The 220086-nt window shown below is 47.0% G+C and overlaps 5 protein-coding genes and 1 pseudogene across 8 annotated transcripts; 5 read left to right on the top strand and 1 right to left on the bottom strand.

Moving 5' to 3' along the window:
- Positions 1 to 4904: 4904 nt before the first annotated feature.
- LOC309329564 (myeloid-associated differentiation marker homolog pseudogene) lies at positions 4905 to 8377 on the top strand (annotated as a pseudogene). The gene has a single exon. The product of its transcript is annotated as a myeloid-associated differentiation marker homolog pseudogene (transcript).
- Positions 8378 to 34276: 25899 nt separating this feature from the next.
- LOC309329355 (cytoplasmic phosphatidylinositol transfer protein 1-like) lies at positions 34277 to 85106 on the top strand. The gene is made up of 10 exons (XM_081840174.1): positions 34277 to 34573; positions 42159 to 42329; positions 62103 to 62251; positions 67675 to 67763; positions 68480 to 68487; positions 72192 to 72263; positions 73158 to 73253; positions 73870 to 74025; positions 74730 to 74793; positions 81269 to 85106. Exons 2-10 carry the CDS (start codon positions 42282 to 42284, stop codon positions 81520 to 81522), a joined length of 936 nt encoding a protein of 311 aa, XP_081696300.1. The 5' UTR covers positions 34277 to 34573; positions 42159 to 42281; the 3' UTR covers positions 81523 to 85106.
- MSS51 (MSS51 mitochondrial translational activator) lies at positions 73623 to 108352 on the bottom strand. 3 transcript variants are annotated; one of them, XR_014151057.1, is made up of 8 exons: positions 108098 to 108350; positions 99185 to 99407; positions 97560 to 97715; positions 96905 to 97029; positions 95539 to 96102; positions 88832 to 88925; positions 86505 to 87223; positions 73623 to 73653 (listed from the first exon to the last, which is right to left on the bottom strand). XR_014151057.1 is itself a non-coding variant. In XM_081839897.1 (8 exons), the coding sequence occupies exons 2-7, from the start codon at positions 99367 to 99369 to the stop codon at positions 86995 to 86997; spliced, it is 1353 nt and encodes a 450-aa protein (XP_081696023.1). In that variant the 5' UTR covers positions 99370 to 99407; positions 108098 to 108352; the 3' UTR covers positions 84138 to 86897; positions 86949 to 86994. The 3 variants fall into 3 exon arrangements, 2 of the variants coding, with proteins under 2 accessions (XP_081696023.1, XP_081696022.1); XM_081839897.1 differs by lacking the exon at positions 73623 to 73653 and having other exon boundaries at positions 84138 to 86897; positions 86949 to 87223; positions 108098 to 108352; XM_081839896.1 differs by lacking the exon at positions 73623 to 73653 and having other exon boundaries at positions 84138 to 87223.
- Positions 108353 to 110818: 2466 nt separating this feature from the next.
- CFAP70 (cilia and flagella associated protein 70) lies at positions 110819 to 144534 on the top strand. Its single transcript, XM_081840166.1, is given in 30 exon segments — positions 110819 to 110907; positions 112034 to 112103; positions 112107 to 112164; positions 112975 to 113157; positions 114629 to 114727; positions 115390 to 115469; positions 116963 to 117139; positions 118671 to 118853; positions 119319 to 119413; positions 120655 to 120754; positions 121668 to 121814; positions 122471 to 122614; positions 123287 to 123367; positions 126839 to 126930; positions 127480 to 127540; positions 128844 to 129035; positions 129281 to 129412; positions 129960 to 130085; positions 131467 to 131600; positions 133193 to 133308; positions 134127 to 134315; positions 135569 to 135694; positions 135875 to 135979; positions 136992 to 137095; positions 138122 to 138274; positions 140230 to 140391; positions 140892 to 140981; positions 141099 to 141200; positions 141656 to 141703; positions 142454 to 144534. Coding segments are annotated over 30 exon segments (3504 nt in total). The 5' UTR covers positions 110819 to 110833; the 3' UTR covers positions 142535 to 144534.
- A 1474-nt stretch (positions 144535 to 146008) lies between these two features.
- On the top strand, positions 146009 to 182403 carry RHOT2 (ras homolog family member T2). Its single transcript, XM_081839757.1, has 19 exons — positions 146009 to 146142; positions 156860 to 156918; positions 159992 to 160073; positions 161428 to 161471; positions 162182 to 162235; positions 162948 to 163000; positions 163683 to 163791; positions 164959 to 165060; positions 165506 to 165604; positions 169311 to 169419; positions 170451 to 170571; positions 171255 to 171339; positions 172237 to 172382; positions 172499 to 172599; positions 173690 to 173820; positions 173933 to 174013; positions 175302 to 175424; positions 177653 to 177855; positions 180136 to 182403. Exons 1-19 carry the CDS (start codon positions 146106 to 146108, stop codon positions 180251 to 180253), a joined length of 1857 nt encoding a protein of 618 aa, XP_081695883.1. The 5' UTR covers positions 146009 to 146105; the 3' UTR covers positions 180254 to 182403.
- Positions 182404 to 197911: 15508 nt separating this feature from the next.
- Positions 197912 to 217101, top strand: RHBDL1 (rhomboid like 1). The gene is given in 10 exon segments (XM_081839792.1): positions 197912 to 198240; positions 198243 to 198423; positions 198425 to 198791; positions 207777 to 207935; positions 209819 to 210043; positions 211189 to 211337; positions 212244 to 212356; positions 214430 to 214530; positions 215673 to 215733; positions 216064 to 217101. Coding segments are annotated over 10 exon segments (1734 nt in total). The 5' UTR covers positions 197912 to 198134; the 3' UTR covers positions 216336 to 217101.
- Positions 217102 to 220086: the final 2985 nt, after the last annotated feature.

Below are 220086 nucleotides of genomic sequence, written 5' to 3' on the forward strand. Positions count from 1 at the left end.
GGTGATATCGAGTAGCTCAGTTGGTAGAGCATGAGATGGTTAATCTCAGGGTCATGGGTTTGAACCCCATATTGGGCAAAATATTCCTGCATTGCAGGGGTGTTTGCACTAGAGGACCCTCATGGTCCCTTCCAACTCTACAATTCTATGATTCTCTGGGTACCTGCTGAATGGGTTTAAGCTTCAAACAGTTTTTGCTGCCACAGCAAAATTGTAGCAGTGGCACAGATGCTTCTACAGGTTCTCGGGTTCGGTCTTGTGCCCTCATGTACTGGAAGGAAGTTGTGCTGAGGGGGATTGTGGGGGGTAGAGAGGAGGGGCAGGTGAGGGAAGAAATTGGATTCAGTTTGCATTTAAAGGCAAACCCATTTAATTCACACTTTCAGAACACAGCCATCCCTCAGAACTGATGCTTCTCCAAATTTTGCAATGCAGTTCACCAGCCAAGTACTGTGCACAAAAATGCATATTATATTCTAAAGTGCATACGAATGCATATATTCCTGGGAGGCGATTAAAAATGCATTATATTGGGGCACGTTACTTTGCCAAAATGTGCATAATAGTCAAAATTTTGCAAAGAGATATGCTAGGAGAAATTTGCACAAAATGCTGATGAATATTCATGAGGATGTTAAATAAAGTTGGGAAATGATGTGCAAATGGGGAGAACTGGACTTAAGACTGGAAGAAGACAAAACTGAGAGAAACGCTCAGTGGACATATTTGCCTATCCTTAGCTGCTGATCCACCATAGGGAGTTGAATGGGGGAGGCTGAGTAGGCACCAACTGGACAGCATTTGCTCAGGCAGCCAAATGTCTCCCTCTCCTGTTGTTCTCTGGTGATAGTGGTGAAAAAAGTAAATTTTTCACTATGGTTCCTGAGGAGTAGGTTCCCATCTCTGTTGGATGCCATTGTGAATCAATATGGCATGCTGAACCTTCTAATTCTGTTGGTTTCTTAGACATCCCAATCACTGCCAGGTACAAGGTTGTTAGGCAATGAAAAAGAGGTCTACTGCAGGGGTCAGCAAGGTTTACCTCGCCTGGGCTGGTTCACTCCAGCGGAGATCTCTCCGTGAGCCAGATCACACGGGCGCTCTTTCCGGCGTCTGCACAGACAGGATTTCCAGCGTCTGCACAGACGCTATTTCCGGTGATGCAGAAGCGAGTCCCTGCGCCGCAGTGCGCCGGTTTAGCTCAGTGCGCGGGGACTCACCGAGTAGGCGGCACGGTTCGGGGGCAGCTCATGGGCTGGTTAAACGACCCCCATGGGCCTTAGGTTGCCGACCCCTGGTCTACTGCTATCAACACAATAATGGGTGAATGGTGGAGGCAAAACTGAAGGACCACGGACAGCTCCGAGTGAGCCACTTGCTCTGACAATGGTTGAGAGTCAACCAAGACCCTTTAAGCCTCTGCCCCCAGTCTCTGTCCTGCAGGCTCCATCCCCTGGTCCATGACTTCAGAGCCTCTGACCTGAAGATGGGCATTCCTCTGTTCCACAGCCTTCCTTCTGCTGCACTGCCTGCACTGGTTGTGAGCATTGGGAAGGATCTGGTTGCTCAGAGAAGGGTGCCTGTGAGGGTCCGGGCTCTGGTCTGACAGGTCCTGGTGGGGTGATATGCTCCTCTGGGATTTTCTGTTCAACAGCCTCAGATTCCAGAGTTTCTATTCATCAGCCAGCGCAACTCAACTCCAAATAAAATAAAATCCTCCACTCTGTGGAACTTCTTTCTTGGTGAGTCAGGCAGTCCCATGTTGAAACCCCCACAAATTTCCACCCACATATCTCCTTTGGCCTCGGGTTTTTGGCCTGCACTGACTTCCTTCATTCCATGGACAGATCCCTTGGACTTCCACAGCATCTGGGAGACATCCAAAGACCTACCAGTGACTTCAAGGAGCTTGCTCAATACATAACCTAAAAGATTACATCATGCTTTGTGCAAATGTTTTCATTTTGTTTTTCTGCAATGGGTGGAGAGGGGGATGTCAGCACAGAGAAAGGGGTGGGGTTGGGGGACAGCCTGAGTTGTTATGGCTAGAAATTGTATCCACAGATGCATCCATCAAGGCAAAGCAGCTGGGATTTCTCTCTGAGCACGATTTTGCTGGATTTCTCTCTGAGCACGATTTTGCTGGATCTGAGCCAAAAAGAGAGAGAGCAGCAAGAAGAAAATGGACCCATTTCCAAGACCTCCTGGAAGGGAGGCTTGTCTATAAAATGAGATCCCTTTTTATTCAAAGGTACAGACATTTTAAAAACCCATTATTTGCATAGTAAGAAATTTGCTCAGGGTACCGTGTATGGTCGTCTCTTCACAACAACCTTGCAAGGTAGTTAATGATTGTCCACTGATTGCTTCACAGCCGACTGAGGATTTGAACCTTGGTCTCTCCATGTCAGGCTTTGCACCCTAACTGCTACACCGCACCCTCTCTCTCCAGATGAAAAGCATTGACAGCCACTTTCCCACAAGTGCCCGTTCTCAGTGGCATTGCCCATCCCACTTCTCATGGCATGGGGAGGGGTGGTTTGGAAGGGGGGGTCACAATTGCTCAGAAGTGTACTTTGCTGTTGAGTCCAATGAAACAATAGTTGAGCTATGAGATTTGGTCTTTCTTAAACTTTCATAAACAAATCCACAGAGTGGGTCCCACAGCCAACTTGGAAGTTAAAAGAAGAGGGCAAATGAGGGCAGCCATAAAGGAAGATGGTGTCAACAATAATCTGTAATCAGAGGAATAACGGCACGATGGGAAACAGAAAAAATAATCCCAGAGCCCGCCGTTTCTACGACTACGTCAAACATGTTGCTTTTGAAGCAAATACAGTGGTACCTCGGGTTACATACACTTCAGGTTACAGACGCTTCAGGTTACAGACTCCGCTAACCCAGAAATAGTACCTCAGGTTAAGAACTTTGCTTCAGGATGAGAACAGAAATTGCGCAGCAGTGGCACAGCGGCAGCAGGAGGCCCGATTAGTGGTGCTTCGGGTTAAGAACAGTTTCAGGTTAAGAACGGATCTCCGGAACAAACCCAAGATACCACTGTACTGAAACTGGGGAATATTTGGCAGCAGGGCCATCTTTACCTGGGGGTGCAAGGGGTGCATGGCACCCAAACATTGAATTCTGGGGGCCCATTAAAACGTGTGCCTTTTATATTCATGGTGCAATATTTAAGTGAATAGCCTGCTGCTGCTGCTGCTACTATTCTTTTTGTTGTTGTTAAAAAAGTTATAGAGATGATCCAATAACAGTGTCCCTTAATTATTACTCATTTGGAACTACCTTAATATTTTCAATTTGTTTTGTTTGCAATTTCAGGGTGTATTTTGAATCATGTAGAATAAACTGGTGCCTTTGTTTTGCTATACCTGGTCTTGGCAATTACAAGTCACCCCATTTGCTCTGAGAACAAAGGAGTCTTTGGGGCAGAGTCTGGACCATCCCAGGTGCTGGATTCCCTCCCAGCTTTGATTTGTCCAAAGGCTCTTAGTTTTCCTTCCAAAGGCCTTGCAAAAAAACAACACACCTTTGGGCTGAGCTGTCCTGGTAAGGGAGACCTTTGTGTGATGTGTGCTCTTCCTACCTTGGCTCGCAGACCCAGCCAAAGTGCAAATGGTCTCAGCCACAAAGTTGCAGGGGGATATATGGAGCAAGGGAAGTTGGTGGCACCAAAGACTACAAAGATTTTAGGAACTGCCATTAAAATAAGCGTCCTGGTGGTGCTCCCTACATTTTAAATAGTCTCATTCTCTTTTTTTACTGTACTGCTTAGCTGCATTTGTAGCATGTTTGTACTTTGTACACACTTTGCCAAGACTCGTGGCTTGTGCAAATTAAAACCTATCTTATCAGTGGAGCAATATATGGTGAACAAGAAGTTGATCTTGTCCCGTGAGACTGCAATGGGCACAGCAGAAGTGTGAATCTTTAGCAGAGATTGTCTCTGTTTTATGTTAACTATATCTCATGGAAATCAATGGCCCTATTTTGCATGTTTTGGGTGTGGTGTTCCTAAATAACTGAACATTCAGATAATGCATTTGAGTTTCATCTGTTTTGCAATAAGCAAGCCAAGATCCAGTATATGAGATTAGATATTCCACTAAACCAGGTCTGGCGGGGCCTGTAGCCCTCCAGATATTGTTGGACTCCAACCTGTATGCAGGAAAGAAAGAAAAAAGCCACTGTGCATGAAATGTTTCTCACAGAAGCACAGCTATTGTTCCATTTTATTTTATTTTTTGCAATTTTGCAATAATGCATCTGTATGATGAAAGTGAACATAAGCATGCACGCACTGGTGCATTATGTTAGCTCTAGCAAACCTGATTGATGAGAATCTTGCAAACCTGCAAAGCCATTTTCAAAGTTCCTGAATTTATTACATTTTTTCCCTAGAATGTGTTTCTAATCAAATTTCAAAAGTGCCCAAAGGTGCGTCTATCACTCCAGTGCTTTTGCCTTATTGACTGGAAGGCAGAAGCAGGTATACGTATTGCGGAGCAGGAACACCTGGATGCTTTTTCATTATATCTTCATTGATTAGAAACCTACTCTGAGCCTCCACTGTAACAACAACAAAAAATCCCATAGTTTTAGATGTGGATTGTTCCCAGTTTCACCCTTGTTACCTGTAGTCTTGTGGTGGGGGCAGGTAAACCCAGTGCTATTTTTCTAGACCATAACTCACCATGAATTCCTCTCTTGTTTTCTTATAATGGCAGTGGCGCCCACCTGGGAGGTGCCGGAACTGAGTTTTGTCTTTAAAAAAAGCCCTGGGTAAAGCACACAGCCAGCTATAAAATGAGGGCTTGGACATGGTTACTTTTTAATCCTCTGTCATTAATCATCCACCTGCCTCTGAGCCAGAGAAGTATAAAGCTTAGGGCTCAGATATCCAGTCGCTCTCCCTCCTCCTTCTGGCCTGCCCTGGGGCTTTCTCGTAGCCTGACACACCCTATGATGCCATCATTTTCCAGGAACTGCTTTCTGCCTTGAGAGACAGCTTTTGTTTTTGTGTCATTGTTTTCATTTTTAAAAAAGTTAAGTAGACGCGACATTGCAGGAATAATGCTGCGGCTGTTCTTCTAGGGCTTCTCGGCTTCTCCCTCTGATTTCAGCAGAGACCTTCCACACCACTTTCACTCAGGAGCTGCAAGACTCAGGTTGCTTTGTCCGTTGCACCACCAGGTTCCCTCCCCCTGGAAGGAGGGATAGCCAAGCCCATCCACTCCAGCTGGGCGTTCCTGCTCCTCGAGGCGGCACCCAGACTTGGTGCCACACGCACACACCCGCTGCACTCCGTCACCAGCTTTGCAGCCTTGCCCCCACGCCGAGCAAAGCTCTTTCTTTCTGCCGTCTCCTTGGCTGTGTGTCAACACACTTGGTGGGCCAGTTCCTCTGTGTCGGGGGCACCATGCCGACACTCAATGCCAGGTCGCTGATCTCTCCACTGGGGATTGTCCGGATATTTGAGATCTTCTTCTCTTGCACGGCCTTCAGCTTGGTGTCTGTCCACAGGAACTATGCTGGCTCTGAAGGCGCCTGGTCCATGTTTACCTGGTGCTTCTGTTTCAGCCTCTCTGTCTTCGTTGTGGTCGTGGAGTTCATTGGCATGGCCCAGTCGCTGCCTCTGTCCTGGCAGGACTTCACCTCTGCCTTCTCCATGTTGGCTGCTCTCATGATCTTCACCACCTCCATCCTGTACCCGTCGGTCTTCATCCCGGATCGCTGCACGGGTGACTGCAGCTACGAAGGCATCGCCACTGCCGCGTCTTGCCTCTGCTTCATCACCTACGCCATCGAAGTGAGACTGACCCAGGCCAAAGTCGGAGAAGTCAGCACCTTCCTGGCCACCATCCCCGGCCTCCTGAAAGTCTTTGAGACCTACCTGGCTTGCCTCATCTTCTCCTTGGTGGCCAGCTACCAAATCTATGCAGAGAAGCCCGGCCTGCAGTGGTGCCTGGCTGTCTACTGCATCTGCTTCATCGTCACGTTGCTCATTGTCATCCTCACCATCGGCCGTTGCCTTGCCACCCTGCCCATCCCCTTGGAGAAATCTCTGGTGGGCTTCAACAGCTTGGCTGTGCTCCTGTACCTCACAGCAGCCGTTGTATGGCCCATATATGCCTTCGAGGGTTCCTCTAGGCCTTCAACATGTTTCAGGACTAACCCGCAGTGTATCAAATGGAACAATAAGCTCGGGGTGACCTTTCTGACCATCTTCAACCTCATTGCCTACATTGTAGACCTCGTCTTCTCCACCAAAATGGTTTTCTTTACCACACCAGCTTAAGCGGGCTCACCTGGGTAGGACCGAAACCACTTAGGAATGTCGATGACGTTCATAATATGTAAGACAGAGAGGCCACCCCAAGACTTTGCCCGGATTCTTTTATTGTGTGGTTTTTGTTTGTTCATCTCTTTTTAATACTAGTTTTCATTTTAGAACTATTCCATGCATGGATTGAACCTGTCCTGCCGAACCCTGCTTCCTGAGGGAGCAGGCGCCACCAGCACATCATTTCATATGTTTTATATGCAGCTATTAGAAATACCCTGCCAAGTCTTGCTGAGAGTTTCTCCGTGGAAAGAGAAAGGGTTTGCAAAAGCCCGGTGAGTGATTCTGTATCAGCTGCTGCTCCCCCCCCCCCCAAATAAGGCAGCTATCTGGTAAGAGGAAGGGAAGTGTTTGCAGGAACGGGAAGAAGAACTTGGGCGTGAAAAAACTGAAAAGGGCACCGGGTGCAGAATCCTATCACAGCTAAATCTGGCACCTTGGCAAGAGGAACTGATATTTCACCTTTGTACAAAGGTGGTGATGCATATGATACTATTTGCACAAACACAGCTTACTTTACCTCTTCCTGCAACACACACATCTGGTGTCTAAGAACAAAGGCTGTATGTGTTTTTCTTCCAAAACTAATGTTTTTTCCTCCCAATTGATTATTCAAAATTAATTTGATTAATCTACCAAGCCTTCCTTAATTGCTGGGGGTGAGGCAACAGAGCTCTTATTCAACCATTCCTTGTCTCCCAGGATTTTAGCTAAAAAAAATCTATGGCCTTTTGTACTGGGCAGGGGTATTGTTTTGTTTGTTATTATGTGGTGTATTTTTATGTTTTTATACTGCAAGCAGCCCTGTTAATAACAGGCACAGTCAGCAAAAAGGATTCTGTATAGTATGAGGGCTGCCAGTGATCCATGATTCTAAATTTTCAAGTAAACCATGATCCATGCCAGGTGTGGCAATTAATTTGCATCCCATAGGGGAGTAGAGGTATACCCTGGGTCTTGCTTTAATTGTGCTAAGATGGCCCTTCAGGCCAATGTTGCTCTGAAAAGTGGGTTCAGGACCTCTTTACGTTTAGCTAAGAATGATTTCTTCAGGCAAACGTAAAGAGGTCCTGAATCCATTTTTGAGAACGACGTTGAAAACTTGGCAGAAGTTGGCACACTATCTGCACTGCACTGCTGCACTTCTAGTTTCACCAGTGTTTCGAGAACTTAGACAAAAGCACAGCAAGACAGAGGGAGTGGGGAAGACAAAGGGGCTGCATAGCATAAATGACTTGTTCGCAGCTGGTCAGTTCCTAGGTAGCATTCAGTTGAGAGCTAAGCTGGAGGGAATGTGTCATAATCGACTGCAATTAATCAAGAGATAGACTTTTGCAAAGTTCACTCTAGAGAGCTGCATCCAGGGAGCTTAGCTTTTTCTGAACCCTGCTGCAGGTCCAAATCTGAAAGGTGCCCTAACAGTGCTGCATCAAGCCCTTTTATCTATGACATATTAATATAGATTAAGGGAAGGGGACCTAGGATGAGAAATTCCTGAGAATGCATGGAACGTAATGCAGTTGAAACGCCCAAGGAAATTGGATCTTGGTGAGATTGCGAGGGACAATGCTTTAAATGGTATACCATCTCTTAAGTTCTGTCACATGAATCCAGCTTGGAGAGAGTGCAACCAGGTTGGCATGATGTTCCAGGTGGTCCTGGCCTGTGGTACAGGTGTGGTGGGTTCAAGTGTTTCAGGAGATCGCAACCATTGTTAACCGGATTTATCTGCCCTGTCCTTGGTTTAGCTCTTCTCACAATACTTCTGGAAAGTGTGAATGCCTTATTGCACAAAGTTCTAATCTTGTACTTCATCGCAACTGCATGGCAAGAGATAGCCCATCTTTGATAATTCTCCACATAGTTCTCCTTGCAGGAATGATGGTCCAAAGTCTGGCCTCTCGCCCTAGTTGAAAAAATTATGCCAAGGGATAAGGTAACGAGGGGTGAAAGCAGGAGGGACCAGGTTGCAGGTACATGAGACTTCTTCTTGCCTTTTGTGGCCAATCAGAGAAGTATAGTGCAACCACCACCTCTCAGTAAAAACTTTCAAGTTTCATTTATTACTGAGACACCTCCCCTGCTAAGTGGATGGATTTAGTGTGCTTTTGAATTTCCCCTTCCAACATGTAGTAAAATGCTATGCACTGCATTGTTATGGCTATGTATTGCATGATGATGTGATGTGTGGATTTGTCAATATATATATTTTTAAACTGAATGGTGCAAATAATTTTACTGAAACTTTCTCTTTCTAAAGGGATGGTTTGAATCTGGCACCAGTGCCTGGAAATTATTTAGCCATATGTCCAGTGAGACATTAAAAAGGTTCTCCTTTTGTATACTGCCCTTCATCTGTGGATCTCAGGGTGGTTGTTATCAGGTGATCAGAAAGACTGCCTCCGTCCAATGGCCTGACTCCATATAGGAGCACTTCTCTTGTCCAATGTCAGGCTTCGGGAAAACGGCTTCCTCCCTCTCTTTGGCCGTGGATAAGCGGAACAAAGCAAAAATAGTCCCTTACCAGTTAAAGAGATTTTAAATGTTCACAGCAAAAGAACAAAGACTCCATTCTCGGAGGAAAGGTGCTCCCAATTAAGGTTTCCACCCACTTCTCCCCGAGCCACCCCCATCACTTCATTGTCTGGCAACCTGATCTCGCAACAATTGGGCCTTCTGTGTAGCTACCTTATCTGTTCTCCTTCACCTTGGACTGATCTGTGGAACACTTTCCAGCAAAAGGGAGTCTCTCTCTGCCTGTTCTTCTCCTAGCTCAGGCTTCCTCAAACTCGGACTTCCAGATGTTTTGAGACTACTATTCCCATCATCCCTGACCACTGGTTCTGCTAGCTAGGGATCATGGGAGTTGTAGGCCAAAAACATCTGGAGGGCTAAGTTTGAGTAAGCCTATCCTAGCTGTTCCCCACTCAGTTCTGCCCAGCTGTTGTCTTCATAACTATGCCCCTCTGCAAACCACTACTCCCAATCTATACTGCTCCTGGGCAGCTTCAGGATTCTGGTCAGGAGCCGGGGGAGGGGGAAGCCCCCACCATTTCTCATCAGGGTAGCTCTCCTCAGCCTGGTCTCTGACACCCAAATATTCTATGCATGCCTTCTTCCAAATATGAAAAAAGACTTCTGCCAGTGTCCCTGAGTGCCCCTGCCAATCAGAGTAGACAATGCTGGACTTGATAGACCATGGTTGGTTGGTTTCATTTACAGTGGTACCTCGGGTTACATACACTTCAGGTTACATACACTTCAGGTTACAGACTCCGCTAACCCAGAAATAGTACCTTGGGTTAAGAACTTTGCTTCAGGATGAGAACAGAAATCTTGCAGCGGGAGGCCCCATTAGCTAAAGTGGTGCTTCAGGTTCGTTCTGGAGGTCCGTACTTTAACCTGAAACTGTTCTTAACCTGAAGCACCACTTTAGCTAATGGGGCCTCCCGCTGCCGCCGTGCTGCCACCGCGCGATTTCTGTTCTCATTCTGAAGCAAAGTTCTTAACCCGAGGTAATATTTCTGGGTTAGCGGAGTCTGTAACCTGAAGCGTCTGTAAACTGAAACGTATGTAACCCGAGGTACCACTGTACAACATAGTTGTCATGTTTAGTGGCCACTGATAACCTTGTCTTCCGAGAATTTGCCTAATCCTCCTTTAAAGCCATGCAGGTTGGTAGTTATCGCTGCCTCTTGCGTGAATGAATGCCATACTTTAATGATGCATCACGGGAAGAAATCTTCCCATTTGCCTGTCTCCAGTTCTCCAGCATCCTCCTTCCTTGTGTGTAAGTTGCCTTGTGTTATGAGAAAGGGTTAAAAAAAAACCGTTCTCTACTCAATTTCTCTTCCCTTCTTCTGTTGTGATCTGAATACAAATGAGCTAACATAATTAAATAACCGAAACTGAACAGAAGAGGAAGCTTTCCACATTCCCTTCCTCAGAGTACAGGGAGAGAAGGAGTAGATCCTCCTGGGCCCAGTGGCTGATGGCACATTTGTGCAGCATGCTGTAGGCTGGCTGATGTGCTAAGTGCCTTTTAAATGGCACCTTTTAAGCCGCTCTGGCTGACCATCTGCTGCTGAGCCAGATTCAAAGTTCTATTGAGATACAAAGCCCAGGACAACATGGGTGCAGGATACCTCGGGAACCGCCCAAACCCTTATATTCCAGCTCGATCACTGAGATCATCTGCAGGAGTGACTTTGATCGTTCCCCAAGTTGGTGAGGCTCGTTTGATGACAACAAGAAACCAAGCCTTCAGTGTCATTGTCCCAGTCCTGTGGAACACCCTGCTACTAGAGATTCAGTGGGTACCTTCTGTGTCAGCTTTCAAATGCCGGCTGAAAACTTTTCTATTCTGCCAGGCCTGTGCAGACAATTAACCCACAATGGTCTATAGATGTTTCATTTTTAATTTATTTTTGCTTTAACTTATTTTATTGTTTGGTTTTATGTTTTTAAATTTTTGGAAACCACTACAATGTATTTTTTATGATACAACAGTATCTAAGTATTTTTGTAAACAAACAAACGAACACGGACAGAGCCTTGGAGCATCTTCATGGCTTATTGCTTTTTTTCCCAAAGTTGCTTCGCACTTAAATTCAGTCCAAGATCACAGGCTCTAAAACTTGATGTTTGCAACCGAGGAGGGTTAATAAAACAACCTGAGCTCTGTTTGATTACGTACAAACTTTTCAATTTGCATTCACCCCTGGAGCTTGAGTCTCAATGTTCTTGTACCAGCATAGAGAAACATCTCCACCGGTTGCCCCCCCCCCCCAGCAGACTCTCCTTTTGTCTAACCCGGGGATCTGTAGTGGCAGAGGGGAGAGAGAGAGCTGGCTGGCTGGCTTGTACGCAGCTATTTCATTCCCCTGTATTTGGATGGAATTCTGGATGCCACCCTTTGCACCTAATGATTTCTTCCTGTGGATCTGCCTCAGAGGCGCATGCTTTTGCAAAGCAGTGTACAGAAAGAGTCTGGTGACAACCAGGGCGTGCCTTTGCTCTCTCTTATCTACAGAAGTTGGCTGTGTACAGGAGGGCAAGGTAGCAAGGTTTCCCCAAAACATGAACTAATTGTGGAAGTCCTCTCCCTTCCCTGATGAGATTCTGCACTCCACAGGAGCAGATCTCCTTCCCTCTCTCTGAGTGGGGCAGGGTGGTGGGGGACCTCCTCCCTCCCTCCTTGGGTGCCAGCCTTCCAGCACCTCCCACACCTGTTCCTTCCGCCTCCTCCTCCTCCAATCATGCCACATCCTGATGGAACTGAGGAGCCCATGAATGTTGTAGCCAAAACAAAAGAAGAATCCTGTGGCACCTTCAAGAACCAAACACATTTATTACGATTTAAATATTTGTGGCCTATTGCTATGAATCAACATATAACCTTTAAAATTCCTTTCTCTGATTTACAGTGCAGTAATTTAATGCAGGAGAGGGTAAGATGGAATAATTGTGCTTGTGACAGCCCTTGAGATTGCCAACTTTCCAACCTGTCCCTGCTTTTAACATCGCACCAATGGTGCAGAGAACCACGGTCTGCTCTGAAAAGCTTCACAAACAGGTGGGGGGTTTTGTACACTCTGCTTTTGTCAAAGGTACTCGGTTAGGGCAGAGCAGGCCTGAATGTCCTAAATGCCTTCCCCTGGTAACAGCCCTGTGCCCTGGAAAAGCTGCCCCTTGTTTCTGTGTCTATAGGGGAGCCATGCTGAACTGAAGCAGCTTCTCTCCAAATTGATACGCAGCTATAAAAAGCAGCCTCTCCCCTTCAGATGTCTCTATTTTAGGCTCTGTTTAGCAAGTCAAATGTTCTCCGGCTGCTACTGCATCCTCTCTTCTCTCGACTGTCGCTGCTGCGAAATGGATTGCGTGGCTATTCCCTCCCCCCCCACAGGTGGAATAAATAAAGACAACGGACACAGCGATTTAGGTTTAATGGGCGAAATTGGCCACAACTTTATTGATTACAGGAAAGAAGGGTATTGGCTTTAGGCATTGGCCCCTAACCAACTATCCGGTCTAACCGGGAAGGGTTAAACACCAACAGGGGGAGCCACCCGAGATGCGTATCCCTGGGCGCTCCCCGAGGGGTTACCGCTCGGGTGCGCGCTTTAGGCCCTAGCCTCCGTAGGTTTCGGACGAGGCGACGCCCCTCGGAGTCCTTTAACGAACTACCCTTCAAGCATTGGGGGAGGTGATGGCGTTCCTCCCCCCCAACCTCATCTGCATGACAATACCCCGGCCAATGCCTACCGCCGAAACCAAGGGAGTTGTGACGATTTGCTACGAGGTAGGCGAAAAAACCAAGTGGCTCACAAAACCAGCCAATTAGCCAAATGGAAAAACTCCTACCAGGCCCCTTGCGGCGACCAGCCGAAGCCCATAGCAAGATCGGTAGCAAAAACCTAAAGGGCGGGTGGGTGGGAAACCGCGTCGTCTCCCGGGCGAAAAGGGGCGAGCCGAGGGCTGCCCCGACCTTAAGTGGCCTTTCTAAGGCCCGCCCCTGCCGCCAGCCGATTGGCTGGCGCCAAGGGGATGTTAATTGAGGGAATCCCGGCGGCCTCCCGCGAGGCTGGCACCAGCCTCGCGAGGGCGAGTGTGGGTGGTGTCGTGATCCCGCAACCCCCCCTCCTCCTGACGATCGGAAGGGGCATTGCGTGGCTATTCCCTCCCCCCCCACAGGTGGAATAAATAAAGACAACGGACACAGCGATTTAGGTTTAATGGGCGAAATTGGCCACAACTTTATTGATTACAGGAAAGAAGGGTATTGGCTTTAGGCATTGGCCCCTAACCAACTATCCGGTCTAACCGGGAAGGGTTAAACACCAACAGGGGGAGCCACCCGAGATGCGTATCCCTGGGCGCTCCCCGAGGGGTTACCGCTCGGGTGCGCGCTTTAGGCCCTAGCCTCCGTAGGTTTCGGACGAGGCGACGCCCCTCGGAGTCCTTTAACGAACTACCCTTCAAGCATTGGGGGAGGTGATGGCGTTCCTCCCCCCCAACCTCATCTGCATGACAATACCCCGGCCAATGCCTACCGCCACCGAGCCGCAAGCCGGCTCGCCGCCAATACCCTTAGACCTGTAACCAATCCCTCACACCTTGAAAAATTTCCGCCAACCAAATATCATTTCCCGCATCAGATAGATGCACGCCATCCCAGCGATAAAGCATTTCCTTGTCAAACCGTATACCTGGGTGCTGAACGACCCGACCTCCCAGTGCAACCACTCTGCGCGCCACCGTGCGCTCCACAATCTTTCTAGCCTTATTCACCGCCACGGGCTTCTCTGCGTCCCGCCAGCATCGCCTTTCCAGCATAGATGACCAAATGATTGTAATGCTTTCATGGGATGCCCTCAACAGGTCCAAGTCATTGATAATGTTCCACATCAAGTTTACCCCTTTCCTATATGCCAAGTCGTTCTCGCCCAGCTGGATGACCAAGGCATCGGGAGGGCCCTCGGCGGCGATTCTTTTGGATACAACTGGGAAAAACTCTTCCCAACGCATACCCCGCCTAGTGATCCAAGATAATTTGACCCTGCTGGGTAGCTGTAGCTCTCTAACCCAGCCCCTTCGTTCGGCGCGCCGCTTTGCCCAATAAACGATGCTGTGGCCGAGGATCCACAGTCGAACCACACCAGTACCTGAGAAGAGAGAATTGGAGAACCGGATCAGGAGGAGTGCCCTAGGGGAAAGCTGGAGGAAATTTTAAGGGCTAACGGATATAACCCTGGAATGCATTGGATTTCCAGCGCCCCATGTCCATGATTCTCTCAGCCGGTAAGCCCATATGGGCGGCGGTAGTCGCCGCCCCGATGCGAAAGGAGTGCGCGGCGTACTCCTCCTGGGGAAGCCCGATGGCGGCAATTGCTTTGCGCATAACCCTCGTGAACTGCTGCTTTGAGAGGGAGGAACCGTCAGAATGCAAGAAAAAGGGGCCACTGGATTTTGGTCTCACGCACAGGTATTTTCTAGCATCCTTTACCGGGCAAGGGCCCACCCTTTGAGTCGCCTGGAGGCGTACTAAGGCTCCCCTGCCAAGCTGATCAGTCTTTGAACTACGGATTTTTAACATTACATGCGAACTGCCCACCGTCACGTCCTCAAGCAGTAGCCCCTTAGAGGCTGCGCGGTTCTCACATACCACTTCACCTATGCGTAGCGCGCCGAAGAATGCGAAGGAAAATGCTGCTGAGAATAGTCTTGCCTCATATCTTGACCAACACAGGGCCCTCAACTTCCTGCGAATTTGGGTGAGTATATCTAAAGTTATTGGTCTTCTCCTGTCCCTGCCATGAGGCCTGGACCTGCGCCAGCCCTCAAGCATCTTACGCACCACGAAATGCGAACAGGGATCCACGGAAAATAGCGTTTTAGAAAAGAAGGATATAGCCGCTGAGTGGATATTGAGGGTTTTGGGGGCCCGGCCAAGATCTCTAAGGTGGACCAAATACTCTATGACTTCGGAATTGGATGGTGGCCTGCCTGGCTTGGACCGTCCCTTTTTGATGCGGAAGGATGTGAAGTCTAGCCATGCCTTATTATACGATCTCAGGGTAGAAGGCGCTAGCGCAGACAATACTCCCTTTATTGCTTCTCGCTGCCAATATTCCAGAGGTGCTCCGGGAATGGTTGCGGCTGCTGCTGCGCATCCGGCGCCAATGAGCGAAAGCGTTCCATCTGGAAACGAGATAGAGCATCCGCGATGTTATTATCGATACCAGGGACAAACTTGGCTGAAGCGTGAAGGTTCAACCGCAGGCAGGAAAGGACAAAGTACCTTAAAAGGGACGCTACTCTGGATGAACGTGACGATTGTTTATTCAAAACTGACACCACCGCTAGATTGTCCGTCCAGAAACAGACCCTATGGTTTTTGAACTGGTCTTCCCATAAGTGAATTGCAACTGCGATGGGAAAGAATTCTAAGAATGTCAAGTCGCGAAGTATAGGTTTACCTTGCCAGGAGGGGGGCCAGTGCTGGGCACACCACTGGCCCCTGAAGTAAACCCCGAAACCAAGGGACCCGGCCGCATCCGAATGTACTTGGAAATCGGACTGCAGCGCCAAGCTATCCTGCCACAGCGATATGCCGTTGAACCCATCCAGGAATTGTAACCAAATGAGGAGGTCTGCTTTTACCGCCTTAGAAAGGCGTACCCTATGATGGGGTGACCGTAAGCCCATGGACAGCTTTGCTAGGCGGCCGCAGAAGGACGACCGGGGGAGATCACACGGCAGGCAAAGTTGAGGTGCCCCAGGAGGGATTGAATTTGTCTCAAGGTGACCTTCTTTAGGGGCAGCATTTGGCCGATCAGCTCTCTTAAGGCAACCAATTTTTCAGCCGGCAAGCGCGAGGTTTGGGCTATGGTGTCGAGTTCAATGCCCAGGTAGGTCATAGTAGTGACCGGACCCTCGGTCTTCTCGCCTGCCAGAGGGACCCCCAGTTCCCCAGCTAAGGATTCGAAGGCCAGGAGGAGGGACCTACACTCCCCTGCGTCGCTTGCCACCAAAATAAAATCATCGAGATAATGACCCACACCTAGAGAGCCAGTTCTAAACTTTAGGGCCCATTCCAAAAAGGTGCTGAAGGTCTCGAACGCAGCACAGGCAATAGAACAGCCCATGGGCATAGCTTTGTCAATGAAGTATGCTCCCTGGAATTTGAAACCCAACCAGCGGTGGTCTTCCGGATGAACCGGGAGTAAGCGAAATGCTGACTCGATGTCACATTTTGCCAAAAAGGCACCCCTGCCAAAGCTCCGCACCAACCGCACAGCTTGATCGAATGAAGAGTACTTCACCGTGCACATCTCTTGGGGAATGGCGTCATTAACCGAAGTTCCTTTGGGATAGGACAGGTTGTGTATCATTCTAAATTCACCTGGGGCCTTCTTTGGGACAATACCCAGCGGGGAGATGTGAAGCCCCTCAATGGGCGGAGTTGCGAATGGACCAGCTACCCTGCCGGCTGTAATTTCTTTCTGTATCTTTTTAAGCGCGATGTCGGGTCTTTCTAACACTGACTTCTGGTTGGGTGGGCAACTGGAATTGGGTGTAAAAGCAATCGGAATTCTAAAACCATCAGAAAACCCTTCCTCAAGTAGGTGAGCTGCGCGTCTATTTGGATAGAACTTCAAGAGTGCTCTCAAGGGTTCCAATTTTATCGGAGAGCATGCGAGGCCTAGGGAGATGTTAGTACCGAGCCCCGGCTGGTCCTTGGGCGGGGGCTGCGGGTCCGGCGGAGCCACCCCTGTTTCCCCGGGAGAGGTGACCCCTGCCCCCCCGAAAGGGCTGCTGCCTCCCTTTGAAGCAGTTGACCGCAGGGTGGCTGCCTAAGCACCTCTCGCATTCGTGCAGGTACTTACAGGTAACGCGCTGACAGGTACCCTTGTTGAAGTCCCAGCACTGTCTACGGCGTTGGGCCTCCACCTTACCAGCTTTTGGCTGTAGAGCGGTCTTCTTCTCGATATTGGGCCCCACATGTTCAAACCAGCAGTTGTTGTCCTTTTGGTCCCAGCGAGTTGAAGACAGCAGCGAGGCATTCCTCCGAAAGTCTTCATCATACGCCAAAGCGGCCTCATCGCCTGCCTGCTCCCGTGCCCTCCTGACGTGTGCCAGGTAGGACACGAGATGGGCGCCCCTCTTAGGATAACAACTTGACACCACAGCCATAAACACTTGATAGCCATTAAGCCAATTCTCAAAAGATCGCTCTACCCGGGGTACCCTGTACCTCCTTTTCCCATAGTACTTAATTTTCTCCCCTTTTCCCTTTACCTGGGCTGGGGGCAGCAAGGAAAACATATCCACGTAATTGCCATTCAATATCTTATTCCTCTTCCTCTTAGAGAGGTGGTTCCCCAGAATAAAGTCAGTGGCGGCGTTGGTTGAGACTTTAACATCTGGGACCAAAGCCCCATCCTTCCAATCAAGCGTGCCATTAAATGCCTTCCTGTGAGAGTTGGCCCTACGTTCATGAACCCATTGGGGAGCTCCAACTTCCTCCCCCTCCCCCCAATATGTCTCCATAGGAGCGTCACTATCCCCATCTGAAGAAGAGGTACCTGTTTCCTCCTCGGAGTCCGAAGTGTCCCTCTTTTTGCTTTTCTTCGACCGATGCTTCTTCTTCGACTTCCGCTTTCCGCCCCGTGGAGCGTCGTCACGGGGGGCCTGGTCGCTGGCAGCGGCCACCTGCTGAGGTGGCAGCTCCTCCTCGGAAGATGACTCCTCCGAGGTGCTTGGTTGACTAGGGTTATCCTGGAAAACACTGGGAACGTCAATCACCTCCTGGCGCGGGGCTGAAGTAGAGGCCACCGCTGGCCTGGCCTTTTGTGCGCTCGACCTAGGTTTTTTAGCTGGTGCCTTGCCTTTCGGTGGACCTGACTTAGATTTTTGAGTTTTGGCAGCTTGTAAGCGCGTCCGTGGCCTGCTGGGGGCCTGCTCAACCACGCTAGCTGCACTAGTGGAGGGACCATCCTGCCCCTGCTGGCTGGGGGGAGTGTCTGGTATGCAATCTTGTGGCAGCTCGACAATGTTCGGTGAGGGAGTGATAGGTGCTCTGCACTGCGCGTAGAATGCTTGCAGCGCGGAAAAGAGCTGAGCCACGACCTGCGGGTTACCTGGGCCAGTTGGCATTAAGGCGTTGCCAAGCTGAGGCTGTTGGGGGTTGCCGTTGTTCTCCATGTCCCAGCCGAAAGCTGCGCCTCAGGGAGGGGCGAAGCAAATCGTCGTCTCCCGGGCGAAAAGGGGCGAGCCGAGGGCTGCCCCGACCTTAAGTGGCCTTTCTAAGGCCCGCCCCTGCCGCCAGCCGATTGGCTGGCGCCAAGGGGATGTTAATTGAGGGAATCCCGGCGGCCTCCCGCGAGGCTGGCACCAGCCTCGCGAGGGCGAGTGTGGGTGGTGTCGTGATCCCGCAACCCCCCCTCCTCCTGACGATCGGAAGGGGCATTGCGCTTCTTAACAGCAATCGTAACATCTCTGGAAAGGTGTAGTAAGTGTGAGCGCTAAGAATTGACTGTGTACAGTACTATGCTTCTGATTTCATCTCCATCCCTAAAATCAAGGGTAACTCCCCTCAATATCCAGTTGCCAAGTGTAAAGGTGATGCACTGGGGGGGGGGAGGGGACAAAAACCAAATCCTTAATTTCACTGCCAGTTCAGACCCCATCAGGAACGAGACCTGAGGGTCATAGTGGATAGCTCAATGAAGATGTTGACCCGGTGTGCAGCCACTGTGGAAGAGGCAAATTCCATGCTATGCAAGCTCTTCTTGTCTCTTTTTCTGAAATAATAAATATTTTTTGAAAAAATTCCTTCCAGTAGCACCTTAAAGACCAACTGAGTTAGTTCTAGGTATGAGCTTTCGTGTGCATGCACACTTCTTCAGATACACACAGTGTATCTGAAGAAGTGTGCATGCACACGAAAGCTCATACCTAGAACTAACTCAGTTGGTCTTTAAGGTGCTACTGGAAGGAATTTTTTTATTTTGTTTTGACCATGGCAGACCAACACGGCTACCTATCTGTAACTGGAAATATTTTTTGGGTTGGGAGGGGGTAGCAATATTTTCCAACAGATTTGTTTTGTTTTATAAGTATCAGGATATTGGCCTTGATGCCTTTTTACGATAGTCTCACTTAAAGCTGAAAAGTTAGTAAGAATTCCAAATAGCAGCATGTTTCGCACATATCCTAATTAGTATGCATTAAAAAGTATGTTCATAACGTGCATTGGAAGTATATGTGCAATGCATACATAAAGCACACATCCACACTATGTAAATACACCTCCACACACACACACACACACACACACACACACACAATTAGAAATAATTAATTTAAACAGAAACATAATACATCTTGCCCTATGGGACGGGCAGTGACCCTGTGCACCTGCTTATTCTCCTGCCCAGGTGTAAAGCTGTTGATGGGTGATTCACAGGCCTCCCTCTGTTCTTATTACCCTTTTATCTTTTAACTGACTTGGACCAGACTCCTCTTCCGAGAGAGGATGCCTTCCAAGAAGGGACTGTCTGCTCACTGCCTTCAGTTCTCTAGAAAGTAGGATACTTTGCCATGCTACTGCACATTCTGTTCCAAGTTGCCACCTGCTTCCTTTGGGACAAATCCTCTCCTTTCCGCAATTAGACAAACCTCATTGCAGCTGGAGACTCTTGCAAAGGCTGAGGCTTTCCCCCGCCCCTGTACACAATGCATATCTGAAACAGGGTGTGCCTTAAGTAAACTCGCTGTAACAGTTTCCCATTGAGAGGGGGAAAGACCCAGTAACCAACAGATTACACTGGTATTTATTATTGCACAAGATAACAGCTACTACAACTCAGACACAATGAACAATGCTGTGGATAGGCAATTGCAAGGAGGGAATGCGCTGGCAGAGTTGGTGAGGAGGTACCTGCTTTGCAGGCAGAAAATCCCAGGTTCCGTTCCTGGCATTTCCCAAGTTAAAAATAACAACCAGGTAGCAATTAATGGGAAGGACTATTGCCCTGCGGAGCTGCTGCTGGTCAGACCTGCCGAACCTGGTGCCCTCCAGGTGTCATTGGACTACAATTCCCATCATCTCTGATCATTGGCTGTGCTGATTGGGGCTGATGGGAATTGGAGTCCAACAACATCTGGAGGGCACTGGGTTGGGAAAGGAATTGTCAGGCAAGGAACCTAAGAATCAGGCCATTGGCCCATCTAGTCCAACACTGTCCACACTGATTGGCAGCTGATCTCCAGGGTTTCAGACAGGGATCTTTCCTAGCCCTACCAGGAGGGGCCGGGGGTTGAACCTAATGTCTTTTACATACCACTAAGTCACAGCTTTTCCTCCCAAAGCTTCATCCTTTTTGGCTTTTGCTTCTGCATTTGTTTTTTGTATAAATGATAGCTGCTTGGGCTTCCTTTCGGAAGGAACAGTGCAGTACAAACAGAATGAGGATGGTGAATGTTGAAATACAGTGGTACCTTGGGTTAAGAACTTACCGTAATTCGTTCTGGAGGTCCATTCTTAACCTGAAACTGCTCTTAACCTGAGATACCACTTTAGCTAATGGGGCCTCCCGCTGCCGCCACGCCACCAGAGCACGATTTCTGTTCTCATCCTGAAGCAAAGTTCTTAACCCGAGGTACTATTTCTGGGTTAGCGGAGTCTGTAACCTGAAGCGCCTGTAACCTGAAGCGTCTGTAATCCGAGGTACCACTGTAAATGAGAACACAAGAACGTAAGGACGACATCCTGGACCAGGCCAATGGCCCATCTAGTTCAGCATCCTGTTCTCAGCGTGGCCACCCAGATTCCTGTGGAAAACTCTCAAGCAGGACCTGAGCACATGAGCCCTCTTTCCTTCTGCAGTTTCCAGCAACTTTCCCTCCGACGGCGGAGGCAGAACCTTTAGTAGCCATGAGGCTGAATAATGAAGAGAAGCTGATTTGGAACAGGCAGAGAGCTGAGAGCTGAAGCATATGGTATTGTAAGGACAGGGCAGGAATTCCTTCGTTTTGCATTTTCACTGTGAGTTGGAAGGGACCCCAAGGGTCATCTAGTCCAACCCCCTGCAATGCAGGAATCTCAGCTAAAGCATCCGTGATAGATGGCCATCCAACCTCTGCTTAAAAACCTCCAGGGAAAAGTCCACCACCTCTCGTGAGAGTCTGTTCCACTGCCAAACAGCTCTTACTGTCATAAGGTTTTTCCGAATGTTTAGTGGGAATCTCCTTTCTTGTAACTTGAAGTCGTTGCCTCGAGTCCTACCCTCCAGAGCAGGAGAAAACAAGCATGCTCCCTCCTCCATGTGACAGCCCTTAAGATATTTGAAGATGGCTATCATATCTCCTCTCAGACTCCTTTTTTCCAGGCTAAACATACCCAGCTCCTTCAAGCACTCCTCGTAAGGCTTAGTTTCCAGACCCTTGATCATGGGTAGGCAAACTAAGGACCGGGGGCCGGATCTGGCCCAATCGCCTTCTCAATCCGGCCCACTGACAGTCTGGGAATCAGCGTGTTTTGACATGAGTAGAATGTGTCCTTTTATTTAAAATGCTTCTCTGGGTTACTTGTGGGGCATAGGAATTCATTCATCCCCCCCCAAAAAAATATAGTCTGGCCCCTCATAAAGTCTGAGGGACAGTGGACCGGCCCCCTGCTGAAAAGGTTTTCTGACCCCTGCTTGATCATCTTGGTTGCCCTCCTCTGCACACCTTCCAGCTTGTCAACATCTCTCTTAAATTGTGGTGCCCAGAATTGGACACCACATTCCAGGTATGGTCTGACCAAGGCAGAATAGAGTGGTACTATTATTTCCCTTGATCTGGGCACAGATCAAAAAATGTACCCCCCAAAAGAGAACATATTATATTAGGATGCCCCAAATAATGTGGATATGAGTGAAATCAAGATACAAAAAACACCTAAACTGGGGAGGGTCATAGCTCAATGGCAGAGCACCTGAGATGCAAGCTAAAGGTCCCCAATTCAATCCCCAGCATCTCCAGGCTGGAGCTGGGATAAAACCCTGCCAGAAACCCTGGAGAGCTGCTGCCAGTCAGTGTAGGCAATACTGAGCTAGATGGACTCATCATAAAACATCCTCCTGTGTTCCTTTGTTGCTGCTCTATACTCCCTCCTTTCTACGGCTGCTTGCCTAAATTGGCAGCTCCTCTCCTCAGCACCCCTGCACTTTCTATTTATACCGGCACACGTTTGCCACGAGGAAAGCTGACACCCATCATGTTTCATTCATTGGCACATCTTCCCTGGAAAGATGCAGGCTAAATTTATCATCTTCATCCTCCTCTGCAAAGCACAACAATTGGGGAACATTCCCCATGCAAACCAGGATGCTGGTGAGAGAAGGAAGCATCTTGCCTTTGTCCACAACTCCAAAATATTGCAAGATGGGCCACAACCTCAGATGTCTTAAGGCTCAGCAGGGGAAGCTCATGACATGGATGGGCATCGACCACAAACCTTAAGGCCAAGATACAGTCTTTCCCCCAGACATAGAAAGCAGCGCGATACTGAATCAGACCCTTGGTCCATCTAGCTCATTATTGTCTACCCTGAATGGCAGTGCATTTATTTCAGACAAGAGGCATTGCCAACCCTACCTGGAGTGTTGACGATAGACCCTGGGACCTTCAGCATGCAAAGCAGATGCTCTACCTCTCAGCTACAGGCTTCCACCCAAGAAAATATGTTTATTGTCATGGACTGGTTGGACGTAGAGGAATGGTGGGAGGAACCAGCTGGGGAACCCCCAAGGGAAGGAGGCTCAGAGCCAGGAGATTGGTGGTGGGATGACGATGAGTGGTCAGAGGGAGAAGACTGGGAAGAGAAGGTGCCGGAAGCTGAAGAAGCAACAGGGCTCAGCGATCTGGGAGAGTCCGTGGCAGAGAGAAGTCCGTAATCAAAGGCAGAAGCTGAAGCAAGAAGCCAAGCGGCTTGTGTAGAGTCACGGGTGTTTTCTCCTCCTGCTGCGACAAGCTCCTCTCCCCCCTCATCTCCCAGGACCAAGAGAGGCATGAAGTGGGAGGAGCAAAAACAGGCATGTAGGTGCACTCTCCGATTGCTTGGGGGGGGGGTCGGACCCTGGAGAGGAGGGGACATAGTGTTGTAAACAAAAATTGCCCTTTTCCCTTAGGGGGTATCCAAGAGCCCATATAGAGTCCTTACATAGGTTCCCTATTGGTAGGAGAAGATAACAGAGGCCAACCAGAGAATATTGAGAAGCAAAGCAGCTTGTAAGCCTGATCTTTACTGAACTGTTACAACAGGTGCTCCCCTAACCCGCAAGAGCGGAAGAGGAACCCAGAACAATCGCGTGCAAGGCCTTATAAAGACTTTTGAAATTGCCACCCTGTAGATCAAGACCACCCCCAGAAACATCATACATACATCACAGAAGGGGTGTAATCTAAGACTACCCCTCAGATACATCACACCTACATCACAGAAAAGGCAGTCTAAAACAGAAATTTTAATGTTGTTTTTCTCCTGTCTGGCAGGATACTTGATTGGATTGCCTGGGGTGCGTGGCCAGTCTTTTGTAATGATAAATACTTAGTTGCTGGGCCAGGTCACAGGCTCACACCCTATTCATATCTTAAATGTGCCCTTAAGACAGGATTTGTGAGGAAAGAGACAATGGGGAGGTTTCCCACTTTGACCTTGCAGAGAAAACATTTACTCAGTTTAGGAATCAAAATGGTTCCAGGTTGGCCTTCCTGTGCTGATCTATGTACGTGCTTGGTTGGTACACTTATGAACATTACCATCTATCTAAGACCATAAAATTCCAGTGTATCTGAAGAAGTGTGCATGCACACGAAAGCTCATACCAAGAACTGACTTAGTTGGTCTTTAAGGTGCTACTGGAAGGAATTTGTTTTGTTTTGACTATGGCAGACCAACACGGCTACCTATCTGTAACATAAAATTCCTATCACAGTATCCAGCTGTGCAGGGGTGGGGGAACCTTTAATCTTGACAACTGTTTCATGGGGGCAAGACCTGAGTTGCTGCGTTCATTAGGCCTGACACTCCTGTGCAGATCCTATTTTGCTAATAAGGAGTTAACTCCAGCTTGCTCTGTGTGATTTACTGCTGGCTCGCTCCTATCATTTATAGTATCATGTTGGACTTCTTATTCAAATAACTAAATATGAAATAAAAGCGGCACAAAGCATGAACAGGACTAGCAGGACGCAGGTTCAAACCCCTACATGGCCACAAAACTAACTAGCTGAACCCTTGGCCAGTAATCATACTTCATAGGGTTGTTGTAAGAGGAAAATGGGGAGAACTATATTATGTCACCTTGATCTCATCCAGTGAAAGGCAGGTTAGAAATGGAATAGATAGGGAACACATAGAGAGCCTATGCCAAGCTGGTGCCATCCAGACGTTTTTGACTACAATTCCCACCAGCCCCATCCATGATGGAGGGCGCCAGCTTGGCCATAGAGTGGCCTTCCATGAAAACCTTCCATAGGTTTTTATGGAAGGCTTGGAGGGTACACTACACAGAGAAGCTAACACAATAACTTCATTGAAGTGTGCATGCACACGAAAGCTCATACCAAGAACTGACTTAGTTGGTCTTTAAGGTGCTACTGGAAGGAATTTGTTTTGTTTTCATTGCCTGACTCCACCTAGATGCAAGTTGCGCCACCTAGTGACAAACTATCCAAGATGGTTAATTTTCCAGGCAAAGGGACCAAAAAAATGGAGGATGACCAGGAAACAGGGGACAGGTTCGGTTGTGTGTGGTTTTTTTACTCCACATTTAAGTAGTCGGATAGAAGAGGGTTCTTTAAATAGTAAAACCCATTATATTTGAGAGGCCTCTTGTGCTTTTCCCCAAGGTGTTTGCCCTAAAGTCCTTCCCTGATGGTGCTACTGGTGGTGACCCTGGTTGAAGCAAACAGTATAAATTCTGTTAGATCTTCCTTGACACAAGGAGATATCCGTGGATGGCCAGGAGAGAAGAGCTTTGTGTCTTGATTTACACAAGCTTAATCTTGTCTATTCATCAGTAAGTCCTGTGGATTCCAATGGGGTTTACTCTGAGGTTAAGTGAGTTTAGGGATGCAGGCACTGCAGAGCAATGAATCAGTAGCTGAACCCAGGTGAGCTCTTTGCTCTGGCTTGACTAACACCCTGAGCCTGGCTTGAAGGCATTCACCTCGGGCAGAAGTGCTATTAAGTAGATTATCCAAAGGAGGCACAAAGTGAGGGGACAGAGTAGCCTGATGTGGCTTGTAAATCTCCCCAGCAAAACTATCTAGGCCTGCGGCTTTTTACCTCACAGAGTACCGGTATTTGTTTGATGTGCTCCTGCTTTCTTCTCTTCTGGTTTTGGTCCTGCTGCCATTTCTCCTCCTTCCTACAGGGGATGGTGCTTCCATGTTTATGTCGCTGTTACGCCATCCTTTCCTCATGGGGTCTGCTTTCACTTCCACTTTGTACCTTCTCATTTTTTTAGGCAATTGGCTGGTGGTTTCCAAATTCAGAGTACACTTGGCCTAAATAAATACTAGGCATCTTGCCAGTTCCTGATTCATCGAAGTACCTCTATTTTAATGTTATTGTGCACCTCCCTTGGGAGTGGGGAACCTTTTACAGCCTGACGGATGCATTCCTTTCTGGACAACCTTTTAGGGACCACATGCTAGTGGTGGGTGGGGCCAGAAGTGGATAGAGTTATGACCATGGGTAGGCAAAGTAAGGCCCAGGGTCTGGATCCGGCCCAATCACCTTCTAAATCTACATGAGTAGAATGTGTCCTTTTATTTAAAATGCATCTCTGGGTTATTTGTGGGGTCAGCCTGGTGTTTTCACATGAGTAGAATGTGTGCTTTTATTTAAAATGCATCTCTGGGTTATTTGTGGGGCATAGGAATTCATTCCTCTACCCCCCAAAAATTATAGTCCAGCCCCCCACAAGGTCTGAGCGACGGTGGACTGGCCCCCTGCTGAAAAAGTTTGCTGACCCCTATGACCATAAACTTCATTTTTGTATAGTAAGCTAGTTTCTACATGCACACACACACACACAATTCTCTGTCCTCCAATCAGACAAGCAAGAGTCACCATCAGAGCACAAAAACACATTCCAGTCAGGAAAATGTATGTCAGCCATGATTCCTGAACAGTTCTTATAAGAAAACAAGGAAATCTACTATCTGGCCACTTTGAGAACAGGATGCTGGAATAGATGGGCCACTGGTCTGCTCCACCAAGTTTTTCTTGTCTTATCAAGGCAGGACTGGTGATAAGAAGGATATTGACAAGCTGGAATATGTGCAGAGGAGGGCAATCAAGATGACCAAGGGTCTGGAAACCAAGCCTTGAAGGAGCTGGGTATGTTTTATCCGATAAAGAGGAGACTGAGAGGAGATATGATAGTCATCTGAAGATCCTTTGTTAAAGCTCAGTGTATTTTACAAGTTGATAAATGTGGCTACTGGAATGTTTCTCAGAATGGAATCTGGAGCTTGAGCTGAAAAAAAGTTCCCCACCTTTGTGCTGCATGATCCTGAGTTTAAGTTTCAACAAGCGACAGATGTTGTTGTTGTTTAGTCGTTTAGTCGTGTCCGACTCTTCGTGACCCCATGGACCAGAGCACGCCAGGCACTTCTGTCTTCCACTGCCTCCCGCAGTTTGGTCAGACTCATACTAGTAGCTTCAAGAACACTGTCCAACCATCTCGTCCTCTGTCGTCCCCTTCTCCTTGTGCCCTCCATCTTTCCCAACATCAGGATCTTTTCCAGGGAGTCCTCTCTTCTCATGAGGTGGCCAAAGTTTTGGAGCCTCAGCTTCAGGATCTGTCCTTCCAGTGAGCACTCAGGGCTGATTTCCTTCAGAATGGATAGGTTTGATCTTCTTGCAGTCCATGGGACTCTCAAGAGTCTCCTCCAGCACCATAATTCAAAAGCATCCATTCTTCTGCGATCAGCCTTCTTTATGGTCCAGCTCTCACTTCCAAGCGGCAGATACCTTCCCACAAATGGAGCATCTTTTTCTTAATGGTTCTATCACCTGCAAGAGTTCTGTTCACCGCCAGGTGGAGCAGGTCTGCTTCTCACTCTTCTCTAGCAGCAAAATAATAGATGCAATATTTTCTGGCTGCGGTAATGGAGGGCTGGGAGATGATGGAAATTCCTGCTGGATCCTGAGGTCAGTTGACCGCTCCCTGCACTCAAACTGAAGTAACCTCCATCCCAGTTTCTCCATCTTCAAATGTTTGGAGAAAAGACTTGTTTATCAAAACATTATCCATTGCAAAACTAGATCTTGTGGTAAGCCACAGCAAACACAGGTGGCAGCTAAAAACCTCTGCTTCAAAGGCTCTCACTATAATAACAATTACAGAGAAAGAGGTCACATTACTAACTTGAAAAATACCTTGAGCCAAAAGAACCTTGGGCAGCTGAAACGCAAGCCTTAGCTTTTAATTTAGAAGTACAAACCATACAGTGGTACCTCGGGTTAAGTACTTAATTCGTTCCGGAGGTCCGTTCTTAACCTGAAACTATTCTTAACCTGAAGCACCACTTTAGCTAATGGGGCCTCCTGCTGCTGCCGCACCGCCAGAGCACAATTTCTGTTCTCATCCTGGAGCAAAGTTCTTAACCTGAAGCACTATTTCTGGGTTAGCAGAGTCTGTAACCTGAAGCATATGTAACCTGAGGTACCACTGTATTGCAAAGAAGGCTCGCCATTTAAACTGTTAGCATGAAGTAGAAACCCCATCAAAGGAAAGGACAGAAGTACCTAGCCTCTGCTTGATCATTTACCTCATTCGTGTCATTATGATCTTAATATATATTTTATGAAATGAAAGCATTTTGATTTATAGCTTTGATTTTCACCCCCTTTACTTTGAGGAACAATGTAACAACCCTGTGAGGTAGGTTAGGCAGAGAAATGGTAGCAAGCCATTGGGGCTCGTGAGGGATAGGAACGCTGGTCTTTCCCACAATAATCCTGCTGCCATCCCACGCTTGACATGGCAAAGCTGCATCTGGCCAGCACCATCACAAACAAAAAGCAGGGCTTCCATCAAATGTCCAATAAGACTAAAGATTCCACTACACAGAAAACTAGGAATTAGGGTAGCCACATGTCCCAATATACAGAGGATGGACCTCTATTTATAGGGGTACCTTTAATGCTGAGGTTAGTAACATGGAACCTGTGAGCACCGAAGTGTCCTATGACAGTGTGGTGCAGTGGTTAAGACTCGTAATCTGGTGAACTGGGTTCACGTCTCCGCTCCTCCACATGCAGCTGATGGGTGACGTTGGGCCAGTCACACTTCTCTGAAGTCTCTCAGCCCCACTCACCTCACAGTGTGTTTGTTGTGGGGGAGGAAGGGAAAGGAGAATGTTAGCCGCTTTGAGACTCCTTCAGATAGTGATAAAGCAGGAAATCAAATCCAAACTCTTCTTCTTCTTCTATGACATGTCCATGTTGCACCCTGAGTGTGAATTTCTCCTAATAGACACGTTTTTGTATGTAATTTTGCCTCATGCAGACAATTTTGCAATGCAGTTTTCCTAAAAAGAATGCATTTATGTGAGTTATTTTCACCAACATATGCCCTTTTATGTACGCTTTACCCTAGTAAGTGCATTTTTGTACTCATTACCTGTATCATAGAATTTTGAATTGTAGAGCTGGAAGGGGTCACGAGGGACATCTAGTCCAACTTGCTGCAATTCAGGAATATTTTGCTGAACGTGGGGTTCGAACCCACAACACTGAAATTAAGAGTCTTATGCTCTACTAAGCTATCCAAGCACTTCTTTGCAAAAACAGGAAAAGTGTGAATTTCAAAGGACGGCTGAATTTTTGTTCCCATCTTGTTTCACAAAGTACTAATTCAGTAAGTTCATCGTTAAATGCAAAATGAATTTCTCCTCCACCCCTGACTGAATCTGCACGTACACACAGCAATCTCAGTGAAACCTAAATGCACTTCCTTCGTAATTCTAAATGTCAAAACATCTCCTCTCTTTTCTCCCACTATGCATGCTGTCTCAAGTGGGGTCAGGAAAAGAACGGTCAATAACCTGGGCCTTGCGATGATGCAGCCAGATGCTTCTGAACTGATTTATTGGGATCTGATAAGCAATGCTTTTTAAAATTGTTTTTTTTAAATAATATTTATTAAACTTTCCAATAAAAACATACAAATACAAAACAACTACAATAAAGACAAACGCAAACAAAAAACAACAAGTATAATTTCAAAACTTATTTTCTCAACCTAATTTCCCCGACTTCCTCATACCTCACCGTTTTGTATTCTAGTTTCATTATCCCATCAGCAACTCCATTCCCTTATTTCCCAAAAGTTTTTTACTAATTCCATTCCTTTTCTTACTCTAATGTCTCTGAAAACCACAATATTTTTAAGTCCATGTCAATCTAACATTCCTTAATCTTATAATATTTGTTAAGATAGTCCTTAAATTTCTTCCAATCTTCTTCCACTGTCTCTTTCTCCTGGTCTCGGATTCTGCCCGTCATCTCTGCGAGTCCCATGTAATCTGTCATCTTCATCTGCCATTCTTCCAGGGTGGGTAGGTCTGGTGTCTTCCAATACTTTGCAATAAGGATCCTTGCTGCTGTTGTGGCATATAAAAACAAAGTTCTGTCCTTCTTTAACACCACATGGCTGACCATACCCAGGAGAAAGGCCTCTGGTTTCTTCAAGAAAGTGTATTTAAACATCTTTTTCATTTCATTATATATCATTTCCCAGAAAGCCTTAATCCTTGGGCACGTCCACCAGAGGTGAAAGAATGAGCCTTCATTTTCTTTACACTTCCAACATTTATTATCTGGCAAGTGGTAAATTTTTGCAAGCTTGACTGGGGTCATGTACCACCTATAGATCATTTTCATAATATTTTCTCTCAAGGCGTTACACGCTGTAAATTTCATGCCGGTGGTCCACAACCTTTCCCAGTCAGCAAACAAAATGTTATGACCAATATCTTGCGCCCACTTAATCATAGCTGATTTAACTGTTTCATCCTGCGTATTCCATTTCAACAGCAAGTTATACATTTTTGATAAATTCTTAGTATTGGGTTCTAACAATTCTGTTTCCAATTTAGATTTCTCCACCTGGAAGCCAATTTTCTTATCCATCTTGTAAACCTCCATTATTTGGTAATAGTGGAGCCAATCTCTCACTTTATCCTTTAATTTCTCAAAACTCTGCAGTTTGAAGTTACTACCCTCCTGTTCTAAAATTTCCCAATATTTTGGCCATATACACTCCATATTAAGTTTTTTCACAGCTTTTGCCTCCATTGGTGAAAGCCACCTTGGAGTTTTGTTCTCCAGTAGGTCTTTATATCTGATCCAAACATTGTACAGTGCTTTCCTGACAATATGATTTTTAAAGCCTTTATGAACCTTAACTTTGTCATACCACAAATATGCATGCCACCCAAAGAAGTTATTAAAACCTTCCAAATCTAAAATATCTGTGTTCTTAAGGAGCAGCCAATCCTTCAACCAGCAGAAAGCTGCTGATTCGTAGTAAAGTTTCAAGTCTGGCAGGGCAAATCCCCCCCTTTCCTTTGCATCAGTTAAAATCTTAAATTTTATTCTGGGTTTTTTGCCCTGCCAGATAAATTTAGAAATATCTCGCTGCCATCCCTTAAAACACTCCATCTTATCAACAATTTGCAGTGTTTGGAACAAAAATAACATTCTAGGCAATACATTCATCTTAATGGCTGCTATTCGACCAGACAAAGAAAGCTTCAAGTTTGACCAAATTTCTAAATCTTTTTTCACTTGATTCCAACATTTCTCATAATTGTCTTTAAATAAATTCATATTTTTAGCTGTCATATTAATCCCCAAGTATTTTACACTCTTAACCACAGTTAAACCTGTTTCATTCTGAAACCTCTCCTTCTCTCTTACTGTTAGATTTTTCTCTAATACCTTAGTCTTTAATTTATTTAATTTAAATCCTGCCACTTGACCAAACTCTTGAATTAATTCCAAAACCCTTTTTGTACTGGATTCCGGCTCTTGCAATGTAAGTACCAAGTCATCTGCAAATGCTCTCAATTTATATTGTCTCGCTCCGACCTGAACCCCTTTAACCAGCTGGTCTTTTCTTATCATATTCAGCAAAACCTCCAGGACCGAAATAAAAAGTAGTGGGGAAATTGGGCACCCCTGACGTGTCCCTTTTTCTATCTTAAGTTCTTCTGTAATAACATTATTTACAATTAGCTTTGCTTTTTGTTCAGAATAAATTGCGCCTATACCGTTTTCAAAACCTTGGCCTACCCCCATCCCATGGAGATTCTTCTTCATAAAGGTCCAAGAAATATTGTCAAAGGCTTTCTCCGCGTCCACAAATATCAAAACAGCTTTTGTGTTTATATTAACTTCTAACATTTCCAAAATGTCTATTATGTTCCTTACATTATCTGATAAATGTCTTCTCGGGAGGAAGCCCGATTGATCCCTATGAATCTCCCCCATCAAAACCTTTTTCAGTCTCTTAGCTAAAATGTCAGCAAAAATTTTGTAATCCACATTTAATAGAGAAATTGGGCGGTAGTTCTTCAGTTGAGTCTTTTCAGTCTCTGTCTTCGGTATAAGCGTAATATAAGCCTCTTTCCACGTGTCAGGTGCTTCTTTCCCCTCAAGGATTTCATTACAGACTTCCTTCAAAGGTTGTATTAGCCATTCTTTTAAAGCCTTGTAGTATTTGGAAGTCAGTCCATCAGCTTTTTAAAATTGTTTTATTCCAGAAGAAGAAGAAGAAGAAGAAGAATGATTACCATACTTTTCCGTCTATAAGATGCCCCCGTGTATAAGTTGCCCCCTATTTTGAGGGACTCAATTTTCAGAAAATGGGGGGAGATGGCAAAAAGTTGTTGTGCTTTTTTTTTGCAGAGAATTCCAGAGTTAATGAGTTTTTTGGGGGGGGTCACCAAGGGTTGTTAAGCTTTTTTTAGGGGGGAATGCAACAAACGCATCACAAAATCCATCTCCGGTCTTTCCCCTCACCAACAGAACTTGCCAATCCCCCACCCATTTGCCGCAGCATCAGCCAATCAACCACACCCATTGACGCAGCAACCAATAACACGCACAGCAGCCGCTGACATCCGCGGCGGGAACCATTCAAATGCCCACCCTATGCACTACCCACTTTTTTGCATGATTTTTAAGGGGGAAAACCTTGTCTTAAACACGGAAAAGTACGGTATATACTGCCCTTCATCTGAAGATCTCAGGGCGCTTCACAAGATAAGAAGAGCTTGCTGGATCAGGCCAGTGACCCACCTAGTCCAGCATCCTATTCTCACAGTGGCCAGCCAGATGCCTGTGGGAAACCAGCAGGCAGGAATTGAGCGCAAGAGCAACACTCAACCTTCCTGTGGTTTTCTGCAACTGATATTCCGAAAGATTGCTGCCTCCAGCTGTGGAGGCAAGAGCATAGCCCTCATAGCTAATAGCCCCTTTTCCAGTACATTTCCCAGGGCCTCTTCTCTTTTTTCTTCCTCCTGATAAGTTCCAGATGCAGCCACTCACGCCTCCAAATTAAATCCTTCACACTTGCCAGGCACGCCAGCCTTCTCTCCTGTCTTTGCCTCTCTGCCAATCCTGGTGGCTGCCCCCTCCCTGTGCCCAAGGTGTCAGAATTTCACTAAGCAGCGCTGCTGTCCTTGTAAACAGATTTGTACTGACAGTGTTCTTCCACAAAAGCTCTCTCAGGGTGCTGTGTTTTGCAAGCTGTCAAGGGGAAAAAGGCAGGCGAGGAACCGTGTGTGCCAGGTCCTTACAATCACAGAAAGAAGGTGGGTCCCCAAAATATACACCTCAAGTGTCAAAACCAGGGTAGAGAGCCTTCTTTCCACAATTTGGTGCCCTATTTTGGACTGCAAGTCCCACCAGCCCTGGAAAGCATGAGGTTGGGGAAGGCTGCCATGCAATGCCCCACTGTTGCCATCTGACCAGAAAATGAAATGGCCTGCTCTTCTGCTTTTAGCAGCAGCAGCAGCAGCAACAGTCTGGTCTGTAGAAATCTGCCAAAGAAATTTCTCACCACGGGATTGCATGTAAATGTATGCACAGGAGCAGAAGAGGTTTAAAGCCAGCAAAGTGGGGGATAAGCAAGGATGCCAACTTGCAAGGGTTCCTGTGCCTTTGAGTTAAATTTGGCCTATGAGGTTTTCACACAAGACTCCATGGGATAGCTCAGTTGGTAGAGCATGAGACTCTTAATCTCAGGGTTACGGATTCAAGCTCCATGCTGGGCAGAAGAATCCTGGGGGGTGGGACTAGATGACCCTTGGGGACCTTTCCAACGCTACAATTCTATGAATCCATTAAAAAGGGGCTTTTGGCTCTTGAATTTCTGTGTAGCATTTAACTGTCAAGAAGCACGGTTCCTGCAAAAAACAAAAACTGGCAGCCCACAAGTCTAAAACGCTGAGTATTTTCACTGCTCTTAAATTGAGGGCTTTACTTCTACTTCTTAAAACAAAACGGAAAAAATGAATACTTCCAATTTTAAACAACTTATACCTATTAAATATATATTGGGGGTGCATACAAGGGATGCACCCCAAGATGTCTAGCTCCAAATTTTGATGGAGTTCCACCTTTACTGACAGAGGCTGGCTGCTTCTGAAGGACAGTTGCTTGTACTCAGAAATGGGGAGAGGGGTGTTGCCCTCAGGTCCTGCTTAGGGGCTCCCCATTGCGGCATCTGGCTGGCACTGTGGCAACAAGATGCTGGATGAGGTGGGCCACCGCTGGCCTGATTTAGCAACCGGGCTCTTACTCTGTTCTTTTGCTAACCTCAGCCAAAGAGCCTAGGTCTACTGTGGATTTCACTACCTTCCCATAGAGGAAGCGATGGCCACCAACTTGGATGCCTTGTTGACGGATTTATAGAAAAGCAGTGGCTACTAGCCATGAAGGCTAAATGTCCTGAATACCAGCTGCTGACTGAACTCAGTTCCTCTTTGTGGGCTTCCCACGGACATCGGGTTGGCCCTGATCCTGCGGGGCTCTTCTTTGGCTCTTATAACGCAGCTTCCCTTCCCAAGGTGGTATTGCGCAAAGCTGCACCGACGGAGCACCAAAACGCCACCGGTTGAATTTCTTCCTGCGATGCAACTATAGTGACCGCGAGGCTGGCAAACCCCATCCCAGGAGGAAGTGGAAAGTCAGTGAGTCCCTCCTGGCTGCCGTGAGACCCCCCCTCGCTTTACTTTTTCTCACCCCCTCGGCCACAAAGCCGAAGTATTTCCTCCTCCTCCTCCGATGCTCCAGGCTCTTCCCAGCCGCCCACCCGCTCCAGGAAGGGGGCGGCTCAGGAGAGTGAGGTGCGACGCCGGATTCTCTCCCCTAGGGGTCGTCGGAGGAGGCGGCGGCGGCTACCCAAGAGGACTGGGCTGGACGGCGGCCGGCTTCGGAAAAGGGCTGTGCAAAAGCGGCGCTCTCGAAGGTGCAGGAGCGCATCGCTCTCCCCTCTCCCCGTTCCTCCTACGGCAGCGGGCAACTCTCTGGGCCCGCAGCCACAGGCACGTGCGACTGCTGCGAGGGAGGATCGCCCGGGAGGAAGGGGAACTGGTTGGTCGTGAAGAAGCCGGCTCAGCTGGGCGACCCGCGTCCGGGTGAGCGGGGAATGGGTGGGTGTGGAAGATTGGGCACTGGGACGATTCAGGAAACCCCAGGAAGGGATTTTCTCCCGGGACATGGTTCCTTTTCATTGGTGGTGGCGGGGCTGCGTTCCAGGGAGGCAACGCAAAGCGGGTCCCCTAGACGGAGCGGGGACGGATTGCGCAAGCGAAGAGGCGAGAATTTGGAGAGGGCACGGATGCACACGGGGTGGGGGGGACCTGGAGGAAGGTGGGGAAAGGTTGGCTGGATGTGGGGCTGGGGGGTCCCGGGCTGGTGAAAAAGCGCGATGAGCAACCAAGAAAAAGAGCCGCGATTGCCGAGGGGACGGGAGGAGGGAGGGCGAGGCGAGGAAGAGCGATTCTTGGAAAGGCTGCCTTCCCAGAAGCGCTCTTGGGAGGAAGCCTAGAGGGCGCGCACCGGCAAGGCGAGCGCGGGAGGAAAGCGAGGAGGGGCTGTGGCTGGGGGAGATCGGCCAGGATCCGGGCGGAGGAGGAAAATCGCCCGCGGAAGAGAAACGAGGAGGGCTGCCTGGCCCTTCCCCGTCAAACTCCTCCCCGTCTGGGCAACCCCGGGGTAGGTGGCGAAGCACGTGGCCGCGCGGGGTCTTTGCCGGGCACCCCTCCGCCTCCTCTCGGTGAGAGTCTTTCCATCCTCCGGGTGTTCCCCGCGTGGCCAACCGACCCCCTGCGAGAGGCGAGGCGCGCCCAGGCTGCCTGCCTGCGGGGCCCGTGGAAACACCGAGGCGAGCCGGGCGTGGCGGCGGCGGCGGCGCCACCTCCGGCTCCCTCTCCCTCTCTCTTTCCTGCCTTCCACGCCCCAGTTAGCCATTGTTTGCTGGCAGCCGTCGGGCAGGTGAGAACTGGTCCGGAGCAGGGAAGGAGGGAGGGAAGGAGGGGAGAAGCCGCAGCAACGAGGCTGAGTCCTTCCTGCGCGAAAGGAGATGGGCTGCAATTTCTCTTCGCCCGCAATCTGGAAGGTTCCCACGACCACCCCCAACCCCCCTCTATTTGAAGGGGCCAGCTGCTGGGCTCGGGGTACGAAACGCTCTTTGCGCATGCACCAAGGCATCTCTGCCCCACAACTTGTATTTGCTTTAAGGTTGCGGCAGCATCGTGAACCCCACTTTGAACTCCACGGGGCATAAATGTCGAGTGAAGATGCACAGGATCAGTTGCTGCTAACATGTTAAGGGCTGAGCCTGCAACTGAGCACGTTTTTCCTGGGTTGACGCCCTTTTCCTACAGAATGAGACTCTTGCGTGTGGAATTGGGAGAGTTTGAAGGTTTGAAAGAGGTTCATTTGCCATCTGGCTTCACTTGACAACCTGTTGCATGGTCAGATTTTGCTGTGGGGCATATGAAGCCTTTGTACAGCATTCCAACTAAGGACCTAGCCAGACCATTTCTGCAGTGGGGTGTGTGTGTGTGGTTAAGAAAAGTTGTTCCTGGTGGTGATAGGAGGCTTCACTGTCTCTCCCTCATTGTGATCTCTCCATCCTATACCCCTCTCTCCATCTCCTCTAGCAGCCCTTTCCAAATCAAGGGCTTAATTTTGAGCCTCAGCAAAGGGGAAGTCGCTGTGCATCTGGATTGCAAAAATGGGCAGCAGGGAAAGGGTTAACTGCTCTCCTCCCTCTTGAAGAGCTTTTCTTGTTTAAAAAACAAAAAACCACCACACGATCTTTCTCTCTCTGCTCCTGCTATATTTGCCTGCAACTTGTAGCTACAGCCCCACAGTAAACATAAACAGTCCAATCAGATCTGGAATTCGGGGACAAGGATTTTTGAGGTCACAGATTTGTAGCTTGGCAACTCCTGTTTTAGAAATTCAAGAACTAGAAATGAGATTATTCTGTGTGTGTGTGTGTGTGTGTGTGTGTGTGTTGTAAGGGACCGTTCTTTTATTAAAAACAAGAGCAGCATAAAGAGAGCCATCTGGCTACTTAACGGAACGGCTCTGAATTTGCAGATTCCTCCACTCTGTGTTTGAATTTGGGACTTCTGGGAGGTTTCATTCAAAGGTTCACTGCAGTGAGATGATTTTTGCTGTGATCCTGGAAAACCACCACCGCCCTGCCTGGGATTTTTTAATTTTTGCTGCTAGCCACACAATTCATGTAACACATAGTTTGACCCCAAGGCTCTTAGGCAGGTGTGCCAATTTGAATAAAATATTGTAGAGAGGAGCAGGTAAGCAGGTAATCGATCACATGATGCAGTGCATGCGTACCATTTGAATAGCAATGCCCATCAAGTTGGGGGACAGCTCCCTCAAATAGAAGTTGGCTCCTGTGCCCTTAGGTTTAGCTATCAGAATCTCTTTGGAGGCTCCCTAGGGAGATATTGTAATAATAAAAATTAAAAAATAATAACAATAACAATAATAATAATAATAATAATAATAATAATTTATTACTTATACCCTGCCCATCTGGCCGGGCCTCCCCAGCCACTCTGGGCAGCTTCCAACAGGCTATTAAAAACACAACAAAAGATCAAACATTAAAAACTTCCCTAGACAGGGCTGCCTTCAGACGTCTTCTAAAAGTCAGATAGTTGTTTATTTCCTTGACATCTGGTGGGAGGGCATTCCACAGGGCAGGCGCCACCCCCGAGAAGACCCTCTGCCTGTGGGAAGCAGGATGCTAGTTTTGACAGATCTTCAGGCTGGCATTGAGCCCAACCCTGAACCGGGGCTCTCTGCTATTTGTATGTTCAGACATGGAACTCACTGCCACAAGATGCAGTGGTGGCTGGCAGCTGAGATGGCTTTCAAAGTTAGGCATATTAATGGAGCAGGAGGAGGCTCCAGGTCTATGACTACGAGGCAGGATGCTGGACTAGAGAGCAACTCCAGCATGAGTGAATCTGTCCCAATCTGACATCTGCTGGGCCATGGTGCATTTTTTTTCCTCTTGGCTGCAGCTTCTGCTCCCTCTTCCCCTGCCAACCACAAGATACTCTACAAAAGGCCAAAAAAAGGATTGGGGCCCCCACCCACACATGCTCACAACATGTTGCTTTCTAAGTGCTTCCTTGCTTTCTTGCTGCATAACCTACAACAGCACCGTAGAGTAGGTCGGTGTTGTTATGTCCACACTGCAGATGGAAAAGCTGAGGCTGAGAAAGTCAGGGTTGCCTCAAGATGAGATTCAGACTGGAGGGTTTTCATTGGGCTGTCTCTCAGCCAATGAACGAGAGCTCTGATTTATACACACCATCACATTTTAGAACTGGCCCATTATCTAAATGCATTTTATACCTGGGGACTGATTTTCTCAAATGCAAAGTATGTTGCACAAAAGCAGCGCTTGGTATCCTATGCCTAGCATCATATTCCCTGGAGCGGTCCTCCAGATAACATGGACCAACAGTTCCCTCCTGCTGTCTGCCCCACATCCATCATCAGCATTCACAGCTTCTGAACATGGACACTCTATCCATCCAGGCAGGGAAGAAGCATAATCTGTGTGAGGACAAATTCTAGCCAGGCAAAAACACTCAAGATGGGTGCAAAGCAGAGCCAGTGAGGCTTGGGGATGGTTCTGGGGGCCAAGTGAAGAGGCCCAGAGGGCCACATTTCCCCCTCAGGCCTGAGTTTTCCCACCTCTGGATTAATAGATCCATCCTCTGAGAACCTTTTAAATCCTTTCCAGACTATCTATAGCTAGTGGCTGGGGCAACCCAGTCAGATGGGCGGGATACAATGATGATATTGATGATGATGATGATGAAGAAGAATTGCATATCCATGCTCCATATTTTCAAACCTCCCCCCACCATAAAAATTAGGTGATGTATTCCAGAACTGGGTGAGCTCCTCTTTCCCTCCGTCACTAAGCAAAATTCCTGTTTGTCTTCGTCTTAACTTGGGCAGCTGGTTGTTAACCATTAAGAATAGATGTATTATCATCAGAAGCATATTGACAGCGGATTAGCAGCCACGTTATAAATAAGTTGCCCTTTGGGCGAAGACCAAGTGTGGTGTCTGTTCATTAGCGCTTGGATTCTCTGAAGAGGCGGGAGAGAGAGAGACATCTCCACGAGCTTTTCATTATTTGCATACAAGGCAAATACACACAGTGGCTCTCAAATGAGGCCCCATAGCCAGCAATGCAACAAGCTTGCAGCAGATCGCATCTGCAAGGGATGCTGCTGAATAACAGAAGGGTGCAAGGATCTCAAAACAGCCACATCTTCCCACTGGGAAATAGACTTCCATTGTGGGTAGGCTTGCTCAAGGGAGCCTTTCTATTCAGGGCATGCGTTGTGCAATTCACCCGGCAGAACATTAGCATTTCAGAAGCATTCAGGATTGAGCTGTGACGCATAGCCTTAGGCAAGTACTTGCTTCCACAACTGGTCCTACCTTTCAGGGTTGTTGGGGGAGGGATTTGAGAGGACAGCTGGAGAAGCTGGTTTCTGAAATAAAGCCAAGCGCTTTGCATGCCCTTAATGCGAAGCACTGTGCTGTGCTTGGAAGGCTCGCCGCCAGGATCGGTGACAAATGTAAGCCAAGCCCAAGAAAAGACCTGCTGGGTCAAGCCAAAGGCCCATCTAGTCCAGTTCTCACAAGCAGCAACCAGATGCCCCAATGGTGAAGTCTGCAAACAGGACCAAAGGGCAACAGTACACACCCAGGATTCCCAGCAAGTGCTATTCAGAGGCATGCTGCCCCCTACAGTGGAAGGAGAACATTCAGCCGTCAGGGTTACTAGCCATTGATAGCTTCCTCCACAAATTTGTCTAGGTCTCTTTTAAAGTCTTCCAAGTTGGCGACCATCACTGCCTCATGTGGGAGTGAATTTGACAGCTTAACTCTGCTGTCTGAAGAAGCCCTTCCTTTCCCCTGCCCTTGTGATTTGCTTGCAAGTTTTATGGATATCCTATGTTGACTTCCTGAAGAAGGAATCCTACCTAACAGGGCTGGTTTGACATGCTGGCACCTAGAATCATAGAATTGTAGAGTCAGAAAGGAGGTCATCTAGTTCAACGCCCTGCAATGCAGGAATCTCAGCTAAAACACCCCTGACAGATGGCCATCCAACTTCTGCCTAAAAACCTCCAAGGAAGGAGAGTCCACCACCTCCCCAAGGAGACCTTTCCACTGTCAAACAACTCTGTCAGAAAGCTTTTTCTACAGTAGATTGCTTGATGGGTGGCACCTGAAATGTGATAGGATGAGAGTATTGTATTTGTAGTCGTCCATGTGGCTGAAGGACAGTATAGGTTAGCACAGGCCTTGTCAATCGCGGGCCTTCCAGCTGTTTTGAACTAGAGCTCCTGTTATCCCCAGCTCAGCAGCAGCTGATGAGAATTGTCCAAAACATCTGAAGAACACCAGGTTCCTGAAGGCTGGGAGAGTGTGCCGGATGACACCTGGCAGGACCATGGTTCAAATTTTCCCAGCCTGGAGGTGGCTCAGGGGGTAGGTGGTGCCGACGACATCTTCAGACCCAGAATCAGATCCCCTTGTTGTTGTTTTTTGAATCAGGAATGGAAAGCCTGTGGCTCTCCAGAAGTTGGAGGCCTCCATCTCCCGTCAGGCATCATGACCAACAGTCAGCGAGGATGGGAGCTGTAGTCCAGCAGCATCTGGAGATCCAAGGCTTGCCCCCATCCCTGCTCTAAAGCAACTTGTGTTCATGATCGGTCAGGGTAGCTCAGTTGGTCAGAGCGTGGTGCTGATAATGCCAAGGTTGCAGGTTCGATTCCTGTATGGGAGAACTGCATATTTCTGAATTGCAGGGGGTTGGACTCTACAATTCTATGATTCTATTTTTTATATATATAAAATATTTATTAAAGTTTTCAGAAAGTTATCTAAAATAAAAAGAACAAAGGAAAAAGAAAAAGAAAAAATACATACCAAACATACAAACCACATACAATAACAAGTATAATTTCAGTCCCTTATGTTCATAGGCCTTACTTTCCCGACCTCCTCATATCTCCCCTTCCTGTATTCCAATCTCTACTTCTAATTCAGCAAATCCTTCCCCTTATCTCTGTTAACTTTTTTATACAATTCTATGATTCTATATGCTTTAAACTTGACCAGAGCAGCAATTTTTGCCTAATCATCATCATCTCTTTCCATGCCTCTTCTGGCTGCCCCAGGTGCTGTTAGAGCCCTGTTTGGGAAAAACCATTGAACACTAGAACTTCTTCCGGTGGTGTGGCAAGGACATATCAGGACCCTGGATAGTTCCCAGTGGGCCCTGCTAGCTGAGCTTGAGAAGATGTTGTCTCAGCAATGACTTGAGAGTCACTTGAAGCCTTGGAAAGGCTGACAGGACTTGATCTCCCAGCAACTCCTTCCTTTGAAAGGGCTGCTCTGCAATATGTAAAGGGGCCAGTAGCCTTTTCTGTCGTCACGTGGCTTCTGTGTGGTTGTGGGCACATGGACCTGCAGAGGAATTGCTTTCAAATGGTGATGGAAGAGCCAGCTCCTCAGGCCAGGGCAGCATAGAGGAGGGTACAAGGACTCCTCCTTGAGCGTATCATCTGAATCAGAGCTCCTCAGGCCCACATTGGGACCCCAAGGCAGGGGACATGGCAGATAGCCTCGCTGGCTTGCAGAGAGGAGAATGTAGGCAACTCCATCCTGCTTGGATTTCTAAAGGGAAAATTAAAATCCTTGGAAATCTTAATGGTGGATCACCTGTGTCACATATATTGTGGTACTTATGTGGGAGTAGAGGCTTTCATAAGTCCAACATCCTCTTATCACAGTGCCCCACTGAGCATCTTTGGAATAATACTAGTCAGGGACTCTAGCACATTGCATTGGGGCAGAGCTCGTGGTGAAAAGTGGCTGGGACTATGGTGCCAGATGGCAGCCAGCTTTGCCCCCCACGAGGAGACTTCTTCCCCAAAGAGGTGGCTAATTTGTTGTCTAAACAGGTGGCCAAGACTTGTGTGCTGCTTGGAAGCTGCAAGATCTGCACTGTAATCATTTTTTGAGGGGATAAAGGCACTCTGCACATGATCAGAGGGCTATCCTTCTTACTTCCCGCCTCACAGGAGCAGCCTGAACCCTGGCATTAAAAAGAGAATGTGGGGCATGAATTATAACCCTGGGCATGGCAGAGTGGGCCGTGGTTACGGCTAGTACCAGTATACATTGGAGTCTTTCTATCTCCCCCCCCCCACATACCCGTTACGCCTGACCTTTTGAGTAAGCTTGCTGACTGGGTGAGGTTTTTTAAACACGACATATCCTAAAATAACGTGAGAAGATTTGGGGTGGTTGGGTAGTGGGATGGTTCCAGCAGCGAAGGAGCCCTGATGTGACCTAACCCCTCCACCTCCTGCCTCCTCCTTACTTCCCATGGTCTGGCTTCTACAGCTCTTTTGGCTGAGGAGTCTGGTGACCTCACAACAGCTACCATGACAACCGATTATGAAGTCACAGGCAGAGCTGTGCCTGTAGCAAGGGGGGGGGGAGAGATATAAAGAAGTAGAGCTTTGGATCTGAGTGAAGGAGGGAGCCAATTGCTTCTCAAGACTGCCCAGCCAAGCAAATTCCCAGAGTCGGTGCTTTACTCCACTCTAACACGTCTCTTCTCGGCTGCAGGATGCATCCTTCCCCAAGGGATCCTCAGGGGCCACTTGGCTGGTGAAGAGCCCCCGTTTCCACTGGAGTGTGCCGTGCCACGAGGGTCCACCCAGCCCGGTGCCCAGAGAGACGGCAGGCAGCATGCTGGTGAAAGAGTATCGGATCTGCATGCCCCTCACCACCGAAGAGGTAAGCGTCAGGCAGATGCCGTGATCAGCCTGCAATAGCACAGGGAAGGACAGGCTGGTTGCAGTTGGGTGTTTGCTGCCATTTAGCAAAGTGGCCTCTGAGCCTTGTCCGGAGCCAGGGATCCCTCTTTTTTGGGCACGGGGGGTGGGGGTGGGGAGAATGGGTTATTCACCCCCTGCTGTGTAGAGCAGGCTCAGGTGCAGCCCATTTCCCTTTTACTTCCAGAGAACTCCTGGCAGAGTGGTGGAGAGAGGATGCATTTTACTGAGGAAAGATCAGAGATGAGCAGTGTGTGTGTGTGTGTGTGTGTGTGTGTGTGTGTGTACACACAGGTAACAATATAATTGGAGAAGAAAAAGGCTGGAGAGATCTCTTCCTACCAGATTCCCCGAGAGAAGTATAGCAGAGAACAAGGCGGGGGCTGGAGCAGAGGTTTGACTTTGGGCAGGGGGTCGGGACCCTGGGGCACATTTGCAAAAACAGACACATTGGTTGTGGGCTACACACACACACACACACACACACACACACACCACAACCACACACTCTCGCCAGAATTGCATATACTCGCTCTCTCCCCTCAACAGTTAACTTTTTAACAATTTCTTCAACTTCTCCTCCCCCTAAGCATCATTGGAGGAGGGGGTGGTCTTTCTGAAGAGCGTAGCTGCAAAAGTTAATATTCCGTTCTCTCTCTCTCTCTCTCTCTCACACACACACACACACTTAGGCTTGTAGAATGAGATGTACCCTTTGGGCACCAGAAAGGCCTCTGTGGGCACACGTGCACCCACTGGCCCTGTGTTGACAGCCATGGGGCTTCTATGCATATCCTATACATATCCTCAGGTGGTTTGAAACTAAGCCCTGGGACCAGCCTGTTGAATATCCACTTGCTTTGCAATGACTGGAGTTCAGAACTCTTTGTTGCGCGTGTGTTGATGCGTGTGTGTGAAGCTGCGCCTACCACCCTGCTCCTGACACAGCACGCTCCTGGGTGCCGCACCCTAGTGTCTGCATGAACACCAGGGAGCAGGGCAAGATGGAGAGCACAGGACGTTTCCCTGCTTAGGAGCTCCATCCACGCATGAGGGGCGAGATCTCCTTGCAGTGAGGGGCGCCTCAGAGCATTTAAAAGTGGAGAACCAGGGATGGGGAAGCTGTGGCCTTCCATATGTTCTTGGACTTCAGCTCCCTTAAACGCCAGACGGTAGTCAGGGAGGACTGGAGTTGAACAACATCTGGAGGGCCACAGTGCCCTGTCTCTGGTCAATACACTCTCTGGGTGAGGAGCTGGACATCCTGGAAGTACATAGAATCGTAGAATTGTAAAGTTGGAAGGGACTCTGAGGATCATCTAAACCAGCCCCTTGAAATGCAAGGATATGCAGCTGTCCTATACAGGGATCAAACCTGCAACCTCGGCGTTATCAGCACTATGATCTAACCAACTGAGCCATAGCAAATCGCCATGCATCTTGCTGTTATTACGTTTATATTCCATCTTTCCTCTAAAAAGCTCGAGGCGGCACACACTCCCCAATCCTATCCTCACAACGACCTTGTGAAGTAGGTTAGGCTGAGAGGTAGTGACTAGCCCAGTGAGCTTCATGGCAGAGTGGGGATTTGAGGCCTGGTTTCCCAGTTTCAAGCCCAATGCTCTAACCACTGCACCTTACAGGGTGGGGGAACCTGTGGTCCTCCAGATGTACAGTGGTACCTCAGGTTAAGTACTTAATTCGTTCCGGAGGTCCATACTTAACCTGAAACTGTTCTTAACCTGAAATGCCACTTTAGCTAATGGGGCCTCCTGCTGCTGCCGTGCCTCTGGAGCCCGATTTCTGTTCTCATTCTGAAGCAAAGTTCTTAACCTGAAGCACTATTTCTGGGTTAGCGGAGTCTGTAACCTGAAGTGTATGTAACCTGAAGCGTATGTAACCTGAGGTACCACTGTACCATATTGTTTAATCCTTTTCCTGTTTATATCCCACCTTTCCTCCCTAAGGAGCCAGAGCAGCAAACATATCAATAATAATGTGGTTGCTTTTAAAGAGCATTCGAAAAGCAGTTTAAAACATTCTAAACATAATTAAAAAACTATCCTTCAGCTGTCAAATGCTTGCAGAAACAGGAGGGCTTTTAACTTCCTCCTGGAAGCCGATGGCAATGGAAACAGGTGCACTGCACCAGGGAGGGTATTTGGCATGTGGGGAACCACCACTGAAAAGGCCCTGTCATGGGTCAGCGCCGACTGGGCAGCCACCGCCTCCCCCCCAGTGACTGCACCACCACCAAGGCCTCACCTGTCATTCGTAGAGTCTGAGATGGTTGGTATCAAAGAAGGCACACTTTTTGGGACATGGGTCCTAAGTGATTTAGGACTTCCTACGCTGGTACTAACACCTTGAATTTAGCTTGGCAGCCAGGGCAGCAATTTCAGGACCGGTGGCCTGCAATCCCATTGGGTTGCCCTGCTTACCAATCTAGCAGCCACCTTTTGCACTAGCCCCATGTAGGCGGCTCTTTCTTCCAAAGCATCCCCACGCCAGTGTCCCCTTGCTTGTAAAAAGCAAAGTGGTTGTGTGAGAGTGTTTCCACACACACACACCCCATCCCAGCCTAGCTTGAACTTTCTGCACGCAGCACCCTTTTTATTGGAGAGGACAAAAAACAGGACAAAAACAGCTCCTTGAGTTTTTGAATTGGCTCTTGGATCCAGCTAGACTTGGAAGGAGCATCTCAGTCCCCACCACCTTTCCTGGACAATACAAGCTCTTTGTACTACCAGTTCTCGGCTTTCTGTGTAAACAGAGGAAGAAGTCGTATGGGTGTGATGCTGACACTTTGGGGAAGGTGTGAGAAATTCCCTGGGGTGGCGTTAATTGTCCTGTTCTGGGGATGCTGGACCTGCTGCCTTCAGAGGTTTTCCTGCTGCTGAGAACTCCCACTGTTCACTGGCTGCTCTCACCTCAAGCAGAGCTGGCATGCCCAGAATCGCACAGCCTGCAGGCTTGAAGGGGTAACAGCCTTCCCCCAAACTGGGGCCCTCCAGCTGTTTTGGACTACAATTCCCAGCAGCTCCTTATAACCTCAGGCTTTCCTCCTGAGGTGGACTAGCACAGGCATGCAGATTCACTGCTCGAGGGCTGCAAGAGCAAAGGATGGCTTGCGCATGCCAAGTTCATTTATTCATTACATTTATATTGTGCACCCTTCCTTCAGTAAGCTCAGGGCAATGCACAAAGTCCTCCTTACCTTTTCTTCCTCACAACAACCCTCAGAGGTAGGCGAAACTGGAAATGGCTGGCCCCCTGAGCTTCATGGCCGAGTGGGAATTTTATACTGTGTCGTTGTTATGTTTTATTTTTGCAAGACGTTCAGAGAATTAATTTTATGTCTTACAAATACTACTATGCAAACGTAAGAACTGGACCAAGCCAGTAGCCCATCTAGTTCAGCATCCTTGTCTTACAGTGACCAGCCTGATGCCCCAGTGGGGAACCCACAAGCAGGACCTGAGCACAACATCTGCTCTCCCCTCCTTCCATTTCCAGCAATTGGTAGTCTGAAGCGTTACTGCTTTTCACAGTGGAGGTAGAACATAGCCATTGTGGTTAGTAGGAGTTTAGCCTCACCCTCCTCCATGAATTTGTCTAATCCTCTTTTAAAGCCATCCAAGTTGGTGGCCATCACTGCCTCTTTTTAGAGCAAATTCTATAACTTAATGATGTGTTGCTGCTGCTACTACCACTACCAATATTAATTTGAACCAGCGTCTCCCCAATTCTAGTTTAGCACGCCAGCCTGGCACTCTTGACTCTGCTTTTCCCAGATTGGTAAACATCTCCAGATGTTTTTGGACTACAAATCCCATCATCTCCTGCTGGCTGGGTCTGATGGGAGTTGTAGTCCAAAACATCTGGAGAGCGCCATGTTGGGGAAGACTGTTATAACACACAAACACCCAGCACAGTATACTGGATTATTTAATTTCAGAGCACAGTTTCATGTGACAGGTGCTATTTCTACAATGTTTTAACTCTCTAAAAATGGGCCTTCCATTCAGGATGAGTCAGGAGGAGAACTTGCTCCTTCTCAAGATGGCCAGGGGCTGTGTGGTGGTGAAGGCCCCAGCACCATGGTTACGCTGACAATCTTTTTGCGCTAACTAGATTTAAGTTGCCGCTCTGAGGAGGTGGAGGGGTCGGATCTCAATCTGGATGAGCTTCTTGGAGAAGCCGATTTGGTCAATGCAGAGTGACACATTCGCTCCCTTTGACAGATGCAGCTTAAATAAGCAATCTTCTTCAGTCACTCCGTGGGCACTTCTGACACAACTTAGAAGCAGCTCCGGGAAACAAAGAAACTACCTTGTTCTGAGTCAGACCATCTAGCATAGTATTACCAGCACTGATTGGCAGCCACTCTCAAGGGCTTCAGGCAGGGGCCTTTCGCAGCCTTTCTTTTTCTTTTCTTTTTCCAAAAAACAAGAAAACTCATGAAACTGAACTCAGTGCTCACTAGCACTTTTGACATCACCGCATAAATGTACACAGCTTTGGTTATAAACCAGTCACTTTCCAAGAGAGAGGGCAGGTTTGGTCTCTGCGACTGGTTTTTGAGAATCACAAATCAGAAGCCTCTTCTGGCATACAGAACTAGGCATGCAATTCCTTCGATCTTGACCTGCGAAAATCCTAAGTTGTTAGTACTGATAAACCAGGCTTAGATAGGGATGGGTAAATTCAAATGTTTCTGAACCCCTCAACCTTCATTATTTGTTTACTGTGCTGACTGGGGCTGAAGGGAGTTAATCCAGAGGACCACAGGTTCCTTGTCCCTGACTTGGATAGACTACTCCCAGTGTGCCTCCAAGCCCGATTCAAGGTGCTTCCCTTGACAGACAAAGCCCTATGGCTTAGGCCCCAGATATCTGAAAGAGTGCCACCTCCCATATGAACCAGCCCAGGACTTGAGATCTGCAGGGGAGGCCCTGTGAAGTTTGTGGGGTAGCAGTGCATGACAGGGCCTTTTCTGTGGTGGCCTCCAAATTGTGGAATGCTCTCCTGAGGTGCTTCTGGCCTTGTCACTGTAAATCAGGGGTGGGGAAGCTTTGGCCTTCTTGATGTCATTGGACTACAACTCCCAGCATCCTTGCCATTGACTATGCTGTCTGGAGTTGATGGGAGCTGGAGTTTAACAACATCTGGAGGACCACAGGTGCCCTGCTGCTGTAGTCAACATTTTGATGTTGACTCAGGGCACACCTTTTCGCACAGGGCTTTGTGGATGGAAGACATTAAGATGGTTTAATTGTGTTGTACTGTGTGTAATCTGCCCTGGGACTACATGACAAATGGTGGTGTATTAATGCCTAGGAATAAATAACTTGATATAAAGCAGCTCCTGTGAGCTTAGCAACTGGAACTGCTATGATGTCTCCAAAACAGAACTGAATGTTGTAGTGATGGAAAGGGGGAGCTGTTTGGGGACATCCCAGCAGTGCCTGATCTCAGGAGACTGTAGTGTGGATCCAGTGAATAGCAATATATTTCTTTACTTATCACCCCACCCTTCCTCTAAAGAACTTGGTCCAGTATGCATGGTTTTTTCACACTTCCCCATTTTATCCTTCTAACATCCCTGTGTGAGGTAGGCTGAGATTTGGCAAGAGGCTCCTGGTAGGGATTTGAACCTGATTCTCCTGCTGTATTCTGAAATATTCTAACTACAACACCACACTGGCTTGCACAGGATTTCAGAGAATCTGGTTCATGTCCCATTATTTACCCTGGACTCCTTGTTCCACCTTGGGCAAAACTCTTAAAATGTCAAATTGCTGTCTGTAAAAACAACAAGCAGCCTACCTCACTGGGTTGAAGTGAGGGCAAAGGCAATAAGGCTCGTGAAACTTAGAAGAGGTATAATATAATAAAAGGCAGTTACAGATAGGTAGCCGTGTTGGTCTGCCATAGTCAAAACAAAACAAATTCCTTCCAGTAGCACCTTAAAGACCAACTAAGTCAGTTCTTGGTATGAGCTTTCGTGTGCATGCACTTCTTGGTATCTGAAGAAGTGTGCATGCACACGAAAGCTCATACCAAGAACTGACTTAGTTGGTCTTTAAGGTGCTACTGGAAGGAATTTGTTTTGTTTTGATAATAAAAGGCAGTTTCAGATTTGTCTCTTTGTCATGCTCAAGTGCTACCAAGGGACAAGGGAAGATAATGAATGCATGATCACAGCCTGGAAACAGGGGGAAACAAAGGCAGCTACCTCAAACCAAGGCAGATCAAAGAATCCTTCTAGCACAATACTGTCTACATCAAAGTAGACAACATGGTACACCTCATATGTATCTGAGACTCATGGGAGTTGGAGTTCTTTTGCAGGCAAAGCACATTCTTTCTCGCATGTGACTCTTCACTGAGGTAATAGCAGAGGCTTGGGTAATGGCCCTTGGTGATGGGCAGTTCACTAGTAAATGATCTAATTGTCATGGCCAGGAAACCTTTGGTCCTCCAGATGTAGCTGAACTACAACTCCCATCAGGCTTAGCAAGCATGGCCAATGTGGTAGGAGTTTTACCTCAGCAGCAACTGTAGGGCCAAAGGTTCTCAACACCTGCAATAGCAGCCCAAGCTGGCCTGTTAGATGCCTAATGAAAGCTAGAAGCCAATGTTTTGGCTTTGAACCAGAGAGGCCTGTGTTTAGATCCTCACTTGGTCACAAAGCTTACTGCAGGGTGACTCTCTGGACATGGTTGGACCACAACTCCCATCATCCCTGACTGTTGGCCTTGCTGCCTGGGGCTGATGGGAGCTGGAGTCCGAGAGGGCCACAGGTTCCCTAACCACTGACTTTCTGGGCAGCCTTTCTTCTTGCCAGCCCTAACCAGTTTGTTGTGGGAAGAGTGAAACTTCTGGGGGAAGGGAAATGCCAAAGCCCATGCAGTTTTAAGGAGGGGAAATCTTTTGGGAAACACCAGGCTGTGTATTTTGTGGCCCGCAGTTTGAATAGATGGGCCTTTGAGGAGGCCACAGGCCCCTACGACACCCTTCCTGTGGCCTGGAAGCGCAGGCTGCCCGCTTCACAGAGGCCTCCCCTGCTCAGCACGAGGAGTGTCAATCATGCGGCTTCCTGCCTCCTCACGTGAAAGGCCTTAGTTGCCGTGGTAGCGTGCGTCATGGAAACTTCCTCATGCACAGGTCTGTGGAGGAGCGGAAACTAAAGGTATGCTGCAGATATTGTGGAGAGACAGAAGGCTTTCCTCCCCTGCCCCACATGGTGGGTTTGGGGGCCTGCCACCCACCTTTGCTCTGGCTGGATAATTAACATTTGCAATTTCTCTGTATGGGTGTGTATGTAGAACACACACACACACACAGAGAGAGAGAGAGAGAGTTTGTGTGTGCATTTGTGCATAGTGTGTGTATTTATAAAAGATTTTGTGTATTTATAAAAGATTTTGTGTGTGTGTATGTGTATACACTTGCACAAACACATAACAAACATAATCTACATTATTATTATTACAGTTAATAAAACAACGACAAAACAACAACAGTATAAATTAAAAACCATTAAAAACACAAATACAAAAAAACAAATTAAGAGCAAACCCTAACAAGTGGGCACTTGTGGTAAAGACCCATTTATTCAGATGGGAAATGTGTAGTCCCAGTTGCTTTGTTTATATACTACATTTTACATCTGTGCTCAGATACATCAATGGTTCCTTGTTATCCCAGGAAAAAGTGGCAAATGTCGTGCTGCAGGATTCTGTCCTGGGTCCGGGGTTGTCTTTAAAAATGACTTTGGTGAAGGAATAGAAGGGATGTGCATCAAAATCAAGATGACACCAAACTGGGAGAGATATCAGGGTTCATGGGTTCAAAGTGACCTTAATAGATTGGACAGCTAACAAAATGAATATCAGTAGGGACAAATGTATGGTTTCTAGTCTTTCCTGGAGCACAAATGTAGGATGAGGAACATCTGGCTTGACAGCAGTACATGTGCAAAGGATCTAGGAGTCCCAGTAGACCACAAACTTAACATGAGTCAGCTGTGTGATGCAGCAGCAAAAAAGGCTAATGCAATTCTAGGCTGCATCAACAGTGTCCAGATCAAGGAAAGTAATAGTACCGCTCTATTCTGCCTTTGTCAGATGCCACCTGCACTCCTGTGTCCAGTTCTGGGCACCACAGTTTAAGAAGGATATTGGCAAGCTGCAACGTGTGCAGAGAAGGGAGTTGGGTATGTTTAGCTTGGTAAAGATGGATCTCTTCCAACTCTCCAGTTCTATTGTTCGATGATCTGTGCTGTTCAAATAAAAACAGCTTAAGTGCAGCCATAAAACAGCAGTGCATAATAAACAGTATAATATCTCTACGACAGAGCACTAAAAAAAAAAAAGAAAAAGTCAACTATTTAACACACACCAAAATTTGAGTGAGCATAAAGCTCACCCAACAGGTCAAGTAAAAATAGCCCGTAACTCTGCAAACCTGCTTTCACCCCTCCCCCCCCATTATGCTTCAACCAAAAATACAGAGCTACAAAAACCAGAGTTCCCTTTGAAGACTGATTGACTGTTAAACTAAACAAATTCCTTCCAGTAGCACCTTAAAGACCAACTAAGTCAGTTCTTGGTATGAGCTTTCGTGTGCATGCACACTTTTTCAGATACCAACTGTTAAACTGTTTGGGAAGTTGTAGCTCTATGAGGAGAGCAGGAGTCTCCTGACAGCTCTCAATACCTTTAACAAACAACATCTCCCAGGATTCTTTGAAGGAAACCATGGTACTAATATGCTACTGCTAATTTAGGACTATTAATTGCAACAGGTTTACTTTGAGTAGGATTTATTTAGATACAACTGAAAGATCTGTGGTCTGTCTTTATCCAAAAAAGGAGAAAGCACAGCAGACATCTTCTTCACCCCTGTCAATTTGCACCCTGGCCAGGCATATTAAAGAAGGCTAGTCTGCATGTATCCCGGCTGCCCTGGAGGGACGAGGCCTTGGTAACTGCCTACGTAGATCATTACACAGACGCCACTGCCTTTCCTAGCAGCTGCAAAATGCAAAGGACTCAAGAAGGCAGAGCCATGCAAGTTTAGTGCTTAACAAACCCTAAAATCCTTGCAAAAAATAAAAGAGCTTTGCAGCAGGAATAAATTTTGCAAATCAGACATACTCTCACAATGACCAGTGAAGCTGATTGTTGGAAGATTTGCAAGGCAGAGAAAATAACTTATTCACGTAAAGGTAAAGGTACCCCTGCCCGTACGGGCCAGTCGTGACCGACTCTAGGGTTGCGCGCTCATCTCACTCAAGAGGCCGGGAGCCGGCACCATCCAAAGACAATTCCGGGTCACGTGGCCAGCGTGACGAAGCTGCAACTGGCGAGCCAGCACCAGTGCCGCACACGGAAGCGCCGTTTACCTTCCCGCTAGAAAGCGGTACCTATTTATCTACTTGCACTTTGACGTGCTTTCGAACTGCTAGGTGGGTAGGAGCTGGGACCGAACGACGGGAGCTCACCCCGCTGTGGGGATTCGAACCGCCGACCTTACGATCAGCAAGTCCTAGGCACTGAGGTTTTACCCACAGCGCCACCCGCATAGTGCATAGTTAATCTATGGAGTTTGCTCCCACAAGAAGCGGTGATGGCCATCAACTTGGATGTATTTAAAAGGGGTTCAGACACATTCAGGGTGGATAAGACTATCTAGCTCCACCTTCAGAGCCATTATGCCTCTTGACTACCAGCTGCTATGAATTGCAAGTGGAGAGGATATGGTTGCTCTCAGGTCCTCCTATAGACATCTGCTTGGCCACTGTGAGAACAGGACGCTGGACTAGATGGGCCATTGGCCTGATCCGACAAGGCTGCTCTTATGTTTTTATGTTTTCATAGAACTTCCTTTATTCAGCTCTTGTTAGCCATTGGGAAGGCAGGCTTAAAGCAAAGCATCTTTGCCTTCTGAAAATTTCATCTTAATATCTATATATTCACAAGTTGTGGATTTGTTTGACTCACTCATAAGGATTAGAAACTCATTATATTCCAGACAAGGAATGTAGTTTACTAAGGATTTTACCCAATGTGTGCCATTCCGGAGTACATGGCAGAAGTAGTTATGGGAAAGGCCACAGCTCAGTAGTAAAGCAGAAGTTCTGCATACAAAATCCTAGATCTGTTCATGAAGGGTTGGAAAATACTTATGTCTGGATCCTTGGTAAGCCTCTACTCAGACCCAATGTTCTGACTTGGTATAGAGCAGCTTCCTAGGGTACTTGGGAAAGGACGGTGGCTCAGTGGTAGAGCATCTGCTTTTCATGCAGAAGGTCCCAGGTTCAGTCCTCAGCACCTCCATGAAGGACTGGAACATTCTCCAGTCTGAAATCCAGGAGAGCTGCTGCAAGTCAGTGTAGGCAATACTGAGTTAAATGGACCAGTGGTCTGGCTTAGTGTATGTAATGCAGCTTACTATGATTCTGTGATGGGTGGAAGAATTCTGGGCCTGGTACTAAAGACCACCAGAGAAGTCTCTAAGACTTCCCTTTTTAAATAATATTTTTATTAATTTTCTATTTTATAATATTTAAACACATCTTCGTTATCCATTTCTTTTGCTCATATGAGCTTGTCAACTTCCCTCCTTCCCACCTCATGGTTTTCAAAATTCATTTGTATATCATAGCATTTATACATTTTCTATTTTACGTTTCACTCATTCAGAATATCACAATTTTTAAATAAATATAAAAGGGTAGTAACAATTATCATTACAAGTCTTCTTATAACCCTGCTAGTGTTAGTTGCTTACAATGGTCCTTCAAGAATTGTATAAATTTACTCCAGTCTTTTTGGAAAGCTTGATCACGTTGGTTTCAGATTTTTCCAGTCAGCTTTGCCAATTCCGCAAAGTCCATCATCTTCATCTGCCACTCTTCTTTCGTTGGTATTTCTTGTTGTTTCCATTTTGGGACTAAAAGGATTCTTGCTGCAGTTGTTGCATACATAAACAGTTTTTGATCGGCCTTTGGTATCTCTTCACCAACTATAACCAATAAAAATGCTTCTGGCTTTTTAACAAAGTACTTATACAAGGCTTCCTCAACCTCGGCCCTCCAGATGTTTTTGGCCTACAACTCGCATGATCACTAGCTAGCAGGACCAGTGGTCAGGGAAGATGGGAATTGTAGTCTCAAAACATCTGGAAGGCCGAGGTTGAGGAAGCCTGACTTATACATTTTCTTTAACTCATTATATATCGTTTCCCAATATACTTTTACCTTGTTACAAGTCATAAGTTCCTTTTCTTTACATTTCCAGCACTCCTTATTTCTTGTCCTATACAAGAAAATTGTCCTATACAAGCAAGTTTAGTTGGTGTTAGATCTAAGACTTCCCTCTTGGTCAGCAGTGGCTGCAGTTACAAGCATCCACCTCCCCTTATTTCTCTTTCTTCTGCATTGCTTCAACCTGATGTTCCCCAAGCTGCTGAAAGTTTGGAGTTAGTGGTGGCTGGTACATGTTGGGACTGGTAGGGCAGAAGGCAGGAAGACTACCAGTAGGTGGCGCCAGAGGCAACGACAGAGAGAGCCAACCATTCTGGGTTTGTCCCCATTCTCCTTCCTGCCCCTACAAATAGGACACTGCCCCACCAACCTCAGTCTGCCCTCTGCCAGCCCCTATCCTGGAGGATAAGGACAGAGGGGAAAGCTGACACCCAGTGCCACCCGCTGGCCCTGTTGTAAGTTACGAAGGTAGAGCAGGTATGGGCTGGCAGAGGGCAGACTGAGGTTGGTGGGGCAGTGTCCTATTTGCCCAAATGGACCAGCTTACACTAGTTGGAGCCTCTGCTCAGGAGAAGCTGTTTGATAAATGGCTCAGATCGACTTGATCGTTTTGAACAACAAAAGCATGTTCAGTGTTATTCCAGAGGAGAAGGAAGATGGCCTTGGCACCAAAGCAGATGCAAATGACAAGTGGCCAAATTGGCCCATTAGGAAAAGGGTCCTAACGAAGGTGCAGTGCTGCTGTAGCGATGCCATCCAAGAAGGATGAATCCCCTGCAGAAGAGGCGGACAGTTTGTTCTGGGCTGATTGTCTCTTTGGAAAGAGTTCATTTACACATTTTGCATTTATATAATTAACACTGTTTTCATACCATTTGCATGGATGTGGCAGACCTCGTTGCTCACGTGGCCAGCCTGCTTGCTTAGGGCAGCATGACCAGTATCAGGGATACTGGGGAAGGGAAAACATTGCAACACACCCCCCAAGCAGAAAGTGTGACTCAGCACCAGAGCACATGCTTCGCACCCAGAAAGTCCCCAGCATCTCCAAATAAACAGGGCCAGGCAGCCGTCTGGAGGGAAGCTCTCTCCCTGCCTAAGACCCTGATCTGCTGCTGGAAATTAGAAAATTCTGTGCTGTGGACAAATATTCTGACTTGGGTATAAGGCAGTTTCCAATGCTGCAGATTGGATGAAATGTGGTCACTGACCAAAGTTACTAATGCACAAAAGGATTTTACTAGTCCAACTGAATGCATGAGGCCTGAGGACTAGAAAGTTGCTTCATCCCTAGCTTTCTTATAGCTTCTCCCCATGGTCTACTGTAGACAATCTTGACCCGCCATAGCTGACTGGCTTTTCCTAAACCTGGTTCCTTCCAAAGGATGGACACAAACATCATTGGACCATTACGTGATAGGCTATTTCTATTGCACCAGTGGCTTGCTTGGTCCGTGTTCAGTGTCCACAGCAGTTCCCTGAGAAACCGCTGCTCATGTTGGCCTGGAGATGCCAACATGAAGCTGGGGCCTTCTGTATGCAAAGCAGATACTCTACCACTGAGCCGCGACCCCACTTTTTCCATGTTTCGGTGACCTATGGGGAGTGGAGTTCTTGGAAGCATCCGCTGCTATGGGCACAGCAATGTTTATATTATGAAGCGCCCTGAGAACTTGTGTTGAAGGGTAGTATATAAATCTCATAAATGTAAAATAAAATAAATGTTGACAACAGGCACTGCATTGGTCCAAGGGTTCCCTGCAGCTCTGCCCTGCTCTGGGAAAGTGGTGATTAGTAATGCGCTGTGCGAGTGGTGATTTCAGGTTAACATGCAGATAACACTGACAACTTGATGGAGTACAGATAATAGCTCTCCAGCAGTTAGAGTGATGACAAGAAGCTTCAGCAGAACAATAAAATAATGAGTATGCAAAGACATTGTCAAGTGAACCTCTCCCCCCCCTCCCACATTATTTGTCGAGCAAGAAAAGTAGTAGTCATGTTTAAGTTTCTAGCAAGCAAGGGAGGGGTGCAATAGGAGAATTCCTATTTTTCTATGGAGGACTTGGGACTGATGTATGTCCCATCTCTTCCACAGGTCATAACTTCTATATCCAGCTTCTGTTATTGATTGGTTGATTGACATTTACATCCCACCTTTTTCTCCAAGGAGCTCAAGGTGGAGTACATGGTTTTCCCACCTTCCTCATTGAACCCCCTCAACAACCCTGTGAGGTAGGTTAGGCTGAGAGGCAGTGACTGACCCAAGGTCACCCAGTGAGCTTCATAGCAGAGGAGGGATTTGAACCCAGGTCTCCCAGATCCTTGTACCGCAGTGTGCAAGGTGGTGGTGTACATGCCCTGGATATGTTCCAGCTAACACAAAATTCAGACTTGTGATGAATATGCTCCAGTTTTAGCCATGGTAGTGGGCATATAAAGATTTTCTCTCCCAAGTACTTGCTTTTCTGAATATTCGTCACACACACAACCCGCAACCCTATCCTCTTGAGTGCCATTGTTTTTCCTGGATGCTAAATTAAAGATTTGTCAGATGTATGATCCTATACTCAAAGTTCTGCAGCCTGGTGCCCTCCAAATGTTTTAGGGTACGGCTGTCACCAGCCCCTATGGTCAGGGATAATGGCAGCTTCAGGCCAAGTCAGCTGCAGGGCTGTCCTAGCTAGTCAGGGATCATGTGAGCAGAATGCTTCCTAGCCAATCAGCACACTTCAAAGTTGATCAGATTATGGAGGACAATTGGTGTCAATGGAGAGGGAGTAGATGGGTGGTATGGATGAGTAGGTGCGTAACTACTCAAGAAGAGCCCACAGATTATTTTTGAGTGAATGGTGTTGTTTGGCAGTGTGAAAAATGGAGTAGTTGTACATCAGCTGTATGCAGGATTCATTTTAGCATATTGGTTTGTTCCAGGCTGCATTCACATAGTAGTTTATTCCATTTTCCCAACTTGCCCATTTCTGTTAACTTCAGCATTATAGCTGTAAAAGCCACTTTTGGAACTATAGTGGAATATCATGCAAGCTTAGAGCTCATTTCCATGTTAATTGCTTACAGAAAAAAGAAGGAAAAAAGAACATTTGCAAACAATGTGGAAAAGAGTGCTGAACTTGAAGTGTATTCCACTTTAGTTCTAGAAGTGGCTTTTACATTGTGTGAAAGCTCAGATATAATGTGGAAATTAATAGTAAGGGAAATGTCATGAAATGGAATAAACTTCCGTGTTTATACAGCCTCGGGGTAAGATCTCTGTGTTGCTACTATATGCTCTGTTTGTTTTCCTCTAGCTGTACTTACATATCTACAAAACCAAGGCAAAGGCAACGTGCAAGTTGACTCTCAGAAATGAGAGAATTCTGGTTGTGTTTAAGGTGGAAGAAGAGTCAATATTTCCATAGCTATCTCACTTTAATTCACTTTTGGGAATCCTGTGCCTCATGGAGGCTCCACAGTCCTTGCACGGGACCATTTTACATGGGGGGAAGTGTTTGTGTGAAAGAGCTTCCCTGGGTGAATTGCCTCCACAGACATTTACCTAACCAGAGAGAGAAGATGGGCTGCCATTAATTCACTAGCTGGCTGTAGGTGGTCTACTCTGTCCTTGTTAGCCTCCAGTATGGGGCGTAATGATAATGGTCTATCTTAAAGGGCCATTGTAAAGATTACACTAATAATGCACGCAACGTGAAGTATTTTTGACCTTTGAAAGCACTATATGAATCCTAAATGTTAATCATATGGGGTGTATGTGACCCAATAATCAGCTGAACTCTGCCTCACAGGGTTGTTGTGGAGATAAAATGCAGGGAAAGACTCCAATTTGCTGCCTTTAGCTCCTTGAAAGGGTGTTGGGGCTGCTGCAAAGGGTATAAATGTAATAAAATATACTGTATTTTTTCATACATTTCCTCCACAGGCATACTTTATGCAAATCAGTAATTGAGTTTGGACAGAACTGGGAGCAGGGGGAAGACTGTTGGGGAACATTGGTGTTATGTCTGAGCAGATACATAATACTTGCCCTAATAATTTGCAGTCCTTCGTATGGTGCTAGTCCCTGTGATCTTTCCTGTGGTTCCTGGTTGCAGCCCTAGGACCTTTACCAGCAAAGTTGGTTTCTTAAATGTGCAGAGCTGGACCTGGAAGCTGCCAGGATATTGCACCTCCTTCTGCTCTGAAAATCCTTCTTATTTTGGAAGTTTGGGGAGATGATGTCACTCTGTTCATACTCTGTTCATACTTGGAGAGGCCTTTCCATTTACATCTTTTGAGGGCTGAGCCAGCTTGGACAAGGCTCCCCCTGACGGCTGAGGCCTCACATGGGCTTTGAAATCAGCACAGCATGTTTTGTGATTCAGCTCCCCCTTTCTCATCCGTATGGCAGGCTAAAAGTAGCTCATTTCAACACAGCTGCCACTCTCTTTTTTTTGTCAGGGCTGAGCAAACAGCCCCAGCTAGCATATTCAGAATTTGCTGGAACCCGATTGCTTCCCTGGCATCAGTGTTTACCTTGCAGAAACAATCCCCCTCCTGTAAGTGTTTTCTGGCAGTCAATAAACCAGCCTCTACTTTGCTTTTTCCATGTCTGCAAAAAAATTCTTGTATTTAGTTAGTGGACTGCAAACACCTCTGTATGGTAGGGATGGGGAACCTAGGAATCACAAGAAGCTGCTTTATACGGATCTGTCTAGCTCAGTATTGTCTACACTGACTGGCAGCAGCTCTCCAGGGTCTCAGGACAAGAGGCTCTCTTGCAGCCCTACCTGGAGATGCGACAGATTGAACCTGGAACCAACTGCATGCAAAGGACATGCTGTACAACTGAGTGAAAATCCCTCGCAGGCTACAGAGGGGGAAATAAATCCTCTCTGCTTGGCCCCTCAGGACTCTCTCCAGGCCAGACACCCTCCCCAGCCTTGCTTTTGAAGCCATCTCTTTTAAATAAGTCAATCACACCATGGAAAGCCATAAGGAAACAGCACATCGGCTACTTTAAAAGCTTATCTTTTTAACGGGAGGCTGCATAAGAGGGGAGTCGCTCTCGGAGAGGAACGAGAGGAGAGAATATTCGCCTGGGGAGCTTCAGGTTGAGCCGATCCCTTGGAGAGCTGAATTTGACGGGTGAGTTTTTTCCATAGTTACCCAGGCCCACACATGCAAATATCAAGCCGCTGTGGTTGGATGACTTTTCCGTTTTCCAGGACGGCACAAGAACTGAATGTGCTGCACCCCCCCCCCAAGGAATAGCTGTGGTTTGTGCAATTGTTGGAGCCGAGCCGTAAGCAGCCGTCAAACGGAAGCCCAGAGCCCAGAAGGCTGAGTCAGGTCAAAACCAGGAATCCATGACTCCAGGTGCTGCTGTTCCATGTGCATAGGACCAGTGGAGAGATGCAGCCCCAATCTAAATAGGTTGGAGAGAGCCATTAACCAGCCCAAGCTGGTGGAGACATTGCAGGGATGTGATAGGACATCTGCTTTGCATGCAGAAGATCCCTGGTTCCATCCCTGACATCTCCAGGCAAGGCCAGGAGAGAACGCTGTCTGAAATCCTGGAGAGCTGCTGCCAGTCAGTTTAGATAGTACTAGACTAGGTTGACCAAGCATCTGACTCAGTTCTTAGCTTCCCATGCTCCTTCCAGCATCCTAACTACATTCTCATCCAATGCTCCTAAGGATGGCAGCAACATTTCATGCATTATGTTGCCTCCTTAGCCTTGTGACTACAGTGTGGCTGCCGGTTTGTGGAGTGTGTGTTTGTGTGTTGTGGTGGTGGTGGGGAAGCAAGAGTGAGGGGCCAAGTACTACCCCCTGGGCCTTTCACTCTGGCCCCCAGATGTCTCCCGAGCCACACACCTCTCATAGGCCCTTCTTTGCACCTTGAAATTCGCTGAAATGTGTCCTTGAGCCCCAATCATGCCCCTTGCTTCCCTGAATGGAGGGTAGAGAGGATTGTGTGTGCAGAACCCAGCCAGCTTCTGCCAGTTTTTTTTCCCTTTGGCCCTGTTCAGAATTGCTATGTGGCCCTTGAACGGTTCCCCAGAGCTGAATGCGGCCCTCAGGCTGAAAAAAGCAGCACCACCCCTGCCTCAAAACCTACCACTCTGATTCTGCATCTTTCTGACTGTGTACATACAATGCATTTAAAGCACATTATCCCCCCCCCCAAAAAAGGAGTCCTGGGAGCTATAGTTTACCGCTCACAGAGCTACAGTTCCCAGCATCCTTAACCAACTGCATTTCCCTGCAGGTTTCCTTTGGGGAGGGGGGAAATGTTCTTTGAATGTATGCTGTGTACACAGCTTCCAGCACACACACACTTTCTCTCTCTCTCTCTCTCTCTCTGACACACAACACACACTGCTTTCTCGTTGTTGTCACGTGCCTGGATTCCTTCCTACCTTGGGAATTGCGGCCTCCCTGTTCAGGACAGGCCAAGGTCATTCTTCGCCGTAAACACAGCCTGTCTGGGCTTCCCCAAAGTGCCCCAGCCGTGACCTCCAGGCAGGATGGATCCTCCCATGCGTGCAAAACAGCCCTTACTGAGACCAGGACATTCCCAGGCTGTGCCTGGGCACTTTGGGAGTCTGGTGTGCAGCATGCGCAGGGGTGGGGAGCTCCCTCCTTATCTGCCCTGGCTCTGTTGCCTGCCGTCGGGTGATCTGTCTTCTGTGCTGCGCGCTACACATCACGCCTCCTGTTTTCCAGAAAGTGGTCCATGAAATGGTGACTGGGTGCAGGGAATCCAAGAGAAGTTTCCTCCATTGTGGCTTGTTTGTTTTGTTTGATTCATTTGATTTTTGTTTGATGTAGTGCTCTCAGTGTGCATGGCACTTTCCAGAATACAAGAGGGCAGGGTCTCTGCCTCCCAAGAGCTTACAGTTCACAATGCAGAGGAAAGGCCAGACCAGGAGGAGTTTCGTCCACTGTAAGATTGTCAGAAGAGCCAGGCTGCTGGATCAAGGCCAAGGCCCACCTAGTCCAGGACTATGTTCTCAGCCAAAATAGCCAATGGTCAGGGGTAATGGGAGATGGAGGAACCACGTGCTTGCAGTGTATGGTGTGCACATAGCCTTCCTTTTTTTAGTGCACCATTTTGTGTGCCTTGTGTGGGGAAGTGCTTTAAAAATGAAATAAATGCAGGTAAATTCAGTGGGAAAGCTTAGCCTGAGCTGAACAGTTTCAAGTTGCCACATTTGAATGATCCTGATTAACTTTAAGTGTGTGTGTGTGTGTGTGTGTGTGTGTGTGTGTGTGTGTGAGTATCTATGCATGACTTGAAAGCTCAAGGTTTGGAACAAAAGGTTTCATCTACCCTTGACCCTGATGAGCTATTCTTCTTACTGCAAGGAGCAGGAAAATAATAGATGTGTACATCTACATCTACATTTACATCTACATTGCATGCTTTTAGATAAAGTTGGGGATGTGAGCTTGCAAGGATTTTGCCAGATTATCGAGTGGGTGGGTGTTAGGTACTTAGCATCTCATTTCCTACATGTTTGTTCTTGTGGTAAAGCTCCAGATAAGATTTCTTGGTTCAGTTGAAGAGGCTTGTGGGGGCACAGAGGCAGAATTTGTAAAAATAGAACATTTGCTAGGTTTGGGATCATACCCAGATGAAAGCAGTTTTAAAAGACAAATTAACAGGGGAGCATCTTGCAAAAAAAACCCATAAAAACCGTTTAGAGCTATTTAAAAAAAGGTTCCAAAAAAAGGGAAAGCTTAAAAAAATAGTGTGGTATTTTATAGCATCATCCTTTACATATTTACTTAGAAGTAAGTCTTATTAACATAACCACCCCACCCCACTCACCTTTCCCCCTCTCTCCCTCTTTTCCTCATAACTTAACATTGTATGTAACACTAATGTCTCACAACAAATGAAACTGAATTGTAGAAAACACAACTTGAAAAAAAGAGACAACACATGTTTTTGTACAATAAGAAGTCTTTAATAAAAATATATATTTAAAAAGTCATTGATTTACTCCTAGGTGAGTGTAAAGGATTTCAGCCTTAGAGTGGTCAAACACTCTTGGTATATTGTCCCGGTAACTCTTAGGACAACTCTCTAGTGTAGGCCATTATCCACATATTACAGATTTTGGACAGAAGGGAAGGTTTGGAAGCTTAGAGAATGGTAGACTGTATATTGAACTTAGAGGTTCCCCCAAGTTTGGCGTCCCCTTCCCTTTTGTGGGCAGAGGGGGCTGTTTTGGCCATTTAAGGAACAGCACTTACACCAACACATTGGAAATAACAGGAATGCTGCTGTGTTGAGTCTCATATCTCAACAGCCCAGTCCGGCTTCAGGCAGGCAGAGTTTGTATGGCTGAAGGAATGGCAAGCAGAGGGGCTCTCAGTCCTCCCCACTCAGGGCCCCCTCAACTCAGCTTCTTGAGCTGTGCAAGATGACAGTCTTTTGTATTTCCTTAACAGTACCGTGTTGGGCAGCTGTACACCATCAGCAAGCACAGCCACCAAGAGAGCGACAAAGGGGAAGGTGTGGAAGTGGTGAAGAATGAGCCCCACGAAGACCCTGTCCACGGCTGTGGCCAGTTCACCGAAAAACGTGTGCACCTCTCCAGGTGAGAAGCCAGCCAGTGGCTTTTGTTGTTATCTTTGTGTGTGTGGTTTTGGGTGGTTTGTTTTTTTTTTTTTTTTAAGAAATCATTATCTGAAATTTTATTTTATTTTTCAATTATTTTTATTGATTTTCCAAATTTATAACAAACATAACAACAAACAAGAAAAACATTACTATATCGAAAAGCAAACAAACATTTATCCTAACTGTTATAGTCCCATTTTTGTTATCATTGTTGGGTGACTTCCTCAAATCCCCCAAGCTGAGTTTCCATATAGCTCCTTGTAGCAGTTTTCCAACACTATTTTCATATAAGATCTACTTGTTCAACTAACATCTTTCTTTCTTTTCATTTTTACTTCTATCCATGGTATTATATAATTTCACATATTTAAATCCTAGGCCAATCTGTTACTCACAAGTAATTCTATTTAAATTATCTTAACATATTTAACTAAATAATCTTTAAACTTCTTCCGTTCCTCTTGATACTCCTCCTCCTTCTGGTCACGGACTCTTCCAATCAGGTAGGCTAGCTCCAAAAAGTCCATCATCTTCATCTGCCATGATCTGAGATTATTATCTCCCATTGTTCCTCCCGAGGAGCCTCCAGGCTAGAAACACAACCAGAACCAAACAATATTTTTTTAAGGGTTCTAAAAAGCACTATACATTTAAACCACTCTGATGCCACTTTGTAGTGTCATGGCTTCCCTCAAAGCACCGTGGGAAGTATTGTTTGTTAAGAGTTGCTGAGAGTTGTTAGGAGACCCCCTCAGACGGCAGCTAGAATTCTCAAGACTTTCCCAGGAAGAGGAATTACCTGCTAAACCACTCTAGGCAGGGAATAGGGGTCTCATAACAACTCTAAAGCTCCTGGATTCTTTGGGGGGAAAGCCATGACTGTTTAAAAGTAGTATAATATTGCTTTACACATATCGTGCAGTTGGGGCCGTGTAGCATTGTGCATGGTACGGATGTGGCCGAGCCTTTTCGTTTTGCACAATGAAAGCTGAAGATCTGGGGGTTATGGTTCTTCTGGGGGGGGGGGGGGCTCTCCCATCCCGTGTGGATGCCCATGCTCAGATTAAAGGTCAGTGTGCTTTTAGCCAGTGGGGTATGAATTTGTACATGCAAAACACGTGCGCTGCCACTGAGCTTTATCATCGTCCCCCCCCCCTTCCACCCACCAGCTGTACCTTGCTGATTCAGTGTTTTGCTGTTCTCCCCATTTGTTCTTCGCTTTCCAATTAACTTGTCATGGATTCTGACAATTACTCAAGACTGGCTTTTGTTTGAAAACCGCTGGAGACAAAAGGCATAGCCCTCCCCCTCCCCTTGCTCACATCTGCCACCTACAGAGCTGTCTCTGCTTGACTTGACCCCGTTCCTCACAAAGGTGCTCTCTGAAAAGAAGGCATACCTGTCAGTCGAGTGGGGCATGTTAGTGTATGCGCACAGCTGAGTGTGAAGGACTTCCTAGACCCTAAGATCTGGCAGAAAGGCCCTTCTCTGTGTCATGCCTTCTGGAAGAAGGTAAAGGTACCCCTGCCCGTACGGGCCAGTCGTGTCCGACTCTAGGGTTGTGCGCCCATCTCACTTAAGAGGCCGGGGACCAGCACTGTCCGGAGACACTTCCGGGTCACATGGCCAGCGTGACGAAGCTGCTCTGGCGAGCTGGCACCAGCGCAGCACACGGAAATGCCGTTTACCTTCCCGCTAGAAAGCGGTACCTATTTATCTACTTGCACTTTAGGGGTGCTTTCGAACTGCTAGGTGGGCAGGAGCTGGGACTGAAGACGGGAGCTCACCCCGCCGCGGGGATTCGAACCGCCGACCATGCGATCGGCAAGCCCTAGGCGCTGAGGTTTTACCCACAGCGCCACCCGCGTCCCTCTGGAAGAAGGTACAGGGTTATAAAGACTAGGACTAGCCGCCTGAAAAACAGTTTCTACCCAAATGCAATTCTGGTTTTAAACGCAGTATAAGAAGTCTCTATAGGAGAATATTGTTTTTTAAAATGGGGTTTCTGAGTTTTTAGGGGTTTTTGAATGTCTTATGTAGATTTTTCAATTTCATTGTTCTGGATGGGACAATGACAATAAAGATAGCGTATCGTATCGAGGTGGCTCGGCTGACAGGGACAAGAGGAAGGGCCTTCTCAGTGACCGCCCCCAAATGTTGTGATTCTTTGCCTGGGTTCACCTCTCTTCCTAGGCTTTGTTAGATGGCAAAAAATTATGTGTACCTAGATGGAATCTTGGCTCTTGGGGTTGAATGTGGCCCTTCAGACCTCTCTGTCTGGCCCTTGGGACACTTCCCAAGCCACACCCTTCACTGGCTGACCTTCTTGAGTGTTTTTTTTCTACCTGAAATGTGTCCTTAAACTGTGATAACACCTCTAGCTTCCTGGAGGTATAGAAAACTTGGGCTTCGTGCAGCTAGAATGTAGCCAGCTGTACAAAGAATCACATAAATTGCTCCACCTAGTTTTGCCTCTGGCCCCACCCACCACTGGCACATGCCCCCCAGAAGAATCCCAATTAGGGGGTGTGGCCCTCGGTCTGAGAAAGCTTCCCCATCCCTGTTATACACACTGGAAGGGTGAGAAGCGTATCCTTCTATTTAAAAGGTCAACACTGTCCTGAAACATTTGCATTTTGGAAAAACTGGGTGCTGGTCAGGGTTTCCTGCAATGTATACACAAGGCAGAATAGAGGTGTGTATGTGTGTGTGTGATCCTGCACCTATGCATTGCTTGCTTCCCCACACCCTCAAGAGATTGGAGCATTGTCTAGTTGTCTTTCTTTGGCAGCTTGAAGGCACCATGTTGGGAAAAGGCTGCTCTGCCTCTGAGCAGAGGAAAGTTTCACCAAGAGACAATAACAAGTAAATCTTGGCATTTGGTGAGACAAAGAAAAGCCATTAGAACACAGAGAACCAGTTGAGCAGGAAATCTGATGAACTCCTGCCACTAAGAAATAAAAATCCTTGTAAACTTTAACCACAAGGCCATGCTCCCACGTTTTGTTCTCAAACTGCTCCTCCATATGAGGTTTTTGAAATATCCCCAGATGTTCTTGATTACAACTCCCATCCTTCCCAGCCAACTTGGCTAATAGGGACCATGCGAGTTGTAGTCCACTAACAAATGGGGACCTATGGTTGAAGACCACTGGCCTAGAGGAACCCAAGCTCACACTTTTCCCAGTCTAGTGTCCTCCAGAATTTTTCAAATCCAACTCCCATCAGCCCCAACATGCGCATCTCTAGTATTCCACAACATCTGTGTTCTGCCTCCACTGCCTCTAAATGCCAGTTAATGGGACCTTCTGTATGCAAAACATGCCCTGTCACTAAGCTACAGGCTTTCCTTGAAATAATCCTATTTCTCTGTAAATCTTGGTGGGAGAGTCCAGGTGACTTGGTGGTGGTAGTTGCTGCCCATTGCTGTGTCCCTGGTTCATATGTGAGCTCTACATAAAGCTTGCACATGGAGAGAAGCCTCTCTGTGACAGTAGCAGCCATCAGTTGTGGCAGCTGCTGTAGCCACCTGCGGAGAGCTGCCTTCCAGCCCTATCTCTCAGCCCATTGATGAGCCAGTTAGTGGAGTGCTGGCTCCTTTGGCTGACTTCCAGTGATGTCTGGCTTAGAAGCACCAGAGCAGAGTGGAACGAGGAAGTTACTGTGCTTTGCTAAAATTTCCTTCTTTCTTTCTGCTGCTGCTGCTAAACAAATCTAGGCCTTGTGGAGGTGGTGGTTATGCTGAACATGACTGGGAGTGTGTGTGTCTGTGCATCTGCGTGTGTGCAGTTTGCACAGGTGGTGTTAGCATGGGGTAAGAACACAAGAAGCTGCCTTATACCAAGCCATTGGTCCATCTAGCTCAGCATTGCCTACACTGACTGGCAGCAGCTCTGCAGGGTTTCTAGGCAGGAGTCTTTCCTAGCTCTGCTTGGAGATGTCAGGGATTGAACCTTGCATTCAACACAGATACTCTGCCGCTGATGTTGCTAGACTACAGTAGCCATCACCTCAAACACTGGGGCTGGTGGAGTTGTAGTGCAGCGCCATGTTGCCTAACCCTTACCATTCGTCAAAACCAACAGCTGCTACAGGCATTTTTCCAAGCAGAGGCTCTGTTCTGGCTCTCTGACATGCTCAGGATGGCAAAACATCTTGGCTTGCCCGTGTACTTGGCCTTACAGATAGTTTCACTTGTCATTCCACCCACCCAGCTGAAAATAGGCAATGCTTATAAGCTTCAGCAAGGCTAAATCCCCTTGCTTCCAAATGCTCCCGGCATAATGGATCAGGCAGGCAGCCCCTCTCTGCTTCCCGGCTCCTCCCTTTCTTTTCTTCCCCTTGCTTCCACATACTCACATGCACCTCCCTCGCTGCAAGCCTCCCTCCTAGGCTGCCGAGACCTGTCCCCTTTTGCCCAACTGTCCATTGGCTCAGAATGTGTGTTTCGGAGACAGCTTTGGCTGCGTGGACTTGTCTCACTGCACTGCTAGCTGCTGCGGGAGCCATCCGTGCAAGAGGGGGCGGTATTTTTAGACCGCATTCTCACGATTCTCCTCTCGGGGGATGCTATTTATAGAGCACAGAATCTAATCAAAGCGGTTGGGACGGAGGGGCCCTTGCCTTTTTCCACCCCACAGTTTAGGTGCCACATCGCTTGATCCATTTGCAGGAAAGCCGGTGAGGTTTCAGCTGGTGGTCTAAAGCGACGTGAGAGCCAGCGTCTCCCCTGCTGAGCCCTTCTTGACACAGTGGCAAAGAAACACTCCTGTCTTCGTTCTCCCTTCCCTGCCCCAGGTGCTACAAACTTGTGTCTGTGCTCAGCCATTCCTTCCAGCCACATGGAAGCATTTGGCTGTTGGGTGGGGCGTTTTTCAGCCCAAGGGCCGTATTTCCTTCTAGGGAACCTTCCAAGAGCCACATGCCAGTGGTGTGTGGGGCCTGAGGCAGAAATGTGCAGAGCAATGGATGTAAACATTACCTTTGTACAGTAGTTTCTACATGCATGCACACACGTCTCTCTGCCCCTTTCCAGCTAAGCAAGAGGCAGTATCAGAGTTCAAGGACTCATTCCAGCCAGGCAAAAACACTGGAATAAGTGGCCTGGGCCTTAACTGTCAGAGTCTGCAATGCAAAGTCTCTGGTGCCTTACAGTTTCTCTGCCTCAGATTATCTTCTGTGCTTTCTGGGGTTTTGAATAGAGGTCTTTCTCCAGCCCTAACTGGAGACTCTGGGGATTGAACCTGGGACTTTATAAATGCAAGGCAGATCTTCTGCCCCCTGAGCTACAGCACTTACACATCCCTTTTGGATTTTAAAGGTTTGCCTACTTGGGCTTAGACATGCCCATTTTAAGATTTTCTCTGTTTTCCCCTTTATGCTGTGCTGTCCCACCATTAGCAAGCTGCCTAGCTGGGCTCGCGCTGTGACGCCACGAATATTCTACATCACAGAGAAGGCCTGGAACTATTACCCGTACACAATCACAGGTAAGGAGAGCTCTTCTGAATCAGACAAATCTCTGTCTCACCCAACAACCTCTTTCTTCAGGGCTCAACTAGAGACCTCTTGAGAACCCCAGAATGGAATAGTGTCAGGTAAGGTAGCTGCAATCTTCATTTTTCTTTCCTCCGTCCCCGGCACATAGAATGGATCTACACAGATATATATAAAAATAGGGAATTCAAAAGTGTAGGAGCTGCCACACTAAAAGATTGATGTCAGGCAGACGTCTTCACCGTACTGCCTTTGGCACCTGCTGAAAATGTTTAGACAAGCTTACCCAGATATTTAGAATGCTGATGTGTTTATGGTTTGTTGGGTTTTTTCTATGTTTTGTTCTTAAGAATGATCTCAGTGTTTTATTCTCTTTGTAAACTGCTTTGAGGTTTCTTACAGTCAAGCGGTATATGAATCTTTTGAACTTTAGTTGGATACAACTCCTGAGGCACCCATCAGGTTGGGCAAAAGGCTTCCCTGAATTTCCGTTTGCAGCTTTCCTGATAGGAACGGGTGCAGGGAACCTCAGCCAGTGCTTCTCCTTTCTGCCTGGGCTGTTGTGCTGGAGCTGGGTGGCTTACGTTGTCAAGGGAAATTCAGTTATGGCTCCCGCGGCGACTGTCCCTCCCCATCTCATCGCTGGTTTTCTCTGTCTCTTTCCTCTGCTGTCCTGCGGATTCCTGGAATCGCCTCGCCATCGGCTCAGAGTACACGGTAAGTGCCAAGATGTGCTTGCATGTTAGGCACTTTGCTGCTTCTCTAAAGGAACGGCTTGTAGCCTGGACTTCCGGAGTGGCCCTGAGGCAGCACCAACTCCTCCAGGCAGGAGGCTGCGCATGGGAACAAGTGAATATACGACAGGGAAGAAGGGAAGGACCGGATTTGGGGATGTCGCAGTCAGCCTGTGAAATCCCCCCGGTTTATCCTCCCCTTTCTTTCAAGAAGCTGATAGCGGCTGACATGGTCTCCCCAACACCACTGTTTCCTCACAAGAACCCTGCGAGGTAGATTAGGCCAGCTTTCTCCAACCTCGGGCCTTCCTGACGTTGCTGGACTACAGCTCCATTCAGCTCTACCTCTCTTTTAAATCAGAACCAATGAAGGCGGTGAAGGTCCTGTGTGAGTGTCTGGAGGTGGTTGGAGGATGGATGGCGGCTAACGGATTGAGGTTGAATCCTGACAAGACAGAAGTACTGTTCTTGGGAGACAGGGGGTGGGCAGGTGTGAAGGACTCCCTAGTCCTGAATTGGGTAACTATGCCCCTGAAGGACCAGGTGTGCAGCCTGGGAGTCATTTTGGACTCACAGCTATCCATGGAGGCGCAGGTTAATTCTGTGTCCAGGGCGGCTGTCTACCAGCTCCACCTGGTACGCAGGCTGAGACCCTACCTGCCCGCGGACTGTCTTGCCAGAGTGGTGCATGCTCTAGTTATCTCCTGCTTGGACTACTGCAATGTGCTGTACGTTGGGCTACCTTTGAAAGTGACCCGGAAACTACAATTAATCCAGAATGCGGCAGCTAGACTGGTGACTGGGAGTGGCTGCCGAGACCATATAACACCGGTCTTGAAAGATGTTCATTGGCTCCCAGTACGTTTCCGAGCACAATTCAAAAGTGTTGGTGCTGACCTTTAAAGCCCTAAACAGCCTCGGTCCTATATACCTGAAGGAGCGTCTCCACCCCCATCATTCAGCCCAGACACTGAAGTCCAGCGCCGAGGGCCTTCTGGCGGTTCCCTCACTGTGAGAAGTTAGGTTACAGGGAACCAGGCAGAGGGCCTTCTTGGTAGTGGCGCTTGCCCTGTGGAACGCCCTCCCAGCAGATGTCAAGGCAATAAGCAACTACAGTGGTGCCTCGCAAGACGAAATTAATTCGTTCCGCAAGTTTTTTCTTCTTGCGAGTTTTTTGTCTTGCGAAGCACGGTTTCCCATAGGAATGCATTGAAAATCAATTAATGCGTTCCTATGGAGACCGCTTGCCAGGCTGGCGGTGCGGAGAAGGGCTTTTCTCCCCACCGCAAGCCTTCAGGACAGGTACGGGAACAGAGGGGAAGGCGCGCAGCGCTTCTCCTCTGTTCCCGGGGCTTGCGGTGGGAGGAGGGTTTTTCCTCCCCACCGCCAACATTCAGAAGAGCATTCTGAAAGTTGGCGGTGGGAAGGAAAACCCTCCTCCCACCGCAAGTCTTCAGGACAGCCATCCGAAGGCTGGCGTGGGGAGAAGGTCTCTCCGCCCCACCGCCAGCCTTCGGAGCAGCCATCCCAAGGCTGGCGCGGGGAGAAGGTCTCTCTGCCCCACCGCCAGCCTTCGGAGCAGCCATCCCAAGGCTGGCGCGGGGAGAAGGTCTCTCCGCCTCACCACCAGCCTTCGGAGCAGCCTTCCAAAGGCTGGCGGTGGGAAGAGGTCTCTCCGCCCCACCGTCTCTCCGCCCCACCGCCAGCCTTCGGAGCAGCCTTCCAAAGGCTGGCGGTGGGAAGAGGTCTCTCTGCCCCACCGTCTCTCCGCCCCACCGCCAGCCTTCGGAGCAGCCATCCCAAGGCTGGCGGCGGGAGGAGGTCTCTCTGCCCCACCGCCAGCCTTCGGAGCAGCCTTCCGAAGGCTGGCGGCAGGAGGAGGTCTCTCCGCCCCACCGTCTCTCCGCCCCACCGCCAGCCTTCGGAGGAGCCTTCCGAAGGCTGGCGGCGGGAGGAGGTCTCTCCGCCCCAACGCCAGCCTTCGGAGCAGCCATCCCAAGGCTGGCGCGGGGAGAAGGTCTCTCTGCCCCACCGCCAGCCTTCGGAGCAGCCATCCCAAGGCTGGCGCGGGGAGAAGGTCTCTCCACCCCACTGCCAGCCTTCGGAGCAGCCTTCCGAAGGCTGGCGGCAGGAGGAGGTCTCTCCGCCCCACCGCCAGCCTTCGGAGCAGCCTTCCGAAGGCTGGCAGCAGGAGGAGGTCTCTCCGCCCCACCGTCTCTCCGCCCCACCGCCAGCCTTCGGAGCAGCCTTCCAAAGGCTGGCGGTGGGAAGAGGTCTCTCCGCCCCACCGTCTCTCCGCCCCACCGCCAGCCTTTGGAGGAGGTCCGAGGACAGTGGGGAAGACGCGCTGCGCTTCCCCGCTGTCCCGGAGATTTCCCTATGGGCTTTCGTCTTGCGAAGGAAGCCCATAGGGAAATTCGTTTTGCGAAGCGCCTCCAAAACGGAAAACCCTTTCGTCTAGCGGGTTTTCCGTCTTGCGAGGCGTTCGTCTTGCGGGGCACCACTGTATATTATTTTTAAAAGACAACTGAAGGTGCCCTGTTTAGGGAAGTTTTTAATGTTTGATGCTGTGTTGTTTTTAATATTTTGTTGGAAGCTGCCCAGAGTGGCTGGGGAAACCCAGCCAGATGGGCAGGGTATAAACAATAAAGTATTATTATTATTATTATTATTATTATTATTATTATTATCCCTTAGCCGTTGGCCTTGCTATCAGTGGTTGATGGCAGCTGGATTTCCCTCTCCCCAAAATTATAATGCATGGTAGCACCACTGTGGTATAGTGACTGGAGTGTTGGACTAGGGCCAAATTCTCACTCAGCCATGAGGCCCACTGGGTGCACTTGGGCCAGTCACCATCTCTTGTGACTTGACCTACATCGCAAGGTTGTTGTGAGGATGAAATGGAGAGTGGGAGAGGCATGCATGCCGCCTTGAGCTGCTTGGAGGAAAGGTGGGGTATAAATGTGATAATCAATAGATAAAACAAAGAGATAATCTAGGCTTTGCTACCAGACTTGTACATTTTAAAGAAGCATAACTTGATCAGTCTGGGCAGAACCCTCTGACTCCTCCATTTTCCAACACACTTCCTTTATTCCTCCCACCCTTGCCCTTTAAATTATTGGCCATTTTTGCAGCATTGCACCCATTCAGTCCTTTCTGCTCAGTGGTAAGCCCTGTTGAGTCCCATAGGACTGGCTCCCAGGTGACTCTGTATAGGATTACACTGTTAGACACACATTCCTGATTTTATGAGCTGGTGTCTTTCAGCAAGTGCTGTAGTCTTCACTTCTCTCTCCATCCCTGGCATGCAGGCTGGATCTACACAGATATAGAAAACACCATGAAAATGCTATGGGGTGGGGTGGGGAACACGCTATAAAATATATGTGCAATTTGCCATTGAGCTCTCCAGTGCCATTGGAGTCACATTTTTAACATGCACTTATAACGTTATAATTGCAGCTGTGCAGCTGAGTCTATAGTATGCCCTTGGGTGTCGAGTTGTCCATGAGCAGGCAGGCGAGAAGGAGCAGCAACTAGCAGTGGGTAGTTACCTGCCTTCCTCTTTGCCAGCTGCATCTGTCCTCCCCCTCCCCAGCCAGCATGGCTAACATCTGGAGGACCTCAGGTTCCCCATCCCTGGTTCACCTTCTCAGATTCTCCTCCTCGCTTCTTTTACAGTGCTCTTTCCTGCCAAAGTTCTCTATCTACATAGAGACCAAGTACGAGGACAACTGCGGAGACAGCACAAATGTAAGTGCTAATTGGGAAGAGTTCTCAGTCTGGCACAGAACTGTCTGCCATCCCTAACCGACAACCTCCAAGAGGCAACAGGATGCAATGGGAGGTGGGGAGGGTGTCCTTTGGTGCCTTGGGTTCCTTGTTTTGCAGTGTGGCCAATCAGGAGCTTCAGTTAAGGGGTAAACATGCCTCTCCTTTGTATGGAATGGGTGGTCCATTCCCCCATCTAGCCAGCAGGTTCTACTCTGATTGGCTGCAGCTCTTTGAGACTCCAGGCTGATGTCCTCTAGTTGGAGACAGGTTGTCAAGGGGCTTTCTGCTGTATGGCACTTTGCAGAGGACAGGTCCCTGCCCTGAGGAGCTTACAATCTACAATCTAGCTTCCCCCCCCAAAAAAATCGTTGACACAGTAGTTTGTTAAGAGTGCTGAGAGGAGACCCACATTCAGAGCCACAATTAACAGAGGGGTTTAACAGTCAGTCCCTCTTCCCAGGGAACTCTGAGAATTGTAGTTTGGAGGGAATAGGGGTTTCCCAACAGCTCTCTGCACCCTAAACAAACTACAGCTCCCAGTTCTTTAGGAGCCAGTAATGACGAGAGCTGCAGTCCATCATCATCTGGAGGGACACAAATTAAGAAGGCAGGAAAGCTGCCTTTGTACCAGGTCAGACCCTTGGTCCACCTAGCTCAGTATTGTCTACACCGGCTGGCAGAGGCTCTCCAGGATTTCAGGTGCCAGGCATGCCCTAGAGATGCTGGGGATTGAACCCAGGACCTTCAGCATGCAAAGCAGATGCTCTACCACTGAGCTACAGCCTTCCCCAGTTGTTGTGCGCCATGCCCTGCCCTACATCCAAGCTGCTGGCCTGACAGCCCCATCTCTTTCTCTACCTCTTACCCTCCCAGATCTTCCACAAGGAAAACATATTGGGAGACCATGATGTGACATTCCTGGACATCGCCTTTGATGAAATCCCAGAGCGCTACTACCGGAGCCTAGAGGTAACGTGAGGCAGGGAGGCACCTGTCTACCCAGGTTTGTGTGTGGCCTTTCCCTTGCCTGAGTCCTGCTGTGACTGTGAGGAAAGCCCTGCTGCATCAGACCAAAGGCCCATCTTGTCCATCGTCCTCAGTGCCTATCAGATATTCTGGGAAGCCCACAGGCAGGGCAGGAAGCCTTCTACCTGCGTTTGTCCCTCACCTACTGGCATTCCAAGGTACACTGCCTCTGAGTGTGGAGGCTCCATTTAACAAGAGCCCTGCTGAATCAGACCAAAGGCCTGTGTAGTCCAGGAATCCTGGGCTGTACCCAGTGTTGGTCTGATGGACCCATCAAAATGAATGGATCAGGCCAGCAGCCCATCTAGCCCACATCCTGTTTTCTCAGTGGCCAGCCAGATGCCTGGAGGGAAGCCCTCAAGCAGGACCCAAGCGCAAGAGCGCTCTCTCCTACTGTGGTTTCCAGAAACTGCTGCCTCCAACCATGGAGGCAGATTGCAACCATCATGGCTACTAGCCATTGGTAGCCTTCTCCTCCATGAATTTGTCCAGTCTTCCTTTAAAACTATTCAAATGGTGGTCCACCGGCTCCTTATACTTGTCTTCTCCATGTTGGTAGGATCTCCGGTACTTCAGCTCGACCAAGACTGGCCGTGGCCCGCTGCGGGAGGGCTGGCGAGAGCATACCAAACCCATCATGTGCTCCTACAAGCTGGTGACGGTCAAGTTTGAGGTGTGGGGGCTGCAGACACGGGTGGAGCAGTTTGCTCACAAGGTGAGAGCTCAGCCTGGAGACGTTTGGGGACCTGGAGGGATGGAATGGGCCCTGCTTTTGCGGGGAGTGTGGGAGGTACCCTTCCTGAGTTTTGAGAAGTCCTTGAATCTCATCAGACGGATTATCCCCCTGCCTCAAAGCAATATTCTGTGCCAGGGGTGTGGAACCTGTGCCTGCCTAGATGCTGCTAGACCACAAAGCCCATCATCCCTGAAACAAAATGGATTGCTGTTGTGATCCTCAGGAATGTCCGCCTCCAAGGAGGGCTGGTGGCTCAAGCCAGGGGAGTTCAAAAGCTCCTGGCTTCCTGGGGAAGGCAAAAGTCAGCACCTTGGAGGAAGATCAGGGTGTGTTCAGGACCACAGAGAGTGCTTCTGCAGCTGAGCCCAACCATCCATGTTGTCTCAGCAAGGTTGTGGAGCAACTGGCTTTATAGCAGGGTTAGGCAGTCACTGACTGGACTGTGCTTGCTGGGGCTGATGGGAGGTGCAATCCAAAATAAGGAAGGCTTCTCTGGAGTATAGGAGATCAGTCTGTGCATTGCTGCCTCCTGCTGGCAGGGCTCTCAACCACTCTGCTAGCATAGCAGCCTTCAGTGATTACAGTGGGAGGGGGGTGACCCTCCCCTTGGGTGTTGCTGTAATTATTGCCCCCCAAAAGATAGAAGATACCTGAGGAGTTGTTAACCTAGTTCTGGGTTGCAGGCCATCCGGGACATCTTGCTGATCGGCCACAGGCAAGCTTTTGCCTGGGTGGACGAGTGGTGTGGTAAGTGAGCCTTTTTGCTTTGTTGCTGGTTGCAGAGTGGGTGGGAAGAGAGTGTGTGAAAACTCTTTGGGCTGTGGGAGAATCAAACTTCAGGTTCCCCTTTCCCTAGGCTGCCCTGCTCTTTACATCATTGCGTTTTGCATTCATCAGTATAGACCTCCTGTTTCCTCCTAATCAGCAGCACAGAGTAGGGCCCTCGTTTTTTTAAACTTTAAGCATGCACTGAATTAATGGGGAGAGCCTCCTGCCCTTCACTGTGCTTTTAAATCCCCTGATTGTAAGTACAACAAGATGGTTAAACGGTAACTAATCTGTGACCTGCATTCTTGAGTGTGGGCCCCTCCGATGCGATCCTACAACTGCACACAAATGGAAATGTTGTTTTTGGAAAACGTTTGCTTTGTTCCCCCTGGAGCTAAAAGCTGTCATTGGTGTCTCACATAAATCTCAAGCCCCACTTATTTTATTTATCTGTATTTACTAAACCTGTTTCTAGCCCTCTTCTTGGTTTTGAAGATTTCCACAAAGTGCACAAAAGAGCAATACACCGTTAATTAAATTTGTATTGAAACAAAGAGGTCTACAGCTGAGAGGAGGGACAGCGGTGATCAGTGTTCGCAAACTTTTGGGATCCACTTTGGGGAGCGTTAAGTAGCAAATCAATTCCGACCTAACGTGTCCAGTTCTGTGCAGTTCTAGGTATCTTGGCAAAGGAGTGGGGTTGTGATCACCCAAAGCTGTGGAGGCTGGTCCATCAGAGTGACCACTGCCCCACACATCTCACTCTGCCCTCAGCCAGCCCCCACCTGCCTGCCTTCCTACTTACAGCCCATTGAAGGTGTGGCCCTGGCTGTCATCTTGCTCCTTCTTAGTCTCTGTGTCACCCTTGTAGAACTCACACAAAAACCCCTTGTATTAAAGAGCCCCATAGTGCCTCTAAGCCAGTGTTTCTCAACCTGTGGGTCCCCAGATGTTGTTGGACTACAACTCCCATCATTCCTAGCCAGCATGACCAGTGGTCAGGGATGATGGGAGTTGTAGTCCAACAACATCTGGGAACACACAGGTTGAGAACCGCTGCTAAGCCACCTCTGGCTAGGAGCTGCCACAAAATTTCTCGCCCCTCTAAACTATCTGAGACACAGCGTCCTTCTTACCTCACAAATCCCCTTCTGAGGAACTGTAAGCGAAAAAGGTGTTTAGACTCCCGCAGGTAAGTGGAAGGCAGAACATTACTACCTGACCCCACTTTTTTCTTACCTTCCTTTTCTAACCCAGCTAACTTTTCCCCTCAACCCCTGTCCTCTTCATTTCCCCTCTCCAATGTTTTCCTGAGCCTCCTCTTCCTTCGAGTTTTGCTCCAGTGTTGACCGAGGTTGTGCTGTCTTGTACCAATGCTGCCTGGGTCTAAGGTCTCTTGAGTGTGCATGCACAGGATCAACTCCAGCCTGGTGGGGGGTGAGGGGCTCTCCTCCTTGCCTCCTACAGTGGGCTTACGTAACAGCAGCAGCAGCTCTCAGACCAGTGCTGGCAGCCACTTCAGATTTCCCTTAATGCCCAGAGGAGCCTGATTTAGTGTTGCTCTGGGGCATCCTGGGAAATTTAAAATGGCAGCTTGTTGATTCCTAAGACGACCCCCCCCCCAGGGAGGAGGTCTTAAGCATGCAGCAGTGCCAAGGGGGCTCTCAGCTGCCTGGTGTTATTGGGAGCTGATGCCAACGCTGAAAACAGACACACAGAGTGAGCCAGTGGATTCAGAACCACATCTCTGCTGCAACACCACAAGGGAACACAGGAATATTTCATTTCCAGAGAGTAGGGCTGATCTCCTAGGCCTTTCCTGCCCAATTATAATATCACAGTCAACACAAGGGACCTCCAGAAGCCATCCAGCCCACCCTTCCTCACTGCAGGATCTGTGACATTGCTTGCTACCTCGCCACTCTTTCCATGCATCCTGCCGGCTCCCAAGGCAAGCTGGTGTTCCACTATCGAACATACCTGACTAGGTGGAAGCTTATTCTACTTTGCAGCCAGAATGTGCCATGATCCGCTGCTCGTTTCCACCTATTGGTTCTAATTCTAGGTTAGGGAAAGGGGCTGTAGTTTGCTGGTGGAGCATCTGCTTTGCATGCAGAAAAGATCCCTGGCATCTCCAGGCAGAGCTGGGAGAAACACCTGTCTGAGCCTCTGCCAGTCAGTATAGGGGATATTGGGCTAGATGGAGCGATGGTCTGACCCTGTGTTCCTACATCATCCTGCCTTCTGGAGTAACTGAGAATAAGGTCCCCAGAAAACGAATTAAGTGCAGTTCATGTCAGGCTGGCATCTGGGACTCTGGGAGGGCAGTGACGCAAAGGCAATCAACCCTCTTACAACTCCAACCAAGGAGTGTATTTTTATAAGGGTCAGACAACATCCTGGGATGCACTGCAGCCTGGAAAGGGCGGGCTTGTTTGCGTGGCTGGGTTCCCTGCTAGGAGAGGGCACACAGAACCTGGCTCCCCATTTCAGATCCACAACTGAGGACCTATGGGCCATGCAGTCTCTCCCCACACCTCCCCCCCCCAAACACACACTGGGGCCACTCCACTGGTCCATCTGTGTGCTTGCCTGTGCCGCCCCCTGATGGTGGCAGAGAAGAAAAGGAGTGTGGCTGCAGAAGGAGCAGGGAGGGTGTGAGGTCTCAGGAGAAGTCCATGGCAGCTACAGGGGTCAACAAGGCATTGTATGAGGCTTGTCCCTTTTGCTGTGAGTTGTTGGCTCTTTGCAGGTGCTGGCTAGGTTACTTTGCCTATTAATGATGGCCACCTTTGTAGTGAGATGGGATGACTTTAAAAGAGGATCAGACAAGTGCGTGGAGGATATCCACAGATGCTAGCCACAATGGCTGCGTTCTTCCTCTACGGTCGGAGGCAGTAATGCTCCTGAATGCCAGTTGCTGGAAACCGCAGGAGGGGAAAGTGTTCTTGAGCTCAGGTCCTGCTTGCAGGTTTTCTGCAGGCATTTGGGTGGCCCCTGTGAGAACAGAATGCTGGACCATTGGTCCATCAGGCTGCTCTTGTGTTCTTATATTCTCATTTATTTCATCATCTGCCATCCTCATTTTATTTGTACTCCACTGGTCCTTCTGAAAGGAAGCACAAAGCAACTAGCATTTTGCAGAAACAAATGCAACAGCTAAAAGCAAACAGGAGGAGACTTTGGGACGTGGAGGGCTGTGGCTTCGTGCTACGCAAAAGGTACCAGTATCGGTCCCTGGCTTCTCCAGGCAGGTCTGGGAGAGACCCCTGCCTGAAACCCTGGAGAGCTGGAACAGTGCTCTGGCATACTGAGGCAGAGGCAGAGGACAGGAGGGAGGACCAAATGGGCCTTTGGCCTGATTGATCAGGTTTCTTCTTATGTTCTTATAAGCAGCTGAGGTGAGAGAGCAGTGCACCAAACAGAATAGCTGAGAAGAAACCACCAGTGTCTGTGCAGAAGGTTTCAGGAAGAGTGCCTGTTCGCTTGTAGCACCACCTGCTGGCAGAATGCGGCACTAGAACTTGGAAACTTATGCAGAGGATAGATAACAAAGCCAAAGCGCCAAATACACTCGGTGTTGTTTTCATTGTTTAAAATACATTTTAACATTCATGGTTGCTTAATTTATTTGGATTTAAGCACATAGGGCATAATTCACAAAGTTTTATTAAATTACATAGGGATTGCAGCAACGAACTACCGGAGGAATACCTCCCTGGCCAATAAAACTTTTGTTTTGCTGTCATTATTTTCTGAGATTCCACCAAATGGGGCACATTTTTGGGCCTCACTTTGCAGGAGGGTTAGAAACTTGGTGCGTTTCTGTAGTCATTTAATGCGAGCTGAGTTTTTTGTCAGGGCTTTGGATTGTGCTCCCCATCGATAATTCTGAACAATTTAAGATTGTAGCTGCTTTTCAAGAGGAAGGCAGTTGTGTTCCATGAGCTGCCTCCTAAGCTCTGTGTAGTGTGACCCAAATTAGCTGTGGCCAGCGAAGGAGGCAGAGCTGTCAACTTTTCCCTTTTGCGAGAAATCCTATTCGGAATAAGGGAATTGCCCTTAAAAAGGGGGGGGGGGGAATTGACAGCTATGGAAGGAGGCTGCCAACATGATGGAGAGACGAGTGCTGATCAAGCTGCAGCTTGACAGGACTGGACTAAATGGGTCATTGGCCTCTGCGTAAAACAACTTCCTGTGCCTTTCCTGTTAGGGATCCTGGTAGCTTTTTCCTCCCCTTCTCTGTCTCCTGCATAATGGTACTAACAACTCTGCCCTCCACTGCTGCTCAGGGCTTTCTCATCCCTTTTCGCCTTCAACCTCCCCCTTTTCTGATGATCTGTGCCGAGATAGTGCTGCTCCCGAGAGAGAAGGGTTCCTTCTCCCACTTCATCTCAGTGTACAGATCGTCACTTGGCAGACATCTGGGAAAGGCCCCCTGAACTGAGTCGCCACATTTTGCACCTCTCTTACCCTGAGCAAATGGCCAGGCACTGTTCAGAGGGCAGGATTCAATCTCGTCCTGCACAGCTCATTTTCCATTGGGTGGGGTTAGGGCCAAGGGTTCAAATGTGCTTCCCGCAGCAAGAAGGAGAAATCCTGTCCACAGACACCATCGCACTTGGTGGTGCATTTGGGACCGGCCCCTTGTCTCTCTGAAAGGGCGGAGATGCGGCCCTTACAGCTCCAGCGTCTTGTGACGGCCCCTCATTGGCTCTTTGTGGGGCCTCGACGCCTCCGGGTTTCCTGCGCCTCCTTCTGCCGAGCCCAGCTTGCTTTTCTGAGCTTTGAGAGCATCTCTGCGTGTTACAGACATGTCCCTGGAAGAGGTTCGTGCCTTCGAGACTCAGATGCACGTGGCCACAAATAAAAACTTCAGCACCCAGGACCCTTAACGCCCCACCTGGCCAGCCCTGCCCAGGACTCCCGTTTTGTATGTATATGTTTTGTTTTCGCCTTTTGGTCTTTCCTTTCTTCTCCTGGATCTCGGCATAGCAGGTCCCAGCCCTGTTCCTGCTAAGGCTCCCCTGTCCTTTGGAGACCCAGCTATGCCTTTTCTGTGCACAGCAGCAGCAGTGCAAAGGGTGTCTGGAGCATGTTGGGAAAGGGCTGTAGCTCAGCGGCAGAGCATCTGCTTTACATGCAGAACTCTCAGGTTCAATCCTCGGCGTCTCCAGGTAGGGCTGGGAGACACCTCCGTCTGAAATCCTGGAGAGCCGCTGCCACTCAGTGTAGGCCATATTAAGCCAGATGGACCAATGGTATGATTCTGTCCAAGGCAGCTACCAATTGTTCCTGTGATGAGCATTAAACTGACTTCATAGCTTTCCCCCATAGATGTGCAGGAATGCTGGGTCACCAGCCAACCTGAATGGAAGGGGGAATTCCATTCAGAGTGCCAGTCCTTACCTAGCAAACACAGCAGCATGCAGTGCAATAGGGACAGGGATCCTTGTACTTGGAGAATGGCAAAGTTTTCAGAAGTATACACACAAATGGAGGAAAGAAAGAGAGGAGAAAACATATTCGGAGCATCAACAATACCAGCCCAGGAAAGCTCGAGCACCTGTATTGGGTGGGATGGCGAGTGGAATGGAGTATCTGACCAGAGGTTTCCCATTGCTCTCAGAAAGAGAAGGAAAGGGGGTAACCCGCTGGCCTGGATTTGAATCTGAGTCCTCTGCTTCCAGAAGGGATGGACTGATGGATTGGTCTGTGAACTGCCCTGAGACCTCTGGGTATACGGCAGAATATAAATTAAGTAAATAAATAAAATTGATCCACTGCTCAGAATTGAGTGTGACATGTTCATTGTTATGACGGTGGTGATTTTATTATTACAATCATTGCTTTTATTTTAAATTACACTTGATTTAGATTTGGGCTTTCAAAAACAAATATTCAACTTTATGTTTAAGGGTTATCGGTGATACAATAGTGAGCTGTACTCAGTGGTGATACATTAATTGTACATTATTACAAATAAGAATAATACTATGCCAATAAAGGCTGAATGAATAATAATGATTGTTATAAGTCCTCCTCAGACCTCAGGGTGAAAGGCAGATTAGTATTACAATTTCTATCCCACTAGTATTCCAACTAACTTGAGGTGGTCTTTTATTCTTGTCCCGCTCTCCATTTTCCCCCTCACAACAACCCTGTGTGGTAGGCTGAGAGACAGGTGACCTAGGTCCCCCAGTGATCTTCATTGGAACCTTGCTCTCCCAAGTTCTTGTCTGACACTCTATCCATTATACCACACTGCCATACCTGGGGATGGAGGGGAAGCTAAACTTGACCCTTGTCTCGCTCTCTGCCTCGTTAAGGCTCCAGAGAGAGGCAAGTGGTGCCCTGGGGGAGGAGAGGCAGCCACTCAGGCCTAACCCAAAGAGAGGCCCCACCAACCTCAACCTCTTCTCACAAAGCCTCCTTCCACCTTTGCTTCCCACAGGGATGACGATGGACGAGGTGCGCCTGTACGAGAAGGAAACCCAGGAGGCGACCAACGAGATTGTCGGCATGGCGGAGCCCACCTTCACCCTCAGCGGAGTGCGCCTGCCCCCCAACACCCAGAGCGCCCCTTCCACTCCCCTCAGCGGCGACGCGCCAGACTTCCTCAGTGTGCCCAAGGACAGACCGCGGAAGAAATCTGCCCCAGAGATGCTCTCTCTGCCGGTCCTGAGGGAGCGTGCCAACGCAGAGTGACGCCTGGCCCCACGAGGCTCACCCCGGCTCCTGATTCCCCACGCCTTCCTTCGTCAAAGAGACTTGCCCCCCCCCCCCCCACACTTCATTTCCACAGGAAGGCATGTACCTTGCTTTCGTCTGGTTTTTTAAAAGAAATTATTTATGTGTGGGTTTTTTTGGTTTTTAAAATGACCTTTCTGAGTTTCTCCTTGTCCTGAATTGGGCAACACCCACCTGCTGGACTGAGGAAAGGCCTACGACTTGTGGCCCGCCACTCCCTTCCCCGGATTTCGGGAGCTCTCTTGAACAGTAAACCTTTCTGACTTTTTCTGGCTGGCGTCCATCTAAACGTGGCAGGGATTCTCTGACTTTTCCCTTGTTTGACCTGGGGCACTTGTGATATTCCTGTATTGCAGAATAACACACGCACCCCAGTCCAGACACACGCACCCTGAGCTTCTCCTCCCTTGCAGAAATGTTGAGTGAAATTTACTGCGCCTTCTTGAGTTCCTTTGGGACTCAGCGGAGTGGGCAGGCCTGGATTGCTTGTCTCCCACCAGCTCAGCAGTCACGCAAGGAGACTTCTATGGTAGCAGGGGTCATAGCTCAGGGGCAGAGTATCTACTTTGCAAGCAGAAGGTCCCAGGTTCAATCCCTGCCATTGAGGTCTGTGTGCTGGGACAACTAGAGTCTTAAGAATCACCAGGGAAATAAGGACCCCTCCAGACTGAGGGTTTGTTTGTTTTATGCCGAAGTTTTCTGCAGTGTGCCATTGACACAGTTATAGTGCATTCATGGTGGATTTATCCTGGGGTGTCCACACTTCATTCTACTTTTTTAGCTGTTCTGTGATGCTTTCCAAAGGTTATCACTTTTATGACACCTGGACGGACAGCTCTTGTTCTCTAGTGCAACAAAGCAAGAACCACCACCACCTCTGAAAAATACTGGAACATTAGTGCTATATAAAAAGTTGCAGGATTTCTGCCTTGAATCTTTAGTAGGTGCAAACAGGATTGCACATAACTGCCCAGATACCATTGTGAGCACAAATATTGGTGAATGCACAATATAAAGGATCTCTGGAGGGGCCTTAACACTGATTAACAGTGTTCTTTGTAACACAGACAGGCCTTTTCTGAATAGGATTTCCTGTTATTTGTCCCCCAGTTTATTCAGAATGTGCCAATATCCAGCTAGGCTGGAGAGCAAACCTGCCAATACTTTCCACACCACCCTCATACAGAATTTGATAGCAAGGCTCAGCATTGTGCATGCTAAGGATCTCCATTCTGGGGGCTGCTGTAAAACAAGCTTCTAGTCCCTGTGGCTACAGAGAGCAACTTGAAATTACTGTATAGGCAATACCTGGTAATGTTTTTTGAAGCTGGGACTGAGCAGGACTGCTAGGTAGCCAGGATTGCTGCTTTTGGAGCTCTCACCCAGTGCCTTGCGGCTAGCAAAAGAAGAAAAAATTAATCAAATCTGTTTACACTGGCATAAAGGATTAAGAGCAGAAGGGCACAGGCTCAATCACCAGCATCTCCAGGTAGGGCTAGGAAAGACCCCCATCTTAAGACCCAAGAGAACTGCTGCCAGTCAGTGTAGACCTGCTTTCCCTATCCTAAGGTCCTCCAGTTGTTTTGGACTACAGTTCCCATAAGAACATAAGGAGAGCCTGCTGGACCAGGCGAGTGGCCCATCTAGTCCAGCTTCCTGTTCTCACAGCGGCCAGAAAGATGCCTGTGAGAAATCTGCAAGCAGAATTAAGCAGCTGGGTTTCCAGCAACTGGTATGGCAATGCTGGCTGATGAAAGTTGCAGTCCAAAATATCTGGAGGGTACCAGGTTGTCAGAGATTAGCATAGAGAATACTGAGCTGCATGGATCAATGGGAGACAAACGCCCAGAGGGAGAGCACAGTCTTCCTGAAACCCTGGAGAGCTGCTGCCACTTAGTGTAGACAATACTGGGCGAGATGGACCAATGGTCTGACTTCCCCTAAGGCAGTTTCCAGTTTCCCTACGTGTCTTAAATTAGTAAGATTCTTCTGGGTCTTTGTGATGCTGAGCCAGCATCCTAGTCCTTTCCAACCCTTCTGCCTCCCTCACACAGTGGCCCCCAGACCTCTTCCTCTGTGCCTTTGGAACAGGGACCATTCCCACTACTGCAGCAAATGTCTGCAGAATCCCCTCCTCATGGGAGGTGGGAAGCATCAGTGCCCTCAGCGTCCATCAGCCACAGCCAGGGCATGCACATAAATGGAGCCCTGTAGGATCAGGCCAAAGGCCCATCTGGTCCAGCATTCTGTGTTTGTTGTGGCTGTGAGAAGCCTCTGACAGCACAGGTAGGACATCTCCATATTGGCTAGTAGCCACTGATGGTCTTATTCTCCATGAATAGCCTTATCCTCCAGGAAAGGTTGCCCATGTGGCTCTTGGAAGGCTGTCCAAAAAGGAATGAGCCTTGCCTTCTTTCGCCTCTGGTCCTGCCCATAAATTTAATGTGAGTGTAGGAAGCACCCATGGCCCATCTGTTCCTGCCTCTGGTTCTCACAGAGGCCAATCAAACACATTTCGGAAGCCTGCAAACAGGACCTGAGCACAACAGCCGTCTCCCCTCTTTTTGACTCCCCAGCAACTGACACTCAGAGGCCATCGCCTGGCAACTCTCCTGCCATCACCAGCGTCCAACTTTTTTGCCTTGCAGAAAACCAGAAGTGCAGCCCCCGTCTGGAAGGGGGCTTCAAGGCGGTGCCACAGATTCCTCAGATGTCAGCCTCTCAAGTCTTAATGTGCTCTCCGAACCTCAATGTACAAGCATCCTTACTGGAATTTGCACTGCATTCTGTCGCAGAATGGAACTGCTGCCCTTTTTGAGTGTAGGCATCGGCTCCTAGCTTCTTTTGTGGTTGGTCCCTTTGATTCCCAGACTGCCATCCCAGCTGCTACATTTTGCCTCTGAATGCACAGAAATTGCTGGATCCCCACCCTTTTCGATGGAAGTGCTTTGGAGGGACCAAACTGAGACCTCGAGAAAAACATCCTCAGAAAGCTTGCCGTGTGGTTCAGGGTTGCCAGTTGAGGAACGTGGACTGGTGTTTGATGCACATTTATCTATCAAGGTCAAACATGTTTCGGAAGTGTTGCTTGGGTAGGATTCTGACCCCTAAGATCCATCCAAGCTCCCAGGAAGAATAGATGGTGGTAGATGGCACGGAGAGATGATCCAGCAATATGTATTTTAATTAGCCATCTATGAACTATGCTTACATTTTTTATGTGTGCTGAAATATGGGGACCTAGGACTGCAGCCCCATCCTCCCATCTCTCACCCAGATTTGGGGGGGAAGTGTCTGAGACTGTATGGAACACCCTTGTGTTTCTGGACCTTTTGAGAACCCGGGTGGCAAACATGGATTGGGGCCTGTTCTCATCCAGTGTATAGGCTCCCTGCATCCCATGGGCCCTGGAAATGGGGGGGAATTGGTGTGTATGGGAAAATCCTATGTAGATAATTTGTGATCTGTGTAGGAGCCATTCTGTTACGCTTTATTTTTAAAAAAACAAATGAGTGATAAAACAGTTTCTCATGGGAAAACCATCCTTGTGCTTGTGCAACTGGCTCAGCAGGGGCCAACATGATGTTGGCAATCATACCTGATTTGTATTTTATTTATTACAGTCCTGGGTCCTTACTGCTCTTGTTCTGGCTCTCTTGAGCTTTCATACAGCTTTGGGTGTCTGCCCACACTGTTTGGGAAACATTTCCAGGCATCATTTGTAAAACTCTGGACTTGCACTAAAGGAGTGTCGTATAAAATCAGTGGTGGCAGGAGGCCAACAGTAGGTGGCACCAGAGCCATTGACAGGCAGAGCCAACTAATTCTAGTTTCATCCCCATTCTGCCTCCTCTCTGCCGAGTTTTACCAGGGTTAACACTGAGCCTAAAGAGGATGAAGAAGCTGACAGCCAGGGCTTCCACCACCTGGGCTGGCTGTAAGTAAGAAGGCAGGAATACTTGATGGGAAATTTGAATAGTGTTCAGGTTTATTTTTAGTAAAAGGCAGCACGACATCAGGGTTTTTTTTGTGGGGAGTGCATCCTGGGGTCCTCTCCCCACCCTCCATGTCCACAAACAGTACTCTCCCGTCTGTTTATTTCTGCTAGACAAAAATGTGGCTATATATGCCATGGCTCAGTTGGTGCACCTGCTTGGCATGCAGAAGTTGGGCACTTCCAGAAAGGGTTGGTAAAAGCTCCTACCTGAAACCCTGGAGAGCTGCTGTGCTGGAGATACCAGTGACATGATCCCATGTGTGTGTCAACTTCTTATGGGATGGGACTAGCTGTCAGTTCAACTGATACATGGCTGGCCATTGGTTCATCTTGCTCAGTATGGTCTAAACCAGTGGCTTCCAATTGTTGGTTTGCATAACCTACCCAGGGGGTCCATAGCACATACATGTCAATTTTTCAGGACATCCTGTTTTGGGAGTGTCGTGCTCTCGCAAACAAGCGCAGTGCCCCAAACGCTTGAGACTGCTGCACCCAAAAATGTATGCCATATCCTTGCACAGGTCATGTGACTCACTTGGGGAGCACGGTCTGGTTTTGTGCTGGGACATGTTGGATGGTGTCGTAGCACCATTCACATAACAAAAAGTACCACAAAGATGCCAACATTTTCAAATGAAGGGAGTCCGTGGCTTGGCTTTTGAAAAACAGCAGGTCCACAGGACATTGGCCATGCTTAAGAACTTAAGAAGAGCCTGCTGGATCAGACCAATGTCCCATCTAGTCCAGCACCCTGGTCTCACAGTGCCCCACCCCCAGATGCCTGTGGGGCGGAAGCCAGGAGGCAGGATCTGAGCGCAACAGCACACTTTCTTCCTTCAGTTTCCAGCAACTGGTATCCCAAAGCTCTTCAGCCTCCAACCATGGAGTCCATGGGTAGAGCCTGGTAGATCAGGCCAAAGGCTCATCTGGTCCAGCTAGATGCCTGGAGGGAAACCCACAAGTAAAACCCAAGCACAAGAGCACTCTCTCCTGTGGTTTCCAGCAACTGGTACTCAAGATGCATTACTGCATCCAAGCTTGGAGGCAGAGCACAGACATCATGGCTAGTAGCTTCATGGTTTCTGGTTTGATGGGTGTTTCCAGTTCGGGAGAGCCAACATCCATGGCCTCAGAGCAGCTCTCTGGGGTTTCAGGCAGGGATATCCCCCAATCCTACACTGGGGACTGAATCCCCCTGCATGCAAAGCAGGTGCTTTCCCACTGAGCTACGGCCCTTCCCTATTTGCTACCCTTGGAATCTGCCCTTCAGCTGCAAGGACGGGGCCAGCTTTGAGAATGAGCACGCATACAAAACAGCCACTTGCGTTCCTGACATCTCTGTCTGCTCCAAGCAAGTAGCTGAACAGATGTGGGGAAATGAAGAAGCCTCTGCTGCCTGGAGTTAGGAGGTCGCTTGCTCTAAGCTTCCCCATCTAATCTCGCTCCTCTTCGCCCCCATCCAGCTCTCCTATGTCCAGCTCATCTGCAGGAGCAGACAGCCCCCGGAACATCATGTAGTGGGAGTTGCAGTAGACAGGAGGCTTATTGGGGTTTGAGTAGGCCTGTTCTGGTTTGAGGGAGGCAAAGGGGTTGGCCCCACAGCCTGTGATCTGGGTCTCTAGCTCCATCAAGATCTTGAGCGAATTCTTCATTTCCTGTTCACTGGGGGAAAGAAGGAAGGGGCCTTGGTTAGTGCTGCTAGCTCATTTTCAGTTAGCACTGGCTAGGTCATTTTAGACCCTGAATGGTTTTTCAAGTGCATCCAGATAGTCACTATTTTGGGGTGGAACTCAATCACGTATCTGCCCATGATAGTTGTGCTCTTTTAATGGATGGGGAGGTTTCGCACAACAAACACACTTCCTCAAAAGATCAGACTTTTTGCAATGAAAGCAACAGAAAAATGTACTGCAAAGTGTGAAATAACACATGCTTTAACACAACCTTGCCTGGACTTCAATAGTGTCCACTGAATATAGCTGGCATAGAGTAGTGATTAGAGTGTTAGACGAGGACCTGGGGTTCAGGGTTCAAATTCCTACTTGGTTGGTCACTGGTTTTCAACCTAGCCTACCTCAACAGGGTGGTTTTGAGGGTAGAAATAGGAGAATTATGTGTGCAACCTTGAGTTCCTTGGAGGAAAGATGGGGTATAAATGTCATAATAAAATTAATGGAGGTAATTTTAGGCTTCTAATACATAAAACCCAATTTACAGAAATATTAAAATATAAACATCCATGATTAAAATACACACTCCCATCAAAACAATGGATTGTCCACGTCCGTGAATTTTTCTCATTCCTTCCTTTTAGGTATGTATTTATGAATCTTCCTTCCCCCCACCTTGTTTTAATGTAAGTATGTATCTCATTATATTGAAAATTGAATAAAGATAAATTATGCATACACACTTACATAATTAAAACAGGCAATAATACAGCAATTGAAACAGGAGGCTTGGGAAGAGATCAAAGGAATATGTGTGCAAACAGGTACACCTTCAAAAGTCGACAGAATGCCAATATTGATTTGGCTTCCTGGGCATTCTGCCCTAATGGGACCACACTGGGGTTGGTGACAGTCCTAGGAAACTGAAAAGAGAAGGCTCCAGTTCCCAGTTTCTGTGTAGCTTCTTATAACTCAATGAGTTCAGGGCCATCGCCACTATTGGACAAAATGGGGCAAATGCCTCAGGCAGTAGATGTTGGGAGGCAGCTGCAACAGCCCCCTACCTATTCTTCCTATGCCTCTCTCTTTCTTCCTAGTCTGTTTGAATGCTATGCAGCCTCCTCACCTCCTCACCTCCTCACATTTCTAATGCAGGTTGGACATCCAAATGAGTGGCAAGTGTCAAAATGTCCTGGAAGGAGGATAGAAAAGTGGAAGGCCTGTGATTTTGAAGTTAGCGCATCAGCCTTGCCCAGTTTCAATCCCAGGCATCTCCAGGTTCGGCTGGGAATGATTCCTACCTGAACCTCTGAAGAGTCACTGCCACTCAGTGTAGGCAATATGGAGCTAGAGAGGCCAATAGTCTGAGCCAACATGCCCACTTTTGCCCCCAGTATCAGATAGAATCATAGAATCTTAAGAGTTGGAAGGGACCCCAAGGGTCATCTAGTCCAAGTCCCTGCAATGCAGGAATCTCAGCTAAAGCATCCATGACAGATGGCCACCCAACCTCTGCTTACTTATCGCCTCGTTTGGCCCTTGGCACCAGCAATGGAGAACAGGTGTGGGAGAGGAAGTAGAGGAGAACCTGCCTGTTTACCTGTACACTGTGAAGAGCGAGGGGATCTCGTAGTCTCGAAGGAGCAGCAAGGTGGGAAGCCAACTCTCCATTAGGTCATGGCAGGCATGGAAACCTAGGAATGGAGAAGACTGGAAATGGCTAATTTGTATGGAGTGCCCAGGTTGCATTTTTTGAAAGGTTTTATCTAGCAGAACTGCCCTTTGCAATGTGGTGAAACACACAAGAGAACATGTCAGAAGGGTTTCAGCCTAGCCGTCTCCCTGACCCTGGTGCCATTTCTATGTGCCATCATGCATAAGAACATAGTAAGAGCCTGCTGGATCAGGCCAGGGGCCTATCTCCTCCAGCATCCTGTTCCCACAGTGGCCAACCGGTGGGAAGTCTAAAAGCAGGGCCTGAGCACAAGCACACTCTCCCCTCCTGTGGCTTCCAGCAACTGGTGTTCAGAAGCATCATTGCCTCTGACTGCATAGCTATTATGCCTAGTAGGCATTGATAGCCATTGTCCAATCCTCTCTTAAAGCCATCCAGCTTGGTGACCATGACTACCCCTTGTGGGAACAAGTTAACTGCACTGCCTGAAGAAGGGCTTTCTATTATCTGTCCTGAAACTTCCAACATTCAGCTTCATTGGATGTCCGTGAGTTCTAGTGTTTCACTTTCTCCATGACATGCATGATTTTAATACACTTTTATCAAATCCCCTCTTTCTTGCTTTATCTCCAAACCTAGAAGTCCAAAATGCTACCATACCACCTTTCCTCATAGGAGTTCCCCTCCATCCCCTTGATCATTTTGGTTGCACGTCTGAACACTCCCCTGCAAGATACAACACACACACACATCCCCACGTGACCGCTTGCAGCATGAAGCAATTCAGTGCAGGGATGTCTTTAATAACCTCATGTGCTATTTGCAGAGACTGGAAGCCAGACAAAGCTGCAGGGCAAGAACTGAGGCCGACTTTCCCTGGATGCCGTACAGATGCCCTTAGCATGATGTCATGACGGCAAAAGATTGCTCAGAGGACATTCTCTGCACCTTTTGCTGGTGAAGAGTGCCAACTTAGCGTGCTTATACCTTGCAAGGCCGATATGTGAAGCAAGTGCTGATTCCACTTGTAGATCACACCTTTGGCAGAAAGAGGATGGAGGCTGGAAACATCCCCAGCAGGTCGAGAGAGAGAATAGTGAGGGTCTGGCTGTTTGTGCAGCTGTCAGAACAAGGATGCCAAACTCTCTCGCACGTCATAGCTGGGAACCATGGCGGGGGGCGGGGGCTGACACTGCCAAGATCAGATCAGATTGGGGATGGCAGAGTGGGGGATGGAGGGAAGATTAATTCCCAGTTTGCAAAGCCCTCTGACATTTCTGCAAGCTTGGAATGATGTGCCAAGGGAGCCTTGCGTATTCACAAGGGCATTTGACTATCCTGGTACTAATAACTTAATACCTACGGAATGTGGTGGAGCACGCCAGTGGAACATGGCCTTGCTCCTGAGTAAGAAGCACCCTTGCAGTGCCGAGCAGTGCCATCGCTGAGACAAGACACACTGCAAAATCCTTTGCAAAAAGTTTCAGATTGCCTTCCAGGACTGGGCAGGTAATGTTATGGAAATGCCCAACATTGTGATGGATACGTCATATGTGGCTTGAAATCTCAAAGGACAGTTTTCCGCCTCCCTTCCAGTTTTTTTCCTTTTGTGCTATATCTTTTAGCTTGCAAGCCTGAGGGTGGGGATCACCTATGTCACATTTCTAAGCCACTTTGGGAGGCCTTTTTGTTTTGGGCTAAATATCATCATCATCATCTTTCCATATATAAAAAAGATTAAGTATAGAACTGACCCCAAATTTCTCAGAAGTCATTCCCCGCTCCCCGATGAAATTTCATAAAATGTCTCTTTCTCTTTTATCCCATCCTGGTAGAAAAAGAAGCCTGCTTTGCAGCATTGTCCCCAGATATCCTCTACTATTCTGTGATGTGTCATCTATCAATCCAAGCCAGCCCAGCCGTGAGGCAAGATGAAGCAGCTGCCTTAGGTGACAGATACTGAGGGGTGGTGGTGAGTGGATGGAGCTTGTCTTCTGCTCCTGGGTTCAGTGGAGGATGTTGATGTAAGAGTCAACAGTAGTCTGGTCAGCTGTTGTACATGGAGGGGCACCAGTGAAGGTGGGTCCATTAGGTGAATGGGGCACTGCCCCACCAACCTCAGTCTGCCCTCAGCCAGCCCTCCCCTGCCTGCCTTCTTGCTTACCACCAGTCCAGGGAGAGGCAATGCCTGCCTGCTGCTTCTTCCTCCTCCATCTCAGATCTGCCCTCGCAGAGGAAACTACAACTAATCCAGAATGCGGCAGCTAGACTGGTGACTGGGGGCGGCCGCCAAGACCACATAACACCAGTCTTGAAAGACCTACATTGGCTCCCAGTACGTTTCCAAGCACAATTCAAAGTGTTGGTGTTGACCTTTAAAGCCCTAAATGGCCTCAGCCCAGTATACCTGAAGGAGCATCTCCACCCCCATCGTTCTGCCTGGATACTGAAGTCCAGTGCCGAGGGCCTTCTGGCGGTTCCCTCATTACAAGAAGCCAAGCTACAGGGAACCAGGCAGAGGGCCTTCTCGGTAGTGGCGCCCGCCCTGTGGAACGCCCTCCCATCAGATGTCAAAGAGATAAACAACTACCTGACATTTAGAAGACATCTGAAGGCAGCCCTGTTCAGGGAAGTTTTTTATGTGTGACATTTTAATGTATTTTTAATCTTTGTTGGAAGCTGCCCAGAGTGGCTGGGGGAACCCAGCCAGATGGGTGGGGTACAAATAATAAATTATTATTATTATTATTATTATTATTATTATTATTATGGGCTGAGGCATGCTCATAGAACCTAGTTTCTCCTTCCCTGGAGAAACTGAGCAGGATGCAGTTTGGGAAATCCTTGTGGCCATTTTGTCACGTACCGATTGCCCCAACATTACAACGCACCATGACGGCTTCCGGTACGTTATGTAATGTGTGCAAGGAACACCCAAGCTGTGTGTGCGGCTGAGCACTTAATGCCCCCCACCACAGCTGCTCTGCACTTAACCAGCTCAATAGTGATAGGTATGCTAACAAGCTGATCAGCCCCCGTCAGGGTCCCTCAGCTCAGCTCTTTAGTGCTCAGTCTAATCCCAGCAGTGAAACACACTGTCAGCAGCAAGCAGCTGACTGGAAGTGAGATAGCTTACGAGACAGCTGGGCAGAATCTGGTGCTTGCTAGGCAAGTTGTGATCCGCAAGGTGTGCTTCTGAGACATCTGGCATCCATAGGATCCCTCGGGTGAGTGGGATCACCTGCAGGAGGGATTCAAGTGTATAATCTAGGTTTGCGCAATTATTTATTGGTAGTATCATTATTATTTATTGGATTTATATCCCACCATTTTTCTCCAAGGAGCTCAAGGTGGCATACCCGGATTTCCCCTTCTTCATGTCATCCGCACAACAACCCTGTGAGGTAGGTTAGGGTGAGAGGCAGTGAGATTCGTGGCCTGTGTGCTGGCACAAGAGGCCCTTAGCATGATGGCCTGGTGGGAAAAGATTGCTTAGAGGACATTCTCTGCAGATTTTATTCAGCTTTCCCTGGGAAAACCCAGTGCTTATTGCTGAATCGGAACAAACACCAATCCGCAGAAATCCCGACTGATGATTCAGTAGTGAGCAGTGGGTTTCCCCCAGGGAAAGTGGCGGTACAAAAAAACCAATCTCTTGGGCCTGTGGGTAGAGAACCCAGGACAAACAGAAGAAATCACAAACAGACAAATGAAAATGTGGAGGATCCTGACGCTTTGTCAGAAAGTCGGAGGCTGTCAGAGGCAGTGTGCCAATGAACACCAGTTGCTGGAAATGACAAGTGCGGAGGGGCCCTGTTGGCATGGGGGCATCGGGTTGGCTACAGTGAGAACAGGATGCTCAGCTATTTTTATTATAAATATTCATAATACAGAGGTACCTCGGGTTAAGTACTTAATTCGTTCTGGAGGTCCGTTCTTAACCTGAAACTGTTCTTAACCTGAAGCACCACTTTAGCTAATGGGGCGTCATGCTGCCGCTGCGCCGCCACTGCACAATTTCTGTTCTCATCCTGAAGCAAAGTTCTTAACCCAAGGTACTATTTCTGGGTTAGTGGAGTCTGTAACCTGAAGAGGCTGTAACCCGAGGTACCACTGTAATGATTTGATTTATTACTTGCCTTCCGCCCACAGGTCCCAGGGCAGGTCACACAACAATTTATACAGCATGAAAACAGTTTAAAGCAAAGTACAGCCTTAGGAATATTTGAAGATAGCCATTTTCAGATATCTCAAGGGCTGTCACATGGAAGACAGAATAAGCTTCTTTTCTCCTGCTCTGGATGGTAGGACTCAAACCAATGGCTTCAAGGCACAAGAAAGGAGATTCTGACTAAACATCAGGAAAAAAACTTTCTGAAAGTAAGAGCTGTTTGACAGTGGGATGGTCTCCCTTGGGAGGTGGTGGACTCTCCTTCCTTGGAGGGTTTTAAGCAGAGGCCAGATGCCTTTGCTGAGATTCCCCCAGAGGTCATAGATGCCTTTGCTGAGATTCCTGCATTGCAGGGAGTTGGACTAGATCAGGCATAGGCAAACTTGGCCCTCCAGATGTTTTGGGACTACAACTCCCATGATCCCTGACCACTGATCCTGTTAGCTAGGGATCATGGGAGTTGTAGTCCCAAAACATCTGGAGGGCCGAGTTTGCCTATGCTTGGACTAGATGATCCTCGTGGTCCCTTCCAATTCTATGATTATGTGAATTCCAGACACGGATGTTGTTGAGCTTTGGGGGGCAAAAAAATTGCTGTTCTTGAGCATTTTCTATGGAAAACGGCACTGCCGACATGGGCTGCCATGCATCTGGATTTTCTTGGACATTTTACCAATTTTCGCCCAGACACTGCTAGAGACAGCAGTATTCCGGATACAGTGGTACCTTGGGTTAAGCACTTAATTCGTTCTGGAGGTCCGTTCTTAACCTGAAACTGTTCTTAACTTGAAGCACCACTTTAGCTAATGGGGCCTCCTGCTGCCGCTGGAGCACGATTTCTGTTGTCATCCTGAAGCAAAGTTCTTAACCCGAGGTACTATTTCTGGGTTAGCAGAGTCTGTAACCTGAAGTGTATGTAACCTGAGGTACCACTGTATGTCTGGAATATTCTGTACGTATGGCAACTCTAGTTGATGGCCACCAGCCTCTATTTGTGGGACTAGGTAATCTTCCACCCCACACCCTGAGCTCTATGGTGCAGAGGAAGCAGTATGTTTGGTTTCTTAAGGGCACTTCCATAATGGCCCCACTGCTCGAAAATGATTACACATGTCTTCACCCTTGGGAACCCCAACCCCCCTTCCAACTTGGGAAGGGAGAGTAGCTTGGTGACAGAGCACCTGCTTTGCAAGCAGATGGTCTCAGGTTCAATCACTAGTACAGACAGTTAAAAAGATCCGATGGCAGCTGGTTGGGGGGGGGACTCTTCTCTGCTGGAGACCTCAGAGAGTCACTGACGCTGAGAACTCCCAGAGGGAGAGCTGTGTTAAAGAGCTGTAGAAGCTGAATTTGAGATTCGAAAAATGAGAAACCCAGAGAACCAAAGGGGGCAGATCCTTCCACCCCTAAGGATAACATCTATAAAATTAGAGCAATTTTACGAAAGCAGCAAAATGTGACACCAGGTATAGGGCTGGTGGAAACAGTTTGGCGGAAACAGCCCATGGGATCTGTGTTGGGCTTAATTTGCCCTGCTGGCCAGAAGTTTCCTACCCTTGCTGCTGACAGTACTGGGCTTCAAAGGCAATTAGCTGATCCTAATGTAAAGTTCCCTGCGTTCCAAACCAAGCTAGCAAACAGATCAAAAAATGCAAGTGGGGGTAGGTTCTTATTCCCATTAGGGTGGAGATGGACAACTGCTCTTAAGGCTGTCGGTTTGCTGGCATTGTTCACCTACAGATAAAATACTTGGATCTCTCTGTCGCCATTTACTGCATTCCATTTCCAGTAGCTCACAGACGGATTTAGGGATGATCCTAAGAGTGCATTAGCATAAACAAGGATTTCTGAAACTCCTTCTCTCTCCCTTTCTCTCTGCTGGGTCCACAAACGCAAAAGACCAGCTAAAGAGGGTAGCTAAAGGCTTCATGCACCATTTGTAATGGGAAGGGCTCCAACACACCATACATTTAAAGCAGGCTCCCTCCCACTGCAAAGAATTCTGGGAGCTGGAGTTTACCCCTCGCAAAGTTAAATTCCCAGCATCCTTAGCAAGTTACTTGTTATGTACTGAGTTGAATAGGATCCAAAATGCAGCAGTCTGATTGGTCCTAGAACAATGCAGCAGTCTGATTGGTCTGCAGGAGCCACCCAATCCAGCTCCAGATGGAAGTGAATCCACAACCTGATTGGCCTACAGGAAAATTCCGGAATTAGCCAATCACGTGCAGCCCATTATTTAAATAATGTATATAAAGCAGATACTTTGGGGAAACACTCATTCCTCCTCACCACTATGAGCTGAATAAAGAGCATGAAATCCACTCTTGACTCTGAGTATATTTCATTACTGTTCCCAGGATTCCTATCCAGAGATGACTGGGATTGAACCTGGAACCTTCTACACACAAACAGAAGCTCTACCACTGAGCTACAGGGAAGGGACAATGGAATGACATACCTGGGTGGAAGCCAACCACGATGTCAGGCCGAGCAGCCTGCTGGGTCTCCACCTGCGATTCCCAGAAGTCGTGATAAAGGCCCTTGTAGCTGCTGAGGTAGACTCGTTCCCGGGGCCCGAAAGCCACCAACGGCGGCCTCATGATGGGCCCATCTACCACGTCAACACCCACCATCACCACCTCGATGCCCTGGTGCTTTGGAAACATGCGGGAGAGCTCATCGTAGTCTGTCACCCGGGCATTCAGAGTCTCTACGTGGGAAGCTCCAACCACATGCACCGTGATAGGCTTGGCGTAGGGGTCGAGGTGGAACAAGCACAGCCCCAAGCCAATGGTGGCTGGCCTGGACACAAAGTCCGTCATCACCCGCTTGACAGACTCCAGGAGCTCCGCCTCCTCCGGCTTTGGCTTCCCAGCATTGGCCCAGAGGATGTTCATGTAACGCCCCGTCATGATATTGCTGAGCTTCTCCTCTAGACTGTCCTGCATTGAGAAGTAGTCCTCCCAGCCTCTCACCTCCAGGATTCGCTTCGTCCAGGGGCTTGTGGGGAAAGGGATGTCACCTGTCGGAAGAATCACAGTGGAAGAAAAGCTTCAGATTAACTGGTAGACCTTTGGGTTACTAGTGGGCCTTGGGATTCATTGGTTTGTGCTTTTTTAAGGTGCCCTTGCCCAACCTTTAAGTCTGCCTGCTGTAATACACGTTGTATTTTTTCATAGTTTATTGTCGGGTGGAGTTGTTTTTCTTTAATTGGAAACTGTGATTAATGAATGAATAAAGAGCATAACATGGGACATGGGACGCGGGTGGCGCTGTGGGTAAAACCTCAGCACCTAGGGCTTGCCGATCGCATGGTCGGTGGTTCGAATCCCCGCGGCGGGGTGAGCTCCCGTCTTTCAGTCCCAGCTCCTGCCCACCTAGCAGTTCGAAAGCACCCTTAAGTGCAAGTAGATAAATAGGTACTGCTTTATAGCGGGAAGGTAAACGGTGTTTCCGTGTGCTGCGCTGGTGCTGGCTCGCTAGAGCAGCTTCGTCACGTGACCCGGAAGTGTCTCCGGACAGCGCTGGCCCCCGGCCTCTTAAGTGAGATGGGTGCACAACCCTAGAGTCGGACACGACTGGCCCATACGGGCAGGGGTACCTTTACCTTTACCTTTAAAGAGCATAACCTGATTCTGAAGATTGGCCAGCAAAGGATTCGGTGGAAGCCCGGCAATGCAGGTGGCACATCAGAATGGCCGCGGCCATGACTGAACACTCTGTAGAGCCATTCTGCCAGTGAAGATACACTAACAGAGCAACTGAGAGGGGGCAGAGGGGAAAAAATACACCAGCACTGAATCTCATGCCCATAGCAGGCTTACCTGTGAAAACAAGCCATTCCACTAGTCGGTCGAGAGCCACCAGTTTCAGCTTCTTGCAGACCTTTTTGTGTGTGGGCCAGTTGGCTCGCTGGCATTCTGAGCCACAGTAATAGACATTCTGGCACCTGGAAGGAAGGTTGCCAAAAGGTTCAGCCTACCAGACCCCACTGGCTTCAATATCCATAGCAAGAAGTGATCTTTATTCACTGCCTATATCTGGATGATCATATCTCGACTTGGGATATGAGCGAGCCTTTGCTCGTAGCCGCTTTGCTCCTCCCCTTTGCAGGAACCACAGTGAAGCCAGGAAGCATCTCCTTAGCGATAGTTTCCTGATTTATCTGGCTGGGAAACAATGGTTGCCTGCTTTGGATCCTAAAACAATTTGTAGCTTGATATACTGGTTTGTTCCAAAGCAGGCAGCCATAGTTTCCTGGTTTGGTCACATGCACATTTATTTGCTTGATGTATTATGCTTAAAAATGTCATCTGGCCCTCCATATGTTGTTGAACTACAACTCCCACCAGCCCCAGCAAGAATGGTCAACAGCAAGCGATAGTGGGAGTTGCAGTTCAGAAATATCCAGAGTGCCAAAGGCTCTCCTGATCTAGGATTTCTTTCATTGATTAACAGTTCTATTATTATTTTTTTAACCTTTTGCAGCGCCGCAGGCTTTTAGGATCAGGCATTGACTCCGGAAGCTTCTTGCACTCAACACAAAACTTGAAAGTGTCCTCCATTTTCTGGAACATCTCAAAATAGGACCGGATGCCAAAATCTGTGCACAGTTTTCTGCCTTCCACTGCAGACCTGTGAAGAAACAGCACAAACAGGGATCCTCTTGTTTTAATCAGTTGTAGGTGAGCTTATTCTGGGCACCTAGCAGTGAACAAATGCTCTAAATATACAAATAAATATCAGCAAGGCTTCTTTCTTTCTTTAACTAAGTTTGTTCTCAAAAACAAAACTTGTAGCAACACCATACCAAAACTGTTCATTCAGCTGCCAGAATGTTAGGTGAATGGGGATGTACTGTATTTTTTTATTCTTTCTGTCTTTTTTTAGGATTAGGGGTTCGGTTGTGCATTGTGGAACATGCTGCTTGTGACTGTGGACTGTGGTTTTGTTTTTTGTTTTTGTTTTTTTTTTTAGGAAAGAACGGAAGTTTTATTTTTTAAAAAAAATATATTTTATTAAGGGTTTTCTTGTTTTACAGTGTAAGTGTAATGCCTCGTGTATTTTTTTTCCCCGTGTAACATTTTTACAAATCCATTTCATTTGTTGAGGCATTAGGGGGAGAAGAAAAAAGAAAAGAAAAAAAAAAAGAAGAAGAAAGGAGGGTGGAAGGAGGGGAGATGGATGGGGGTGGGGTGGGGTAGCGGTGTTTCTATTATGCTTAATGTATGTAGTTTGGTGTCAGCGTGCTTGTGTTGTTCACTTGTGTTCCTTTGGTGGTGAGAGAGGTTGGGGTTGGCCTAGGATGTGATTGTTTGTTTGTGATTGGCTGTGGTGATCTTTGTTTTCGTGTGTGAGTGAGGTGGGTGGGTGTTTTGGATCAAGTTAGCCATATTGATTTGTATGCTGTTGGTGGATTATTGTCGTTGTCCTGTTGGGCTGTGTATGTGATAAAGGGGAGCCATACCGGGGTGAAGGTGTCTTCATCTGTTTGTCCCCGTGTCAGTTTCAGTTTGTTAGTTAATTTTTCTAGTAGGGCTGTTTCCCATACTATTTGGTACCATTGGTCCATGCTTACTCCTGACAGGTCTCTCCAGTGTCTGGTTATGGTGTTTCTGGCTGCTGAAAGTAGGTGGGTTATGAGTGGACTGTGGTTTTGTGGTCCAAAACATGTGGCTGGCACCAGCCTGGGGAAGACTGGGCTAGAGACTCTGCAGAGGAAGCAGAAACCTGAAAAACAAGAAAGCTTGTATCTCACTCTTAACAAAAGCAAAATGTTTAACAAGGCATTCTCAAAAGGCCAAAATAAATGTGGATAGTGATTTATTAGGCATCAGGAAATCAGCATGGCCCATGATGAGCAGGATCAGTTGACGTGTATGAGGCTAAAAAGATATCCCCCCCCCCCATCTTACTAAGGCTCATATTTCAGCTCCCAGTCTTGGAATGAAGATCTCCTGGTTCCCAGAGTGCAGATTCTCACTTGCAGGCCTGGATCCTAACAACTTCTGTGAAGCTATCAACACACACACACACACCCAAAACCAGGATTTTCAGCATCCTCTGAAATATCACCCCCACCTACGTTTACCAACAAACCTCACCTGTAGTCATCGTAGCTCTTCATGTTGAGTTTTTGAAGGATGACCTGCGACAAACCTGGGACGTTGCTGTCCATAGCCAGGAAACCCAGAGAGTCCATATTGGGTCCTGTAACAACTGGCGTCTCCTTGGGAGTCTTTTTGGCGCGGCTGGCTTTGGAAGCCCCAGCTTTGTTCCTGTGAGCCATTTTTGGGGGTTGTTGGAGGATCCAGAGTCTGAATCAATCTGTAAAGGAAGGTTTTTATTTATACCTATTTCTGTATTTATGGGTCATCTTCCAGGAAGAAGCTACAGCAGGGCAGTGGTGCCTGGAGCCCGTTGGGAATGGTAGGATGTAAGGCAGGGAGCCCAACAGTAGGTGGCGCCAGAGCCAACAAGCAGCCAGGTCCAAAAGGCTGAGATGCCTCAGTCAAGGGGCAAAGTGTGCTATGGTGGTGAGAGACGCAGGAAAACAGGAGGACTGTACCACATGTTTCATCAAAATGGGTCAACAGGCTTTGTGTCTCAGCTGCTTGAGCTCCCTTTCCTATTACCCAATCCTTTCTTTACATCCCACCTGTCTGTTCTGGGGTGGTAAAGGTAAAGGGACCCCTGACCATTAGGTCCAGTCGTGGCCGACTCTGGGGTTGCGGCGCTCATCTCACTTTATTGGCCGAAGAAGCCGGCCTACAGCTTGGCATGTGGCCAGTATGACTAAGCCGCTTCTGGCGAAGCAGAGCAGCGCATGGAAATGCCGTTTACCTTCCCACCAGAGCGGTACCTATTTATCTACTGGCACTTTGACGTGCTTTCGAACTGCTAGGTTGGCAGGAGCTGGGACTGAACAACGGGAGCTCACCCCGTCGCAGGGATTCAAACCGCCAACCTTCTGATCGGCAAGTCCTAGGCTCTGTGGTTTAACCCACAGCATCACCCGCGTCCCACGTTCTGGGGTTTGGGACGGAATTTATTTTATTTTTATTTATTTTGCAAAATTTATATAATGCTTGATTGCAACGATAACTAGAAAGCGCTTTGAGAAAAGAATGAAACAATAAAAGTATCAGTTAAGAAACAGTTTAAAAGGACTATGTAAAACATTCAAAAGTAATTGAAATCAACAATAAGCTGAAATAAAAACAACCCAGGTTAAAACATTCTGCATGTCTGGATAGCCCTACCTAAACAAAAATATTTTTAGCAGGTGCTGAAAAGACTGAAGTGAAGGTGCCTGCTTGATATCAGTAGGCAGGGAGTTCCAAAGTTTGTGTACTGCTGCACTGAAAGATCAGTTTCTTACAAATGTGGGCTGAGTATTATGTGGCACCTGTAATAGTGCCAGTTCAGCAAACTGGGCATACATGGGGTAAGGCAATCTCACAGGTAAGTTGGTCCCAAGTTAAGGGCTTTATATACTAATAGTAACATCTTGTACCTAGCCCAGTAGGAAATCAGCAACCAGTACAGGTCACCGAGCAGAGGTGTTATACGCTGACAGTCTCACTCCTACCAGCAATCTGACTGCAGCATTCTGCACTAACTGCAGCTTCCGGATCAAGCGCAAGAGAAACCCCACATAGCAAAATGAGATAGCAAAGCTATCTCTGTCCATTGGCTCATTTGGGACTCTCTAGCTCCTTTGCCTCCTGGGAAAGGAGTGTAGCTCTGCAACTCAGATCAGATCAGGGGTGTGGAAAGGGTTTGGCTCCATGGGCCGGACCATCCTTATCAGGACGAGCCACATGGCCCAAACGTGACAGGTGGCTGGGGTTGCCCACTCTGTCAATCAGATGACATCATTATGACATGAAAGAAACACTGATCCTAGGACTGGGAAAGCACTCCTTTCTCCCCTCCCAAGAAAGAAGCCTGCATTTTTATAGGCATCACTACATGTGCAAGAGAAGAAGTACAGTGGTACCTCGGGTTAAGTATTTAATTCATTCCAGAGGTCCACTACTGAGAAGGCCCTCTGCCTGGTTCCCTGTAACACAGCCAATGCCTGGAAAAAAAAAAGCAGTTTCTTTGAGGCTGGGGGACCTGCTCTCCCCCCACCCGGAGGCACCTCTTTTCCCAGCAGGATCTAACCTGTACTGGCCAGCAATCGAGCTGGGGTTAAAGCCTGCTTGTGTTGGCTGTGCATGCCTCTTCATTAAATGACTGAAAGCCTCAGAGGAAACATATACAGTGGTACCTCGGGTTAAGTACTTAATTCGTTCCGGAGGTCCTGAAACTGTTCTTAACCTGAAGCACCACTTTAGCTAATGGGGCCTCCTGCTGCTGCTGCGCCGCCGGAGCACGATTTCTGTTCTCATCCTGAAGCAAAGTTCTTAAACCAAGCTACTATTTCTGTGTTAGCAGAGTCTGTAACTTGAAGCGTATGTAACCTGAAGCGTATGTAATCCGAGGTACCACTGCAATCTGTTCCTCCTCCCCTAGCAGTCCCTTGGCCTTCGCACATTGCCTGCCGATTCCAGCAGGCTGCCTCAGTGGGAGAGATGAGTGGCTTTGCTAAAAGACCAGCTCCACCAGGCGCCTCCTTCCCCCGAGCTGTTTCAATGCCAGGAGACCATTGTAAGAACGACTATTTAAGAATTGGCACCTGAGTTTGCTTTTTCTCCTCTTCCCTTTCTCCTTGTGTGTCATGTTGTTTAGATTGCAAGCCTGTGGGCAGGGACTGCCCTGTTTTCAGTGACTGCATGTAAGCCAGACCTTCTGACTGAGGAATGGGCTACAAATGTTCTATATGAATAGATATCTGGTGGGGCCAGGGACCTGCGATTTTGATGCGGCTATCATTTTCTCCAGCATTGCAGAGGGTTGACCTAGATGACCTTTGGGGTTCCCTGCCAACTCTGCAGTTCTATGATTCCCCTTTCTTTTTTTCTTCCTGTTCATGAAGCAAGCGGATGAGTCTCCCTGAGGTTAGCTGCGAATACATTCTCCGCCGGCTAACAGGCCTGCCTCTTCTTTTCAGCCTCACACCTGCTCCAGTAAATCATCCCATCATTATATGATACCCACTGGAGGGTGGGCAGGATCAGATTGAGAGCAAGGCATTCGCCTGGCCCCCAGCCAGAAAAACCAGCATCCAGTGACACCACAACTGATATTCACTTGATACTGTGCCTTTCATCCGATGGTTTGTCAGCCTGCTTACAAGGAGCTCAGAGGCAGCGGTGGCTGGCGGAGTTGAGGTCGAGCCCTGTAACATGTTTTTTTGTGTGTGTGATTGTTGTTGCCAGAGTTCAGGCGGGGTGTGGGTAACCCCCAAGGGAGACAGCTAAGAATGTGCAAAATTCGGAGGAGCTGCAAAGCTGAAATTTTGGAGAAGCTGCAATGCTGAAATTTCAGGGAGAACAACCCCCACCCCGTTCATTTTGGCTCGGATATTCTATTTACCGCAGATTTATTTTTTAAAATAGTAATAGTGTGTGCAGCCAGATATTCTGAGTCAGTTATTGCCCAAGGTGTTACTATTAGCATATAAAGCCCTAAACAACTTGGTGCCAGTTGGCTACCCCATATGTGTGGGTGGTGCTGTGGTCTAAAACACTGAGCCTCTTAGGCTTGCCGATTAGAAGGTCGGTGGTTCAAATCCCAGTGACAGAGTGGGCTCCCGTTGCTCTGCCCCAGCTCCTGCCAACCTAGCAGTTCGAAAGCATGCCAGTGCAAGTAGATAAATAGGTACTGCTCCGACGGAAAGGTAAACAGCATTTCCTTGTGCTCTAATTTCCATCACGGTGTTCCGTTGCGCCAGAAGTGATTTAGTCATGCTGGCCACATGAACTGGAAAGCTGTCTGTGGACAAACGCCAGCTCCCTTGGCCTGAAAGCAAATGAGCGCCGCAACCCCATAGTCGCCTTTGACTGGACTTAACAGTCCAGGGGTCCTTAACCTTTACCTTTTACCTATGTGCCCAGTTGACCACTTCAATTGACAGAACTGGCCCTGTTACAGGTGTAAGATAATACCTGTTCTGCATTTGTAATAAATTTATCTTTTCCTGTGGCAGCTCCCACACCTTGGAACTCCCAGTCTATTGACATCAGGCAGGCACCTTCACTGAACTCTTTGCAGCACATGCGAAAAACATTTTTGTTCAGGCAAGCCTACCCAGGCAGGTAGAATGTTGACAGGTGTTTTAAGCTTGTTTTTAGCTTATTTTAGTTATTCTTTGAATGTTGCAAATAGTTGCTTGGAACTGCTTTTACTGATAATTTCATTGTTTTATTCTCTTTCTTACCCGTTTAGATTTTTTATTTTAACATTCATGCGATATATAAATTTTAATAAAATAGACAGATATTGGACAGATTCACACCATATACTTAAAGCACTTCATTCCACCCCTTCAGGAACCCTGGGTACTGTAGTTTGCAAAGGGTGCTGGGAACTGTAGCTCTGTGCAGGTGAAACTATTTCCCGGGATTCCTTGTGAGAAAGCTGCATGCTTTAAATGTGTGCGGAACATGCTTTAAATGTGTGGTGCGGACCTGCCCACGATCTCTCTTGCAGGCAGCTACGGCCTGAAATGTGGGCTTATAAAAATGCTCTGCGTAGCTGAGCCCCTGGATTGAGTTTGACTGCCTGTCCCTCTGCCAGGTCTAAGTGGTTTTTAATTGGGGGAACTTCACTTGCGCTCATGATAAACAGGATCATTTAATTCCAGGCAGCTGGTTTGGCGCTGCTACCCTGACAGTCCCCTGCATTCTCGTTAGACAGCCATCATCCCCCTCTCTCTCAGTTGACAGAAAACAACAATCTCTCAAAGAGAGAGGCACATAGAGGCACAACTTGGAGCCAATGTGCTACAGGCCAGGTTTCAGCTCATAACACACCTCTTGAAATTCCTCTGGCTCTTTAATTGAGCAAGGGATTTTCTCTGATACCCTTGGATAGAGCTCCTGTCATCGCCGTCCGTTTATTATCTTCTACACCGCCGTGTTTTGGCTTTACAAAGGAAGGAAGACGATTTCCTTTCCCGGCTCTACATTCTGTTTCAGCTGGATAGCTTAAGGCTGCACACACCCCATACATTCAGAGCATGTTTAAACTCATGGCTTCGCTCAGAGAAACCTTCAGCTTACCCGTCACAGAGCTACAATCCTCAGGGTTCTTTAAGAACATAGGAATAGCCTGTTGGATCAGGCCAGTGGCCCATCTAGCCCAGCATCGTGCTCATCGAGCCAGTGTGGTGTAGTGGTTAAGAGCAGTAGACTCGTAATCTGGTGAACCGGGTTCGCTTCCCCGCTCCTCCACATGCAGCTGCTGGGTGACCTTGGGCTAGTCACACTTCTCTGAAGTCTCTCAGCCTCACTCACCTCACAGAGTGTTTGTTGTGGCGGAGGAAGGGAAAGGAGAATGTTAGCCAGTTTGAGACTCCTCAGGGTAATGATAAAGCGGGATATCATCCAAACTCTTCTTCTTCTTCTAATACTGGCCACCAAGATGCCTAGCACAAGAGCCCTCTCCCCTTCTGGGGTTTCCAGCAACTGGTATTCAGAAGCATTACAGCCTCCAACCATGGATACAGAGCACTGCCATCATGACTAGTAGCCACTGATAGCCTTATCCTCCTTGGATATGCCCAATCCTTTTCTAAAGCCAACCAGGTTGGTGGCCATTACTGCCTCCTGTGGCAGGGAGTTCCACAGTTTAGCCATGCACTGTCTGAAGGAGTACTTTCTTTTTTCTCTCCTGAATCTTCCAACATTCAGCTTCATTGGATGTCCACGAGTTCTAGTGTTATGAGAGAGGGAGGAAAGACCTTTTTCTGTCCACTTCATCCACACCATGTATAGCTTTATAAAATTTGATCACGTCCCCTCTTGCCTTTTCTTCTAAACCAGGATTTCCCAAACTTCGGTTGCTTTTGGGACTACAGCTCCCATCATCCCTAGCTAGCAGGACCAGCGGTCATGGATGATGGGAGTTGTAGTCCAACAACAGCTGGGGAACCAAGTTTGAGGAAACCCCGCTCTAAATTTGCACATACCCAAGAGGTGCCCTTGTGAAATACTTTATTTGGCGGGGGAATGAAGGAGATAAGTTAAGGGTAGCTGGAGCCAGAGACAGGGGATGGGGGAAGACACACTCAAATGTCAGAGACCAAGATGACAAAAAAGCAGGCTCTGCCAACAAGGATGAGATAGCAATGCTATTCCAGTCCTGTGCCTTCCCTGGAGCTGGCCAATTGGCTGGCGAACAGAGCTGGGAGGGGCAGGACAGGGGGTGAACAAATGCAAAGGCCACCCCATTAATTGAGAGCTGCACAGGGAGCTAGGAGGTCTCCCCAGCTCACCTTATACAGTAAGCCCAGTGTTTTGCAGGAGGGGGAATCCAACAGTCATTTGCCAAACATTTAGGCATCATGCAAAAAGGGAGAGGAGGGTAAAATAAGCATGGATCTGCAGAATAGTTGTACACTCTGACTGAGAGGTATAGATGCAAATTCAGAAAGAATTTTTATAATTGAAAGAGAAATGCAATTCATCTCAGCCTAGTGGAAGAAACTGTGACCAGGTGAGTTGTTTGCCTGCTGTCCAGGTGAGATCTGTTGATGGGCAACTTTAAGCCCGCCCTCCTCTTATGAGAAGATTCACACTATACATTTAAAGCATATTCAACACACATTTAAAGCACTTGACCCCCGCCACCCCCAAATACTGGGAACTTTAGTATGCTATAGGTGCTGGAAATTGTAGTTCTGTGTGTATAGGAATCACAGTTCCCAGTATTCTTTGGGGGAATGTCATGCGCTTCAGATATGTGTTGAATATGCTGTATGGTGTGGATCAGCCTCTTTAAACTGGACCTGGCCTGGACAGCTCCAGACTCTCCTCTGACGACCCTTCAAAGAGAAAGGCTGTCCTTTTCAAATTTAGACACATGGCTACTGAAGTCAAATCAAGATATACAGCTAAAAGCTGTGAGCAGAGAAGGGCTCCTCCAGATGACCTATTTATTAAGCATTCATCCTGATTTGTTTGCATAAAGTTTATGCAAACAAAAGCTTGGATTATATCTAGTCTTTAATGAACATTTGTTCTGATTTGTTTGTGTAGTGGTCATGCGACAGTGAGCATTCATCGTGTTCCTGCATTCATCCTGATTTTCTTGTGGGGTAGTTTACGAGTCTTCCCAGTAATCACACGTTCGTCCCACCCTTTTCAGTGCATTTCCCCATTCCTTTTCTAACTGCAAAATGTCCTCTTTCTCCTTTTTAAACAAGAAGTGGATCTGTTGCAACAGAGCACCTGTCTGTTGGGGTTATTTATGTCTTCCTGCCAGTCATTTACTCTTCCCACACATCTCAATGCATTTCCCCATCACTTTTCAAATGGGAGGAAGTCCATTTCTTTTTTAAAGAGGATTTGTTGTGCTCAGGTGACAGAGTCCTTTACTTCACTCTATTTGCACAAAGCTAGATTTCCCAGTGTGTCCTTGAGCCCCTCCCACAAAACACAGACAGTCTGGAGGTGCCCAAATACAGAATGATGGAGACAGGAACAATTAATATATGGGCTTTCCTATACAATAAGATTAGAAATGCAGCTGCCTTATGCTGAGAAAAAAATACCCATCCATCCAGCACACTGTGATTTGTGATGCGTCAAATGAATACTTCTGTGAATGAACGTAATAAATTTAAAAGGGCAGGTGGAGAAAAGGGGTAAGACTGACAACTGCACAAGTATCTAGTTAGCTGGCAGGCATGCCTGCCATTTATTTTGCACTAGCAAGAGGAAGCTTGGCTCCGTACGCAATAAAAAAACTTGCTGCAACTCCTTTTCTGGATGTTACATTTATATGCCCTTGGATAGAGAAGCAGGAATAAAGTTCTGTTGGACAAAACAGAAATAACGGTAGCTAACAAAAATTACTTATAGTTACTAGGGCTGCAAAAATATATTTAATGTAGGTTAATTGCAATACTAGAAGAACAATTACTCGAACAATTGTGGTTTTTGGTGTGTGTGTTCAGATCCATCTGCATTACAGTCAGAGGCGGATTTAGGGGGGCGCAACTGGTTCAGTTGCACGGAGCCTTGGGCGTGCAACAGGGGGCGCCGTAGAGTGGAAGGCGAGAGGCACTGAAGGGGGCACTGAATGTTGGCGTCGCACAGGGTGGCGCTGAAAATTGAGACCCCAAGGTCTGCCACTGCTACAGTTAAGAGACACACCATCCCTCAGTGAGTGTCAGTGACAGTCAGACTGTCTCTCCAAGATTTACCATTTGAATACAGTAATCTGGAAAAAAAAATTGATTTACAAGTACGTTCATCGATAGCAAGAAGTCAAGAGATATGAAATAAGGAGCTAAGCCGAAGCTGTTTAAAAAAAGCTTGATCTCCCTATGTAGAAGTTGATATGAAAGTATATTTATTTATTTATTTATTGAAATTTGTTATCTATTTTTTATTCTTTGTTCTGTTTCTTTTTTCTTTTTATATTCTCTATTTTTCTTTTTAGTTTTATTTATGTATATTTGCTGTATTTACGTGTTCGTAATTAATAAAAATAATTTTTTTAAAGAGAGAGAGAGAGAGAGAGAGAGAGAGAGAGAGAGTGACACCATCCCTAGGCTGAACCCACATGCAGAGACATGTGTGTGAGTGTATACAAATAAAAACCTTAAAAGGCATTTTTGAAACATATTCAAAAGGCAAAATAGGAGTAGCAATTCCCCACCCCAGAGAGAGATAACAGGGATTATTCCTGTTAAATTGAAATTGTTGGAGGAGCACAGGTCATAGAGATTGTGAAAAGCTGATTGGGGTCTGCCGTTGGGTTGAAGGCAGAAGGACTCAGGGCAGCAACAATGTGCAAGGAGGTAAAAAGGTTGTGAGAGCAAGTTCTGAGATAACAGAGGAAGTCAAGGTGTTCCCTAATAGGCTATATTTAAAGATCAATGCGCAGGAAGGGAAATTTACCTGCTAGACGTCTCTGCAGCTGGATTCTTCCTCTGCTGCAAATATCCCTTGAATTCTCCAGTATTGCTCTCAGCCTCCAAGTGCAGAAATGCCAGGAAGAAAATCTCAGTCTAAGAATATCCTGCCAGCAGTTCCAGATCTTGACTAGGAAGGAGGACTCCTTCCAAATGGACAGGAGGGATGGGGGGGGGGGTTTGAACTGAGCTTTCTCAATTGCTCAAAAGTTTCTACAGCATCAGGATCGTAATGAGCCAGCTGCCCCCAACAGGAAAATAGAGGACACTACAAGAGGCCCACACTCCAACTACTACCACCAAACTACTTTTCACAGTTGTGGCTTCTCCCATGTGTAAAAAGGGAGAAATCATATACACTCGCCTTGTTGGGGTTATTGTGAGAAAGGCGAAGGCTGTAATGCTCTATGGACACAGAATCATAGAACTGAAGAGTTGAAAGGGACCCCAAGGGTCATCTAGTCCAACCCCCTGCAATGAAGGAATCACAGCTGAATAATCCCTGACAGGTGGTCAGTGAAGATCAGTGGTAGGAACTGATGCAAGAGCCCTCTATTACTCTTTCTCTCTGCAAACAGCCTTGTTCAGCAGCAGCATGCCTGCTTGCTCAGTCAGACTTGGTCCTTTCCACACCATATGTCAAATCCATACCAAACATTTAAAGCACCCAGCTTCCCCCAAAGAATCCCAGGGACTGTAGTTTGTTACTGGGGATTACAGCTCTGTGAGGGTAAACTATAGTTCCCAGGATTCTTGAGGTGGTGGCGCTTTAAAGATATGCTCTGTACACACCCAGATAAAGTTAAGAGCAGGGGAGGTAACAACAACTTTTTAACCTAAAGAGTGTGTCTGGTCCTGTCTTTTCGAAAGCATCCATATGGTGCTGGAGGAGACTCTTGAGAGTCCCATGGACTGCAAGAAGATCCAAACTATCCATTCTGAAGGAAATCAGCCCTGAGTGCTCACTGGAAGGACAGATCGTGAAGCTGAGGCTCCAATACTTTGTCCACCTCATGAGAAGAGAAGACTCCCTGGAAAAGACCCTGATGTTGAGAAAGATGGAGAAGGGGATGACAGAGGACGAGATGGCTGGATAGTGTTCTCGAAGCTACCAGCATGAGTTTGACCAAACTGCGGGAGGCAGTGGAAGACAGGAGTGCCTGGCGTGCTCTGGTCCATGGGGTCACGAAGAGTCGGACACGACTAAACGACTAAACAACAACAACAACAACTTCAGCAGATAGCATTTAAGAACACAATAATAGTTTTGCTGGATCAGGCCAAAGGCCCATATAGACCAGCACCCTGTTCTCACAGTGGCCATCTGGATCCCTCTGAGAAGCCATAGCTTCTTTCTTTGTAAGCAATTTGCACCACCATGTGAGGGACATGCTTCTGCTGTTTCTTCCACTGCTGTCTCTTGGCTGGGTTGAAAATTTAACATTGGTAGTGCCATCAGTGGCACCTTGTAGTAAAACAGCGGCAAATGGCCAATGTGAACTTCTGACTTTCACCCACCAAATATTAATATAGAAGGGTTATTTTAAAACAGCTGTCAACAAGAGGTTTGGTATGAGGGGTTTTTTTGGGGGGGGGGTAGATCACCCAGCGATTTAGCTGGGTTAGGTGGGGAAACACAAGTGTGTCCAACATTATTGGTTGCAAGAAAGTACTGTACTCATTTGGGCCTCAGAGACTTTCCGATAACAGAAAGTTATATGCCCTCAGAACATATGAAATGATAAGGAACATGGTTTCCCCCCCCTTTTCTTAATAATTTTTTTATTAACAATTTCAACATAACAAAATATCATCTTCATTATTTCCCCCACCTCCCCAATAAACCCTCGCCTCTCCACCCCAAGACTTCCCTTGGCTCATCTCTCTGATTTCTCAACACATATTGTTCTGTGCATACTGTAAAATTGAATAAATCCTTATATTATCTATCTACTATATTAACCATCAATAGATTTGTATATGTCCTGCCAAGAAGTCCAGTTCATTTTGTTGTCTTTTTAGGTAATTTGTAAAGAGTTCCCATTCTTCTTTGAAGTCACAGTTGTCCTTATCTCGCAGTTTGTATATCAGTTTAGCCAGTTCTGCATAGTGGAACATGCACTTCGTTTTATTACGCCTCATCTGATGGTTATAATTCCCTCCACTTATTATTATTTGCAAATTTATTAAAGAAAGCAGGTGTTGAGAAAAGAAAAAAGCGAAGGAACGGGGGGGGGGTGTGTGTGTAAAAACCCAGAAAAACTGTCAGCTCACATTGACAATACAATAACCACCGATGCCCTCCAAATAGGTATCCAAACTGCGTTGGCCCTTTGGGGGGGGGCGCTGAAAAAGGGTGTTCCAATGTAGCAAGGGCATTAAGGTCTTCAGACCATTGTGGGTATTTCTTTTTCCAGGCTCCAAGTATAAGTCTCTAAGCAACATTACAGCTTGCAAAAAAAAAACACTTGCTAACTCCGTTCAAATCTAGGGGTCTGTGGGCTTCTGCTGCGCCCAGTAAATGCAACTCTTGTGGTGAAGACACCGCTGGTACAACAAACGCGTGCCCGGCCAGGCTTATTACTAGGCAGGAGGCGGCTGCGAAACTGCGAAACCCAGTGAGAACCTTCGCTTGCCCACAACAAACATGGCAGCCGGAAGGTCTCGCGAGGCTTCCCCGGGCGAAGGAACGGAGAAGCGCTCGAGGCGCCCCCGCGTCGCTATGGCAACGGAAGATGCTCCTGCAACCGTCGCTGGGTCTCTGCGCTCTTCTGTTACCTGCGGGCGGGAAGACAGGTGGGCGCCTCTCATTCCCCGCTGCCCCCGGTTCAGCGCTCGCACCCATTTCCATCCAGTGCAGGGCGTGAAGGTGTGTTCCTTTGCTTTGATTCCCAAGAGTCGAAAATTTTCCAGTGAAAAGTGAACTTCAGCTTCCCAGGGTTGTATCCATCCAGCGTGAGTCCTGCTTAGAGTAGACCTGAATCAACTTAATGGCTGGCTCAGGCCCATAGATTTCAGAGGGTCTGCTCTGAGTAGACGTTAGTTGGATACAGGGTCAATATAAGCTGTTTCATCCTAGAATACTGCAATGGTTTGCATCACAACCCCCTCGACCGCCTTCTCTTAAAAGGGGGTGTTTGTATGGTTTTTTTTTAAAAAAGAAATCGGTTTAATGTTTATTTGTGTTATTTAACATCCCTTTTTGCACACACAAGCCCTGCAGCAGTAATTGACATATTGCTGCCTGAGGCAGAGCAGCAAATGATGTATTTATCACTCAAGTTCGAGTGCTTAGTACTCAAGGCCAGGCAAGTTATTTTGGCACCTAAGACAGAAAATCTCATAAGTACGGGTGGGGTGGGGGTGGGATACAACACTATAATAAGTACAAATTAGGGCTGCAATACTGTTACTTGGAAGTAACTTACTGAGATGGCCATTGGATCACATTGTTGACTTTCAAAAAGGAAGTGATCTGAGAATGTTGGAGACTTATCACAGCAATCAGCTGCAGGGTTATATTGTGCTATATTACTGCATTTTTTTTTGCTGTATATTTTATTTTATTAGTTTTCTATCCCTGGCTTTTTTCCAATGGTACATCCCTCCTCTTTAGCTTCAGAACAACACTGCAAGATAGGTGACATTCAAAAAACGTCGAGTGGCCCAAAGTCACTCTGTGAGTTTCAAAGCTGAGTGGGGATTTGAACTGGGATCTTCCTGGTCCTGTTCTGACACTCTGGCCATCACATAACACTTTGTTCTATACTACTCTGCATATCCTAGCCTACCTTGCAAGGTTGTTGTTGTTGGAATGGTAAAATTGGGTAGAAACCTAAGTATATCAGCTTGAGCCCCTTGGAGGAAAGGCAAGATATAAATAAATGATAATTCATGTTCCTTTTTCTTTTCTTTTATTTAGCTGCATAGACACCTCTATTCACCAGCAGATTCTTCCTTCTAATGGCTGTCTCACCTTCCTTTTTGCATCCTGAGGTGCCAGAAAGATTTGCCAAACTAGTGAACATAACCGTGCTGGATGGACACGACTTGGTAAATTTTCCTTTTGAGACAATTTTTATTTATCTTGAGTTCGGTATTTTATTTTGTATAGTACCACCACATTTATTTCACAATATTTATATACCATTTGATTGTAAAACAAAAGAAAACATCAAGACAGTTTAAATAAAGAATGAAATAATAAAATTATCAGTAAAAAAAAATTAAAAACAACAATTTAAAATATTTTTTCAAAAAAATTAAAATCACTGATAAGGTCCAAATCAGATTAAAGCACATATCAGCATTCTACATGTCTAGATTGGCTTGCCTAAACAAAAATGTTTTTAGCAAGTGCCAAAAAGAGTGAATATGTCAATTGGCAGGGAGTTCCAAAGTGTAGGTGCTCTCTTCCACTCTCTGTCATTATTAGGTGCTGCACATAAATGAAAAATAAAACAAGTCATGCTCAAAAGTTTAAAGCTAAAGACAAGACCCCTCAGATTAGGGTGGCAAAGAAAGAAACATGCTTATATTTCTCTCTGATGTTTTTGAATCTCAAATTTGGTCCATCTTTCAAGTTAGGTTTGATCTAGAACAGGGGTGGTGGTCCCCCAGACCCTTTGGGGGGGTGTCCATACCCTCCTTCCCTGGACTTCTCCAACCCTCCTTGAGTGTTTTTGCCTGGCTGGGATGTGTCCTTAAAGTGAGATAATTCCTCTTACTTGCTTAAATGGATGGAGACAGGCATACAGGCATGTGGAGAAGAAGGAGTGTGTGATCTTGTTCAGGTGGTATGATACTTGAATCTGTCCCATACAAAAAAGACTGAGTGACACCATCTCCCTGTTTGATAGAAAGGTGTCAAAGGAGATGGGCCAGTTACCTTTGTGCGTACCGAATACAATGGCATCGTCCTTGGTGACTCTGCAAAAGTGGAAAGTTCAGCAGAAGGAAGTGCGAAATATAATTTCACTACCACCTTTGACTGCCAGCCTGAAGGGCCACACAGCCTGGATGACATTGCACACAAACCTTTGCTATGTGAGTACGAGTGTTCCTCCCTTCCTTGTTTCCCCATTTTAAACAGATGCTTCTGAATTGACAGTCACTTAGTCATTTAGAAATCGGGAAAGAAGAGATTGGTTTTGTTCTTTGATTATATCAAGGGAAACATTGTATCCTGTGCATATTTCACCCACTAGAACATAGGCCTGCAATAACTACCCTCAAAGCACTTTTGTTCCTTAATCTTAATAATCTGGTTTGCCACTGTGAGAACAGAGTGCTGGACTAGATGGGCCACTGGCCTGATCAGCAAGCTCTTTTTATGTTCTTAGAATTTTTATAGCAACCAGAGCTCTTTTGCAGCCAGAACTTGCTGGAACTCAGTTCTGCCACCTCTCAGGTGGGTGCCATTGCCATTATAAGAGAACAAAGGAGGCACTCATGGTGAGTTCTGATACCTCTTTTTCTAGAAAAGTAGCACTGATAGCAATGAGAGAAGTAGGGCTTGCCAAATACTATCTAGTGAGTTTGCGAGTGAAATGAATTTTGAACTTTGTTTTGTAGCTCCCATGTCACACTATTTCTGTATTTTTTAAGTTTCATTAAACCAACCTTGGTTACAGCTCATGGTTTATAGAGAGAGAGCTAAACCGTGAGCCCAGGTGCAGACAATTTGGTAAGTCAAAATGTGACTTACTGCAGTGAAGCACCAATATACATTTAGGGAAGAGCAGAGTGGCTGGGATCTGCTGTCCAGGATCCCACATGTTTGCACCAAGTCATGGCTTGGCTTAGCAATGCTTGAAAACATGGGCCACGAATTATGAAGCTGGCTTGTTTCAGTTAACTATAGTTGAGATTAAATACATATTGTAAAAACAGACAGCACCTCCTTCAGTGATCTATCCCTTCAACATGGTCAGGGCATCGTAATGTAACACATGCCTGCTCATTTTCTTGATATTGGTCTGAATGATTTCTCCAAAATGTGATCCTTTTGAAATTATGGACAGGATGCCTGTTTGGACAGCTAAGTGGGAGATGCAGGGCTGAGCTACTTAGATATGTGATTTTTCATTGGCCAAATTACAGGAGGGCTTTTTATTTTTGTGCCTGGCTTAGGGAACCCCTGGACCCTGGAAAGGCATGCCAGAGAGAGTTAAACTAGGGTTCTTCAAATGATCAGGGGCAGTAGCTTCCTGAGTGTCCCTAGGATTTCTGAGAAGCCTAATGATTCTTGAGAAGTTATTCAGTGAGATGATGGTAGGGGGTAGCATAAGGTTACCAGATTTTTTTCAGTGAATCTGGGGACACTTCAACTTCAATGGATTTTGTATGGGGACTGATTTGTAAAAGCAGGGACTGTCCCTGGGAAAGGGGGTCATCTGGCAACCTTAGGGTAGCAGCCATTTTTAAAAGAGCAAGCATCCCACTTCAATACTTCTGGCTGCTTCTGCATCACAGATGTTTAAGGAATGTTATCAAATCTTATGTTTGGTATTCCCAGTCACTGTGACAGAAGTTTTACCAAAGGAGAAGAAGCAGAAGGAAGAGAAGACCATGACCCTTGGTCAAGCTGTGATGGACCTTCTACCTTTACTAGAAGGTTAGTGATAGAATTCATCCTTGGTTTGCTTTATCCCTTTCCTTGGCATTCACACTATGGAACTTATACAGTGGTCTAGTTCGCACTTAACACTAAGCCATGGCTTGCTTAGTTTAAACTTGGCTTGTTTGATTGTGCAAACTCAGTCCTGTAGCCTGACCAAGAGCAGCTGGTGTAGTATGTGGGTTGGTGGGTCTGGACAGTGTGGGGTGGGGTGGTGGTTGAGGTCTGGCTGTGTGGGCAGGCTGGTGGAGCCAATCTGGTGCTGTTACTGGTGCACATGCACAACCCTCCCATTGCCCAAACACTGGCATATCCCATACAGGTCTGTTGGCAGGAGGGCAGCTCCACATCTCCACACTGACTGTTCCAGAGCTTAACTATGCTTTGTTTGTTCCCAACAACCCATGATCACAAGCCATGGTTTGTTGGCAGCTTACAAACCATGACTTGTTCTAGTGTTGGCTTGTTATTACTTATGAACCCATCTTGGTCTGTTAACTTTGGCTCATTTGCCTGCTCTATCCCAGATTCTTGCCAACCTACAGAGCAGCATGGCAAGAGCAGCTGCGTTTCCTGGTGCTTTCCCAAAAAACTTCCTTTTAACACTGCTTGGCCACACCATCGTTTGTGATTCCCCTCCAAAAATTCTTTCTCTGCAGGACTCTGTGAATTTAGCGCAACACTTCCACTATTTCCTGTGCTAGGCTCTCCCCTGGAGACCCTCCGGCCAGATGCCAAGGTATTTAAAAAAACAATAATAGAGGCATTTCTTTAAAGAAACTGTATGCAGCAACATAACTTCAATATCTCTGGCTTCGAAATATTGGTGGATAGCACTTCAATCCTAACACACATTATTTTATTTAAATTGTTTCTATCCTGCCTTTTTGCCTGGCTATATGTTTCCAGCTTAAACTTAATATATAATAAACATAAGGTTTTCTTTTTAAATGTAAGACAGTTGACTGAAAAATATACCGGTACTCTGTTCCAACTGCTGCTCTCCAAGGGTTGTTTAGTGAGATGTGTAAATCCACACACCCCCAAACTCCTATTTCATTTTTGTGCCTGAAATAAACACCTCCTCATGGTTTATTTGCTTATTAGTGTGTGTGCAGTGCTCATCATTCAAAGCATTTTTATCCAGCTTTAAAGCATAAATGTTTTAAAAATTACTCCCAGATTGTCTTACAAAAGTGTCAGTGACAAGTAAGGATGGGGAGAAATTTGGTTCAGTTCACACTTAAAGGAGGATCTACCTAATTTGCACTTGCTGAAACAATATGCAAACTGAAACACAGCCATCCTTCAAATTCACACTTTTCTGAATTCTGCAGTGCATTGCCCAACTAAGTAATATGTACAATAATGATATACTACAGTAAAGTGTACATACAAATGCATATATTGCTAAAAATAACATACAAGAATGCATTATATGGGAAACAGTTTTGCAAAAATGTGTATATTTGGGGAAACTGCATAGAAAAATGTATTACAAATATTTTCCACTAAAATGCTGATGAGGACCTGTATTTGTTTTAAATTCCAAGCTGATGTGGAGAACTGAACTGAAGACTGGGAAAATGAGAACTGAGAGATTTCACCCATCCCTATTGATAAGATAGTCCCTGCCCCCAAGCTCACAGTCTAAAAGACACAACACAGAAGGAAAAGGAACTTAGAGACAGGAGGGGGAAAGCAAACTAATGTGTTGTTTCTTAGCTGGATTATTGCCCAGAATTCTCTTGGGCAACTGGATTGTCTGCAGCTCCTGCCTTGGAAGCATGGGCTGGTTCATCCATGAACCTTCATCATGGGTGGGCCCCACAATGACTGTCTTTGGCACCAGCCACCTCTTAAGCTTCCTTCTCCCGAGTCAGGGAATAGACCCAACAATCTCTCTCCACATTCATTTTCCTCAATTGCTGGCTAGGTGGAAGTGGGTAGGGGAAAAATGTCCTAATGACTGGATTTAGCAGAGAGACCTGGCCCAGCTGGATCACACTAATCTAAAAATGAAGCAACGTGATTGTTTTCTGCTCAGCTGTTTTCTAAGGATTGTATTGACACCACTGACTTAAAACTGATACAACCATCATTCCATCTTCCTGGTGAACTCTGAAAATCCCTGGGATCCCTTGAGGAACACCATGGCAATTTGAACTTGCATAAAAGCAATATACAAGTTTATACTGCCAGCATACCCCAAACCTGATCTTGTTTTTGTAGTGCGTCATCAACGTAACAGTATCTGTTCAGGAGAGTCTGCTGTCCCCATGGCAGCTGTCCGAGGGCAATCTCCTTAGAGTGACCGTGGAAGGTGCTTATTCAGTCCCTGAAACGTTCCTGCCCACTGGACCCCCACAGAACTATATGATCGGCTTGCAAGTGCCTGCTGTTGGCGAGGTGAGTCCTGCTGAGATCCTGAACTCTTGTCTTTACTGTGCTCTTGCTCATGCTTCTCTTGCTGCAGTCACAGGGTGCTGTGATTGGGGTGACTAGTTAGTAATAGCCAATAAGACCTCTGGCAACAGCTGGAGCTTCCAGGAGGCTGGAGAAGAGAATTCAGCATCACTCCCCCACCCCCCAGTTCCCTTTTGCTGCTGTTAGTCTCCTTTCAGGAACAATGGGAGAGCCAGCTGTCAGTCTTCTAATCTGGTGAGAAGACAAATCCCCTCTGAACTGTATTTAAGCCTGGCTTCCGAGGTTTCTTAGAATAAGACCCGCACCATCACTAGAATTTTATTGCCTGTTAACTTTCTCTTTTTTGCTTTGTACATGAGTCTATATTAATTATTTTGTAATAATTGAATTCATTCTCTGTCTACTAAATCCTTTTTTTTTCTTCCTTTGTATTTATATAATGTTTTATAAACCTTTCTTTCCGCAATCTAAATCCTGCAATGTTGTGTATTTGATAATAAATGGATGTCCATTGTAAACTGCTTTGGGCACAGCTTACTGTGAAAAGGTGGCATATAAATGAAGTAAATCAATTAACTGAGGTAAAAACCAGAGCCTTCTTGCTCCAGTTGTAAGATACTAGACTTCTAATTAGTTAGTTACATAATTGATTCTATAATTAATTATGATAGTTTTGGGCATAGTGGATAGCAAGATGAAGAATGTAGATTTGGGTGGACACAGGACAGGAGCAGAGAATAGGATGGAAATCACTGTCTCCTTACATCCATATGCATGGTACACTTAATGCAGAGTGCAGTACACTTAACACATAGTACTGTACACTCCCTACCCCTCAGCGTCTGTTCCCTAAGATGGCTGCCTCACCCTGCCTAATGGTAGGGCCAGCCCTGTGAATTCAGATCCATACACCACATGATAGATGTGGAGGTGGCAAACCATCCCCTGCCTCTGCCCCTGGAATTGTTGTGTGGCCTTCAGCAAGTCACTGGCTCATTCCTTGAACAAGCCTCAGGTTTAATGGTCCCCTCTTTGGATTTGGAGGGCAAGTGCAAGTCATAGTTTGTCAGTATGGATGTGATGGTAGACTGTGGTATACTGTGAAGCAGGAACTCAGAGGGGAAATTGTAGCTTGTGAGGGATGAAGGATCAGGGAGGAGGAAGAATGTGAGCCTGAGGTTTGCTCATGTGATGCCAAATTGGGGTTTTGTGTTAGAAACACATTGAGCCACTGTTCACTGTTTTTCCACCTCCCTTGTAAAATTTGGAAAATAGTGGCCTGTCTCCTACGAGCAATTTTGGGGATGCCACAGTGGAAACTTAAAAGGCACTTTGCAAATTAAAAGACCTATATAAATCATTCTTAGTCCTCCCTTTTGTAACTATATTGGGGTGTTTATTAGGGTGTGTGTGTACCCCATTTGTATCCACGCCACTCTATACTATACTGTATATGTGTGTGTGTGTTACTTTGTTGATTACTTGAATCCTTTATCCTTTATGATCATTCCAGAAAGAATGCCCCTTCCTGTTCAAGAATGGAGTACTGAAGTTTGGTGGTGAGAAAGAACCACTACCCCGGCCCAAAAAGTGGCCGGTCACCAACATCTTAGCACCAGGGGGGCAGAATATCCCAGACTCCTTTATCGTTGGTGGTGCTTACGAGGAGGAGGATGGAGAGCTGAACACACTGGAGGTGACTTTGAAAGAAAGAGCTGGGACAGAATATAACCAGAGTAGCTATTTAGAATCATAAAAATGTGATAATTGCTGGGATAAGTCAGGCCAGTGCCTAGTTTTTCCTGAAACCTTGTCTTTTCGTACTGGAGAGCCAGCAGAGAATATAATAGCCAGAAATGAATGTGATGACTTACACTTCTAAGTCTAATGTGCAAAACAAGCGTAGGAAGCGTCAGAAGGATGGTGTCCGGAGGGAAGCATCTTCCAAGATATGTTTGCTTCCACTCATCAACTTCCACACTAGAATGTACTTTGCCCATTCTGTCCCATCCCCCCAAATTTGTTTCTAGTGCCACCATTGAAAATAAGCACTAATTTATATAGTGACTGAAATGAGGGTTTCCTGCTGCAGAATTTATCATTTTCTTTACATGATGATTTCTAGAGCTTCTAAATGGTTCTTTTCTTGTTTTCTTTTTAGGATAGAGATCTCAGGATCCAGGCAGAAACTGTTAAAAAACGGATTATGTGGGACTTGGAAAGGCGCTGCTACTTAGATCCTCTTGCTGTGATCTGGTGAGAAAACATAGGCCTTTCTCCATGGGCTCATAACTTACATAGAATGGCCCAAAGGAACTATATGAGGCCTACTGCAATATAGTGGCTAATAGCAAAGAACTGGCAATCTTGTGGGAGACAACTTCAGACACTATTGGGTGGCCAAGATCTGACTGGCCTTGACCTGTACAAAAGTTATTGTGACAGTTACTGAGATAAAGCTCTATATCAGTGCTAAGTAAGTGTTAAGGGAAGGGCCAGAGCTCAGTGGCAGAGCATCTTCTTTGCATGCAGAAGGTCCCTGGTTCAATACCCGAGCATCTCCAAGTAGAGCTGGGAGAGACTTCCTGCCTGAAACCTGCTGCCAATCAGCATAGACAAAACAGAACTGGAAGGACCAATGGTTTTACTCAGTAATAGGCAGCTTCCTACATACCTGTGTGCATCTATGGCTTGGTTTGCAGTGGTGTCTGTGGCACATCAGATTATTAGTAATAGTATCGTAACATTTATATATTGCCTTTGCTTCAAGGAATTCAAGGTATTAAGCATGGCCCCCTCACCCCATTTTATCTTCATAACAACCTTGTGGGGTACGTTAGGCAGAGAGAGAAAGTGACCAGCCCAAGGTCACCCACTGAACTTCTGGGAAGGGCTATGGGAATATAAACCTGGGTTTTCCCCATTCCTAGTCATAAATAGGCAACCGTACTGACTGCCAGTGACTGCAGGGGTGCAAACAACCCATGCATTCTGCAAAGCAAATAGGAATAACCATAATAGTGAGCAACTGACATGTTGCTTAAATTTCTGGTACTGAACAGAAAGCAGCTATTGCTGTGTGTCTGCTTCTCTGTGATGCAAACTCTCTACACCTGGCATTAGCAGTGAGAGTGGCAACAAAATTTAGAGCCAAACCAGAAGTGTCAGTCAGGACTCCATTACTTGGCTGTGACTGCTGGCTGACACGTATTTTCTGAGCAAAGATGTATGGTATAGCCACATTTTCAGGTGTATTCATACCATTGGTGGCCATTTTGTTCATTGATACAAAAGACTAATTGGTGTTTCATCTTCATTATATTCCATATTTTCCTCCCAACAGGCTTGTGAGGTAGATTAGGCTGACAGATGGTGACTTCAGGGGCAAGTGGGAATTTGAACCTCAGTCTCCCAAATCCTGGTCCAGCGCTCTAACCATTACATCACACTGGTCTAGAATAATTATTGTTTTCTGCCTGCCTTTCTCTATGCCACAGTTTTCGAAAGCGGATTGCAGATTGTCGGTACTGGCCTGTGGAGATGACCAGAGTGCCTGTGGTCACTTCCACCAAAACAAAAGGTGGAAAAGCAGACAAGGTAAAGTACCTGTTATACTTAAGCATGAAAGGTGAGAACAAGTGGATGCTTAAATGTTGCCTTGATTCATTTGCTAGAGGTATTATGCCTGGGGAAAATCTGCAGCTTAATGAAGAAGTTCTTCCAGAGGAGAGTCAGTCATGAACCAAGTGTGGACTTTGGTTGGCATTAATGCAGGCAGAATGTGTGCGTATTAGAGACCTGAATCACGTATATACATTATTATTATTTTATATTTTGCATTACCCAGAGAAACATAAAAAGGTTTCAAAGCAAAAGAAGAGCATTCGTATAATTAAAAGTGTTTAATCATACTGGTAGAGCCCTCAGGGATGCTACGAGTCATTGCCCTATCTCTTTTGTTGTTACTTGCCTGAATGTGTTCTTGAGACAAAAATGAGCTCTGATCAGTTGGTTTTTCTTTATTACCCATGCAAGAGGCTGATTGCCTTTTTGTTCCTTGTCTCAGGGAGGCTCAGCTGGAAGTTCCTTTCTTTGCCAGGACTTCATGCCATAGTGCTGCCTAAAACCTTTTCTTGAAAGCAAGGCCTTGTCCCACTTGCTTGGGCTTTCACCCAGCATACATTTGAGAGCACTTATACCCATCTGCCCCATGATTATCTCTGAGATCATTTTGATCACTTGCCTCCTGTTATGAACTCCCTTCCTTGCAGACTCTCCGAAGTCCAAACCTGAGCACCTTTCACAAGCCCTGTGAAGCTTGCATATTTCAGGATGACTTTCAGTGCTCAGAGCTGAGTCAGCAAATGATGGGGAAAGTTCTGGGAATTTGCTGAAATGTTCTTCTGTTTTGTTGCTGTGATTCTGTTCCCTCTTTGCTTTGCCTGCTTGCTGTGAGCTTTCAGGACTATAGATTGAGGTGATCTATAAATCTCTGTTTTTCAATTTCCAGGGAGGAGGAGGTGGTGGAGAAGAAGAGCAGATTTCCTTTCATGGTGTGGCTTACATCAACGCAGTGCCTTTGCTCTATCCTGGGGTGAAGCGGATCCGGGGTGCATTCCGGGTCTACCCTTACCTTGACAATGAGGTGTTTGAAAAGGTAAGAACCTGCACTAAGTGGCCTGCCTTTCACTTGATGCTCTTGCCATGGGTCTCAGCAAGTGAGGTGAGTCTCGCATGCCTGAACAGGAGAAAAGAGGAAAGGCTTTAGCCTATCCCAGATATATCTTGATGGAGCTAGGAATACCACGCTGAAGACAGATGTAATATTTCAAATATTTAAGGCACTAAGATTACAGAGTTGCAAACATCTAACCTATGTTAGAATATCTGGTCTAAAAAGGGAAGACAAGAGCCAACTGGTTGCCTGGGAGCAGTTACTACATGCCATAGGCAAACAGGTGAAGTGGCTGTTTATAAGCCTGTCATATTGAAAGAGGAATTGCAGTGAGTTCTTCACCCATGGTGTGAGACCAGCTTCTGCCAAGACACTAAGTCAGTCTTCAGTACTGTCAGTCTTCCTTTTGTTTTTTGAAAGCTCCTTGTCTATGTCCACATGTTAAGCCTTCCCATTATTTTTAAAAGGGAACATTTTCAAACAGTAGGCAAACTCTCTCAGGGACTGCAGAGGAGAGGAGAGGAGAGGAGAGGTACCTTGCCAGTGTTGTGTGCATTAGGTGATCAGGTAGATTGGGGGGCGGGGGGAGCTTGAACAAAATGCAGACAGTAGACCCCTTTCCTTCTCTCTTATTTCAGACGAAGTGTCTCTTCAGTCTTTTCCGTGACATCGGCCACCAGACAGCCCTGAATAAATTAGGGCTGCTCACCCCACATACCAAAGGTATCCTTGGGAAGACCACAAAGGAAGACAGGCCCGCTAAAGAGGTCGTAATGAGAAAGGTGAATGTGGAGAGAAAGTCCTGGTGAAATTCCTAATGCGTTTGAAAACAAAAAATTACTTGGCAAGGAGGGCAAACAGCAATGAGGGGATTGTGCTTTGCATAACAAGAGCTGGGGATCTTTGGCCCTCCAGATGAAGCGGAACTTTGCATCCGCTTCAGCAAGGATGTTCAGTGGCTAGGTACGATGGCAGCTGTTGTTCATCTGAAGAACCAAAGTTACCACCTGGAAGCCTCCTATATAACCACTGTAAATGCCACATCCCAAAATGACTGTGGAATCATGGATAATGAATGGGGAGAACACTCCATGTCTGTTCCTGAGGGTCAAGTCAAAGCACCACCAGGCCTGTAACAGCTGCAGTGTTTTCTTTGGGCTATGGTGGCCCATAGCAGAGTGCTTTGTGGTGGGCTGCTCAGCCAGTGGCAGTGGGCAGCAGCTGCAACGTTGAAGTTGAGACAGCTGGCTGGCTCTATCCACTATTTAGTTTTCTTACAATGCCTCAAGGAAATGCTTTGAGGTCCTTAGTATGGAAAGTGGGACTGCAGATAGGCTCTAGGTCACATGGCTACCATAGTTCTGGCCTTGGGGAACAGAAAGGCAGAAGCTGATTAGATAGAAGCTTCCCACGTAGCAGCTGTGCTAAATCTGATCATTGTTGTTTTTTACAAGGCATCTAATATTGTGAGAAGGGACACATCTGATACCACAATTGAAGCGGCAATATCTATATGCCAGAACATTGAAGGACAGGTAAATATATTCCTTAAGTGGATGACTGGGAAATTGTGGACTCGAATGTGTTTTAAAAGCTGGGACTCAGGTCTGTGTCATGTGAAATCCATGGATTAATAAGGGAGTGCCTCTTTATTACGGGTGTGTCTGTGACATGTAGTGGGTTTGCTGACATGTGATATCATGCTGTAGTTTGGCATTGCATGAACAAACCCTGTGCTCACACTTCTTCCCCCTTTCTCTTGTGTGCTCTGTTTTAATTAGTTACTTTGTTTTTCATAGAAACTGTAACTTGCCATGACTCCTGAACAATGGCTTGGGCAGGCCATTCAAATGAAGATTATAAACCACAAATTGATCTTTGTACTAGGTTTGGGCAAATCATGGTTTGCTGGTTGAGATGTAACTTGGAAATCATGATCTCTATGAAGTAGCTCATTAAAGTGAAGCATGTGAGGGGAGTGAGGCAGGGGAATGCACAAGTACAGGCCTCATTCATGCAACACTCTCACCATGGTTTGGTGTTAACATGTTAACCAAACCACATGAAGTGGGATTGAAGACTTAAGAGTGGAGTATATTTCTGTATATTTGGTTAGTAAGATAGTATATTACAGTGGTACCTCTGGTTACGTACTTAATTTGTTCTGGAGGTCCATTCTTAACCTGAAACCGTTCTTAACCTGAGGTACCAATTTAGCTAATGGGGCTTGCCACCACGCCGCCACCGCACAATTTCTGTTCTCATCCTGAGGTAAAGTTCTTAACCCAAGGTACTACTTCCGGGTTAGCAGAGTCTGTAACCTGAAGATTGTAACCCGAGGTGTTTGTAACCTGAGGTGTTTGTAACCCGAGGTACCACTGTAGTTTTCTTTTAATGCCATCTTGGGCTGTATGCTGATTGCAGTGTTAGAAACTGAGATAAGAAAGCCAGGAGCTAAAAGGCACCTTAAACCTAGGTTATGGGCACAACAAAAGAATGTCTAGGTGCACATTTTTTATAACAAGAATACAAAACTGAAAATGAATGAACTGCAGCTAAAATATTATGTTCATTTTCCACATGGCCTAGTCCTTCCCCTGCCCACACCCCTAATATTCTTGAGAGGGTCTCTTCTCCAGTCTTCAGAGAGTAGCTGGAAGTGGGAAGGCAGAAAAAGGTCCTCCTTTCCTTCCACTCTGCAGTTTTAGTTTGAAATCTTAGGCACAGTTCCGCGCCTAGAGCTCAGAAACTGCTTGTGCTAATGAAATTCCCTGTCACAAAATGCACCTAGAACAATGGGAGTTTCGAACATTGGCTGGTTGTGTCGTGCTCACTTCCCATCATACAAGGCCTGAATTTGCAGAACTTGATTGTTAGTCAGAAAGCTAATGATGTGCCACTCAAAAGCCTTTGTCAGTGGAGTTTATACAATAGTGTAGACAACAAGGGAGCTAATATTTCTTAATAAAAGGAACAAGCAAGATCCTGATATGGAAATATGTGTTCCTTCATCTACCAGAAAGGATTTTCTGAAAATATGGGCTGCCCTCCCATATTTCTTTCTGCCTCCCTTGTTTCTTAAAGTCTCTCCCCTGCTTGTTTAAACATTATTCTTTAGTTTTATTTATCAGTCTACCAATCTGTCAACCAATCAGTTTTCTCATTTCTTCCTCATTTGAAACAGGTGAAAGAATGAGGATCCAACAGTCTGAAATGGTGCCAGTCTGTCATAGCTTTCTTTATTATAAAATAGTAATTTCCTTTCTTATATATAAAATAATGAAATGATATATAGATGAAAGTTATCAGATGAAAAGTGGAACATCTATCTTGACTTCTAGTCCTAATTGCTTCCCTGTGTGTGAATATTAAATAAAACCATTTATATGGGGGCATATAAATTGAGCAAAATGTTGATGATGCAGCATAGATAAGGCAGATTTAGCAGATTTGATTGCCCCTAAAAAGAATTATTGGAAAGATGCAATTAAATATAATGGCATATATGTTATTCTGAGAGCAATTCCATTAAAATTCCATTATACTGTTTGGTAATATTAAGGATTGTGCTTCAGTGTCTGTTAGTAGGGATATATGCTTTTAGTGCTAAACATTATTGCTGCTTTTAAATTGGAACCCAAGACAATTCCAATTAATGACAGGCAGAGCAATCAATGAGGTGGTGCAAAGGGAGAATCTCTGGCAGAGACCAACACTTCCTAAGCCCCATCCACTTTTGCCAATTAGGGTTCAAGGTGTGTTTCGAGGCAGATGTTCCTTTTTTAATTTTCCCTATTCAGTTGGTTTTTAGTTATTATCATTGTTTAGATTATTTTATTTAGATTTAAGTCTCCCAAATGTCTTACAATACTGTTAAAAACATGAGTAAATAGATTAGCAAAAAACAGCAGTCGTGAGAAACGTGGGCAGCACGCTAATAATAATAATCCATTGACACTAATGGGAGGGGTATTGATGACCAGTTCCTGGTTGCTGTACTTTTTTGGACTTTCTGTGGGTGAGACAGGAATGAATCAAATGAATCTTGTGGTTCAAAGCATTTTCACAGGCAAAACTTTGGATGTATTCCAAAATGGACATTAATTGGTGTGATTGAACCACTAGAGAAGCACACTTACCCTATCATGTACAGTTTACTCTCAGCAGGTGAACTCCATATAAAACTGATTTGGCCATTTTACAGTAGAAGCTTCCTGTACACTGTGCTGGTTAGCGAGTGCCTGCAGTGTCACATTCCCACTCCCTCATGCCTGCCATCCCTGGAGCTGTTTTACCATTTTTCCTTGTGACAAATCAGCACTTTTCATGCAATGCTTGAAACTTTATTCTTAAAAGGTGGATAACTCACCTAAGGAACACGAGTGGTGCTGTGGGTAAAACCTCGGCGCCTAGGACTTGCCGATCGCATGGTCGGCGGTTCGAATCCCCGCGGAGGGGTGCGCTCCCGTTGTTCAGTCCCAGCGCCTGCCAACCTAGCAGTTCGAAAGCACTCCCGGGGGCAAGTAGATAAATAAGGACCACTTACCAGCGGAAAGGTAAACAGCATTCCGTGTGCTGTGCTGGCTCGCCAGATGCAGCTTGTCACGCTGGCCACGTAACCCAGAAGTGTCTGTGGACAGCGCTGGCTCCCGGCCTATAGAGTGAGATGAGTTCACAACCCTAGAGTCTGTCAAGACTGGCCCGGACGGGCAGGGGTACCTTTACCTTTTTAACTCACCTAAAGCTAGCAGGAAGGGCACAGCAGGTGTTGATCAAAATTAGAATCACTGGCAGATTCATCTGTTGAATGCAACGTGAAGGCACAGTTAATGTAAAGCCTATGGTGGCCAGAATGCTTGTTGCTATTAGGAATTCCCACCTCCACTTCCTCTTTTGCACTGGCCGGTATATGGTGTGAGAGAGATGCAAACTGTTTAATCTTCATCTATGAAAATGCTCTTAAGATCTTAAGACTGAGAAAGTGTCAACCTGCTTTGTCTTTTCAGCAATATATAGAAAGCGGGACGTATATTGTGATAGAGTTTGCGTTGGACAAACCTTTGGTGCCCAAGCGTTTGCCAGAGGAGCTCGCCAACCGGTGCGCATGGGCAGTGATCTGGGGAGGGAGGGATCTCAAGGAACACTTTCTATAAAATTTATCATGTATCCTAAAGTGCTCTGTAAATTCTCCTTCAGTGGAGTGGAGGAGGTTCTCCTGAAATGGGTTATTCCTTCCATTTGCTCCATGGGCAAGGCCAGGCCAGTTACTACAGATTTTTAATCTTCCATGGTGTCCTGTTCTGACCATGAGCTAGAGTGGAAAACATCTGAAGGTGGCACAGTCAGTTGGTTGGTAGCAAGAAAGGTCATGCTAGAGTTGTAGGACCTTGGACAGCTCCAGCAAATTGCATGCTTTTACAAAGGTCCTATTCACACTATCATTAGGGCTGGGGGAGAAATTAGATTCTGTTTGCATTTAAAGGCAAAATGACCCTAATGCATAGTTTTCGGTCTGGGTTTTAGTCTGGGATCTGACTTGCGGAACTCCTGGCTCATAGACTTAAGTGTTGGGATCTGGGTCTAGGGTCAACATTTGTGTATAGAATTGCAGCCTTGGAACCCACTGAATTTTGTCTTGCACATACAGGGTAAAGGAGATGATTCCTCCACGCCCTCAACTCCCTCGAAGGACTGCAGGAGCTAAGAAGGTATAGAGCAGAATAAGTGTACTCACCCAGCTTTCTGTACACTGCCTGGGGGAGTGGGGAATTGAAAATTCTGTGCTAGGAAAAGCTTAGTGCTGCAAACCGAATAGTTTGCACAAATGTGCATATTATCTCTTACTGTGTGTAATTTATTTTGCCCCACTTGACACAATTTATTCTGGTTTGCCTTGTTATGGGGACTTAAGCAGCACACAAAAGCTGCACCACCCCGCAACCACTAGAAATATTGTTCAGCCACCCTAGGGCTTCTGAAAGCTCAACAGGCATTGTCTTCTTATACATACTTCCAAGCATTTATGTGTTACCATGAGAGCTATAAACATGCCTTTAAAAGGGGAAAGGGGGAGGAAATAGAGAATTGCTGGAAATCCTCATTATTGCATTAAGCAGATATTTTGCTTCCCTATAGAATCACGACACATACACAGCCCTGAGAATTTGGTTAAGTGGTACACTATCAGAGTCTACATGCCACTTCCTTATGTGGTGAGTCTTTGGGCTGAAAGCTAACCTGTCTCCTGATTGGAGGTCTGTGATTCTGAAGGGATCCTACTCACCTTGCACACATTTGCCAAATAAAGTAAGAATAAAAGCCATGTACAGGGTTCCTGTTTTATCTTTGCAGCAGTCTTGTGAGGTAGGTTAAACTGAGACACAGGCCCAAGGTCATTCAGTGAAGTTCATGGCTGAGTGAGGATTTGAACTGACATCCGCTTGGTCCTCCTAGTATGACTCTGTCTGCCATGCTGTGCTACCTCTGGCATGGGATGACAATAAACACTATCTCTTGCTTTCAGCCATCACCCAGCTGTGCTGCCTGTGCCCCTAATCTAACACCCATGATGGGTTTTTCTGGTCTCAATTCTCTTTCAGTGCTTTGATGCTCCAGAACATACATCACAGCAGTTTTCCTTATCTGGGTATCTAAGCACAGACTTGCACTGCACCTTGCACTTTTTTGGGAGGGAAGTCTTTCAGAGACTTCACTGGTGATAAACTGGTATATTCAGTCAGAACGGTTCTTTCCAAGCAAGAGTTCAAATGAGTCACTCGTTGTCTCAGTCTTTTCTTAGGAACATAGGAAAATGCCTTATGCTGAGCCAGACAAGTGGTATTTCTAGCTCAGTATTATCTACTACACTGACTGGCAGTGTCTCTCCAGGGTTTCAGACTGGGGTCTCTCCCAGCCCTATCTGGTGGTGCCAGGGATTCAATCTGGGACCTTTTGCATGCAAGACAAATGTTCTCCCACTGAGCTTCTGCCTTTATTTCTCTGTCTTTTTAGGCAGTAGAAGATTACCACACTCAGGTCACCAGCATTGCTGAGGCCATTCTGGATGAGTATCACGAGCTGTTTGGCAGGCAGTTGGTTGAAGGGTATGCCATTGACAGCCACACCCTGGAGAACCAGAAATGCCAGCTCAACTATGAGCTCAACAGCTCTGGGAAATACTTTGCATTTAAGGAGCAAATCAAGGTATAAGCTCCATTTCAATTCATTTCTTTCGTACATGGTTGTTACATCAGTGAATTTCTTCATCGCTTTCTGTGATAAAATGATGCCTTACTGAATCCCCCTGCATTTTAAAAGCCACGTTTTCTTTAAATCTCATTTAGTCCAATAGGGGATTAAAACCTGTATTTTCTGGATTTCTGCCTCCCCACTCCCAAAAATGTGTTTGAGTCCTTTGGGGTCAACTGGAGGGTTTATGTTCCCTGCAGCATGCTGTGGTGAAAATTGTGCGAGAAAAGTACTTGAAAACAACTGCATTCGACAACTTGGACCAGCTCCAAGCTTTTCTGAGTGAGCTGTACGTGTACCTGGTGGATCAGATGCATGTTGCTCTGAATCAGGTAAGGCCAGCTTGGAAGAGAAAGGCACACCTTAAAAAGTGTCAAATCTACAAACCATTGTTTTATTCTTGGGACTGTTTGAGGACTTATCAAAGGTTGGAGTAAGAATCAGTGTTGGAAGCTGTTTCTGTTTTAATCAGGATTTTTGGACTGTCAACTACTAGTTTATGGCTTCTATACTGATTCTGGGGTAGCCCTTCCACTCCCTTCTGCCCCAACCAGCACAGTAGTACAGTCGTACCTTGGTTGTCAAATGCCTTGGTATTCGTACATTTTGGTTCCCAAACGCCACAAACCCAGAAGTGAGTGTTCCAGTTTGCAAACATTCTTTGGAACACAAACGTCTGACGCAGCTTCCACAGCTTCCAAATGAGAAATGAGTGTAGGAAGCTCCTGCAGCCCAGGTGGCCCTGTAACCCCATCACATATTATTTACGCACCAAGGGGCAACCTTCCAACCACCCCATTATTACTGAAAATCCCATTCAGGTGTAAGGCTCTGCCATTTGATCTGTAATAGTTGCATTATTCTCTTACCTTTGGGCAGGTGCTGTCCCAGCAGACCCCCAGCCCTCCTCCTCCCAGCTTTACCACCTCCGAGCAGCTCCGTCTTTTTGCCCGCGAAGCCCAGAACAACGGAGACTATAACTTGGCAGCGACTTACTACCAGGAGGTAACAGAACTGCTGCTCCTCTGCAAGCAGAACAGCTGCAGGAACAAAGAGTCTCTCTGGTGTTAAGGCAGAATTGGAGACGTTTAGAAAGGATGTTTTCATCATTTGCATTTTAGGATGTGTTAAAAATCCTAAGGGGCTGTGGGAGGGTGGTTGGGATTTTTTTTGGGGGGGGGTATCCATGTCTTTTGCAGCTAGAGGCAAGATATGAGAGAGGTGGGATTTGAACCAATACAGCCCATTTTCTTGGGGAAACATAAGGGGTGCATATTGTTCAATAAGGTTATAAGGCCAAAAACTGAGGTGGTAAAACAACTCCCAGGCTGTATGGCTTTGGACTGCAGGCAAAGGATTACATGAGTAAATGCTCCTCCATCTAAAACTGCCCACACATGGAAGGCAAGTATATAAGGGAGAAGTGTTCTATGCCAGCTTTCTCCCTGACATGCTAGATTTCTCTGTTCTGGGTCCCCGCCTCCTCTGATGGGAAACATTCAACCATGCATCCACCCCTGCTCACAGTTCACGCCACCTAAACTGCTCTTTCTTTGAACTAGGCCTCATTGACTGAGATCTTGAGTGTCAGAAAGAATATTTCCCAGATAAGATTGACTAGTAATGACCTTTGCTGTTGAGTGGGTGCATGACAGTGCCTGCTTCTCTAATAATGTGCGATTTGGCTTGTTTATATAATTGGCACTATTTTTTTATTTTTTTGCTTCTTTAGTACCATTTATTTTTGAAAGATTTCTATTCAGTCAAATGGTCTCCAAGCAACTTGCAAGAAATCTAAAACAATTCAAGAAACGCTGCTCATCCCTCACCAGTTGGATGGCTAAGAAATGTGGGGGGGGGTGAATGATGCTGAAGAGTTTTCCCCAGGCCTCTGCTGCTGTGGGAACTGGAAGAAATATTCCCCTGCCTCAGTCCTCTTTGCATGTACTGCCAAGCTAAATATCACAGTCTTGTGATTTGTGGCTCTTTAGCTCAGCAGTGGGGCTCTCTGCTCTGCTGCCTGGCGCCATATGCCATTAGCCTCTTTTCAGGCTGTGGCACATAGGGCTGCTGGGCAGCTGACTATGCTGGGCTAGATGGATCATCTTTGGTCTGATCCAGTATAAGGCAGCTCCAGTACACATATAGTTAGATGGACCAGAGAACCTCTGCAGGGGTTTTGTCCAGGTGCATAATGGCTCACAAACCCTGAGGCCGAATTAAAATCAAATAAGACTAATAGGATGTCTGTCAGCCTTCAGAATTTGGAGCATGATCAGGTGACTCATCAGAAGGATGGAGCCCCATTTCTAATGTGCAGTTTTTATCCATTCAAAACCCTGGAACATCCGGGAGTCAACTTACGCAATGGTGTTTCCATCCCCAGAGATTGTCTCGTGACCGCCAGGATATCCAGAGTTGGTTGGATTATGGCACTTTCTGCCTGCTGACTGAAAACAATCTCAAAGCCCAGGAGTGCTTCCGCGAGGCTGTTAGCCTGGACCCCAATCACCTACCCAGGTAGTACTTGGTATCAGGAGGCAGGCAGGGAGGGGAGATGTGCGGCCTTGTTCAGATAATTCTCATGGGGCAAGAAAGGCTTTGTGTAGCTGAGGAATACTGAGGGCATTTCTCCCCTCCAGCTAAAAATAGTACAGTAGGTGCAACACTTGGAGGCTGAGCTGTAACCTGTCCTGATCCCACACCTTTTTTTAAAAGGGAAATAAAAAAATAGAATGGCTGGGCACATGGGCTTCTGTGCATATATATGTCACTGGTGCTCATGCTGCTGCTCTCCTGCTCACAGCTGTTGCAAGCATCAGCACCTTTGAAGGTGACCCGGAAACTACAACTAATCCAGAATGCGGCAGCTAGACTGATGGCTGGGAGCAGCCACCAAGACTACATGAAAGACCTACATTGGCTCCCAGTATGTTTCTGAGCACAATTCAAAGTGTTGGTGCTGACCTTTAAAGCCATAAGCCGCCTCGTTCCAGTATACCTGAAGGAGCGTCTCCACCCCCATCGTTCTGCCCGGACACTGAGGTCCATCGCCGAGGGCCTTCTGGTGGTTCCCTCACTGCAAGAAGCCAAGTTACAGGGAACCAGGCAGAGGGCCTTCTCAGTAGTGGCACCCGCCCTGTGGAATGCCCTCCCACCAGATGTCAAAGAGAAAAACAACTACCAGACTTTTAGAAGATATCTGAAGGCAGCCCTGCTTAGGGAAGCTTCTTATGTTTGACGGACTATTGTCTTTTAATATTTTGTTGGAGTAGCTGGGGAAACCTAGCCAGATGGGTGGGGTATAAATTAATAACAACAACAATAATAATAATAATAACAACAATAATAATAATTAATAATAAATCATGTGCATGTCCTGTTGCAAGAGTATTTTTGTCAGCCTCCAAGGTGGATAACTGTTGTTAGTTGTTTGATTTCTTAGCTCCCTACCCCTTCACCATAAGGTTCCAGAGCAGGTTCCATCTGTTTAAAATTCAATATTAAAAACAGCTTAAAACAAATTACAGTTACAGGCATAGTTTGGGTTCTTAAAATAGACATCTCAGGTGTCAGAGGCCAGGGGAAAGAGATGCATCTTCAGCATATTATGAAAACTAAATAATGAAGATGTTGGGTGTAGCTGTGCACCCTAGTATTCTGCAACCTAGTAGCTGCTACAGAGAATGTCTTCTGTGAGGGGAACCTCTCCAACAAAAAAACCTTCTGAAGCCAGTGGAATTATCACAAAGGGCCCCCTGGGTGATATTAACACCCTGGGAGGTTTGTAGGGAAGTAGGGGGTCTTTCAGATATTAGGTTGAACTTGGGTCCCATGGAAATCAGTGGGGTAAGTTAGTCATGATTTAAAGTGCAATGATGGTAGACATTGGGCGGTAGGCAACTAAGTTTTACTCAGAGTAGAGTCATTGAAATTAATGTGCATGGCTAAGTTAGGCTCATAATTTCAACGGGTCTAGTCTGAGTCACACTTAGTTGCCTTCCATCCTTACTGTAGTGGGAACGCTCATAGGCTACACAGTGCAGTGGGCTCTTGCTTGCTTGCTTTTTGCAAGTGGGCAGCTGCTTCAGTCTTTGGTTTTGTCTGCCCAGCATACTGCTCTGTGGCATCATGGCTGTGATGCTGGAGAACTACGAAGATGCTGAGGTCTTCTTTGAGGACGCCACCTGCTTGGAACCCTCCAGCATTCTGGCCTGGACCATCTTAGGTAGGTCAGCTGGATTTGCTGGGGTGGTCTTGTTCATGCTCTTTATCATGGTATTCTCTTCATCGGTACTGGGCACACCTCTGACATCGTAGGATTCCCTCAGCAACTTTAAGGCTCGGGTACGTTTGTTCACAGGCAGGTGTCAGTTTTATTCCATTTTATTTCACCATCCGCTCTCTCGCCTGTTTCCAACCCAGCACATCTCAGCTGCACTGCCTTGGCTGCAGAGTCTGGGCATCTCTTCCATGGGTTGTATTCAAGTAACATATACACTGTGCAAGCATGGAATCTTGCACCTGCTGTAGAATGATTTGAGAATCCCAGAGTGGGGGAACAAACTTCTAGCCCTTATGAAGACGAACAGTATTTATTTCTCTTCTTTGGAAGGTATTTCTCTTTTCTTCCAAAGAAGTGGTTTAACAATAACAACACCAGCACAGTGGGCTGTTGCCAACTTAAGTCCTACTCAAGAGTAAACCCATTTACACTAATGAACCTAAGTTGGTCATTCTATTAACTTCAGTGGATCTACTCTAAGTAGGAGTAGTCCCCCCCCCCTTTAGTATGTTTTCATTAAAATATTTTCCATAAGTAACGAGACTACATTGCAGTGTCTGTTTTCAAATCGTAGAGTCTTTCATGCAGGTCAATTACCCTCCCCCCCCCCTTTACTCCCTGATGGAAAGGAGGGTGAATTTTATTGCCTTCTTCCTGCACGACCCATTAAGGTGCCTGGCCAGCTGGGGGCACTGCAGGTTGAGAGGCTCCCTCCCACCTCCCAGCAGTGATGCAGCTCTATTTGCTTGCCTTTCCCACAGGGCTATTCTATGATATCCAGGAGAATGACATTAGGGTGGAGATGGCATTTCAGAAGGCTTTCAAACTCCAGAAGGCTTCTCTCCAGAAGGAGCGACCTCCACCTGAGGTTGGAGATGCAGCAGTACGAAAGGTCTCCATGTCTCCTTCAGCGGTGGAAGTTCTTTCTGTTTCAGCGGAGGAGGAGCTGCGTAAGCTGAGACTCTGCCTGCAGGGAATTTGTAAACCATGGGGTCTTGGAAAAGGCGCAGCATGTTCACAGCAGGTCAAAAATATTCATGTTCACAACAGACAGAATATATGGTGCCAACAGGGACATCATCTGTGTCTCTGGGATTAGAACTCTCTTTATCCCAAAACATTTCCTCTCATCTTTCTGAAAATTTATTTTTATGACTACAGGCAAACCCAGTTTGCATGAGGATTGCGGTCTGGGAGGTCATTGTGTGTGTCCATTAAATAGCATGCAATTGAAACACCCTGTTCTGCCCCATCCTGCCTCTGCTCCAGCTCTGCCCTGCCCCCTTTCTGCCCTTTTAGTGACATCTTTTATGACATTTCCAGGTCACTTCTGAGTTTGGCACTGTGCGAGTGTGTGTGTTTCTGCACATACTGGTCATGCCTATAATCTCTCTCACCCTTCCTGGACTCCTTTGCCCTTTCTGAAGTGTTGGTTTTGCTTCTTGATCTTACTAGTGTTGGGGTGGGGAACCTGACAGGCCAAATCCTTAATTCACCTGCACCCAGGGGTGGGGCTTCAACAGGGGGTGGTCCCATCCATCTGTCAGTCACCTGATGTCATAACAACACCAGGTGATTGACAACTGTCAAAAGTTTAAAGGAGAAATCTGCAGTGGGGAAATACTCTGTTTGGAGGAAGTGGTTTGAATCCCCAGCGCAGCCAGCATGATGGGACTTGTAGGCCACAGACTCCTGTTTCCTGGCTTAAGCATTTGCTTTGCACTCCTTCCCAGGCATCATGGGGCTTGTAGTGTCAAGAAGCTGCGAGGGGCATCAGATGTCAAGGAAATAAGCAACTACCCTACTTTTAAAAGCATCTGAAGGCAGCCCTGTTTAGGGAAGTTTTTAATGTTTGATGCTGTATTGTGTTTTTGATATTTGATTGGGAACCACCCAGAATGGCTGGGGACACCCAGCCAGATGGGCAGGGTATAAATAAATTATTATTATTATTATTATTATTATTATTATTATTATTATTATTAAAATAACAGCAAGGCTGAGCTCCTCAGTAACTCTAGCTAACCCAGTAAGTTCATAGAGAACTCCCAACCAATCGGCTTCTGCAGGCAGGACATGGGATCAGGGGGTGTGGGTGTGTAAGCTCATTCCTCCTGTACTGAGACTTGCTATCCAGTTAGAAATATGCAAAGATAGTTTTGTTCCTCTTTGACTTTTCTCATTTTTCTGGATTTCCCCTTAGCATCTGTTGAAGTTTCAGACATCCCAGAGCCGCCCACAACCATCCATCGGGCAGAAGAGGAGAAACCTAAGATTGCCAGAAAGATGTCCCTGGCTCCCAGTAGATTGAGGCTGGCGCCTCCGAAAGGTTTGGGGCCACAACCTTGGGCTTGGAGAGGGTGTGACTGTTCCTTGAAGAAATAGAATGAGCTACAACATCAGTCTTGTTGTATAAATGGGCAAAGCTGAATGTCAGTGATCTGAGAGGCAGATCAAGATAGGCTTGTTCTCGTTTTGATTTTTCTCATTTTTCATGATTCCCCTTTAGCTGATGAAGAATCCTTTCACCGCCTGCAAGAAGAGGAAGGCGCGCCTAAGATATCCAGGAGGATGTCGATGGCTCCCAGTAGAATGAAGCTGCCTTCTCTGAAAGGTTAGTGGCCACAAGCTTAGGATTCGAGGCAAATGATGATTACGACTAGGAAGCAAGAGAATGAGCTGCAGCAGAACCACTCTTGCTGCACAAATGAGCAAAACAACACCAGCAATCTAAGGGGCACAGCTGCCAAAATCAAAAGGATGTGCTTGGGCAGTCATAGCAGGGTCTGGATTGCATAGGATGACGTGTCCAATGGACTACTAGCCTGCATTTGAACAGAGTTTCTGCTCAGGGGTGAGTGAAGTCAAACAAAGCAGACCTGCAGACCTGGATGGACTGATTTCCATTGCTGGCTACAGGCGAACAGATGAACTGCAGCAATTTCCCCTTTCATTGGCATTTTCCTATGTGCTGTGCTTATTTTGCATTTCCTCAACTTGCTCTCTTAACATAGGCTTTTGGCTTGGCTTAGGCTTCACGCCTGGGTTGTGGATAGACACTGCTGCTGCTGGTGGTGTGGGGACCAGGCACACTTTGCAAAGTGGAAGTTTGCTGAAAACTTTAAATGAAAAATGAAGATGTGTATATACTGCATTTATTTAATAAATTGAGTACAGTATGATTGCAACTTATGCATGTTTAACATGTACAATTTCAACTTTACACAGGAGAAGGCTAGCCAGCTTAAATTGCACAAATTAAATGCACAGAAAGCAGAGAGCTTAAAAGCTCTTTTTGCACAGGGTTTCCTCTTGCTAGATCTCTGGGGAATTTGGGTGGTCCCATGAGATCTCACGAGAGCATCTCAGAGTCTTCATGAGAGCATCCATGAGCCCGGTAAGGAAGACAGAGAGCTTCAATGCTCTCTGCCTTGCTGGGGCAAGGCCAGCTCAGTGCAGGACTCTGGAAAGGTAAGGATGCTTATGTAGGGGCAGTTCCAAGGGGATGGCTTGAATATATGCATTCTTGTATATACATGCCATCCCTGGAATAGAACCCTGTACTAAAGAAAGGCATCTAAGGTTTGTTTGTTGTTAAATTCCTTGAATTCCCTGCTTCATTTCAGAACCCAAGGTTGTCTTTGAAACAGAGCCTCCCCCTCCCCCACAGCCCACCACCACCATCTTCATGGAGACGATTAACTTTTTGATGGACGTCAATGCCTTCCAGGTGAATGTGGAACTAACAGGGCAGGGGGTGGGCAGGGGGTGGGGTGGAGGCAACTGCAAAGTAGAGCTGCTCCCTTTCCATGGGGAATCAACTAGTGCTTCATGTTTCATCTAGTGGATTAATCAAATGAGACTCCACTGATTAATCATCAAAAAACAGACAGGGAGGGCAAGTTTTAATCGACAGGAATATACTGTATTTTTCGCCCCATAGGACGAACCGCCCCATAGGACGCACCTAGTTGTTTTGGGGGGGAAAATAAAGAAAAAAAATTCATTCCCCCCCCCCCAGGCGTGGGGCTGGCGCGGGGGAAGCCCGAGCTTCCCCCGACCCCAGCCCCGAGAACAGCTTGCTATCTGCAAGCCTAGGGAGCCTGGCAGGAAGTCGCCCCGGTCTCCCCAGGCTTGCGGAGAGCTGCGCGAAGCCCGAGCGCTCTTCAGCGTACCCCAGGCTTTGGAATGCAGGCAGCTCTGCGCAGCCCTCGGGAGCCCGGCGCAAAGTCACTCTCCAGGCTTCAGAGAAAGCCTGCATTCACCCCATAGGACGTACACACATTTCCCCTTCATTTTTGGAGGGGAAAAAGTGCGTCCTATAGGGCGAAAAATACGGTAAGTTGAGGGAGCACGTGTTTTACTTCTTTTCCGCTTTTTGATGATATTTTGGTTGTGCGTTCATGAGGGGAGTGAAAAATGAAACCTTCAAGGTGGCTTTTCCTTCCAACCATAGGCACCAACTCTGTGGGTTCTCTGGGTACACACTATACATTTAAAGCTCTTCCTTTCCCTTAAAGAATTCTGGAAACTATAGTTTACGCCTCACAGAGTTACGAGCTTGACTCCAGGTAAGCTAAATTTGGAAGCCAGAGGCCACAGCTGGAATGTGGAGCAGGACTGTGTGGAACTGATAGGTAGGAGAGCAAGAGACAGCAAATTTAACTGTGAATGAAGGCTAGCGGCATCTGGTTGAGCAGGTCAGGAGGTCTTCGTGGCTGCATAACAAACCCTGGGGCTGGCTTTTCCTTCTCAGTTTGTTCACAGGGCATTGGCACATGAGCTGCTCTGCCCTCAAGGAGGCCCCAGCTGTGACTACTACCTGGTGCTGGCCCAGACATACATGCTCAAGAAGGAATACAGCAAGACAGAAGAATGCCTGGAAATGGCCGTCCAGATTGATTACCTGGCAAGTATCTCTTTTTAGCACCCTTTCGTTCCGCTTACCCAGCATCAACAAGACTGGCACCTCCCAAAGAGCCGCGCCCGAACATCACGTCAGTGATGCCAGATATTTGTATTTGATTCCACTGTTTACAAAAAAGGGGCAGCAATTGTGTGAGATTTTATATGTACACACACACACACACACACACACACATCTCCATAGACCTCCCCAAACTGGGAATAATATGTCATGTATCTGACAAAGTTGACTCTATTCCACCAAAGTTTATGTTATACTTAACAGTTTATGCTGTAACTTTTAAGGGGGGCTGAAGACTCTTAGTTGTTTTTACTGCAGCCAACTAACACAGCTGCCCTTTCTGCAACATCAAAAGATAAGAAGAGCCTGGCTGCTGGATCAGGCCAATGGCCCATTGAGTTCAGCATCCTGTTCTCACAGTGGCCAACCAGATTCTACTGTGATACAAGGTGTGCTCCTTCTTCAAGGCTGTGGGGCATTTGCTGCTAGCCTACTGATCTGAGACAGCAGCACACTGGAGTGATGAGCAGCAGCAGCAGAGGCCTCGGCAAGCGGGTTGTTGCCTCTGTGCAGGACAGAGAATCCCTGTGTAAAAGTTTCCTACAGAAAGCATTGAAAAGCATTGAAAAGCTCAGAATGTCTGAGGCCCAGGGTGGGAGTCCCCAGGCAGCTGGGAGACAGACGCATGGCATTATTGGCACGACAGCGTAAGTCTGGCAGACCCCTGGTGGGGCCCTCCAGCCAGCTTAGCCCTTCAAAGCCTGGGGCAAGTGTACCCAGCTGCTTCACTCTGCACAGACCTGACCACATCCTTTGTTTCTGAGATGTTTTTTAACCACTGCCCTAGTCAGACTCATTCTTCTGAACCCTCCCACCCCCACCCTCCTTCTTCCTTTCTTTTTTTTTTAAAAAAATTATTTGTTTGGTTTTTCAGATTAAAATTTTACAATCATATATCAAACATAAATCATAAAAAGAAGATTCCTTTCTGCTTCCTTGGGATTTCGACACCTAGAATTCCTAAAAGGAAGGCTTCAGTTTTTTTAGCAAAGGTTATTTTAAACATTTTTTTTCCAACTCATTATATCTCTTTTCCCAAAATCCCCTTACTACCTTACATTTCCACCACATATGATAAAAGGTGCCTTCTTTTTCCTTACATTTCCAGCATACATTTGAGCTTGTTTTATACATTTTCGCCAATTTGCTAGGAGTTAAATACCATCAATACATCATTTTCATATAATTTTCTTTCAACGTATAACATGCTGTGAACTTTAAATCCCAATTCCATAACTTCTCCCATTCTGCCAGTTGTATATTATACCCAAAGTCTCTCGCCCAGTGTATCATTACTGATTTGACCTGTTTGTCTTTTGTATACCATTCTAATATTAATTTATACATTTTCGAAAGTAATTTTGTTTTATTCTCTAGCAGCTCTTTTTCAAATTTAGGGATTTCAGTACAAAAACCATTCTTTTTGTCTACCTTAAATATATTATTTAATTGATAGTAACCAGTCAATTAGTAATTCTCTTATATCTTCAAACCTAGTTCTTTGCACATTGCCCAACCATTTCTCATATTCAGTTTTTTTTAAGGATATCGCTTCTAATGGGGAGAGCCACCAAGGTGTTTTTTGCTCTATTAAATTTTTATATTTTTCCCATACTTCATAAACCGATTTTCTTACAACATGATTCAAGAAAGCTCTATGTACTTTAACCTTGCCATACCTCAAATATGCATGCCAACCATAGCTGTCAACATTTCCCGTTTTTTAAGGGACATTCTCTTATTCCGAATAGGATTCCTTACAAGAAAAGGGAAAAGTTGACAGCTATGATGCCAACCACTTATTGCATGGAACCACTTGTGCATGGAACCACTTATTCCATTTCCTGCCACCATTTTTATTTTATTTTTTTGTGCAGAATCCAGAGGTTTGGGCTCAGAAAGGGCATCTCTGCTACCTGACTGGGGACTTTGGCGAGGCAAAGGCCTGCTATGAGCGGACCATCAGTTTTGTGACTGATGCAAAGGATATGCATTTTGTCTACCTGCGGTTAGGATCCATCTACTTAGAGAGGAAGGAGGTGAGGAGGCAGAAAATGGGGAGTTCAGCAGGACACAGAAGAGCTGGGTGGGCTGGCAGTCTTGCATGAAATCTGAGGGGAACCTCTCCTACTCAGACTGGGGAGGCCTGTTGCCTTCAAGCCCTGGAGGGCCACTGGACTAGTTGAATCTGCTGCCCTTTAATGTGCTTGTTTTACATTCTGGAATTTTAAAGGCTATTGTTTTCTGCTGGGCAAGGTTTTTACAATTATGTTAAGTGCTCGTTTCAGATTGTATTGGTTGATTTTATCTTGTTTTAGTAGTCCTTTTTTGTTTTTCTATTTGTTTTGATATTCCTTTTTATGTCACCAACGGTTACTGAGCAGCTAATAAATATAATAAAAAACCACAATGTCCTTTGTGAGTAGTTCTCTTTGAAATGGTGGCTAGAGAAGGCTTCTGTCAAGAACAAAACAAAGAGAGTATTGTGTCAATTGTCATAGCATGGAGAGTAATTTGCCAACCTCTGTTCCTCTGACAGTATGACAAGGCAAAGGACATCTACCTGCTGGCCAGTAAGAAATCACCTTCCTGTCTCACATGGTTGGGAGTAGGAATTGCCTGCTATAGGGTAAGAGACTGATGCTCTTTAATCCGGCTGCAGTGCGCTCCCACTGCTGATGCTGGAAGCCAAGTGCACAGCACATGGTCTTACGTTTTTAATCAGTCTACTTCTCCCTCTCTAAAGCTCAAAGAGATGGTGGAGGCAGAAGATGCCCTCTCCGAGGCCAATGCCCTCAACAACAACAATGCTGAAGTGTGGGCGTATCTGGCGCTTGTCTGCATGCAGGTGAACTCTCAAGGGCCTTTTAACCCACAAAAGGCATATCTGCTTTTCTTTACAGCAGTGTGAGTATGTTAGGTGGAGGGTTTCAAGGACGCTCTCAATGGAAGCAGGTACTCAACCATTCTGATGCCCAAGCTTAACATGGTTCATCTGTGTATCTTTTTTGGGGGGGTGGAATCCTCAAATATTTAACTGGTAAATCAATGGGTCCAATGATGCTATTTATCAAAACAGAAATGTGGAAAGAAATTTGGTGTCAACCCCCCCCCCATCATTTCCCTTTTGTTTGCCTCTATCCTCAAGTTGACAACTAACAAGTACTTCATTGGGGAGTGGTGTTTCTCTGCTGTCCATTCTTTTTCTTAACCCATAATTAAACCCTTTACGATTTCTTGCAACTGCAATATTGTGTTGTAAAAGATCAGCTTACTATGGACTGCTTTCTTCTTCTTCTTCAGGGTGGAAGGCAGCTGGAGGCAGAACAATCCTACAAATATGCTGTCAAGGTTTGTCACCCTTTTCTCTCTTTCATGATTGTTAGATTTGTGGAAAGGTGTTACACTTTGGTTCAGAAGCAACCAGCAGGTGTGACTAGCAAGTCACACATTCTTTAAGCCAGGATTAATTTAGTCATCATTTTTCTATATATATTTATTTTTAAAAGCATATCCCTCCTTTCTATTTCTTGAAAAAATGCAAGGAGGCCAAGACCAAGAAGAATGATGAAGCAGTAACAAAACCATTACAGTACAAATAAATGAAGGTGACACAAACATGAGTATTAAGTAAAATCAAGTGGAAAAACCTTTTGGGCATGAGCACTAACTCACATAGTACTCTCTGTGACCAAAGTGCTTTTCTGTACACTGGTTGTATTTTAAAGTCAATGCAAAAAAGGCTGTTCAATGTCCGTGTGTAGACGTTATGCTATATTTATATTGTATATCAAGCATCATTGCAGGTTCTGAATGTTCCCATGATGAAAAGTGAGACACACTGAAAATGGCATTGAATTAAATGTGGCATTTCTCAATCAGTTGCTGTTGCATGCTGCTATCTCACCAACCTGATATGATCTATCACATCAGATGCCAGCTTTTGGCAGGCCGACAGTGAAAGTATTTCTGGTTGTCTTGTGTGGCCTTGAAGTAGGGATTAACTGGCCCAGCCTTCCTCCTTGAACCAAAGCATACATGACAGATCTTTAAATAGGCACTTGATTTAGCCTTGTCTCATCCCTTCTCTTTCCATTGCAGCTGGAGCTGGCCAACGAGGAACTGCTCCAGGAGATCCATCAGGTGCAGTTAGACGTTGGCTTTGGCGATCCGTCTTTCTGAACTCTTCCAATTTATGGACACTGCGACTGTTTTGAGCAGGGGGTGAACAAAGAGTTGGGTGTTACGCAGTAGGAAGATATGCCAGATTTCTATCACTTGGGCAGACTAATCCACAATGCACTGACATTTTTTGTATAAAGCAGAGATAGAGAACTCTGTGGCCCCCTCCCTTGATGTTGCTGGGATTCCAACTCCCATCAACCCCATCTAGCATAACCAACAGTTAGGGATTGATGGGAACTGGAGTCCAGCAAAATCTGGAGGTTCACCCTTGGTATGAGAAACCTGGAGTTTTCAGGTGACAGCTTTCTAAGCATCTGGGAGCAAAGTGGGATATCTTCAGAAATGCAGGTATCTTCTTCCTTGGGACAACCCCATGCACATGGCAAGAAGTCATGCCATCGTTGTCAGCCACGTGAACCAGTAAGGAACTAGAAGTGCTGTCTGGCTTGCAGGAACAGAAGTGCCAAAGCAGCAGGCCTACTCCGACAAATTAGTGGCCTCCAGATATCAGTGTAACATGGGTGTTTACGTGGCCCCACAAGCGTTGGTGCAGCAAAGAGGGAGGGGGAGATGTGTTTTAGATCACCTACATTGTTACAACTGCACATTCTGTTCAGGAGCTCCTACATCTCACAGCTGAAGCAAAAGAACACAGAGGAGATTGGGTGTGATGCAGTATTTTGTACCCATGGCTTCTGAAACAATGTCCATGGGTGCAAGCACACATACAGATTTGGATTGGACTGGATTGGCTCAGCCACACAAATTGGAGTGGCTAAAGTGGAGGCTAAATGCTTGGAGACTTGCAGTTCACAAGATTGTCTAGGGATAAGTGGTGCAAATGATCCCTTTTTTCTTTTTCTTTTACAATAGCGTCATTGTATTTTATGCTTTGTATTTTTGTATTTTTACTTTTTGTTGACATGTTGGTGGGTTGCGTTTGTTTTGTGAATTGCATTGGGTGCTAATTAAGAAGGTCAAGCAGTCAAAAGCTGCAGAGAAATTATTTTACACACAGAGGGAGACACCAAAAGCAGCCGCTTAGCTTTAGGCAACAAAAATGTCATTTTGATTACATTCCCAGGCTGTAATCCTTTGCATGCTTTCCTGTATGCCCCATTGAATCCCATGGGACTTACTCCCAAGAAAGCACACACAGGATTGGCTTGCTCATGCTACTGTTAATGTGACGTGCATTTTATGATTAATGCCTATGACACTCTAATTGTTTCACTTTTATTTTGTAAATTGCCTTAAATGCAAAGTTAGAAGGGTATACACTATATAGATATAAATATTTTTCTGTGTGTGTTGTTTTTTTTAAATGCATATCTTGTTCTCATACCTGCATCTTTGTGTCAGGAAAAGCAAGTGAAACAGAATTCAACAATGGTCACACAGATTCTCACGCATCTGCTTCGCTTCTAGGCATGCTTTTATCAGAAAAGACACTTGTGTGGGAGTTGGGGTTTTTTGTGACCTAAGTTGTTCGGTTTGGATCCCCCAAAGTCATATGCATCAATCTTGAGTTTCTCTATATGATTATATGATTTATTTTGATGTTTTGTTTGTTAAGACTCTTCAGGTGACATGTGGTTAGTTCGGGAAGGGCACAGTTGGCAGAAAAATTCTCTCTTACATCAGTTCTTTGAGCTCTTGTGTAATTTCTTTTCTGAGGCTTTTGGACTCCTTCCCCAACAGATTGTGCCCTTTTCATTTTCTCTATAACTATCAGCCCTATCAAAGTCTATGTGTGAGTTCTGAAGTTTAAGCTGGGTTCTTTCTGGGTCCTTGTCCATCCTAGGAAATTGTGTACAAATGGAATAGGATTGCAATTGTGTTGCAGATGTATCAACCAGAAGAATTGGACATTTTTTCATCTGACTTTGGAAATTTCCCAAGGAAAGGCAAAAGAAGCGTACAGTTTGAAAATAACTACTGAAGCTAGCTCATTTTTGTTTTAAAATAAATATATTTATATTTATTAATTTACAAAATATGTGAGCTATTTATCTTTTTTATAAAAAAATGCCTGTAACAACACACAGCTGTTAAAAATCTACATGGAGTTGGGATTTAAAATTTACAGCTTGTTATACCCTGAAAGAAAACTTCATGACAATGATAGTACCTTACACCAAGTAAATTAGCAAAAATGTATAAATCAGTCAGGTACTTGCTGGAAGTGTAAAGAAATGGAGGGTACTTTTTATCATATGTGGTGGATTTGTAAAAATGCGAAGGAATTCTGGGAGATGATATATAATGAAATGGGGGGGAAATGTTTAAGTGGACTTTAACAAAAAGATCAGAAAGCTTCCTGTTTGGGTATATTAGGAACATAAGTCCCCACAGACCAAATAATTTATTTCTTTACACAATTACAGTATGCCCAAATGGCATATGCTCAGAAATGGAAAGAGAGAATGACTTCAACAAAGGAGAAGTGGCAGACAAAATTAATGGAATATGTAGAACTGGCAAATTAACAGGAAGAGTGGAAAATTTTTGCAGAATATCTGAAGAATTATGTAAAGCAGGACAAAGTGTTGCAGGATTAGTTTAAATTCAGTTTAAAATTTTAAAACTATAGGGGGAAGGGGAAGTTTGAATAAAAGGGGAAATGAGAATATGCAGTTTTAATGGATAAACAAATGGAACCATGGGAGGAGGGCAAGAGAAGTCAATGATTGAATGTTAGGTGATATTCAGTGCGAGGTGAATTGTAATGAAAACTATAAAAAAAAAATCTGTAAAAAAGGGGGGGGCGGGAATAAAAATTATAAAATAAAAAAGCCTACACATCCTTTATATGATATAGTAGCTAACGTGTTGACTTTAGACCAAGAAGACTCGTGTACAAATCCCTGTTCAGATGATCTGGGTCAGCCAGCGCCCACCCTCAACATAAACATACACACATGCATGTTTGAGTTCCCTCCATCATCATCATCATCATCATCATCATCTTTATTTATTTATTTATTTGCTTGTTTACCCTCTTTTCTCTGTCAGGGTTCAAGGCAGATAAAAACAAGAACTGCTAAAATCTAGGGACATGCCAAGATAATGCCTGCCCCCTCATTCTGCCAACTTCTTTACCAGAATGTTTACCAAAATGCTGAATCTCACAGCCTGTGCTTAGTTGATTGGCAGAATATATCACGTTATTCAACAATCCTAGCACATTAAAAACACGCTATTACTACAGCTGCCGCTCTCCAAACGCCGATTACCTGCGCAGGCGGCATTACCGCTGGGAATCGGGGCTGAATCCCAGCAAGCTCCCTGGCCTCTAGGTGGCGCTACGCTCCCGCCCACCCGCAGCCTCCACACCAGTCCAGTCCGCTCTTCAAGAAGCAAGAGGCGCTGCACTTTGCCCGCCGGCCGAGAGGTGCCGCTGCTGTCACTGACGCCCTTCTGTCCTGGCGGCTCTATGGTCGCAAACGGAAGGAAGCCGGAACCGGAAGTGGGAGAGGAGGCGGCGGGCTGGGAAGCCGCTGCTGTCCTGTGGGTGGGGCGCTGTCAGGAGGCGGGGAGCGTCGTGGTGGCTCCTGAAGCGACGGCGATGAGGCGGGATGTGCGCATCCTCCTGCTGGGGGAGGGTAAGCAATGGGGAAGCCCCCCCCCCATGGCTGGAGGAGGTGCAGTGAAATGAGGGGTGGATTTAGGGGAGGGGGTCAGAGGTCATGGAGGATGCAGGTGAGGGAGGGGTCAGAGGTCGGGAAGGGTGGAGTTGGGGAGGGGGTCAGAGGTCATGGGGTAGTCTCTGAGGTTTGTAATTGGGGGATATGGATGCTTGAGATGGATTTATAACGCTGGAAGGCAGGTTTTCAGAATGGGGGGGGGCGAGCCTTTTGGAGGCAGTTTTGACAGAAGCGGAGGTGAGGGAATGAAAGCTGGTAGACGAAACATGGGGGAAACACAATCCTAAGTGCCCCCCAGTCGCCCTTTGCTTTTGCTGAAACAGACTGACATTTTGGAACAACCCTAAGGGTTCAGCTGGGAGAAAAGGAGAATTATCATCATCACCACCACCATCATCATAAATAGGTTATTCTGATTACAAAATAATAACTAAGGGTTATCAATAGCATACTGTTGAGTACATCTTTATACATCTGACATATTGGTCTCTGGCTTTTGAGAACTCAAGCTCTGGTGGGTTTGTTGTTAAGATGCTTTCGGGCTCTTGGGTAATATTTAATCTTTTGCCGAAATCCGTTGGCAATCGAAACTGTAGGCAGATTGGGAAATACGTGGAAAGCAGCTTAAAATAAAGTCAACAGCACTATATTGTATTTTTTGATACATACACAGAATGCAAATATTTTAAATAGAATGTTTTAAGAGACTGCAAAGTGCAGAAATTAACAAGGTCAGCTGCAGTCCTTTCCCAATGACTGGGGAAAAAACCAGTGGAATATTGGTAAAGATTTAACATCAATTGCTGTTTATGGAAATTCTGAAAGAAAATTAAAAGGGCAAATTTTGTGGGGTGGATCATAGCTGGGAGGAGTATGAAAGGATCAGAAGGAAGCAGCCTGTGACTTCATCTAAAGTCTCAGTCACCAGCATTGTTTCAGGAAAAAGTATAGGCTTGGAGAAATGAGTTTGCAGCTGCTTTGCTGCTCCCTGTCATGTTTTGCTCCTGGTCCACACTGGGTTTACTGTGTCATTCAAACCAGGACTTGTGGTTAATCTCTTGCCTCACTAGGTTGGCTTTAGCTCAGGTTAATCAGGAGACAGCTTAACCATGATTGTTGGTTCTCCATCTTCCCTGGCTATTGGCTATGCTGGCTGGGGCTGCTGGGGGCTGGAGTCCAGTGTGTCTGGAAAGCCACAGGTTCTCCACCCTTGGTCTAACCTACTATGTTTGAATGGTGGCGGCCCCTTTAATACTGCAGTCCATCGTTTGATGAGCATCATGTTCAAGTTGAGAGGCACTGTTACCAACTCAGTGACAGACTTTTCATCCACCCCTAGTTAAAAAGAGGAGGTGGTGGCTGATAGGAGAGAAAGGCTGCTCTCTGTCTGCCAGCTGATGGTGATCAGAGTTCATAATCCTGGGCTAGATGAGCACACAGTCTGACCCGAAATAAGGCAACTTCCTAAATTCCTATGAACATGTGTGAGTGACCTAAGTATGTATTCCCAACTGTTGAGGTGGAATATAACTTGGTCTCAGAAGTAGAACTGAGCCTGCCTTTGTTGCAAGCTGGTGAAGTCCACATGAGGGGCAACCTTGTCTCTGGAGAGTCTCATGTGGCTGTAGACCATATAGGCAGCACCTTTCCACAAATCACAAGTGGGGAATGTGTGGCCCTCCAGCTGTTATTGGGCCACAACGTCCATTGTCTTTAACTATTGGCCAGAGCAGATGTGAGTGTGTTATATTAGCAGTATAAACTCTGCTAACTCCACAGAGTACCTGAAAGGCCACATGTTCCCCATCTCTGGCCTAAATGTAAAGAAAGCTCTTTACAGTTCCAAAAGTGTGTGTGGCTGTCCACTGCATGTCAGTGTCCTCGTTTTGCTCTATCCATCTTTGCTATTCTTCCCTTTGGGATTTTTTGGCAGTAGATTTTATTTTTTGGGAGAGAATAGCCCTCAGGCATTGGAGCAGAGTCACCCTGCCGCAGGGCCTCAGTGTCTTCCCTGCATCCAGCCATCCCCAAATGTTTTGTTTTCACCCCAGAGAGTCATTGTGGCCTTAAGGAAGTCCCTTGCCCAAAGTATTTATGTAATCAGAAAAAGGGGGTGGGGGAAGCAAAGGGTTAGATTCATTTTTTCTAAATTTAATGGGAGAACTGGTATCTTTCCCACTCTCAATTTTTGTATGCAGTAAGATGTTTTAACCTGGATAATGTAGAGCTCAGAATTTGGGTTGAATTTGCTAGAGTCCAAGCGTTCTTACACAGAAACTATTTGGTGTATTCTGGTGGTATTGGTTTTCCTGCAGCCCACAAATTAAAGCGTTAGAAGAGTCTTTACGGATCAGATCAAATTCCACCAAGTCCAGCATTTTGTTTCAGGATGCCATCTAGCGGCCTACGAAAGCTCACAGGAAGAGGGCATGATGGTACTGATGGTTGCTCACTTTATTAGCCTTTCTCAGTCGGGTTAAGACATGTTTATTCTCTCAGCCATTTGTAAGAGATTGCCCTTTAAAACACCCTCCTTGTTTGTTTGTTTGTTTGTTTGTTTGTTTGTTTCTGTCTCTTTCTGGTGCCCCCTTTCCTTTCCCTCCCTCCTTTCCACCCCCATGAAATTAGGCCAAAAGCCACAGCTTGCCCATCTCTAGTTCTTTTAACAAAGACAATTTTGCATCACTATCTTGTCCCGATCCCCCCTCACTTTTATTTATTATTACATTTATCCCACCTTTTCTCCAAGGAGCTCAAGGTGGGGTACACACTTCTTCACCTCTGCATTTTATCCTCATAACAACCCTGTCAGGTAGGTTTGGTTGAAAGGTAGTGACTGGCTCAAGGTGGGGTTCAGGGCTCAGTGGGGATTTGAACCCTGGTCTCTCAAGTCATAGTTGGACACTCTAACCACTATGCCACACTGACTTGCAAGTTTTACAGAAGGATGACAATAACGGGATATAAAACAAACAGGCAAGGTGATTGAGCGGGTGGTCGCTGAACAACCCCAGGCATGCCTGGAGGATGCAGACCACTTTGATCGCTTCCAATCAGGATTCAGGTCTCATCATGGGACTGAAACTGCTTTGGTTGCGCTGGTCGATGATGTCTGGTGGGGCAGGGACCAAGGTGGAAGCTATTTCCTGGTGCTGCTGGCTCTCTCAGTGGCTTTTGACACCATTGATCATGACATCCTTCTGGACTGTCTAGAGGAGTTGGGAGCACTGTTATACAGTGGTTCCACTCCTTCCTCTTGGGTCATGTCCAGAAAGTGGTGTTGGGGGGATAAGTGTTCTGACCCCTGGGCTCTCACTTGTGGGGTGCCTCAGGGCTCCGTCCTCTCCCCCATGCTTTTTAATATCAATATAAAGCTGCTGGGAGAAATCATCGGGGGGTTGGGCTGGGCATTCACCAGTATGCGGATGACCCAGAAACGACAACTAATCCAGAATGCGGCAGCGAGATTGGTGACATGGAGTGTCCGCCGAGACCATATGACACCAGTCCTAAAGGTTCTTCACTAGCTCCCATTACATTTTTGAGCACAATTCAAAGTGTTGGTCTCACCTTTAAAGCCCTAAATGGCCTTGGCCCAATATACCTGAAGGAGCGTCTTCACCCCCACCGCTCAGCCCTTACACTGAGGTCTAGCTCCGAGGGCCTTCTGGCGGTTCCCTCCCTGCAAGAAGTGAGGTTACAGGGAACCAGACAGAGGGCCTTCTCCCTCCTTTCAGTTGTCAAGGAAATAAACAACTATCTGACTTTTAGAAGACATCTGAAGGCAGCCCTGTTTAAGGAAGTTTTTAATGTTTAATGTTTTAATATGTTCTGATATATGCTGTGAGCAGCCCAGAGTGGCTGGGGAAACCTATCCAGACAGGCGGGGTATATATAATAAAAATATTATTATTATTATTTGTAGGTTGGTCACCCAATGTTGTAAGGTGCAAATGAGAAGGAGAAACTCTAGTCAAGGTCTATGGATCTTGCTCACCGTCTCCCTTCTCAAGTTAACTCTGTCTTGGAAATCAGCATTAGGAGCTGCCATGGTCTCTCTGGGAGCAGACAGCTAAAACAAACTGGTTTTTTCCTATTTGTGTGGGCTGCAAACAACATTTTCAAATATTAATAACTTTAAAAAGCTTCCTCTTTGCTGAGAGTAGTTACTATTCCAAATCTTGGCTTGGGGCACTGTGTATAATTAATTATCTGAGTTTTTTCTGAAATATATGTGTGTATAGGAGGCAATATATTGGGGGCTTTGTGGATTTAAACCTGATATAGCAGATTCACTAACAGATAGCTGTTTATGTTTTGGGGATGAAGGATTGGGAGGTAACCCTAACCCCCTGCACCCCAGTGCCTTTTCTTATTTCCTGTTGGTGCTATTCCTTGACTCTTAACCGGACTCTTGCGGTTTCTTGTCTGCTTTAATCTTCAACTAGTGGCTTATGCATACTCTTGGCTTGTAACCGAGTCCACAAAAGTTACTAGCCAGGCAGCTTACCCAAGCCTTATATCTATGTTTAAAATGACAATTTCCTATTCCTAGGTGATGGTTGTATTCTTTACTGGCTTTTACCCTCTCACCAGCTGGCACAAGGCTTCCTCCTTTCCCTCTATCTCCCTTTCTCTTTTATTGCGCGCCTTTTTCCCCCTAAAGGTGAGCCTGTAAGCAGGAACTAGTGTTTTTTTCTATTTCTGCTCAGCGTCTGCTGCAAATGGGTGTCTTTGGGGAAGGGTTGTACCTCAGGGGCCAAGAATCTGCTTTGCATGGAGGAGGTCCCATGTTCAATCCACAGGTAGGGCTGGGAATGTCTCCTGCCTAGAACCCCAAAGAGATGCTGCCAGCCAATTTAGAAAGTACTGAACTAAACGGACCAATCACTGCCTGGCAATTTCCAGTGATCCTCTTATTTGAGCCAGTGTGGTGTTGTGATTAGATGTTAGACTAGGACCTGGGAGACTGGGGTCAAATCTCTGCTCAGCTGTGAAGTTTACTGGGTGACTTTGGACCAGTCACAGTCCCTCGGCCCAATTTATGTCACAGGATTGTTGTGGAGATACAGGGGGATAAGGGAATGTATATCACCTTGAGCTTCTTGGAGGAAAGGTGGGAGATAAATGTGATAAATGACAAGCAATGTTGATGAACTGATGGCACATGGCTGTCCTGTTGGGTGGGGGAGGGGGCAGATGGGACGGGACAGGACTCTGAGGCCATTTTGGGCAAGCCATGCCCCTCTATTCTGAGGAGATTTCACCCCTCCCATACCCAAGAATCTCCTGAGAATCTCCTGAGGTCTCTGCTGACTCTACAGAGAGGAGGAGCAATGTACTGCTCTCTACTTAATTAGTCAAGTGAGTGAGTCAGTCTCTGTGTGTGAGAGAGAGTCAGTCAGTGTGTCGGAGAGAGAGTGCAAGAGATCGTGTTTATAGATAAGATTGCTGCTAGGAGCAGCTGCAGGCACTCAGAGTATAGCATTGATGTATGCTCAGAATATTTAGCTCTGTATATAGTTTTGTATTATAGCTGTAGTTATAGAATAAAAGGAGGATACTTTACAGAGCTGCTCTCCGAGTGGTTTATACTCTGCAAGACTCTGCAAAACGCTGCTGCGCAACGACTGTATTATTGAGACAGTGAATCTGGTGCTCTCAGCTCCAAGCTGTGAGTCCACAGCACTGTGACCTGTTCCTGTGAGAAAGGTGGTCTCTGGCAGTGCTACCCAGCTCGCCTAGCCCAGTCGGGGCTGTAGTGCATGAGTCCAGTTGGCGCACTGGCTCAAGGGCGATGCTGATATCGGTTATGGGCCCAGTCGTCTGACCAGTCGTTGTTCCAGTCATCCCAGTCGTCCCAGTCGCCAGAGGTGTCTGTTGCTGATCGCTGGACGGCGGAATGGAGGCTGCATGCTGGACTGCATGCTTGTGGTGCCTAGAAGCAGAGCTGTGTTGGAGCAGAGTGTTCAAGCTGCCGCTGTTGCTGTTGCTGCTGCTTGAGGTATGTTGCTGACTGCCAAAGAAAGAAGATAGCATCCCTGTTTGCCTGTTAATTGCGCTTTGAGTGGGAGAGAGAGTGGCTGAAGAAGTCCAAGGCTTTATCTGTGTTTGCACGAGGGAAGTGTCTTGCTCTAAGTAATAGCAGACATGGCCTGTGCACATTCTGGCCAGATGGCTATGTCCTTTCCTCTCCTCACGCCTGAAAACTATGCAGTTTGGCAAGTTAAGATGAAAGCGCTTTTGCAGAGGGAAAAGCTATTTCACACCATAGAAGATGACCCTCCAGATAAGGATGATGATGATTGGGCTGAGTGGCATGCTGCAGATATGAAAGCCCGAGGGACAATTGTTTTGAGTGTTTCAGACCACTTGCTGGTGAACTTAGAGGGTCAAGAGACTGCACAAGCTGTTTGGCATAAGTTGAGAGATATGCATCTGAGACAAAATGCTGGTTCCAGTGTGATTTTCTTCAAGAAGCTGTGCAGGTTACAGTTGGAGAAAGGTGGTGATTTGCCTAGCCATCTATCTCAGTTAAAGCGTCTCAGACAGGACCTTGTTCAGCGAGACCTGGCTATTTCAGAGGCTGTGTTTGCAATGCTGATGATAAATAGCCTAGATGAGTCTTATGATGGAGTAGCTGCCCAGATTTCTACACTGCCTTCTGACCGGCTAACAGAAGATTATGTGTCTAGCGTGCTCTTGAATGAGTGGGATCGCAGACAGGCTGTTAAAGAAAGCCGGGACTGTGCTGCTAAAAATGTGCTTGAAAATGTGCCTGAGTCTTCAGCAGGGGAAAGTGAAAGTGAAACTGCTGCTGTTAAAGCACTAAAGTTGAAGCGGTGCTTTTCGTGTGGAGCACAAGGCCATTTGAGTTTTCAGTGCTGCAAGAAATCTTCAAAGAAGAAGGGAAACTTCAGAGGCAGAGGGGGAGGAGGACAAAATCCCCAAGCACCTGCTACTTCAAAGGCTTTGATCTCTCGCTGCTCTAGTCAACGTGGGCGGAGTTTCTTCGTGATTGACTCTGGCTGTTCCAACCACATAGCCAAAGATAAGGATCTCTTTGTTCAGCTTGAGAAGCAAGAGAAAGAAATTCATCAAGCAGATGGGACAGTTCTCAGGAGTGAGGCTAAGGGAACTGTGTTCTTAAAGAGCCTGAATGCAACTATTAAGAATGTCCTGTATGCGCCTGATATTCAGGACAATTTGTTGAGTGTTTCCCAGCTTGATCGTCAAGGGTTTAAGGTGGTGTTTGCTAAATCTCGCTGTGAAATTCGTCAAGATGGCAAGCTCATTCTATATGCAAAATGTGTAAATGGTCTGTATCAATTGCCTTTTGTTTCAGGTACAGGCACTGCAGAAGCAACTGTGAAAGAGTGTTGCAATTTGTCTGTAGATGAGAATGAGAAGTTGCATGACCAATGTATTCATTATTACCACCGTGTTTATGGTCATTTGAATTTCCAGGCTGTGGCAAAAATGCCTGATATGGTTCAGGGTATGAAGCTGAAAGAGTGTCCCTACCACATGAAATGTGTTTCTTGTGCTGAGAGTAAGGCAAGGCAAGCTCCCAAAGGTACAGAGTCTGGGAGAGAGGCCAAGAAACCATATGAAGTCATTCATGCAGACTTAGTGGGGCCTCTAGCGCTCTCTAGAGGCAATTCAAGGTTTTTCATGGTTTTGATAGACTCCTACTCTAAATATGCATGGGTCTATCTGCTGCAGAAAAAGTCTGAAGCCTTTACTAAGTTTCGTCAGTTTTGTAAATGGCTCAGGAATGTACATAATGAGAATGTACATTGTTTTTTTACTGACAGAGGTGGAGAGTTTTGTTCAGAAGAGTTTGAGGCTTTTCTTTCTGAACAGGGCATTGAGCATAGGACTGCCACGCCCAGATTGCCCTGGCAGAATGGTTTATGTGAGAGAATAAACCAGACCCTGCAGCAAGGAATTAGAACACTGTTACATGATTCGGGGCTGTCCAATCCTTTTTGGGCCGAAGCTCTTTCGTTTTTCTGTCACGTGTATAACAGGAGGTACCAGTCTAGTGTAAATTGCACCCCATATGAGATGCTTCACGGAAGGAAGCCATGTGTGAAGCACTTTAAAAATTTTGGTTCGGAGGTTTGGGTGTACACCTCGCAGGGTGACAAACTGAGTAAGCGTGGAGAACATGGTGTTTTCCTAGGATATGAGAAAGGGTCTTATCGTGTCCTGATCACAGACACGAAAACGATAAGGCTGACCAGGAGCATTGACGACAATCCACAATGGGACAGAGTTGGCGTTTTTCAGTGCCATCCCATTTGTGATGATGGTGCAAAAGGGGCAAAGAAAGTTAAGAGGGAGGCAAGTTCTGATGTGATTGATAATCCTGATGCCAATGTAGATCCAGATGATGGCACAGATTATCAGAGCCCAAGAGCCTCAGGTGAGTCTGACGCTGATTCAGACTTAGCAGCTTCATATACTTTAGCTCCCCATTCTCCCAAAGAGGAGGAAGCACCAGAACAAGAGGATCAGAGAGTTTTGCGCAGATCTGAGAGAACAACCAAGGGTGTACCACCGAAAAGGTTTTCTGAAGAGTTTGCAAAGGCTGCGGTCACATGCAACTCTGGTGGGGTTTTTAAACCTAGCATGAAGTGTGCTGAGAGTAATAGCACAAAACGCTGCATTTATTTCCTTACCTGACATTTGAAGGATCAGGATTGAATGAGCAAGCATGTGTTTAAAGTGGTTTGTTCAAATCTGCTTAATTAGAAATGTCAATTTGTATTTGAGAGAAAGAAATGTGTGTGAAGATTTTTTCAGAAGCTGCTTATTCATTTGTGTATTCACAATGTGTATTTTGTGTGAGTTACAGGTTGAGGTTTATGTTTTAACTCTTTCCTAATAGACACAGAGTGGTTGTTGTAACTGTTAAATGATGTGATAAAGTGTCTTAGATAAGGGGGAAGAGAGATACCTGCAAATATGTTTACCAAGGTTGTAAGCAGAGAACAACTTTTGGAGTGTGTGTGTAAATTGCAGTTATGTTAAAGATTCTTGAATGGTCGGATGAAATGGGGGAGGATGAGGAGATTTCACCCCTCCCATACCCAAGAATCTCCTGAGAATCTCCTGAGGTCTCTGCTGACTCTACAGAGAGGAGGAGCAATGTACTGCTCTCTACTTAATTAGTCAAGTGAGTGAGTCAGTCTCTGTGTGAGAGAGAGAGTCAGTCAGTGTGTCGGAGAGAGAGTGCAAGAGATCGTGTTTATAGATAAGATTGCTGCTAGGAGCAGCTGCAGGCACTCAGAGTATAGCATTGATGTATGCTCAGAATATTTAGCTCTGTATATAGTTTTGCATTATAGCTGTAGTTATAGAATAAAAGGAGGATACTTTACAGAGCTGCTCTCCGAGTGGTTTATACTCTGCAAGACTCTGCAAAACGCTGCTGCGCAACGACTGTATTATTGAGACAGTGAATCCGGTGCTCTCAGCTCCAAGCTGTGAGTCCACAGCACTGTGACCTGTTCCTGTGAGAAAGGTGGTCTCTGGCAGTGCTACCCAGCTCGCCTAGCCCAGTCGGGGCTGTAGTGCATGAGTCCAGTTGGCGCACTGGCTCAAGGGCGATGCTGACATATTCTACACCCTATATGAGTCAGGTGCAGGACAGGCAAGCAGCTGACTCATCTGAAATCATATTTGCAGAAGCACCAACCATGAGCTGGTTGTCAGGTCTTGCAAAGCATGTGCATGGAACTTCTTGAGATCAAACAATCAGCTGTCAAGTCTGTGCAAAGTGTGGGTGGGAGGGATTGTCACCTGGTGTCACTATGACACCAGAGAAATCATAAATCCACTTCTCTGTGAAAGAGAGAACAAACTCTCCAAGCTTGCACCATTAAAATAAACAAATCTTTACTTGTGTCATTTGCATGTCTGCCTTTTCTCCAGTGACCCCAAGTGTGACATGAAAGGGGCTGCTCCATGTTTATCCTCTCAACATCCCTGTGATAGTGTTGAACAATATCTGGAGGGCACAGGTTCTCCATCTCTGGCCTAGATGCCACTCTGTCATTTGAGCTCCACTGTATCTAACCATGGACCTGCCATGTCGCTGTCATACAGAAGTCGGTTTCCTTGATTCAGCTCAGGAAACATTTGTGCAAAAGTAGTATCCTCTAGCTGCAAATATGCACCCAACCCCCACTGAAAAGGTCAGATTTGTCTTTTGATATGAATGGGGATGCCATCACCCACCCAGTTCCTCTAGTCATTGAATGTGACAGAACCGAAACTGGGGACGGTGCGTTCTGTCTGTTGGATACCTGTCTCTCAGGTGACCTGCAAAGCTGTAAGCTTTTTTGAAGTGATGCACATCTGTCCCCAACATAAGCATCCGCATTGCAGAGATCCAGTGTGCTGTAGTGGATAGATGGTTGGATTTGGGCCAGAGACTCCTGAGTTCAAATTCCTACAAAGCCGGGAAGATCACTGGATGGCCTTTTGCAAGGGTATGTGCACGCTCTCTCTCAATTAACATCCACAGCTGTTGAGAAGATAACATGGAATAACCACCATGTTACTCACTACTGCATTCCTTAACTTGGTAAGAGTTCCTGTAATGATCTTCTTGTTTCTTCTTCTCTCCACCCCACCTTTCTCCCTCCTTCCTTCCCTCTCATAGCCCAGGTGGGGAAGACCTCCTTGATCATGGCCCTGGTAGGCGAGGAGTTCCCTGAAGAGGTGAGTGGAAGATGGTTTTCTTTCCTGTTGGCATGTAAAAAAATCATAGACTCATCATAGACCTGCAGCCAAGAGATTTGGCTGATAATATCAACTCGGGATGTGAATTTACACCATCGCCTGCCTGCTCTGTGGCTGCCTTGGTGCTCTCTGCTCCTTTGCTCAAAGTCCACAAAACTCCCTTGCCAGACCACTCCCTGCCTGCCTATTAGCCAGCCAAGTGGCATTCTGCCCTTGAGATATCAGAAGTTTTTTTCCCCCTGGCCCCTTTTCTTTCTTGGACTTTTCTCCTGCCTTCTGGTCTCATCCTTCTCCTACAGCAGATGGGGAACCTGTGGCCCTCTAGCTGCTGTGCCTTGCGACTCCCATCATCCCTGACCACTGGCCATGCTGCCTGGGGCCTGTGGGAGGCGGAGTCCCCAAACCTGCAAGGGGCCACGGGTTCCCCACCACAGGTCCAACAGGTTTTCACTTTGAGGTCCCGCTACCTGCATTGCCTTCTTCCCTTCTGTTTCTAAGCCAGGAATCCACAGATTTGGTTAAGTCCATGAGGACATAAAAAGAACCCTTCTGTATCAGGCCTAAGGCCCTATCTAGTCCAGCTTTCTGTTCTCATAATGTCCAACCAAATGCCCCAATGCGAAGCAGGACCTGAGCACAACAGCGCTCTCACCACTTGTGATTCCCAGCAGCTGGTGTTTAGAAGCATACTGCCTTCCACAGTGAAGGGAGAACCATTGGCAAGTAGCCATTGAGAGCCTCATTCTCCATGAATTTGCCTAATTCTCCTTTAAAGCCATTCAAGTTTTTTGCCATCATGACACCTTGGGGTTCCCTCCTTCTTGCTTAGGCACATGCAAAGTGGGGTGCAAAGGAATAAGCCTGCGCCCTCCTTGCGAGCTTGGAGTTTGGGGAGGTTCCATCTTTGCGCTTGTGCTGCAAATACCTCTGGAGCTCCGTGTAATGTCAGCGATGAGAGAGACACACACTTGGCAATGACCCGTTTGGGCTACTTACTAAGGCCTGTGATAGGCCCTCTTCCCACAATCGCCATCCCTTATGCAAACGTTTATGCAACTGATCCTGCCGTGGTTCCTTGTGAAGTTTTTCTCCCATGCAAACAACAAAAGCAAAACAGCACTTTGATTCCTCCATAAAAGCTGCATGGTTTCACACCTTCTGCTCTGAGCAGTTTTAATTGTTAACATCTTTTATGGCACTGGAGCAGCTCAGTCAGTGGCTATAAGCAGCTTGCAAGAAATGGCAAGCTGTGCTCTGGTGTGTACATGAGAGTTGGAAGGAATCATTCTTTTGCCGTACTCCACTTCAAGCCAGAGCCATCTTCGGTAGCCCAGTGACAGAGCACCTGGAGGTTCCAGGTTCAATCCCTGGAATCTCCAAGCAGGACTGGGAATACCCCACATCCCTGATCCTGGAGATCCACCGCAAATTAGTGGGGACAGTACTGAACTTGATGGACCAATGGCCTGGTTCTGTATAAAGCAGCTTCTTAAGTTACTAAGCACAGAATCTGGGGGGGGGGGGCATAACTCCATGGTGGAACCTCCACTTTGCTTGTAGAAGGTCCCATGTTCAATCCCCAGCAGCTCCAGATAGGGCTGGGAATGTCCTGCATCTCAAATCCTGGAGAGCCACTGCCAGTCAGTGTAAACAGTACTGAACGAGATGGGTCAATGGTCTACGGCAGTTTCCTACATCACTAACACAGGCTTGTAAATTAGCCGTCTGAGGAGGAGGAAGCTGGCAGGCAATGCCTCTCCCTGGATTGGTTGTAAGGATAAAGGCAGGTCCCATAGGGGCTTGCTGAGAGCAGACTGAGGCTGGTGGTACAGCGCCCACCTAATGGACCCTGCTCCCTGCTGGATGGACTTCTGGTCTGATCCAGTGAGGCTGTTCTTTTGCTCTGTTTTTATTATTATTATCATTTCTCTATTGATTTGATACCTGCCCTTCCTCATAAGGTCTCAGGGCAGGTTACAACAATGTGAAAATTCAGTATGGAAAAAAAACTGCTTCAGCTGCTGGTTTCTTCTCTCCTTTCCAGCATCTGGCCAGGACGGTTCCTCTGGAGTGGTTACTGCTGCGGACGTCTATGCAACGCCCCCAGCATTGCCCATCTGTTCGAAAGCTCTCAAGAACAGCCACCCTCCCTGCCATTTGCCTCATGTTCTGGGAAGGGCTGTCTTGATTAACTCCAGTGGCCACACTTCCCCTCTGCCTGCCGGCCTCTGATCTGCACCAGGCAGATGGCATTGATGCCTGCCCCCCTGTTGACCCCTCTGACCCTTGCGCCACTGGTGCAGTAAGTCTCCTAATCAGGTGCTGGGATCATTCTAAATACCATTCCCACATTCCTGCTCCAGCCCCAGGCAAGCGGCTTAATGCTACCCCAGCCCCAATCCCCAGGACGCTGTCAGGTCAGTGGATCAGGTCACTGCTTGCCGAGACTTAAGGGGCTGCAGGAGTGCTTGAAAGGGGATTTGCAGGGAAGCAGTTCAGGGCCATTTCTCAGGAGGGGTGAGTGGGCTGTGCCTATTCCATGCTTCTGCTTTCATACTATGCAGGCCTGAAATTTGTAGTTCATTCTAAAATTCTGTTTTCATCTAATCCACCTACACAAGGGGGCTTCTCTCTCTAAACTCTGGGCATCTGGGGCACTGTCATCCTCCCCCCCCAAAAAAATTTGGCAATGGAAACATATGTTCTTCATCAGTTCTCAGCACACTGAAAATGTGCCCTGCTTACAACTGCAAGATAGACCCGCTAATATTAACAGTGTAACATTAGAAGAGCTTGGCTGCTGGATCAGGCCAAAGGCGCCTCTAGTCCTCCAGCAACCTGTTCTCACAGTGGCCAGCCAGGTGCCCCAATGGGAAGCCTGCAAGCAAGACTGAGAGCAACTGCGCTCTCCCCTCTTGAGACCCTCAGCAACTGGTATTCAGAGGCATACTGTGTCCGACATTAGAAGTTGTACGTGGCCAAATCCACGAAGGATAAGGCTGTCTTGGGCACAATGTGGAAATGATCGTCTCCCTTCCCCCCCCCCCCCCAGGTACCGTCTCGTGCAGAAGAGATCACAATTCCGGCGGATGTCACGCCTGAGAAAGTCCCCACCCACATTGTGGACTACTCAGGTAGGCACTCACCCCCCCCCATGGATTTAAAAGGGCTCATCCAGAAGGAATGGCGGGATATGGACTGAATGAGTAATAATAAAACAATAGATAAAAGTCACATAAGGCAATCCAAGCTAGCGGCTGTCACCATGTCTTGTGGTTGGGAATTCTGTTTATAAAACTCTGCCTGGCCCCGAGATAGCAGATAGGGTGGTGTTAGGGTGATGTTTTTCTCCCTTTCTGATAACACTAGGAGTTGGGGGGCATCAGTGAAGTTGAATATGGGAAGATTGAGAACAGGCACAATAAAGTATTTTCACACCCAGCATAAAGTTGAACTTTTGAGACCCCTGGTGGGGCACTTCTGCTGGTTCACCACGCTCTGGAAGTTCAGTTGGTCTTCACCAGGGATCCAGCCTCTAGTGTGGCAGGTCCTGCCCCCGTGGAACTCCCAGGCCTCTATTGCTATGTTCTATGTATTTAATTATGTTTTACAGATATCTATTGATTTATTGTATCTATGATGTAAGCTGCCTTTATATATGTTATGAAAGTGCAGGTCATAAATATTCGAATGGCTAAATAAATAAATGAGCCAAAGAAGCAGAAGTCCAAGCAAAGGAAGAATGGATACAAAAACTTATGGAATGTGCAGAAATGGTGAAACTTACCAGAAGAATAATAAATCAAGATAACAAACTTTTTATAAAAGAATGGAAATGGTTTATTGAATATTTACAGATAAATTGTAAACAGATAAGAACATTGGTGAGATTATTGTAATAACCTGCAGTTTTATAAGAGTGTATATTTAAAGTAGATGAATAAATGAGCAAATTAAGTTAATTTGGATATGCAGAAGATATTAAAAATAAATATAAGGAACCGCAGAAAGAGGAGGAAGGAAGTCAAGTTTTGAAATGTTAAAATGATTGTAAAATTGGTGAAATGTATAAACCTGAAAAGCATAAATAAAATTTAAAAATAAATAAATTAGCATGCAAACAAACAAGCAAGCTAGTGATGGCCACCAGTTTGGATAACTTTGTAAGGGGATTAGACAGATTCATAGAAGACAAGGCTATGAGTTGCTACTGGCCAGAATGGCTAGGTTCTCCCTCTGCTGTTGGAGGCAGCAAGTCTCTGGACACCAGTTGCAGGGAATCACAAGTGGAAAGAGCTCTTGCTGCTGTGCTCAAGTCATACTTGAGCATCTGGTTGTCCACAGGATGCTGGTGTCTGGATGGGCCACTGGCCTGAAATAACAAGGCTTTTCTTTCGTTCTTCACATTCCTGCCACATCCCCGAGTGTCTTTTTGGGGCCTAGTAAAGATCCCCGACAGCAATGTACAGCCTTTCCTTTGCCTTTCAGAATCGGAGCAGACGGACGAGGAGCTCCAAGAGGAGATTGCCAAGGTGAGGAAGGAAAACTTTGGATGCGGGGGAGGCCTGTTGTAGCAGCTCCACCAGCCTCTTCCCTACAGCCTGTGCTCTGAATTTTGCTCTTCAGGCTCATCTTGAGCCCACCACTTTCCCTGTTAACTCTGCAAGAATCCCAAATAGTCGAATTTGGAGATTAGTGTCATCAGTTTTGTTAACCGTTTGCCCTAATCCTTTGGTTGCTTGTAAACTGCTGTATGCCATCTCCTTCCTCTCCTGACCCACAGCAATGGTGTGTGTGTGTGTGTGTGTGTGTGTGTGTGTGTGTATACGTACGTACGTACATACATACATATGTACATACTGAGGGCTTAGAGCTGCCATGCCGAATCCCATCCGAATCCCCCTAAATTGGGGGATTAAGCGATAAACTTGCTTCCCCAAAGGGCAAGTGATCCTGCCATCTGCTTTTTCCTAAAACCCATTTGTGTTGGCACTGTCTGAGCTGAGCTGGTGGTCGGATTTGAGCAGAGCATGGGGAGCCCAGCCAGGCAGATGCCCTCCTTGAGCAGGGAGGCTCAGATGATGGGACTTTTGTTACTGAAAAGTGAGGGCTTTTCTAACCTCCTTGGTGGTTTTGAGATGCGACCTCTGAGTTGGCAGCCTGGCGTATTGGTTCATACAATGGGCAGAATCAAAATTCCTGGACTTGAGCTACCTTGCTTTACCTTTTTCCTCCTTTGCAGGCAAATGTGGTCTGCATGGTGTACGATGTCACGGAGGAATCCACCATTGACAAGGTAAGGGCTGGGGTTTCCTGCCCCTCTTTCACAAGGGCCTGGCAAAAGTGCAGCTGTGCTTCTGCCTGACGCTCTGCTGATTATCACCGTTGCACACAGCAGTCTGAGGGGTGGCAAGACATGATGAACTTCGATCCATTCACAGATTATGGGGTTATCAGGGGCTACTAGTCATAAGGGCTCTATATGCTGCTTACAGAATAGGAGGCCATATGCCTCTCAATACCAGCTACTGGGGATTGCAGTCGGGAGACAGCTGTGGCCTTCATTCTGCCTATGAGCTTCCCAGAGGCAGGAAATGGGATGCTGGGCCAGGAAGGCCTTTGCTCTGCTCCAACAGGGCCATTCTTACATTCTTGACTCTGCTGGGCATCTGCTTGAGGTGCACCTACTCTCTTACCATGCTCACAGTGGCCTGGATCACATGCATTGATTGACAGGGGCAGGGCTGGCATTTTCTACAGGGCCAAACTGTGTAGCATTTAGGTGCCTGCCAACCTGTTGACCAAACTGCGGGAGGCAGTGGAAGACAGGAGTGCCTGGCGTGCTCTGCTCCATGGGGTCACGAAGAGTCAGACACGACTAAACAACAACGACATCCTGTTGATCCCATGGGACCCTGCCGTGCCCAAGATTCTCTTTCTGTGACTGCCATTGCTGATAGTTTCCCACTCCACTTACTTGCTTTTTCCTTCTGTTTTCCCCCACCTAGATTCGGACAAAATGGATCCCAATGGTGAATGGTGGAGCTGAAAAATGTTCCAGGTAGTGTATCACCCAACAAGATGGGATGCTACATTTTGCCCATGTCTGGGTCCCAGTTGCTGTCCCTGTTTTTAAAGCAGGGCTGGGGGAGCTTTGGCCCGCCAGATGTTGCTGAACTACAATTCTTATCGGCCTCAGCCAACATAGCCAATGGCTCTGGATGATGGGAGTTGCTGTCTAGCAACATATGGAGGGCCAGAGGTTCCCCACACCTGTTTTAAAGGCTTCAGTTATTCAATGCTGCAAGCAGGCTAAGGTCTGATTCCTGAAAGCAGAAGATGTGTTGGGCAAACTGTTCCTAGATTATACATTTCACAGAGGAATTCAGAGAGAAATGAAGAAGAGGCCGATCCTAGACCAGGTGTGAAAGACCCAAGTTTTGGGTCCTGCTATCTCTTGAGTAGACCTAGCCTCTTTGCATCTTCCCCGAGGTTTGGGCCCCCTTAATAACTCTTCTGCCAGTTGTCCCCTTCATCTGTTGTCGGTGGGAGCCCCTGCCTAAATTGGACAAAGCACATGAAGAAATGCAGATCTCCATTTACTTTCCCCCTCCCCTCCAGTTGTTGCATTTGCCTTGGCACGCAGACTACTCCAAACTCTTCAGCCAGTGCTTGTATGCCCATTCTCGTTTCTGAAGCCTTTTCTCTCTCCTCACCCCACCCCCTTTCTCCCTCTTTTCCAGGATCCCCATCATCCTTGTAGGAAACAAGTCGGACTTGCAGACTGGGAGCTCCATGGAAACCATCTTGCCCATCATGAACCAGTTCTCGGAAATTGAGACCTGCGTGGAGGTGGGGATCTGCTTGGGCATATGAGGTGGAGCAGGGGGAAGATTCTCTGATTGGCAGCCTCCGTGGTTGTCTCACATCATGCTTTTTCTTTCCCAGCAGCCTCTTCCCCCATGCCACCCTGGGCAGTTGTGTATATAAGACTCACAGCTATGGCCAGAATCATGGCAAAACTGCCGCAGCCAAAGTGAACTCTCTAGTTCACATGTTAACTTTGTCCGTTCATGTGCATACCTTGGGAAATGACTGGGGTCTTTCACATGGCTGGGAAACTTATGACACCAGTCAAACCAGCCCTTATGACTGAGCTGATGGTAGAAGGCAGGTCAAACCAGCCAGTGGATAAAGAGGACTTCCTCACCCTTGCCATGGTCATCAACAAAACTGATTGGCAGAATTGTTATTATTTGATTTATTCATTGAATTTGTATGCCCACTTCCTCTTAAAGTCCAGTACACACAGACTGAGTTCAGTAGACTCAAGACAGATTTTTTAAAAGTCCTGTACAAACTTAAGAAGAACTTGCTGGGTTAGGCCAATGGCCCATCTAGACCAGCTTCCTGTTCTCACAGTGGCCAAGCAGATGCTTATGGGAAGCCTGCAAGCTGGATTTGAGCACAACAACCCTCAACCTACTTGTGATTCCCAGCATAGTCCCTCTGACAGTAGAAGCATCGTGGGTAGAGGCCATTGATAGCCTTATCCTTTTGAATTTGTCCAGTCTTTTAAAGCTACACATGATGTTGCAGATCTGTCAAGATCTTTGTTTTAAATATCATTTATGCATTTATTTATATTGCCCATGGTGGTCATTTAAACTACTTGAAGGACTAATGGTCTCTCGCTCCCCCACTGCCGCCCCAAATCATTATGGGAATTGTAGTACTCCGATATATGTGACCATAATTGAAAGGGAATGCACACAGTGGTCTTTCCTCTGCTGAGTTACCCCCCCCCCGCCCCCGAGTGGAATTTAAACAGGAAGCTTCCTTGTTTATAACATCTTGTAGTGCTGGGCTTCTTCCTCCGTGGCCTGCCTGAAAAAGAGATCTTGAAGCATTTCTTTCCAGCATGTGCTGTTTGTGTTGGTTCAGCATTCTTTTCTGCCTCTCTCAAATTGCCTCTCTCTCTCTCTCTCTCTCTCTCCCCTCCCCTCTTTGCGCTCCAAGTGTTCTGCAAAGAACCTGAAGAACATCTCTGAGCTGTTCTATTACGCCCAGAAGGCTGTTCTGCACCCAACAGCCCCTCTCTACGACCCAGAGGAGAAGCAGGTAACATACATAGTCTCAGAGCCACAAATAGGTTTTGTACCCAGAGAGGACCCCAGCTGTCTTCCAAGGTTCTTTAGACTGGAGAGTTCCATCACTTCCAGGCAAATCCTGCTGTGCCAGCTGAAGTTGCCTTGCAGCTGCACCTCGGAACCAGTTTGGCTCAGGAACCTATGGCCCTCCAGATGTTGCTGGACTACAACTCCCATCATCCCTCACCACTGGCCTTGCTGGCTGGGGCATCTGGACAGATGTGGGTTCTCCATCCCTGATGTAATACTACATTGAACACCAGCCCTCTCTGTTGTTCCTAGATTGCCTGGACAATGGCTTTGATTTCTTCATCCTTTCTGCCTGTAATCAAGGCATTCTGTGCAACGAAGAGGAGTGGAGCACGAGTGCTTCCTATGGCCTGGTTTTACAAGTTGTGTTCTTTTTCTACCACCAGCTGAGGCCAGCATGCGCACGGGCCCTCACTCGGATCTTCAATATGTCTGACCAGGATAACAACCAGATCCTAAGCGATGAGGAGCTGAACTATTTCCAGGTATGTTCCCATGTAACAAAACAATGCAGAACATACTTTTGGGTAACTCCATTCAGCTTCTGGTAAATATCGGCTTTCCTCTTTTGCTTTTGCTACCAGTTGCTGGAAACCACAGGAGAGCAGAGTTTTCTTGTGCTCAAGTCCTGCTTGCATCTGAATGGCCACTGTGAGAACAGGATGCTGGTTTATGTAGACCATTTAATATAGTGTGTGTGTGTGTGTGTGTTCAGTTTTTCATCATTAACATCATTCAAACTTAAATTCAGCAATATTTATACAATTGTGGGATTCCTTGAACCCCTGGACTTCCCTCCTCTCCCTTCTGGTTTGCCACAGATACATTTTTTTTAATTTTAACCGTATCTAATTACATATATTCAACTTCAATTAAATCCTTATTTAATCCTTTACTATTAAAAATTACAATCAATCCTATATCAATCCTGCTAACGTCTTTAAATCTTTACATTGTTTCTTAATGTACTCTATAAATTTATACCATTCTTTTTTAAATTTACCGTCATCTTGGTGTCTGAGCTTCCCTGTCATTTTCACCATTTCAGCATAGTCCATCATTTTCACTATCCACTTGGTTGGTGTTTCCTCTTCCTTCCATCTCGGGGCAAAAAGCATTCTTGCAGTTGTCGTTGCATACATGTAAACAGTCTTTTTAAGTCCTTTGGTATTTCTTCATTTTTTTCAGTTCATTATATATCATTTCCCAGAATGCTCTAGCCTTCTTGCACATCCACCATATGTGGTAGAATGTGCCTTCATTCTCTTTACACTTCCAACATACGTTGGTAGTATTTTTGCACATTTTCGCTAATCTTGTGGAAGTCAAAACCATTGGTACATCATTTTCATAATGATTTTCTTTCAACGTACAGTATGCTGTGAATTTCAAATCCTCCCTCTATAATCTTTCCCAGTCTGATTGGTTTATATAGACCATTGGCCTAATCCAGCAATCTCTTCTTATCATCCCCCTTTTTTTAACCTAAGCAAGTTTCTCATCCATAGAGGCACAATTAATATACCTTCCTATTTGGGTGCTGCAGTTGCCAAAGCCTCAGCAGCCAGGTGGGATAGCTGAATAAGAATGTGTTTTGTATGCCTCACTTATAAACTGTCCTTCATTACATTGCAATCCCGCAGCAATAAAATGGGTTAAAGACAGGCTGTAATAAGTACATCAGAACACGAACAAGATAAAAAACAGGAAACAAATTAGAGCAGTTAATCATCAAGCTGAGGCTTGACACCAAGTTAAAGCAGAGAAATCAAAAAGCGCAGACGGTGAGCAGTGCTATGCGTTTCTGATTGCACCTCCTTATGACAAGAGAAATTAGAATAAGTTTAATGGACAGAGGAAGCATGACAATTCACATAAATCACATGATTGAGTTGCTGGATGTGTTTTAGTGCCAGGTATGCAGAGTCCTGTTTGCAGACAGCAGCTGATGCCCATCCTTTTAAATTTAGACCTTTAAGTTTTTGAAGTCTTTTGATCACAAGCCTCTTATTGCTCTGCTTGAAGTTTAACCAGTCCGGCTCTTTTCCCATTCCCTTCATTTTCTCCAGATCTATGTTCATTTTTCCTGCTAGTCTATGGATTTTAAAAAAAAAAGACCCACCCACAAAACATATATTTTAAAGTCACGTTAACTGTCACACTGTTTCTTTTCCTTGGTGAAAATGACGTTTTGCATTCTCATAATTTCCTCCCACTGAAATTTGAAATTTTAGCATGGTCTAAGATCTTAAAGCAAGCCTTCTACTGCCTCCAGATTGTTTCTCTGGGTAGGGTTTTATTTGACAGTGATTTCAGTTCACATAATCTGCTTTTGCCTCCTTGATTCTTGAGGCAGATTTTTAAAAAGAACCCCCTAATTTGGCAGAAGGTTATTGAAAAGTGTTTAATCACTTTGATGTGGAGGCTATGGAGTATAACTACTACTTGTCCTACTCAGAGTAGACCTGTTGAAATTAATGCACACAACTAACTTAGGTTCGCTAATTTCAGTGGGTGTATTCTAACTTAGTTGGATACAGCCCTAAGGCCCAAATTTTACATCATTCTCTGCTGTTAGTGGACCTTGAAAGCCCTCAAATATAGGCAGCACCTACACTTTGGAACTCCCTGCCGATTGATATCAGGTGCCTTCACTGTACCCTTTTCAGTGCCTGCTTAAAACATTTTTATTTTGGCAAAACTATCCAGACTTGGTGAAGTTACATGTGTTTGATTTCTTATTAGCTACTGTTAGTTTTAATCAGCTTTTGGATATTTTAAAATACCTGTTTTTAATCAATAATTTTAATGTTTCGTTTTATATTTTTGTAAACCACTTAGTTTTTATGAACAAGCAGAATATATATTTTGATAGATAAAAATAAAAATGGCTCCCAGGCTAGACTTTTGATTGGTGAAGGACCCTATTTTTTTCTTAATTCGATTCAAGATAGCCCCAATACTGAATATTTTGTCAAGGGTCTTCCTGACTTTGTATCGTACTCCAACATTTGATCCTCATCCTACTTTGTCCTGGCTTTGCTGCAGATTTATCCTCTTGGGCATCAGCCTTGATGTTTCCGTTTAAGAGGCAACAGAATTTATTCTGCACCCCTAGACATATGAGGAAGGACAAACCTTGCTGATCCAGTTAATTTGCCATTAGGTTAAGTCCTGACTTCTTAGGAATTTTTTTCTGACAATCAGCCGCTGGCACTCAACAGTCTGGGTTGTATACAACTAAGTTATACGCAGAGTAGACCCACTGAAATTCATGGCCCTAAGTGAATCATGTCCATTGTTTTCAGTGGGTCTGCTTTGAGCAGGAGTAGGATTGGCTAGTATTGCCAACAACCTGCTTTCCCCAACTGTATAACGTTGCAGACGTGAATTCTCCTGGTTCCTCTTCCATGAAGCAGGTGAGAGGAGGAAAATCACATTTTCCAGTCAATGGAAAAGGAACTGTAGTGTTTACCTGAGTTAGCAGCTCCATTCTTCTCGCAAGGTGAAAGCTTGAGTCAGCAGCTATTTGCACAAGGCTGTCAAATTTGGTTTCTTAGCTCCAGCTTTCCTGAAAGACCCAGATTCTAAAGCTTATATGCAAATTTGTGCATACTGGATAATTTAATTTTGGGTGGGGAGGCAAGCTGCAACAGCAGAGGGTTAGCAAGTCTCTTTTTTCTCAGTTTCTGAGATTTTACTGGGACCTGTATTGAATCTGCAATTGTTTTTATTGGGTTGTAGCCGGTGCTAGATCTACTCAGAGCAGACCCATTGAAATTAATGGGCATGAAGTCACTTGGGTCCATCAATTTCAGTGGGTCTATTCTTGAGTTGGCAGCAACCCATTGTGGTGGTGTTTTTACTGTTAAATCCCATTAGGATGTTTCTTTAGAAGTGAAATAGGATGTTTCTTTAGAAGTGAAATAAATAAATGCTATTGTCTTCCTAAAGGCTAGAAGTGCTGGCTTCCAAATGCTGTGATTCTAAAATCATTGAATGTCAGATCCCATACGTGAACTGACTTTACCTAACTTGGGAAATTGTTGAATATAGGATGTAATAATATTACAGTAGCTACTAAAGTGGTATGGTTCTTCCTTTGGCTCCAGTGGAATAGGTTTAAAAATAAATAAATTGGAACTACCTATTTTCCTGATTTGGCCCCACCTTTCTTCTCTTGGGAGGTAGAAGTCCTGCTTCGGAAATCCTTTGGCACCCCAGGCTCTGGAAGATGTGAAAATGGTGGTCTGGAAAAACACAACAGACGGAGTCCAGGACAACGGATTGACCCTCAATGGTAACTCCAGCAGAAAACTTGCCTAGCTCTGGGGATCATCTTAGAGCCCGTCTCGGCGGATCAGAAAGAGGGACAGCAGCACTGCAGAGCTGCACAGATAGCCCAGGGGCATCCTTTGAAGCCAGGCTGCTCAGCCAGTTTAGACCACATATCCCAAGGGCAAAATTGATGTTGGTTTGACACAGGCTGCAGGCAATTGCTTTGCGTGTTTTCCTGCTTGAATGAGCTTTCATTTTAACAGAGCTTCCTTGTTCACTGCTGCAACTCTCTGTGTTCGTTTGATTCTGATTGAACAAACTGGGGAACGATTTAGCAGTTGCGCCAGGAGAGGAAAAGTATCAGACAGGAGAACATGGGGAGTGCTTTTACTGCTACACATGGGAATAAATTGAACGACTGAGAAGGCAGGGAAGACTCATTGGGTTAAATCAGGGGGTGAGGAACCTTTTTCAGCCTGGGCAGCCTTTCCTTTCTGGACAGCCGTCTGGAAGCCACCTGCCAATAGTGGGCGGAGCTAGAGGTAAAAGTGGGCAGAGCAATAAGTCTGAATGTCACCTTTTGTGCAGTAAGTGAGTTTTGTCACACTGAGATTTCCATCCATTAATTAAATATTGTATAGGAGAGTTTGGGATTTAACTTGTCCAGAATCTCCTGTGCCAAGAACTTCTAGCTGGCAACTCCAGCTGCAGAAATCTCACTCATAGCCTAGTTGCGACCCTGTTACAGAGTGTGCGTCTGGCAATAGAAACAGGATATGTGGTGCCTATGATGGAAGCAGTTGGAAAAGTCAGATACAGTGTCTCCTAGACAAGGTCAGGGCAAACCAGTCAGAGGAACACGGTCTCACCTGTGTCATGTGACTTTCAGTGTGCACCAGGAAGTGGCACCCAGCAGCTGAATCTCGCGAAGATTCGGAGCTGCTGCCTGTGTGGTGTGAGATCACTACAGATCAGCTTTTCTGGCATCTCTGTTGCCATTGCCTGCTGATCATGCTATGCACTTGGGACCCAAAATCCTTTCCTCTCTTCCAGGCTTCCTTTTCCTCAATACGCTCTTCATCCAAAGGGGGCGTCATGAGACTACGTGGACCATCCTGCGTCGCTTTGGCTATGATGATGCCCTGGAGCTGACAGACGACTATCTCTGCCCGCCGTGCGTAAATTGTTGCCCTCTTGAATGTTAAGGGGAAGGAGAAAGAGGGGACCACTGACATATGGAACAATGGGAAGACATGATTCTGAACTCGCACACAGGAAGCTGCCTTATACTGAGTCAGACTATTGGTCCATCTGGCTCAGTATTGTCCACACTGGCTGGCAGCAACTCTCCAGGATTTGGGACAAGATACATTCTCTGTGCTCATTCTCTTGTGATTCCCCCCCCCCATGCTTGTTCCTTAGCATTTGCAAGTTTAGTTGCCATCTGGAAAGAGTCCTTTACTGGTTTCCATTCCTAAGTCTTGGTTTCCCCTCCTTTTGGGGTCAGTTCCAGCCATGGGTTTCAGAGAGTGGCCATTATTCACCTGTTGGGAGGTATTACAGTGGTACCTCAGGTTAAGAACTTAATTATTTCTGGAGGTCCGTTCTTAACCTGAAACTGTTCTTAACCTGAAGCACCACTTTAGCTAATGGGGCCTCCCGCTGCTGCCACGCCACCACCGCATGATTTCTGTTCTCATCCTGAAGCAAAGTTCTTAACCCGGGGTACTATTTCTGGGTTAGTGGAGTCTGTAACCTGAAGCGTCTATAACCCGAGGTACCACTGTACTTGGTTTTTAAAAGTCCCAGGCTTCTTGAGGACCTGCCTTGACCAGTTGCTGCCCTCCTTTCTTTCAGGATCCGGGTGCCTCATGACAGCTCCACGGAGCTGAATCACTTTGGTTACCAGTTCCTGCAGAAGATGTTTGAGAAGCATGACAAGGTGAGCTGCACAGAAGCACACACGCCTTGGCTGTGCAGAACAGTGCTGCTGCCAGTGCCACACCCCCCCAAGGGTTGCAGTTCTTTGATCTCCGCTGCATGACTGCCATTGGCACTCGAGTCGCGTCTGGCTGTTTTGTGCCCTGCTTGCCCCTAAATAGGCTTGTAGGCCATTCCAGAGTTGAGCAAAGGGATGTCACTTGAACAACAGCAGTGCCCAAACATTCCCACCCACCCTGCAGACCACTTGGACATAGCTGGTGGTCTTGACCAGTGGTCGTGGCAGGCCACTAAATGATTTTTCCCTGGCTTCTGTAGCGATCGTATTGTGCTATGCTAGATGCTGTATTGATTGTGTTTCTGTATTGCTTATTTTCATAAAATCGTAGAACTGTAGAGTTGGAAGGGACCCCAAGGGTCATCTAGTCCAACCCCCTGCAATGCAGGAATCACAGCTAAAGAATCCCTGACAAATGGCCATCCAACCTCTGTTTAAAAACCTCCAGTGAAGGAGAGTCCATCCCCTTCTGAAGTACAGGCAGTGACCAATCTGACGTGTCTAAAATGGTTGCTGCCTGTAGTCCATTTCACTGCTGAACAGCTCTTACTGCTTACAGCTGTTACAACTCTCTTATCTCTTACATATTGTACTTCATTGTATCACAATTTGCATTCCGTAGAATTCAGATCGCAATGCAATATTAGAAATTGAAGGAGTAATTAAAAAAACCTGCAATTTAAAACCAATGTGAATATTTAACACGGACATTTCAGAGACCGCCTGTTTGAATCTTGCTAACCACGCATGGTCCCACCCTGTGTCACAATAGGTAGACTTCCATTCGATGGAGAGCTGCTACTCAGGTGCCCATTTCTTTCTTCCCTTCCGTGTCTCTAGGACGGTGATGGAGCCCTCACTCCCGCCGAGCTGCACAGCTTCTTTAGTGTATTCCCCTACATGCCCTGGGGGCCTGAGCTCTACCACACGGTATGCACCACTGATAAAGGCCTGCTTTCCCTGCATGGATTCCTCTGCCAGTGGACGTAAGCGCAGCCCTTCTCTGCCTCCTCCCTCAATCACCCTGTCCGCTTCACACGCAGCGGGCCCTCCCAGCGATCCCAGTAACGGGCAACCTTCTCTCTGTTTGGATTTCCCCTAGGCTGGTTGCCTACCTGGATGTCCATCACTGCCTGGAGCACCTGGCTTACCTTGGCTACCCCATCTTCTCTGAGCAGGACTCTCAGATCCACGCCATCACAGGTGGGCCCCACTCCTGCTTCAAAGCCCCTTGGAATCAGGAGGAGAGGGGACTCCTCTGTCCTGGCACAGCTATTGCCCTTTCTGCTTGCTGCCCTCTGCTGTCGAGAGCTATCGAGCTATCGAGCACCTGCTTCCATGTTGAATGGAGAATGAGCCTGAGCATTGTGGGTTTTCTGTCCCCTCCAATGGTTATGAAGGACGGTGGAGGTGGCTGCATTTCAATGTTGCCTTTGTAGAACTCGGCAGGGAGGAGGGGGGAGCAAAACCAGAATTAGTTGACTCCCCCTGCGATTGGCTCTGGATCTGCCTACCATTGTCCCCCCCCCCCGCCTTCCGTCCCACCAGTCCCAATGGGCATCAGCTCCCAGTGATCAATGGACACCAATAATAATAATAATAATAATAATAATAATAATTTATTATTTGTACCCCGCCCATCTGGCTGGGTCTCCCCAGCCACTCTGGGCGGCTTCCAACAAAGACCAAAAATACACTAAAATGTCACACATTAAAAACTTCCCTGAACAGGGCTGCCTTCAGATGTCTTCTGAATGTCAGGTAGTTGTTTATCTCTTTGACATCTGATGGGAGGGCGTTCCACAGGGCGGGCGCCACTACCAAGAAGGCCCTCTGCCTGGTTCCCTGTAACTTGGCTTTTCGCAGCGAGGGAACTGCCAGAAGGCCCTCGGCGCTGGACTTCAGTGTCCAGGCTGAACAATGGGGGTGGAGATGCTCCTTCAGGTATACTGGGCCGAGGCCATTTAGGGCTTTAAAGGTCAACACCAACACTTTGAATTGTGCTCGGAAACGTACTGGGAGCCAATGTAGGTCTTTCAAGACCGGTGTTATATGGTCCCAGTGGCCGCCCCCAGTCACCAGTCTCGCTGCCGCATTCTGGATTAGTTGTAGTTTCCAGATCACCTTCAAAGGTACCCCCACGTAGAGCGCATTGCAGTAGCATTGCACCCATAAAATCATAGCTGCCTCCTGTCCAGCAAAGACAACACTTGCTTGGAGGCTGTGTCCCCAGCAGCAGGAAAGAAAGAAAGGCTTCATCATTTTACCCAGCCCCTCTTTTCTTCTGCTCCAGTTACACGGGAGAAAAGGATTGACTTGGAGAAGGGCCAGACACATCGGAATGTCTTCCTGTGCAAAGTGATTGGATCCCGAGGTGCTGGCAAGTCTGCATTCCTGCAAGCCTTCCTTGGGAAGAACTTGGCTGTGAGTCTAAAAGTCTCTCTTCTTGTCCTCTGCTGCCTGTTATTTCCTGAGTGATGAACCTCTGGGTAATAAATAAAATAAAAATAATCCCTGCTCCTCCTTCCTTTTCCAGGCCCAAAGGGAATCCGAGGGGAAGGAGTCCTTCTATTCAATTAACACAGTGCAAGTCAATGGGCAGGAAAAGCATCTGATAGTAAGTTTGCTCAGTTACAGTGATCTTAAGTCCTAAATACGGAAGTAAATTTTTAGTCAATTGACATAAAAATGTCACCGCTTCTTTTCCCCGCCTTTAACCTAAGAGACTTAGGTACATCATCATTCACATATCCATACACACAAACATCACTTCTGTGGCGATTCTCTCTCTGTGACACTTGGGGAATGTCTGATCCATGGGCCAGTCTTGGCCAGCTAGATGTTCCAATTTGGCCCATTTTCTCAAAACCATGCCCACCTGGGTCAGTGACATCAGCTGATGGGTGGGGTGGGTGTGAGGTTCAACTGCAGTGGTTGTTCACACCAGTTCCCTGCAGCCAGTGCAGCAACATTTAATCTCCTGCCCATCAACTAAGGGGAGAGTGGGGTGTTAAATCCTGCGTGGTGTGGCTGCTTAAGCCAGTATGTTCCACTTACCTCTCATATTTGGCCCGTAGGGCCTTATGCTGATAATGATGTGGCCTGTGGCGCCAAAAAGGTTGCCTACCCCTAGCTCTGTGATACAGTTAGTCATTGGCTGCAAAGTGGGTTTGCCCATCTGGACCAGAGAGGGCTGTTGATAGCCGTTTCTTGAATTACTGTTTCCAAGGAGGTCTATATATAGTACACCACTTTTGAAAGAAAGGGGGGGGTCCCAAAACAGTTTGATGGTATTACTTCCAATGTTTTCTCTTAAATGTGGGCGGGGGGGGGGGGGCATGTCAATTTTGATACCCAGAGTAGCTCTTCAGAGGGCACAGTGAGTTGTCTGGGAGCAGCTAATGTGGCAGGCACAGATCTGACCAGGAACCAGGGACTTCTGGTAGACTCTCATCCATGCAGAAGCAGGTTTTGAGTGCAGTAAATAAAATACTTTGCCCTTGGCTCCTGTTAACTATTTTTTAAAAAAATATATACTTTACCATATTCATAGCTATTATAATTATTTATTGTCATTAATGTATATGGCATTTTAACAAGTGACATAGAAAACAGGTCCCTGCCCCAAGGAGCTTCCAGTCTACATTCTAGTGGGGGGGGGGGAGAGAGAAGTAGGGGGGAAATGATAGGGGCAGCAGAAGCTGGAAGAACATTGCCTATTCATCATTAAGTGTACAAGTTGCCTGTGCATCTGTTACCTGAAGTCTGTGTGTTTGTTTTGGTAAGAAGAATGAACAATGCCATTCCTTGTTCAGAAGAAGTGACATGAGAGATATTTTTTAAGTTAAAAGAAAGACTGTCCTGAAATGCTTCAGATATACTTTCCTCCCTGTATTTCTTGCCAGCTGCACGAGATTAATGTGGAGACAGAGTTTGCGAAGGCGTCTGATGCAGCTTGCGACGTTGCCTGCTTATTGTACGATGTGACAGACCACAAGTCTTTCAACTATTGTGCCAGCATTTATAAGGTACTCCTTCCCTTGTCCCTGCTCCCCCCTTGGATGAGGAGCAGCTGTTCAGACTGACGGCTAGCAGTGCAAATCCTAACTGTGTCTCCTCAGAAAGGAAGTCCTATTGAATTCAGTGGAGCTTACTCCCAGGGAAGCGGGGTTAGGAGCACACTTTGCTTGACTTCCGGGTCGGCGCCATCGCCGAATGGCGGACTCCCTCTGAGCTCCGGAGGGAGTCTGCTGGGTAGGGGTCGGGTCCTGCCGCGCCGGCGACGCGGGGACCCTCAAAAACCATGGGCGGAGATGCCCATGGACTTGGTGACTCGGCGGGCACCGTTTGCGCCCCCCCGACCCGCGAAGGAGCCTTTTTAAAGGCTGCGGAGCGGGTGACGGGGGGGGTGCTATGAGTCCACTGCTTCCCCTGCCTAGCGAAGCCGCATGCCATTTGGCGGAGAGCAACGACTTCTTTGGAAATTTCGGATTTGGATTGAAAAGAACAACCCGTGAGTAAATTTATTGGACTCAAAAGGAAATCTGATCTATGAATTTGGAGCGAGCGGGGGGGGGGGGTGTGTGCAAAAAAGAAAAGAAGTCCACCACCCCCCCCCCCCTGTTGTAGATGGCTTAACGCAAGGATTTGACAACTAAGATCGAGAGATGAACTTGCTTATTTGGAAAAAAAAATAAACTTCACAAAGGGAAATTACAATAATTGCGCTGGAGGAGAAGATTGATTTGTGGGAATTAAAGTGCAACCCCCCGGGAACGATCCGCTATGAGAGACTGGCGAAGGGACACAGAAACTTTGACAGCTGTCAAAGCTGTCAAAGCAGGAAAATAAAGAGAGAACTTTGTTACGATGGCTTTGCTGATTAGATTTGTTACAATTTGGACATAAATTATTGGAAATAAAGGCAACAAGTTATTTGACTTTTGGGTCTGATCTGGAAAGAAATTAAGTTACCATATTCCCTCTAGAGGGAGGCTGGGACATTGCAACAGTAGCAGCAAGTGGAAAAATACTATGAATTTGAGCAGGATTTGTTATCTCTTGGGAAAGCTGCAAAAACGAAGCATTATTTTGTCTACAGAGGTCTCTATACTAAAGGAGACAATGGATTTATCTATTGAAGAAAGGAAGGGACTTGACGTAAGTTTATGTTCCTGAATAACAAAAGCCTCTGTGGAGAACAAGAAGTTTCTGAATAAGTTTCTGAATTAGAAGGTTTTTGCAGCAGAACAGGAAAAAGAAATCTGAAGAATAAGAGCTGGACTAAACTTGAAGTTGGAGCATTTGGGACATCCAGACTTTAAAAGGATCAAGAAACAGAATTTGAGTTATACTCTTAAACATAGAGGTCTGGATGGAAGAAGAATGATCTTTTCTGAGAGTTTCTCCGAGATTGGACTTTCTGAAATTAAAAGCTATCAAAAGACGGCAAAGTGGAACTGAGACATGGGCGTGGATTCACCAGGCTGGCAGTAGACGATGGATGAACTCTGGGGATCGGAACTGGGGAATGGGGGGGGGGGATTTGGAACCCAAAGGCTGTAAAATTACATATTTTTTCTTTCTTTCTTTTTTTCTTGTTGGTTTGAAAATAGGGGAATTCGTGGAAGGGAACTGGGGTCGACCTTAGGGAAGTATATAAAATATAAGGAGAAATGGTTAAATAAGATAAATAAGATAAATCAATTTGGAATAAATGGGTTATTTAAAATTACAATAAGGCTCTAAAATTTGGGGTAAGAACTTGTGGAATTAATTTAAGGGAAATGGAATACAACAGGGGGAGGGGGGGGGAGTCCGGGAAAGATGTTAATGATTTTAAGTGTAAACCATATTTTTCTCTTCTTTCTATCTTTCCTTTTTATTCTGGAAAATTTAATAAATATATTTTTTTTTTTTAAAAAAAGGAGCACACTTTGCTTGGCCAGTGCTTTCAAGAACATCCAGGTAGGTTTACTGGTAGGAGACAAGTCTACAAGCAGGGGTGAACAAGAAGTAGATTGGGATCTGCTGGTAGATCTCTGGATAATTGCAGTTGATCAGCAAGGATTTCTTGGCAGCAGCAAAGCGATTTTATTCCCCTTATAATTGAGTTGTTGTGTGGTGTCGCTTGAGACCTGCTTGCAGGCTTGCCATTGAGGCATCTGGTGAGATCAGAGCAAAGGACCAGATCCACTGGTCTGATCTAGCAGAAAAGCCTTTCTTGATATTCATTTGTTAACTGTCTCCTCTGCAGCAGCACTACATGGACGGGCAGATCCCTTGCCTCTTCGTGGCCTCCAAGGCAGACCTGCCAGAGACGTCGCCACAACATGGCCTCTCGCCGGCTGAGTTCTGCTACAAGCACCGCCTGCCGCCCCCATTTTACTTCACCTGCAGTGGGCAGGGCCCACCCAGCCTCGCCGCCTTCACCAAACTGGCCACAGCTGCCACCTTCCCGTTAGTAACATTCTCCTTCTAGTTATAGTCCTCCTCAGTGGGCAGCTGGGCTTTGGTTGGGTGAATTTATGCGGCCCTTGGGGCTACCCAGAATGGAATGTGGCCCTCGGGCTGAAAGAGTTTCCCTAACCCTGTTTTTCAATGCACACCCTGAAGAGGATTTCTGTGTGACTCAAAAGCTTGCCGTCCTAGCATTGTGAACGTTATTTGGCCCTGGCGAACAGCACTGTTGTTCTTACCCTGCAGCCGGCATCTTCTGGGAGCAACGCTGCGATGGCGGCTTTGGGCCTAGTCAGTTATTTTAACAAGCCAGGAGCTTGCGAGGGAACGCGCTGCTTTTTGCCCGCCGGTATTAGATGTAAGCTTCTCCCCAAGGAGTATGATAAATCCATTATTTATAGCCAGTTAAACCAAAAAGGGCAGGGAAGATTGAGCCAGTCTCGGGCCCTGCATTAAGAGCTTTATTTATTTATGCCACAATTCTTAAATCTTCCTAATATGCCTGTGAAGAAGAAAAGGGAGGCAATGCAATAAAATTAATGTTATGTTGAAGGGAAGTTAGGAACAAAATGCTCTGGGTGACTGATGATATCCTTTTGTTTACAAGGACCTTTTAATATATATTTAAAAAGCTTTCCTTTTACCAACCAGCACGTCTTTGTTCAGTATAGATCACATTTGGATGCTGGAAATATAGCTGTCAGGATGGGAGCTGTAGCTGAGTGCTTCCCCCCTCCCATTTTTCCCTTAAGCCCTTGCTTCTCCTCTCCCAATATTATTAACCCTGCCTCATTTACCCCTTTGCTTCAGCTTCCTTTCAGTCTGCTTTGTGTATAGCTCATCCTTCTGACCATTTTACCTTTCCCCAAACCTTGGATAAATATCTCATGGCTTTCCCCGGTCCTGCACCAATTTTACGCCTCCAGACAAAGTCTGAATGCCTGTATTCATTCCTGACACTTTATGCTGAAACGTGACAGCCATTAAGTTTGAGGTGTGTTGGTTGCTGCGCTTGCAGATAGGTGAGAGCTGCTGAATTGCAACTTATCACCAAACTTAAAACCATGGAGAGACCTGGTCTGAACAAAGACATTGGATTCTTATCTCATTATACATGACAAAGCCATTTTTCACCTTCTCACCCCTTGCTTTTTCCTGTAAGACCTATTGCAGTCGTTAAGAGTCGTCAACAGGCTCATCACAGCTATCTGCCAATCACCCAATCCCCCCACCCTTCTGAGTAATACCCCTCCCCACTATATAGAAGGGTCTGGTGACTTCTGTTTCAGTGTATCTGAAGAAGTGTGCATGCACACGAAAGCTCATACCAAGAACTAACTTAGTTGGTCTTTAAGGTACTACTGGAAGGAATTTTTTTATTTTGTTTTGAGATAGGTGAGAGGTGAGGGTCAGGATTGGTAAGGCAAGGCTGCATGGCACTTGTCTTTGCTAAGTGGTGCTTCCCTACACCATTCCTACATGGAAGGGGCTGCTTTCTCCTCAGCAACAAATTAGGCTTGCTAAATGGTCTGTTGCTTTCAGGCTTTCAGACAGTATTCCGTAGGACTAGCAGCGTAAACAACCCTTCCTGCCTAACCCCCTTCCCCTCCCTAGGAAAACGCATAAAATTCGTGCCAGAGGCAGAGATAGATCACTGCTTTTTCAAGTTAGATTCCCTCCCCCTTTCATGTGGGTCTCCATTAATGGGAACAGGTGCCACAGCAGCATGACCTAGAAAGGCACAACTATAGCTCTTTTCTGCTACAAATTATTTAGAACTTGCCACGCTATTTATACCCCTGCTAGGTCAAAGTGTTAGCGTAATGCCTCTGGCCCAGCCTACCCGGCGTGTAAATAACGAGTGACTGGGGGAAAGGACCCATTAGTATTTTGTTTGCGAGACTCCATGCTTTTTTAAAAAAACAACCCCAACAACCTAACATTCTGCCTTCATAAAGAGAAATGGTTCAGGCCACACTGTGCCTTTAAAGCATTATGATGCCACTTTAAACAGTCATGGCTTACCCTAAAGAATGCTGGGAAGTGTAGTTTGTTATGGGTCCTGAGAGTGGTTTAATAGTCCCTCTTCCTAGGGAACCCTGGGAATTGTTGTAGCTCTCTTTGGGGACTAGGGGTCTCCTAACAACGCCCAGCCCACTTAACAAACTACACTTCCCAGCATACTTGGGGGGCGGTCACGACCATACACCTCCTCCTTCCATCCACCTGTTTGCATTTATCATTTGGGCTGAAATGCTGCTTCCCTTTTTTGCCTCGCAGGCACTTGAACGACATCAACCTGGGAGCCGCCTCTTTCTGGATCCGGGTAGCTTTGGGAGCTACGGTCGCCGCTGTTGTGGGAGTCACACTCTACAAGGTGATGGCGAAGAATAAGTGAAACAAGAGGAGAAGCGGGGCCTTCTCCTTCCCTTCTCTCCTCCTCCTCCTCTGCCATTTCTCCACCCGAAGGTAGAACACCAGCTTCATTTGCACACCCAGGAAGAAATGGAGGCCAGGGGAAGAAGACAGCACACACACACACACCCCGCCGAAGACTGGATTCCCCCTCCTCCTCCCTGACTCTCCCTGCGGGGCAAGGTGGTGTCGGAGGAAGACGACCATTTCACCAGCAAAAGCAGAAATAGTCCTAGAGTCATCCAGCTGGCATGGGCAGGACTCACCTTCTCATTCCACCCATTTCCTCCCATCCCCAAAAAGTACATTTCCCACACTCAGGGAGTGCTGACACTGTCCCCCGCTCCCCGCTTTCCTTCCAGCTATAGCTTTAGGAAATCCACTCTGCTGCTTGACATATCTCAAGGCTCCCCTTAACTTTTTACCGCATCTGATTGTCTTGCAGCTAAATGGCTTTTTAAAAAAACAAAAATGTTTCTTTCAGTGGGGGGACGCTCAAGGCGGCACCTCAGGAAAGCTGTCTGCGCCGTTACGTCCCTGGTTCCTCTCCAGCAGCAGGAGGACCGTCCAGCCAACCTCTTCTCCAGCATCTTGTTTCTGCAGCGATGGGTTTTCAGTACACTGTTTCCATCCCGGGAGAGCTCAAGGGCTTCTGGGACATTTAATTCTTCTTGGAGCACCGTTTGCATCAGGGAGCTTCACACACAGGCCTCTGTTGGGATGTAACTGACAAGAAGGAGGCAGCAAAAGAAGGCCACCAAGGCTGCAGGTGGTAGCTTAAAAGATGGAGTCTTAAGTCTGATCTCTGGCATGCTGCCCTCAGGCACAATGTGCCTCCCGGTACTCTCTCATCTTTGCACCGTGTCCTGCATTTTGAGTGGTTATACTGGGTCTCTTGCTATGGGCAGCCTGGAAGCCCCCCTCTCCCCAGGGCCCCAGTTGTCCAGGGTAGGCCAAGGTAACTCCTCTGGGCCACACTGTGAGGAAGATACTCCCCCCAAAAAGCCTACTGAGGGACCCTAAGGCGGTTTAGGAAGCCCCCTGACTCTCTGCCTCAGTGTGTCTGGTTGGCTGTCCTCCTCAGCAGTCCCAGTTTCTGTTTTAGACCCCAACAGGTTAGGAAGGAAGAGGTAGCTGTGGCGCTAGTGTTGGAGGATGGGGAAATGGCGGTATGTCCCAGAGTGTGTTTGGGTCAATAGTAGGGCACACATCATTTAACAGGCCCACCATTCCTCATCCCATCAGGAAGAGTGTCACCAGGACAGTTTTTGTGTGTCACACTCCCTTGTTATGAAGGTGCCAGGACAGATAAAGAGGTCTCTCTTTCCAGTAGGGTTTGCTCTTGCAGTGGCAGGGCTCCCTCTCTCAAGCCCTACTTTTTAAAACTTACCCTTTGTTTTAAAATAGTTGTGTAAATATGTACATGGTAAACTGAGCATATTTCTGCATCCCTAGTAAACAGCTCAGATAATTTTTTTTTTAAAGGAATCTTTTAGCAGCAGATATAATAATCAACTCTTCCTGCACACTTAACATGATGGGCAAGGGGTGTTGGTTGTTGGGTTCCTCCCCTGTGCTATCTCCACATGGGGAAGTTTCCATCTCAACCCTTCTCCCTGCATGATTTTGGGATTCAAACTGCACATAGAATAAAGATACCTCTCTTCGGACTGAGCTGTGCAGGCAGGACCAGTTCCACACAAGGGGAACCATTAAATGTCAGGAGCTGGAAACCTTTTGCCCTCCGGCTATTGGTGAACAGCATTGCCCATGGTCTCAGTTGGCACGTCCGAGAGGCAGTGCTGATGGGAGATGTTGTACAACAACAGCTGGGTTGCCAAAAGGTCCCCCCCCAAAAAAAACACCTGGTTCATGTGTACCAAGATACAGGTAGAGATGAGAAGCAACTATTGCCACAGTGATGGCGTTCATTCCCTGTCCACAGCTACAGTGCTTGCAAAAACCATCCCAGCTCTTCCCACCTGCAGCTGGGCTAATTCTGCTGTCTCCTCTCCCCCCCACCCCAATAGGATTGCTTGCAAATAGGCACTCGTATATCAGGTGAGCTTTGTGAACCGCCGTTCTATCAACGCCAAGGAAATAAAACTTACCAGTATTGGGGATTTCCAGGTAGATCCCTTTTTTGCCTGACTTTTTTTTTAAGAGCTTGGGGTAGGGGAGCGGCAATAAGACCAATATACCACAGTGTCCGTTGCTCATCTCCCACCTGCTGTAGAAGGGAGCGAGCTTCAGAGGACTGGACAGCATTAGCCCCTTTTGCTCCGGACAGTTTAAAACAAAACCTGCTTTTAAAGCATTCCCCTTTGTCATCGCCTCCCTTGCCAACTGCCAGCCGCAGAAGAGCCTAAAGTGGTGTTAATGGGAGCGCCAGGCAGGCTAGCCAACTTCCTCATCTGACACGTACATCAATTTATTTCCCAGTGACTGCCAGCACCCCAGTCCCAGCCCTTCCCTCTCCCAGTAGTTTCCTCCCGATGCTGCATTACGTATTGCAGTCTCATCCGGGATGTAATGCACTCTCATCCAGAAGCCTTGACAGCCAGTACGTTGGACCCTGGGAGTAACAAGGAGAGTGTGGGGCAGTGGCACAGGGCAGTGGGGGGGAAGAGGGGGACAGAGAGCCATGGATCTGGAAGAGCTCCTTCAAGATGGCCCCGAGCCATGTGTGCAGCTATCAACACAGTTTTAATTGTCGGCCTAGAATGGTGCTGCTGGATCCCTCGCTGGGTGGCACAAGTCTATGCTTTTAAGGCCCTTCCCAGTATTAGAAAATCACTGACAGTTGGGTTGTATAGCCGTGGGAAGACCGCACTGTATCATGGTTCCCTTAAGCAACACAGTGTTTCCACAACCGGCTGCTGGTGCTTGGCATCAGACACAGCTGTCGACTGAGCCTGGCTCACCTGTATCTACCAGGCAGCTGATCAATCCAGGAAATGTTTACTTAGCACAGCCTTCACCAAGCTGGTGCCCTCCAGATGTTTTGGACTACAGCTCTCACCAAGGAGATGTCAAGTGCTCCCTGGTCACAACCACACCTGATGCCGCTGCTGTTTGTGTTGTCCCCCACCCCACCCCCAATTCCTGCCCCACAGTGTTGAGTAGCAGAACTGCACACCACAATGGCATCATGACAGTGGGAGGGGTGGGGGCCTTTGCTGTGGGGCTGCCAATTTTCTGTGGCAGCTCCAGATTCCGTGTAGCATGTAGGTCCCCCCCCCCTCAGTCCCCTTGGTCAAACGAGTGGGGAAACCCTCGTTTCACTGGAGTTTTCCTCTCGGTAATCTCTTTATTTTTGCTCTCAATATAAATCTCTGGCTTGCCCCAAAGAGAAACCTCTCTGCTCCACAGGCCTTTTGTTTCTCCCTGCCCTGAGGCTCCTCTTTCTGCTGGGAAAACCTTAAGCAGGGAGCCAAATTTGATGGTTATATCTTAAGTCTTCCATGCCCATGCTTTTCAGATGCGGTTTTACAACATGTTGAAGGACAGGACCGAGCCTGTACTTTTACAGCTGGTTTTGAAACAAAATTCTAGAGCCCTCCCTCTTTGGTGCAAAACGTGCCGCCTTGCACTGTTTCAGAATGTGTGAATGACATTCAGGGTCCACTTTGGGTTTTCCTATAGCACAGCACGCACACACACAGACTGTCTGCAAGCATACTGGGAATGCTTTTCAACTAAGCAGAGATCCCCAGAGATCCCATGGATCTGCTTCCTCTGGGAAAGATGTCTGCGGTGGTTAGAGCAGATGATGGCATTTTGGACTCTCCTAAACAATCACTAGGTGACTCATATTGTGCTGCCATTTTGCCTATCAGCAAAATCGTCTGCAGATATTCTGGAGCTATGATGCGCTAAGCCTCAAGTTGCCACTCCCTCTCTGCCAGCCTTGCTCCTGGGCCTTTTAATGCTAGGCTTCCATGCAGATGATGGGCTTTTTGAGGCATGGAAATAGCCAAAGGAAAAGCTTTGCCTAGTAAATTTCTGTGCTGGGTTGTTGCTAAAATCCAACAACATCCAGAGGGTGCTTTAGAACTTGAAGAAATGCCTAAGTGTGGGGGAAAGGCCTGGCTTAAGGGTGATGGTTAAAGAGGTCATGGCTGGACTGTGGGCAAAGCGGTGATTTTGTAGGCCAGGGTTTGGTCCATAGGTTGCTGATTATCTAATGGCACTGAGCATTGCTCATTGACTGATAAAGGATCCAGCATATTATTTACCGGTGGTCTTTTTATGGATCTGCAAAAACAAGCGTTTAACTCCCAGATTGCATCTTGCAAAGTACTGCAAACTTCCCTCCTTTAGATTCCAGAAGCCCCTCGCTGAACTGCAGCTGCTTTTGATGTGCCAGCAATAAGCACAGTGCTTTTTCACCCTTGGAGCTTCATTGTTCTCCAAACCCCCAAAATACTCATATTCTGTCATCTCTGCCACCACACTGGATAAATATTTGATGCCCAGTAGATTTTGATAGAAAGAAAGAAAAGCAACCCTCCAAGATATGTTTGTTTAAAAAACACCCCAAATGTATTCAAGAACATTGGGTGTTCGAGAGACTAGGCTCCAATGCATTGCATTTTTATTTATTCTACCAGGCACACATCTGTTGAGGTTTCACCCAAAAGGGGTAAATAGCAGCTGGCTTTCCACCCAGCATCTCTTCTGAGCATCATTCCAGGTCGCAAGCTAGTGTTTGTGGCAGGATCTCACCCAAGTTCCTTGTAGCTTCCTGGGTTTATCCCTTCAAGGTATATCAATGCTGTCTGTGGCCTAAGCTTGGGTAGCCTGAAAACAGCATCCATTTGCAGGTGGCAATACTATCCATTGCTTCCCACTTGTAAAGGGAGGGCCAGCTCTTAGCATTTAATACTTTTCCCTGTCAAAAATGCAGTCACTGGCAAAGTGAAAATGGGTGTGTGGTTCTCTGCCTCAGCCCCAATACGAGTGTGTGTCTGTGTCTAATGCCTGTTTTGAAACTGAAGTATGAGTGGCAATTTTCATGTTATTTTATATGCACCTGCTGTTTTCCTTCTTTACATATCAGTGCAATTCATCAGGACCAACTGCAGTTTTATGTTAAGTTTGCTTTTTAAAAAGGCTTAGTGTTTAATGTGCACCAGTCTTTCTGCATTAGGAAAAACGCCTGTCCAAGTGGGGGCCTCATCAGGATCAAAGAACAAGGGGAGGAACCCATGGAGAAGTGGGGGACCTCTGCACACAAATACCCCAACTCCCATCTCTTCTGAACTTTGGCTATGTTGGCACAGGGGGGCTGGTTTCCACTCCATTTCCCTGCTTTAAATATCCCTCCTTGCTAATTCCCCTGAAGGTGATGCATATAGCACCCCTGGGGGGCAAAAAGCAGGAGGAGGTGGGATAGGAGGGGGGGCACTCTTGCTGCATGTTGTGATCCCAATGCTGATAAGAGGTCTCCACAACTACCTTTTCTTAGAGAGGAAGTAATTTATTTATGGTATTTTGAAAAGCATGTGTCGCTTGATCCTTAGATCACACAAACAGTAGATGAGGGGTTGAAAAACAGTTCATGGGCAGCATCGTTTCAGCAAGTAAGTGGGTGGTTCTTGTGGCTATATCTTTCCACATGGGAAATATTCACTGAACATCCACCCACCCACCCACCTATCCATCTCTCTCTCAAACACACACACACACACACACACACAGGAACAATCATGTAAATTCCCCATATGCAGTTGGAAGCATTGCCGCCCAATAACACTTTAGCCACCTCAGTGTCTTGGGTTTTTTGTGTGCAAGTGAGATCATAGCATAGGCCAAAGTATCAGGAAAATTAGCCTTACCTATTGCTGCTGATAGGGATGCGGGTGGCGCTGTGGGTTAAACCACAAAGCCTAGGACTTGCCAGTCAGAAGGTCGGCGGTTCGAATCCCGGCGACGGGGTGAGCTCCCGTTGCTCAGTCCCTGCTCCTGCCAACCTAGCAGTTTGAAAGCATGTCAAAGTGTAAGTAGATAAATAGGTACCGCTCCGGCGGGAAGGTAAATGGCGTTTCTATGCGCTGCTATGCTTCGCCGGAAACGGCTTAGTCATGCTGGCCACATGACCCGGAAGCTGTACGCCGGCTCCCTTGGCCAATAAAGCGAGATGAGCGCCACAACCCCAGAGTCTGCCGCGACTGGACCTACCTGAAGGAGCGTCTCCACCGCCATCGTTCTGCCCGGACACTGAGGTCCAGCACCGAGGGCCTTCTGGCGGTTCCCTCGCTGCGAGAAGCTAAGTTACAGGGAACCAGGCAGAGGGCCTTCTCGGTAGTGACACCTGCCCTGTGGAACGCTCTCCCATCAGATGTCAAAGAGAAAAATAACTACCAAACTTTTAGAAGACATCTAAAGGGAAGCTTTTAGGGAAGCTTTTAATATTTAATAGGTTAATGTATTTTAGTGTTTTGTTGGAAGCCGCCCAGAGTGGCTGGGGAAACCCAGGCAGATGGGCGGGTATAAATAACAACAACAACAACAACAACAATAATAGTTGTTGTTGTTGTTGTTGTCAGGGGTCCCTTTACCTTTACCTATTGCTGCTGATGGTAGCATGCATCGGTTGTACGGCATAAAGGATATACCTGACCCCTCCTCTGGACTCCAGGAGTCCCTCTTCACTATGCAGCGAAAAGTGAGACATGAGCTACATACGCAAGTTTTGCATTTCTCACTCTTCCTTTCCTCACTGCGTGTCTGGTTTGTGTGCTCTGTGAGGCTGGTTTATTAAATGGTGCTCTGCCCGGCTAATCGTAGGCACCTCCTACCTACCTGCTTCCTTACTTATCAACCAATCAGAGGCAGCTCCACCTGTCATTGGCTCTGGCTTCACCTGCTGTTGGTCTCCCTGCCTTCCACCCTACCAGTCCCAATGGGCACCAGCCATCACTAGTGTGCAGTTGAGACCCAGCAGCAAAGTTTTCTGCGGGAGAAACCCACCCTCACCCAAGAAACTCGCCAAACCACCGCCAGCTTTCTACACTGTATCCCTCTTAACTTGGCCTGAATCTCTTGCAGACGTGCGACTTTTATCAATTGAGTACTGTTGACCAGAATGAATTTTTATGCACCTGCTGGTTGCAAGAGAAAACAAAAAAAACAAAAACAAAATTCCTTGTGTCTGGCTTCTGTTCTGAGGGTGCACATTTAGCCACATTTTTGTGCTATCGAAACAGCTTTATGAAGGGGAGGGGGTGCAGCTCCCCCCCAAAAAAAGTTTCCCATCAGGTCTTTCCAAACCTCAGCATGGTTTTTTCCCCACACCTTTTCAAAAAAAACCACCAGCTGGAACTGAGTTTTAAAAAACAGCAAACCGCAGCAGTACTGTATTAGCATTATTATTTATCACTTACAAAAGTGCCTACAATTTGCTGGCAGCAAATAACAAGGGGTCTTTCCTAGCCTAACTGAGGATTTCAGGGGTTGAACCTAGGAGACCTTTTGGTGCAAAACATCTGTCTTATTACTGCCTGTCAGGCCTTCCCCTAGAGTTCTGTGGCACCTTAAAGTCTAACAAAATGTATTGTGGCATAAGCACTTTCCTGGACCACAGTCTCTCTCATCAGATGCATGGTGTATTCCTGAATTGGCAAGCATATTTATTGTTTATTTATTTATTTATGGCACTAACAACCCATAACCCATTCTCTAGCCAAAAAGACTTGATGACTGGCTTGCAGAAATCAGGGCCAGGACAGTCTCTGCCCTCAGGCTCACCATCTAAAAGAGACAAAACACATGAGGAAAAGGCAATGAGGGGGAAACAAGCACGAGTTCAAGTTCTGAAAAGTTACAGCCAATGTCAGTGGCACTTCTATCTCTTTTGCCCTCCCTGGAACTATTCTTTCCTAGGAACAGAGCCGCTGACAACACCCTGGTCAGGGGGACTTGATATCTGCTTCCCTGAGACAACTGACTGGATGGCATTGGACGAAGATGCTCACCTGATGGGTGGCTACCCTTCTGCAAATTATTACCATTTGTTCGTTGCCCAATACTGAATGATTTCGAGGCAACTCGGCAATTTAAAGACATCTGAAGTTTGTTTTACGAAGCACACAGATTTAAGATGAGGCAGTCTTTGCCCTCAGGCTTGGAAATCACAAAAGGTAAGAGATCAGAAAGAGGGAAATTAAGACGCCAGTCCTTAAGAGTTACACAGAGCTGGACTCTGTATGTTCCGCTTAGTTGCAGCTGAAAACATGGATTTAAATGAGACCTAAAGTGAGTCCTGATCTGATGGAGAAGGGCACACCATCCAAACAGTAGTGGGTCTGGCAGCAGAGACGGTGGGAGAGAGCTCTGCTCATCTACTGTGGTTAGCGGTGGAAGCTGTTCCATTAGAGCAAATGAGCCACTGCTCCACCAGCTTCATCCTGCTCTCAGCCAGTCGCCACCTGTCTGCCTTCTTACAACAACCAGTCTAGGGGGCGGCCCTAGCTGTCCGCTTCCTCCTTCTGCATAGGCTCAGCGTTGCCCCTGTAGAATTCAGCAGGGAGGAAGGAGGATGGGGACAAAACTAGACCTTGTTGCGTCTGCCTCTCATTGGTTCTGGCGCCACCTACTGTTGGGCTCCCTGCCTTCCGCCCTACCAGGCCCTGTGAGCACCAGCCTCTCTGCTTGCAGTCAGACGTGCAGCAGACCTCAGGAACTGGAAGTTCATTCCCCTAAATAGGCATTGCCTCCCCTCCACAAAGCCAAGAGGGTTGACAAGCTTCAGCTATTCAGAGAGTTCATTCCCCAAGTCCGTGGGTGCTGCTGGCACAAACGATTAACATTTGTAGGAAGCTGGGTAAAAATAAAGTGAAGAAATGTAGCAATACCTCAGGGATGGCGACTTCTCTCTATCCCTTCTTGTTGTTCCTGAGGCTGTGGCTGAGGGCAGGAGCAGCTGGTGTTTCACTCCCCTGGTGACACCCATCCACTTAACACATACCTTCCAATGAAAATGGGATGTCCTAATCCATAATAATAACAATAATTTTATTATTTATACCCCCCCATCCAACATATATAAAAGCACATAAAACATTAACATTTTTTTTAAAAAACCTTCCCTATACAGTGGTACCTCGGGTTAAGAACCTAATTCGTTCTGGAGGTCCGTTCTTAACCTGAAAGTGTTCTTAACCTGAGGTACCACTTTAGCTAATGGGGCCTCCCGCTGCCACCACACAATTTCTGTTCTCATCTTGAAGCAAAGTTCTTAACCTGAGGTACTATTGCTGGGTTAGCAGAGTCTGTAACCTGAAGCGCCTGTAACCTGAAGCGTCTGTAACCTGAGGTACCATTGTACAGGGCTGCCTTGAGATATCTTCTAAAGGTTGTATAGTTACTTATCTCCTTGGCTCGGGGTTCACATAACTCCAAACTGATACAGAAAAAAATAGGGGTGCTTGGCTTTTTCTGCCCAATTCCCTAAGAGACTGAGTGCCCTAAGTCCATGATTGGTCAGGGATGAATGGATGGAGGCAGGATGCAGTGAAAGCAAGGCAGATCTTTATTTTTCTGCTGCAAGAGTTTCCTCTCTTCCTAGCAAGGAGGCAAGAGAGACCCCAACCAAGAAGAAACATCTCTTTTTCAGTGTTTGCATTTTTGTGTGGAGGACAGTTCCCTCTACAAACAGCCAGAAATTATGTCACACGTAACGCGGGGTTACTGTGGCTCTGGAAGGCCAAGGTGTGATATTCCTGAGGATTTAACAAGTTTTACATAGTTCCAGATACAGTTTACACTTTTTTTTTTTTTAATAAATATTTATTAAGATTTTCCAATTTTATACACAAAGAAAAACAATAGACAAAAAAAGCAAAAATACACATTTAGAACAAAAGAGAACAAGTATAATTCCCAATTCTTATTTCCATTACCTTATATCCCGGACCTCCTCTCACCTCCCCCTTTTGTATTCCAGTTCAAATTTACATTTGATAAGACAATCAGGATGACCCTCAGGCATCCCTCAATGCAGAACATCTGGGCAAACAATGACAATTAATATCAAGAAGGTTCATAGATATAGGAGAGGAATCCCTTCAGGAACTTCCCCAGATTACTATCTGCCTACTTGTTCTCAGCCAAGGGTGTTATGTAGTGAAGTTTCACCCTGGGCCAGCAGGGGGATACTGTAGATAGTTTTCACTCAGGTCTGTAGATAGTTTTCACTCAGGTCCATGTCAGTTATTTTAGGCGGGAAACTCTGGGTTGTTGTTGCTACAATGTTGACAGCCGGCTGCCTATAAAAGCAGGCCGGCTGAGCTGTTTGCTAGTCAGTTCTATTCCAGCTTACAAAATAAAGAGCTGCTTTGGAGAAATCACTGTGTCGTCTGCTATGTCAACCCACAACTTAACAAAGGGGTATTAAGGAGGCAGAGGAAATATTGAGAGTCTTTAAAGGAGCTAAGATGGCTTTTGGATTGCTCTCCTGTACTATTTTAGACGTAGTTTATATACTGTGGTACCTGAACCTAAGTTCATAAACTGAGCGCTGAGAAGAAGCCTCATGTCTCATTATTTCACACACTTGTCTGGGCGGTGAACTGTATATATCTTTAGGAGCCAGGTGAAAATATTCCTATTCAACCAGGTCTTTGGCTTATTAATATTCTACTGCCTTTTAAATGTGTTTATGGGATGGCGGTTATTGTTTTGTTGTTTTAAACTATTTATTTGTGTTTTTTATCTTGTGTTTTTATCATGTGAACCGCCCTATATAAATATATTATTATTAATAATATAAAGAGAGAGAGAGAGAGAGCGCGCGCGCTACAAGGAGGGAGAGCCAGAAATTGCTCATTCAGTATGAATACCTGGACCACTTACTGAGCGGGCACACACAAGTTGCAATATGTATCTCTACCAAATTTATAGTCATGCTTTCTAGATTTGCATCTTTACATACAAATCAGGATATACAATTTTGTGTTGATTCTATCTCTCCTCCTCCTCCTCCTCCTCCTCCTCCTCCTCCTCCTCCTCCTTCTTCTTCTTCTTAGCAGAATGAGCAAGTGACCACCCTATTCCTTTCCTCTCCCTGATTTCTTCTGCCATCTTCCCCACACCCCGCAGTGCTTCCTTGCTTGCTTAGCCATCTTTCGTTTGATCTATTCTCTTCGCCATCCCTTGCAATGCAGATCTCTCTCTCTCTCTCTCTCTCTCTCTCTCTCTCTCTCTCTCTCTCTCTTACTTGCTCACTGTGTGGCTATTTCTGTCTCCAAAGGGGTCAGCAGGAGCACAGCTCGCAGCAGCCTTGCTTGGCGCTGGAACACTTCCTCGGAAGGCTTCCGAAGCCCAGTGCTTAAGGGAGAAGGTTTTGCAAAGTCGGAAAGGGATCTGGCTCTGCTGTCAAGGCAAATAGCAGGGCCAGGCTGCTGTTAGGAACCTGATTTGAGTCCTCCTCCCCACTGCCTCCCCTGGCATATCATGCAGCCATCAAAAGCCTGGATTTATGGACAATGACAAGGAATAGCTCGGCTGTATACAGGGGATCTCACAATATTAATGTGAAGGGTTTTGTTTTTTTACTGCATCTCGTTCTAGCAAGTCTGGTGCTTCAGAGCTGGCACTATTTATTTATTTATTGAACTTATATACCGCCCTCTATCTGGAGGTCTCAGGGCAGTTCACATAGCTACCATTATGGACCAGGTTCATGGATCCTGTACTAATTTGCAAAATGCCCTTGACAACCTGAGTCCAGGATAGCTTAATGGCTTGTTGAGCCTCTTGATCTCTTCCTGATCACTGAGATCTCTCTGCTGGGGGTAATCCAAATTTGTGGCCATCTCTACTTCTAGTGGGAGTGAGTTCCATATTTTAACTCTGCGCTGTGTTTAGAAGAACTTCTTTCTTTTGTCTGTCCTGAAGTTTCTAACCTTCAGCTTCATTGCATAGCTACAAGTTAAAATTCAAAGCATCAGTAATTAAAAATATGCAATGAAATGATCCCATCAATACAACACCGGAATTAAAACAGGAGATTTCCAAGTATTTCCAACTCTACCAAAATTCACTTCTGCGCTTTGACAGTATCATCTTATCATGCGAAGTAACATTTCTATGTTTTGGGAAGTGAACGCTGAGCAAATACAACAAAGTCATAGGTTGGTAACACATTGTGTTGTGTCACACACAAAAGTTTGACATTTAAAGTGTATGGTTCCGCAACGATGGTGTGGGTGCTTACATTTTTTCCATTAGTCATTAGGATCTTAATAGTCTCAACCAGGTACAAATATTTGTTGTTGTTTAGTCGTTTAGTCGTGCCCAACTCTTCATGACCCCATGGACCAGAGCACGCCAGGCACTCCTGTCTTCCACTGCCTCCACCAGTTTGGTCAGACTCATGTTTGCAGCTTCGAGAACACTGTCCAACCATCTCATCCTCTGTCGTCCCCTTCTCCTTGTGCCCTCCATCTTTCCCAACATCAGGGTCTTTTCCAGGGAGTCTTCTCTTCTCATGAGGTGGCCAAAGTATTGGAGCCTCAGCTTCAGGATCTGTCCTTCCAGTGAGCACTCAGGGCTGATTTCCTTAATAATGGATAGGTTTGATAATATTATCATATTTATTATTAAGATAAACATGAGATCATGCATCTAATTTATATCCCGTGCAAATATTTTCAGCCTGTCAGCCTTTGCTGGGAAAATAAAGAATTTCACTGGTGTTTGAATCCACTCTCAGCATTCCATAACCCTAACATCACCAATGGAAAAGCCAGTGAAAATGTGGAGAAAACTGAATTCTGACTTCACTGGAGAAACTAACTCTCTACACTCCTTTCCCTGGTTTTGCCCTCCCCAGTCATGGGCAGGTCTGGTGCTTTGTCCATGCACAATCTCGGACCCACACAACTGAGCTCACTCTCTGGCACCAGGCAGTATGGCGAAGCAGAAAGAACACAGCTGCCTCATCCAGTACCAAATGGAGCAAGAAGCTGAGTTCTGAAGCAAAGTGAGTTTTGAACCTGTTGATTATTTGGCTTCTGGCTAAGCTAGGTTGCCAGTTGAACTGACAGAGAGCAACATGACATTGAGGAGTGCAAGGCTTCTCCCGGTAACCTGATTATTGAGCATTCATCCTGATTTGCTTGTACAAAACTCAAGCAGAAGTTTGGTTATTCTTGGTCTTAACGGAACAGCTGTTTGGATTTCTTACAAGGATTTGAATCACCAAAGGGAGTGACCCCTTATCTGTCTTTTTTAAAAAACCAAATCTATAGGGGCATAGATTTGGCTAAAATGGAGGGAAGTCAGCAGCCTGGGGTTGTAGAATTGCCCACCTTTCTTCCCACAATTCTAGTACAGTACAGTGGTACCTCGGGTTAAGTACTTAATTCGTTCCGGAGGTCTGTTCTTAACCTGAAGCACCACTTTAGCTAATGGGGCCTCCTGCTGCCGCTGCGCCGCCGCAGCACGATTTCTGTTCTCATCCTGAAGCAAAGTTCTTAACCCGAGGTACTATTTCTGTTTTTTTTTTAAAATAATATTTATTAAAATTTTAAAGATTACAAAGAGAAAAGAGAAAAAAATAAAAAAATAAAAATAAAAAAGACAGAAAAAATACAAACGATTGAAAAAAAAACCAGATCAAACCTTTACATCACTTGCTTTCATTCACTTACTTCCTTGACCTCCTCACACCTCCCATTTTTGTATTCTAATTCAGTTAGATATTCCAGCAAATCCTTTCCAGCTTTGTTTTTATCTTAATAATTTATCTTAATATATTGTGATTTTGCATTCTCTTCTTTCACCAATTCATTTTTACTTAATCCTTTATATCTTTTCTGCTAAAACCACATAATTCTATTCCAACATCTTTCTAACATTCCTTAATTTTACAATATTTCTGAAGATAAACTTTAAATTTTTTCCAATCTTCTTCCACCGACTCTTCTCCTTGGTCTCGGATTCTGCCAGTCATCTCAGCCAGTTCCATGTAGTCCATCACCTTCGTCTGCCATTCTTCCCGGGTGGGTAGATCTTGTGTTTTCCAATACTTTGCGATAAGTATTCTTGCTGCTGTTGTGGTGTACATAAAGAAAGTTCTATCCTCCTTTAGCACCAACTGGCCGACCATGCCCAAGAGAAAGGCCTCTGGTTTCTTCTGGAAGGTATATTTAAATACCTTTTTCATTTCATTATAGATCATCTCCCAAAAGGTCTTAATCTTTGGGCACGTCCACCAAAGGTGAAAGAATGTACCTTCAATCTCTTTACATTTCCAACATTTATTATCGGGCAGATGATAAATTTTTGCAAGCTTGACTGGTGTCATGTACCACCTGTGCCGAGGTACTATTTCTGGATTAGTGGAGTCTGTAACCTGAAGCATCTGTAACATGAAGCTTATGTAACCTGAGGTACCACTGTACTAGTTGTGTTGGGCTCAGCTGACAATATCAATAATATGAAGGCCATACTGGGAACATAGGAAGCTGCCTTCTACTGAGTCAAGACAATTGGCCCATGTAGCTCAGTATTGTACACACTGACTGGCACCGGCTCTCTAGGAATTCAGACAACGGTCTCTCCCAGCCCTACATGGAGATACCAGAGATCCCGGGACTTTTCCCATGCAAAGAAGATGGTCTACCACTGAGCCACAGCCTGTCAGGTGGAATTACCTCAGCTGGTCCCTCACCTGTCTACTACCTGGCCAGCTTAGTTTGATGGTTGGTTTTTGTTTTAATCACCCAAGCCTGGTTTATTTTTAAAGGACTGATTCCTCAGGGATGGTGGTTAAGTACCCAAACACTGCTGTGGCTAATAATAAGATTTCCTTTTTCTTTTTTTAAAGCTGGTATTCGCAGGGGTTGGAAAGACGGGGAGGGGGAGATCAGAAGTGGGCCGTGCTCCTCCCGTGAGGCCTGTCTCTGCTGCCGCTTTAATGAAGATCTAAACAGGGCTTCTCCGCCTGAGGCAGCAACATGCAGAAGCAGCCGGGAAGCCGTGTATTAATAAGTCTCAAATCCCATGTCGGAAGGTGGTGACCGGAGGGGAGAGGGGGGGCAGGGACAGCCCTTACCCATGCACACACAGAGAAAGCCTGCTGCGAGGAGAAAAGGGAATATTTGCACAGATAATACTGGCGCCAAGGGGCTACAGCGAGAATAGGCCGCAACTGGCCGGTTTTATTTGCGCTGTGTATACTGTGATGCACACCCCAATCTCTGAGCGGCGAGAGACTCCAGGAGTCTCAGGGTTCAGTTTCCAGTAGAAGGGGGTGGAAGGAAGTCTTGAGGTTTGTAAAATAGTAGAATTTTTTTATTAGAAGTATAATGTTAGATGGTGGTTTGATTTTTGTATCCTTATTTTATTGATTATTATTGGGGGGGGGGGAGTAATGATTTTTTTTTTTTTTTTACAAAAAAGCGCAAAACCATAAAATAGGTACATAGAATAAGCACAGTTACATATGAGTTAAGTCACAAAGCGGAAGAAAAGAAAAAAAGCAAGAATAAAAGTCATCTTCATATACATAGGTAGGATATTGGTGTTATTTGACTGTCCGGTGTAGTTCCAGACTTGTTTGGCTTGTGATGATGGTTGTCTGGGAAATGATACTTCTGCTGTATATATAACAACAACGATTTTATTATTTATATGCTGCCCACCTGACTGTGTTGCCCCAGCCACTCTGGGCAGCTCCCAACAAAATACTAAAAACACAGTGAAATGTATTCATTGTATTACATACCAAACATATAATAAATGAATGCCAAATAATATTTAAAAAGTATCTGGAGGTTCTAGTTCCTGTCAAAATATCAAATTATAGATTGCCCTGTTTGTCAAAGGCAACAGGAACAGGCATTCTTACCCCCCAGATCTCATCTAGTTTTCCTGCTCTGCTGCAACCCAAGATTCTTTAATTGGAAATCTGTTGGGAAGGACCTTATGCATGATGTATGCATGCTCTCCCCCTGAGGTTTTGCCCACCCTTGGGTCTTCACCACACTTTTTCAGAAAGGCAGAATGGCAATGGAGTCACTCTCCTTCCTGCCCACAATTCCTCATTTCCCAGAGGATGTGAATATGTATGGGGCAGAGATGAATATTCAGGCTCCTTGGTTCCATGGCTTTCACGACCTGCTAACCAGCTGCTGCCAGCCTCTCCTATCTCCACCAGACAGATGAGCATTAGCCCAATGGAATGATTATTGAGCCATTCACCCACACATCTTCCCTGCCTCACAGTAGGACCTTTTCCAGTTCGCCACCTAAGATGAGGCTTGCCAACTTTTCAGCCAACTCTTGCAGCAATGCCTTTAAAGCATACGGCTGACGTTCAGACATAAGCAGGTTATAATGCAGGTGTATATATAGGAATATCATCGTAGTGGCATTAAAACCTTCCCCTCCTGATTTCTCTAGTTTAGCTGCTGGAAACGGTACAAGACAAGGTCAGGACACTCCCCATCAACCCAGGTAATTTGGGAACCCTTGCCTAAGTCCTGTTGCGAACTTCTACAGAGGCAAGCAAGAAATTTTGGTGAGGTTCTTTTTCAGTGCAAATGGTGATATTCAGAACATGTAAAGTGTGTCTTTTCCCTGAAAGAGCAACACTCCCTCCATGCAAAGGCATTTTGCAAAATTGGTGTCTTGCATTCTACATACTGTATTGTGAATATGGTTTGAACAGGGGTGGGGAAATGGTGGTCCTAGAATGGTTGCTGGAAAATGCACGTCTCAGATGGCCTGTTTATTCAGCATTCTTCCTGATTTGCTTTTGTGGAGGTTAGACTGTGTCCAGTCTTTACTGAGCATTCTTCCTGATTTTCTTGCAGGGTGTTCATGTAGCAAACCACTTCCTGTTGATCATTTGCTCATCCCACACTTTTCAGTGCATTTCCCCACAATTTTCCTAACTACCTCCAGGATGCTGAGCTCCCCATCGTGGCAGTGGGGAGCCAGGACTGTTCTACTTGTCGGTAGCCATGAAATATTGAGTGCCAGTTGGAGAGGTGGGAAGAGGATAAGACCAGCATCTTGATGGCAGGCACAATAGATGGCGTCTTGAACAGGAACACTTCTGCTAGGAGGTGAGGACGTGCTGCAATATTTTGTTGCAGGATCCACCTACCATTTTGGCCCACTGTACAGGGGCGGGCTACGGTCTTTCAAATTTCAGCAGTGCCCTGTGCAAGGCAAAAATTCATTGCCCTCTTGCCTACTGTCTTCCATTCTGCTCAATTCATGATGGCATAGTTGCTCTGCCCTGCAGCACCCCCAAGGCTCAGCACCCCTTGTGGAGGAACAGGTCCCGCTGCCCTAATTCTGCCTCGGCACTGTGTAGTGCATTGCTGGGAAGATAATGTATGCAAACCTTTTAAGTGTGCCCAAATAATATTAATACGATATTGTGGCCAAGATCTAAACTTAGCCCCAGACCAACTTGGTCCCTACATGCGTCGGGCACTCAAGCCTTCTCCACCCCCAAAATTAAAAAATTGTCCAGCAGCACCTTAGAGACCAACTAAGTTTGTTCTAGGTATGAGTTTTCGTGTTCATGCACACTTCTTAGTTCAAGATGTTCTATAACAGTGATGAGGGACCAGTGGCCCTCCAGGCCTCTGTATCTGGCCCTTGGGACTCTTCCCTAAGCCTCCAGAAACGCTCTCCATCCTCCTCACCTGCTTTTGCCTGACTGGATCGCACCCTAAAGTGTGATCCTTCCTCTTGCTGGAGAGAAATGCCCCCCTCCTCTTCTGATTTTTGCCTGGCTGGACCACGCCCCTTACCGTGCACGGACTGCACCTGTTGTCCTGCCCACTTTCGTCTCTGGCCCTGCCCTCTGCCGGCATGTGGCCCGGGGCAGGTTACCCATGAGGGAATGCGGCCCTCGGGCTGGAAGGAGGGGGGAAAGGGCTCTCCACCCCGCCCCTGTCCTTTGGGATCCCTTCCCCGCCAATCGGGTGGGAGAAAGAGGCGGGCCCGAGCGAGCCTCCCTCCCTCCCTCCGCGGGCGCCGCCGGCCGCTGCGGCTCCGGGTGGCCCGCCGCGCGCTCCTCTTCTCCCTGCGCCGCTTCGCGAGGGCGCCAGAGGGGGCTGCAGCGCTGCTGCTGTTGCTGCTGCTGCGTGCGCCGGGCGCCCGTCCATCCGTCCCTGTTCGCAGCAGCAGCAGCGAGGAGAAGCGGCGCTTGCCTGCCTGCCTGCCTGCCTGCCTGCCTGCCCGCCCGCCGCTCCTGCGCAACGCCCTCCCTCGCGCCGCCCGAGGTGCAGCGGGCGCCTCCCTCGCCTCGCCTCTCCCCGCCCCGCCGGGCTGCCCTAGGCTCCGCCTGCCCGGCTCGCTGCCTGCCACTCGCCTCGGGAACCCGGGCTGCTGCTGCTGCTGGTCCCGCTGCTGCTCGGTCGCCTTCCCGGCGGGGGAAAGAAGGCAAGGCAGCCGCCGGTGGTGCTAGTGCCGCCGCCGCCGCCGCCGCCGCCCGTGCGCCCTCGCGCTCCTCCGCTGTCCTCCTCTCCCTCCGCCGTCCAGCCCAGCAGGTATATGGATAGAAGCTCGTTGCTGCAGCTCATCCAGGAGCAGGTGAGCCAGGCGGGATGAGGCGCCGTTTCCACGGCAGCGTCGCTGCCGGCAGGCTCCCCTTGGCATGGGGGGTGGGGTGGGGAGGAAAGGGGGTGGCGGGGATGGGGGGCGGGCAGTGACAGTGGCATCTCGTGGAGGGGAGGGGGTCGCAGCTGGGCAAACAGGTTGCAGTGCCCCGGAAAAGCGACTGCTGGTGTGGGGTCAGGCGGGCACGGTGCCAGCCCTCCCGCTGCTTGCCTTGGCATCGCTTTGGCCGGGCCACGTGTGGCTGTGCCAACCAGGAGATACTCCAGCTTCAGGGTGCAGGAGGCAGGGAAGGAAATGGACAGGCATGGGCGGGGTGAGGACTAGGTAGAGCCGTCCAGGAGCACCTTCCGATTGGAGGGTGGCAGGGGCCCATTTAGATGGTGATGGGTTATTTCAGCATGGAGCCATAAGGGATTTGCCTGGAATTTTCATTTATTTATTTGGTGGGGTGGGAGATTTAGACAGGTGTTGCCCCACCCCCAGCTTTCAGATCTGTGGTCTTCCTATTGGCATTTATCGTGTTGCTCCATGACCCAGAGGTCACCTAACGTGAAAACCTGCACCATGCATTCAAACCACTCCCTTGCCACTTTAGCCGTCATGGCTTCCCCTAAAGAATCTTGGGAGCTGTAGTTTGTTATGGGTGCTGGGAACCGTAGTTCTGCATGTGGTCTCCTAACAACCCTCAGCACTCTTAATGAACTACAATTCCTAGGATATTTTGGTGGTGGTGAGACATAACTGTTTAAAGTGGTCTGAGAGTGTGTTAAATGCATAGTGCAGACATGACCTCCAGCACTGCCCGCAGCTGATCCAGAGAGCATAGAGCCAGCCTTCACGGGCTGAATCACTGCCGCTGGTGGGCAACCCATCTTTGCTGTTGCCTTTGTCCCTTGTCCCATGCCTATCCAGCCTAAAGGTTCTGAGACCAAGGAAGAACTGGCACGAGTTTGTACTGAAAAATAGATGGGTTGCTCATTTATATATTCATTATTGCATTTATATTTCACCTTTTCCTAAAGGAGCTCAAGGTTTTGTGCGTAGTTCTTCCCTCTTCCCATTTTATCCTCACAATAACTCTGCAAGGTAGGTTAGGCCGAGAGACATTGCCTAGCCCAAGATTACTTGGGATGAGTGCAGATTTGAGCCTTGGTCCCTCATGTCCTGCTCTGGTGCTGTAACCACTAGACAACACCGCCACTAACATGGCTGAAGCCCAGGGCAGTATGCCTGGCAGGGGGACAAAAATGTGTTTGCAGCAATGACAGGATCTGTGGATTCCCCACTGATGGAATCAGGGCTCTGAGTCTTAGTGGGACCACTGCCTTCTTGGGTACCATAGAATTGCAGAGTTGGAAGGGACCACGAGGGTCATCTAGTCCAACCCCCTGCAACACAGGAATTTCTTCCCCATCATAGAATTGGAACCCACAATCCTGAGAGTAAGAGTCTCTTGCTCTACTGACTGAGCTATCCTGAGTCTTACCTTTTGGTGACTTTGCAAGGAACTCAAAACCTTGTCTTCGGAGCAGCTGAAATTCTCTTGCTGGAGACTGGGCCGATTGTACTTCTGTCACCCCTGTGTCCAGTTCAGTCAGCGGCCTCTCAGGCAAACCCACCCCCCAAAACCTCCATGGCATATTTCGTTTTGTCAAAGTGACCGTTTGTTTGGCTGCCTGTGAAGGATCCCTTCGTAAGATCTGCCGGGATCTGCTGTTGTTCCTGAGCTGAGCGCTGGCATAGCGGTTTGGCTCAAGGCAGCGACTGCAAAGCCCAGAACAGCCCCTGCTTCAAATGGCACCTTGGCTAAGAGTTCAGGTGGTGGGCTGAGGAGTCGCCATGCTGTCTGTCTTGGCACCGTCCATCAGCAGCATGGGGACATGGGTACCCCCAGCCTGTTTCACAGGGCTGTTGTAAGTGTTGCCGAGATAACGGGTGTGAAATGCTCGAGTGCTGTTGTGGAGCGGAGAGCTGTTGCGCTCTCTGATCCTTCTTATGAGCTTTCCATAGGAATCTGGTTGGCCACTGTGAGAACAGGATGCTGGGCTGAATGGAACACTGGTCTGATCCAGCCGGCTCCTCTTATGATCTTATTGAAAGCTCTTTGTAATATTATTATGGGACTGCATTCAATCTCAATGTGAACAAGTGGCTTTGACCTGGTGGTGAAAACTGGAGTATATCATTACTGCTTCTGGACCAGTAGATGAGCCCCAGATTTTATATTAGTTGGGCAGCATACTATGACCCACAAACACACATGAGCCGCCTTAGCCAGACCCTCAGCCCATCTGGCTTAGTATTGTATACACTGACTAGCAGCAGCTCTCCAAGCCTTACCCGGAAATCGAACCAGAGGCCTTCTGGGGGCAAGGCAGATGCTCTACCATTCAGCTACAGTCTTTCTCCATTAACTGGAGAGCAACACAGCTAGAGCTTCACACCATCCTTAAGGTGAGAGTCACATAGAATTCTGGAAGATAAAATCTTTGCTATAAGATAGTTGGGACTGCAGATCCTGTGCACACTTGCTTGGGCGTAAGAAGTGCAGAAGTCAGTGAGACTTCTGTGGAAGCATCCGTAGGATTGCACAATGGGAATAGCAGTCCTAAGCACTGTTTACTCTCACGACATTGAATGCTTATTTCCCTAGTAGGTTTAGAATTATAACTTGGACAAGTTTATAACAGCTCTTCCTCAGTATTCCCAACTGTGAAATGGGAACAGTAAAGCTTGTGTACACACACACACCATATCACTGTTATGTGAACAAACAAAACAAAATTAGAAATTCAACTGACTCAGCTGATCTAATACAGTTTTGTTCCCTGGTTTATTCAGTCACAGGGGCTGATGCGAGGGGAGGAATGAGCTTACCCTATTCTCCTTCCTATAAAGATAACTTACTGCATGACCTGGGCTCAGTCCTCTCAAAGCACACTTTTTTGGGGCAGGGGGGGCAGAGATGAAGTTTTGTGTTAGCACAGAACTCCATGAAGCTGGGTATTTAATCTAAGCAGGGAGCAGTTAACTTCTGGCACTCCAGATGTTGCTGGACTCCAAGTCCCATCAGCCCCAGCCAGCACGGCGAATGATCAGGAGTGCTGGGTGTTGATTCTAACAACGTCTGGAGGGACACAAAGATTAGCTGCCACTGATGTGCCTGACTCACACAACAAGTTGTGTGTGGTGAAAGGGAGCGGGTGAACTTCTTGTAGGAGCACTGGAAGCTACCTTATAGTGAGTCAGATCACTGGTCCATGCAGCTTACTATTGCCCACACTGACCGGCAGTGCCTCTCCAGCAGGAGTCTGAACAACATGCCTGTGAACTGCAATGCAGGAACGTGCGTGGCTGTACTTGCAAGTTTCGTGTAAGTTACAGTACTTTGTGGTTAGCATGTGCTGGGTGATGCTCTGCCGGGGCAAGGCAGAGAGGAAAGAGCAGCTGGCTACAGCAGGGGCAGCTGACTAGCTTTATAATATGCTGACCTAAATAATCCACATGAACGGCTTCCACTATCCCCCAGTGACCTCCCAAGGGAGAGAGGAAAAGCAGCTGCTAGGAGCAGTGGGGCTTTAATTGTCAGCATCCCGGAATTTACTCTGCATTAGGGTAGCCCCTGCAGGATCAAGAGAAGACCCTGCAGCAGGGTCAGCCCCTAAGCAGGAGATTCAGGAGTGCTGACATGCGACTCGTCCTTCTCTTGTTTCATTCCATGCTGTAATGCAGGGACACGGAAGCCTTTTTTAGCCTTGGGGCTGCATTCCCTACTGGGCAACCTTGGTGGGCGGGGCCTGGGGCAAAACTGGGCAGAGCCACAAATGCAAATTTTAAAGGAATGTGTAAAGGAGGCTGGTTTCTACAGACACATGCCCTCTCTATCCTCCAAAGCAAGAGGCATTGTCAGAATTCAAGGACACTTTCCAGCCAGGCAAAAACACTCAAGCAGGGGGCAAATCAGGGGCAGTGAGGGGTGTGGCTTGAGGAAAGAGGGTGTGACTGATGAGTGGGTGTGGCCTGGGGAAAGGGTGTCTGCCTGGAGAGGGGTGTGGCTTGGGGGGGGGGAAAGACAAGGCTCACAGATGGTTGTGGGGAACTCAGGTTTGGCCTGGAGAGAGAGAGGCCGGGCAGTCTGAATTTGGCCCTTTGAGGTCCCCCAACCATACTATAAGGTATTTTCTTCCCACTTCCGCCACTGGGTGAAAATTTTCCAAAGTGGCTAACATTATAACCTTAAAAACAAACAGCCTTCAACAACATGGCAAGGAAACAGAGCAGCAAGACTGTAATGGCAGCAGTTGCAGGCGACTTAAAAGCAAACAAACCCTAAAGGCATAAATGCAGAATTAATGAAACAGCAGGCACTGAATAGAGCAGCAGCTTACTATCCCTGAAGGTGTGTGTTTTTGGTTTTTTTAAAAAGTTCTGTTGGGTTTGGTAGAAACAGTAACGCTCAATTGCTTGGGCAAAGAAGAGTCAGGGGATGCTGTCCAAGTGCTGAACCAGTGGGGATGCAATAATGGACTGGATGGGGCCCAAGAAGCTGCAGCTGAAACCTGACAAGGTGGAGGCGCTGTGGATCCTAGGTATGGGAAGTGAGCCCAAGGCTTGCTCGGGTTATGCTCCCTCCAAGGGAGAAAGTGCATGGAGTTGTATGACCTACTCAGACTTTTGGCGTTTGGCCCATCACTTTTCAAAGTGGATTTGATACGATGGACCGCTTTTAACCCACTTTAATTGTGCAAACCTACATTTTTGGTTGCACCCGAATCCCTCTAGCGAAACAGTCTGGAGGCCTCCTAAGATGCAATGGATTCTCCCCCACCCCCTTGCTAAATGCTCCACCACTAGACAGCGCAACCCACCAAGTCACAAGAGGGACTGATTCTTGTTTGCGGTGTGGGGAAGGCACGGCTTGCAATGCATGTGGCAAAATGAAGGCTTGTTCTTAGCTTGGGGCAACCTCCGCCCCCAGAGCATGTTTTTGTCCTTGGCAATATATTTCCAGGTATTGACAGCCCCACGTTTGGCATGGCTATAGTTCAGACGCCCTTGCATGCTGTTGGACCCTGAAAACTACTAGTAGCTGACTTTCAGCAGCCAGGACTTCCTTGTGCTGGGAGATGGGCAGGTGAGGACAGAGTGCTTTCCTGCTGCTCAAACCTGATGACATTTCTCTCTGTGTGTTCCTCCTTCCCTCCCACCCAAGCATTTCCTGTCCTGCCCATTTCTCAATGACATTGCCAGCTTGTTCTCTTTTCTGTGCCTTCTCTTCCCTGGAGGGATAAAATGGCAAAGACAATGTAATGTGTAGAATAATTTTGTTTTACTAGCTCTGCCACATGCTTGGAACCGTGGGCACTTTGGGTGCCCTGGGCAGGGTTTTCAAGGGGTGCTTTTCTTTCTGGCTAAACCTTCCACCTTAGATTATTTTGTGTGTGTATTCCCCCGCTCCCACCAACAGAACAAAATAGCAATATAGACTAATCCATTTTATTATACAGTGGTACCTCGGGTTAAGTACTTAATTCGTTCCGCAGGTCTGTACTTAACCTGAAACTGTTCTTAACCTGAAGCACCACTTTAGCTAATGGGGCCTCCCGCTGCTGCTGCTGCGCCACCGGAGCACAATTTCTGTTCTCATCCTGAAGCAAAGTTCTTAACCGGAGGTACTATTTCTGGGTTAGCGGAGTCTGTAACCTGAAGCGTCTGTAACCTGAAGTGTATGTAATCTGAGGTTACCACTGTATATACTTTTTTGTGGTATAAGCTTCTGTGGATTCAAGTCTACTTCATCAGATGAGCACAAAAATGATATAGTGTTATAGGTTGGGGAGGGGGTGTCAGTCAGGGGGTGGCCATGGGTCACTTCTAAACCTATGATTCTGTATCCCTGAGGTTAGAATCTATAAGGGAAACTATAAAGGAAACCAGTCAGACCAGACTCTTTGTAAGATAATGGTGTGAAGTGGCCAGCTAAGTGCTGCCATTTACATGTCCAAGGAGGTTACCCTGTTGCCATAGAGACAAGTGGCTGGGCCTTTTCCCACCTCATCTGGCTGGATGCCATAGGAGGGATAAAAATATGCCAAGAGAGCTCTGTGTGTATGTGCGCTCATGCATTTTTGGCTGATGCTAGAAGCTATAGACGCAGAGGCTTGTCTTGCTCTGTGCTGAACCCAACGCTATGGCTTGGGAATCTCCCTGGGAACAATGGAGAGGTAAGATCTGTTGGAGTGCTCATGCTGTAAGCCCCTCTGTCCTATGCTCATGTTACAGATATATGTAAGTAAATTATATACCCCAAAGACAACACAGACTCCTCTGACCTTCACTCCAAGGGATCCAAGCCCTGGGTAAGTGTCGGAATCTCTGGAGTCTCTTACTACTCAGAGATTGGGGTGTGCATGACAGCCTGTTTCCCTAAACTCCCTCTCTCTCGTTCAGCAGTTCTTGACATTCCTGAAGACGGCCTTACAAGTGGAAAATAGTTCTTTCCAGATACAAAAATAGCCACACATCTCAGGGTGGGTTAGTCATGTTGATTAGCAGAAATGCCTTGGGGAGGCTATAATGGCCCCCAGAGACACTTTCAGTCATGTCTCCACTGTGTCCTACTTTGCAGCAGACAGTCCTCTTATCGGAAGGGCCGCCCAGTCTAAGTTTAGTTTAAAGAACCTTAAGAAAGGAGAGCAGGAGGGGCTGCGAAGTTGCCCATCGATGGTTTGAGCATGTGGGTAGCAGACTGAGCCATTGGGCACACAGCTCACCTGGTCACAGTCTTCTCCGCATCGGGGAGATGTCTTTCAAACACAGTTTAAATTATAAATTACACTCCTCTTGTAAAATGTGCATCTGTACATATATCTTAGCTGCTCCAATTAGTGCAAGAAAATTTTATACAGCCTTTTTTCTTTTCTTTTATGGATATGCATTTTCTCTTTTTTTAGAAGGGTGGGTGCCTAAGCAGATAGATACCATTAAAAAACAACAACAAATAAATGAAGCTGAGATTCTCATGAAATGCTTAAGGGGAAAATCAATTTGGGTTTCAACACTGCATATGAGGCAGGTTGCTTGATTTTGAGAAGTGAGTTGACCAGTGCCCAGAAACCTTTCGGAAACCAACTATCATACATGTTTAGATCTACTGAAGCCAACTCATGAAGTCATCGCCTCCGTTAGCAGTGCTAGCCCTGGTTCCCAGTGTAGTGCTGGGAATGTTCCCTGTCTGGAATCCTGGAGAGCCTCTGCCAGCCAGTGTAGACAGCTCTGTGCTAGATGGACCAATGGTCTGATTTGGTATGAGGCAGCTTCCTATGTCCCCCAGAATGTTATCTCCTGTTTGCTAATTTTCAAATGCAAATGGAAGATGGTCAGGAGAGATTTTTGGCACAGCATTACTCAACAAAAGCTGTTTATTGAGCTGTTTGTTAAAATAATTCTTTGGCTTACTGTTGCAACAGGCACTTTCAGCTGTTGCGTTAATGTCTTGGATGGAAGATTGATTGTTGTTGGTGTGTGTGTGTGTGTCAAAAAAAATTATGCAGATGAGCCAAGTTGATTATATTTATGTTGAATAATAGATTCATTTGGCTACAGAGTACGGTTGAGGACACAGTGGTCTGTTTTTTAAGGGCACGTGAAGGAGGAATGCATTTCAAAGTGTGTTAGGGCAATCAAATTTATTTTTGCTCATCCTTAAGATTTCATCTCCTTGCACTTTCGCCACCTCCACCTCCCTTGGGGTCCCTTCCAACTCTACAATTCTATGAGTCTATGAACACTCAGACTGCGCTGCTTACTGATTCAATGCCTGCCTGCCTGCCTTTTACCTGTGGATCACTGCTACTTACTGAATCAGGCAAGGAGCTATGCAGGATGTTGAAGCCAGATTTACACCTGGTTCAATGTATCCCCTACTTACCTTCAAAGTTCTGGATTGCAAAATTGCTCCGGTCACAGGCTTGAAAGTGTCAACCAAGCCCCATGGTCAGCATGGTGTAGTGGTTAGTGTGTTGGACTAGGAAATGGGAGACCAGGGTTCAAACCCCCACTCAGTCATGAAAACAGCCAAAGGGTGCATTCAAGTGTGGTGTATATTGCCTTAGTTTTCTTGATTATAATGCTGCAGCTTCTGTCCCATTTTCTAATGTGTCTTTCATGTTGCAGTACCTGCTGCATCATGGAACTGTGGCTTTTGGACCGACATACTAGCCTGTCACTCTAAATTTCATTCACGCCAAGTAAGCACGTTGTGACATAGAAAAACGAACATCAGTGAACACCGCAGCTAACCTCTTTCTCCGTTAACACCTCCACCCTTTCTGCATGTGTCTACTTCTGTCCCCCCACAATTGCCCCATGAAACTGACAGGGAAGAACTCTATGCTGGTATAGGACCCCAAAATTCTGTCACTTTACTCCCACAATTTTCTGGGTCAAGGGAGCTGCAAACGGAATTTTTCTGGAATCAAAAATAACACAGAAATGAGCTCTAAACATGCACTGTAGTCCGTTAGTTTTCCCAAAGTGACTTCTACATGGTGTGAAAGTTCAAATGTAATGCAGAACAGGGAAACGTCAGGAAAACAAACGAAACTGCCTTGCGAATACAGCCACAGTCTCGGCCTATAACTTACCTTGCAGGGTTGTTGTGCAGAAGGTGGGAAACAATGAGCTCCTTGGAAGGGAAGGTGGAATATAAATGCAATAATAAAAAAATGGCTAGGAACTTGAGGTTGTCAGGGGCTGGGAGCTAACCAACCAGCAATAATTTAGGGATACGGAATTCTTCATCCAGTATCAAATTCTGTCCTTGCACAGAATAAATAGCCCTTCTGAGATGGATCACCACTCTTGATTTCCAGCTTATTCATTGTCGCTAATGCCCAGTGCTGATTCTTCAACAGCTTGATCCTGAAAACACCGGTTTCATTGGCGTGGAGACCTTCGCCAGCCTGGTACACAGCCATGAACTGCCTCTGGACCCCGCAAAACTGGAGATGCTGGTGGCATTGGCACAGAGCAATGACGAGGGACAGATCTGCTATCAGGAGCTGGTAGACCTGGTCAGTGGCATGAGTCCTGGCAGCCACCGTAGTTGTGGCTGCATCACCGCTTGTGATTCTGCAGGATTTCCGACCTATACCTCTTAAGATAAAATAAGAATCAGTAAGCAAGTTCACACAAAGCATTAATTGGAAAGAGCAATAAAAGCAGACTTTTTGTAGGTAAGCTTGTTTGAGCAAAGAAAGCTGTAGGATGAAGGTGCCTGTCTAACATCACAAGTACTGGACGTAACAAACGCTCCCTGCAAATGATGGTCTGCAAATTGAAGCCCACTGGGTGGGCCTTGGGACAGTCACAGTCTCTCAGCCTAACTCGCCTCACAGGGATGTTGTGAGGGCAACATAAGGAAGAAGAGAACCAATGTCAGCCACCAGGAGCTCCTTGGAGGAAAGGGGCAATATAAATGCAATATGGGTGGTGCTGTGGGTTAAACCACAGAGCCTAGGACTTGCTGATCAGAAGGTTTGAATCTCCGCAATGGGGTGAGCTCCCTTTGCTCGGTCCCTGCTCCTGCCAACCTAGCAGTTCGAAAGCACGTCAAAGTGCAAGTAGATAAATAGGTACCACTCCGGCGGGAAGGTAAACGGCGTTTCCATGCGTTGCTCTGGTTCGCCAGAAGTGGCTTAGTCATGCTGCCCACATGACCCAGAAGCTGTATGCCGGCTCCCTCGGCCAATAAAGTGAGATGAGCACCGCAACCCCAGAGTCGGTCACGACTGGACCTAATGGTCAGGGGTCCCTTTACCTTTACCTAAATATAATTATAAAACTTCATGCCTCTCTTTTCCACTCGAATGTGCTTTCCCTCCCTGCCTGCCTGCCTGCCTGCCTGGCTTGAGCAGGAGTGCAAAATATTTTGCCAAATTTTGAAGCCAGTAAGATTTTGTAGAAGTCAGACATATCCACTGATCTCCCTCTCCATCACAACAACCTTGCGAGGTAGGTTAGGCTGAGAGATACTGTCCCAAGGTCACCCTGTGGGTTCCTATAGGGGAAGGTTTCACTGGAGAAAGACCCAGTATATGTAGAATCTCCCCCTCCTGTAATCTTGGATAGCGAAGGGGGAGGGAGAGTCCAATTAAAGGGATAATATCCAATTCTCTCCTTTTCTTCCTAAGTTCTTTGTTAAAAAGCATTTAGGCTGCACCAGCTATCCAGTTCTGAATACTTAATAGTCAATAATTTCTCCTTAATTGGCTCAGCTGAGTGCCAAGATGGTAAGGCAAGGAGGAAGGCATTAGTAGGCAGGCTCCGTCTGCACACCGTGTGACCTGCAATTCAATTCCCGAATGCAGCACATCTCCCTGAGCAAGGTCTTTTGGTGCTCATCATCCAGCCCCAAAGGACTGAGTGAGCTTGCCCTTAAGCACCAGGGAAGCAGGTGGAAGGTCAGGCCCCACAGTGCCCCCTGCTGGCCAAACATGGAGTCTCCCTCCCTTAAGCCAGTCCGCGTTTAGCTGGGAAACAGGAGTAAAACTCTCGGCAGCCACCTTTTTTTTATTTAAAAGCCAGCGTCTCCTCGTTCGAATATCTTCTGAAACTACGAACTCACCAGGCCAGCCTTTCTCTCTTAGCCTCAGCTCCCCATCTGCGACAAAAGGGTATTAGAACTGACCTACCTAACAGGGGTGTCTGTAAGGCTGTTTTCAATGCTTGCTGCCAGTTTCTCATAGTACTTATCTTGGATATATTTGCAAGGCAAGGTTAGCAGCTGACTGGAGGCTTTAAGCAGTGCTGAGAAAGGGCAATAATACAGAGCATCATTTACTGGCTGGCTGGGGGGTGGGGGTGGTGAGAGCTGGAGCCTGTGGGGCTGGTTCGCCCCGAGAGCTCCAGGGAGCATGTCTCCTGCCTCTTTGTGTGACGTGGTCCCTCTCTGCAGATCAGCAGCAAGCGGTCGAGCAGCTTCAAGCGAGCCATCGCCAACGGACAGAGGGCGCTTCCCCGCGATGGGCTCCTGGACGAGACGGGCCTGGGCTTCTACAAGCGCTTTGTGCGCTACGTGGCCTATGAGATCCTTCCCTGCGAGATGGACCGGAGGTGGTACTTCTACCAGCACCGCACCTGCCCCCCTCCGGTTTTCATGGCAGTCGTCACACTGACCCAGGTGGGTGGAGAGGTGACCTGCTGTTTGCCTGAGTGCCAGTGGAGGGCGCCCTCCTCTTAGGGGGAAGAGGCTTTTAAAGAAAGCTTGATCAGCATCTTGTGGGAGATGCCAGGTTCTGCGGCTGGAGAAATTCTCCTTGCATGCATGCACCTCTGTTTTGATCAAATGTATAAAAAGAATTCTTGCTGATATAAAACAAAATGCTGCAAATGGATCTCGTTTACAGTCATACCTTGGGTTACAGCTGCTTCAGGTTGTGTTTTTTCGGGTTGCTGACTGCTGAAAACCCGGAAGTACCGGAACGGGTTACTTCTGGGTTTCGGCAGTTGCGCATGCGCAGAAGCTCCGAATCGCAATCCGCACGTGTGCAGATGCGGTTGCAAACACTGCAGGTTGTGAACGTGCATCCCTCACAGATCACGTTTGCAACCTGAGCGTCCGCTGTATTCCAGTTTTGCACAACTTATTATTCTTTGCCTACTCATGGGTGGAGGAGGAGGTGCTGCAGAAGGTGCTGAACCCCAACAATTTCTGCGCCCCCCAACTATTTGGACATTTGAGATTTGACTAGGCATTGCCCCCACCCTGTTTCTTTCCTGCAGTCATATATTTGCAACCCTGAGGACCAGCATATTGCTTTTTTTTAAAAAAAAAAAGGAGAAGAATTTAGTGACCAGTACAGTGGTACCTCGGGTTAAGTACTTAATTCATTCCGGAGGTCCGTTCTTAACCTGAAACTGTTCTTAACCTGAAGCATCACTTTAGCTAATGGGGCCTCCTGCTGCTGCTGCGCCGCCGGAGCACGATGTCTGTTCTCATCCTGAAGCAAAGTTCTTAACCTGAGGTACTATTTCTGGGTTAGCGGAGTCTGTAACCTGAAGCGTATGTAACCTGAAGCGTATGTAACCTGAGGTACCACTGTACTGCTTTGTGTGACTTTTTCTGGTCTCCTGTTCATTTCCAGCCTAGACGCAACCTGTTTAAGGCATTTTCAGCTATTTTCTTGAGGACTAGAGACATAGGAAGGGAAGGCAGCTTTATCAATTTTATCTCTGGGTGTTGCCAAGGTGCTGGGGAGCCTCACACCCATTTGGACACAATAGTAGATAATCCTAAATAACCTCCCCGCACCTTGTTTCTATTAGATCATCGTATTCCTCTGCTATGGGGCCCGGCTGAACAAGTGGGTCCTGCAGACATACCACCCTGAGTACATGAAGAGCCCCCTTGTGTACCACCCGGGACACCGCGCTCGTGCCTGGAGGTTCCTCACCTACATGTTCATGCACGTGGGGTAAGTGTCTGCCTTGTCTTGCCCCTCGTTGCTTCCAGCAGAGCAGGGGTCGGGAACCTCAGGCCTAGGGGCCAAATACAGCCCTCCAAACCTCTCTGTTTGTCTCTCGGAACTATCTGCAGGCCACGCCCCCTCTGTAGCCATGCCCCTCGCCGGCCCTGCTCCACCCCTTTCTTGAGTGTTTCTGCCTGGCTGGAATGTGTCCCCGAACTCTGATCGTGCCACTCAATTACTATGATGGAGGCTAGAGAGGAGTGAGTGAGTCAGTGTAGGAACTAACCTCCTGCGTAAAAGGTGGAATTTGCATTTGGCGCTCTGCCCACCCTTGGCATGTGGCCCCCAGAAGGTTGCCTGGTTTGGCAGCATGGCCCTCGAGCTGAGAAACATTCCCTGGATGAGAGATGTGCAAGTGAGCAAGCTGACTCTGTATTTCTGCAATGTGCGTACAGATGGGGGCGGGGAGGTGTCTATGGGCAGGGGGCACCAGCCCACTGCTACTGCAGGTTAGCTCAGTCAGTACAGCCTGAGACAGTTAATCTCAGGGTTGTGGGTTTGAGCCCTACGTCGGGCAAAAAGATTCCCGCATTGCAGGGGGTTGGACTAGATTGTCCCCATGGTTCCTTCCAACTCTACAATTCTGTGAGATTCCTCTGGGTTCTGGAGGCAGCAGGAGAGGTTCCTTCATTTCGGCAAACTGCACCTGCAGACCTAGAGAGAACTTTAAAACAGGAGGTGACGTTTGGGCCTGAGAGCTTCCGAGACCTGAGAACATCACAGGGTTTGGGGAGGGAGCAACACGGCAAGTTTCTAGCTCTCATCGTTTCTGGCAAGGTGAGCTGAACGTTGCCTGTCCCCTCCTGGGATTCTTGGCTGCTGAGCTGACTGCCTTTCCGTGTCTCTTTCCAGTTTGGAGCAGCTGGGCTTCAACGCCCTCTTGCAGCTGATGATCGGAGTACCCCTAGAGATGGTCCACGGCATCCTTCGCATCAGCTTCCTCTACCTCGCAGGAGTTCTGGCAGGTGAGGGAGCATGGATCGCAGCTCTCCACGTTTCTCTAAACCCCGCCCAGGGTGGGGGAAGACGTTTCAGCCTGAGGGCCACATTCCCTGCTGGGCAACCTTCCAGGGGCCTTGCACCAGGGGTAGGAAGGGCAAGAGGCCTTGTGCAGCAGGCTAGTCTCTGCACACCCCTTTCTCTATCTTCCATCATCCGAATTCACATTCCAGGCTGGGGCACATTCCAGCCAGGCCAGGACCCTCTGGGAGTTATTCAGCACAGCCAGAGAGGGGTGAGGCCTGGGGAAGGTTCTGAGGGCCAGGTAGAGAGGCCTGGAGGGCCACACTCAGTCCTCAACCCTCAGAATCCCCAGAGTGGCTTAACAGTCATTCTCGCTTCCCAGGGAACTCTGGGTATTGTAGCTCTGTGACGGGAACACAGGAGTCTCCAAACAACTCTCCGCACCTTTAACGAACTACAGTTCCCAGGATATTTGGGGGGAAGCCATAAGTGGGATGATACTGCTTTAAACGTATGGTGCAGATGAGGCCTTAAATTGTGGTGCAGCACACAACACACACACCCATTGTTGGGGTTTCATTTTGGTTCCATCACCTTTCCTTCAAGACAGTTTATAAGCAGCGTTCTGTGAACCAAGGTTCTGTCTCTGAGGTGTCTAAATCCCTAAAAATTGAGACTGTCTCCCCTGGCTATAAATCTCTCTCTCTTTCACGCATACACACACACACACACACACAGAGAGAGAGAGAGAGAGAGAGATCCCTGCATTATCGCACACTGTCTCTGCTGGAGAGCCCAGTCTGACCAAATCCCATGTGGTCCCTGTCCAGGACAGCTGGGGGAAAAGAGGAATCAGGCTCTAAATTATGGTGCTTTGGGAGAGTATTTATTGGCTGTCACTGCAAGCTTTATTTATTTATTTATTTATTTGCTGAGCCCCTGGGCAATTAGAGCAGCTGCTGGAATTACTCACCCATCCATGTCTTTTTTGGAGAGGCGGGGTGGTGTGGTGGTGGAAGGGAGAGCGAAATGGAGGGTGAACAATTCCTCATCAGTCGCTGCCTCTCCTCTCCCAAGCTGCTGTCTCAGCAAAGTACATCTGGGCAGGGAAGGAAAGAGCAAAATCTGCCGGGCTGGCCCCAGTGGCCGCTGGGGAGAGCATTTCACAGCTTCCTAAGGCCAGGCCAAGGGAGGCTGGTATTGTCTCCCCTCCACAAACCGAAGAAGATTGGTGGGTTTCAAATCTTCAGGGAGAACCCATTTGAAATTGTTTAAACATGTCAGATTTCTGTTGTCCCCCTTCCTCCATTCTTTGTCTTTGTCAACCTAGGGAAGCCCCAGATGTTTTGGACTACAACTCTCATAAGCCCCAGCCAGATTTGCCAAGGGATGATGGGAGTTGCAGTCTGGGGGGGCATCACATTGCTGACCCTGTGTGGGTCATATTCACACCATATGTTGAAAAGACCCTTATACCATTTTAACAGGCATGGCTCCCCCCCAAAGAATTATGGGAACTGTAGTTTCTAAAGAGTTCTGAGTGAACAGTTAGGAGAACAGTTCCCAGGATTCTTAGGGGGTAGCCACGACTGTTCAGGTGTTTAATGTGTGGGGTGCGAAAGGGTTTCATGCTGGAGAAGGCAGTCCTTCAAGAAGAACCAGTGTGGTGTAATGGCTAGAGGGTTGACCTGGGAGACCAGGGTTCGAATCCCCACTCAGCCATGGAGCTCTAGCTGTGTTACCTTGAGGCAGCCGCCGTCTCTCAGCCTAATCTACCTCACAGGGTTGTTGTGAGGATGACGTGGGGAGAAGAACTGTGCACACTACCTTGAGTTCCTTGGAAGACAAGGTGGTATTAAAATATAATAAATAAAGTGAAGAATGCCTTGAGGTTTGGACAGGCAAGGGTGTCGCAGGGAGAGGACCGTGGGTGTTGATCATTTACTGAGGGGTGTCTGGACTATATTTTTGCTGGCAACTAAATGCATGTCAAGTTGCTGAGGTGATGAAAATCCTTTTGTTTGTGGTGCCCCTGCCCAACCCCATCCTATTTCTCCCTGCTATTTCCCTTTCAGGTTCCCTGACCGTCTCCATTACAGACATGAGAGCACCTTTGGTTGGAGGTTCGGGGGGAGTCTACGCGCTCTGCTCTGCTCACCTGGCCAACGTTGTCATGGTGAGTGGGATGCCACTTTGAACTGAATGGGGGAGGGGAACTTGATGGGCGCTTGGTGGGCTTCAATATGGTGATTCTGTAGTGAAATCTTCAACAAAATGTTGCCGGGCCATGTGGCTCCATGGTTCTAGCCAGCCAGCCAGCCAGTACCCCTCAGGAATACTCCATTCCATTCTCAACTTTCCTCCTTGTTTTCTGGGAGGTTCTGTTTGTTTCTCATTTTCCCTAGCAGACATTCTGTACTCTGTGGTCACTGAGAATGCTCAGTCCTCATCAAGCTGTGTTTTTTTTTGGGGGGGGGCGGAGTGGGTTCCTCCCCTGACCCTCTCTATGGTTTCTTTTCAAAATGAATTGTACTTCTTCATGCCTTGGTATTCTGCCAAACATGGCGATACCTGCCTCTTGTCCCCAGGTCTTGGCTAGACAAATAAAAAATATTATTTTAATTATATTAAGGATTGCGGGGGGGGGGTTATATAACAGAACGGCATCATGAAAAACTAAACCAAACCTTGCTGGGCAAGAGTATTTATTTAGCCATTTGGAAGATATCCACCCTGCCATTTAACCAAATGACCCTTCAAGTGACTCTCAACAGAACCCCCAAACCCAAACATCTCAGCCCTCTTTAGCACCCCCTCCCAGGTAAACAGATGGAGACAGAGTGTGCTCCTCCTCAGACCTACAGTCCTGGGACAGCTGGCTGGTGTAACTGGGTGCTGTTTCTGGCAGCGAGCAAGGAAGCCAGCTCCCTGCGGCTGCTCCTTCTCTGGCCAATGGCTGGGGCCTGGCTGGCCTTCCCCTTGCCCTCACATTCTTCCTGGGAGGTGGGTCATTCAGCCTCACAGTGGCCTTGGACAGTGGCAGAGGCCCAAGTGTGCTTCCCTTGAGCAGTGCCATTCCAGGGCAAAACCGTGAAGAAGAATTTCAGGATCAGGTTGAAGGCTCCTGGAGTTGTAACTATTGGTGGACGTGATATCGTTTCACTTTACATTAGATCTGGTCGGCCACTGCAAGAACAGACTGCAGGAGGTCCATTGGACTGATCCTGCAGGCTCTTCTTACGGAAGGGGGTGTGAAGAGAAAGGTATCGGGAGAAGCTGTGGGCAGGAAAAAATCTAATTCTGTTTCTCTCTCCGCAGAACTGGGCAGGGATGCGTTGCCCTTACAAACTGCTGCGCATGGTGTTAGCCCTGGTGTGCAGTAAGTATACTGGTCTCTCTCCATGGTGCGGGAGGAGGCAGGCCTTTCCTCCTGCATCCTTGACCCCATGTGTGAAACCCTAATTAAACACTGTGCAAGGGCCCGGATCCAGGCTGGGTCAGCCCCAGATTATCCTGAATTGGATTGGGCCCAATTAAACCCTGAAACTGCTCAGGAGGGGGACATGCACACCTCTAATATAAATGTTATAAGGCACTATGCACACACCAAAGGAGGGGAGGGGCAATGACAGAGAGACATGCCTCAAAGGGACTAGAAGCTTGGGACTCGAGCCGTTGTGATCTCTCATCTCTCTCTTTCCCCTCGCAGTGAGCTCTGAGGTGGGCCGTGCCGTCTGGCTGCGTTTCTCTCCCCCCTTGCCCTCCTCGGGCCCCCAGCCCAGCTTCATGGCCCACCTGGCAGGGGCGATTGTGGGCATCAGCATGGGCCTGACCATCCTCCGCAGCTACGAGGAAAACCTCCAGGACCAGTGCGGCTGGTGGGTGGTGCTCCTCTCCTACGCCACCTTCCTGGTCTTTGCTGTCTTCTGGAACATCTTTGCCTACGACCTTCTAGGGGCACAGATCCCGCCTCCCCCGTAGCAATCCCCTCCCGCTTCCCGGTCCCAGTTCTCTCTGCAACGCCCGCCCTGGAAGTGCCAAAAACTGCAGACATCGCCGGAGAGAAAGGGAGGGGGCTGACCTGGCGCACAGGAGCGCAGGAGCCCAGCGACCGCGCGCCGCGTCTCCGAAGCGATGCGTCAGCCGGATGCCAAAAACAAGATTAGCGAGGACCCGTGCTAGGCTCCTGCGGGAAGAGGCCGGAGGGCAAATGGGGCAATCTGTGACCCAGGAACGAACAAACTGCCACCCCTTTCCCTAGAATTCCCTCTGTGCCCACCCCCAGCTCAGCTCCAAAGAGGGGTGGGGGGAGATCCCTTAGCAATTGTGTTCTCAGAGATCCCCTTATAGGCATGAGAGTCTATGTATTCTTTTGGGGGAGGGAGGGTTGGTGGGTTGGTACCCCTTTACCCGTGTCTATTCCAGAGTTTTGTGTTCCTCCGGCAGAGCTGCTGCGTCTGTGATGATGGATGCAGCTGCATCTGATGCCTTCAGATCATTCCTCGTGCTCTTGAGTTGCTGGGTTTGTTGGCTTGTTTGCTTTGTAACTTCCTTCGTTCCCTTGCTTTGGAATTGGTTTTTCTGCGAGCTCCTTGGGTAACCCCCCTGTGCTTCAGTTTTTTTACCGGGGAGGGGCTGAGATGGGGGGTGGGGGGGGTTTCACCTTTTCTTTGGCCTGGGAGTCCTTCCATCTAACCTGTGGTTGAGGTCTGGTTTTGGGATTCTACTGTAGGGAAGGAGGGAAATACAGCATCCTCCCATCACTCAGTGTTTGATGATGTGGTTTGCAGGCAAAAGGTCCCAGTTCAATCCCTGGTGCCTCCAAGGATGACACTGTCTCAGACCGTGGAGAGGCGCTGTCAATCAGTATAGTCAACATTGAGCTAGATGGTCTGACTTTGTATACAGAGCAGCTTCCTATGCTCCTGTGTGAGAGAGAGTGCGCAGGAGGTCCACACCAATGCACACCAGTGTGCAGGTCTGCGTGCATTATTATGATCATTTAAGGAAACAATCAAGGGTCAAAGCACCTTCCTATGTTTCTATAAATGTGTCTTCTCTGCGCTGAGGAATCTCTGGCCTTAAAGGAGATTCCCGGATGGAACTCCAGGCCCTAATATCTCTGCAAAGTCCATGGGGTTCAGGCAGCTTCCTTCTCCTGCCTTTCTTCCATCACCCTGCCTCTGCCCCCCCTTGTATTGCCAAGGTGCCCATTTGGTCCCGATGGAACAGTGACTGAGCAATCGGTCCTGTGCAGGCCCACAGGTTTTGTGTTTCCAGAAGCTGGTTTCTAGAGCAGGGGTTGGTCTAGATCAGGGACAGCCGACTACTGGATTCTCAGGAGTGTGTGTATGTGTGCGCGCGCAGGGAAGATGCAGAGTTCTGTGCTGTAGTTAGTAGTTGGGAAGAAAGGCTTGGAAGTATATTTTGCCATGAAGTCCGATCACCTGAATGGGTGGATTGGCTCTTAAAATAGCAAATGCACTTGGTTGGTGGGTGGGGGGAGGAGAGCTCCACTTAAAACCCAAAGAGAGAGAAAGCGGGGTCTGTCTTGTGCCATATCTTTGAACAAAATTTTTCATTTTCTTAAATGAGCATGAACAGTCTTGGCTTAAGACACGGGAAGGCCACATGGCGCCTGGATAAATTTGCTTGAGGAGGTCAGCTGCGCCCTCCAGATGGCCAGTTAACTCATCCTTGGCCTCGATTGATCTTCCGATCCTTTATGAGGACCTTTGACAGTGTTCAACTGCACTGGGGATTGAAGCGGGGAGCCTGAGCAGGTGGGAGAGTGGAGCTCTTCGTCTTCTGCCCAGGCTGAGATGGAACCCTCCCCCTCCCCATTTATAGGCAGCTTTTGCTAAGGGTGCTCCAGCAGGAATCCTCCAAATGGGATGGGCTTGGTGAAAACCCTTGGTGGAGCCCTCAACACCTCAAGGCCAGCTAATGGGCTCCACCATCCTTCTGCTAAGGCCTGGAAGGGTTCCTGAGTGTTTTAATTTTAAAACTTTCCAGCTGGCTTCAAAACGTGCCTTCCTGTCACAAGGGGTGCCATTTGGGAAGCGAGTTTATTTCGTTTTGTGCTGTGGGAGCATTAGATCTCTGGCACGTAGCCTGTGACAGCACCCCAGATCTCGCTGCAACCAGGCTGCTGAAATTGTTCCGTCCCGCTACGAATGGAAATGCACCTGTCTTCGGAGAGATGAAGTCTATAGATGAACAGGCAGGGGTGAGCATGCAATAGGGGGGAGAATTTCTGGGGGTGGGGGGAGAGAAAGAGCTTGCTACAAGTAAATGCACTACTACCCAGATCTGAAGTCTGATTTGAAAAGGGGGTGGGGAGAAGAGAAGTATGAATAAATATTTTGCACACCATCTGCCTGACTTTCTCGTCTCTCCTTCCAGAGTTCCCCCACATTTTCTCATGGGTTTAAAGTGCTTTACGGCATTCCCCTTTCCATAAGGAGATTGCAGGAGGAGGAAATCAAAAGGGAGAGGGGTTAAAATAACAATATATTGATTTCCTCCTTCTGCAATCTCCTTATGGTATATATAAAATACCTCTTGCAAAATAGCAGCAGCCTGAAGATGACCCTTTTGAGATGAGAAAAGTAACAAGGAAATGCATTGAAACGTGTGGGATGAATGAATGCGAAGGTATGCAAATGCCCACACAAGCAAATCACTATGAATGTTCCCTGGCCACATCCACACCATACATTTAAAGTACTATGGTGCTGCTTTGAACAGCTGTGCTACCCCCAAATAATTTGGGGAGCTGTAGTATGTTAAGGATGCTGAGAGTCGTTACGATACCCCTATTCCCTCCACAGAACTACAGCTCCCAGAGTGGTTTAACAGTCAGTCCCTCTTCACAGGGAGCTCTGGGAATTGTAGTTCTGTAAGAGGAGTAGTCATCTCCTAACGACTCTCAGCACCCTTAACAAACTTCAGCTCCCAGGCGGCTTTCGGGGAAGCAGTGGCTGTTTGACATGACATTGCAGTCCTTTAAATATATGGTGTGAATATGGCCATTTGTTGTACAAGCTTGCCACAAACAAATCAGGACAGTTGCTCAACAAAAAAATGGATATAACTTGACCTCCGTGTCAGCTTTGTGCAAGCAATGGATGAATGCTTAATAAACAGGTGACCCGGAAGAGCCCTTAGAGAGCTTTGTCTCTAGGAAGCTGTGCAGAAGAGAATTCTTGGATAGTGACTTTTTTTCCAGCCTGCCATGATTCCAGGAAAGTATCCAAACGGAACTGTATCACAGTCCCTCTGCACCAAAAGCCACTCCAGGTCCCATCAGCTTTCTTAATTTCAGCAATATTAATTTAGCGGGGGGGGGGGGGCAATTTAGATGTTCTGGCCATCATTGGGAGTTGGAAATCCTTGCCAATCTACTTCCATGTTATCTAGAAATCTACTAGGAGATAAGAAACACCTTCTGCCCATGTCTGCTTAAGCAAGTGCAGCTTGTGCATTTTCAGGCTTTATCCACAACAATGAGGTCTAGAAACTTGTTTGATTTTTTTAATATTTTTTTTTAAAAAACCCAGAAGTGGAGATTTCTAAAAGAGTGGGAAGTCCTGTATACAATTGGGGAGTGGAGTAGAGACCTTTTTTAGCCAAGGGCAGTATTCCATCATGAGCAATCTTGCGGGGGCCGCATGGCAGTAGTGTGGGGGCCCAGAGGTGTGCAGATAAATGGATGTGACCTGTTGTCACA

Source organism: Podarcis erhardii (genome assembly GCF_964252035.2).
Source record: "Podarcis erhardii genome assembly, chromosome: 14".
Classification (NCBI taxonomy): Eukaryota; Metazoa; Chordata; class Lepidosauria; order Squamata; family Lacertidae; genus Podarcis; species Podarcis erhardii.

What these genes read in the sequence shown, in the direction of transcription:
- LOC309329355 (XM_081840174.1), top strand. Translation starts at nt 42,282, where the DNA reads ATGCTGGTGAAAGAGTATCGGATCTGCATGCCCCTCACCACCGAAGAG. An exon ending in ACTGCGGAGACAGCACAAAT is followed by an intron (nt 72,264 to 73,157) that starts GTAAGTGCTAAT and finishes TTACCCTCCCAG; the next exon opens with ATCTTCCACAAGGAAAACAT. An exon ending in TGGAGCAGTTTGCTCACAAG is followed by an intron (nt 74,026 to 74,729) that starts GTGAGAGCTCAG and finishes TCTGGGTTGCAG; the next exon opens with GCCATCCGGGACATCTTGCT.
- MSS51 (XM_081839897.1), bottom strand. Translation starts at nt 99,369, where the DNA reads ATGGCTCACAGGAACAAAGCTGGGGCTTCCAAAGCCAGCCGCGCCAAA. An exon ending in CGTGGTTGGCTTCCACCCAG is followed by an intron (nt 88,926 to 95,538) that starts GTATGTCATTCC and finishes CTCCATTCCTAG; the next exon opens with GTTTCCATGCCTGCCATGAC. An exon ending in TCGCTCTTCACAGTGTACAG is followed by an intron (nt 87,224 to 88,831) that starts GTAAACAGGCAG and finishes TCTTTCCCCCAG; the next exon opens with TGAACAGGAAATGAAGAATT.
- RHOT2 (XM_081839757.1), top strand. Translation starts at nt 146,106, where the DNA reads ATGAGGCGGGATGTGCGCATCCTCCTGCTGGGGGAGG. An exon ending in GCGAGGAGTTCCCTGAAGAG is followed by an intron (nt 156,919 to 159,991) that starts GTGAGTGGAAGA and finishes CCCCCCCCCCAG; the next exon opens with GTACCGTCTCGTGCAGAAGA. An exon ending in GGAGCTGAAAAATGTTCCAG is followed by an intron (nt 163,001 to 163,682) that starts GTAGTGTATCAC and finishes CCTCTTTTCCAG; the next exon opens with GATCCCCATCATCCTTGTAG.